The 286,236-nt window shown below is 51.8% G+C and overlaps 3 protein-coding genes across 9 annotated transcripts in view; 1 reads left to right on the forward strand and 2 right to left on the reverse strand.

The window, feature by feature from the left end:
* Positions 1-27,304: 27,304 nt before the first annotated feature.
* LPIN1 (lipin 1) lies at positions 27,305-154,782 on the reverse strand. 6 transcript variants are annotated; one of them, XM_032353280.1, is made up of 22 exons: positions 154,629-154,782; positions 120,960-121,016; positions 78,562-78,762; positions 77,573-77,668; positions 74,143-74,450; positions 72,037-72,162; positions 69,659-69,763; positions 66,320-66,449; positions 64,737-65,049; positions 63,752-63,845; positions 62,948-63,138; positions 60,899-60,992; positions 59,868-59,937; positions 57,269-57,361; positions 54,177-54,256; positions 48,887-49,013; positions 47,650-47,798; positions 47,081-47,167; positions 38,951-39,103; positions 32,968-33,082; positions 32,106-32,209; positions 27,305-29,013 (listed from the first exon to the last, which is right to left on the reverse strand). In XM_032353280.1, the coding sequence occupies exons 1-22, from the start codon at positions 154,704-154,706 to the stop codon at positions 28,854-28,856; spliced, it is 2,931 nt and encodes a 976-aa protein (XP_032209171.1). In that variant the 5' UTR covers positions 154,707-154,782; the 3' UTR covers positions 27,305-28,853. The 6 variants fall into 6 exon arrangements, with proteins under 6 accessions (XP_032209171.1, XP_032209173.1, XP_032209172.1 ...); XM_032353282.1 differs by lacking the exons at positions 120,960-121,016; positions 154,629-154,782 and adding exons at positions 109,748-109,880; positions 110,299-110,582; XM_032353281.1 differs by lacking the exon at positions 69,659-69,763.
* Positions 154,783-162,683: 7,901 nt separating this feature from the next.
* Positions 162,684-171,286, forward strand: NTSR2 (neurotensin receptor 2). 2 transcript variants are annotated; one of them, XM_032353802.1, is made up of 4 exons: positions 162,684-163,320; positions 167,843-168,092; positions 169,660-169,750; positions 170,758-171,286. In XM_032353802.1, the coding sequence occupies exons 1-4, from the start codon at positions 162,697-162,699 to the stop codon at positions 170,924-170,926; spliced, it is 1,134 nt and encodes a 377-aa protein (XP_032209693.1). In that variant the 5' UTR covers positions 162,684-162,696; the 3' UTR covers positions 170,927-171,286. The 2 variants fall into 2 exon arrangements, with proteins under 2 accessions (XP_032209693.1, XP_032209694.1); XM_032353803.1 differs by having other exon boundaries at positions 167,936-168,092.
* Positions 171,287-175,887: 4,601 nt separating this feature from the next.
* Positions 175,888-286,236, reverse strand: part of GREB1 (growth regulating estrogen receptor binding 1) — a 133,431-nt gene continuing 23,082 nt past the window's right edge. The window contains 35 exon segments of the mRNA XM_032353287.1: positions 175,888-177,577; positions 178,736-178,874; positions 179,347-179,547; positions 180,501-180,636; positions 181,544-181,762; positions 183,791-183,965; positions 184,331-184,535; positions 186,258-186,419; positions 189,508-189,650; positions 190,585-190,743; positions 193,048-193,060; positions 193,062-193,151; positions 195,849-196,474; positions 199,203-199,292; positions 200,602-200,801; positions 202,692-202,807; positions 203,830-204,126; positions 204,128-204,148; positions 204,150-204,171; positions 212,215-212,351; positions 213,867-214,062; positions 215,734-215,914; positions 216,623-216,820; positions 217,630-217,758; positions 218,378-218,506; positions 219,464-219,814; positions 223,433-223,618; positions 226,033-226,176; positions 226,612-226,725; positions 230,076-230,204; positions 231,220-231,363; positions 232,682-232,864; positions 240,426-240,602; positions 242,848-242,967; positions 247,533-247,713. Of these exon segments, the coding sequence (XP_032209178.1) occupies positions 177,414-177,577; positions 178,736-178,874; positions 179,347-179,547; positions 180,501-180,636; positions 181,544-181,762; positions 183,791-183,965; positions 184,331-184,535; positions 186,258-186,419; positions 189,508-189,650; positions 190,585-190,743; positions 193,048-193,060; positions 193,062-193,151; positions 195,849-196,474; positions 199,203-199,292; positions 200,602-200,801; positions 202,692-202,807; positions 203,830-204,126; positions 204,128-204,148; positions 204,150-204,171; positions 212,215-212,351; positions 213,867-214,062; positions 215,734-215,914; positions 216,623-216,820; positions 217,630-217,758; positions 218,378-218,506; positions 219,464-219,814; positions 223,433-223,618; positions 226,033-226,176; positions 226,612-226,725; positions 230,076-230,204; positions 231,220-231,363; positions 232,682-232,864; positions 240,426-240,602; positions 242,848-242,967; positions 247,533-247,713 (5,877 nt within the window). The 3' untranslated portion in view covers positions 175,888-177,413.

Here is a 286,236-nt window from a genome sequence, read left to right on the forward strand (position 1 = left end):
GTCTGAGACCCTAATTACGACACCTTAATCGGGGTACGTAGCCATGGGACTTGCCCACTTAAGTATGGGAGTGCCTAGAACTGCCCAGAGGAACCCCTCAACGCCAAATGTATTTCTTCCCACTTTCATTATGAAGCAGCAGCCCCTTTTCTAGACTCGAGCCACTTACCGTTACCAATATGACAACTCCTTTCCTTGCCTGAGGATTATGAGCATAAAGAGCCCAAATGACCAGCAGTGACTGTAGCTTTAAGTTTAGGGAGTTCTTACTGTGTTCCCTGGTGGTAACCCTTCCACGGTGGGAGCCAAGATCTCTAGACCCTCAGAGCCCAAAGTTGCAGAGCTGCTTAAATTCCTTAAGTGGGTCTCTAAGGGTGACAGTGAGCAGAACTACTCCTGCTTCCATCTCATGGCTCCCGGAACCACGTGCCCTATATATTCCACAGCTCAACTCGCTGCAGAGGCCACACTTCCCATGCCTCCTTGCCCAACGCCTCCCTGAGGGCAACGTCTGTGTTTATTGATCTCTGTAAGTACGACAACTCACATTGCCCAATGAGCAGAAGAGAAAGCGAGCTTTCTCATACCATATACAGCATGCGTGTGAATGGTCTGACTCACGTTCCTCCAACAAAGCATCAGGAGTATGGTCCTAACTCCTAATACAGGGACAATGGGTCAGAATATTAAATTGGGACCATCCCAGGACACCCGCAAAGAAATTCGTTACCCAATTTGGAGGCAGTTCTGTAAAGAGCTAGCAAAGTTAAAAATACGGTTAGCAGTGTATGTGTGGTCTAGAAGAGGGAGGGAAATGCCAAAGGCCAGGGTTTCCAAGGGCCCTGACCTTGGAGAAAATCTGACTTGGAAGATGAGCTCCCTTTCCCTGCCAGCCAAGGCTCCCTTATGTGGGAATCGAGGCCGAAAGGGGTCACAGCAATGTCAGGTCTCTGTCCCCGGGCCACATCTGTTCTGGCTCTGGGAGTGAGGGCAGGAAGGGTGGACAGACTAGTGACTATGGAAAGCTCCCTGGCCACAGCCAACCCTGAATAACTGCCTTGGCCAAAAGGGGCCTGGAAAGGAAGCAGACTCAGAACAATTGGGAAAGGTCTAAAAACCACAGAAGCCTGATGAATAAAGCCAAGAGGCTGCCCAGTGATGCAATTCAACGGAGACAAAAAAAGAAAGAAAGGAAAATAAAAAAGAACGCTCCAATCCTACCCAGGAGCATTCATCATTCAGCGTGACCTTCCAGGAATCTGCTGACAGACACAAAGTGTTCTGTGTGACTTTCTGCCTGAGACCTGGAATGACTGAGGCTTGCAGAGAAGAGGGTAAGACAGGAAAGGGGGCGGGGGCGCGGCGAGGCTGGCGGGGGAGGCCTCGGCTCCGGGGACGGCGTTGTCGGGCGCCATCTGCTGGTAGTGTGGGGAGCCACACCCTCCTCCCTAACAACGTGAAACCGTGTTTCCGAGAGAAGATAGCAGAACTGGAGATTAACAAAAAACATATTTCCACCTCTGATGAGCCAGAGGCTTGCACATATCTTTCATCTCCTTTGAATTCTATGTTCCTTTTAGATGAGAATCGCTCTGCTCGTTTTGCAGATGGCAAATTGAGGTTCAGGGGTTCAAGGACCTGTCTATGGTCCTTGAAAACTCGTTCTTCCTTCTGAACCCAGGAGGGCTGCACAGCTCCTGCAGTGTAAATGCTCGCTGAGTGGATCACCAAGCAAGGCCTGAGTAACTCCTTTTTTTCATGTGTCTGTTAGGAACCCAACAGACTAGGAAAAAAGATGAAAAGCTGAGGATGGCACCTGGGTCTATAGATGTTGCTCGAGAAGGTGCCCAGGACCTTTCCTGTCTCCCTCATCATCCTCCAAGGTCACAATCTACCTCAAAGCCTGCGATGGGCTGCACTGTCTTCTCACCTCCTCCTCACACTAGCTGTCCCAGAGAGGCCACAGAAGGAAGGATTGGGGAGATCAGGCTGTACAGGCAGGTGCCAGAATGCAGGGACTTGAACTGGCCCAAGGTGACAGGTGGCAGGCTAACTAGCAGGGTTCTGAAAACCCATTTGCTGTTGTGACAGCTTCGCTCCAACCACCCCCTTGTTGCCTGTCCAGACTAGGACCCTTCTCCCTCTCAAATGTCTAGTGATATTCAAGTACGTCAAGTCTCTTCATGCTACTAACTCCTACCCCCCTTTCATCCAACCCCTTCTAATCACCATTACACACACACACACTCACACACACACACATACAGACACTCACATACACACTTCCCCCAAGAAACAGAAACAGACCCACACATCCATACTCTCACACACAGGCAAAAACTACACCAGTCATGGACTCCAGCACAGTAAACCTCAGCATCCCCAAACACACTGGGATCTGTCACAGCTTTGAAGCTCTGCAGTCCTTTAGTCCCCTTATTCTCTCTGGCTGGGATGACTGTCTTCCTCAGGCAAACTCCTGCTCAACCTTCAAAACCCGTCTCCGATATTGTCGCCTGGTGAAGCCTTGCCCCAACCCCCTTCCCTATGTAGTCATTCCCTTCCCGGAATACTCAAAGATATTTTTTTCATATTTTACTACAACACATAAAACACTTTCTTCATCTGTGTCATGCCCTAGATAAAAGAAGTGTTTGTTGAATGAATAAATGAATGAATGAGCACACGCTTCTTATAAACCCTCTAAGAAAGACAAGAGGAGTCAAAGCTGACTTGAAAAGGAAACTGCATGCCATCAGCCACTACGATCCCAGACTTGGACACAAGCACCTCTCAACATTTTGTTCTGGTCCAGAGCCTCTCAACAGGTATGACTGCATTTATGGGGGGAAGGGAAGTGGGACGCACCTAGCTTTGGGAGGAACAGCACGTGGTTAACAAAGACAAAAATGCCCCTCGCAGGCAGCAGCAGGTCAGAAGGACAGAGACGCGGGAGCCCCAGCGTCCAGCACGGGTCCTGGACGAATCTGGTCCAACACCAGGCACTTCTTTCTTGCATTCAGGCTCTAATCTCTGTTGATATTTCCCTGGAAAAAGTGCCTTCCAGAGTGCCTAAGCTAGAGAAACAACATCTTACCTGTTTACTAAATGAGTAGTTTAGAAATGATAAAAATGATCAAAACCAAAGGTAAATCCACGGCTCTGAGATCTTCCTCCCTCTCCCAAGACCCAAAGTCCTACATTGCAATGATCCCTCCAGGAAAGAAGGACATCAACATTTAAGAGCATCTGCTGTGCCCTGGCCGCTTGACCTGCACAGAAGCGGCTTCAAGGTAGAGTCACCAGGATCTTCTGGAGGACAGAGGTTCAGAGAAGCAGAGAAACTTCTCCAAGGGTGCCCAGCTTGTCAGTGGGGCAACAGGTCTCGGTTCCGAAGGGTTGATTTCGACACCCCCACCCGCCCCCACTGCACCAGACAGCCTCCTGCTGCACACTGGGAGCTGGAGACAAAGTCACAGAGACTGCTGCTTCCTTTTGGTGCTTGTCCTCTAATCGACTCCTCTGCAAGACTTTGCCTCACTTGGGAGTGATAGCAGCTGCACTAAGAGTTTGGGGAAAGCCTCCTGCTACCTGGATGGAAACTGCGGACAGGAAGCTTGAACGCCTGATTTTCATTCGGCAAGCAGGTGTACGGCCTACCCATCGTGGACCAGCTGTGCGCTGCTGATGGACGCAAGGCTTGCAGACCCAGAGCCAGAGCCAGAGCCCCGGCTGTCCCACCCACAGCACACGGTGGGACAGCCGAGCTCACCATGCCTAGTCTGGGGAGGTGGTTCCTCAGGCTTTGGGGACATAACACTAATTCTAGGTTACCAATCAGAACGCCACCACTTTTTACTAAGGCTTGGCAAAAGCAGAGAAGTGATACCCTATTCTGCAGGATGTGAAAGGAAGTTCCAGGCTAGCAAACTCCTGCTCGGCCTTCCTGCATTGTCACGGAGCAAGACAGGAACACGGTCATGGAAGCCAAAACCTGCCTTAGTTTGGGAACACAGAGGCCAGGAAAAACGCTGAGGTCTGATTCCTCCAGAGAGAACAAAAGGGTGCATCAAAATGGCAGAGCCTTCCCTCTGGGAGAGCAAAATTCCCGGCAGGGGCAGAAATAATCACACCATTATTTCTCGTCTGTTCATTCTTCACAAAAATGCACTGTGCGATGACCAGGTCCCAGGCACTGTCCCAGGCCCCGGAGATGCTGTGGGGACAAAATGGACAAGATTGCGCCTCTGCTTGCAGCTTAGGTACTAGAGGAGGAAGACAGAGACAAAGCCAGGGAGTGACTTCACAGGTGACAGAAGATGACACGCGCCATAGAAAAGAGAAGCCCAGGCAGCGTTGTGTGAGGTCCCGGGACCCCCAGGGTGAACACTGTCCTTCCTGTCCCCTAAGGAGCTACTGAGAAAGGACAGAGGAAGGCAGGCTTCCCAGAGGGGGTGACCCGTGAGCCACAGAGCATGTGGCTCTGCCACTTCAACTCACACTCAAAGGCCCAGGGGCACCTGAGCCAACAGCTGTCCTTGGGGGTGTCAACAAGCCAAATGTCTTGGTCTGCTCAGCCTGCTGTCACAGAATACTGTAGACGGGGAGGTGTGAAATGACAGACAGTTATTTTCTCACAGTTCAGGAGGCTCAAGTTCAGTATTAAGGGCCTCCCTCCTCGGCCTGGGAGGGCCACCTCTCTCCACCATAGGACTCTGGACCCAAAAGGGCAGACTTTCCACTTCCTCTCACACTCTGGGAAAAAAAAGTTTTCCAAAGCACATCCTTCTGGTTGCCCAAGCTGCAGGCCTCCCCCTGTGTTGAAGAAGGCTCCGTCTTTCTACTGTGGGACCCGGGGCCTTGGTTGGCCATGGAGGTTGACTTGGATCTGGAGATCACCAAGGATGAAAATAGTGTGGCTTCCCGTTAGGAAAATCTTATTCCCGCTGTAACAACAACAAGGGCTATCTCATGACCCCTTCTATGCACCAGGTAGAGTGCAAAGAACATTCTCTTATCTTCCTTGAACTTCCAAGTAACTCTCACGAGCCCAGCTTTACGGATGAGGAGAGGTAAAATGACTTGCTTGAGATGACACATCTACTAAGTGGTAAGTGGCAGTGATTTGCACACTCGCGTGTGTCAGCAGCGTGGTGGGACCTCACGGCGCGGGGACCCGAAGTCAGACGGGGAAGCACAGTCTCCTGGCCTGATGCTCTCCTTCCCGGCTGAGATCACGAGGAATGCTGACAGCACGGCTCCCCTTCCTGGAAATCCCAGCCACCCAGGCCAGCCCTCTTCCCATCCGCGTTCTCGGGGTGCACACTTTACACGGATGAGGCACAGACTCTGTCCTCCAGCTGTATCATTCTGTCAGCAGCTTCTGAACTCCCCAGCCATTACCTTGTCCTTGTCCCCCTCTGCTGCTGCCCCAGCTGGTGACCTGTTGGTACCTCTCTGCCGGTGTCTGTCCCCACCGAGGACCATCTCTGCCTGCATCAACGTCAACCATCCAGCCGCGACTGCCTCCTGGGCCGTGGGCCTGACAAGGACCCCAGCATCTGAGAGCTCTCAACTCCCGTGTCCCCGAACTGTCTCCCACTTCCTCACTCCCAAGCCCGCTGCTCTAGCATTCTCAGTGCAGCACGTTTCTCGTGATGGTGAAGCTGCCAATCCTGCCTCCCCCCATTCCCACAGGCCACCTCCTCGGCCCTGTCCTTCTGCTCCACGCCACCCAGCTTTGCCTCCGTGGTCCTCAGTGTAGTGAGTCTGTGGCCCTCCTCATTGCTCTGTCCCAGATACGCCCCAACCCCTGGCACCTACAACCGATCATCTCCTTGAGGCCTACACCCAAGATCCTGAACGTGACTGCAGAAAATCCGTGCAACAACCCCCGTCGTTCGTTCCAAGTTCATGACCACAAAACTCCAGTCATGTTCCCGCTGCTGCCCAGCAGTCCTGCTTCCTCTTCCCCCTCCCTGAGACACTGCGTGACTCCTTCTCTGCTCCCTCCCAATTCCCAGCAGGGGAAGTCTCCAGAAAGAAACCCTGCCATGGGCCCACTCCTCTCCCTGTTCCGTGAAGAAGGGCCCGGCTCGTACCCAAGGGGGATCTTTCATTTGTCGACTAAAAACTGGCGCATCTCAAGGACTTTGCTTCTCTGCAAGTTCCTCTCTCCTCCCCATCACGCCATCCCCTTCGCCAGGGTCACTGCCTCCTGGGATCACGTGAGTCCGCGTGTGATCTGTGTTCAGCAAGGGCGAGGGGGAGCATCTGGACATGGGGCACACGGGTCTCAACTGTATCATTTTTGCAGCATTTCCATTAACGTTGAATCTTTCAAAATAAAAAATAGAAATCACCGATGAAAACATGTAAAGACCTTGGTTGAGGGTTTCAGATGGGATCCCCTTTGCTATTTGTGGGTTTTTTTTTTTAAGATTATTTATTTATTTATTTGACAGACAGAGATCACAAGCAGGCAGAGAGAGAGAGAGAGGAGGAAGCAGGCTCCCCGCCGAGCAGAGAGCCTGATGCGGGACTCGATCCCAGGACCCTGGGATCATGACCTGAGCCCAAGGCAGAGGTTTAACCCACTGAACCACCCAGGTGCCCCCCTTTGCTATTTGTGAGAGACTCCAGTAAAGATTTAAACTGCTTTACAAAAAAAAATTCTCCTTGACGGCTGCCCATCCATGTCCTCTTCTTGCCCCCTGAACGCCTTGAGAGGGTCTTCCGCACCCCTCGCTCCCACTGCGCCGCGTCTTTCCTCTGAAAATGCTTTGGCTGGGATTCTAGAGCCTCCCATGGACCAGGTCCAGTGGACCCACACACCCAGCCACCCATGAGGTCTCTTAAATTTAACATGTCCCAACCCGTGTTCCAGGGGCCCCAACCTTGGTCTTCCCTAACTGAGCTCACCTGCTACCCCCATCTCGCTGGCGGAACCCCAACCACAGAGCACACCCTTCATTCCGCCTTATCCTTTAAGACTCATGCAACTAAATAACCAAAAAGTCCCCCTGGATCTACCTCAAAAATATATCCTACATCCACTTATTCTCACTGCCTTCACCCGCCGGCCCCACTCGGGCCGGCCGGCCTCCCTGTCGCGGACTTCAGCGACACGCGTCCTACGGTCCCGCCGCCCGCCATCGCCTCCTTGTTACTCGTCCCTCCCCCACCATCTCCCGCTCCCGAAGGTGCCTGTGACAGCCCCTTCCTCCTCCTCACCACGGGAAGGCCCAGAGCGCTCTGCCGCCAGCCTTCTTGTCCCCCCTCCTGTCACACCGGCCGGCCTTCACTCCTCTGAACACACCGGCCCCTCTGGGCCCGGGTCTCTGCGCCTGCCCTTCCTTCCGTCTGGAAAGCCCCTTCCCCAGCTCAGGGCCCGGATGGATAGTTCTTGTCCTCAGTGCTCACCTGAAACACAGCCCCTCCCCGACCACCCAGCTGAAGCAGCCCCAGCCCCCACCGGCCCCTGTCGTAATCCCACCGCCACGGAGCTTCCTTCAGAGCCTCCTCTTGCTCCCGGGGCGACCGTCTCTCCTTGCAACTCTGCCGGCAACGTCAAGGGGCAGGGAATTTGCTCCCAGCATGGCTGCAGCCTGGATAGGGGAGGGAGCCGCAGCCCAGCAGAGACCTCGCCAGGACACATGAGTCAGGACCTACTGTGCTCACACAGCCCCGCCCTCGACAGATAGTCCTGCTCGACCCTGGAAAGGTTCCAGCCTCAAAGGCTCAGTCTGCTCAGAACAGGGTCTCAGGGGGACTGTGGTCCTGGGTACAGCTGCCGGGGCTCTGAGCGGCTCCAGAATCTATGCCCGGCCAGTCCCCGGCAAAGCATCCTCTTCCCAGCATGTAGGGGAGACCCACCCAACCAAAGACCTGGGCCTGGACCATTGTCCCTGCTTCCTGGCCCCCAGCAAACAGGACGAGAATGTGCTTCACTGCTTAGGTTCCCTTTTCCCCCAGAATCCTGCAGATGCTCCTTATGACCTACAGGCATGGCACCCCCTGGCATCGAGCGCCACCTGCCCATTCGGGCCTCACGTCCCACCACCAGCCCGTAGCTCGCCAGCCTCAGGACGCCCGGCAAGCCCTTTGCTCGCCCTTGTCCCCAACCTGGTTGCTCACTTTGCTTTTCCCCACGTCTCTAGAATTCAGCCCTTCTCCCGAGCTGGCCCTACACCTTTCAATCTATGTTTTCCTTGTGAGCCTCTTACATCAAGCGTCTTAGATCAATACACATCAGTTTACCCCACTAGATGGTTGTAAGATCCTAACGCTAAGGCTATGTGTGTTAATAGCGAATGGTTGGCTGTGTGTCAGCACATATAAAGGTCATGGCCCGGACGGGACAGCAGGGACAGATGCCACAGCAAGGAGCCACAGAATGGGGTGGAAGGTAGTTGGAGGGGGCGGAGTGAGGGGGCGGTGCGAGGTGCAAAGAGAATAGATTTGGAGTCAGGTAGACCAGAGGTCAAAACCCACCTCTGACAGGGCGCCTGGGGGGCTCAGTCCTTAAGCATCTGCCTTTGGGTTAGGGCATGATCCTGGGGTCCTGGGATCGAGCCCCACATGGGGCTGGCTCCCTGCTCAGCATGAGGCCTGCTTCTCCCTCTCTCACTCCCCCTGCTTGTGCTCCCTCTCTCCCTGTGTCTCCCTCTGTCAAATAAATCAATAAAATCTTTAAAAAAAAAAAAAAAGACACTTAATGAGGTGGGCTCAAGCCAGACTTCCTCCAGCTCTAAGCAAGACCCTGATCCTGTGTCCCAGGCTCACGGGGCAGTGAACGAGGTCACATACGTCAAATACTTGGCACCCGCCAGGCTTCGTTCACCCCTTCGCCTCCTCTGGCTGCCTCCCTAGGACTCTGCGGCAAGTGGACCGGCTCCCTCCTCTCCCTGAGACAACTCTTCTCCTTGCCCTTCTTCTAAAGACTCCTTGGGAAGCCACACACGGTTGTTCTAGAAGAGAAGACGCAGGTGGTGTCTCAGCCGCTACCTCCTGCTCCGGGCTCCGGTCTGAAGCTCTCGGGCTTCTGAGGGGCGCGGGCTGGAAAGATGCCCCCCCTTAGTCTGTTCGCCTCGTCTGCGTGTTGTTCGGAGGAGACAAGGCGTCTCACGGTTCCAGCTCTGCCCCTCACCCACCCTGAGGCTGAAGCCGCATGAGACTTCAAATCTCAGACACCAGGTGCAGCCCCAGCTCGGCCACACGGGCTGTGCAAGCCTAGCGTCGTAGGCACAACGTGACTTCCCAGGGTGGCATCCGTCCACTCACTAGCCGCGAACGGAGGGCTCGTGGCTCCGGTGTGAATGTGCTTTCTAACCCCCAGACCGCACCCTCGTCATCACCATCCTGCAGTCAGGAATGGCTGGATGTCAGGAATGGCAGGATTGGATGTTCTCCAAGCGTCTTGGGTCTGTGAAAATTAGGGTACTTGGCCAACATTCCAGTCCTCGTCCTGTTGTATTACACCTTCTGATGGTTTACTGATCCGCTGGGGTGTCTCTGCCACTTGACTGAGGGGTTCCTGTGGATGGAGACGGCATCTTACCTCCGTCTTCCACTGTGGGAGCACAGCCCTTGGCACAGAGGAGATGCTCGAAATAAGTTTGTCGTGGGTCCATGACTCACTGCACGAATGACTTCAGTTGAACTAAATCTCTCCCCCAAAATGTCTGGACCCATTTCTTCATGCAAGATGGAGACCATATTGCCTCATGAGGCTAATGCAGTGAAGGTTCTGTCCATCAGCTTCTATCACATGTTCTGGAATTCTCCTTGGTTGGCTGCCCACCTCCTGCCCAAGAACCAGCGGATCTCATGCTCCTAGAGGGGCCTCTAGCCAAAACCCTCATTATGTGGGCTTGTAGAAATATCAGCATCTCACTGAGGGTCTCATCATGTGACCTACCTAATGGTTCCCCTGCTCGGGAACATCCACGCTCTCAGAGAAAACTGATCACTTGGGTTCAGAGGCTGAGATAAGTAAAATCCTACAAATTGCTGATGGTGAAAACTCAGAGCCCACAAACCCTATAACGCCCACAGAAATAGGACTGAGAAGAGGCCGTGATGTTGTCCAACCACCCAAACACCGATGCGGTACCGTTCAAGCCCAGCTGCTTTCTAGCCCTGTGACTGAGGGTAAGTTAATTTACCTCCTTGGGCCTCAGTTTCTTCATCTACAAAATGGTGACAATGATACCTCTTTGAAGCATTCCTGTGAGAACGAGAATAATTAGGCAGATGAGCGTAGATAAGACACGTTGACAGAGTAAGTGGAGAAGCAGAATAATCAGAAACAGAATCCCAGCTTATCAGTGAGTATATTATTGGCTTCCCAGTGAGGACTCACCAAGTGAACCTAAATTTAGTATCTTGAGGAAGAAATAAAATAAATAAGCTTGGTATCTTGCCTCTAGCACTTACTGCTTGTGTGACTTGAGTCAGGCTATTTACCCCGTGGGCTCTGGATTTTTCATCTGGAGACTAGAAACCGCGCCCACCCTGCGGTCTTGCAGGGAGCGTCACACGGGGTCCCACACGGGACCCCATGGCATGGGCCGTGTGCAGAACGTCTCATTTCCTTCGATGCTCTGTCATCAGACGGGAGCTCGGGAGAGCAGGCGTCTGGAGGACTGTGCCCCTTGCTGCAGCTCCAGGGAGATAAGGAGCTGCCCAAGATGGGTTCTGGGATCCCGCTGAGCCTCCAAGCGGTGTTTTAAAACAACCCACAAAGCTCCAGTTGCCTTCCGCTGCCGCCCGCCACACCTCCTGCCCGCTCGGCCCCGGGATAACCGCGTGCTGGCCGCGTCCCAGGTCGGCTCCCGAAAGCAGACCCTGCCTTGAGCGCACAGCAAGCCTGTGAGCGGGAGCGGGGAACGGCCCCCGCGGACACAGATCGCCCCTTCTCGGGCTGCAGGCGCTCTTCCAGGGCGCGCTGGGCGCACAGCTGGGGCTGGACCCGCGCCAGCCCAGGCCACACTCGCCCGATTGTGTCAGGAGCCCGCGCGGAAACAGTATCTGCTCTGAGCGGCACAAAGCGGCTGTGAGCCTCTCTCTCCAGGTGCTGCCCACGGGGAGTCTCGCCGGGGGCCTTTCGGGGACAACCGCGCACTGTGCTTCACGCCCCCCCCCTCGCCGGGCTTCGGGACCTTCCCACGGCTCTCCTCTGGGCATCGGCTTCCAGACATTCGCAGATGGAATCCAAGTAACTGTGGTAATAGGCGATGTCTTGAAAGGAACGCGTATCAACACGTCTTTGAGCTCCAAGGCCAGTGCGTGCGCCCAGTGTCCCGGCATCGTCACCCTGGTCATCACCAGTAACAGGTGCAATCTCTCCCTTCCACAGAGCCGAGACTCACAGACCAGGAGAGCCAGAAGCCCCTCGCGTGGCTGGTGCCGGGTCCTGCTCCCCACGGTCCCACACACGATCCCCCTTGACCTGTGGAGCAACCTACGGGTACCATCCCCATTTGAAAGCTGAAAGAGCAGAGGCTTGACAAGGAGCCTAGGAAACTTGCCCAAGAACACGGTTAATGAGCCAGGGAGCCTGGCCCCTGAGTGATTGCTTTCGACCACTGCTTATGTGCCCTGGGCCACACGCCCAGGATTCCAGCCATCCCCACCCATGTCCCAGGAAATCACCATCACCCGTGTCCCTGTTGGGCTGTCTCTTCAAGCTCCCCTGTGATCGGTCTACAAGTTCCTCAAAGCCGAGGATCTGCTCGTTGTGTGGTCACTGGCTGTGCGTGAAGGTAGCCCACGCCCAGGGTGACAAGCCTTCCAAATGTTGACTGGACAGAAGCGTGAAGAGATCTCTTGGGAACGAATCTGCACGTCAGTTTGGAAAAAAACACAATGGAAGAAAATCTAATCTCTAATATACACTGGACTATGGATCCAATCCATAGTCGTGTCAGAAACTTCCCGTGTTACCGTGTTTTCATATATAAGACAGCCCAAGAAAGAAATATCACCCTTATTTTACAGATGGGGGAGCTGGGACTCCAAGAGGTAAACCACACACCCAATGCTGTTAACCTAGTATCCCCCCGGGTCACAGGAAAATGTTGAAAGTCTATAAAATGGGGGAAAAAAATGGATTGCTGGGTGTTCTTTCTAGAGCTTCTTGTCAGGGTATCTGCCCTCCTGAATAGCTTCACGTTATTCTACGGCTCTGTAATTTGTAGAAAACTGACAGTAATGCAAATAATTCTTGTCCACAGAAATGCAAATGGTTGTCGGTCCTTGGAGATACAGCTGATGACTGCCCTGCGGATACTGAACTGCTTTTGCATCTCCTTGAACACTCATTTCAGATTCCTGGCTGCCTATATGTCTGTGTTCTTCGAATTCCTCACCAAATCTGTTTCTACATTTTACTGGTTTCCTCATTAATTAATGAGCTAAATAAAATCCTTGGCATGTATTCATTATATATTTCCATGAGAGTCATAATTTTACCTTATTTCAATTTTAGCACCAATTAAGATCCAAATCCAAGGCTGTTGGCTCTTTCCAATTAATTATACATAAATACACACACACACACACACACACCACTGCTGATCACAAGCTTTCATCATTAACTTCTCTGTCAAAGGCAAACTCAGCTCCATTAAAACATAAAAGTAACGCAAATTTAAATCGGTCTTTTTAAAATTGTATTTTTCAATATCATCTAATGAGAACTGAGTCAGTGTGTCGGACTTGAATAACATGGCCAGCCATCCGTGACAGCCCTGGGTTCCAACTATAGCTTATCCTCTAGCTTTTTTGTTTCAAATAGTTTCTGAGCTTGCCGGCCCCCAGCTCCACCAGACCCAAAGGGCATGGGCCATGTGTTTTTTTTCCTAAACTACACTGTGGCCCAGAGCTATCCAGCACATACTCAGGGCTAAATAAGGCAGGTGGGATTGAGCTGCACTGATCTGAACTGGACCAGTCTTAGCTTCCTACATCTATCCACGAACATTCGCAGATGGAATCCAAGTAACTGTGGTAATAGGTGATGTCTTGAAAGGAATGCGTATCAACACGTCTTTGAGCTCCAAAGCCAGTGCATGCGCCACTGTCCCGGCCATCGTCACCCTGGGGTGTCATTTCACTGGTTTCCTCATTTATTAATGCCTCCACACCATGCTGGGTCCCGGAGAACATTGTTCCAGAGATACTATAGGGTTTTTTGTCCCTATAGGGTGAAGGGAAGATTTTTAAGGCAGGAAGAGCAGTTGCGACAATCAGCAGACTCCTAGCTAATTGTCCCAGGGCACACCCCCCTCACACATACACACCCGTCATACACACACACATACACACACATACACACATACACGCACACACACTAATGAGCTAGCTGGAACAAATTCTGGAGTCAGACAGCTCTCAACTCCAGTCCTAGCTACGCTCTTCAATCCTTCTCTGGGATTAAACATTATCATCTGTGATGGTTAATTTTATGCATCAATTTGGCTAGACGATGGTGCCCAGATGTTTGGTCAAAGACCAGTCCAGATGTGGCCGTGAAGGTATTTTTAGATGGGATTAGCATCAAAATCAGTAGACTCTGAGCAAAGGGGTTGCCCCTCTTCATCTTGTGAGGGTCTGTACCTACTCAACTGACGACCTTAACAGAAAGAGACTGAGGTCCCCTGAGGAAGAAAGTCTTCTGCGTGCAGACTGCCCTGGGACTATAGCTTCGACACATAGCATCGACTCTGCCCTGGGTCTCCAGCCTTCCAGACCTGGATTCCCCTCAAGTGTAGTCCCCAATTCCTTTATCTCTCCTCTAGCCCCGAGCCCCCAGATAAAAGGTATTAAAGGATGATCCAGGGGTGAATGGTGCAGAACTGGGCTTTCTGAGACACTGAGGGATAAGACATTGATTTTCATGGTCCCAGCAAGAGCCTATCTTACTTACCTGCGAGTGTCCCACAGACAAACAAAGGGCCAAGGGAAACGCTAAGGCATGGCCGTGCACCTTCTCTCTCTGCTCTGCAGCATCACCTCGCTTCCCAGATGTGTCCACTTCTTTGGCTGAACAAATAGATAGTTCATTCAGACCCCAGAGTGCATATTTGCTGGGAATGAGAAGCTGTCAATTCCATAATCCACCACAAGTGAGGCACAACTAAAAAAAATTAGAGATGACTTATTAATATTTGATACCTTTGGGGGACATTTTGCCAGCCCCAGAAAGGTCTGTTCATGAGTATTGCTGCTGGAAAGCACTGGAATGTTTCAAGGCACCCACAGCCCCATGCTCTTCCATGTGATCAGATGCAGACCAAAGCCAGTAGGGTGGCTGCTGTCACCAGACCCGGGATGCTTTCAGTCACCGGACCCGACTCAGCCGCACGAGCACGTCCATGTGTGCTGCTGTCCTCCCAGTGGGACGGCACCCCCTCGCGTTCTCCTGCTGCTCTGTGTACGTCACCAAAGGGTTTGAAATGAGAAAGATCAGGATATTCATTAAATTAATGCTGAGGTCACATTTCCCCTATTCTGAAATTCACCCCCCGTTCCATTCCACAGTGTAAATAAGTTGGGCCATATGGTCTCATACAGTCCTGGAAATATACAGTCAAATATATATTGAAATGTACACACACACACACACACCCCAGCACTTCAACTCATTTTTAAGCATTAACTTGCTTGGCTCTTATGCCTTCCTTGCTGGCGGACCTAAACCCCATAGTTTGTAGCAGGACTAACCTACTTCCCCTGAGATCCTGCAGACCGCTGGCCTTGAGGAACAAAGGACCAGAATTTCCAGAAAATAAGGTCCGACCACACTCGAAAACAGCCACCACTGACCGTGGAATCCTCAGTAAGAGAGACCTGGGAGCCTTGATTCCTGGAATGGAGGAGGAGACTGGACGGTCTTGCCAGGATGCGGGGTGTTGGGCCACACGGGTATCCTTCACTGAGACACACCTGGGAGCCTTGATCATTGGCAGAGGGGAGGAATCTGGAAGCATTGCAAGACAAATGATTAGCCGCTGAGCACCGGCTTCTCGGGCACACAGCCTTCTCACCACTTCCTGTGCCTTCCCTTTAAAAGCCTCCTGCTGGGCACCTGGGTGGCTCAGTGGATTAGGCCTCTGCCTTCGGCTCAGGTTATGATCTCAGGGTCCTGGCATCAAGTCCCACATCGGGCTCTCTGCTCGGCAGGGAGCCTGCTTCCCTCTCTCTCTGCCTGCCTCTCTGCCTACTTGTGATCTCTCTCTGTCAAATAAGTAAATAAAATCTTTAAAAAAAAATAAAAATTTTTTAAAAAGCCTCCTGCTTCACCCGGATGGGGACCTGGTCTTTGAGACATTAGTCTGCCCTCTTCTCAGGTTGCTGCCTTTCTGAGTAAAGCAACCTTTCCTTTCCCACCCATGCTTGTCTGGCGTGAACTGGTTTTCAAGCAGCAAGCCGCTGAACCCGAGTTCAGAACCACTCATCTGTCTGGTAAAACACACACACGCATCGCTTCTCGGCCTTTTGGCTAAGATCAAGTGAAACACACACACGTGCACACACACACACTCACACACACACACTCTTCAGTATCCCAAACAGAGACAAGGTAAATTATCTCCCGTTTTAAAATTTCAACCTGGGAATTAAAGGCCAAAGAAATTGAAGTCAGAAATAATTCTTTCAAAGTTTTCATTTTTATCGTACACCTGAAATCAATAGAACACCAGAATTAGCCAGATGGGAGTTAAAATTTTTCAAAGTTTAAAAAATGTTTAAAACACACATTTTTCATTCTGCTCAGCGTTTGAGACAGTTTCCTGATGGGATTGATTTCAGATGGGTTCGTTCTGAAACTTGCATTACCAATCCCTTTCCGTGGAAGGCATGTGACTCTTCGAGCACCTGCAGAGGGATGGAAATCCAATGGCTGTCTCTCATATGTCCCATTTTCCCAAAGAGCCATTAAGAGCCTCCAGATTATCTTAGTACCACCCCCACACCCACAAAAATTAGAAAACCCTAGCAAATTCCAAGCCCTGGAGAATTACGATGGCGACAACTGTCCCTCATAGAGGTCAGAGATCAGCCGAACAGTGTAACAGAGACTTTGAAAATTTCTGGGAGAAGGAAAATAAATGGAAACTATACAAAGAAGTTACATACCCTTGGTTCCAGCCTCATGAGATCACCAGACTATCTGACCAGTTGTTTGACATGTTTGTTTGTTTGTTTCTACAAACACAAACCCAGCAAACCGACTTGACCTTCGAGGAGTTTCATGGTGATAGTTGCCAAGCGACTGCTCTTTAGAAAGTGACATTGAAGACACCTCAGTCTTCCTGAAAACTTGAAAAATTTGATGTCTCCATATCTTATTAGAGGCTCTCTTCTGCCTCTTAAATTCTCTTCGTTTCTGTGTCCCCGGATGTTTCTAGCATCCTGATGCTGAACCAAGTATCAGGTCCACCTCCCCGCCCTCCTGCCAGCAGAGCGCGTCGCGTTTATTTTTAGCTTCTCGTTTCCTGATAATTCCATTTGGGTTTTTTTTTTTTTTCCTCTGCATTACCCAAGAAGATGGAATGTCCCTTGTGAAACAACTCCTTCCCCTGGCTCACAGAGGTCTTTATCTTTTTATAGATAAAACCCCCAGTCATGCTGCTGCGGTTGAACCCACAGTCTGGGGCTTTCAGATCTACAATGATCAGAGTCCATGATGGAAGGACTTCCGAGCCAAGCTCTCAACCCCACCGGTGGGTGCGGGTTCAGAGACTCAAATTCAGTGGGGCTGGGGGACGGGGACTCAGGCCGTCAGCGATTTTAACCATCACCCTCATGCTAACTGCAACATACAACCGTGGTTGAGAAGCCCTGCTAGGGAGACCTAGAAGGTTCTCTGCTGCTCAGCCCCTCCCCAGCGTTGGCCACCGCCATATTCTGACGGTAGCGCACAGCTGCTGCCTCCCCCTCAGGGCCAGTGAGACTCGAGGCCCACAGACGGCGTCTGCTGGACTCTGTCTTCCCACCAAGAACGCCCTCTTCGTCTAAAAGTCACAGGGTTTATTCTCACAGACAGCCGGCAAAGTGAGCCAAAATGTATGCATTACAGCCCCCTCCACTTCTCGGCTGTGGTGTGGACAAACATGGTGAGCTGACGGGCAAGTGGGAGGTAGACGCAGGGAGTGAAACCACGGAAGAAGCTAGAAGAGGAAAGAAGAAGAGCCCAGGGATGGAGAACACACATGGGTCCGAGGCCACCTGAGGCTCCCGGCCGGCTTCTCCTCAGGGCTGAGAGGCCAAGCACAGGCTTGGGCCGAGAAGTGGGAGGGAAGAGACCAGAAGCCTGAGGGCCCCACACAGGCCTTCAGAGCTGGGCCGCTGGGGACCCGGAGAGGGTCCAACCCTTGCTCCAGCCAGAAATGAGACCTGTCCTGGGTCGGGGCCAGGGCGGCCCTCATGAAGCAGGTTCACCCTTCCTCTTCCTGTGAAAAGGCAGCCAGGCCTCACAGCGGCGCAGGGCAAGGGCGGGAAGCCGCTGTGAGGGAGGAGCCATTCTGGAATTCTCTGGAATAGAGCTGCCCTGGCAGAACATGGGTCTGAATCTTCTCCTGTCCACCTTGTTGGGGACAATGAAGCAGAACCAAGCCCCTCCCAGGACACATTTCTGTCATGGTACCTGCCCCACGTCCGCACACAGCTACTTGAGATGTCTGTCGGCTGCTGGCCACGAGCTCCTCAGATCCTCTAACACCTGCCATTTTATTGGTCACATAGTGGGTCTTCAAGGTGTTTTATCCCTTCAGACGTGTTTTTCACTTTCAGGTACTAGTGCTCAGGAAGGTACAAGACCCTACTCGGGCGGCACAAGGCAGTGTGTGAGTACAGGGAGCAGTACTCCCGGAACCAGCCGGTGGATGGAAGGAAAGGGATTGTCCTTGGAGAGCCGGACTAGAGAAGACCACCCGTCCCTTAGAGAACTCTGCAGAGAGGAGAACGGGAGAAGCGAGCTCCCCTCTTAGCCGCTGGCTAGGTCACGTCTCCTTCTCGGCTCCCTGACTGTTGTGCTTTGGTTCTTTTTCCAATATGTTTGTTGGCATCCTTTTGTAATTTTCATTCCACGTTTTTTGAGACAGAAATCAGGTATTCACAGAGCTCGAAAAGCTCACGAGTGTTTACAAGAAGTCACAGAACAAAATCCGGCCCCGCCCACAGCCCTCCTGCTCTCCAGGCCTGGCCCTTTGGCTCTTCATTTCTGGCATTTGCTTATATATTTCTAAGCGGTAAGAACGTGCCATCATATTTTCATTCATCAAATTTAGATACTATGTGTGACTTACAGTAGAAGACTTTACCATCCATGTGCCCTCTTTTCCCATCCCCCACACTCCTCGTCTGACTACATGATATTTTTCATTTCTGTAATTTTGACTTCTCCTGGGTCTCATAGTTGCTTCACTTTTTTTGTTTTGTTTTGTTTTGTTTTTTTAATCGCTCATGTTTGCCAAGTATTGCTAACTCCTCCCTCTCCCTAAAACCTGGTCTGGAAGAAGAAAGCTTCCCAGAAGCATCTTACATGTCGTCAAATACGTATCTCCCACTTTTCCTTCCTTTTCAAAACAGAAAAAAATAGCCCATAAAAGGTTCAAGTGCCACTTCTCCAGAAGCACACTGACCCTCACTGTCAAGGGGGTCTGGGTGGCCACCCCCACCCTGCGGCTGCCCTGCCGCCGCTGCCCTGCCCCCACATCCGTCTCCTGTGTGAATCTCTTCCTTCATCTGCTCTCTCGTCCTGTGTATCAGTTCGGCCTGCGAGCTGCTGCCACACATAAACCTCGGAATCTCAGAGGGGATCACCATGGAAACATATTTCTCACCCTACAACATCCATTTTCGTTTTTGGCAGGTTGGCTGCCACACAGTGATTCAGGGACCCAGGTGCCTTTGATCCTGTGGCTCTGCCCTAGAGACCTTCCCTTCCAGTTGATGGATAGAGAGGGGAATGGGAAAAAGGAACACCTATTTTTTTTTTTTTAAACTGTTCCGGCTCAGAAGCAATCCTAGCCCCAGGGCTGCTCAGACCCTGACTCCCAAGATGTAGTGGCCTGGCCCCACCCAGATGTGGGGCTGAGAAGCTGGGAAACTTAGCCCCTGGGGTCCCTAAGAGTCTCAGTTTTCAGCAAAGGCTCCACACGAAAGCAGGACTCTGTGGAGGACAGTGGGCCACTTCTGCCACACTCCTAAGGCTCAGGGTCTCCAAACTCTCGGACCCAGCCCCATTTTCACAGGAAGCCCCAAACCAATTAACATTCCCACCAGGATGTTATACATCCAAAATCCAGCAAGCACACGAATGTCATTCCTTTGTATTGTTCTGCTGTTGTCATACATCAGTAGCAAACAAAGAACAGAATACAACTCCTCGAGTCCTGTGGCCGCCAAGCGCACTCCTCAGCCCACGCTGTGGTAGGACCAGTCGGAAGGTTTCGGGTGCCCCGGGGAAATCTTGCTGCTCAGCCAGGAGAGGGTCCGCTTGGCAAGAGCTTTGTTACCTATGTTCCATCTCCACCCACCTAAGCCTAGTGGGTCCTTGAAGGTATTTTTGAAAAGGTCAAGCTCTGCTTGGTGAGAGGAAAAGGGTCTGGTTTGCATTTGTTTCTGGTCAAAACAGGAAGTGTTTACCCCCATTTTATGAAACGTGTCAGCTTTTTTAAAAAGCAAATGCTCTGTGGTGCACACAGTGATTCAAGCCTAAGAAACACATGCAAGCCGCTTCAAGTCCCTGCACAGCCTGTTCCCTGTCCTTGTCCTGTTGCCGTCGGCTCAGCCAGAGCAGCGGTCAGAACCTCCCTTGCATGTAGGGTCCCTGGAGCTGGCTCACGCGATGGGCACACAGCATGATGACCACCCTGATCTTTGCCCATCTAACCTCCATGGCTCCAGTGGCCGCTGTAGGACCGCCTGGTGGGGGCAGTGGGACCCTGCCTATAACACTTGACATGACGCTGGTTGTGGGGACTGGCGTTCCAGCTCTGCCTTTTACTAGTCAGAGGATGTGTGACAAATTACAGTCTCTCTGAACTTCTATTTTCTCCATAAAATGGAGTGAGTGATGATTTAAAAAAAAAAAAATGATCTGAAATAGCAAGGATCATGAAACTGAGAGTCGTACCCTAACTTATGCTTTCCAAAGCCCAGACACTCCAGTATCGTGTGCCATGACTTGCTGCGTGGCAACCCCAGAGAGCCAGCAGGAACAAGGACAATCTCCCATTCCACAGATGGAAAAAGCGACACCCGGTAGGACCCCAGGAGAGACAGCCAACAGAATAGGGGACAGTCCAGATTGCTCCAGATCAACCTTGTGGGGATGTACAAAGCGCCAGACTCTGCCAGTTGCTTTGAAGAGAGATAGAAGAGTGTGTCCTAATATGGGGCGCAGGGTCGAAACGGGATGACACCGGGGCAAGTGGACGAACCCCATTCCCTGACCTGCCGCAGCCTGGCCTAACTCAGCAAGCCGGGATGAATCGAACAATACAACATTCGGCCACCATTGAGAGAGCTTTGTGTGGGTCAGCTTGAAAGAGAGTCTGGGGAGGGTGAGGCCAGGCCCAAGAGGTGCCTGAGACTTGCGGCGGAGACAGAAGGCTGGCCAGCAGCTGGAGAATGGGCAGCACTCCGTCTGCCGGAATGACAAGCCTCAAAGGTGCGTTTTGCAGGTGCAGCCCGTGGGCACGCCTGCTGAGAAGCTCTTACAGGACATGCTTCAAGGAGCATATGGACATGCATACCGACCCTTCATAAGGAACCCACCCCCCGAAAGCCATGTCTCAGTCTCGAGCTTGGTCAAATGCTCCCATGGACGTGGAGGAGGTGCTCAGTTTCGACGTCTGCCCTTATCCTCGCTCATGTTTTCAGACAGTGGACGTTGACAGCCCTCATCTATTCCTTGTGTCTGAATTTCCGTTTTTATACATTAGCCACGGACTTGACGCTGTTGTAAGAAGATATCTACGGCCAGGTGCTGCCGCTGCCACCGAGGGAGAAGCCATTGTCCTCGCTTCCTCCTCCCTGGGGTTGGCAAGGGTACCTTGGAAGACCCCCAGTCTGGAGCCTTCTCAGGTTGGTGTTGCAAAGGTGGGGTGGTGGGAGTTCCAGTAGGATGGATGCAAACCAAGGTCACACATGTCTCGAAGTATCAAGGTAAGATCCCTCACCCCAACTTTTCTCCAGGTGCTACATGGATTGGACAGACCTCCGGGCATTGGAGGTGACTCAGCTGTCCTGCCATAGCTCCTGCGAGAGGAGGTACATATTATGGGAGGAGAGGTGCCCCAGTCCCCAGAGAAAGCCACCTCCCAACCCAGGGTCCCCCAAACGCCATGCAAAGTCTCCCACCAGACCATCCCAACTCAGTCCCAAGGCAAACAAGACCATAATTCCCAGTTTCAAAACAGCTTTGTCTCCCTTGAAGCAGAGCTGCCCACTGGCCCCCAGAAGCAGATAGACGTGCGTTCAGACCACAGGACACTCCGCGTTATTAGAGCACGACCACACACATGGGGGTTTGCAAACAGTCACCCAGAATCTCTGCTCAGCGGCCCCTCTCTCCTCCCCACATAGGGGCAGCTCTGGTTGGGAGCCTCTGCCCCTGGGCCCAGAGTACAGGTCCGCCAGGCTCGAAAGCAGAGAGCAAGCTCTATCCCTTGCCGAGGTGCTCAGGCACAGCTGCTGTTCTAACACCAGGTAAAGACGGCTTGAGGATCCCCCCATCCTCCATGGGGCCAGAGAGGGGAGGCATTCTCCAGCTCTGAGGGTGGAAAGAGATATTTAAAACCCCTCTGGCTTCAGTCAACATCAGTAACTTCCATCGCTTTGGACAGCACAGCTGACCCCCGAGTGCCCGGGGACTCAGCTCACATTCCATCAGTCAGAACCTTGGACAGAAGGGTGACGAGCACCCCAAACCGCAACCCCCAAGGGTGCGGGTGCTTTAAGCACACAAGACGATGGCCGATAATGTCCACATGGAGGTCTCCTGGCGCTTCAGAGAGGGAAAGTTAGGATGATGGAGTTGGGTAGTGCCGTGCCCAGCTAAACTCAAGAGTCCCCCTTTCCAAGTCAGTGCCACGCATGTCCTATGAGGCGGTTGACTGAGGGCCTCCCAACCCGGGTGCACAAATCAGCGACCGCTCATTCGCAGCCAGCGTCGATGGAAATATGTGGTCAGAACTTTCCCGTTGCTGCATTCTGCGGAAGGCAGCGCTAATGACGATTTGAAGGGCGACCTATCATGCCCAGAGTTGGAAGAACCGAGTTGACAAATGCAATATAAAACACACATGCCTGTTGTAAACCCCAGTCCAACATCATCTCGCTAGCTCCCATTTCCCATCACGTCATGTCCATGTTCATTTGAGTTTTTTTAGTGTGAGAGTTTTAGCTACACTTAATTTGAAGCGCATTTTGGTTTTATTGCTGTATGAGGGCTATGGTTTTTCGTTGGTACATATTTACACAAGATTATATAAAAATAACTTAGTTCACTGCAACGTTTCGGAGACGACTATATTATTTGGAGGGAAAAAAAGGAATACTGAGTGGGGTTTGTCCACTTTGCTCCCCTTCTAGTCCTAAGAAACGCATCGGTTCACGTACCATAAACGGACTTCTGTGCAAAGTCAGATGAGAATGATTTCACTGTAGAAACCGAGATCTCTGGTATCATCACCTTTTGTACCCTGCATGAAAGTGAGAACACAAACTTTTGTCCAGAACCAAGTTTCTCTCAATAAATCAGAGGTTAACCACATCGCTCAATCAGCAAGCACTGTTTATTTTTTAGGATATCTCTGAATTATGAATCAAGACAACAAGGAACAAAAACAAAACTATCAAGCCACTCTGGAAGGAAAAAGACGAAGTTCCCGAGTGAGTGTGTTGCTTGAAAACCGTATAAACCATTTCTTCTTAGCTTGGCTCTGTCATCCATCTCGGAAAAGGATGTTTTTACAATCAGAGCAGAAATATGACTGGCGCTCGGACATTTACATTTCTTTGTTGCAAAATGAATGTAACTTGTGCAGATTCCAGCAGCAGAGAAAGCAGCAGAAGTAGCGGTTACTTTCCAAAGTGAAACTTAAAACCACAATCTCCGGGCACACAAAAGGCAGAATGAGTCACCGGAAGAGGCCACTTGCTTGCAAAACTCATTAAAGGCAATGCAGGGCTGAATGGACTTCCTGCGCCAGTGAAAAGCTAGCTGGCATCAGGACAGCCCCTCCAGGCTCCCACAATTTGGGGGAGGAAGGGGGCCATCAGAAATCTGGGTACAGCCCAGGTCTGCCGTTCACACGCATCCAGCTGCCCGTCTCAGTGAGCGGGCGGAGTCCCCTCCTGGCCGCCGCCAGCCCACGAAGATGCCGATGCCAGGAAGGGGGCTGAGGCTGGCAGCCGTGCATCCAAGGGTTGCCACAGCACCGCCTGAGTCAATCAAGCTCCCATAGTGAGTTTCCAGAGGACTGCCTCCTGGAAAGGAGCAGCTCATTTTCTAGCCAGGCCAGGTTAGTCCAGGGCAGAAGCAGCCCCAAGGACCCGGGTGTGGGCCTCCACTGTGTCATCTGGAAACTGAACGTGCACCAGAATCCTGGACCAGCCTAGGTGGTGGGACCCACGCTCCTGGTCTGGTTCAGTGGGGCTGGGGTCGCACCCAGGGACTTGCATTTCTAACGAGCTCCCAGTGCTGGACCTGCAGGCTCTGAGAACCACAGATCTAAGTGGTTCTTCGACCTGAACAACAATCACCCACAAACTGCTCCCTCCTCCGAGCTGGTGAGTGATGTCTGGCCTTAGGCTGTGCCAGTCAGAGGCACTCTGGCGCCCAAAACAGTCCCCGTCGGGCACTCCTCCCCCTCCCCACCAGCCCTCAACACACCTGGCCGGTCTCCAAGACAAGCACAACAGGGAAGCGCCTTTGTCAAGCCCAGATGATGTTTTAAAGGCTGTGCCTCCAAACCAAAACTGATTGTGCCCCCAGGTGGCCACTTGGGGCCTGCTAGATTCCAGGGCCCACCCCAGTGGGGTCACATTCAGGGTTCCTGAGGGCATCAAGCATTCCCCACAGACCCACCCGTGCAGGGATGCTCCACAGCTCTGGGATGCAGCACGAGTGGGGAAAAGTGGTCAGAAGCAGGAGGAAAGCATGATGGGCGTTTTAAGCACTTCTGTTTGTTGCAGAGACAGATGCCTTCCCACCACCCCCAGGCCCGTGGAAGCAGGGCAGTCCTGCTCCACCCACCCCCGCCCGTCCTCTGCCCCCTCTGAAGACAAAGTACAGACACACAAAGGGAGGGAGATGAGCGCTGATCGAACACAGCTCTCCCGAAGGGCTGGTTAGAACACTCCCGCTACAACCAGGAAATCCAGATTCCAAAGAAGTTCGGCTTTTCACTTGAACGAGGCCTGCCCAATTTCCTCCGCCACTGGGACTATGTTCCGGGGCTGCTCCGGGGCCGCACGGCCCTCCCTTTTCTAGGGATGGGCACTCTGAGGCCCGCTGTCCGTGTTCCCCAGGCTCCAACAAAGGGCTGCTGAGTCCGGCTGGCTGCGTCAGTTTCGAAGACCAAGACAGGAAGTATTTGAAATATTCAGGTGTTTACAGCTGAGACACTGGGGAAATCCAAGCTGCCGAACTGGTTTTCCTGCACGCGTGTGAGAGCCACTACAGCACTGGATGGAAACTGCATAGCCTCGTGCTGCCGCTGAGCTGAGGGTGGCCAAGAGCAGGAGCAGGTGAGGATCTCCAGGCCAGAGAGTCCGGCTCAGGCTGATTTTTACTTTACAGATAAGAGAGTATGCAATCTGAAATCAGAGGAAATCTGCCATGGTCAGGGCCATAAGGGGAGCTTATTTTGTTTTCAAGACACAGAAGCGTTAACTCTGAGACACCCAGACGGCCTGCTCCGCTCGGGCTTCGCAAGAAGCTCGACCTGAGACCCCAGATTGCCGTCTTTTACACCTTTAGGGTCCCATACTCTTAAACATTTATCCCAAAACACTTAGGTGGATGCAGGCCAAGCAACAGGACGTCTTGCAACGATGCATAAAATCAATAGGAATTATGACCATTTGCAAGTCATCTGGGCGACCTAGCCAAGGGCTTTGACTGATTGATTCATTCAAAAGGAAAAGCGAGTGAGGTGCCTGGGTGGCTCAGTCAGTTAAGCATTTGACTCCTGATGTCCACTCAGGTTCTGGTCTCCAGGTGATGAGATCAAGTCCCACCTCAGGCTCTGTGCTCGGAGCAGGGTCTGCTCGTCCCTCTCTCCCTCCCCCTCCCCCCGCCACATGAGTGTGTATGCATGGGCACACACATGCTCGCTCTCTCTCTCTCTCTCAAATAAATAAAATCTTTAAGAGCGAGGGGGCCAGCCAGGTGCCCCTGGATGAAGGCAGGCCTTTGCTGCGACGATCACCGGGTGCCACAGGTAAGTGCTGAATCCGACTGCACATCTGAAACTAAGACACCCCACTGTACGTTAACTGGAATTTACATGAAACTGTAAGAAGAGTGGGTCACGTGTGCCACAGAGAAGAGTCCAAAAACTGAGGCCGGGGAATGGGAGGTGAGGGAACCTGTACAGTTTATACTTAAATTTTCTGGGTATCATTATAGTGTTCTGACATCTTACAACCCTTTCTGCTGGAGAGAGACTGGCTAGCCCCCTCCCCGGGGCAGCCAGCGGCCCAGCCGCGGCACACCTGTAAAGCGCCAACCAACCATGCAGAGCCAGCCCTCCTCTAGCGGGTCCGTGCGTACAGAAGGCAGCATTTCTCCGCCTTAAACATCCCAGGGCTGGGTACCAGACCACCAGGGAGCACACCTCTAGCTTGGAGGCCACAGAAATAATTCAAGCTGGACCCCCTGTCTTGCCCTGCCTCTCCTTTGGAAACCCGGGAACGGCTCTGGCCTAGGCTCTCCCCTCCCTCTGGTGACTTCTGCCTTCCGACCACCCTAGAGCCTCCCCACGGGGCTCTGCATGGTGTGAAGTGCCTCCCGTGGCGTTACACTCAGGGATAAGGACCTTGGTTTCCTGAGCCTCTCCAGTGTCTCCTCCTGCAGCAGCACCTGAGCATCTCATTCAAGACCACGGACCAGAGCCCCCTGGGTGCCTCATGGGTCATGGGCCAAGCCCTGGGGGAACCTGCACGCACCACACTAGCTGAGCCCGCTCTGCTCTCCCCACCGGGAGGAGGGGCCCCGGACACAGCCTCCCCTGCCTTCCCTCCTCTCCCCCATGTTCCCCCTTTGCCTACGGAGGAGCGACAGCATCGCACCAAAGGCATCAGGAAAAGACTGGCTCTTTCATTCCCGATATTGAACAGGTCCATAGCCTTAAGGATTTTTTTTTTTTTTTGAGTAGACAATAAAAAATGCTTGATTTCACACCCTAGAAAGCAACTTAGTAGCTCACCAAAACACTTTGAAATTCACACGCCTGATTTGCAGAGAAATCGCTCATCCGTCTATTACAACAGCTTTGCCGCCGGCACGACACCGTGAGGCACCGCAGTGACTGGGGTCACCGTGCCGGCACATACAAACACAGATCAAGTATTGTAAATAAAATATATTTGAAGTGGTGATCTCAACCTAAAATGGAAAAGGGAGTTCCCCTTGGAAAGTCTAATCATCTGTCCACGTGCCAGGTATGTAGTTCTCCCTAATTACACGGGATGATCGTTGGATGATGTCCCGTGGAGGGGCTCGTCTCCACAGGGCAACTGGGAAATGTGGGGTCCAGACACAGCATGCCGGCGCACGACCGCCCACGGGGCTACTGGGTAACAGGTGTGTAAAGGCGGATAAGCCAGCTGAAAGAGGCAGGAGTGCGGCCACGTACAAATCTCATTTTCGGAAGCCACAAGGCAGGTGTGAATGTTACAGCCCCTCCAGGGGTCATGCTCTGGGTGTGACACACATCCGAGCGTGTCACCTCCTGGAAGGCAGGCTCTGTTTCTGAGTGCAGTGGCGTCGAGGCATAAGGTACAGCAAAATTAGGAGGGCAGGGTTGCAAGCTCTCCCACGTCCACACAGAGAGTGACTGCAGCTGGTCGTCCTGATGGAGGGTATGCTGGGTGGCAGGACATGGGACACACGACCCCTCCTCAAAGCCGGAGCCTCCCCCATGCAGGGGACAAAGTACGCCGGCCCCTGCAGGCACGTGACCTCATGCTCAGTTCACAACGCTTCAAGTTCACCCCGAAATACCCTCAGGACAGAATTAACATAGGCTCTAAAGGTCACTAATGAACCAGGCCAGAGTAGTTAAGGCAGAACTATCTTTAATTACTTTTAATGCCTCCAAAAGGGAATCTGCACATGCACGATCCAATTCTAGGCAAGTCTGTGGTCGACGACACAGGCGGACAGTTCTGTAAAGGCTCCCCTTGCTAACAGAGCCCACCAGCGACAATGAAGGCAACACCTCTGGATTTTCTTTCACAGAAAGAGTAAAATTTCATCATCTGTTGCAGGTTCTGACTTCATGACATGCAATTTAAATAGGAAAACATTTGCAATCACTGGGGTAAAACACTCTCTAAAAAATAATACTTCACAAAGTAAGCAAAATCTTTTACGAAAATAATTCTTTCACTTTTCAAACTGTTCTCTCCAGAGGCCAATTTTATAAACGAGGAAAGGAATCATCTTCGCCAGCGTGAAGAATGCCACTCGAAGTATTACCCACCTCGCCCTTAACTCAAGCGGGAAAAGCGAGGGAAAATAAAAAGTATTACCCATACACTCTGAAGGAATGGTCAGTGTTGTGAGATCTACAGAATAAGGCTCTTTGGATAGTCTAACGTCTCTATCCTTCTGATGTGTTCATGACAGCTACAATAACAGACTATGGCTAAAATTCTCCTAACAATAACCCAATCAGAGTAAAATAATAAATAAGAGTATCTACAAAGCACATAACGTCTTGAAATGATTTTCGTAAAACCACCTCCTTTCTTTGGAGAGCTCCCAGCAGAAATCGACACCATCACCACAGGGCAGGAGCTCTGCTCGAATCCGCGCTTCCAGCTGCACCCGGCTGGAGAAGGGAACAGGCGGAGCGTCGCGCTCCTTCCAAACACTGCCCTAGGAATGCTATCATCTGCATTTAAGGCATTGCAAAGTTAGAGAGAGCCAGACAAAGCACATTCTAAATAAAATGCCTGCCACAGATGCATTAAGGCATAAATAGTCCAGCCTTGGCCACAAAAATGGGGGGGGATGTATACCAACTGTCTAGGCTATCTTTCATCCAAGGAATTAAAGAACTTCTGGGCTACCCATGAGACCTGCCGGCAGAGACTGCTGGGAGACACCCCCAGGCCGAGCCTGTACAGTGAGGGGGGAGACCCCGCAGGGGCAGGTCTCGAGACCCGCAGCCTTCCCGCCACGCGGGCACAGGTGGCACACCCCGTGGGCAGGTGGAAACAGGCCCCCCTCGGCCATGTCCCGGGGGTGCCTCAGCGGAACGGTCATCGGCAGGGAACCCCCGGCAGCCACCTTGGCACAGGAACGAGGCAGGAACTGCGAGAGGGGGCGCAGGGCAGCGCAGCGACTGGCTTGCGGCCGCCACCGAGGGATGCCTTCCCGCCCTCAACGCACCCGCGGCCTCTAAAGTGCCCCACTCACACCCCACTTAGAAATGTCCACCCCGGGGCATGGGGCAGGGAGAGAAACGCCCCTCAGATTCTTTTGCTTTTAAGCAAATGACCGCACACCAGGCTACTGAGCTCCTGCTCCATGGCTCCCAAGGCCTATCCTTTAATCGGGGGCGCCGGTCTTCACATGACGTCAGGAGGCTGCCGGCAACATCTTACGCTGAGGAGGAATGAATATCCTGGTTTTCAAAAGGGGGTGGTGGCTCTCTCCAGAAGGTAAAGTTACTGAAAGTGTCTGAGCAGGGGAAGTCCGAAGAGTGGCTTCTTTTCAGCAATGGGAAAACGTGGTCAACCACTTCGCAGAGTCTCACGTACCTGCAGGGAGAAAGAACAACATCAGGGCCTCAGAGGGACGCCCCGTGCCCTGGCCACGCGGAACACCAGCCAGGGCCCCCCTGTGCTGTGCCTGGAAGCTAGGAGAGACCCACAACCCTGGGAACAGACCACCCTGCTTAACCCAGTGGCAACTGCTCTGGAATAATTCCTCACTAATGAAGAGGAAATCAGTGTGGGTGCCAAGTAGGACTCAGATAAGGCCCCCCGGGGCGAGGGGGGTGAAACCTGACTTGGCATGGAAGACCAAAGAAGGGGGACAAGTGAGAAATGGGGGGCAGGAGGAAATCAGCGTGACAGGGGACAGCTGCCTGCCTCGGAGCCCATGCCCGAGCCTACGGGAAGAACCTCAGATAAAAGTGCGTGTTTGGTGCAATACAGACAGCTCTGCTGTGCAAGGAAATGACCCTGGGCCTTGGGTTAAGGAGACACAGACTTGACCTTCAGCTATGCCATTTACCAGCTGAGTGACCTTGGGCAAATGGCTTCCTCCATTCTACGCCGCAGTCTCCTCAACTGCAAAGGAAAGGAAAGGAAAACTGCCCCAGCGTCCGCCAGAGAGAAATCAAATAAGGTGTGCGACCAGCAAAGCACATATTCGGTGCTCAGGGAATTTTTCTACGTCCGTTATTAACATTAGCCCTCGCTAATTGTTAGCCTTTGGGAAGAAGCCTTAGCTCGCCTGAGGGACAAGACACCGGGGATCCACTCCCACACTCAGGAGCTGTGTCACCCTGGGTAAGCATCTCGCCCTCTCTGGGCCTCGGGCCCTCCATCTTTATGGCATATGGAGTGGGACCAGAGGAGTGTTTCTCAACATTCTCTCCCTCCATTTTCTGTGTATTCCCAAGATGCTACGTCCTAGTCTCCTTGGCCTATACTACAAAAAGAAAGTTGCTGTATTGAACATGCATTTTCAGACCTCCGGGCGCCTCCGACCAGAAATTCTGACAAGCTCAGACCTCTCCACATGTCCCCAGAGTCTCTGCTGACCGTCACAGGGTCCCTCTCCAGTTCCAATTTGCTAAAAACCAAAAAGGACTTTCGAAACAAACTCCAGGAATTAGCATGTTCTGAGGCATCAAATACCTTATTAACTAAGGATGAGAGTGTGTATTTAATAAAGGAGCCCCAAAGGGCTTATAAGGAACATCGTGCTTGCACAGAATGGGGAAAATCTCCCCTAACAAGTAAGAATTACGTCTTTCCTGGGGATTAAAACAAATTTTTAAAATGCCTCCTGGCTTGAAGACCTACTTGCTTGAGTTCTGTGGCTGTGGGAGGCAGCCTCTCCCCATGGGGAGCAGCTCACGGTGTGTCGTCAGGGTGTGTGACAGGCCCCCGATCCAAACTGCCCAGTGCTCTGGGAGCCAGCCGCGCCCTAGCCGCGCCCCAGCCGTGCCCCAGCCGTGCCCCAGTCATGCCTCTCTCGCACACAAGCCACGGCAAAGAGCACGGACAACCCCCCCGCCTGCCGTGGGCCCCTACCCATCCGATTTCTCGGACACGGTATCCCCGGATCCAAAAAGACAGTCCCAAGTTAGGTGCCAGAGACAGCATGTGCTCTCCAGGGGATGGAGGGGCGCTCCCCCACCCCCAGGAAGGGCCTCCTGTCCTTGGCCCAGCACAAGATCGCAAGGCGCCAAGTTCCTCCCACACAGAGATCTACCCAGGCCAAGGTGCCTGAACCTCAGAGTCTCAGAGAAGGGGATAACCCCACAGGCCTGCGGAGTAAACCTTCTTGGGGCTGGAACCCCGTCCTGCCACCTCTCTTGTGACAGACCTGTCACCGGGCTGTGGCCATTTCTGGGGAGTGCCTCATCAGTTCATGGGTTTTCTGACCCTGAAGAGTGATCTCTTTGACCTTCTCCAAACCAGGGGGTGTGCAACACTGGGGAATGCGGGAGAGGGGGTCCCCGATGCTGCCGGGGCCACTCCGGACATGGCCGGGGGAAGGAATCTGTCCCTGCTCTTGTTCTGCCAGGCAGGAGGGAGCCCGGCACTGTCCCCTGTTCTGAAGGACGGGGGAGGCTCTTGGCTCCGTCCCCCTCTCTCTCCCGGTGTATCCTGAGAACTGCTTAGGAACAGGCATGACTGGGGGAAGGAGGCACGTGGGCAGGCCCCTGGCTCCCTCCAGCCTACAACTGGCCCCCATGTAGGCTAAAGTAAGCTTGAACGGGCGTAAGGATCACCCTGGATGTGAAAATGTGCTCTAGAAGAAACCTAAATCTCTCCTCTACCTAAAACCACCGAAGGTGCCTGGAGAAGACTATTCCCTGCGAAGCTGCTAGAACCAAACCCCTAGTTCAACTCCTGCCCCTAGTTCAACTTCTGCGGGTTCCTGCGGTCCTCCCCGGGGTCACTCAGGGCCACGGGCTCTTTTCTAGGTCTGCGTAGACGGTGCAGCCCCTGAAGCAGGCACAGCAGGAGGACAGCCATCTGCCCGGTGCCGCCCGCTGGGCAACACTCACCCACACAAGGCCTGAGGAAATGCTCTCTACTCTCACGAGGGAGCACCCCGGAGCCAGCACACCCAAGTCAAGGAGAGTCTGCGCCCACCAAGACGCGTCCTTTCAGACACGAGCCCACTCAGCCCACTGCCCCAGGGAGACTCCGGGGCTCCGACCGCAAGTATGAGAGGAATTCTGGCAATTTCTGGTGAGAGCAGTGTGGCAGGTCGGCGTGCGAAGACACAGAGTTTCTCGTCCGTAAATACAGCTTCACATGACACCTTGATTCGGTTCCATTTCCAATTCGCACGCTAGGCTTTCAACCCTCCCTTGGCCGATCGAAACCACTAGTTTTGAAATTCATGCGGTTCCACTCAGTGGCAGAAGCTAACCACTCGTTTAAATTGTTGACCCAGAGGGGCTTGATTTAATGTAGATTGTCCAAAAATTAAGTTTTGGACAAACTGCCAGGAGTTGAACTGTATTTTCTTTGTAGGAATCCAAGATGAAAATATAGGCAACAAAGGACAAAAAGGCAGAGTGTGAACTGTGAACATGGTTCCAAGATGGAGACTCTAACAACGTAAGGACACAGCGACCCCCCAGCACGCGCACGACACTCACGAGGAGATGTTGGTCTTTGCGTGTTCCTGTACGAGCTCTCCTTTGGGATTGACGGTAAATATTCTGTTCAAGGACACTCCTACTTGCTTATATGAATACACATCCTGTATGTGGAAAAGTAAAATTAGGGGGGAAAAAAAGAGCACATTATAAACACAAATGCGGGATTATTTCAAGTTTGATGCACTATTATAAAATTTTCATTAACCAGAACTCTACTTCCAAGTAGTGCAGAGAAAAAAGTGTCTCTGGACGTGAAATTATTCAATCAGTTTCCCCCTGGGGGCCTCCGCGCTCATCCTGCTAGAGCTGAGCTCATGAGTAAACAGGCTCCCAGAGCCCCCTGCGATCTGACAGCCCTGCAGGCTATGCTCTGACCCAGTTTCAAAAGGGGGATCTTCTTACTGGGAAGTTAGTACCAAACTATATTATCCAGAACGCTAAACTCTCCAGCAAGTCTGGGTGTACACCTAAAAATCTCCAAGCTCTTCTATCACTAAACACTACAACGCTCTGAAAACCTGCAATGCCCAGTTGCACCATGGTGTGAAGGCCTGGCTTTGTGCTTCTCTGCCAGTAGCAAGGGTCTAATCCTATTCTAGGTTCTTCTTGTTCGACTAAATTAGCAAGTGGTTTGGAATTTGAAGGTTCTAGCCCCACATTTCAAGCTTCAGACTGAAACCCACCAGCCAATCGTCAAAGAAAGCTAGAGACCGTGAGGTAACGGTGCATCTCCTCACGGCTAATTCCAGCGGGAGGCGAATCTGGCTCCCCATGGGGTCAAGACCCGCCCTGCAGATGGCTGCTGTCAGAAAGGGCGGTTATTTCCAGACCTCTTATATACCCCCAATTTACTACTTACAGCCGGTCGGTTTCCAAAAGCAGCATAAAAGGGTTCTGTATTTGGAAAAAACAGGTTTTTGATGTCTGTCAAACACTGGACTTTAAACTTCTCTGGCTTCTTCTCAATCACTTCTCTGTTCAAACAAACAAATAAATAATGGATCAGCTTGAGAGGAGAAGCTTCCTTAACACCAAACTATTTTTAAATTCACGGAGGGTGAATCCGTACTTTCAAGTCTTCCCACAAAGAAAAACGCTAAAGACAACTGATTTTACTAAAGACCTCCACTGGTCATCCAAGGAAGAAAGAATTCCAGACACAGGAGAAGAGAGAACATCTCCAAACTCATTTTATGAGGCTGACATAGCCTGAGAAGCTAAACTGAAAGAAGAAAAGCATGAGCGGAGTGTGGGCCGATGTCACTCATGAATGTCAGTGCAAACTTCCTAAATAAATAAGCATGTGCAAACTGACTGCCGCAAAGCACCAAAATTTGATTCCAGGAATGCAAGAGCGATTCAATACTTTAAACCAACGAATGCAGTCCAACACATTAACAGGTCGAAAGAGGAGAAAACATACCATATTAATAGACACAGACAGGTGGTTGATACGGTTCAACAACGAATCAAGGTGAAAAATCTGAAACCCGGAATAGCAGGGCATACTCCGAACCCACAGCAAACGGCCTGGTAACAGTTAAGCAACAGCTGGCCATGACCACCATTTCAACCCAACACCGTGTGGCAGGTCCTCGCTGGCTCGGTGATGGAAGGAAAACATAGGTAATGAGGATTGGAAATGAAGGAAGGGAAACTGTCGCCAAAAAGGTAGATTCAAAAAGAGAATTTACAGATGAATGATCATCATTAAAAAGGAATCAATAAGACTGCTGGTTATAAAATCAGTGTACAAAAAAAGACTAGTGTACAAGAATCAGTTGCACTTTCATGCACCAGAAGCAACAAGCAGGTAAAAATGTAATTCTGTAAATAGTCATTTAAAATTTATAATGTCTAGGAATAAACCTATAGTGGAAGATGTGTCAGACTTTTATGGATAAAATCATAAACTTTGTTGAATTAGATTAGGGATGTCCTAAATGAAAAAAGACACCATATAAGTGAATTGGAAGACCCAATATTACGAGGAGATACTGACTCTCCCTAAACCGAACAATAGATCCTTTGTAATTTCAGGCAACCTCTTGGCAAGATCTTGTCTGTATGTTTTCAAAAAACTCGATCATCACAATTACACAGAAGAAAGAGCAAAGGCCAGAAACCAAATCACACCTTTACGGACACTTGATTTATGAGCACAATGACAGCTCAAAGCAGGAGGAAATAGGGCATTGTTTCAGTAATGATGCTGGGACACTGGAACATCCCTAGAAGAGAAACCCAAAAAAGGGAGACGATGGGCCTCTCCTCGATACGCAACAATCAGTTCCTGGTGGGTCACACACCTGCACCTGAATGTGGAAGGCAACACCATCAGATAAAATATAGGAGCCTCTCTCTCTGCTCACTGCCAGGGAAGCCCTTTTTAGTACCCAAACAGCACCAACTACAGGGGAAATGACACGTTCGAGCACATGAAATGACCAATTTATGTTCACCACAAGCCATAAACTGGGAAAGGCTCTTCGCGAAACTGGTGAGAAAGGCTACAGGTATATAATCCATCACACACACATAAATCACAAAGAAAACTGGGGAAACACTCGAGCAGGCACTTCACAGAAGATGAAGCCCAAACAGCCCGTAAACACAAGAGGAGAGACCGTTCACACCCACTGGACCGGCCCAGATGTAGATGGCTGGCAACATGTTGTCAACAAAGCAGAGCACGGGGAGAGCCTGGACTCTGCTGTGGGGGCAGAAATGAGCTCAGCCACTTTGGAAAACAGTTCGGAATGAGCTAATAATGCTGAATCCAAACATCCTCCGTGGCCAGCAATTCCAATCCCAAGTGCGCACCTCGCAGCAACTCGTCCCCGTGTCCCCCAGTGCAGACCCAGGAAGCGCTGCTTCGATGGTGAGATCCTGGAAATGACCCAAGTCTCCACCAGCAGCGGGTTGTCCTACACCAGGACACCACACACCAGTCAGAGCAGTGGGTGGCAGCTCCACTCGGCGTTCGTGGGGACATGACGCTGAGCGAGAACAGCAGGCTCCAGAAGAACGCGACGCGTCCCCACACAGGCCACACGTGTGCGTGGTTGACCGTATCGGTTAGGCCCCCAAATAGATGCGCTAGAACTGTTCCAGAAAGCAGGGAATGATGAACACGAGATTCGGGGAGGGTAGCTACCATCGCTACTTGGTGGGGAGGGATGGGGGCGACCAGGACTCCAGACGGATCGGCTTTAACCGGGCGGGCTCCCGGTGTGAGGGCCTATTCAGCCAGAGCGGCCCCACCCTGGTTGAACTGCCATTTTGTTGTAAAATGTAAATTGACTCTGCCCCACCCCCACCTAGGGGTACTTACTTAAAAACAAGTCCCGGAAACCAGTCCCAGGTAACAAAGTCCAAGTACCAGGGTGGGTCCGGCCAGGTGGAGGTATCCAATCAGCGGGGGCGCATACTGTCTCCGAGCTACCGAGGAGTATGGGCCCCGCGCTTTGGGCACGTTTTGGGTGCCAATTCTGAACTAGGTGATAGGCTGGTTCAAATGTCTACTAGGGTAAATTGTAATTCAGTTGGTCACCCGTGTGTGACCTAGCAGGACTGTGCAGCTTTCTCTGTGTGTTACAATTTCATTGGCCACCTGTGTGTGGCCAGGCCCAACCACATGGCCTTTGCTCTATAAAAGTTAGTCTGGAAAGCAGGGAGGGGTCGTCCTCTCTATAAGGGGCGGCCGTGGCCGGTCTGTTTGACGGTTGGTCTGATTCTTGATACTTGGTGCAAAATAAAGCTTTGCTTGACTTTCTCTTTATAGGAGTCTCGCTCCTTTAATCATGGACCCATTATTGGGGTACCCATTTTGGGGAGACCCAACAACTGGTGTTCACTACCTGATTCGCATTTACCCCTTGCACGTAGCTTAGAAATCTTCTGTACCTACTCAAGGTATAATTTGGATGGTGGTGGTGGTGGTGGTGGTGGCGGTGGCGGTGGTGGCGGTGGACGGCCAACCTGAGCATCGTAAGACCCCAGGGCTGCTCCTGGCTCTGCACGGACTTCCGCAGACTGCAGAGCCTCCCCTAAACCAACACTGAAAGAGTCCTACATTCTGCATCTTGGGACCCCACTGCTGACGGGACGATTATGATTTCAAACTTCAGTCCACTCAGGGGAAACCATCCAAATGCAGCTTCCGGCTCTGTCTCCCTCTCCCCATTCTCTCTCACACACACTCAAGCACCTGCACTAGTGTGTGAGTGTGTGGCCAGCGGGGAGGAGGATGTCACAGGCATCTATACCGGGTGAGCAGGGCACAGTAAGAAGGCACCTGCGGCCCGGGCCACCGGCGCCCGCCTCGCGGGCAGGCGCGCCAGGAGGAAGCAGTGAGGACGGCCGACGGGCACTGAGGTGACCTGAATGTGCACACAGTCCCTGGTCCTAACTCACCCTTGAGGTAACTTTACTCCAGCAAACGACAGAGGGACATCTATGAGTCTCAGAGCGCCTCGGAAAACCCCAAAGGGGAAACGCAGTGACTTGTGAAACAGCTTCTTCCTTCCCAGAGCGAGAGGCCGGCCTCTGCTGCCGCCGAACCCCAGAACTTCACCTCTGCCCCGTAACCCAGTCTTGGGACGACATAGCAACGGCGAGTCCTCGTCATCAGGGAGACGCCCCCACCTCACCATGAGACTGAGCCCCACGTGGCAGGAATGGGTGCCGCACCCGTGGAGGCCCCTGTCGCCGCCACACAGGAGGGCAGGTAACGAAAACTCAAAGCCAATGTCCACTTTAAAAGGGGAAGCTCCTGAAGCAACAGACGAGATTCTGTTCCCCAGAATCTGGGAAACAGATTCCCTCAACTTCTTTTCTCAGACATGTTTCCCAGAATCATGGCACCTCAGGGCTGAGAGGGGAAGCCTGAGATCGTCTAATCCAGCCCCCGCGTTCACCAGCTGAGGACAGCGACTCAGGAACAGGAGGCACAGGCTCGTCACCCCACCAGCCTGTCGCCGAGCAGCATCAGAGCCGGGGGCTCCCCGCCCCCACCTGCCGACCGTGCTCTACACACCGGGTGTATGTGCCTCAGTCCAGCTGAGACCCAGGCGATCCTCAGAAGCACACCCAGTTAAAGCACCTTGCTAGGGAAGGTCACTCTGGCTCGTGGCAGACGGGCCTATCAATTCTAGAAGCTCTGCAGGACGGCTGACCCACAGACGGCTCGGGCTAGAATGCGGGGCTAGAAGGCCCCGGCTGTTAGCCAAGGACGGTCAGGAGTCCCTCCAGCTCCCGAGAGGGGGCGCACGCTGGGAGGTGTCCTTGTTTGGTTGAGTAAGTCCTCACAGTCCAAGGTCGGCCACTTTTGATCGATCATGGACAGTGGGACTTCGGTGAAAAAGATCACCTTAAATGTGTATTTAGTGCTAAATATCAAAGTACTAATGTCTGTGTTTTGCCTGACCTTGCAAATCGTCGGTCCTTAATACATGATAATGAGTAGCTTCCTACAAACTGTCGACATAGGTCGGGGACCCCATTTCATTAACATCTGGATTCTACTGAGGCGTACGTTGGCAGGACGGTTGTCGGGACTTAAAATACACAAGGGATCCAGAGGTTTGCCTGAATTTCCTCTGCAGAATGTGCAAGTTTCAGTGTTAGAACTTTTACTACAAGGAAAAAAAAACTACAAATCACACTAAGCAAAGCCGCGATGGGAAAGGTATCTGCAGAGCTCAAGAAAAAGACCCAAGAGGAACCAACATGGCGCTCTGGGCCCATCTGGATTTTTCTGTTGTCGGCACAGTGAGCAGCAGGTCCTCAAACTGAGGAGAATCCCACCAGAGCATCTCACCGTGTCCTGAAGACAAAACTACCTGCTACTTAGAACCAACCTTTGGCAGAACCAACTTCCTTTATGACCACAACAGATGATGTTTTGAGAGCAGCCTGGGAAGCTGCCCTGGGATCAAGGTACAGGGAAGCCCCGTGTTCTCCTCTCTCCCACCCCAGGAGGCCAGACTGAGTTTGGTGTGACTTCTCTGCCTGCGGTGGTGATAGCGGAGAGAGCAGGTAATCAGACATTGGCTGGTGACTGTCAGGACCAGTAAACCGAACCGTGGCCAGCGCCTGGGCAGATCAGTTAACTGGTTCAGTTCATGAGCCAGACAAAGGCTGCCTTTGGCTCAGGTCATGATCCCGGGGTCCTGGGATCGAGCCCCAGGTTGGGCTCCCTGCTCTGCGGGGAGTCTGCTTCTCCCTCTCCCTCTGCCCCTCCCCTCTACTCCCACTCTCTCTCTCTCTCAAATAAATAAATAAAACTTTAAAAACAACAACAACAAAATATGAGACCAGAACTCCCAGAAAAAACAACTCTTCTGGGAGACAAGGGCCGGGTAAGTGGTGGTGGCGGGTCGAGGGGCCACTTAAGTCAGCCCAGGTCCCCAATGACACGGAAGGCAAGTTGACTCTCAGAGTCGCTAGGACTCAGCCCGGCAGCCGCCCTCAGAGGGAGGACAGCAGGTGCACAGGCTTGAAGTAGAGAACACTGTTCCGGAAAAACGGGGACAGTTCAGCGTGACTGAGTTTTAAAAACCGCAAAGGAGGGCAGGGGGCCATCAGGAAGAGTCACGTGAGCCGAGCTAACGGATCTGGACCGGATCCCGAGCGCCGTGATGAGCTATGGAGGGTGAGGCCGGGTGACTGAGCCAGAGCTGCATCTCGGGGGAACTTTGTGCACCCGCTGTGGGGCAGGCGTACGGGCTGCAGCAGAGCAGCTGGGAGGCTCTTCTCACCAGCACTGCTGGGAAGAGGAGAGGGGCCTGGAACTGGCCCGCAGCCCCGGGGTGCGAGGAGGCCCCCGCCGAGCGCCGTACCTGTGCAAGGCCGAAAAGAGACTGCTTGGGCTCAGCAGCAGGGGCCCCTGAGGCAGCACCGTGCCCCTTTCGTTGACCCAGTGCAGGTAGCCCCTCGTCATGTCCGCCATCCCGATGGCCCGCGCAGAACAGTAGAGAAACTTATAGCCGTTTCTGGAAAAGAGACAAAGCATTCATGGGTCATGGCATCGCCCCAGGGAACAGCTCTGCGTGCGCACAAACCCTAACCCGATGTGTCACACAGAACGGCACTGCCGCAAGCTTCCTTCCCCACCTGGAGGCCACATTCGAGAAAACACTTTTTTGCACTGAGAACAGAGCCTAAACACATTTCACAGAGTGAAATGGAGCACTTTCAATTCCCTCACTTGGTTTAATCCTCACGGGAACTTCGTTCAGTAGGCATTTTCCCTTGTCTTTACTGCTAGGGAAACTGAGGCTATTCACCAACTGGCCGACTTACCCGTCCTGCTCCCTGCACAGGACCCCACCGCCACCTGCCAGCACCGAGCCCCCGCCCTTACACACGCGGTCAGATTCTCCCCCTCGGCTGCATAGTTCCTACAAGCTCGTAAATACACACTCCACCCTCTCTCATCCGTCCTGAAAACAACCACTGCACCAAAGCCCCCCTTCTCAGGTTTTCCCTCTTTCCAGACCAAATCCCCCACTCCCTTCACAGCAAACTCCTTCAAAGGGCTGTGTACCTGCACTGACTGTACGTCTCAGCCCATCCACCACCTCCAAGCAGACTTGTTCCCCTGCCTTGCTGGCCCTGCGGGTCCCTGCGATGCCACGGTTCTCATGTGGACAGACCTCCCGGCAGCACCTGGCATGGGGGACCAGTGTTCCTCTGGGACCCTCTGTCCTGGCTCCTGGGACCATCTCCTGGTCTGCTTCCCGCACAAGCCCCCTGGCTCTGTCTCCACCCAGGCTCCATGGGCACAAGTCCCGGGGTTCTGGGGCCCTCTCCTCCTCAGCTCCCCAGGGGATCGCACCCACTCCCCGAAGGCTCTCTACGCCCCATGCAGACTGAGGTGGTGTGTACAATATCCGTGATGCTGTGAAACAACACAGATAATGTGGTCTTCCTCCCCACATCCCAGCATGGAGCCTCTAAGCTCTTGGAATTTCCAGAGTAACCTGTCATTTACTGTTAGAAACAAGTCCCTCCCTCCAGCCCAAGTTTATGCTAATGAGGCAGTCCTTGGAAGGGGGGGCTGGTTGCCATAGGAACCAATGAGCAACCGGAGGGTTGGAAGTTTCAGCCCCACCACCAGCCCCACACACAAATCTGGGGAGAGGGAGAGGGCTGGAGACCAAACTCAATCACCGATGGCCAAGGATTTGATCAGTCATGCCTACATAATGAACCTCCACAAAACCCCTAAATAATGAGATTCACGGTTTGAAGAAGTAGGTGAATGCGTCCACGTGCTGGGAGACACCCCAATCCCACGGAGGGGAGACCCTTCCAGGCCTTGCCTCATGTATTGTACCTCTTCAACTGGCTGTTGCTTAGTACCCTCTAGAATAAACCGAAGAGTCTGCCTAAGTTCTTTGAGTCATTACAGCAAATTAATAAACCTAAGATAGGGGGTTGTGGGGACTCCTGATTCAAAGCCAAGTAGGGGAAAAGTGGGGGTAAGCCAGGGACCCCCTACTTGCGGCTGGTGTCTGGGTTGGGAGCTGTCTTGTGGGCCTGAGCCTCTAACCTGGAGGGTCCACCCCACTTCTGGGTAGTTGGGGTCAGACCTGAATTGAATTGTCAGACACCCAGTTGGTCTCTATAGGGAATTTCAGAATTGCTCCGTGGTGACAGCCCATGCATTGAGTGTCCACAGCATTGGGCATGAAAACCAGATCACAAGATGTTCTTCTATCAAACGCAACTTTACTACTTTATTAGGACTCCATTTCACTTCTCTAAACCACTGAAAGCTTAGTGTGCAACATGAGATGTGCTGTTAATATAAAATGCATACCACGTTTCAAAGTCTTCCTATAAAAACAGAAGATCTATCCCATTAAGAATTTCTATATTGATTACATGCTTAAATGCTAATAGTCTCCATATATTGGACTAAATAAATACACTCAACATTTTTAAACTCCGTCTTCCACTCCAGGCCTCTCTCTTAAGCTCCAGGCCAACACGTGCAGCTGCAAACCCCCCATTACTCACAGGGCAACAACAGTACCTCCCACGTGACGCACCCACAGCCCAAACAAGCACAGGTGCTCCTGCCGCGACCTCCCCACTCAGCACGCCGCACTCTCTCGCCAGCCCAGGTGTGAGGCCAAACCTCAGGACCGCCCGGGTTTCTACTTCTCCTCACAACCACCACCCTCCCAGCCCCCCTACATCAGCGGGCCCCCTCATCCCACCCCAACCAGGACCCCAAACCACCCCCCAAGTGCCCTGTCACCACCACAGCCCTCGTGCACACCTCTGGGGTGGGGCCTCCTGCCTCTATACCCACAGCGACCCGGAACCCCACACCAAGGCACTCAGGAAGGAAACTCAAAACCCACTCACATCATGCTCAAAACCCCTCTAGAATCTTATGTGCCTCAGATATAATCCAAATTCTTTGCCATGACCTATAAGGCCAGTGAGACCTGGTCCCTGCCCCTCTCTCCAACCCCGTCTCCTCTGTCACTCTGTCCCTCTGTCAGGTGCCCCATGCTCATTCCTGCGCTGGGCACCTGCGGGGGCTGTTCCTCCTGCCTGGAACACTGTTCCCCACACCTCAGGCCTGCTCCCTCCCTCCCCTCACATCCCCTCCCCGGAGGACCCTCCCCTTGCTCCTCCATTTAACCACCACCCTCTCGCGCCCGCACTCCGGACACTGAAGACACCGAACCCTTGCTCTGCTTTATTTTTCCTAGTGGCACTCATCACTAATATTAGAGGACAATCCCTTGTTTGACAGTATTTCTCACGAATCCATAAGCCCCCTGAGGGCGGGGACTTTGTTTCACCCCTTGCTGTAACCCCAGAGCCAAATACAGTGCTCAGCAAGTCACAGACGCTTAGCAAATATTTGCTGCATGAACGAACACAGACTACCCACTTCCAACCCGGCACACGGTTCCACCAAGGACCGTCTTTGCTGGTCAGGAACTCATCTCGACACTTGCTTAATGAATATACGCTCTCTAAAACCAGGAAACAGGAAGGTTTAAGACGAAGAGAATCCAGAAATACCAGCTTGTTTTGGAATACGGGGATGCATCTGAAAAATCAGCAACCTTTTTATTAAACATCTTTGTATTTTAGCTGTCTAATTAATGCAATTTAAAAAAAAAAAAACAACTATTTCTGTATATAGCTCTTCACATCAAAGTTCCTAAAAGCTGCCACCTGCAGCGGCTTGAGATGATAATTTATTCAAAACTTGATTTTCAAATACATTTCAACGGTCTGATCAGGCCACTGCCTTGTTCTCACTGTGCAAGTATCCTGCTTCAAAGGCCGTTACTAAACGGGGCTGGAAAATCAGCCTGAAGACGTCCCTCTGTGGGGGGGCGGGGGGAGATGCCAGTTTGGTGGCGGAGCCTTCGCCCCCATGACAGCCGTCTGTGATCCCACCAAATTGCTCCAGTGGCACCAGTCACCAGAGCTTACTCTTCAGGGAGAAGCTTCGGGGTAAGACCCCACACCCAGAAGGGCAATGCACCCCCATCAACGCACCCCCAGGGGGCGCTCCCGCTGGCCTCGGGATGCACACGGGGCCCGCCCAGCCCTGCTCTTCAGGAACAGAAGAACACACGGGGAAACCTACCCGCGCCGGCGAAGGCAGAATACAACACGCACAGGGATCCCACTTACTCGCCTCAGATCTCAGCAACTGCAACAGGGCTTGGGGGAATACCAGAGCCAAAAGGAAAGAACATTCCACGTCCAGGCTTCGCACCAACGGTTTCTCCATCTGTCCCAGCCTCTGTATCTCCCTTAAAACACTTGGCCCAGGCCAATATTAAAATAGCTTGGAAAGATTATCTTTGAAGCTATCTGCCAAGATAAGCTTCTAGGCTGAAGTTTCCCCACTACTGACATCTTGGACTGGATACATAATTGTTGGGGGGCAGGGAAGAAGCCCCAACAATGCCCACCGTGGGACATCTTAGCAGCACCCCCGGCCTCCCCCCAATAGGTGTCCGTGACACTCCCCAAGCAGGACAACCACAGAAAGGTCTCCGAACATTGCCATGGGTCCCTGGGAGCCAAAATCGCCCTCAGTTGGGAGCACATTCGTGGAGAAAAGGACCTCTGTAGCCGCATTTCAGGCCTAGGGGAAGGATAATTCCCTGCCTCCCGGAAGGATGGAAAGGCTCGGCGCCAGACTTAGACTTGTTGTGCTCAGCTTGACTCTGCGATCGAAGTCTGCTCAGTCCTGGGACTCTTGCGGAGGCCCAGCTTGGAAAAGCTCGTCCCGCTAGAGCGCACACCCCGGGGACCGCGAGCCCGTGACCCGTGGCTCCAAGTTTTTGGCCTGGCAGAGGCCTTGGGGGTCAGCTGGCCTAATCTTCCCATCTCGGAGGTGAGGAACCCCAAACCGGGAGTGGGGACAAGGACCGTGCATCCAGGGCAGGCCTTCTAAGGGCTGTCACTTTCAGAGCCCAGGCCCCCAGGGCCCCCTCCGACATCGTATCCCTGCCGGCAGCAGTTGTGAGCGCCGTCACCTAAGAAGACCTCGAGCGGAGGAGAGCACAAGCACTGTGAGCAGGAGAGCCGAGACCCTACCGAGCCTGCTAATGAGGGGTCCGCCCTCGGCATCCTCTTCAGGCCATGGACCCCTCCACCTAGAACAGGTCGCTGAGTCATCGCACCGGCACAGATCTTTATTACACCGATATAAAATATGCATCAGTTAAGGTGCCAAATCAGAGCAATTACTGTCCAGATTTAGCCCCCCAAAATCCCATGGGTTCAATGATCTAGATATTTTGGAAAATAGTCCTTCACTTTCCTTGTACTTATGGAACATACTGGAACCTGAAGGAGGGCTTTATATCTGCCACTGGTGTTGGCTCTAGCTGTTTTGGTTTTTCTTTCTTTGAGAGAGTGCAGGTGAGGAGGTGGGGGAGGCCGGGGTGGGGAGAGAGACTCCGGAGCAGGCGCCACGCTCGGCCTGGAGCCGGACGCGGACTCGATCTCACAGCCCTGAGACCATGACCTGAGCTGAAACCAGGACTCAGACACCTAACCAACTGAGCCACCCGGACGCCCCCTCTCTTTTAATCAATAACCACGCAAGCTGTTTTCTACCCTCTGAACAAGGTAACAATCAGCCCTACAGATAATTTCTCACAGCTGACTGCGTTCAAAAAAGTAAGTACATTTGGCAAAAAAAAAAAGTAAATAAATTTGCTCTAGTTCTCTGTTGTTTTCAGGCAAGAGGCTATCTGCAAGACTGGGTTTTCCATCAGATAAATACAGCAGGGCCTAACATGTAAGTACAGCCTAAATTCAGAAAAAAGCAGCATAAAAGACAGAGTGATCTGTCGGCCGGTCCTGGAGTTAACAGCATCCCGTCCCTAGTACTCGGGCATGCTAACCTCTCTCCACCTAGGCCTGCGGGCAATCAGTCCCAGGAGGACATAAGAATGACCTGGACTCATGAGAAGAGGGAGCCCCCAGCGGGACCAGTCCTGAGTCCCTGCCCCTGACCCACGGCAGCGGCCCGGGGCCCTGGAGGAGGAAGCATGTGGGGCGCTGCCCGGATGGGGGGGTTCAGTCGAACCAACAGTCAGCCACAGGAGCGCCCCACCTGCACTGGCACCCCACACCAGGCCAAGCCCCGGGTTTCCACAAAGAGCTCAATGAAGAGGGAAGAGTGGCCTGGGGTTGCCAGCTCTGGCCTGGGAGGACGTGGTGAGGACTGTGGCGTCTTCACGGGGCCTCACAAGCTGAAAAATGTTAAGGCAAAAATCACCCTACGCCCGTTAATCTGAACCAAGGATGCTCAGCTGCTCTCTGGTAGGCTTCCCTACTTTACTTCCCAAAAAATCTCTTTTGTGGGGGGTGGGGGGAAATCAACTGAGCCTTTTTTCTTTTCTTTTCTTTTCTTTTCTTAATGTACAGTAAGAGAAGGAGTAGATTTATGTTCCAAAGCCCAAAATGATTCAGGCTGTGAGCTTCTCGGTATCCTGACTCATGAGGGTTTCTTCCGACTAAAAATAGACGCAATGTTCAGTGTCGTGCCAGTCCAGAGCTCCCGGTGGATTAGTCCTCCTCCGCGAGGTCAGCCACGGTGAGGCTGTGGGAAGAGACCGGCACACGCGCCGTCCACGGGACCGCAGAGGGCAACCCGGCTCCACCGATCAGATCTTCGAAGGCCCTCGCCCTCAGTCCTACTTCTGGGAATCCGCCTTACAGAGGCCCCTCCCGACATGCGTGCACCTTCTTATTTATTTATGGGCTCATCGTACATAATGAACCTCCATGTAAGTGCTTCGCACATCAGTCTGGGAAACAGTGAAAAACACTGGAAACTCCCTCCTCTGTGCACCAACAGAGGACTAGTTAAAAACAGCACAGCTAATCCACATTATACAACGGGGGCCGCACTGGAAAATGAGGTAAATCTTACACGGAAGGACAGAAAGACGCATTACTGAAGAACGCAGGCGAGCATGTGTCGGGGGGCGTGGGGAGAGCGGAAATGGATTTTAAGGACACCGAGACAGAGCCAAACTGTGCACCGTGGCTCCACTCCGGGAAGTGGATTAGCTTGGCGGCAGGGTGGAGAGGAAGAAGATAATGACCTTCCTTCTCTCCCATTTCTCTCATTTTGCTTATTTCTCTTCATTTTTTAAAGAAGCATGTACTACTTTTGTAATTTTTTGAAGAAGAAATCTGAAAAAGTAAGGTCAAGCCAATGAGGGGGGCCCCCTAAGAGATCAGAGGCCCTCAGTCCCACCAGGATACGAGGCCCCATCCCAGCCATGCTGCCCCCACTGTGGCGTAAGGCCGCAGGTGGCCAGACGCGGTGGCTACTATCCCGACATCCAGAGCACCTGTCACTGGGCCGAGCACACAAAGGCGCTCAATAAATGCTGGGTGAGTGAATGAAGGAGGGGCAGGAAACTATGCTTCCTTCATCCGTGCTCGCAGAGTACGGGCAGCGCTCTCAGTGCCCACTCCCAACCCCCACTGTCACCTCCATGGGCCGGGGGTGAGCACATCAGCTCGGGAATCGTGGGCCCGGTTTTCCAGCCTGACACCCACTTAGTGTGTAATTCCTCACCTTCCTCAGCCAGGGAAAGGTGGGGTGTCCTGCATCAGCCTAAGGCACCTTCCAGCTCAAGAGGCTAGAGAAGAGAAAGCACTGGAGGGAGAGGTTTCACGGGTGAGGAGCCTTCAGTCCACAGAAAGATGGAGGAAGTGACGAGCCAGTGTGGGAAGGGAGGGCGCCGGATGGGCCCTACGCCAGAGCCAGACCAGAGTAAATGGAATGACCGTGGCACTGAGCAGGACCAGGCCTGAAGGCACCCTGCCTCCCATTAGGCCGCTGGGAATGCAGACCGACCACTTCTGAGGGAACGAATGATATTAATTCTTATAGTAATGTGGAAAAGCTAGTAAGTGAAGTAACATGTGCCCAACAGAGGCCAGCAGTTTAAGATCCAGGCTCCCCCTGGGACATGCCAGGTATGGCCCCAGAGCGGCCGCTCTCCTACGCTTTGGCCACACAGCGGAGGACCGCCCCCAGGCTCGTGGACAAGAGCAGCACCACAGCCAAAACCTGCCAGGAATCCGCAAACCTTTTCAGCCCGAACAACGTGGCTGGGCCACTATCAGCCATCTCACCTCACCTGAGGGGACAGTCCTCAGTATGGACTGAATCTCAAGACCTCCCCTAATGCCACCACCTTTCTTTGGCCAAGAACTTGGGAGCCTCCTATCACCTCCTTTCTTGTCTTCTGGCACCGAATTCATGCTTGGGAACTGGCAGGCTGAGCGCTCACTGTGTCCTCAGAGTCCCCCCACCCCCCACTGACGCTGCTTGACGGAGGTGTTCCCCTCTTTGCAAGTCACGTTCAAGGTTGAGCTTCTGCGAGCAAGGTGTCGTGCGTGCACCAGCAGCGCGCGGGAGATGGGGGCGGGCGCTCGGTACTTACTGGCTCACTTTATGGTACAGCTTAGCGATGCCCTGGTGGGTCCAGTCCTTGCCCAGGGTGGGCAGAATGTGGCCAAGAGTATCAGATCTAAATGAAGACAGAAATGAGAAAAATACAATAAAGAGGCAGGACAACAGAGAAGAAAGCCCATTCCAATTCACCGGACCAGAAACGCTTCATAAAATATGCCGGCAGGACTCACGACTTTCTCGCTGGAGAGAAAGCCCAAACCTGGAGTAACCAGAGGAGAACGCTCACGGAGGGGATATGTTAACCCCCAAAAGGGCACCTTCTCACTGACCATGCGTCAAGTCCACGACTTGCTAAATCAAAGAGAAAAGGCCATTTGCAAAGATGCTCTTGGGAATCACCCACATGAGCAACCTCGGGGGAGCGAGTGCCACACCCCAACTACAGCTGTTTAGGGCGAGGAGCGAAGTTTCCATGGCTGCACCAGAAACGGAACTGCACGAGCCCCATGGCACCACAGAGAACAGAGATGCCGGCTCCGGGCCTGGGCTCCACAGGAAGGTGAACTCACCCACGGCCCCCAAGGCGGCCAGACCTACCTGGTGATGGTCCCATCGATGTCCGAGATGATGACTTTGTCGTCCCAGTTCCACAGGTAGATGGTGCCCTCGCAGCGACACGTGCCTTGGTACTGGGTGGTCACGCTGAACACCACGTCATTGGGGCCATTCTTCAACTTCAAGCTTTTCTGAAAAACACGAGCCATGTGCCCACTTGAAGGAAGGCCCAGACTGAGGGCTATTTGGATTCCATCCCATGAGACACTAGATTAGGATTATTTCTTAAACTCACTACCCTAGGCCACTGTATAATTCTGCCTATAGGTAAGCATGGTTCTCGCCAGGATTTGGGCAGAACCCGGCTCTCCCCTTCAGCCCCCCCATAAGGCAAGCTCACCCGCTTCCTGCAGGGTTGACTGACAGGCTAGAAGGGCTGACCACAGGAATTCACTTTAGAATGGGACACACTTCCTACTCCATGAATAAATAAAAGGGCCGCAATGGGAGAGACAAAGCCAAGTGTGGAAATATGTTTCCCTGGATAACGCAGACCCAAGGAATTCGCAGCAGACACGGAAAGCAAAATTACCTTTCGGTGGTTTTGCATCTCACTGCTGGGACCCTCTCGTGCATGCCCGCTGGCTGCCAACTCAGGTCCCCCGGCATCGCTGGCCTGAGCACGTGCCACACAGCGGCACAGAGGCTGCTAGGCTGCAGGGGTGCACTGGTGGCATCAAGTGGGGGTCTGGGCCTGACCTTCTCCCATGAAACACCATCACAGCTGAGGCCCCACCCCCCCTTCTCAGGATTGAAACAAAAGAGGGAGGATATTTGCTCACTGACTGTCCAGGGAAAAGAAGGGTCTGACACCCCCACAGAAGAGGACACTGTGACCATGACGGTCCCCTGCCACCTGAAATTCTCTAAACCCCAATGCAGTGCTTGAGTTTCCCCCAATTTAGGAGATGCACCTGAGTTAACAAACATCTCTCCAAAAAATGGAAAGAGCCTGGGAGCTTCGGGTCTATCAGTCCTTCAACATCTAAGGATAAACCAGCCTCCTCGGCCGCCCTCCTCTGACACCTGAGAACAGGAGGCTCCAGGGCTCTGACAGGGAAGCCAAAAGGGAAGCGAGACCATGGGGCCGGCCTGGCCAGGGGCTGAACTTGGGCCAGGGAGCGGGAGGGGCAACCCAGACCACCAGGCCGCGGGGTCTGGGCGGGCCCCGCCTCAGCCAGCGCCCGCGACGCGGCAAGGGGAGAACCAGAACACGCACCAGCTGCTCGGAAGTGAGCCGGAGGGTCTTCCTGTAGCTGACGTTGGACAACAGAGGGAGGTGGCTTGCGCTTGATGGCTTGGCAGCTGCGTGCTCTTCATCACTGGAGGACGATTCGTGCTTTATTCTGGAACACAACAGTGATGTAATCACCAATTAGGAAATGCATCTGGTAGCCATTAAAAATGCATTAGGCCGGAATCAATGACGGAGGCAATCGGGTGTCTCCCGAGTACCGTCTCTCGGGTGGTCATTTACCATATGCCGTTACATTTATCAATGAAGGCTCACTAACCCCCCATTCATACGCCTCCTGCATTATTCATCTGGGGCTGCCGCTCCTCATTCACGTCCCTGTTTACCAGCCATCATCACTCTATTTTAAACCAAGATGCTGCTTCTTGCTGAGAAACAGGGTTAGGCCCCCTCCTTCCCAGGAGGATGCTCGCAAACATTCTGTTCGATTCCAGGTCCAAAGCTGCAGGCCAAGAAAGGAGAAGTCCGGATTTCTACACACCCCGACTGATGGGCTCCATGCTTATACCTCTCCAAACGCACATCCCCGGACAACTAGGAAACTGCGGTACCCCCTGACAGGTGGAGACAAGACAGGCATCAGTCCTCCTCTGGAAGCCCTGAGCGGGCTGTCCCACCAGCAAGGGCTGCACACCTCATCCGCCCATGCAAACCCACCGGGCCAAGGCTCCAGACTCCTCCGGACTTCTCTGTTTGGTGCAAGACTGGGGATCCCAGGTGGGAAGCCGGCTCATTCTCTTTAAACGGCTCTTACAGGCCTACCAGTCATTAGTTGTCCCTCAGCCAAACCCAGCTTGAGCATAACCCCCAGCCGGCAGCGGTAGCCCTGCTTCCTGCGAATGTTACCGTCCCAACGTCTCAACACCATACGCAGTACTAACTGTTTGCTAAGGCTGCGTGGGAAGGGCCGAGTGGCCCCGAGCAGGCAGGTCCCATCCTCGGGCGCACACCTCCCCACGAGGCTTCCGGCTCCAGCACCCCTCGACGCGAGACTGACCCTCCTGGGAGCTGCACCTAATCTTTGTATCTGGACGAGCTCCGACTCTCAATGCTCAAGTCCCCTTGTCCTCCGACCTCCCGTTCACTCCTACCTCCCTTCCCCCTCCCGTGTAGCCCGTTGCTTCCTCGCCCTGCGTGTTCATTCCGGAGCAGTCCCTGCAATCCAGGACCGTCCCAAACTAGGGAGACCTGAGGGAGGACACGAGGACACAGCACCCACGTCTCCATTATTTCTAAGAGGAGACGGGCCTCTTTCCACACCCAGAATGAGCGGCCCTTCCCCAGGCGCCTGCTGCGCTGCCCCACAAGGGGGAGCCCGTGCGCTGCGGGCTGGAGGCCTGGAGCTCGGTCACCGCATGCTCCTGGTGCTGTGCTGGCCGCGGTGGATACGGCAGACAGACCGGCCCCTGCTCTGCCCAGGCGCTTCGTCTAAACCATCACAACACAGCAGGACATGAGCTCTGATGGGAAAGCAGACTTGGCTGTCACCAGATACGGTGACTGTGCTGAATGAGCCACAGGGACAGGTCGCTGACATGACGGCTGGCATCCTGCTCAGTACGTGGCGGGGCCGGGCTGGGCTACGGGTGCATGGATCGAACCCGTGACACTGCATGGTTTCCAGATGCAGTGAAAACAGCACGGGGGCTGGGACCTGAGAAGCCCCGGCGGGCACCGCACAGGAACCAGCTTGGCACCCACCCCAGCTGCTGCTCCTTGCAGCCCTGCTTTCCTCATCTCAAAACGGAGAGGAGCAAACCGCGTCACACCCACCAGCACACTCAGGATACAGGACCAGACAGGAAGGACAGGACTGGGAGATGGAGCCCCACTCACGGACGGCCTCACGACCAGAGGATTCCTCTCGGGGCCTCTCGCTCGTCTGTACAATGACGTGCTCCAAAGCCACAGTCCTTTCCAGTTCTGCCCCCGAAACCCCGGCTCCTGTGAACAATGCCGGCTCCTCTGAGCCTGCAGCCCACAGATCCCAGTCGCGGAGACACAGCCCTGGAGGCCGACCTGGCCGGACCTGTGGGAAGCCAGAGACAGAACCAGGCCGCAGGCCCCTCGCTGAACCGGGAGACAGCACAGCTCCACCCAAACGGCCTGGAGTGAGAGGAGAGGCCAGTGGGAACCAGAGCTCTGATGACACCAGACTGACGTGTGCCCCCGCTCGGAGGGTTCGGAAGCTGTTCATGTCCATCGCTGCTTAAAAAAAAATGTTTAAGAACCCACCAACTCCGTGCAGGCACGCCAGGTTCGAGGGGAAACGGACGCGAACCACTGCAACGGGAGTCGTACCGCTGGCTGCTGGCAGAGCTGGCTCGGGGCGAGGCGGTGGCCTCTGGGGGCTCTGTCCTCCTCCTCCGCACGCAACAGCACCCCCCAGCCCCGGCCCCATGCTTGCAAGGGCTCCATGAGCTGGTGCCCACTTTCCGACACCGGCAAGAAGAAACCAACAGAACGAAAGGGCTCATCTCGCTCGAAAATCTGTGTTCAGAGAGTAGCTGCGAACAACACCTCACTTCGCACTTGTCACAGTGCACATTCTTCAAACAGTATTTTAATGACTTGTGTGGTGACAAGCGTTTTGCTCAATTAGGAGACTGCGGAGACCACTCTGCCAATCACGTCTGTCAATCAGGAGAGCACTCCAACGCCTTCTCTCCGCCGGCTGCACGGATCAGACCGGAGGCTCCGCGTCTGCGACACCAGCAAAAATTAAACGATTTCTGTTTCTCCAAAGAAACTCTGTGTTTAATACCTTTCAAATCTCAATTCCTTCTTGCAAAAGTCAATGCTTCATCTTCCAGGTTTAATCAAGAAGCGCAGTGACTAGCTCAGAACGGGGAACAGTCTTGGATGACTGCTAGCTAACAGGGAACAGCATCTGTGCCGATGTTCAGAGGAGTGGTAAGAAAATCGGCGCTGCTTCCATCGAACCTCGCCAGCCGATGCCACAGCTCAGGAGGGGCCGTCCCGGGGTCTTGCTGCTCGTTACCCGGCCCCCCAACCCCCAGCGACCTCCCTGGTCCTCCCCATGGCTGCTGGCAAAGGGAGAGGACCGACCAGTACCAGATGCCCTGGTGTGCCGCACTGTCACGTTCTGTGCCTTTTTTTTTTTTTAATTTATTTATTCTAGAAAGAGAGAGAGCGTGCGCACACAGGGGGGCAAAAGGAAAGGGAGAGAGAGAATCTCCAGCAGACTTCCTGCTGAGCTCGGAGCCCGATGCAGGGCTCAATCCCAGGACCCTGAGATCCTGACCTGAGCCGAAATCAAGAGTCCTCTGCTTAACCAACTGAGCCACCCAGGCACCCCATGGTCTGTGCTTTTTCAACCTTGGACCAGGTCCACCGAGAGCCACCTCCCGACTGCGCCCACCAGCCACCGCAGGCACACCTCCTGTGTGGCCCTGCTGGGTTTTGCATTCTGGTCTCTTTCTCGTGAAGCTGCCGTGAGAATTACATCAGCTGCTATACACGGGGTCGGCATCCTTCTTAGCCCCATGGGGTCGGCATCCTTCTTAGCCCATTTCCCAGATGGAGGAGGAGTCACCGTGGGGCTTGTGAATTCACCAAAGGTCACACGGAAGGTAAGCCTCTGCTCTATGTCCTGCCCGTGCTGCCTCGCTCGTTTGGACATCGTGGCTAAGACAAAGATGGTTCGTGGAACGAATTCCAGGAGAGCAGATGTTTCCAGTGCAGCTAAACCCCAGGGTTAAACACTCAGGATGGTCTGGCTGAGGCCTCCACCCGTGTCCCCTCTCACTGTGCTGCGTCTCTCCTGGGCTGCCTCCCCCGCTGCTCTGCACATGAGCGTCACACCTGCTCCTCCGTCGGATACAGAAACCAGTTCCCCAGAGCCAGGACTCTAAGCCAGGTGTGTCTGACTCCCTGTCCCTGTGTCTGTGGCCTGCTGCTGTCCACTCGCGGGCGTGGACGACGACCACACTGGCCGTCCACTGGCCTCCAGCCCGGCTGCTGTGCACGTGCCCTCACAGGACAACACAGCCTACACTCCTTCTAGAACACACCACTCTCTCCCTCCCGAGCACACACGAAGTCACACTCAACATTCCAGGTCGGGAAGGTATCCAGAAAACCACACTTGATGGCCCCTTTCCAGAGAACAAGCAGGGGATGGAGGGCAAAAAAACTGAAAAATCAACTCTGCTTCCCCCTCCAGGGTGGAAGGGCAGAGGGTCAGGTGGGAAGCGGCAGGGCGGGCCCGCCCCATGGGAAACAGCAAGGGTGTCCCCGGTGGTATTCTAGCCGAGAACTGGTGAGGCCTCTTAATCATCTTCAAAAGGTCCCGCACATTCTTCTATGCACAGAGCAATGAAGAAATCAGGTTTCTTCCTACTTCTACCTGTATGGGTTTCTAGTTCCACAAGGAACGATTGTGGATATAGAGCGATGGCCAGGAGGCTAAGGACGTGCCGCCTGAGCCTGCCTTCCCTACGGATCAATAATGTGCTGCGAAAACTTACCGATTCAGTCATAAACTCAACAATGCTTACGAAGTGCCCGCTGTGTGTGAGCCACTGGCTTAGCCTCTAGGATCCAAAAATGACTGAGATCTGCACTGTGCCTCCCCTTAGCTTGTTGGTATTTGCTGCTTGCTAAATAAGAAAGGTGATTCAGGCTTGCTGGAGTACAGGCATAGTCCAGGGTAAGGCACTAGGTAAAAGGAGCCACATCGGCTCACTCAGCATCGACGTACAGCGTCAGCATCGGAACCAGTGTGCAATGGCTGTGCCCTCGGAGCAGCTACCCTCAAATCCCACACAAACAGACTGATCCGAAGACAAGACGTGATCAGTTATGAATCGTATCAATACTGAGAAAAGCCCTGATAAGCCCCAGTAAGTACTGAAACCATAGAGAAAGGCAATTTCCTCCAGAAAGGAACTTATTCCCATGCTGCTGTTAGCACTCATTTTGTCATTGTCACCATCACTGTCATCATCACCACCGTGGCACTCTATGTCCAGGGCCATCACACACCAAGACCCTAGAAACGCTCTACTTTCATGACCTCCCAGAAGCCGGGCAGGTGTTGAAGGGGGCGACTGCATCCGTTCCATCACGGGAAACCATGTGAGGGAAAATGGCTCTAGGTCACTGGGTCAATACAGAGCCAGGGCTGCAAGCCAGGGCCGCCTGTCTCTGGAGAACCCTGTCAGCACCCGGTGGGCACATGCCCTGGGACGCAGAAAGGAGCCGCCACAGCCCGCGTGGACTGGCGCTGTACCTGGTGGCCATGCCGAGCGCCGACGCCTGCTCCCCAGTGGTGTGGCTCTTCCCAGCCAAGCCCTGCTCCGGCTTGCTCTCCTGGAGAAGAAGACAGGAGAGAGTCACAGGGTACCAAGGAGAGGGACCTGCATGACACAGCTGGGGTTTCAGGATGGGCTCTCCTAACGCCTGGGGCATGGCCCCAAATGCCGTCCCCAATGTTACATGCCCCAGGCACGGCAGGTCCCAGTTACTCCTTTGCTTGGAAGTGTTCAATTAAGCTGAGAAAATTTTTTTGACAGAAATGAGTCTGTTTTCCATAAGTGTTTGTGGCACCAAACCAAACTTCATAATCACTGGAGCTTATGCAAATGCTTTATCGAGGGCTGCCTGGATACCCGAATATTTTCAAAATATTTTCTTATAATTGCTGATAGAAATGCTCAAAAATATTTTCACACCATATTTTGCTTGGGAAAATGTAGATGCCTTCTCTCTTTTTCAACGCCACACACTCTTAATAGAAAATGCTCCTTCACTGTACTGGGAAGAGCTCTGGAAATCTACGAGATCTGGGCTCAGTTCTGCTTCTCCCACTTGGGAAGCTTGGGCATGCCCTGGAACCTTCCAGAGCCTTGTCTCCTCACCTGTAAAAGGCGGGTGATAACATCCATCTCCTAACGCTGTTGGGAGGACCACAGAGAAGCTGCACCTGCACCTACACACAGAGCCTGGACCACAGCAGGCCAGGGAGGAGAAGACACCCACTGGCCCCACAGACTTCATGGGACGTCATCAGACAGAATCAGCCAAGGACAAAGCGTGTACAGTTAAATCCCATTACTTGGGATCATTTGGTCAGGAGGTAGGTTAATGTTTTCAATGTTAATATAGAAAATGAGCAAAATAAATAATGTATCAGCATAACCATCTTAACCCAGGATGCGCACAAACTACCTACCTACTAACTACTAACTACCTACTATCTACTAACTACCACTATCAATAATTCTTTAATAGATGAGTTCAAATATATCTATTTATCTGAAATAAATGCATTTCAGTTTTTTTAAGAAATGTTTAATTTCATAACTGTTCCTTCATGCTGGTAATCCCCTTAATCCAGACTGGTGACAATGTGACTACTCTACAATACACAGGCCTTTGAAATAGGAAATAGCCCTCTGCCTAAGTTCTAGAACATTCTACTCTCTAGTAAGGGAACTAGAAGACCCTTCATGTTTTAAGTCACCTAAAGTAAATCATATGTTTGCTCTAACTTGTTGTATCTCTTGAAGATAATGGGATAATCAACAAAACTTATGAACGTTAAGAAAATGTCAAAGAACAATTTTATCTTGATAAAACTCTTCCAACAGACTTTTTCCTTTGGAACTCATGGAATAAATTCAGTGAGATCACTGGCATTTCTGTATTATATTAACCAACTTGATTGCTGTCCTTGGGGTTTCTTTACACTATGTTCCAAAAGTAATCAGCCTTCCCTCAAATAGTCACCAAAGCCCTCTTCTGTATCCAGTATGGGCACCAGGGATATCCAGGGATCAGAGCCAGACATGGTCTCCATCTTCCTGGAGTTTAGGATGTGGAAGAGAAAGAGATGTTAATCAGTCACACTAATGTGTGTACAATTACAAACACTGACAAAAACATATGAAGGCAAAGTTCACGGGCAGGACTATGAGAACAGAGAACAGCAGCTCAGACTAATCTGCTGAGAAAGAGCCTTTTGAGATGCTAGTTAATTAAGTGAAGGGGGTGGTGAAGGGGTCCTGGGAAGACCCCGCAGAGGAAAAGGCATATGCAAAAGTCCTGGGGTAGAGTGCATGTTTAGCCAGTGACGCTAAAACAGGGAGGGCAGGGGGAGATGGACAAAAAGGGCTAAAGAGCGAGGCAGGGGTTAGGACACACAAACACGGTGAAACATGCTAAGGATACTGGTCTTAATTATGAGCACCCTGGGAACCCAAAAGCTTTAAGGAAGGAATAACATAAATTGGACCCAGTATCCTAGTTGACCAATGTGACTACATCATAGTGGCTGAAGAAGAGGGGGCAAGAAGAGACAGTTGACCATGAAAAGCAATCCTGGGACAGACGGTACTAGCCGACATTTGGGGGAGTAGTACTGGACAGCGATGGGTACAACTGAGAAATATTTAAGATGGTAAAGTAATAGGATGTGGTGATGAACTGAATTCAGAAATGAAAAAAAAGGAAATGTCTAGCCTGTGGACGTCCTTCCACATAGTCCTTCTGACTATAGTCCAACAAAGGAAGAATTCACAAGAAAACCATGAGTTGACTCTTAGAAATGACCCAGTTTCAGGTATCTTGAAGGATTCGCATGGAGACGTCCCCAGTGTTGGCTACTTGAGAAATGCATGTGAAGTACAAAAGAATGTCCGGTTTGGAAATCAAACAGGGGTGTGAGTAGGGCTGCCTAGGGAAAGGCAGGCAGTCCAAGCAGAAGAAAAGACCCTAGGACAACCCTCAGTAACCCTGCTTGTGGGGGCAGAGCCAGGGTGAGGCCGGCCTCAGGAGCAAGAGTACCAGGAGGACACAGGGCCATGGAAGTCAAGCAAGAAAAGGGCTTCAAGAAGCGGATGGAGAGGCTGACAGGTCTGGAAAAGAGCACAGGCATCTACGGATGCCGACAGCAAAGTCCCACGTATTTAGAGACACCATCTAAGTGAAAGGACTGATGAGAATTAGTCTACCACTCCAAGAATTACGTCATTACAGTTATACTTACAAGCAGCAAAAAGGCACTTGACTTAAAAAAGAAAATTAAACTATCAGATTGAATCCCTTCTTTTGACAGATGAAGAAATTCCAGAGGAGTGGCGACTTGGCCTCGGGCTCCCAGCCAGGTAACAGGGTCAGGAGGTGAAGCCACGCGTCCCCTCCCCCGTACCTTCCCTGCATTCTGGGAGGGCTGCCCCTGCCTCGCGGCAGAGCGGCTTATGAACACTCAGTATGATGGTTTGCGTTTCCTTCTCCGACGTACAAGCATGAAAACACACTTCACTATACAAATGCCCAATTGGCTGAGCCAAGAAGAAACGCCCTTTTGTCTTCCATGCTTACCTCTTTGATTGTGGTATTTCTTCCCCTCCATGAAAACCACCATCTTCCTCCCTTTCTGGGCATCTTATCCCTCATGATAGATTCCACAGTGGCCTGTTTTAAATGGATGGTAACATAAATAATGGAACCAAAAAAAGATAACTTAGCACATCCAAACCAAAAGACACACACATGCAAATTAAAGTAAGATTAAAAAAAAAAAAAAATCAGAGAAAACACAACATACTATTTGTGGACTAAAAATTTTCGAGAAGCAAAACCTAATGGCGTCCAAAATCACATGAAGATAACTTAAGCATGAAGACTTAAGAAGATGTTAAAGGAATAAACAAACAACAAATAAAATACAACACGACAACAACAGAAAAAGAAAGCATTGACAATCATTAGTGATTAGTTAAGACCAAAGGTTTCCAAATTAAAGTGATTCACTGGTTAAGCTACTGTTACTCTCTCAGTATGATGATTATAAAATTAAAAAATGAAATGATTAATACAGAGTATAGGGTAAAACATTTTAAACAAAGAGTAAAATGCACAAGATCTCTTTAGTAAATGGAAAATGCCAAATTGAGACAAACTGAACCTTAGTAGATGCAATTTGGGTTAAAACCTCAAGTATTAAAAAGAAAACTCATACTCTCGCCCTAAAGAAATGAAAGTTTAATGAAGGAAGATTAAATATTAATTAATAATTTTCTAAGTACTGCCCAAGAAGAAAATCTCTATCTCGAGAATTCCAACACCAAGTACACAGTATCTCCTCTCCCCGCCTCGCTTCCCAGATCGAGGAGCGGACTCCCCGCCCACTCTCCCCCGTCTCCTTCTAGTAACAAAAGCAATTTATGTCTTTCGACCAAACAGGATTCAGGTTAAGTGAGAGATTAAAAAAAAAAAAAATTCACATATTTTCCCCCATCGGTGTGCTTCTTTTTAGCATTTAAAAGTCTCTACTTGATACAAAAGAAACTGAATTCACGGAAAAGCAAACCATGAGAACACTATTCGCAAAGAGGATAACGCAGACAGGTGTTTATTACCCTATTCCTCCTAAACTCATCCATAAATGTAACAAAACCCCAATTAGAAAAAAAAAACTAGCAGGATTATTTCCATACCTAGACAAAGCGATTCTAAAGTTCATTTATAAAACAAAAACTGCCAAGAAAATTCAGACAGACGAGTATTATCAAGTTGGTACAAGCCTTACTACATATTAAAATTGAAAAGCTATCATAATTAAAAGAATGCATTTTGGTACATGAGTAAACATATACATGGGACAGAAGACAACGTCCAGAAAGGAGACTAAATTCATAAAGAAATAATCATACACGCTGTAGCTCTAACTGCATATTGGGGGGGAAAACATTATCTAGCAAAAGGTACTGAGATAATGAGGAAGCTATGCCGGACCCGGTTACTTGCCTCCCTGGGCACATCATCCCCTTCCTTTCTCGCCAGCACATTGGAAACTGTTCAAGAATCGGGCGCCACAGGTTCTGGCCTCGCTTGGTCTACCCCATTCCCGTTCGTCCACTGTTCTGCCAGCAAGTGACTTGGAGGTGATCGTGTGACCAAGTTGCGGCCAATGAAACGTGAGAAGCCAGTCCCTACCCTTCCTATTGGGGTAAGGCTGTTGAGAGGAAGAAGTTGGGGACAGTGACCTTGAGAGCATAAAGGGAAAGGCAAGACAGTCATGGAGAAGCTGACCCTGAAACTACCAACCTCGAAGATTCTTACGACGTCAGATGAAAAAGGCTGTTATTCAAGCTACTCATAGTCATTCTGTTTCCTACAGAGCTTCCTGATTCATAACCAGCTGGGAACAAACTGATTGAGCTCCTGATAGCTCACGCACTCACAAAATAAAATCGAGACAGATCAAACATTTAAGAAAGTGCTGGGGAGGGGTGCCTGGATGATTCAGGGGATTAAGCATCCGACCCTTCATCTCCACTCAGGTCTTGATCTCAGGGCTGTGAGTTCAAGGCCCGCACTGGGCTCCACACTGGGCATGGAGCCTACATAAAAAAGGGAAAAAAGAAAGTACTAGGGGAAAAGCTGGCATATTTTCATAAGTTTCGGAAATGGGGAAGTAGGGCCATTCTAAGTAAATACGAGATCCAACAGCCTTAAAGGATGGACAAATTCTACACTTAAAACTAATTCTACATTAAAAACACCACAAACAGAGTCAAAGACCTACTGACAGCTTGTAAAAAGATTCAGAGTGAGTACCACAAAGCCTCAGCTAAGGAACCATGCACCCATCTTCTGTGAGCTAAACCCCTGCAAGCTAAAGGGTATTTCTATTGCGTTGACATCCTGACCACAGCAGGTGTCAGGAAAGGAACCCGGAGGAGGCAGGATGCGGTCCGGCGCTGCCCCAGTCGGGAAGTTTTGCCCTGATGAGCAGGAAGGGGAAAGATTCAGGGTGCAAGTGAGGCGGGTTCTAAACTCCTGACCTCGATGGTCATGAACATCAAAAGAAAACCATGTAATTAACTTTTGCTTCTAAAGTCGAAGTTAAATTCCAGCCGCCCAGATTCGTCTACCCATGATAGTGCCACCTCTTCCAACTCGTGGTCAAGCTCACCTTTGGCAAAGGTTTCTGGAAGGCCTGCATCGCCAGGAGCAAAGGCGCTGCTGTCGTCCAGTTATAATATCTGACGTGGGAAAATGAAACAGATGTCAAAGACCGTGGCTCGGACTGAAAAATCTTCCTAGTGTCACCAGAAACAGTCTAGGAAAGCTCTGGAACCCCAGCTGGGTCCTTAATGAGCCCAAGACTGTGGCCAACACCCCGGACTTCCCCATTTGCGCCTCACCCTGCCAACGCCTCAGCAGCCACTCTTGGGGGCCAAGCCGAGACCAGTGGAGGCGGTGGGAGCCCGTGGCCAGCTGGAGGTGAGCCCGAGCTCCCTGGCTATTGAGCCACCGTCGTGCCGAGGGCATTTCTTGCCATACTTCGTGGAAAAGGCAGCTAGGTACCCCAAGTTAGGACCTAAACACCTGACTTCCTCTCGGGAAGAAAAGTTTGCTACAAAAACACCTGCACAGTCCCTGACCTCAGACACCAAAGCTTTCACGGGTAGCTAAGCAGTCTGTGCTGCCAACGCCCGTGGATGATGTGGGCCTGAGGCTCAGAGGCCAAGGGCTGAGACTAGATGCTTTCTGGTACAAAACCTAGTCCGGGGGCACCAGGGTGGCATAGTCAGCTACACGCCCCACTCTTGGTTTTGGCTCAACATGATCTAGGGTCATGAGCTCGAGCCCCACCTCGGGCTCTGCACTCAGCCACGAGTCTGCTTGTCTCTCCCCCTCCCTCTGTCCCCCTCTGCTCATGCTTGCTCTCTCGCTCTCTCTCTCTCTCTCTCAAATAAACAAATAAATCTTTTAAAAATCCAGTACGGGTGAGTATTAAAACCCACAAGATTGACACTTACACCAACCTACCAGCTATAGAACAACACAGTGCTTTGCCTACAGTGAAGAGGTAATAATAAATTTTAACAAAGACTTCACCTTACGTATTTCTAAGGTCTATTGTCTGGATCTTTGCTTTTGAAGAACTGAAATGCAAACCGTACTGTGAGACGGCCAAAATGACTTCCAAGAGGAACCTACTTATTCCCGATCTTGACCACGAGATTGGGGTCATCGATCAGAGCCGGGTTGTCCACAAACTGTTGATACGACACGGCCTGTTCCAGAAATGCATCTGTGAAAGAGATCGTAGGAATAAGGAGAAAACAGAAGGAATATTTTGTTCGGAAAAACAGGCTTACGTTTCCCTTGCTAGTTCACAAGTGCCATCTCGGAGCCGACACATTCCAGCTGTGTAGACAATTCTTCAAATGCGTTTATAAAGGGGCCTGAGTTTGGGGGCAGCGTCTGTGCAGAAATGGGGGCGGCTGGGGGCAGTCCGAGGCTGTGGGGCAAGCGTATGCCCGGGCAGCCAGGCGGGGAGCAGGCATGTGGAAAATCCAGTTTCCCCACACATCTCCAGAAGCAGGTGACCGGTAAGGAGGCTCGGAAACCAGGCCACCCAGTTTCAGTCACTTTTACCGGTGTGAGCCTGTGCGGAGCAAGTACTTAATTCCCTCAAGCCTCAGTTTCCTCATCTGTAACATGCGGATCAAGAACCACGCCCGCTTCCTCGGTGGCTGTGAGGCTAGGAAGCACAATGTCCAGCCTAAAGCAAGGACTCGCTCGATGTCAGTGGGCGAGGTGCTGGTCACTGTCACATGGAGGAAGAGCGGAAGACCGCACGAGGCCTGACCTGCTGACCCAGCCCCACCACGTTCTGGGAGGAAGGAAGGCCTCAGCCCGGATTCTAGCTTCTGTGATGAGCTCTGGCCTCCACTCGACGTCCCCCACTCAGCTGGCCCTGGCTTGAGCCTTGATGTGGGCTCTGACCACCTCTCTGTCACTAATCTGTCCCCATTCCTTCCCCAGGGGGAGGGGGGTCCTATAGACCCTGAACAGAACCAAGACCCAGGAGATCCCAGACCTGTCCAGCAGGAAGAGACCCGTTGGTCAAGAGGCTGACCCAGACTGGCCACGACAGGTACCTCTGGAACCCGAATTCATGCCGCTAGGTACTCTCCTCAGGGGCTCCTGCTCACAGGCTTCTGGCCTCATCTGAGCAGACCCCTGGACGGACACTCAGTGCAAGTGTACAGGAGAGCGGGTGCCATGGGACACCAGCCCCTCGCACCTCTTCAAGGCCCCACAGTGGCTGGTGCTAGAGATACGCACACGTGACGTGGCTATTACAGGGGAGGGGGTCTTCGAAAGACTTCTTGTGAGGGACTAAACCAGCTGGGTCACATTGAACTATGTATTTCAGTTCAGCTCCAGGGGGATGGATTAGCTAGCTCAGATTCCAGAGCAAGGAGCCCCAGCCTCTGTGTGAGAGCGTCACAGAGCCCTGCGGGGACTCTGGGATAGAGACAGGAGTCTAGGATGGCAGCTCAGGGCAGGAAGGGAAGAGGGTGGTGAGGGGGTGAAGTGCACTGCCTCACCCCTTCCCCACTAGAAAAACAGACCATGGTGGGGGGAGGGGGGCTAACAAAAAAGAGAGAACAGTGTAAGTGGAGGCAGTGGTAGAGGGACAAGAGAGCGACACTCAGGGCCTCTAATGCCACTCGAAGGGTTCGTCAGGTGGTGACAGCTGATGCATCCGCTGGGGGTCTTAGGACCACCTCACCACCTAGCTGTCACGAGACACTGGGAAAGTGTACGCCAAGCCTATGAGCACCCCTGAGATCCAGCTGGCAAGCGCCCCTGAATGTGCTCAGATCCAGACGTCTCTCCCTCCCCAAGACCCCACAGCCTTTCTGCACACTTCCAGTGCCCTGTGACTCCGTGACCCCGACATTCCCCCTGGGCTGCGGGCTCCCAGAGGGCACCACTGCAGGGCGGGCACAAGGCAGGGAGACATACACAGGTGCTCAGCAAACACGCCCGGTGACAAGTGGCCCCGAAGCCGTGTGTGACCAACAGAAGCATAAGGCCCGTGAGCTACAGCGAATCATTTGTGCTCTGGGGAACCAGCCAAGTGAAAAGCCACTTTCAACAGAGAAGCCCGAGCTTCCAGACGTTCTGGCCGCTGGCCACAAGAGGGCGCTCGTGGCTCAAAGACCGGCGCCAGGGCCAGGCTCCGGGCAGTACCTTTGGTTATCTCCCGGTTGTCGCTGAGGCCCCCGCACAGGGAGATGGCGATGGACGGCAGGTCCCTCAGGCTGTCCGAGGTGCTCTCCACGCCGCTGTCGATGCCAGAGCTGCCCACGGACTGCGGGGACTGGTTGGCTGACCGGGCTCCGTTGTCGCTGGTGTGTTTGGCGAGCCCGGAAGGATCCCCGCTGGGAGGAGGAAGAGGAGAGGTGACATCGCGCTGGCCCGCGGAGTAGCAAAGGAGGTCATCTCAGGACCGGGACAAAGACAGACAAGTGAAACCAACTACTTGGGGAGAGACAATTATTTTAACCTATTGTCCTCCCTGTGTCCCCTCCCGAGCCTACGTGAAAGGACCGGCAGAGAAAGCACACTGTCCTCAGAGGCCACAGGAGCCAGCCTCCGAGGAGCCAGCCCTCCCTGCACATCACAAAACGGAACAGGGGTCTCAGAGGCCACGGGAGAATCTCTCCTTGGGACAGAGAGGGCTGTGCACCTGCCCCCTCTTAGCCACTGATTTGGGTGACGGGTCACCGCCTCGTGCCCCCTCACAACACGACCGCGGTGTCCCCACGGGAGTCAGCCTCGTGCCTTCATTCCTGTTCAGGAGGTGGGAAGCCAGCCACACAGAACTATCCACACGGGACTCCAGAGAAAGTCCGTTATTTACTGGTAGATTTTCACAGGAGAATCGGAGCCTCCCTTTTCTTACTCACTTTCCAATCACATGTAAGGGTGGGGGGAACCAGACTCACACAGACAAACACAGAAAATGATACGAAGAATAAAAAGAAATTTTACTTTTTGGGAAAATACAGGGCAGCCACTTCAGGGTCCATATCTGTGAGGTCATCCAAGTAGACGCCGTCAGCCCCCAGATGCCTGCTTCGTTTGTCTGGAAGAGCAAAGGGGTCAGGTCAGAGCCCTGGTCCTCCATGGACTTCTGAGCAGCTCCAGAAAGCACTGAAGCATAATGCACGTTTGCTCCAAAGTGTGCGTGACCGAGTCACGCAACGCTGCTGAGCGACGCCCCCAGCTGTGAAGGGCCTGATGTGTCCTGAGCACTCAGTCTACTGAAGCCATCGCCACCATCATCATTCAGTGAGGAAGGCTTTCATTAAACACGTCCTGGGATGCACAGTCCCAGGCCCGGGGGCCCACACAGTGCATCCACTGTCACTGCACACCACGACCGTGGACTTCCTGTTTCCTTCTGCCACAGAATGACGTCACTGGTTGATAGAAATCTAGAAAAGCGCACCACGTGGTTAACCATGTGGTCAACAGGACAGGCTTGACGTCATCCCTCCTGCCGGGCGACCAGGCGTGTATTCCACCAGCAGTTCGGAGCAAGACTATTCTGAGCACAGAGGAAACAGGCAAAGCAGGCCAAATGGTTCTTGACCCCACAGAGCACGCACGTTCTAGTACGGGAGCTCCCAGCAAACACAGATATAAACAAGTGACCCTCGCAAACAGTGACCCGTGTCATGCAGAAATTAAAACCAGGCAAGGTGCTGACAGAAACTGAGGGGCAGGGCGTGAGGAGACCAGGACTAGCTCTACAATCGGCTTCCTCTGGAGCCCCAAGACTTCACCCCTCTGGATGCCAGCACCCCGATCTAGAGAGTGAAGGGGCTTGTGACACCAACCCAAGGGCTCCTGATAACATCTTCGGCGGAAAGCTGTCCCGGTCCAGCTTCCCCCTTGACATCCTCAGGCCTTCAGAGGGAAGGACAGGGAACGTGCAGAGCCCCCATCTGCCGCGACCCGCCAGCCTTCCCACCTTTTCTCCTGGAAGGAGAGTCCATCTTGCTTGTTGTCGGGGCTGCGCTGGCAGACAGGGGTTTAGGTTCTTCAATCGCAGGCAGAGGCGGGGCTGCCGCCCCCAAGGCCTCAACGTCTTCTTCATTCGCAAACTGCATCTCCGTGGGAGGCTTGCCCGGCTCCGGAATGGGCAGCCCGGGAGGCCTGGCTATGGTTGGCGACTGGTCACTAAACGCATCCGAAGACTCACTCTGGATGGCCTGAAAGTGTATCTTATCACAGATTTTTCTACTGTTTAATGGGCTGCAGTCTTTCATCTTGTGCGGAGATGACTATGTCAAAGGGGCAGAGAGACAGACAGACAGAATGGTCAGGGCATGGGCAAAGAGAAAAAAGGAGTTAACCAAAGAAAAACAATGAACCCATTAACATCTGCACAACCGTCTGCCCATTTGGCAGAGACAGTCAAACCTCGGGCGTCACCTGGTGATTTCCCTTCCGCCAGAAGAATCTAAACAGCAGAACGCCAGTTCCAGAGCGAACAAACTTTCATATAAAACATTAACGGCCCTTGAGAAGGCCGTGGGATCGGGAAAGGCCAAGAAACAAGAGAGGCTCAAGTCCTCAGTGTCCATGCACGGGACGGGCAGGACAGTCGCGGGACGGGCAGTTTGCAGCACAGCAACAATAAGGGAATTACAATTACACACAACAGCACGATGAATGTCGCCAAGCTAATCTCTGATATCCTTCTGGGGGGGCAGGCTGAGCAGTAACTGCAAAAGTGGGGGCTTCCCAGTGGCTGAGTAAGCCCTGCTTCTCTCTGGACACATTCACGGCGTGAAAATGTGCCAATCTGTGCACCTACGATGTGGGCTTTTCTCTGTACACGGGCTCTATTTCAATAAAGTTTACCCCCAAAACTAAGTCAACAAGTGGGTGGTTCGCCTGAGTGAAAAATGAACATTTCTGATTCTACTTCTCCAAGGAGTGTCCTGTTACGGAAAAGATTTGTCCAGTCAAAAACAAGAATGCAATTTATGGGTTGGAGGGGAAAGGGAAAGTGCTGGTTCCTGTACCTGATCTCACAGCTTCTCACACAACAAGAAAACGCTACAGCACGTCTGTGGTTGGAAGCCTTTTGCCAGAAGAAGTGATGCATTAGCACTTCCAAGCCACTTCTCCAATGACAAATGCCAGGAGTTTGAAAAGATGGCTGGTTCAGTCGGCACTACAGCACGCAGGCAGAGAAATCCGCGTTTTCCATGAAAGCTAAATATAACCCAGAAAAATAAAGAACCCACAGCTCTACCTCAACAGACATTCCCTCCAAAAAGTTGCCCATCTGGATTCTCCATAGGAATGCTTTCCATGTTTACTCATTCACTCATTCATATTACAACCATTTACTGGGGATACAAGAAGTTGTAGCATCTTCTAGAAGCTTTACAATATTAAAAAAAAAAATTTTTATAGTAAAATATTCAAGACGCTTTTAATAGACTGGAATATGAAATAAAATTTCTTCAAAGAAAAGACCATGTGTTTCATGTTTTTGGAAACTATCTTCGATATTTGGCAGAAATGGGGGGTGGGTCTTACCTTTGCCGCTTGTGGTAATTCTCCCCAAAGCCAGAGCATTTCTAGGTTACTCTTCTGCATCGTCCTGTCGGTGGCCTTATTGACCAATTCTGAATCGCTTTTAGGTGTTGAAGGTCGAGAACCTGAAGGACTTAAGAAAAACACAAATCCATGATTAAACTAGGAAGGGAAACTTTGTGAGATGTTTTTGGTCCAGAATTCTATGGTTCAAACAGCCCAGAAAACGCACACAAGCTTCATGACATTCCCCTCTGTGGCCACCAGGGGTCCACAGAACACACAGCCAGGAGGAAGACGCTCCCCTTTTGGGGAACCTATCCCAACCTGCCCCCCAGTTCCAAGCAAAGATGAGAAGAGACATTTAGAAAGGAAAAACTGAAGAAAAGAGAGAAAAGTGTGTTCTCCTCTCAAAACCATCTGTCTCTCTCCACCTCACCCTGAGCTCCCCACTCCTGTGGTCTCAACTTCCAAACTGTCGGCTCTCGGCTGCAAAGGGGGTCCTGCCCATCTCAGATACGTACCCATTATACTCAATTTTTAAAGGTTTATGAATCTGCACTGGCTTCGAAAACAGGGAAACTGTATCACGTGCTAATTTTGCCACAAATTCCAAATGCCAAGAATAAACTCAAACTTCCTAACACGCCAGGAGCCTCTGTGTTGAGATTTCATTAAATATCTTCCACGAATAGTTCAAAATCCACCTGTTGGCTAAAGCTTGCTCTGTAACAACATATCATATGGCTTAATTCTCAGGCCAGTTTTTAAGTGGTTGTAACTTGTGTTCTTGTCTTTATAATGTTTCCTATTTCTCCTCTTGAGACCTGAACAAAGCTTTCCCTCTGTCCAGCCAGAGTGACCAGCCCAGAATCATCACCTTGTCTACAAACTTCTCACAGTATCCTAAACAACATCTGGATGAAAAAATATATCCATTTAACCTCTCCCTGCCTTCTCCTGCATCAATTTCCCCAGAGTAAGACAACGGTGTTACATGAAGCCGCCATGTTTTCCTTCTGCACCTTCTTCCACAGCCCTCACACTCTCCTGAGTCCCCTCCTGGCCTCACAAACCTGAGTTAGATGTCAACTCCCGCAGAATACAGCTTCCTGTCAGGACAAGGAACAGTCACAGATGAAACCTATCGAACCAACAGGGACCCTTAATGGCTAAACTGGTCCCAGATCTCTTCAGTCTGACCATGTGAACCAAAGAGACTCACCGCTCTCTCTCTCTCTCCCCTCCATTTCACACCAAGAGGCTCAGAGGCTGGTTCATCGCCCATGGTACCCACCGTCCACCAAACCACCCACGTGGTACGTGGCTATAGTGTGGCCCTCACGCTCTCTATTTCACCATATGTGGAAGAGGACCCTGAGACAGGGTGTCGTGGGAGCGTATACGATAGGACACGTCTCCCAACACATGGACACACACCCCCCCTCTTCCGCCCCATGGGAAGTGGTCCCGCAGGAGGAAGGCTGCGCGCCCACACATCTAGGTGGTAAGGTGTCCGTCACCTCCCAACCTCTCTTGCTCCTTCTAGTCCTGTAATTACACTTTTCTCCAAAGGGTCACTGCCTCCCTGGCACCAGCATGTCCGTATTTTATGTTCGGTATCAGCGCCAGGTCCGGAGGGGGCGTCGTGGCCTCCAGTGTACCTACAACCGTGACCAGCATCCAGTTTGTCTCCAGAGTCATCACAGAAAAAGTCCACTGTGACTGGCTTCCTGTCCTCCGCAGCGTGGCATCCGAACCTCCAACCCCTGGTCTAAAAAGCTCCTGCTGTTCTATTTTACCACATAAAACACGAGTGATGTTTTGTGGAACAAGGAATGGTTGTATCCCCCGCACTGAAGTCAGCAGAGCCCTTTAGACAGAGCTTGCTCTGGAGCCGGGGGGTCAGCGAACTTCGTCAAGTTTTGTGAGTCACGCAACCTTTGTCAGAGCGCACAATTCTGTCGCAGCTGCACAAAAGCGGCCCTTGACGATACGTGAGTAAGCCGCAGTCCCACAGAACCACGAGGACGGATGGGGGGCCACGGCTGGCCCACCGGCTGTCCTTAGCCAGCCCCTGCTCTAGAAGAAGGCAAATGCTGAACACGGGTGTCTTGTGGTGCCAACTCCAGAATTCCTGCTATTCCGACCCCTGGCCAACCCCACAAGCCCTAGGTCTCCACAGAGGTATTCAGGTTTGCAAACTCATCCACAGAGAAGCGAGCCCTGAGCTAGGAGCGCCACCTCCGGCGCCCGGCCGGCCACCACCATAAATGGCGGCAACACCAGCCTCCCTCAGAAGGATCCTGCACGCAAATACCCGCGCACGGTCTGTGGAATTCAGGCTGACAGAAGGTGAGTCGGGGAAAGGCTCCCAGTTCTGGGTGTGATTCACAAGGAAGATGGTGGGTCCGAGATTTCCCATTATCAAATCTTAGTCTTTTAAGGTCAAGCGTTGTTCAAAAAAATAAGCTTACAAGATCTGTGATTGGCTTTCGTAAATAATGCATTTATTAACAACGGAACAGTTTTGAGGATTTTGCCAGTCCCGCTTGGGCAAGTGAGTTCTAACTGTTCACAGCTTAGTTTACCTCCTTTCAAAATGGCCTTTCCTCTGTACATGAAACCCTCCAAACGAAGCATATCCTGAGACTTGATTCTTTAATCAAAAAGGAAAACATTTCTCGTGTAGAAGTCAGTCAGAGCTTCATTTGTTAACATTGAGAAACCATATAGGTCCACCACGCAGCTTGGAGTGTGGACACCATGGAAGGAATGGAGGCAAGAACCTCAGACCATGGCATCTGAGGAAAATACAAACCTATGATCCTAAACCTATGCTACTTTCCAAAATTCCATTCTAGAAATGCCTTGGAAATAGGATTCCATTATTCAGACAGTCTAATCAGCAACTTAAAGAGTTATAATAACTCCCCTTACACAAAAGATCTTATAAACTTGTATGTTGAACAACACTTAGACATAAAGCAAAAATCATATTATCGATTTTTATTTCATTGTTCTGATTTGCAAAGCGCTCCATAAAATTTGGAAGAACTATATGCTTAGCCATAATTTCCAGAGAATCCAATTTAGTCATGGAAAAAAATCTAATAATCTACAAATGCTTAATCAAAGGAAAAAAAAAACCCATCTCTATGTATTTTCTTCATAAGTAATTTGGTTAGTCAAGTGGATTTGTAAGAGTTAGATCAAAAGTTTCATTTACACAGTCTATGCATTGTCTGCGTAAGTAATTTGGTCAATGGTAAACAGGCTTGTACGGGTTAGATCACAATTTTGATTATCGAAGGCATCCAAGTGGGGAAGAAGCCCCTCTACCTTTCCGAAGCATGGAAGTGGGAAGACTGCGGAGGGCAAGAGCTAGAAAGGCCTCCCTCGGCTGCAACTGCCAGGCGGGGGGCAGTCCTTTGGCAATCTATCGGGCTACCGGACACCACGTGATACACATTAAGAAAAAGAAAAATCACAGGTCAATTCAATTATAAAGTTCATATAAATTATTTGACTCCTCTCCACAATAACATTTGCGAGAAAATGAACATACTTAGGCATCTGACAACAGCAGAAATGACTCTGTTGAAATCACTCAGAAATCAACATGAATTTTTTGAACACAAGAACAGGAAACTGCCAAAAGACTCATTTCACTTTCTATTTCATCCATATGGCCGTAAAAGATTGTTATTCTCTGGTCAGAATTTAGTGCTTAATCAAACTGCAGTCTCCAAAGAGTTGATCATTTCTGCTGCCAGTTGTCTCTTCAAAGAAAAGACGTACTTCCAAGTATGGAAATGTATCTATTTATCCTAATTTGTCGTTGCATATGACAGCAGTCAGACCGGCAGAATCTGACACGGCCGCTCTTCTGGATTCATAAGGCAAATCATGGAAGACGGGAGAACATACCCACGGTTGCTTTTTAAACATTTATTTGAAACTCAAAATTAAGGTAGAGTGTCTGAACAGATTTTCCAACCTAACAGTGGTTTCTAACCATCCCACCTAATTTTCTTCCTAAAATGCCGTCTTTTTCCCTCCTTAGGGTGCATCTCCACAGACCTCGGGAGATGATGAGGGAGGTTCCAGGAAGGTCTAATATCTGCACTGTCCATTATGACAGCCACCAGCTGCACGTGACTATCGAGCACATGAAGTGTGACACGTCCACACCAAGGTGGTCTTTCCATGTGAATTCACAATGATCTCAAAGACTTAGTATAAAAACGAGAATGTGAAAATCTCATTAAGAACTTCGTGGAAACGACTTGATGGTATTTTGGACATGCTGGGTCAAAGGAACTCAATCATCAAAGGTCACTTTCTCAGTTTCTTTTCACCCTCTAACGATGGCTGCTGGAAAACTGTAAACATCCTGGGTAGCTAGCGTTCTGTTTCTACAGCACGGGCTAGGTCTGCAGACAGACCTCTACGAGGACACCCTGCAGGCCTCTAGCCCCACTGGGGCAGACCGACACCCGCTGTCCTGGACCCAGGCTCGGGACTGATCTAGTTCTCTGGGACCCGGACTCCAGCACGTCCTGCTCACTGTGCTGTTCCACTGACGAGATCGCTCTGGTGGAACTGGAAAGAAGCAGGGCTGTTGGGAGGACTCTGGCTTTCGGCAGGGAGCCTTTGCAGCAGGGTTCCCACACTTCCACTACAAACCACAAGTACATCTACAACGGAAGGAATAAGAACGCTCCAAGCCTGGGGCGCCTGGGCGGGCTCAGTGGGTTAAGCATCTGCCTTTGGCTCTGGTCATGATCTCAAGGATCTGGGATCGAGCCCCACATCGGGCTCCAGCTCAGTGGGGAGTCTGCTTCCCCCTCTTGCTCTGCCCCTCCCCACTGCTCATTGTTCTTTCTCTCTCTCAAATAAATAAAATCTTAAAAAAAAAAAAAAAAAGAAGACGAAGAATCCAAGGATGTCCCTGTCACTAAGATCGGGGTTTCTCAACCTCTTTCCATTGTTCACGTACCCCCAGACAGCTGAGGCTTTTCCCTGTCATGGTCCTCCCTCCACTGTGACCCTTTAATACCACAGATGGACTCCGTATTTGCTTACGTGTGAGGCCCCATGGGAGCCACAAGCCATTATAATACCTAAGAACTCTCTGCTGCCCAAGAGCCAATTTTTGCCCCAATGGCAGTGATACAGCCCCTGCTGAGGACACCCGGTTTAGATCTGCCCCCTCCCTGGTTCTTCTGAGAAGGGCTCACATATTCTCAGAGGTCTCACTGACTACCAGTCCCTGGGTCTTTGGGATGGCAATCCGCAACCTGAGCAGGTCTGATTCTCCAAGTTTCTACCCCAACTCTAGGGCATCGTCAGAGTTTTTTTCAGGGAAATATTCCTGGTTTCAGCAGAAGGGGTTAAGCACGGGGAGAAGGCGTCATTCTAACAGCTCAGAACCATCTTGGTGGCTCCGGAATCGTACTGGAGGGCTAAGTGTCAAGAAAGGCTCAGCCACCTGTTTTCTCCTGCTGACAATCAGCACTAAGGAACTGGAGAGGCTTTTCTTTCAAGGTCACCTGCGGGGAGTGAAGAGCCAGATTTACAGCTTGATTATGACATCAGAAGTTTATGGTCTGCACGTGTCCTTTTTCAATCCGAATCTATACCTCCTACTCTAACCCGCATTTTTTCACTTTTTACTTATATTTCACTATTATTAGACACGTCCCCCAGCAACTCACCTGGCGCTGGGTGACCACTCTCTATCAGAATTAGGGTACGATGCTGACTGAGGGTAAGTCATGATCGGGGAAGGGCTTTCCTTAGAAACATCTTCTTGGAATACAGGTATATCATTAGGAAGAGTTCTGGAGGGGAAAAAAAAAAAGAAGAAAAAGACTAAAGTCAAAGAATTATTAGTGATTATGTGCGACAGATTCATAATGAAGGCAAGTTTCCCTTTTATCTTGATTAGCTAAGTTCTTTGTCAATGAACACGATCTCTTTCTGACCCACCCAGGCATACTGGAGGCAGTAAGTAAGGAGGGAAAACATGAGACACAGGCACGCGTCAATGTGTTTGTGCTTTGGTTGGATTATAAAGCTCATTAAAACGACTGCATTCGGGGCGCCTGGGTGGCTCAGTGGGTTAAGCCTCTGCCTCGGCTCAAGTCATGATCTCAGGGTCCTGGGATCAAGCCCCACATCGGGCTCTCTGCTCAGCAGGGGGCCTGTTTCTCTCTGACTCTCTGCCTATTTGTAATCTCTATCAAATAAATAAATAAAATCTTAAAAAAAAAAAAAAAGACTCTATTCAAGTCTCTGGGCTGACAGACGTGTGTAAAGGTGACCCTGCTGGTCATGTTACACCGCGGCCCCGAAACGGACCCAGGAGGCTGAAAAGTCTTGCTGTGCACAGGAGGCTGCCAAGTGAATGACCACACACAGACAATCCTTCACCTAGCAGAACAAATAAATGATATAAACCAAATGACTCTAATAATGACAAAACGACTGCAAAGCTACCTTGTTTCAGGTAGAATGCACTCATAACAAAAATACAATTCCCTCTTGCAGTCACACAGAGGCTGTCGGTCCGTACTTTTGATGTTCCCTGAAATATCCCTCAGTAAGTTCTGGAATTAAAAGCCATGCAGGGACTACAACTATAATAAGCCCAACCACTAGTTTCTGAGCCTGCAGCAGATTAGAGGCTATAGTGAGGAAAAGTGTCACTGCCAGTTTGCCTGTATTTTTAGCCAGAGGGGGAAAAAAAGTCCTAATCTGAATAATGAAGCAGAGGGACAGTCCTGATGTTCCTTATCCCTTTTTCATGTTAACAAAATACAAAATAACTATCAAAAATTATACTGAATTTTAGGGGCACCTGAGTGGCTCAGTCAGTGAAGTTTCCTACTCTTGATTTCGGCTCAAGTCGTGATCTCAGGGCCGTGAGATTGAGCCCTGCATCAGGCTCTGCGCTCAGCAGGAAGTCTGCCTGACAGTCTCTCTCTCCCTCAACAACACCCCCATTAAAAAAAAAAAAAAAAAAAAAACCTGAATTACATAAAGATCTGAAATATCAAATATACTTTACAAATGAGTTTTGTATTAAAATTGGCCATTTTCACTAAAATAGTAATACACAGAAACCGAATTTCACGACCCAGGTAAAAGCAAAGACGACCATGAAACCTCGAGCCTAAAGAAAGGAAAAGTCTGCTTGGAGAGACAACTGGTCACGTTCTGCACATCCTTATGACCTGAAAGCTGTCACAGATCAGTCCCGAGCCACACATCACCCCAAAGGCCGGGACTTCAGTCAGGGCCCAAATAAGAGCAAGCAGGCTCTGAAACAGGGTTTCATGCATGAAGCATTCGTTTGCTCGCTTCTCTGTCCCTCGGTTCCGTCCTAGATGCTGAGGCGGCCAGACGAGGACCGACCACCTTGTAGCTGTAAGCCAGCTCAGATGTTTCTGCCCCTTGAGGTTGGGGCCACAGAGTTCTAACACTCAGTCTAAGATGCAGTCACATAAGAATAAGGAACACTGGGTACCTGGGGGGCTCAATCGGTAAGCCTTTACCTTCAGCTCAGGTCACGTCCCAGGGTCCTGGGATCGACCCCCGGGGTCAGGCCCTGCTCAGCGGGGAGCCTGCTTCTCCCCCTCCCTCCCTTTCTGCCCCTCCCCCTGCTCACGCTTGCCCTCTCTCTCTCTCTAATAAATAAAATCTTTAAAAAAAGAAAAAAAAGAATAAGGAATACTGGGGCGAAAAACAAGTTGTGAGAATCATCTCAGAGAACAAACGCGCCTGACCCCACACAGGCCCCTGCTTTCACGCACGTTTACCTGCTACTGTCCAGGGGGTCAGCCTGGTCATCTGAGCTCATCTCTATGGGAAACATGTCCTCGTCCTCAGACGTGTTCGTGTTATCGTCTCTTTTCAGGGTGTCCAGCTGCGACTTTCTCCTCCGTTTCCTTCTCTTCTTCACTAAAGAGCTGCTCGAAGCGGACTCACTGGGCGGCAAGGCCTGGGCGGACGCGCTGGGGTCCAGGCTTCTGATCCTGTCTATGGAGTTCCTCTTCAGCTGACTCTCCATGCGCGAGGCCCCCTCCGACAGGATGGGGGAGGTGGCCAGGTACGTGGGGATCACCTCCTGAAGGGCAGAAAAGAGACTTCAAAGAGCCTTATTAATTTGGGTTTAAGGGGCAAGGGGTGCCAAAGGCTGGCCAGTGTTCCTTCAGGAGTGCGAGCGCCCTCAGGGAGGGCTATGTGGGGTGGCGGGACCAGCGGTCATGGCCACCGTGGGCTGGAGGCAGTGCCAGATCCGGATAGCCAACCACGAATCAGCAATGCACTCTATGGCATTTTGTATCGAGTCCCGCATTTTTGTAATTAGAGCAAAGCGAGGTAATGAGTGATTTCAGGGCACCCAAAGTGTTTGAAGTATCCATAGTAAAGACAGAAAAATGAGCTTTGAATCATCACATTACCTGGGAACTGGGCTCAACTTTGCATTTCAGTGCAGGGGAAGGGGGTGAGTGTATATGGTGGCGTGTGTGGGTATGTGTACGTGCCTGCACATGTTTGCATGTAAAAGAGAGAATGTGTATACACTTTTTAATATGCACTGAATTAAGATGATAGTAATTAAAAACAAAAATACAGCTGACACCCCCCATCCCAAGTGCCTGCCTACACCAGAGCCATCCAGGTATTCGGCCATTAGTCAATTCAGTACCGACTCTCCTCTTAAAAACTAAGGGAAAAAATACGTGGCCTGTCCATTGAAGTTGTTTAATAATGATTTACCATATAAGTTGTTTAATAAGGTATAATAATCATCTAAAAACTATAACAATCATTTTATTATTATTATTATTAATTTATGTTAATAATTATAGTTCATAATTATAGATAATTATTATTATTAATCATTTTTATTATTGGTTTACTTATTAGGAGACACTTGGTAACAAGAAGGAAAGAACATATACAAAGGAGAAGAGAGAAAGAGAACCCCCCTGCTGACCCCTTACAGCAGGTTCGAGAACACTCGAGGTGCTACAGGTGTGCAGAGAACATCTGAGACCAAGCCTTGGGTTGGGAGGTGAGAGGTCATCTCGCCCAGCTGCTCAATGGGCCAAACCCAGAAGAAAGGCCAACAGTGCCGACACGAGGTTAAAAGCAAAGAAAAGTCTCCACATGGGCAGGGAAGGAGCAAAGCTCCATAGGCAGAGGGGGCCCGGATCCTGGGGCACTCAGGTGATGAGGAACACAGGCTTCTCCGACTTGCAGCAGCCTTCCAGGGTAGCCAGGGCCATCCCTAAGGGGCAGAACATACCCAGCCCCGCCCCCCCGAAGCCCTGCCCCGCCCCCAGGCACCCTTCAGGCCAGCAGAGCAGGCTCCAGCCCCTGCAGCTTCCATGGAAGCCTCGCCCAAAACGCTTCTTCTACTCTCACAGCGTAAAATCTGTCCAAGCTAAGGGACAACAGAAATTTGGAAGGCAAGCATCCATCTGAGATGGCAAGAATTAATAATTATGAATGAGTGACTCTCAGAGCCGGCCCTGCGGACAGGGACATAATTACAGAAGTCGGGGGCACAGGCCAAGGATGCTGGTCCTCCCGTTACATCACACCTTTGAGGAGACCAAAAAGGAGGAGGAGCCTGGGACCCTTTTATTCTGAAACTGAAACCATGTGCATTCATTTTTGACCCTGGAGCTTTTTAGCTGTTCCTTTGGCATCACGCTATCTTCCCGTAAAAGAACTAATCTAAGTGGATTTTCTTAAGGAATCCCAACACAGCATCCCTTCCACATTTTCTCGAAGAAGGTAAGAGTGAAAAAGCGGTTTCTCTAAGAAGAAAACATCGGGATAAATCTTCATGACCTTGGATTTGGCAAAGGATTCTTAGGCAGAATGCCAAGGGCAGAAGCCACAAAAGGATTAAAAAAAAAAAAAAAAAAAACTGGACTTCATCAAAATGTAAAAGTTTTATGTTTCAAGGAATATCATCAAGCAAGCAAAGACATCCATAACAAACTAATCATAAAAAGACAAAAACCCATCACAAAAAGATCTGAATAGATTTTTCTCCAAAGAACAAATACAAACGGCCGGCCAGCCTGTGAAAAGATGCTCGGCTCACCAGTCATCAGGGAGACGCACGGCAGCGCCCCGATGAGACATCCCTGCTCGCCCCCAGGATAGCTAGACCCGCGGTCCCAGGGCAGGTGGCCGTGAGGATGTGGACAAGCCCGAAGCCAACGCCCTGCTTGTGGGAACGTCAAACGGAGCGGCCGTTCCTCGAACACGGAACACACCACTAGCATGTGACGGGGAGCTTCTGCTCCTGGGTGCGGACCCAAGAGAAACAAAGCCGTTTGTCCACGCGAAAACTTGCGCAGGAACGCTCACAGCGGCATCCTTCGTGACAGCCAAAAGGTGGACACGACCCAGATGTCCACGAGCCCACGAAAGGGCAAACCAGTGTGGTGCGCGGACACCACGGGCGATGATGCAGCCCCACAGAGGGATGAAGCCCGGAGCCCGGCGACGGGACGGGCGAGCCCCGAATGCGTCATGAGAAGGGAAGGGAGCCAGAAGCGATGACAACACACTTGGGACTGCGTTCGTGGGGAAGCTCGGAACAGGGAAACTGAGAAACAGAAAGTGAAGGAGAGGTTGCTGAGGGCACAGGAAGGTGACGGGGCGGGGGCTTGGGGATACAGGGAAGCGACAGCCATAGGGCACAGGGTTTCTTCTTGGGCTGATGAAAATGTCCTAAAATTGACCGTGCGACATCTCTTTGGAGACACCTGAAAACCACCAAACTGTACATTTGCAACAGAGAAAGCGTACAGTACACAAACTGTATCTTAGTAGAGCTGTTAAAATTGTTTTAAATTACAAAAAATGAAAGTGATGTGGTTACACACTACACAAAAATCAGAACGTTCAGCCCTCTGAGACCTGACATGCCAGAGTAACCTGGGTGTTTTGGACGACAGCTCGGCATGATCCGGTTCCCGTCTCCTCGGAGACGGCACGAGGAAGCAGGCCAGGACTGCGGGGTCTCGGACACGGCTCGCACCCACCCCGTGGGGCTCCCAGATCCCCGGTACAGGTCAGCAGCCACGCTTCCCTGCTGCGACGGTCTACACCGCCCCGCACCAGTGTCACTTCTCCACACAAACTTCCGCTGGGCCCTCTAGAGAAGCATCGCTCAAAACTCAAAACTAGGGAGTCCCAGTGGCCGCCAGCCGTCCTTACCTGATCATTATCAGTCTCTTGAACAAAAAATGCTTCTCCGTTATCTCCCAATTTCATGTGCAAATCCACGGACTCCCCGTTGATTTCTATGTCAACCTGAAGGAAAAACATACTTGACTCAAACAAGAAACCTCGAGGGGGGTGCCCTGCCTTTGTATACATCTCCTTTACCCAAAAACGCCCCAAACGATGGCACAGTTCCCCGTCTCAGTCAGGCAAGCCATCAGAAACGGCGTCTACCTGCCCCAGCGCCGACCCCGCACAGGGGTGCCCTGCGCAGGTCCGGCTCCTGGAACGTCTGTACCCAGGTCAGGACACGGGGGCCCCCGGCTTCTTTTCCCTGGAGAGGCTCACCCCGCATCCAGCAGCTATGTTGTGGAGCCACTCAGGCCACATGGACGCGCCATGTATAGGCGTCATGGCCACCAGCCTCAGGTGACAGCCCAGCCAGGAGACCCCAGGCCAGCGAGGGACAGCATCTTTGGACAGGTCTTCTGGCCGAGGCTCCAGAGGGCAACGGGCAGAGACAAACAAGCCCTGCCGCCCTTGGTCTGAATGTCTGACTCACACAAATCACAAGCTTAATAACTAGCTGATTTTTGCCCCTATGTCTTGGAATAATTTAACACAATTCGAGTTAGTACTTATCAATTCGGTGACCAGTCCTTCCCAGGGTGAAGCCACAGTTCAGGAGGCCTGAAGCTCTGTCCAAAGACAGAAACATGAGGGGCGTCTGAGGGGCTCAGTGAGCAAAGCATCTGACTTTGGCTCAGGGCATGATCTCGAGGTCCTGGGATCGAGCCCCACGTCAGGCTCCCTGCTCAGCGGGGAGCCTGCTTCCCCCTCTATCTCTGCCTGCTGCTCTGCCTACTGTGACCTCTCTCTCTGTGTCAGATAAATAAATAAAATCTTCAAAGGCAGAAACACGATGATTTTAGATTTTAGAGAGAGAGCCTGGCCCCCCAGGCCGCTGGGTCCTACGCTCTCACCACTTTCTCTCGGGAGCGCAGGACCCCCATCTTCCCAAAGCGCACGTGGAAGGGCGAGCACTGGAGGCTCCCGTTGGGCTGGCGGACGACGATGATATCGATGCATCCAGACAGGGTGGCAGGATTCAGCCCCTTGTAGAGTTCCTTCACGGTGACGAACACCTGGCCCGCCAGCTGCCCCACGTAATTCATGGTTTGAGTCTAGAAAGAGAGACAGACCCACCGTCGGTTAATTCCAGGAAGGCTGTCTGTCCGGAGCCAGTCCTGATGAACTTGCCGTCGTCACACTCGCTCAACGGCCACACCTCGTTCAGACCCTACTGTTCCACCGGGATGGGCTCCACGACGCCCACCCCCACCGCCCGTCTACCCCCACCCCGTCAGCCAGCCCACCAACCCCCACCCTGTCGACGCCAGGAAGCCTCATCCCGGAGGGCGCTGGGCTCTTCCCCTCCGCGGCCCCGGCCCCTGCTCAGCCGTGCCCTGCTCTGTCGTCGCGTGCAGGTTTTACAGCTAAATCTGAAGACTCGTGGGAAAAGAGACGCACTTTATACCTCTTGGGCTCTAGCCCCCACCATGACAAATAGAGTCGGCATTCAAAAACAGTAACTGGAAAAAAAAATGGGTAGTTCCACTTGAGAAGGAGAAAAACTGAGTCTTATCTGGAACAATTTCCATCCTGGTCTCGGTCTGCCTAATCAGATTCTGCCCCACGGCGGCTCCAGGGGAAACACGGGCTCTGCTTCCATGTGTCTGTCCGGCTAACCGTGTGTCTGTCCGGCTACGCAACCAAGGGCCGGTCAGCAAACATCCGGCATCTCTCTCCACCCAGCCTGGTACTGGCCACGCCGAGATCCCTAAGACGGCATCCCTGGCCCCTGAAGGGACTCACAGGCTCGTGAAGGAGACAGAAGTAAAACACGGGGAAGTGAAGTCCATGTCCGCGGGGCTGCGTCTGTTCTAAGCCGACAGGAGGGGCCACAGCCGAGGGAGGCGGACACCACATGGAAGGGGCTGCAGCGGGCGAGGAGGGGGCAGACACCCACGGGGACGGTGCCCAGGAGCCCGGCTGGGGGGCTGTGCCTGCCACAGACAAGCAGGGAAGGACGGAGTTCGCGCCACGCTGGGAGGCCCGGACGTTTCTAAGGAGCAACGTGAAGCCACTGCAGACTCGGGAACAAAATGATGATTTGACCCATGAGCTCAAAAATGCCTCGCGGCAAAAGCGTACAGACCGGCAAGAAGGGAAAGCAAGCCGGAAGACTAAGCGGTGGCTGTTGGCGATGGTGCCGATGAGAAGACGCCAGCCCGCAAGGAGGCAGGAAGAGGGAGGTGGAGACACAGCTGGAGAGACGCTTGGGGCCAGAGGACCCCGTGAGCTGGCGCCACGCTCTGGCCCTCTTTCCACAGCTCCGGCTCCCACGACCGCCTTCATGACCGTCCTTCCCTGCCCCACTGTCCACCCCGGTAGACCCCACTCTCTGGCTCCATGGTCTGGCCCTGTCACGTGCCGCAATGAGACTCGGACACCTCAGAGTGGCCCGCAGCCCAGAAGGGTCAACCCTGCAGCCCTCCTCTGCCACTCGCTCCTCCTTGCTCTGCCTCACTGGGCCTCCTGCCCTAGGAGGAGCCTGTCCTCAGGGGACGTGTCTTCAAGGGACCAGTGCTCAGGGGACCTGTCTTGGGAGGTGCCTGTCCTCAGAAGTGTCTGCCCTCACTCGGGGTGACTGCCTCAGGGTGCAGCTCGCCTGGGGCTGCCTCCTTGCCAGCCCAGTTTAGCTGACCCCACAGGTTGGCCCAGGCAAAGCTGCTCCCCTCTGCTCTCGGTGCGCTTAACACTTCGGTGGCCTCCTGAGGTCCACCGTCTGAGCATGAAAGGTCTGCACGCTGTGACTTCCAGTCGCTGGATCCCAAGACCTCACCCTCTCTCCCAACCATCACGCCCTGATTCTTCAAGGTCACCAGCTACCCGACATGGGGGCGCGAGGGACCCTGCTGACCCCACTCACCGCGGGTCCCTTACAACGATCCCAGCGGCCACCTCCTTGCTGTGCACACTGTCCCTGACCTGTCGGCACAGTTTGGTTCCGTCCACTTTCTCGCTTGGATGTGTCTCTAATTCGCCATGTGGTTTTCCTGTCACTTGGCGAAGCCAGGTTGTCCTTGAGGCCGACGATCAAGACTTGTCTTTGCCAGTTAAAAAACCAAAAACTACTTTTCATCAGCCTCACCTCAACCCCTGTGACATAAGCAGCAGTGAGTTAGCATCCCCACTTCACAAATAAGAAAACTGAGGCTCCCAGGTGGTTGGTCACGAGCCCTGCACACCATGCCCAAACATGAACCTCTGATTCAAGGCTAAATTAGAAGCGGCCGGAGCCCTAAAAGCAATGACAAAACCTACAAAGAACCCAAGAAAGCCCTCATGGCTCATTTTACAATCTTAAATGACACCCCGTGGATTGATGGACCCGTCTCCCTGGGACGAGCGACAAGCAGATCCTCCGTGAACACCAGCACAGATGCGCCCGGGCCAGTCGCCCTTGGACAGACTTGCGCCCGGTGCTCTTTCTCCCACCACCAACGCAAGTCACAGGGAGGCAAGATCAGAAAATCACGCAACTTCTGCATCTGTGAGCAAGCTAACTAATTCAGGCAAACCGGGACAGGAGACAGTTCCGAAAAGAAGAACAACGCAAAAAAGGATTCCTACGACCCTGATACTCCTTTTTTGTGTTTGGGGTTTTTGTGATTTTTTTTTTTTTTTTGGAAAGCTTTATGCCCAATGTGGGGCTTGAACTCACGACCCCAACATCAAGCATGGTGTGCCCTACTGTCTGAGTCAGCCAGGCGCCAGGAACCCTGACACTTCTAACAGAGAATCATTTTACAAGAAAAAAAAAATTGTCACATCAATGTTCAATGTAGATCTTAACCTCCGGTGCTTACCGAGAGGGGTCAGCCTCTAACCCTGCGGCAAAGCACGGCGGTAGGAACAATATTTTTGTAGATTCCTTCCTCGTGACCTTGTGCTCCTTGATTTTCACAACACTGTAGGTATGAGGCCTTTCACGCCAGTGAACTAAAGGGCAAGCAAAAGTGCAAAGAAGTCAATACCCAAGGGCACAGGCCTGGGCCCAAAGCCACCTCTGCTTTGGTTCCACAGCCCCCCTCCTGCTTCGCAACCCTCAGCTGTGGGCCACACTGGTCCCTGAGTGACAGGTGACCGCCTCCCGCAGCGAGGCTCGAACCCATGCCCACGCCCTTGCCGCTGCTCACGCAGCCCCGAGGACCCCCTGGCCAGCATACTGTAGTCACAGCCGAAAGCAAGCTCGTGACTGGATAGTGTGACCACGTGTCCGCGTCCCAGCCGCTCATCTGTAAGACGAGGACATTAGCGTGATGACCCACAAGATCCAATTCCAGCTCCGACCAGCCTGAGATGAAGCCTGAAGGGGCATCTTTAATAATTCAAGCTAAATGGGGCTCTGCACTCTTGTCCTCACAGCAAAGTGTCCCTCTCCTCATCAGTGATCAAATTCAAAGTTATTGCACAGAGTCTGAAGATTTCAAAGGGGCATGACCCTGGGTTGTTATTCTGAAAGCCTCGTTTGAAAGGAATAAGGCCAGAAATGGGAAGTGACAGGCAGCGCTCCCCACCTTGCAGAGATGGACTCTGACTTCCCAGTTCCTGGTCCTGCGATCTTCCCTCCGTGCGTGCCACGGGGCCGGCCTGCTGTGGTTCTCCCACCACGAATAACTGAAAGTTGCTTTGATTATCTTTAGCTACTCCCTCTGTTGAGCACGTAGAGGCAGGGCATCTGTTCCAAAATTCTTAACAAAGGATGACAGGGTCACAGCCCCACCTGGCACTACAGTCCCGGAAACTGTCCTCAGCACCAGCAGCGGCTGCTCTAACTGACCACCTGGACGGCACTCTCTCAAGCACAGGAAGAGGCGGCAAGGGTTGGCAGGGCTCGGAAGAAATTGGAACCCATATGCAGGGTTTTTAGCGGACTGTTGGTAGGAATGCAAAAATGGTGCGGCTCTATGTATGGAACAGTACAGAACACAGTTCCTCCGAAGATCAAAAATAGAATTACCATATGACCCAACCATTCCACTTCTAAATATATATCCAAGAAAAGCAAAAGCAGGGTCTCAAAAAGATATCTGCACACCCATGATCACAGAAGCGTTCTCACAACGGCCAAAAGGTAGAAACCACCCAAGTGCTCATCGATGGACGAACTGAGAAATAAAATGTGGTACAGACACACCACGGGCCAGGAGTCAGCCTTAAAGAGGAAGGAAATTCTGATATACATTATATATGCAACAGGGATAAACCCAGAGGATACCATGCTAAGACAAATAAGACAGTCACAAAAGGATTAATACCAGATGTAGGATTTTCCTATGTAAACCCCTAGAAACCAGGAGTGGATCTGAGATTACCAGGGACCTCGGGGAGGAAGGAAGGGGTTAATGGGTTAGAGCTTCACTGGGGAGAGGAAACAAAAGTTGGAGCCCTATGGTGGCAGGCCAGCAACAGCAGGAACTGCGCTCACACAAAGTGTACTGAAATGTGCACTTACAAATGAGTAAGACAGTAACCATTTATGTTACGTGTGTGTGATCACCGTTGGGGAGGGGGTTGGGGAGGACGCTGAACTAACCAGAACTGATTTCAGGAAGGCGACTACTGTTTGCTTGGGCCCAGGAGGCCTGAGACCGGCTTTCAGGGAAGGGGGCACCAGTTCAGCCCCGGCACCTGCTCGGCTGAGGGGTGCAGGCAAGTTGGGGGCAAGCATGGCTCATCTTCATCTCCGCTCTTCAGGATGTTTTCTAAAGAAGCGCTGGGCAAAAGCTGGACGAATATAAGACGAGACCGGCTGGACACCAGCTCCCAGTTCACTGGCTCAGTTCTGTCGGGAGGAAAAGGCTCAAGGAAGAAGCTAATCGGATTTACCTAAAGAAGCCGGACAAGCCAGCCTCAGATGCACACTCCCTGCACCTGCCCCTTAATCCCATGACTGCCGTGTCTCCCGCGCTCACAGACACAGGATGCGCAGGGAGGGCAGCACTGGGAAGCAGAAAGCATCTTAACTGCCTGCAGAGTCACCAAAGTAGGACCTGAAAAGAACAAAACAAAATGCTTCCACATCCAGGTGAACAGCTCTGAGGTCCCGCCTCTGCATTCACCCCGAACCAAATTACTTCCAGATCTGCTGATTTCAGTCTCCACATTGGGCAAGCAATGGCTGCTTCCCCGACAGGGCCTCATTTATCACATGAAACAGGATTCCTCTACTTATTCCAGCTTTTCAAGGGCAGATGAGCCAAACCTCACAAACACCTCCTTCTGGCCAAACGAGGGTTCTCTAAAAGGTACTGTGGATTATCAGAGCAGTTCTGAAATTAGGAAACATGTAAACACATGTATCCGTATATATATATATATATATGTATACACACATATATACACACATATATACACATATATATACACAAACACATATATAATTAATATATTTATTTTAATTATTAATATGTTAGTATATCACTATTATAATTATATACCATATAATTATATACCATTATATATTACATTAATACTAATATTAATATTAATATTAATTATCTATTGTATTGTATTATAATTATTAGATATTATACATATATATGAAATATTTATCAAATATTAAATATCATATAATTACTATGTATAATTTAATTGTATATTATATCATATGTACAACATATATAATGTATTGCTTGGGATGAATGTAATATATATATAATATATATAATGTATTTTATGATATATAATGTAATATATAGTGTGATACATAATTATAATTAATATATAACATAAATATAAGGTATTTATATTATAATTGATATATGATTATATGCAGGGTTTTTAGTGTGGTATCTTCTGGCTTTCCAGAACACTCTTTGAGGCTAATTTTCTGAGGCTGTTCCATCTCACGGAAATACCCTCTTTTCAGAGAATCTTCCCTGAGTTGGAAACTCTACAGTTCTTATATTAGAAACAGGCAGATAAAACACTGAGGAACATAAAAATCCAAAACCATAGGTCCACCTGGGATTCTGCTTACAACATTAAAAATAAACAGTGTGTTCAACCTGAACTACATCGACTATTAAATTTGAAGATTTGAATTACTCTAGACAAAGCTCCTTAGCTGTCAGTTCAGAAACTGCTTCTTCTACTCATTTGATCCACAAGTGGATAAAAGTGATTTTAATTCCTCTGCAGTTCTCAGGAAATCCCAGGAAAGGGGCCACACAAACCTCCATGTTCCATTTGCACAGACTTCGTGAGGCACCAAAAACCTTCCCATGAGCAAGCTCGCGTGCTAAGATCTAAGCAACCCGTGCTGCACTCAAATCCCCCGTTACTGCCCCCTCTCTGAGGAGGAACCGGGGTGCCAGGTCTGCATGACATTCAGAGTGGCGGGACCAGTAACAGGACGAGGGCAGGAGCCCAGGTGGAACCCCGAGACTCCCCCGTTCTCCACTGCATGGAGCCGTCCCCCATCTCGGTGCATGAGAAACTGGTAATGGGTGCCACCTCGTCAAAGAAAGTCAGCCTTTAGCACAACAGATGGCAATGACTTAGATCCGAATGTCAGAATGTTCAGCCCATGCGGACAGGGTGTCCAGTGCTACAGAGATGATCACAGACTGGAATTAGAGTCAGAATTGCAGACAGGACGTTCCAGAGCCAGTGGCCAAAGCACAGTCTAGGAGATCAAGCTTCCACGGGGAGTCGACTCATTAGAGGGAGTGAGCGCTCAAACGAGGGTGGTCTCATCGAGGAGTCGGAACCACCCTCCCCGCCAAAAGGTTGTGGAGGGAATTCAAGAACCCGGTGGTGTTCTAAGTTCATGACCCTGTGACCTGGCCAGAGCAACATGCAATCAAGCCTTCATCCCAAGCAAGAAACCAAGGGTCGTGGGAGGAAGGGGTTTGTTTGGGGATTTTTGTCCCATCACAACAACAGTCCAGAGGTGGAGACCACAAGGTGTACGAGCCACCCTTCGAGCAGCCTGGCAATTCCGGGAATGAGGGGGGCAAGTGCTGCGATGTAAAATCTAGAAGAAATGAAGAACAGCATTTGTTCTCTCCCAGCAACGTAAAGTTCATGAGGGTAACACCCCAGATGAAATTCCCTACAGCCACGGTTTAAGTAACAGGCTCATCAGGCTTTTCTTGCCAAAAATCCAGGCCATGAAACACAAAGGGTAAGAGTCTGGGACACAGAAACTGCACAAAACTTGGGGTCAGAAGGCCAGGATGAGAGCGTCCTCCTCCCAACTTGGTGAGCGCCGTGCACGGGAGCAAGGAATGACAAACACTGTGCCTCTGATGGGACCTCACCAGCTGTCGTCGTGAGCGCAACACAAAACAATGCCCGAGGAAAGGTCTCTGTCCTTGGAAAGCTGCGGGCAAGCACGACCAGCGTCCTCACCTCCCCTAAGTGACTAGACCGAGCAGACTCGGTCACTGGCTCTCGAGGCGGTATTTCCACAAGGATGCACACCCTCTTCAGTACCTCACCTGGGGTGGGGGGCCAGGGAGGTTAATCAAAACTCAAGGATGAAAAGGTCAAAACGGCCTCCTTTGTGTCGGGAGACTCTTCTGGCTCTTTCATCCTCAGAATGACTCATCACTTCCTGGAACCAGCCGGCCTCCCGAGCACATGCATTCTGCCCCGCTCCCCGCTCTCACGGCAGGTGCTTAGGGAACACCTGGGGCACCTGGTTTTATGGTACATCTGGGGAGCTCCCAGCCTCATGTCAGCCTGGGGTGAGCACACCCCCAACTTTGTGTTCCTGTTATCAGCAGCAGGGACACACCCGGCTACACAGCAAGCTGCCCTCCAGGGCCAGCAGACTTGGACCAATTTCACCCTGGGGTCCCAGCCTTCCAGCTGCTTCGGTTAGAGGAGCGCATCTGAGAGGCTTCTAAACATGCAGTCTTTTCCAGCAACACCAGGCAAAGATGATAGAGCAGCAAACCAGTGTGACACAAACCACTGCCTGTTCTCACCCACCACGGAAGGTGGGACAATGCCCTGGTGGGGACAATAACAGAGTTTGAACTACTTAATTGTTTACCATAACGATGCAAAGGATAGAATTTTCCCATCTTGCCAGAAGGAAACCGAGCTCTAGACCTGACATCACTTGCTCAGGGTCCCGGGGCAGGGAAGGGACAGAACGGCACCGGAATCCAGGTTTAGTCTGTATCCAGCATTGTGACGATCCTACAACCCTTCCGTATGACTGGACGGTCCAATCTATGTGCAGGGCGGCACATACAGGCTTCAAATTCCATATGCAGGAAAGTGTAATACCCAGGACGTGCAAATATCTTCGCTTCTCCAACAATGACGCCAACATCAGCCTCAAGAGGTACGTGTGAATAGCTTTCTTTCTTTTTCCTAAGCTAGTGTCTGGTTTGGAAATGGGTCTGCTTGCCCCGGAGATCCGCCTGTGCGTGCCAGTCGGTCCCAGAGTGACTGGCCAGCCTCGCCTCTGCCATCTCCAGATGGCACACAGGTAAAGCAGGAGGCCTGAAAGGGGCTCACTCCTTCGCAGTTAAAGAAGAGAAAGGGCACAGGCCCCTGGGGGGCTCAGGGGGTTGAGCATCTGCCTTCGGCTCAGGTCATGATCCCCCACACCTGGCTCCTTGTTAAGTGGGGAGCCTGATTCTCCCTCTCCCTCTCCCTGCTACGCCATCTGCTTGTACGCTCTGTCAAATATATAAAAATTCTTTAAAAAAAAAAAAAAAGGAGAAGAAGAAGAAGAGGAGAAAGGGCAGAGATTTTGCTAGTAAAGTCTGAATACTCGGGGATCAAATCACCCCGTCCTCTTTTTATCCCGATCTACAGTAAATACCCGGAAGTTGTCTCTGAGGACAGGTGACAGACCACCACCGCGCCCCCCCATCCTGCCTCTGAGGACAGGTGACAGACCACCGCGCCCCCCCCCTTCCTGCCCCTATCATTCCTCCCTTCATGCAGCAAAGACTGCACAGACTCTCACCCTGCACCTGGCTGTGGGTATGGCCTCAGGGAGGGTTTGTTCCTGGCCTTGAGAAACAGGAAGTCTCCTATCTTAATTGGCTCAGTTATCAACAACTGAATATTGAGGCCCATTTATAACTTTCCCAAAAAGGGCAGAATTTGCCTTGGAGAGTGAGTACCCTGTCACTAGGAATATTTAAACCATTGGGCTTTTAGTCAGGACAGTTCTTCCTCAAAAATACAACAAAGGCTGCCTCCCCCGAGTTCTCCCCACAGGTCCTTCAAGGCCCAGGAGGTCTCATCCTGCAGTCTCCGGTTGTCCTGAGGCCATCAGAGGACAGCTAAGTGATGGCCCCTGGTACCCTAACGGGCATGGAACACGCTGGGCTCAGAGAGACGACGGGGGCCTCCACTCACCACCCCAACACTGTTCTCCCCAGATCACACTCTGTGTCTCCACGTCTAGGATGCACACCTGACCAAGTCTAAGTGAGAGCACAAACAGCACACTGCTCCCAGGGCCGGCCAAGTCGCGTTCACCTGGGAGGTTATGAGGTAAGTGCTGGTATTCAGCCAAAGCATTGAAAAACAGAAACAACAAAAAGACAATTTCTAAGAAATCCCCTGAATGGCCTAATGACTAAGAAGACTTGCAAGAAAATTACACTGGTTTATAAGAAGTGTGTCTTCCTTTTGTGATTCATATTAACAGCAAATAAGTCCTTCTTCAGAGCCTTGCAAACTGACTTACCCATCGGTAGAAGTGATCAGTTACACATAAATGACAAAAAAAAAAAAGGAAGTATGACGCGGTTGCAGCAAGAGGCAGAGAGAAGAACACCCCCCCTGAGAATCAAGATACCTCGGTTTCCTCCCTGGCCTGCCACACCGGGGGGTGGGGGGGGGGAGCACACTTCCTTCCCTCTGGCTGGCTACCCCAACTAGCTCCCCAGTCCTCAACACGGTGCTAAGACAAGCTGCTTAAATGAAGGGTAGAGTCCTTGGGGAAAGCTTGAGATGCTTCTAGAAACCATGCAGGTCAGACTGATACTTCCTGCAGAAGTGATAGAGCAGAAAACCCAGCCGGCCCGAGCCCCCACCAAAGCCCTGGGTAAAGCAGGCGGAGAACACAGAACTCGCGCTCATCACGGCTCAGTTTCAGGACCGGGGGAAGGGCGAGCCAGCTCCCAGATGATGGTACAGGCGGAGGTGTGGAGAGTGTGTCCCTTGGGGAGGAGACTGTTACCTACCACTCAGGACAAAGAGCAAAGGCCTGGGAAGTTTTCTTCTCCTTCAAGCCCCCACCCCCACAATTAGGGGCAGGAACGCCCCATGCTGGAGCGAATCTGTATGATTCCTGACACAAGGCAGATGCTCGAGCATCAGTTAGCACAATCTTGAGTGGTTCCAGAAGCGTAGCACTGGAAGATGAGGGACTGGAGGTCTCATAACTTCTTGCCTAGTTATTACATCAGAAAAATCAGCTTTTCACCCAAAATCGACAGACTCTCTGAACTTCACAAATTGCCAAGAAACTCTGCTTTCTTGGAAGTTCTGCCAAAATTCAAAACCCTGGCCAAGGCGTTCATGACCCGGCAGTGTCTGCTACCTCCACCAGTCTCCACACGATGGAAGTCCGTTTAAGATGGCCTCACACTGACCCGGTAGGAAAAATGGGCAGAATACAGAGCGGGGTCGCAGAGAGAGAAGCCCATTCGGTCTGTGATACATGGGATACTCAACCCATTCATCAGTTAAGATACACAAAGGAGGCCTCTCAGACAGTCTAAACTCAGAGCACCTTGTAAAAAACTGCAGGGCTGGTGACAGCAGGAGAAACCAAGTCATTTATTACCCCCTAGTGGTGAGTAATAAACGGGATGAGCCCTGGGGTACATTCGTTTTTGGCAAATACTTCGCCAGCATTCCTACTGCTATGAGATCCGTGTCCAAAACTGTAATTGTGCATTGACTGTAATAGGGAAAACTAGAAACAATTTAAATGTCTATAGGACTGGTTAAATAAACCATGTTAACAGATCATCATAAACCTGACTAAAAAAAAAAAAAAAAAAAAAAAAAAACCCAGGGAGAGGTAGTCCCACAAACACTAAATCGACAAAGGTATCTATTGAGTGAAAGGGTATACAAATATTGATAAAATGAATCAATTTAAGCATTACTTTTACACACAGTCTGAGGTGCATAAATAAATAAATAAATAAATAAATAATTTGGGACTGACTCACATACCAAACAAGGTCCACAGGCTGAGCCCTGGGGACCAGGTCGTGGAAACAAGACCTTTGCTTTCACCATTTTCATATCCATAGCGTTGGTTCTGGCTTTTGTTTTTTCCATGCGTACGTATTATTTGAACAGTAACTTCGAATGACCTCAGAGAACTGGCTGAGGCATGGAAAACTCTGGCCCACTCAGTGGCCGGTGAAACTGCTGGGACAAGAAGGGGTGACAGGGGGATTCTGCGTTGGTCAGAAAGGTCAGAGGGTGACCACTCAGCTCCTCCGGCGTTGGGATTTCACAACGCTCGGATCTTATAATCCCATGTGGTGAGAGTTCTCGGGTCCCCGCCAAGGAGCACAGGACGGGAGTAGACGACACGAGATCGACACCACAGGGCGGCCAGTGCGCCGGGCCAAACCCCTCCAGGTTGAGACCCCAGTCCTCTGGCTCTTAACTATTCAACCCACTCACGAACCGAGCACAGGGCCTGCCTCGGCATCCTCTCTGCACAGCTGCACGGGCCCTCCCTCCACGTGTGCATCGTGGTCGCGAGGAATGTCCTCCTTCTGTGACTTCCGCTTCCGCGTGACCCCCGCCCACTCCACCCCCGCAGCTCACGGAGGGCCGGTATCCCCTGATGTTCGAGAGTGCTGCCTACAGCTCAGGGGATGAGAATGCACACTCTCCTGGAGGCAAGGGGCTGGCGTTCCGATCCCAGCTCTGCCACCCACTGGCCTGTGACCACGCGTCAATGACTAACCTAAGCCTCAGTTTCATATCTGTAAAAGGGGTGAACACCTTCCGCCTCACAGGACTGGAGGTATGTAAACTGTTTTTCAAAGTACGTGCACCCAATGCAAGCCACGTGCCAATCCCATGCTCACAAACGGCTCCCAGACTCCAAATGAAGGCTCTGGCCTTAACAAATTTAAATTGCACCTTCCCAGAAAGAGAACGGCGGGGAATATCATAGGTTAAAATTAACGCAGAAATATTAGAAGGGTATGTTCCTATTACCATAGGGTGATAATACCTTTGTTCAAAAGGGCAAACCCCCAGATTGGGCAGCATTCTGAGATTAGGCAGAACTCCCCAGCAGGAAATTCTTTGGCAGAAGTGGTTGCCAAGGAGAACGTCTCGTTGGGCCATGGTGCCCTGTTATCCCATGACCTTTGCTGCTTGTATGTTGTCTTTTGCAAATCAAAGGGTATGACTAGTGAGACCCGTGAACACAGAAAGATTTTGCCAGAAAGAGAAAGTACACGTATCCAAGGAGACAGAGGGACCTCTGGGAATAAGGCACATGGGGTAAATGTGCTCACGGTGTCCCAGAAGCCTCTAGAAAACAGGTGTATCTTGATCACAGGGTCCATAGCTCCTCGAGCAAGGTAGAGAACATCGCACTAGGAGCAAACAGATGGTTGACACAGAGCCCTGAATGTCCTAACAGCTGTAGCTTTTTTCTGGAAAGCCCTGGCATTCAGTACCAGCAAAAAATCTAAGTTGTTGAAGGACTCACACAGCTTGGTCGGAGGGTTAAAAGATGTGGCCATGCTCAACAGCCTGAAAAGCTCCCTGCTGTCTCCAGCCTGAGCCCTGTCCATTCGCAAGGCTGTGCGGCTCGCCCTCCCCACACACCCATGCACTCTTCCTCACACACCCACCAGCCCTCCCTCCACGGGGGAGCGCAATCTCACACACACACACACACACACACACACGCACACGCATACATGCACACACACGCACACACACACACGCGCACACGCATATCATGGGCTAAAACAAGTTCCACAAAGCATTATCTGGTTTCTCCTTTTCTATTTCACTTTTTTTTAAATGTCTGTAGGCCAACGAAACTGACCAGGAGGTCCCAGAGTGCATGCACTGTGACAAATACTGACCTATGCCTAGACTCAGAACTCTGTGCAGAGCTGACCTCTTCCTCCTCAAGACACTCACTCTGCAGCTGATACTCCAGCCTGCCCACAGCCCAGCCCGGCCCAGCCTCTGCCGGCTCACTTCTTACTTCTCAGTTTGCTGAATAAAAGGTGGGGAGAGGGGAGGGCTAGGATGGAGGAAGAGGAAGAGGTGCACAGGGAAGTGGGGAGGACACAGGAAGGAGAGGGCAGGCCAATGCAGGACATCAGGATAGCAAGGGCACCTTCAGCCAGCCGCCCCCCCCCCACATCCCCAAGCAGGAGCTGCCAGGAGCTAAAGCAGGTATTAGGCCCCTCACTCACAGCTTAGAAAGTTCCCATTTCCGAAATGACCAGCTAATAGGCCCCTGGAGTCTTCCATATACGAAGAATTAAGTTGGGCCCTGCCTAACTCTTTTCACAAATTCCATTCCAATTTTGAGTGGGCTTACCCCATAATAACCTGAGGTAGTATTCAATAAAATGTACAGTGTGACATCCCCCTTCACAGGGGGCCCGCCCCAGTGCTGACAGCACGCCACTGATCCGTCTCGACCTCCTGTCTTCCGCCTCAGGACCTCAACAGCTCCGAATGCCCCCAACCCAGTTACACTAGGAAGCTGTCGTGCAAACAGGTCCCGGCATTAGCCTCTGTGTCCCACAAGGATTGCAGTCTTCTTAGTGTTTCTCTAAAATGCTCCAAAAGCCACTCCAATTGCTGCAATACCACCCCCCACCCATCCCCAACGCTCCCCTCCAAGAAGCTGCTGGCAACCCTCACCCACACCCATCTGAATGCTCCCCACATCAGTTTGTCTTGTGTACCTTGAACCCAGTGAGAGGACCCAGGAGAGGCCAACTCCCAATAGGAGACATCTGGGGGGGGGTCCCCCAAAGTGATGATCTGCAGCCCAGGGGCCAGCGTTGGCCAGAACTGCCTCAGCCCTACAGTCCTCCTCGCTGGTACCCCGTGTTCCTCCCGAAAATAATAACCTCCGCAGTGAGTCACGGCCCCTGTATTCTGTCTCTTGTATATCTCAGTTCATTTTTACAGTAATCTCCTGAATAGGTATGGTTATCTCTACATCTCATGGATGAAGAAACCAAGGTTCAGAGAATTTAAGTCTTTGGCCCAAGTCATACATGTAACTGCAAAGCGCTAGCCCCAGCACCCCATAGGCCCATGGTGGCCTCTTCGAACTATCTTTCCATCTCCTGGCTTCCCCTTCCCTCTGGGTCCAGGGCTCTGAGTTCAGCTCACTGGGAAAGGGCTGGGCCCATAGACCTCCCTCTGGTAGGGCCAGTCTGGCCATCCTCACCCCATCTGGGATAAACTCTCCCCAGCCATTCCCGAGGTCTCCCAGGGACACAGAGATCCTTAAGGCCCTCCCATGAACCCTCAAGTTCTGTCCCACAGAACTAGACTCAGCAGGTAGGTTTGTGTCTTGCAGTGTGTTCTCTTCTAGAGTGAGGAGATTTTGATAAACGAGATCTGAGGGGGGAGCACACTTGCACAGGAGCCTCCAGCAAGCTCAGGAAGAGCTAAGTTCACGTTCAAGACTCTGGCCAAGCCCAGCTCCACAACACTACACAGCCCTACCTACAAACAGGAAGAAAAGCTCCAAAATGCACATCCAGAAATAAACATGCCAAATAATAATACAAATGTTGACAAATAGGAAGAATTATCAAAACACAGAACCATAAGTCAAACTCAGATCTCCCAACATGGGGGGAGGGAGGAGTGTGTGTTTATTTCTCAATTACTACCCATTCCTCAACCGCTTCCTTTAATTCATAAGACCTGAATTATAGAACAGATAAAAATCCACAATCATGCCATTCCTCAGATTTAAAGAAAAAACAAAACAAAAAAACAAAAAAAAACACCTTACAAACTCTTATCTTTTCCAAAATACTCCTACTATCCTGGGGATACTACTGAGTGCTAAAAAACTCTCTGAGTTAATCTGCCGGGTTCTTTAGTTCGAGTTTCCTGTTTGGTGGTCAAACGCTGGGTTGACATCTACTTTCTCCAGCGACTACGCTCCACGTAAATTAGCCACCCATTACCTACACCGCAGCGCTATGGCACTTGAGTTATTTCCAAACCACTACTTTTCATCCTACATTTTCCTGGCCCTCCCCAAAATAAAATTCTTCGCAAGGGCACGGGATGGCACTGACCAGGCCTAGCACCCACTCGGCCGCAGGAAAGATGCACGGAGGCCTGGCAGGGGAGAAAACAAGGGTAATCTGAGAACCGGATTCCAACCCTGGTCAACCTGCCGGAGTGTGACCTTGCTCACGTAGCTCAGCCTCCCTGGGCCTCAGTTTCCTCCACTGCAGGGCAAAAATCCTAAGCCTCGGGGAACATTTTCACAAAAGTTCCGGGCGCACCGCAGGAACTGCCCGCTCCACCGCCGGAACCCACCCGTGCCCGCTGGATGGAGCCCGTCCCGCCGTCCCAGGGACCCGCGGCAGCCCCCCGGGCTCCACCAGGCGGGTCAAGGTCAGCCCGGCGTGCGCCCCGAAAGGGAAGGCCCGAGGGATGCTGGCGACGCCGCCCAGAGCCGGAGCTGGGGCCTGCTTCTCCGCCTCCCTCGCCGCAGCACTTCCCCCGAGAGGGCCGCGGGGACCGAGCTCCGTCCTCCCGCGTCGGGTCAGCCCCGGCCCCCGGCTCCGCTACCGCCCCGGCCCCCCCGCGCGCCCCCAGCTCTTGGGGCTCCCCCCGCCCCGCCCGGCCTCGCCGAGGCTGCGGCCCCTGCCTGGTAGCGGCCGGGGTCCCGCCGCGGCTCGGCCTGGGGCTCGGCGAGCGGCGGGCGGCGCGGAAGCGTCCACTCACCGTGCGGCGCCGCGCGCGTGGCCGCCTTTGTATGCAAACACTCCGTCCGCCGCGCGCCCGCTGTCAGCGCCCACTGCCCCCGGCGGCGGGGGCGGGGCGGGGGCGGGGCGAGGGCGGGGCGGGGGCGGGGAGGGGGCGGGGCGAGCGGGGCCCCGCGAGGGCCTCCGCGAGGCGCGAGCCGGAGCGGCTTTCAGGACCCTCCTGGCCCGTAGCAGCGGAGCCTCCACCCTAGGAAGGCTCTATCCAGTCCGCTAGCCCTTTCTTCACCGCCCACCTCAGCTTTCCTGTTGGGCCTGTCACCTTAGGCCACATTTCTGATTATCATACCCAAAGCTGAAGTCATTTATTTAATTCTCCAGGCTGAGCTGACATGCTGCGGGAAGCCTCTGAATTCAGGGGACTGGCAACCTCGGCTGCAGGGCAGCGGGGCAAAGCGCTCCGAAACCCCCCAGGGCCTGGCGGGCTGCCACCGGGGCCCTACTCTTCAAGAGCGGTGGGACCCAGGCAAGTCCCTTAACGTTACTGACCCAGGGCCTTGGTGTCTCTAACCATGTGGTGGCAGGCAGCCTTGTTAGCCAAATTGCAATTTACACCTACCTTTTCAACATTGGTTCACCTTCCCCTTTATTCAAACGCCCAAGCACTCCTACTTCGTCCACTCATTAAGCAAATACTTGTCAGGCTCTGCTCTGAACACTAAGAATGAGAGACGGGACCTGCTCCTTTGGAGCTTCCATTCTCCAGCAAGGAGACAGGCAAGGGACAAATAATGAAGGAAACAATATGTGGCTACCTGGTGGAGATCGATGATCACAGGCAGTCACGTCTGAACGGAAATCCTAAATGACAAGAAACACTGGAGTCCTACAAAGATTTGGGGGCAGAGCTTTCTAGAGAGCAGAAACAGTAGGTGTAAAGGTCCTGAGGTGGTCCTCTGTGAGTGGCTGGAGACAGGCGGTAGCTGGAAGGGTAGCAGGGACCAGATTTGGGGGGATCTTGTAGGCCAACTAAGAAGTTTAGATATTCCGAGAAGGATTTCAAGCCTGAGAATTATATGATCCAATTTACTTTTTAAGATTTTATTTATTTGGCAGAGAGAGACACCACGAGAGAGGGAACACACACAGGGGGAGTGAGAGAGGAAGAAGCAGGCTTCCTGCTAAGCAGTGAGCCCAATGCAGGGCTCGATCCCAGGAGCCTGGGATCATGACCTGAGCTGAAGGCGATGCTTAATGGACTGAGCCACCGAGGCGTCCCTAACTTTAATTTTTTCAAAACCAGTTCTCTTTTATGTGGAAAATGGAGGGTCGTAGCGGGCCAGAGTGGAAGAGCACACAGCACTACAGAAAACCAGAGGAGATGATACGGCTCTGATGGGAGAGGTGAGGCGGTTGTGAGAAGTGGAAAGACCTCGAATATATTTTGGAGGTAAAACCCATGGATTGGTGGATGTATGGGTGGGTTGGATATGGCGAATCCAGGGTTAAATCCCCATATGGAGCTTGAACAACAGAGAGACAAGGGTGCTGGTGACTGAACCAGAAGGAAGAAGAAGCAGGCTTGGAAGAAAACTCAGGAGTGCAGTTTGGGCCACTGAGATGCTTTTCAGCCATCCCAGAGGAGATGTCGGGAAGCATCTTTAGAGAAGCAGGCTTGGCTCTTTATAGAAGACAGGGGTCATTTTCCCCGGGCGCTTTGCCCAGGTGATGTGTCTCCTTCCAGCTGGCCATCGTTGGGTGTGTTCAAGCTGGTCTTGGGGTGACTGCCATGGAGGCAGCCTGTGCCCAGGAAAGCAGGTGACCCCTTCCCATTGGCACTTGGGAGGAGGGGGGCTACAAAGCAGATCACCAATAACGAGTGACATTCCTCCACAGGGATGTGTCTCTGAGACCACAGAGCAAAGGTTACCACTGCAGCCAGCAGATTGCAGGGCCCCAGAAGGAAACATTCTTATGCTCCCCACTCTCCTACGCAGTATTTGGCCTCGGAGTCAAGAAGCAAGGCTACCCTAATGGAAAGGCTTTCTGGAAGGAAAGTCCAACTTCAGGCCACTTAAGTGAAGACTTTGCTTAAAATAGATCTTGAATTATTAAAATTTGTAGACTAGAGGTCTAAACACAGACGAAAATCCAGTCCGAAGCACTCATCTATGAATGATGAACGTGGGGCAGAGTAGGGTTGAGGTTCACCCCAGGTCACCCCAAGGGAGGTCTGATGGCTGCCGAGCTTAGCCTGTCACCTCAGGGGAGGAGCTTCTCCTGCTGTCCCCATTCCTGCCACCATATCTACACAGGGCCAGATGCTGAAGGGGGACATTTTTTCAGACAAGTCTCCAGGAGAGAACATGCTCTAGATTACGTTTCGCTTTCTGATCCTGCCCTGTCTGGAGTCCCCCTGGGAGGGCCCTTTCTGTGCAGTCAGCTACTAGGCTGGTGACAAGGCTATGACTCAGCCAGGAGAGCTGAGGTGATCCCCTTGGCCAATCCCTGCACCTGCCGTCTTCAGCCCAACTCGGAAGATGAGAAGGGACCAGGGACCGCAGAGATAAGTAAACTTGCTCCAGTCTCCAGCAGGAGAAGGAAGGAAGGGCTGAGTGGAGCCGGGCATAGCAGCACACACATCCTTGATTCTAAAGTCAGTTTCACAATCTGGAAAATGGGAGGCAGATCCACTGTGAGGATGGAAAAGTCCACCATGTAAAAGTCATGGCACAGTGGCTGACTTGAAAGATTTCTGAATTCTAAAACCCCCCTACATGAGGAAGCTGCGACTCCCAGAAGGATGTGTCCTGTACTTAGCCCCACTGTGATCCGGAGAGAGACCACTGGGCTCACTGAGCTCCAGGACACAGCAGGCCACCGAGCCCCCTCCCAGGAGAGCCCAGAGATCCCCCCTGAGCCCCCCTCCCCAAACAATGACAATTCTCCAACTGCCCCAACCATTCTGTGCATACAGTGAGGAGAGTTGTAAAAGCAGCCCTATTTGAGCTGGAAACCTCCCCCTTTTTACCCAGGGATTATAACTGCAATATCCTGGGAACTCTGAACTTTTCCAGATGTATTACCCACACAATGGAAAGGGCTTTGCATGGGGTGGTGGGGGGGAAGGAGGGGTGAATGCCCCTCTTCACGGGACCCCAGGACGCACTGTCAGTAGGGGTATGGATGGCTGGTCTCCTGACACCTCCGAGGAGAGGCATCCATGCTCTGCTCTGTAAATGTCCCAGGGAAAGGAAGGACACTAAAAAAAACCAGTGAATTTTCCCCCAGAGGGCTGCCCTTGATCCCTGGTAGGGATGATTGATGACTTGGGCTCTCGGGAAGGGAGGGCATCTCCTCGGGATCCAGAGCCAGTCCTTCGTCAGCATGGGCCCCTGATGAAGTAGGTGACTTCAGCTCGGGGATCCCCGAAAATCAGGTGGGAACCTGGTGCCATCTCACCCCCTCAAAGGGCGGGGGACAGAGCAGCTCGGAAAGCAGCCAGAGACAGAGTGGGTCCCCTGGGTGCAGGTGAGCGGGCTGACCAAAGCAAGTTTCAGGGGAGGGGAGGAAGGTGTGGGAGACACTGGGCCCCACAAGGAGAGGAGGAGGAGGAGGAGGAGGTTGGGCCTGGGAAACAAACGGGGCAACCAAAGCACAGAGGCCCACCCCCAAACTGGAAAGAGGATGTCCATTAGGACTGAGGCATCCAAGAGAGCAAAAGAAGTCCCAGGGAGATAAAGGAGAGGGGCTGATGGTGGGCTACAGCTGGGTCTTGGAGGACACGCCACCTAACTCCCCCTAACAGTTACGTGGAATAGACAGCCCCGAATATCCTCCCTGAGCACACGCCAAGCAGCCGAGGACAAGGACACACGAGAGCTGTGTCCACGATGCGGCCACGAGGCAAGGAAACCCCCAGGCTTGGGGCACAGGGAGCTGTGCCTGACCCAGGGGTCCTGCTCTGGAACAGTGACTGCTGGGCCCACACCAGCCTCCCTCTAGGACAGGAGCGCTGGGAGCTGCCCCCGGGAGCAGACCAGACTCGGCACATGACCGCAGTGAGTACACGGTCTGGGGTCGGAATCAGGACCAATCGCACCAACACACATACAGAACTATCCCCCCCACACACACAGTACCCACGCCAGGACTGCCATGACCTGAAGGCCCCTGCCCCGAGGAGGAGGGGTCTGACGACCTTGGTGCCCTGCGCAGGCCCTCATCTGGGCTAATCTAGGACAGGTGTGGAGGAACGGAGCTGTGGGCGTGGGAACCTCCCATGCGGAGCAGTCTGGTGTGTGCAGGGGTGAAGGAAGGTGCTGGCTGGCCTCCGATGGGGTGAGAGAGACCACAGCAAGTCCATGACTGCCCCGGCAGAGCTCCCAGCCTCTGTCCCCTGGGATTAGGAGATGCTGGGACACCCTTTCTCCTCCGGAGAAGGTTCTTAAGGACCCAGGCAAGGTAAGAAAGAGATTTTTGCTGGGACCCGAACTTGGGTTCTTCTTCCCAGTGCACTCTAGGCCTGCAGGACCCAGGCTTCCGTTGTTAAAACAAAAGCCACCGGCCCAAGGTGAAGGAATCCCTTGCCCCCAGAGTAAGAAAACCATGAGGAAAACTCTTGCAATTTCAGGAGTGGAATTCACATAATATCTTTTTTTTTTTTAAGATTTTTTTTTTTTTTTATTGCCAGAGAGAGAGCACAGGGGAGAGAGAAAACGGGAGTACGAGCAGGGGGAGCAGCAGGCTCACCGCTGAGCAAAGAACCTCATGTGGGACTTGATCCCAGGACCCTGGGATCATGACCCGAGCCAAAGACAGACTCTCAGCTGACTGAGCCACCAGGTGTCCCCAGGAGTGGAATTCAAAGCTGATAAATCTGGCATTTTCTGGTCAGACCCGAAGAGGTGATCTATCACACAGACTTCTCCATCTCATAAAGCAAGATGAGGTAATCCACCCAGTAAGAACCCCTGTCCGGGGCACCTGGGTGGCTTAGTCATAAACAGCTGCCTTCAGCTCAGGTCATGATCCCAGGGTCCTGGGATGGAGCCCTGCCTCCGGCTCCCTGCTCAACAGGAAGCCTGCTTCTCCCTCTCCCACTCTCCCTGCTTATGTTCCCTCTCTCGCTGTCTCTCTCTGTGTCAGATAAATAAAATAAAATAAAATAAAATAAAATAAAATAAAATAAAGAATTCCTATCCTTCTCCCTAGGGGAAGCTGACCTGGCCTGAAACAATCCTTTCTTCTCTTTTGCTAATTTCTTGCCCCACACTCCTTTCCATACAAACTTTGTATTCTATACCACACCTCTGAGCTCCTCTCTCGCCTTGCAGATGGGACGCTGCCTGATTCATCATGACTTAATAAAGCCAAGTAGATTTTCATATTTCATGTTTCATAAACAAAATTGCATTATGTTTCTTTACTTTTTTTTTTAAACTCTGCAAAACAGCCCACACACCTTGGAGGATGTGTCCTACAATGTGAGCCCCAGATCGGTGTGTCTCAGTTTACTTTATAGGCTTGACCCTTCCCAGCTTGTCCCCAAGCTTTCGGTAAACAGTTGTCTCTGCCAGTCCCAGACTGATCATCACCCCATCTGGAATGGCCTGAGCATTTGCCAATCAGAATGGACACCGGGCACAGTGGAGCGGGACCAGCTGGATTATGGAGGTCAGGAGGGGAAGGGGAAGACACGTGAGGTGACAGGAGTGAGGCCACTTAGGGAACTTGGGACAATGACTAGTAATTCGTGTTTCTAAATTTCTAATATTTTAACCATTGCTGAGGCCATATTAGTGGACTCTAGCTGGATCTACCCCAAAAGAAAACATACTCAGAGTTAACTGAGAAATGCATGGTGAGGTTCCTGACCCCCGCCCCCCATTTATATGTTGAAGCCCCAATTTCCAAGGTGACGGCATTTGGAGATGGGGAGGTGGTTAGGCTTAGTTGAGGTTGTGAAGATAGGGCTCTTCCAGCAACCTGGACGTCAGAGCTAAGCATAGGGATTCTACCTCTGACCTCAGTGGGGAAAGCTGACTCCAGTAAAATCTGGTTCCTGCAAAGACACCAGGAGACTACTACAGGGCTGTGGGATCTGGGCCAGCCTCAAGGTTCTTGCTCAGCTACTAGGCTTTTTGGCCGATGGAACTTTGCTACCAGTTAAGATAAAAATCAATGTTTCCTTCGTAATGCGATCCTTTGTCAGCTCTAAAAAAAAAACAAAAATTCAGGAAGCAGAGAAGGACTGGATCTGCCAACAAATTACAACACCTGTTAACGTGCAGAATTTAAATGCTGCGGGCTGCTTGCCTACAGCCATCCACGCTGGCACCTGCTTGCTGTCTTCAGCCTAAATACAACCTCTTTAATGGTTATTGACCTAGAACCTGGGCTGGTGGGGGGAAGTAACTCTACACTGTGAGGATTTCAACTCCTCTAGCTCATCATCTCTTGTTCTTACAATAAACAAAATCATTCCAGAACTGGACATTTCACCCACCCCTAATATTGTAAGTCGTGCTTTCCCACCAAGACGTGCCACATATTAGAATCACTTGGGAAACTGTCACAACTCTCAGTGCCCAGGGGCACCTGGGCAGCTCAGTCAGGTGAGCGTCCAGCTCTTGCTTTCGGCTCAGGTCCCGATCTCAGGATCCTGCGATGGAGCCATGAGTTGGGCTCTGCTCCACTGCTTGAGGATTCGAGGCTTCTCTCCCTCCTTTTCGCTCTGCCCCTCCCCCGCTCGTGTTCACTCCGTGCTCATTCTCGCTTGCTCTTTCTCTCTCTCTCAACAGCAACAACAACAACAAAACTCTCAATGCCCAGACTATAGTCCACATCCATCGATCAAGCACAGTTTCTCAGGGTAAGGCCCAGCACCAGTGTGTTGCAAAACTCCCCATCAGATTCCCGGGTCCAGGCACTTCCAAGAACCAGTGTTCCCAGAGTCCACTTCCCTTTAGCCTGTATCCTGGCCACTGTGGTCTCTCTCAAAGCCCATCTTCCCCTCTCCCAGCCCCCCATGCCAAGGGCCACCATATCACATATTTCTTCTAAGTGTCCATACAATGGAACCCATACAAGCCAGCTCAAGCAAAGAGTGTGTGTGTGTGTGTGTGTGTGTGTGTGTGTGTAGCATGATGTATTCAAAGGAGTCAGGGACATGGGCCTTGATCTATGGTGGTTTTCTCTGGTACTCAGTCCCTTCCCCCGGGGATAACTCCACCCCCTCTCAACCCCAGCCCATTTCCTCGGCTCCCCCCACTCCAGATTCTCGTCCTTCATTGGTCTGGCCACCCCACAGCCTGTCGAGCGCCGCTCCCCTCCACACACCATTCCCTGCAGATCCTCCGTCTCCAACATTCCAAGAGAACAGTCCCATCAACCCAGGTCACCCTCTCACCCAGTTACACACAGTCTTACGTCGCTGACATCCTAGGGATGGCCACCTTCAGGTCACGTGTCCCTCCCTGGTTCAGAGCTCCCTGTTCTGCTCACAACCCTTTTTCCTTCACCCAGTGCACCCCAGACACATTGTTAAATGCTGGAGAAGATAGGCGCTATGAGCCAGGTACCATGGCTTCCTCCTAGGCCTTCTTAAATCTGCCAGAAATCACAGACCTGAAGTGAGCAAGTGATTTTTCAGAAGAGGAGTGCGGTGCTGTGGAAAAGCGAAGAAGCAGGGTCCACACAGAGGCCTAGGAGCCACCCAGAGAAAGGGTTCTCAGCCGGGCTTTTGATTTTCTTGCTAGTTACGGGATCTAAGGGAAGGCACACTTGACCTCTCTGACCCTCGGTTTCCTTTTCTACTAGATTGGGGTACAAATGCCTGTCTTATGGGTTTGTTTAGAGGATACACGACCTAAAGCACTTGCTGCAATGTCTGGTACAATATACACAGTCCACTCTGTGAGCCTGATACCGATCATGATAACTCTTATCATTCGTATGTACTACGAACCCTTGGGAGCCCGCTAACAAACACAGTATTGGGTGCGAGCCTTCAGGAGGGAGAAGACTTTTGACAGATGAACCGTGTTGCAGGCCGGGGCATCGCCGGCGGAAGGAACAGCACACGGAAGCCACAGTAAAGGGGCATGAGGGTCGGTGAGCTCGCAGGTCATGTGTCGCAACTGTGGGAGCAACTCCCCAATTTGCGTGCGAGAATAGACTTGTGTTTTCTCCTCTTTTCTCCGGTGTCCAGTGTGTGCTGGGCCCACGGGGAGGTCTCAGAGGACATGCTGAGTCACAGATGAATGGATCGGCCGGATTCAATTAGCACAGGAAGGAATCACCCGCTTAGGAGAATGAAAGTCAATTTCCTGGATTAAAACACATGTCCCCTGGACCCGGGAGAGCTAAATTGAATTTCCATTTCACCCAAGGCAGAACGTGAATATCTCACGTAAGGAAAATGACAGGCGCCTGCAAGGAACACGGGAGATGGTAGAGCGGCGGGACCCCTCCTGCGGCCTCGGTGGGAGCGCGTCCTCAGCATCTTCCCTACCCCTCCTCCAGGCCTCAGCCTCCCCGAGTCTTTGGAGAGGCGCCGCCCAGCTGTGGCCCGTTTGCTCTTTTCTGGTGCAAGATCAATCCAAATCGAGAAAAACCACAATCCTCCCAGTCCTCCCTGGTGCACTAAGGGAGAGAGATGACCTTCCCCCTCTTTTCTTAGAGCATTTACGACACCACACTTATTAGAAATCCCTTCTCTGCCCTTTGGAGATGTAAGTAAATCTTCTTAAAGACTGAATAAGCCTCAACTAGAAGCACCTGTACAACTCATGTACAACTCCCGATGTTTGGGGACCTGGAAACCATCTCTTTGAAAGGTAAACCCCTCACGGCTCCCTCCCAGGATTCCTCAGAAGGTGGGCACCATCTAACTTCGGCAGGTGCCATGCTCACTCCAGGGTGTGGAACTAGATCCTATCCTAAGGGATGCTAGAAGTTTCATTTTCTCTTTGGCTAGAGGCCTTCAACTGCAACACAGACGGCCACTCCATTCACAGGTAAGCTAGGACGAAGTTTGCCGACAAATGGTGTTGTCCAGTCCCTCCTGCTTGAGGACAAGGAGTCGTTGAACTTGAAAACACTATGCAGTGTGGTGTGTCAGCCTGACTCTAGAAAGGGATGAAACTTCTTTCTGTCACGGAAGTCTCTTAGCCAGTACCCTGTATACACCTCACGTCCTGGTCTGATGCTTATTCGGTAAACATTTTCTTTCTCTTCTTTGGTGGAGAGGTTTTCTGGGGGAGAAGGAGATTTTTTTTTTTTCATGATGCATCCCCAACACTGGCCCAGCTGTCCTCAGGACATAGGCTTTTCCTGACCTTCTGTTCAGTGAGCCAAGCCAAAAGCTGACAGTATGGTGGTTGGGGGCGGGGCGGGGGGGAGTGCTCATGCTAATTCCAGAGAGAAGCACAGGAACCTGATTCTGGCTACAGGGCAAGTTGCTATTACTCCCTTCCATCCCTCATCCTGTGAATTCTCTCTCAAAGTCAGGTTATTTGGGACTCCAACGGACCCATGGATAGAAAGCCCCAATCTATGAACTTAATGTGGAAAAATTAAATCTTCATTTCACTGACTGCTAACTCAGATTTAGGAGTATATCCTTCTGTTATGAATGCTGGAAACAAAATACAATAGTAGTAACGGGACCTGTGACCAACACCAACACCAGCAAAAAAAAAAAAAAAGCACAAGTATTTCCTTGCCCCCCTCAAAGTTGTGGCAGATACTGCAAAATATTATACACGTTCATTACTACATCAAAATTACGGCTGCTATTAGATCTGCTGCACAGGGACAGGAGAAAGGAGGAAGTCAGGCTTCTAAGGGCCAGGAACAGGCAGGCAGCTAGCCTCCCTGGGGCCTTCGTCAAAGAACAGAAATTTCTACCCAAACCTCACATGGTCAGGCTGTCAAGAACAAGAACCAGAGGAAAACAAGAGCAGCACAGAGAGGAAAAATAACATGCAGAGGAACCCTCTCAGAGGTTCAGCGCCAGGGAAAGTTCTACAGATGAGAGTCAAGCAGACATTGCTCTGCTAAAGCCACCCCCACCAAAAAACACAAGTGTATCAGCAGGAACTTGACAGGTCTGGTGCAAGGAAGGTAAACAGAGCAATAGCTCACACCTCCACACGGTAGGCCTACCAGGAGGAAAAGCAGGTCCCCTTCTGGAGAGAAAAACAAGTTGTCTATGTTTCTACAGTTCTACCCAGATGTCCACTTTTTAAGGAAAAAAAATTGACGCAAATGAGAAGGCAAGAAGAAAAAGCACCACACTCCCAGGAGACAGACGGCAATCGCTGAGACCCAGACTCAGGTAGACACGGATGTCGGAACTACCTGATAGGGACTTTTTTTTAACTAATTAATAGGTTGAAGTCTTTAATGCATAAGGTACACATTATGCAGGATCAGATGTGTAATTTCACAGGAGAGATGGGAACTGTAAGACTCCAATGAAGATGCTAGAAATGAAAAGTACCCCAATGAAGATGAAGAACACCTCCCGTGAGCTTATCAGTTGACTCCACATAGTGAGGAAAGAATCAGTGAAGCTGAAGTAAGTTAATTAGGGATTATCTAAACCAAAATGCAAAGAGAAAAAAAGAATGAGACAGGGAGGAAAAAAAAGAACAGGACATCTAAGAGCTTATCAAACAGTCTAAAATTTATGTAATAGATTCCCAGAAAGAGAAAAGAGGGAGAAAGCAGGGCAGAAGAAATATTAAAAAAATAATAACAATAATGGCCTAGAATTTTCCAAATTGCTGACAGACAGCAAACTGCAGATCCAAGAGTCTCAAAACACCAAGCAAACGAGCAGGATGAATACCAGCACTAACACACACATATAAACATGCACGTGCACACAGGCTTGTCACACTTGAACTACTGAGAATTAAGGCAAAGAGAAAATCTCAAAGAGGGCCAGAGAAAAGACACATCACACAGAGGAACAAGAAAAGCGTGACAGCAGACTTCTCATCAGAAACCATGCAAGAGAGACAGAGTAACGTGTAGACTTTGCCGAGTCACATAATCTCTGTTGTAGCAAAATTCTGCCCTTATAGCACAAAAACAATTATGGACAACATGTAAACAAAAGGGCATGAGTTTGTCCAATAAAACATCATTTTTACAGCAGGGGGTGAACAAGATATGGCCCACGTGACACGGCGTATCAGCCCTGGTCTAACGCAAGCATCGTAGCGATGTTCTGTGCGCTAATGTGAAAGTGAAAGCACAGAGGACGGGAGGGAACACTTAGGGAGGTGCTGTTGCAAGGTCCTTGCCCTACACATGCAGTGCTATTATTTTAAGGGAAAGTCCAGTTGGAGATGTGAATTGCAAGCATTTCAGAAATTTAAAAAATTTTTAAGATACCAATAACAAGTCAATAAGGAGATAAAACAGAGTCACAAAAAATGTTCAGTGAACATAAGTGAAGGCAGAAGAGGAGGGAAAACAAAAAAAACAAAGGACAGACGGCACAAAGAGAAAACAGCTGATCAGATGGTGGATTTAAATGCAGCCATATCAAAATCACATCAGGGGAGCCTGGGTGGCTCAGTGGGTTAAAGCCTCTACCTTCAGCTCAGGTCATGATCTCAGGGTCCTGGGATCGAGCCCCGCATCAGGCTCTCTGCTCATCAGGGAGCCTACTTCCTCCTCTCTCCCTACCTGCCTCTCTACTTGTGATCTCTATCTATCAAATAAATAAATAAAGTCTTTTAAATACACCAGTGAAAAGATAAGATTGTCAGACTGAATATAACAGCACGACCTAGCTATATACTGTCTACAAGAAATCTACCGGGCAAGGAACCTGGATGGTGGATATAGGACTGTACGCATTGGTCAGTACTCAGAGAACAGTACCGTGCAAAGAACACCATTCTAGGTAAGTTTCAAAAGTCAAACATGATGCAGGAGTGAGTCTAACTAACTGTATTGTAAACGAATCACAGAATCACACTGAAGAGGATGGAGAAGAAAACAACTGACCTAACTCTGGCAGCAAGTGTTTTGACGGGGTAGCATGAGGCTAACGTCTACACAGACCAAACACAAACCCTGTCTTCCAGCTGATACATGAATTTCTCACAGGGGCATGGATTAATAATATTGAAACTGCTTTATTGGGATACCAGAAACGAAAATATAAGTAAATAAATTGCAGATAATAGGAATGAGGTTTCTTGCTGTTGGAGAAAGATTTTACCTGAAAGTGGTGGTGGTGGTGGTGGGGGATGTTAGAATGTATCTTGTGGTCTGAACTGGAGTCAGATATGAGCTCATGATTGAGACTGATGGATGGGTGAGAAGATAGATGTAGACAGATAGATGATAGATGATAGATCGATCAATATATATGTGTGTCTTATGCATAGGTTACTATACGTACATATATGTTTATTTCTTTTCACTGAGGGACTAGAAGCAGTGACACTCCAGCAGCAGTGAACACAGACACACACACACACCCAGGTCTTGGATTTTATTATTTTTTTAAGATTTTATTTATTTATTTGGCAGACAGAGATCACAAGTAGGCAAAGAGGCAGACAGAGAGAGAGGAGGAAGCAGGTTCCCTGCTGAGCAGAGAGCCCAATGTGGGGCTCGATCCCAGGACCCTGGGATCATGACCTGAGCCGAAGGCAGAGGCTTTAACCCACTGAGCCACCCAGGTACCCCTGGGTCTTGGATTTTAAATGTTATTTTCCAATAAAGGAAACCAGGGTTCACTGGAGAACTGATTCCAGGGCCTAAGCAAGGAAAGTACCAGATGAGCTCAGAGGTACTGAGTGGTAGCAGAAAGTAAAGAAGTGCAGAAGAGTTAGAAGGAGGAGGAGGAGGTGGGGGGAAGAGAAGAAGAAAAAGGAGAAAGAAGAAGGAGGAAGAGGGGGAGGAGAGGAGGAGGGGGAGGGGAAAAGGGAGGAGGAGGAGAGGAAGGAAGGAAGATGGAGAAGCGTGTTCAAAGAGTACAGGAGCTGAACTGAGATATCCCCCAAGGGCCAAAGTTGGAACTTGTCCAACAAAATAGCATTTTCAGATGATGACCCAAATAACTCAAAACAAGTCATAAATCTATATGGCTATAAATGGTAACCTAATAAAGAAGTGAATAATGAAGATGCAACTCTTCCTTGAAGAACGCCAATGAAGAAGTCGAGAAAGAATGAGGGAGGCGGAAGAATCACCGTCATAACCAGCAGGAATTATCATGGCAGGATCTACTGATGGAAGCTGAGGTTAGCGCACAAGGGCAAAAGCAGAAACAGACTATTTCCAAGGTTTCAAAACATTTAGTAATAACAAAGGGAAGTCAGAGTGGAAAGTCCTGGCAGACATGGCCTTAACTAGACCATTAAGGCTAACATCTTGGGGATGCACAGTGACACCTCCCACCCCCCATAGGAAGCACCGGGGAGGCACACCAGCTCAGTTGCCTCTTTCTCAATACCGTAACAACTGCAGTGTGATCATGAAAAAACATTAGACAAACCCAAATCAAAGGACAGCTCTTCAACAGTGTTGAGATCGTGAAAGAAAGGGGACTGAGAAACAGTCACAGACTGGAGGGGACGAAGGAGACCTCAACTCAATGCCATTGAGAATCCTGGAAAGGAAAAGGAATTGGTAGAAAAACTGGTGGAATCTGAATAAATTTTCCGGCGAAGTTTTGAAACACTGGATCACTCGTTCAACATCGTCACCCACTCTTAGTATCAAGTGATTACTAAAGACCCAAAGGCCCAAGGAGTCTGGGAGAAAGAGCACAGTGAGTTCTAGATAGAAAAAGGATACAGTCTTTATTTAAGAAGTTGGGAGAGGAGCCTGTGTGGCTCAGGGGGTTAAAGCCTCTGCCTTTCAGCTCAGGTCATGATCCCAGGGTCCTGGGATCAAGCCCCGCATGGGGCTCTCTGCTCAGTGTGGAGCCTGCTTCCTCCCCTCCCTCTCTGCCTGCCTCCCCGCCTACTTGTGATCTCTGTCAGATAAATAAATAAAATCTTTAAAAAAAAAAAAAAAAAAGGAAGTTGGGAGGGTGGTTTTGATCTGGACCTTGAAGGATTGTCAATGACAACCAACAGAAATGAGTACAGTAGAGATCTGGGGTCGGGTCTGGGGGTAGAGATGGTGGAGCAGCAAGCTTGTAAAAAATTTGGCAGTGGTGAAGTCCAAAATGTGTTCGGTATTTACTGTGCAGGTTGCCAAAGGGAAAATACCCTTATGGGCTTGTTGAGTGGTTAGTAGGAAAGGCAGGCTGAGACCAACACACCATGGCCTCAAATGGCAACCTAAGAAGTTAGTGCTTTATCCTAAGGTCCCAAAGAGCCAACAAAAACTTTTATAAGTAAGGGCTGACACATTATGAAATCTCCATTTTACGAAATTGAACTTGGCCATGATGGGCAGACCACATGGGGTGAGCAGCAGAAGACAATTAAGGTAGACAATTTGTATGATAGTCTACATATCCAGTTGGAGGGTTAAGCTGTAATTGGGAGCTGACCATCATAGAGAATTGATAAAGGGGCAACACATTTCCAAATTCACCCATTTCTAAGTCCATGTAAATGGAGAGCTCTGGCAATAATACCACCAGTCACCACGCAGGTTCAAGATGAGGTGTAGCAGCAGCATCTCTGCAGGGCTGACTCCATGCTATGAAATGTGCGTCCCTATAACTCCCCCTCAGTTAAGTCCCCTTTGGTTGTGGGAAAACTGATTGCTTATTTGTTTCCCCAACTACCCACTAAAGAAGGGCTGGAAAGCCAGGAAGAAAAAAGTGCTTTGGGAACCACCATCACAGGTTCCCTGCCAGAGGCCCTGGTGTGAGCCTCTGTCTATAGAGACTGGCTGCTTAGAGCGGTCTGACTCCCACCCCATCCCAATTCAGTAACAAAGCAAGGAAAAAAAAGATGGTCTTAAAATCCCAATGAAATTGAACTTCCTTTAAATGTTTGCTAATTACTATTGCATGAGTAATTACTCTCGGTTCTACAGATACCTCTGCTCTGCCGAACAGAAGAAGGAAAGAGGAGGGAACTGGTAGGGGGTAGGGCGGGCAGGAGGGCAGGGTCCAGAGCGGGGAGCCAAGGGCAAATTTCACCTGCTTCACAAGGGTGCTGTGGGCTCCTTGGATCCTGGTTTGGGAATGGAAATTCCCGTCCCTCCTGCCTCTTGTCCTTCTAACGGGAATCAGACTCTGGAGATTCCGGTTGGGCACGAACTTGGAGAATTCCCTGAAAACATGCTCAATGTCAGTTGCTTGCGCACGCATCTAAATGGCATTTATCTTGCATTTTCCATGTTAATGAGGCAAAATATTGGGAAAAAATCATTTGTATAAATTAGAATTTTGTAATATGACCATTTATGGCCAGGTTTGGCATTCTTAAAAGGACTCCACAAGAAGGCAATCAATGACACTTCATAGATGAAGAGGCTTGTATAAAAGCCCAGAGCAAACCAACTAACAGAAGATGGAATCAAAACTCCCAGAGCCTCGTCATAGGCTTTTGTGTCCCCAAATGTCAGCCATCAATTCCATTCTCCAGTGAGATCTGTGCCTGAGAAGCCAACATGGGGAGATTCTGACATATAACACGGGGGAAGCATTTAAAGCCTCATTGCGCTCCACGCTCCCTGCCTGACATTTACCTCAGCCGCCGAAGGAAAGCCTGGTCTCCCCCACTTGGAGGGCATATTGTCGGAAACCCCTTCACCTTCCATTAACTTCAGAGGGGAGTCCCTCTTCACGGGAGCTTTGGCCTGCTGGTCGACCTTCCTCATTCTCCGGGTTGTCTGGTTCTTAGTTGGCTTGGCCACCACCTACTGACTGTCATGAGACTAGGCATGGCTGCTTCCTTCCTGGTCTTGCCCCTCTCTCTTTCTCTCGGTCTTGCCCCTCAGCACCCCCCCTCCCATTTTCTCTCCTTTCTCGTCATCCTTCCCCTGCAGGGGCTCTAGGAAAAGCTCATTGTTGGGTGGCAGCATTATGACCACCCTCCTGGGCTTGTGATGTCAGCGCATGATGGTGCCCAGAGAGAGAAAAAAAAAAAAAATGAATGAGGACTTAGTAAGGCTGCTGCACTGGGCCAGTTTGAGCCCAGCACTGGATTCAGAGCTGAGTCTGGTCCACAGTGGGGCCAAGAGGAAGCTTAGAGTAGAGCATGACCAAATCCCTTCACAAAGTTGGATTTTGTCTTGTGGACTTCTGAATTCACAACAGGCTAACTGGAGGGGACTTTTAATTCAGAAAGCTGCCCTCCAACAAACTGAAGAAATGTTGAGGGTGGAAACTGACTTACCCATTTTTTTACCAAGCCATGGAAATTTGGTGTTAGGTACTGTGTCTATTATTAAGAGATTTCTATAATCGATGTTATTACCCAAAAAGCATCAATTCCAAGAAATTTAAGGCTACATATGAACTCTTAAGTCATATGAAGCCTAAGTCACAGGGGGAAATGAATAGTTACAAGATACAATCACTAAATTGTTGTCCAGTCAACTAAAAATAGATTTAAACTGGTGATAAGAATGAAAGTTTATTCTACGGTCAGAATGGAATCCTTTAAAATAAGACAGTTACTGGGGCGCCTGGGTGGCTCAGTGGGTTAAGCCTCTGCCTTCAGCTCAGGTCATGATCCCAGGGTCCTGGAATCGAGCCCCGCATCGGGCTCTCTGCTCGGCAGGGAGCCTGCTTCCTCCTCTCTCTCTGCCTGCTTCTGTGCCTACTTGGGATATCTCTCTCTCTGTCAAATAAATAAAATATTAAAAAAAAAAATAAGACAGTTACTTCTGTACAAACATCTAAAGTCTTTGTTCAGGGGGCACCTGGGTAGCTCAGTTGCTTGAGCACCCTACTCTTGATTTCGGCTCAGGTCATGACCGCAAGGTCATGAGAGCAAACCCCACGTTGTGGGGGAAGGGGTCGACACCCAGTGGGGAGTCTGCTTGAGATTCTCTCCCTCTCCCTCTCTTTCCCTCCCTCCCTTGCCCCTGCTCATGCTCGCTTGCAGGCCCATGCACACAATCCCTCTCTCAAATAATAAATAAATAAAATCTTCAAAAAAAAAATAAATAAAGTATGCTCAGATGTGACCCTGGGAGCCCAAGAATGGAGTGGGCTTGTCCTCTCACAAGCAGTTTTGGGACATGGTGAGAATGCTTACTACCAAATGCTATGCATCAGAGTAGAAGGTGAAATTTCAAAATACCCATTCACGAACCACGGGCCACCTCATTCTTTGGGCAAATCCAGAACTGGAGCCAGCCCTCGGTCTTCCAGACACACGAAACATCGATTCCCTTCCCACATCTTCGGATGGTGATTTTGAATCCCCATGGAAAAGGTACATTTGAAAAACAAGTTCTTATAAGGAAGAGAATTTTTTTTATCTTTCGTCTCTAGCTCATGCTGCCTTGGATAGATTCGTGGTCACTGCAGAGTCCTAAAAAGAATGTTCTAATGTCAAAAGGCTGGGTGGTAGGTTCCAGTAACTGCCTGGGATTTGTACATTATTTTGTTGACTTGTCATTACTCAACACAGCACCGTTCAGTAGAGCGTGCAAATGTAGCACATTCAGCTGTCCTGGGTGACAGTATGCAAACGGAAACAGCAGTACCTAGAAGATCTACAGATCCTTTCCACTAAATACTAGGCTTTTCTCCTTTTTATCATTTTATTTTATTTTACTAGTCTTTTCTCTAGTTTCTCCAGATCTTGTCAACCCTCCCTTATGAAAATTTGGAGGCTAAAAAATATTCACTTGCTTCTTAATTTGTGATTCTCCTCTTCAAAAGTGTACACCCATGTGCGATAGGCTATGGAGACCAGAAGGGATGTTACTGAAGCCAGCATGTTCAACGGTCCCCGAAACTCCAGCTCCTGTAACAACAACCTGTCAACCTCCAGACAATGAGATCATGTAGCTTTGCATTTTCCCAACCCTGTGATATCAGGCTGCATGGATATATGTCCTTTAGCCTAAAACAAAGGAAGTAATTTTTTCTAGTCTTCTCCACGGGTCAGACCACACCCGCAAAACCACATCAGTGTGACCATCAGACCTGAAGGCCATAAGGACGGCAGCAGGCCCATTTGCAAGAAGACGATCCAGCATGACAGGAAAGGCTGAACCACTCTCCATGTGTTTAATAATAACCGAAGCCGTGTGACCTGCAGAAAAGCCTGGTGTAGGGAGTGGGACTGGAGGAATGCAGACAGAACGGAGCCCTAATGTCAAGGGCTGACGTGGAAGAACACGATTACATTTGTCTGTAGATTCCGGAGATTTTGTGATCGTAATGAAAAAGACCTAGAGAGACAGGTCAGAACCATGCAGGCAACCCTTGCTGTCTGGAACCCAGGAGTTCCCAGCCGGACCCCCAGTCAGAAAGGGGCTGTTCAAGTTTTCCCAAACATAAGGCAACAAGTTGAACTAGAATTTCCACTGCTTCTCCCAGCCCTGACTCGACGAATTAGCGCTCTCCTTCTCCCTGTCTTCCAGAAAGAACAGCTTTGTCTTTTACAAAACCAATGGGAGAATTCTAGGCTAGCAAAGAAATACAAAAACCCTAATTCCAGAGGATACAGACACCCCTCTGTTTCTAGCAGCATTATCGGCCATAGCCCAATTACAGAAGCCACCAAGTGTCCACAGATAGACGAATGGATAAAGAAGATGTGGTATGTCTACAGAATGGAATATTACTCATCCGTAAAAAAGAAGGAAATCCTACCATTTGCATCAACATGGATCTAGAGAGTATAAGGGAAAAAAGTGAGTCCGAGAACGACAAATATCTTATGATTTCAGGCATACCTGGAATTTAAGAAACAAATGAGCAGATGAGCAAAAAAAAAAAAAAAAAACCAGAGAGGGACGCACGAAGAAAAAACTCTTAACTACAGAGAACAGACTGATGGTTTCCAGAGGGGCGGCGGGTGGAGGGATGGGAGAGTCGGTGGCGGGAACGAAGGCGGACACTTGTTGTGATGAGCACTAAGCAACGTGCAGATTTGCCGAGCACTATATTGTACACCTGAAACTAATATAACACTTGTCATTAACTACACTGGGATTAAAATTAAAAACTTAATAAGAAATAGAGTGAAAAATAAAAACACATACCTTAATGAAAAAAATAAAAGAATTCTGGCTCAGGCTTCCCTGTATCACACCAGAGCAACACAGAGAGGAGTGGCGGTCTGTGTGGAGACGGGCAAGCTGCGGTGGGAACGCCGCCCTCGGATTCTGCTGGATTGGGCTTAGCTGTTCGCCCTCACACACACACACACGCTCCCCTCAAAGATGACCGGGGTGTCTGGGAGCAGAGACGGCCACGGAGGCTTCTGCCCCAAGAGGAAAGGAAAGACAAGAGAACTATGTCTAAAGGGGTCCCGAGAGGGGCGCCTGGGTGGCTCAGTCAGTTAAATGTCTGACTCTAGATTTCCGCTCAGGTCATGATCTCCGTGTCATGAGATCAAGCCCCACATCAGGCTCCATGTGGGCGTGGAGCCTGTTCAAGAGTCTCTTTCTGCGGGACGTCCAGGTGGCTCAGATGGTTAAGCCTCTGCCTTCGGCTCAGGTCATGATCTCCAGGTCTGGGATCGAGCCCCATGTCAGGCTCTCTGCTCAGCGGGGAGTCTGCTTCTCCCTCGCCCTCTGCCTCTCCCCTTGCTTGTCCTCTCTCTCTCTCTCTGCATCTGTCTCAAATGAATAATAATTTAAAAGTCTGAAAAAATTATTAAAAAAAAATTATCTTTCTGCCTTTCTCCTCTCTCAAAAAATAAAATGCTCCTGAGAATAAGCTGGCCTCAGAAGAGTTCCAGATCTGCCCCTGAGCCAGATCCCAGATTCTGTCTGTAAGTATCCCAAGTCCCCAGAGGGAAATTCTTATCTTTTCCTCCCAGAACAGTGAGGATATTAAAAAAAAAAAAAAAAAAAAAAAACTCATAGTTCTTTGTGGAATCCGGTGTGTCCTGGGCAGGGTGTGGCTCTGGGAAAGTGACCTGGTTTCCCTTCTGTGCTCTGTCACTTACGAGACCCTGCATGTGTCACCTCAAGACCTCAATCTCCACATTGGAGAACAAGGAAGTGGGGACAGAAGTTCATGAGCTCTGATCTGTCTGTGATGCGACTTCATGGGGGTACACCAGCCCTGCCTGTCCATCCCCCCCAAACACACATAGGCTTCACTGTCCATCCAGCACCCATGGCACCGCTAGGCATCTCTAATCATTTCAAAGGATACTGAGATAGTTTCAAAAGAAGAAACTGATGCAAATTCACTTGAATTTTAAAACAGGTAACATCGTGCCCAATACTTTCTCCTCCCCCTGCTCCCTCCCCTGGGAAAGTGTGAGTGAAGGTCTGGGCTCATGAACTGAATCAGAGGACATTCTGAGCTTCTTGAATTTCAGATAGGAGGGAGGGATGGAGGCCAGGGGTGGGGGTGGGCAGACGAGCATCCATCCCTGAGCCAACACCATTCAGTTTTATCCCCCTGCTTTGTAACATTGAACCCACAGCAGCATGATCTGACTCAGGCAATGCTCCACCTGGCCCTGGGGTGCTCGGGAGACCAGGAGACAGAGTGATCAGCTAGAGAGCTTCAGAATGAGGGCACATCACCCTAACACACATACGCATGTACCCTCACACACACACATATGCACGCACGTGCACACATATGCTCCTCCAGCACCAGCATCAAACATCTGATTACATATCAAGTGTCACCACTGCTCTGGTTCCACTGTTTCTCATGGAGTCCAAGTTCAAGCCACACTGGACCATTTCCATTTCATTATGCTTGTCCTGTTCCCTTCTACCACAGGGCCTTTGGATGTGCTCCTCCCTCTCCTTGGAATCCTATCCCCTCTTTACCTGATTACCTTCCATTCATTCTTCAACCTTAGTTCAACAATCACCACCCTCCCCATCACTACTATATCAATTCTCCCTGCTAGACATTCTAACTATTCTATGTATCATTTATTTGAAGTGTTTGTTATAGTTCAAATTTTCCAGTTGTGTGTGCAATTATTGTAAAATCTCTCTTCAGGAGACAGAGTCTGCAGGAAGGAAAAGACCATTTCTGTTTAAGTATCTAGCACGGGGCCTGGCACATAGTAGTTGTGCAATACCTATTTTTATTAAAGATTTTATTTATTTATTTGACAGAGAGAGATCACAAGTAGGCAAAGAGGCAGGCAGAGGGAGAGGGGGAAGCAGGCTCCCCGCTGAGCAGAGAGCCCGATGGGGGGCCCGATCCCAGGACCCTGGGATCATGACCCGAGCCGAAAACAGAGGCCCTAACCCACTAAGCCACTCAGGCGCCCCCGCAATACCTATTTTTAAATGAATGCTTAAATGTCATATCATGGATCATAATGCCTGGCTGCAAATATATATTCATCATAGTAAAAATGACAAAAAAAAAAAACCCAGCTCTAACAAAAATAAATATCCTAATAAAAATAAAGTAAGTACACGGGTACTAATGTTAAAAATACCAGTGGCCTTATCAAGAATCAAGCAGGAGGGAAGTCACAAAGAATATACTCATGGAACAAGCCATTTCTGAGCGTTTACTGTGTGCAAGGTATGATGGTGGGGGGTAAACATCTTTTTTAAAAAGGGGGATGCCTTGTGGCTCCAGCGCCTGTTGGAGGTTCTACTGGGCTGGTGGCCCCTCCCTGGGCCACAGTCGCCTTTCCAGGTGGTGCAGGGGACAGCTTGCTCTGTGTTAGTTCTGCAGGCCACCTTTCCCTTCGTTCCTGCCTTCCAAATCTGATTACATAGCTTTTCCACCAGAGAAGCCCCTCCTGTTTTCTGCACTGTTGTAAGTTTCTGAGTTCTGTTCCTTGAAATTGAATGCGACATCTGGAAGTAAAGGGAAAATAAATGCATGTTTGTCTGGGTAGCAGTGGACCTCGTGAGGGCCCCTGATGTCACAGCTCCAACGCAGGACATAAGAGCAAGTGGGAGGAGGGAAGTCTCGCAGAGAGGGGGGCGAATAGTGCACCTGCACACAGCTGAGAGTCTGGGGAGCCAGACACAGCCAAAGGTACTAAATGCAAGGAATCAATGACAAGAGTTTGAAAGTGCTCAACAGAGAACCTTTTACTGGAGGCAGCATTCTATAGTGCTTACGAACAGTCTCTGGAGCAAACAGGTATGGGTTCAAATCCTAACCCCGGCCCTTATGGGCTGTATGACCTGCGCAAACAGCTCAACCTCACAGCCGCCACATCCCTCAGGGACAGTAATAGAACCGACTTACAGAACTGCCGGGAGGAGGAACATATATAACGCTTTTAGACAAGAACCCATCACATAAGGACCACGTAAAGATTTGTTAAATAGGAAAACCAACGACTATATGAAAATCATGGCCATCCAGTTAGAAAAGACAGATTCCAATTAAAGCAAGTTCCTGTTTCAAAATATGTTTAAAACAGTTTGAGATATGTTTAAAATGGTTTGAACTTTTTAAAATAAAAAACATTTATACAAATTTAAAATTTAGATTTATAATATAAATACATTTTAAGTACCTATTAAAATGTACTTTTTAGGGAATACATTAGATACATTTTTAAGTAAGTAAGGGCTTAAGCATAATGAATGTGAGGGTTTCCAAGTGGCAGACTAAGGGAAAAGCTTAAGGACAGTATGGGGAGGGGGTGCAGAGAATGGGAAGCGTCTGTTTCTCCCCACGACAAGGAAAAGCCCGCCAGGAAAAAACACACCTGCCCCAGGAAGAACACCTTGGAGGAAATGTTCCATATATAAGAAGGGCAGAGTCTGAACACAGAACCAACTAAAACAGGGTGAGATTATACACAAATGCAGAGTATAAGAAAGGAGAATGCATTTGTCCTACTGCTCTGCGAGAACCAGCTACATTCTCCTCCAGCAGAGCAGAATTCCAGGATAATGTGCGAAGGGGACGGGAAAACGGATCAGAGGAAGGACCAGGAGACCGTGGCTACGTACCACGGCTGGTATTTCCCAGCCGATTTTCTAGAAGCCAGGCACATGGAGCGCTTTGATGAAATGTTTCAAAAATAAATTTAAATCTAAACAGAATCACTTCCCACCCACCCACCCACCCTCCTGCCAGAACGAGCTCCTTCCAAGAAGGCTACATTTTAAATCCAGTCCTTTTGCAACTTAAAACCAGCGAGGAAAACAAACTTTTCAAGCCTAAAGCAACAAGTTTCAAGCAACTAGAGCAGGACAACCCAGAATTCTGAGAATCGCTGCTTTTACAAGAAATGTTGCAATCCAAGCACTGGCCGGCCAAGAGGGAGGCTTTTCCACGCAAGTGCTGGTCATTAGGAGCACAGCAGGAAAGATGTGCCAGGCTCCATGTAAAACAGCTCAGCACGTTCTCTCCCCTCCCAGAGCAACATGGGTTAAAGAGCTTGGGTGAATACTTCATTGCTTGAGTGTCCCTCCGGAATTCAGGGATGTCTGTCTTGAATGAATCTCTGTGTGTGAGTGTGTGTGTGTGTGTGTGTACGCACGCATGTGTGGGAATGGAGGCAGGGGCGGTCTGGGCATGAGTTTTTCTTTGGGTTTCTGTTTCCCAGAGCTACAGCATCCAAACAGAGAGCTAGACCTTGTGGGGAAAGCTTTGCTCGGACGTCCCTGAAATCCATGAAAAATCGGTCACTGGCTTCTCTGTCCTAATGAACCACATGTAAGCCCATGATGAAACATGTCACAAAGCATTGTCACTGTGCCATTTTGTACTCTGCTACTTCTTCTAATGACTGGTGAGCCCTCGAACGAAAAGCAAAACTCATCACCGACTCCTGGGTACCCAGCCCATCTGCACAGCAATGAGGACGGAGCCAGAGCTGCAGAGACAGGGCAGACGTAGAGAGCCTCCCCTTGGAGACGGCAGCCATACACAGTTCAGTATTTCCAGTTCAGACCTTGCCCCCGGCTCTAGGCCTTACATCCAACTACCTCCTGGACACCTCCAGACGGTCCACAAACACTTCATCCTCAAGGAGGCCGACATGAACTCCTGACTGGTCTCCCTGCCTCCAATCCCACCCCATGACAGATCTGAGGGGGCGTCACCTGCTTTAGGACTTTCCAGGCCACCTATCCCCATTACCATTACCACTAGAGTAAAGTCTAAGGTCCTCAGGAAGGTAGACGCAGCCCCCCCATCCGTGCCATCAGCGCCCCTGCTTCCTACTCTCCTCCACGGTCATCTCCTGCTACTCACCTGGTCCTGCCACAAGTCCCAGGGGCCTGGACTCAGAGTGTTATTCTAGAACACCTCCAGGCCTGGCTAACTTACAGCTCTTTCAAGACTCTGCACAAGACTCAGCTTTGTCTTGGAAGCCTTTTTATATGAATTGCTTCTAAATTCTCCACCCAACCGAGCTGAGTTCCAAACCCCGCTTCTCTTCTGCACGATGCCTTGTGCTGGACGGCAAGCACCTTACGCTCACAATTGCATGAACCCCCACGTGCGCACGAGGCGCTGAAGCTCAGAGAAGCAAGCAAACGTGCTCGGTGACACACGTACTCTTAAGTGGCAGGGCTCAGGGGCCCGGGCCAGGACGTGTCCTCCTAATCCAGTTCTCCTGCCTTAGACAGTCAAGACTTCCTGTCACTCCACCCTCGAGACAGAAACTTCCTACTTGGCATCTCCTGTCCATTGCTTCTGATCGTGTTTCTAGATGAGCCGTGCGAGGGGCAGAGCAGGGTGTGCGGGAGAAGCCCCGCTTATCCCCCCTCCTGGCCTCCCTTTCTTGTACACTGTAGCCACTGCACCATGCATGGCCAGAGGCTGGGGCTGGAAACCTGGTGGCCATGGGCTCCCACCCCCGGGCTACGGAATGGGGACTCGACCCTGGGAAGCAGCCTCACTGCCTCGTGACCACCAGCCTGCAAGCCCACGGCCAGGAGGAGAGGCTCACTCACCGGGACTTCCCACCTCCACTCTCCTCCTTGGTGGGGGGCTCCCCTCGCTCCGGCCTTAACTGCCACTAACCGCCTGCTGGTCCGGATTCCTGGCCTCTGATTGGGCCCCGTCCCTGCCAATCCCCTCGGAAACAGACCTGCTCCTCACTGAGTCCCTGGGACAAGGCCTCCCTCAGCTGCCTTCCTCACTCATTCAACTGAAGCCTGTGGAATCATCTCCCGGGAGAACCTCTCTCTCTGGCCAGCACCATGCCCGGCCTCTCGAGTCCCCGGCAAATCCTCTGTTCCGCATTCTGTTCCTGGCTCTCCAGGCTCGCCAGACTGGGAGCTCTTTGAGACCAGAGACTATATGCCACCTTCACTCTGATCTCCAAGGCTTAGGACAGCCCACAGAGGGACAAATGAGTGTTCAGGCTTTCTCTCTTCCTCTCCGGATCATTCCAAAGCCTTTCCTTGAGCCTCACCACCCCCTAACTTATCTCCACAAGTCCATTCTCCGCAGGAAAAGAGCTCAGGTTTAAGACCCACGGAGGTATACAGCTGGTCGTATGATGTTGCTGAAGCCTAAGGTACAGTTCCGGGGCAAGGCGAGGACACTACGAGACAGAAACTGGAGATAAAGCGTGGCCCCGCTGCCCAAGTGCTGCAGCAGAATCTCCCCCACCCCACCCCTAGCCACGGAGGCTCCGAGGGCCATATCCAGGAAGAGTCCAGAAGCCAGAATGGGCAAGGGGCGGAGGACGGCGCTGGCCTTCAATCTGTGGGACATGGAGTCTCAGGAGTTCCCAAAGGAAGGGTCCGTGGTCTGCAAAGCACTAAATACGGTCATAGGAAACATCAGCAGGGCCTGGCCCAAGGCTTGCGGACCACACGGGGCAGGGGGACTGACACAGGACAAAGGAACCAAAGTGCGCAGGAGGAGGAAGCAGAATCTGCAGAAGGGATTTGAGAGCCGTGGGGGCTTTTGTTAGGTACATTCGACCATAGCCACTGTAAGGGCGGTCCACCAGCGGCAACCAGCAAATACTTGGGTACCAATATGAACCTTTTCCTGTGGGCACTAGGGAGCCATGGAAAGCTTTTCAAATCTGGGAGGCAGCAAAATCATTTCTGTGCCTGGGGGAGTAAGGATCCAGGGAGAAGAGGTTAGAAATTAGCCAGAATGTTCTTAGCTCATCCTGGGTTCCTCAAGCCTTAAGGAGGAGCCTCGAGCCAATTCAGCCAGCATGGGGGAGGGGCGGGGTCCTGGTTAGGAGATGGCTTGTATCCACAGCAGAACCCAGGCTTCGTCAGAGCTCTTGCTCCCCCCTGGAAATGTAAAGGTCAAGCGGTACATTCACGGCAACATCACTCACATTAATGTTCGAAGGCCACACGTTTCTAATCCAGCCAGGGTCCCTCATCATTGGAATCTGAAAAAGAAAAACAGGAGAAATTAATGAATGGAAATGTTGTGGAAACAGACAGTCGTCAGGACAGCACACAACCTTGTGAAGATAGGACACCCCACTAGGCCATACCCTCGAACACGGAGAATTGTGTGGTGCATATTTATAGCTCAAAGAAAAGAAATTAAATAAGAAGAGGATGTGCTGAGTTTTCTCTGAGTGTGTTTATGGAGGGTGTGAGGCCTGGGTTACACGGGACACAATACGAAGTCATAAATCGGCCCTGCCTCCAGCCCTGCCACCGCCATCCCTGCCCCATCTCCACTTCTCTCCTTCCCAAGGCACACGCGGGGCAACGTGCCGAAACCATGGGACTTGGAGTCAGAAGTCATGCCTTCTAGTGCTGCCTCAACAGCTTCTTAGTGGTGGCTGCACAAGGCTTGTTTTCTTAGCTGCAAAATGGGTGTAACAGCCACCCCAGAGATGGCAGGCGCGGTGTGAGCATTGACAGAGTCCATTCGGGGAAGGGCAGAGCCCAGCACGCAGATGAGCCAGTCAGACTGCTGGTGTGGCCCCCACCCCGAGCCGGGGGGAACTGCGCCATTGCTTTTCCTACAGGTGCCCTAGGTAGAGCCCCCGGAATGCCAGTCACACGCTGGTGTAGCCAGGGACATGCTGAGTTTTTGTAGGTCTCAAATTCTCCCTAAGTTATACTCAAAAACATGTATGTTCCAGGTTCAGCCACAGCAGCCCAGAAGGGACAAACTTTGAAGCCCCCTGTGCCTGTTTCCCTTGTCCCGTCACCCCCTTGACCTGTTGCCCTACCTGCTGCACATCGGACATGTGTGGCTTTTCCAGCCCATGCTGGTGATTAGTTAACTTGTTACTTTGTATCACCATTTACTGAGTTTCTCTCTCAGGGATCAGGTGCTCAGGTGGGTAGTGGGAAGGCATAGTTGGGGAAATGCAAATTCTGCCCTTGAGTCACTCACAGCCGAGCGGGGTTGGGCAGGAAGACAGGTAGACAAGTCTGTCATTCCCCGGACGACCTCTGAGACATGCCCGAGGCCACCTGGGAGCACAGGAGGGAGCCGGCCGTTTTCCGGCAGGGAGTACAAGGCATTCTGTGCCGTCCACAGAAGGGGATGTCTAAGCTGCTTCTGAAGGATGAAGCTCTCAGGGAGAAGAGGAGGGAGAGGGGCCTTTCCAAGCAGAAAAGAGAGTGTGTCCAAAGAAACAAAGGCATCACATGTGTATCTGGAGCACAGCACAGAGGGCCCCATGACCGTGACCGGAGAACAGTGGGAGGGGCCACTGTGGGAGGCATTGTCAGGAGATGTGGGTAAAGTGGGGCCCTTTTCTTCTTCAGAAAAATGCCCTCCTCAAACAAGATCTTTTAGGAGGCCTCATGTAAATAAACACAAGAGGAACCACATCAGGGAAGAGGCCCCAGGTCTGGTGTTGGCTGCAGAACCCGAGCTTCCAGAGAACAGAGTCTGAGAACAGTCTCTGGGCACGGCGGGGGGTACAGAGGAGTAGGATGAAGGCACCGTGTTTTGTAAGGTCATTCCGACGTCTGGTATTGGGGGCCGAGGACTGAATGTAAAGGCTATTCCAGGAAAGGGTGGTCAGGAGGTGAGCCAAGGCGGGAACAGGGGGGCTGAAGAGGAAGGGGCGGCGGAGGGCAGCTCCTCGTGGTGGAATCACCGGGGCGTGGTGAGGGACGGGGACGGGCTGGGTGGCAGAAGAGAGACATGTTGAGGGCGACTGCAGTCTGTGGCCCGGGCCACAGGGTAGATGATGGTATCATTAACCAAATGAGGAAAACCGGAAGGATAAATTCCAGGAGGACCGTTCTAGTATGCTGGACCCACGTCAGGATAAGCTGGATAGGGTTTCCTCCAACAGGCCCTGGAAAGGCCGCAGATGTGAGCCAAGGGATCCCACCCAAGTCTGAACTGTTGTTGGGAAAGTGGCATAAGACCAGGTTGTTCGTCTATGAACTGCTTGGTGTAGCCATTAATCCAGTCCTGGTTCAACTGAATGATGCATTTAAAGCACTTCTTAGAATCTAGTTACTAACCCCATTTCAGCTCCTGTGGAATATTAGCATGCTATAAAAAAAAAATCATGTGGCTTGGATACAGATGTTCTAGACCATCCAACTCAAATTCCTCCCGGGGCACGAGCACGCACTGGGTACAATGGCTGTACTCATTTCACATTCACGAGGCAGGCTAGGAAGGCCAGCAGCGATTTAAATCCACAATGCTTACATTTGATCCCAATTAAAAATAAAGTTTCAAATCAAATGCCAAATGTATGTTCCTGCCAGGGGAACTCTGAACCCTCCAAATGTTTGGTTTGATTTCAGAGATTAGACAGAAAAACAAGAACACCAGAATGGTGAACTTGTGTATTGCAACAAGAATTTCTCTCGAAGTCAAGAAGAAAATAATCCCATTCCACCCCACAACGATTTGTCCATTGTCATTCAAAATTCTTAACACAGAATTTGAAGCCCAGCCTCCAGAGCCCACGCACCAAGCAGGGAGCAGTCATAGATGCTGGAAATAAACTTGGGTTTGAACCCCTATTCTTCCCCTAAGAGCTGCGTGGTCATCAGCATGGAATTCTACCTTTGTAAACCTCAGTATTCTCATCTATAAAGAGAGGAAAACAATAAAATGGTTACCCCAGAGCTGAAAAAAGAATCAAGAGATAATGCCATGTAATAAGGTTATCAGGGTAGAACCCTTGTGAAGGGGGTCAGTGCCTTCAAAGAAGAGACAGCAGAGAGATGTCTCTCCAATGTGTGAGCACACATCAGGAAGGTGGTGGTCTACAAGCCAAGAAATGGGCTCCCAACAAAACCCAATCCCACTGGCACCCCGATCTTGGACAACCAGCCTTCCAGAGCTCCAAGAAATAAATGTCTGTCGTGCAAGGCACACAGCCAGTTCTTGTTATAGTAGTCTGAGCCTATGGACAAAGATCCTGTTGTGTTTCGAACCATCCCGTGTCCATAGTTATGTACAACAAAAGAAGTCATCTGCGTGACTCAAAGATTAAATAGGTTAAAAAAAAAAAAAAAGATTAAATAGGTAGACAAATAGATGAAGAAAAATGGGAAAACACTTGGGGAATGAACACAGTTAAGTGTGGACAGATGAACAGACAGAAAATAGGAAGACACTTTCCTGCTGTCTTTCACTTTATGCTGGGGTGTGTTGCTTGCTCTCGTGACCACACTGATGGGTACAGAGTATTGAGCACTCAAAAGAGAACCATAAAGATTGGTCATGGCGTGGTTGGGGCCTCTGCTACTTAGAAGTGGAATCATACGGGAAGTTTCCTCTTCTAAAGAGCCAACGTGGGGGTGCCCGGATGGCTCAGTTGGTTGAATGTCCAACTCCTGATTTTGACTCAGGTCGTGATCTCAGGTCAGGAGACCGAGCCCCACGTCAGGCTCTGCACTCGGCACGGAGTCCGCTTCACATCCTCTCTCCCTCTCCTTCCAGCCCACTCTCTCTTTCTCTCTTAAATAAATAATTAAAATCCTTAAAAATAAAAGAAAACAAGAAAGTACCGACATGGGGCTACCTCCCCCACGGCTGCCAGGAGAGTCTACTGAGAAGTGTCCTTGAAGGTGACCTGCACGTATTCAGAGAAGCCACATCTTTGTGAAGAGCGAGATCCAGGTCCTGGCTCATGGCTCCACCCATGGCCCACCACTCGCCCGAGTTCACACACATGGGACCCGGGCCCAAGTTCAACATCAGCTCTATGTGGCTCCAGAAGTCTTGCTGTACTTGCACTGATGGACAAACATTTGGACAGTAGGCTCCCACAAGCTCAGAGCGGAAAGGGAGGGAGGCTTCAGATAGAAATGCTTCTCGGTTACCAGGGGGAGAGTCCACAGCGATGGCTCCAGCTGCTCCCAGTTTACAGACGGAGCACGCTGAAGTTCATTTGCAAACTTACTTTGGAGTAAAGAATAACATTTTCATCCTGAAATGGTTCTATCAAAGTGAGTTCACTTTTCCTGGGAAGGGAAGGCAGAGGAATCCACAGCTCACCTTACAGCTAGAGTCATAAGGGGACCAAGTTCCGTGAAGAAAGCCTACTTTTATGGGAAAATTCATTCAAACTCCAACTGAAGTTTCCAGGAACACAGGGGCCCATCCAGGATACAACAGAAGGATGATTTCTCTGGGATCAGGCAATTACGACTTTAGTTCTGTTTCTCACTTGCGGAGAGAAGATCAGGTAGGCTTGGGCGAGATACTTCCCTTCTCTGGGTCTCAATTTTTCCAGCAGGCAGAAGATGGAGTTGCACTAAATGACTCCTTTTGTATCTCCAAAATCCTGTCAGTCTAAATGTGCATGTCCTCCTACATCATAATTCCAGTGACAAAATCTCCTTTTCTTGCTCAATACAACTTGAAGTAAAAGATGGTAAGGGTCAGTTTGTTCTGGTTGGGGGAGGATGAAGTGGAAGACACTACAGGTGGGGCCGAAATTAGACTAAGCCAAGCCCCAACCTGGGTCCCTCTGAACCCCGCTGAGTTCCCCAGATCCCCCAGAAATGCTAAGAGTGTCTATAGCCAAGGGAATTGGATCTAAGCCCTGGATATTGGAGTAGATCACTTCATGTCTTCAAAATTCCTTTTCTTCAATGACAAAGTGAGGGAAAGAATACTTCCTCTACCTCCAGAGTAGCAAGGGCATGTCAAGTGCTTCCAAAGTCCCGGTCTCTGACCCACTCTCTGAGCTCATGGGATTATACTGTGCCTTCTTGGATCATCCAGGATAATCTCCCTATTTTAAGGTCAGTGTTGAGTAACCTTGATTCCATCTGCAACCTTAGTTCTTTTTCTCCATGTAAATAATAGATTCACGGTTCAAAGGCTTAGGACATGGATATCTTCAAGGGACCACTATTATTCTGCCAGACACAGCCTCCTAATGGGGTCGCCCACATCCCTGTTTGTAATCCAGCCATTCGATCTCCATGCTGCCACCATGGTCATCTTGTTGGCAATCTGATTGTGTCCCTTAAAGTAATTTAAGTAAATACATAAAATGTATACAATGCTTCAAACCCTTCCTTAACTCAGTGAACAAATTTCCCACCCACCTGTCCAGTCTCATCTCCCACTTGCTCCTTGTGATCTCTCTGACCCAGTCACACTGGCCTTTTAATGCCTCCTATTCAACCCACTCCCTCCAGCCACAGGGCCTTTGCACATACCATTTCCTCTGCCTGAGACACATTTCAGCTGGTTAGCTACTACTCCTTGCTAGACCATACAACAGCCAAGTGTCACCTCAGAGAGGATGTCCCTGGCCGCCTCATCTTGGTCACACCATAACTGCACCCCCTCACAGCGCCCTATCACTCCTCTGTAACATTTACCACAGTTAGCAAAGTTATGTTTCTTTGCTTAACTGTTCAGCTGACAACAGCTTCCTCCATAAGGGACAGTGCCTGTTGTCCTTATTGTTGTATCCCCAGCAGTGTCTGGCACATAGTAACTATTCAATAAACACTTGCTGAATGGAAGAATAAAAGTATGATTTTCTCCATAGACACGTGAAGACACTGGAACTCAGAAGTTCAAGGGACTTAGTCAGGGTCACAGAGCCGGCAAACAGGGATATGTGAGCTGGGATGTGACCCAGCTTTGACTGACTTCAAAGCCATGACTCACTCTATCCACATTTCAGGCTACTGGTGTGGCCGGGGGCTATGCACAGCCTGATTTTTGTACTTTTTCCTAAAGGAAAGAGGAAGGTGGTGTTGGTCCCAGCGGCTCTCCAGTGGCTTCATGTCTTCGACCACTAAGGGGAAGCTTTCCCCTGTTCCTGGCATGTCCTCCTGGCCACGTGTGTGAGAGCTGAGCCCCCCCAGGCCTCACCACTGACCAGCAGTGGCTGCCCCGTCCCAGCCCTAGTGTCCTCCGGACATCTGACCCAGAAGTACACCTAGCTCTGAAGGGTGCTCAGCCCCCGGGGCCCCAGCGGGGGAACCGCCTGGATTACAGGCCTGCAGTGGCAAGGACCCAGGACTACGGGATCCCAACTGCATGACCAAGACCAGTTTGGCCCCTTCCATTGGCCTCAGTATCCCTGTGTGTACCATGAGGGGCTGGAGTGGACAGAGTATGTCCCCTTCCTGCTCTGACGTTCTGTGTTCTCCTGGGCATCCAGGGTATGGTCTGTGACGCCAGACTTTGAGCACACCCCGTAAAGTGTCCTCCAAAACGCACCTGATTTAGCTTAACGGATAGAAATCCCTCCCCGGAAAGACGTGGCCCCGGCACAGGCTCCTCCCCAGACCTCACCTTCCATCACACCCACAGGGAAGACGAGCCAAGGAGGCCACACAGTGCCCGGCTCTGCCAAGGGCACAGCCCTCCCCACGGCCATGGCCACGGCCTCGGGCCCAGACGCCACCCCCGGAGGGTGCTCAGTGAGGACGGCTCCTGGGCTGGGTAGGCTGTGTGCCTGCACACTCGTGTGTGCCTCAGACTGTGATGGCCTCAGAGTCCGCGGCCCCTCCCAGCGCAGGCCGAGGCCGGCAGCCCCGCCCCTCCATCTGGGCCAGCCTAAGTGCCTGGCGTGCTCGGCGAGACGCAGGACGGGTGACACTGGGCAACTCCAGAGGCTGGGTCACTCGAAGCCTTCCCGCGTCCCCCTCGACCTCCCGCAGTGCTGGGGGTGCGGCTGCCACGAAGGAGGTTAGTCTGCCCTGAGATGCCGTGGCCGAGAGGCTCTGCTCCGCTCTCGGTCCTCGGTCCCACTGAGCCGGGCCTTCCAGCCACGTGATGGAAGCCTCCATCACGCTTCCCGACCAGGCCACACACCAGTCCGGCTCCACTGGCTCGACTCAGGGGCCCAGAGGAGCCAGAGGCCCCCCCCCCGCAACCGAGCCACGAACTCATGCGATCTAAGAAAGCCGCTGTCTCAGGCAGTTAGGCTGGGAGGCCGTGTGGTTGGGAGGAATAAATGGCCAGAACAGGGCATGTGCCTTGGGCGGGGGTTGGGGTGGGGGGGTCTGCCTTGCACTCCTCTGCGTGTTTATGTATAAAACTGCATCGCGTGGCTGTGGCCGGTGAGGGATTGGGCCTGTCTTTGCAAGTGCGTCTGTGTGTCTGCTTGTGTCTACACAGTGTGTGTTTCTGTGTGTTTGATGTGTGGGTGTGCGTGTGCGTGGGTGTGGGGATGTTTATGAGCGGACTGCTCTGTGTGAAATCTGGTCCCATGGTCTAAGGGCGTCCTTGCCTGTTTATGAAAAGACCCCACACAGACCACACGTGTACGCACGCGTGTATGCATCTACGCAAGGACGGGATTGACTGGAAAACAAGAAAGGAGCCTCTCTTTAGAGGATTCTGATGGGAAATTCAACTTAAATTAAATTAATGCGGGCGATCATGGAGCTCCACTGTTTGCCAGGCACCATGCCAGGAGCTCGGCATCCAGAAGGCAGGAGAAGCTGGTTCCACGCCCTGGGCGGGGCCAGGAGCACGAGGAAAATGCCGGGGAGGGTCAGGCCAAGGTTAGACCCCAGGGATCTCAGAACAATCACGAGAGGCTCCCTGAGCCCCCAAAGCCCTGGCTTCTGAGCCTGGAAGATCGGTCCCCCTGAGTCCACGAGTGGGCAGTGCAGAGCCACGCCATCCCGCAGCAGGGCCACAGTGCCAGCAGCCTCTCAGGGGACAGTAGCGAGTGTTGTACACAACCAGCTCCATGGTGGGGGACAGACTTGGAAACAGTAGAGAAAAGAGATAAAGACCATCTTCCTTCAGAGCTTCTCAGCACCCTTATGACATCCCGGGACGATCGCCAGTCTCCACGAGGGACTAGAGAATGTAGCGCTGCCTCCTCAGGACATAATCTTGAAACCCCCTTTCCACTGAACAAATGCGGTTTTTATAAGTCAGGTAACTTATTTTGGAGAAACGCTGCTGTGGAAATAACAGGTGATGCGTCCAACGCTGGGGCTCAGTCACCCTCCCTTCCCGACTGCCCCCCAGGGGAGGCTATGGCAGCAGCTTCCAGAAACCCAAGTCTGAATGAGGAGACTCGAGGGCAGAACAAGGGGAGGGCGTATCCTGAGGCCGGAGCATCGAGGGCCTTGCTGACCCCGGGGGGGCTGCCCCTCCCCAGGCTAGCCACGGAGAGAACCCAGGGCCACCTCCACACCACAGAACACTCACTCTTAGGATTAAAAAGAAGTATCAGCAGTATGTGTTTATTTTCTTAAGAATATAAGTCCTCTGGAAGCACCTGGGGGGCGGGTGCCGTCGGCTCAGCATCTGACGCTTGGTTTTGCCTCAGGTCGTGATCTCAGGGTGACGAGATCGAGCCCCACAGTGGCTCAACAGAGTCGGCTTGACGTTGTCTCCCTCTTCCTCTCCCCCCGCCCCTCCCCCCACTCATGTGTGCACGCGCACATGCGCGCTCGCTCTCTCTCTCTCTCTCCCTCCTTGAAATAAATAAATCTTAAAAATAAAATAAAATTTAAAAACTCTTAACTAGTGACTCGGTTGAAATCCAGCTCTCCATGACCGCCTTCTTTGGGTCCCAGAGCTTGATGACATTTATGAGAAAGCCTTTCCCACGCAAACCAACCAACCCAGAGCCCATAACGCAACCACCTCAACCGCTCACCCCCTCGGTGGCCAGCCACCTGCCCCGATCACGGCAGGGCCAGCTTCCAGACCACCGGAAACAGCCCGAAGGCCCAGAGCCTGCAAAAATCACTCACACTGACCAGTCCTGCGTCCACTCACCCGGCCTGCCCATCCCTTCCCTTGGCAACCACAGAAAGGCTCCTGCCCACATTTTTCTCCTTCCTCTCTCTGCTTCTTCACCCCCCTGGGGCTTCCACAGGTGGCCCTGTGTGCAGAGTGTCACCCTTCCTGCTCGAGGGCTCTGGGACTATCCTCAAATTCTCCCTTCATGCTTGTCATCTCTGTGTCTGTGCGTCTTACGATACCGGAGCCAAACAGCTCTTGGGTGCCCTGAAAACACTGGTCATCCTGATGCCGCAAGACCAGAGAATGAAACGCAGCAGAAACAGCCCTGAGAACCTCAAGGCCTTGACACCCCGGGGTCGGGGGGGTAGAGGTGAGGGAGGGGGATGTTACCCAAAATGGTTAAGGAACAGCTTTAGCAAAGCCGCTGACGAAAGCAGACAGCCACATCAGCCCCGGGTGCCCTGAGGAGTGATACGGGGACCACAATACAGACTCTCGAAGCTGACAGGCTTGAGCTCAAATCCTAGACCCTCACAAACATGTGTGGCCCGGATCTAGTCTTTTTTTTTTTTTTTAATCTAGTCATTTACCTTTTATGTCCTTCAGGTTTTTCAGCTGTAAAATGAAGATCAGAATGTACTGTAATTATGAGAGTGAAATATGGATGAAGTTAAACCACTGAGCACAGAAACCTTTATATGCTATGCATTCAATAAATGCCGTATTTTATTATTATTATCATTATTTTTATTACTACTACGACATCCAAGCACATGGTGTAACTAAAGGTATGATGCAATTACTCGCTTTTTTTTTTTTTTAAGATTTTGTTTATTTTTTTGTCAGAAAGAGAGCGCGAGAGCACATGCGGGGGAGAGGCGGGCAGAGGGAGAAGCAGGTTCCCCACCAAGCAGGGAGCTTGATGCGGGACTCGATCGCAGGACCCTGGGATCACGACCTGAGCCAAAGGCAGATGCTTAATGCACTGAGGCCCCCAGGCGCCCTGCAGCTACTTACTCATTCTTGCTAAGAGTCCACCATGTGCCACCTGGGCCAGGTGCTCTGGACAACTTTGAATGTAGAGAAACCAGTGAGCACTGGATTAGTCAATGAATTAAGCTCCCGCTCCACGCCGTGCCCTGTGCTTAGTCCTTAGATGACCAAGACCTCATCACCTGAGTCATTCACAGTCTGGCAGGAAAAACAGGTGCAGCAACGCAGCTGAATAATCCGGCCTGATGGGTGCCATCGTGGAGGCAGAAACCAAGTGAGGGGGAAGCCCCAAGGGAGGAAAATCTCCCAGGGAAGGAGACGGCGGTTCGGGGGAGTCCTCGCAGGAGGGCTGGGTGCTGACGACCAAGTAGGAGCTCGCAAGGCCAACGAGGGAGGGGGCGGCAAGCGGAAACAAAGCCGCAGGCAGCACGGACGGACACACAGGTCCTGGCATTGCTGTAAGCCAGTGAGGAGACGGGAGCACAGTGAGCGCCGAGAGCCGAGCTAGGAACAGAGACGACTCTGGGATTCAGGAAGAGGCGCTGAGGACGGCCACGGAGGGAGACAGCGTGTCCCTGAGCTTGAAGTGACCACGTGAGACCAGCCAAGCCCACAGAGGATCAGCCCGGATGCCCAGGAAGGTGCAGCAGCTCTGGGATCGGGGTGTCTGCCCCAAGGACCGACACCCCAGCCCGTGCCCACCTCGCGCTGAGAGCCACACTGGGCGCCCACCTGCATGTCTCTAGAAGCCTCACCAGCTCCCCGAGAGAGTTTCATCAGCATCAACCAGAAATGAAGAAGCTGAGGCTCCAACCAGCTTTCTCTGACCTATCCAAGGTCACATGCGGTGGCAGTGCCAAGACGTGAATGGGCCCGCGTCTGTGCAGCCCCAAAGCCTCTGCTCTTCCTCCCTACCAAGTGCCTCCGGAGGGGCAGGGGGCTGCTGCTGTGGCCCATGAACGGGCGGCAGTGGGCCACACCGGAGAGAGCACACAATGGGCAGAGGTCAGGAGGAGAGCCTGGGAAGGCCACACGAGCAGGGGGAGACCCCCCCACCCCGGCACTGTGCTGCCTGACTGGTCAAGCCTAAAGGGGCTCCCCAATGGAGAGTTATATTTCCACCCTTGGGCAGACGCTGGGGGCCACACTTGGGGGGAGAGTGAATTGAAGTGACTGTGACCTCAAGACACCAAGCCCCCAGCACTCAAGTCACCCAGATACATGGTGACCCTTAGAAGCTACACTTAGAGGGACTTCAACCTGTGCCAAGGTGACAGCGGCCACACCTTCAGTCTCCCCAGCGTGGAACAAGGAAACACACCTGTCGTGTGCCCAGAGCTCCCCTGTTCAATCCCCATCATTCTTCTCCCGTCTCTGTGGGTATCACGGTCCTGGTTTGTACTGGAGACACTGAGTTTCCGAAAGGCTGAGGAATTTTTCCAAAGCCACACAGCTGACGTGCTCTTTCCACCCCAAACCCTCACTCGGCTCCCAACGCCCACTCACCCCCGCATCCCGGTCGTGAGGCCCGGCCACCTCCCGCAGGTGTGACCACTCACGTCCTCCTCAGCGTCTCGCAGCACCTGGCTCACACCTCCGCGCTGACACTCGTCCCACGGCCTGGCCGACCTGGCCCCCGCCCCACTAGGGGATCCCCCAAGAGCGGCCACCAGCCTTATTCTTCCTGTTCTTCAGAGCCTGGCGCACTGGGGCCACTCGGTGACCAGCGGCTGAATGACAGGTGCGTGAATGACGGAACCGGTGAGCAGCGAGCGGCTAGACTGACGACACTTTGGGCTTACAGACCTACAGAAACCTACAGTTTCTCAACGTGTCTGACAGGGACTACTGGAGGGCGTGAAGGTCTGGATTGCTTCCTCCCTGTGCTGCCGTCTTTCTCCTGAACACCCTCCAGGGACCTCAGAACCCCTTACGTCAGAAGGTGACTGAGGCTGCAGTGTGGTCCAGCCTTGACAGGACTTCCCCAAAGGCTCGGCAGCCACGCAGGCCACTAAGTCAAACCTTAATTCACACCAAGCTGAACTTGGTAGAATAACATACCTCTCAGGGCACCTGGGTGCCTCAGTGGGTTAAAGCCTCTGCCTTCAGCTCAGGTCATGATCCCAGGGTCCTGGGATCGAGCCCCACATCGGGCTCTCTGCTCGGCGGGGAGCCTGCGTCCCCCTCTCTCTCTGCCTGCCTCTCTGACTACTTGTGATCTCTGTCTGTCAAATAAATAAATAGAAATCTTTAAAAAAAAAAAAAATAAACAACACACCTCTCTCTTTTCAATGACATGTAACGACTTAGTCTCAGGAAAAAAGTTTTCCTTAAAAAGGTGTTTATGGGGACGCGTTTTTAAAAAAAAAAAATAAGATACAGACAACACCATATTTCGCATGGACATGAGGATTCAGAGGAGCCTGGGCACCACCTAGTCCACGAATGTGACTCGGAGGAGGCTCAGAGCGTGAGGCGAGGGTGCGGACATGGGCCGTGGACCTGAGCAGTGGCCTCGGGCACGTAGCTGACCCTCCAAATGTAGAGGGTTTATCTACAGGGTTTATCTACAGGATTTATCTACAGGATTTATAGTCTTCGTGACAAAGCTCTGCTTGCAAAATGTGCAAAGCCTTGACCGTGCCCCGAATACCAGCTTCAAGAGAGAAGGATCCTCATAAACAAGGTTTATTTCGTCTACGAAGAGCCAGCAGCCACCTCACTGGAGAGCGCAGAGCGTCCCCGAACAGGAGGGGAAAGGAATTCTGCCCCTTCCCGACTTCGGAGGTGCGCGTCAGGCACGTGCGAGCGGAGCTTCGAGCACAGATATCGGCCCCGACGTGGGGGGGGGGGGGTCGCTGCAGAAACAACAACCTAGAACATGAGGAAATGGCTGTCTCTGGAGACATCCGACCCACACAACGGCGCCCTCTCAGTTCCCGGAAGAGGACAGTGTCTGGGAACCAGTCCCAGAGCCCTGGATTCTGGGAGGGACTTTTAAATAAAGAACTGAGGAAGCCCCTGACCTTGAGTACATCCAGTCCCTTCTACGAAAGTGTCTGGTCTCCTGAGGGCTGCCATGAAGCTGGACCCTGGCCAAGTCGGAGATCAGGCCGCAAACAAGAGGCTGTGACCTCAGTGGAGTCAGGACCGGCAGGACACCGTGTGCCCCCACGCCCCGAGGCTTGCCCCAACGCCCCGGACAGAGTTCAGCTGACCGGGCCACCTCCAGCCACGTCCACACAGAGTCAGGGCCATGGGGAGGGGCACGAGAGGGACAGGTTGTCTGTTGTTTGGAAGAAAATGACACCATGGTCAGTGCTGAACACAGTGACACCCTCTGACCACCACCGGCCTGCCTTCGGCCAGCCAGGACAGCAAGCAAAGCCAGGAGCCACGGGGTTGGCAAATCGCCCAGAGCGGAGGAAAGCATGACAAGCCAGGCCTGCCCTCTTGTCCCACTGCATCGTGGCATGACGGGGTGCTTGCTCCTGGCCTGCGGAGGGGGGCCTCGGCGCCTCGGTCTGCCGGCGCCCACAGCAGCAAGGCTGACCTAATGAGGTGGCAGTCGGGTTTTCAGCAACCATGGCAGCCAACCAAACCCTGCTCTGCTCACCCCACCCCTGAACAGTGGCCTTTCCTTGTCCCCAGGCCTCAGCAGGCAAGGAAGGAAACAGCAGGTCGCCAAGGTTCAGCAAACACAGCTCACCAGGACTGGGAAGGCAGATGCATTCCTGAGTCGTGATACACAGACCCCGGCAGGCCGCGGGCTTTCTGGCCAAAGCTGGAGGAAGCAGGAGCCAGAGCCTCTAGTAGGCCAGAGTGGTCAGGGGGTGCTCCCGCCTGCCCCCTGCGACAGCCACAGACCTCCGGGGGCTGCAGCTGCTCCAGCCTGGCTTGGAGCAGGGCTCAGGGCTGTGGGCTGCGGCAAACACATGAGTGAGACAAGCTTTCTGGAAGAGGCAGGAGGCCGGCCTCCGGTTTTAGCACTGCCCAAGTGAATGACAGCACTGCTTAAAAACAAAGAAGGGATAAGCCAGAGCACCACAAAAATGGACATCATCCTTCTTGTGGCCTAGGGGCCTCTGCAGATGTTTCCAAGAGACACTCCATTCTTAGGAGCAAACCCCTTCTCCGGGTCGGGGGCTGGAGATGCTGACCTGAAGAACCTTGGGAAAGGGAGCACGGCGTGGCGGGAGCACAGCCAGGGGAGCACAGCTGAGCTCCGTTGTGAAAGTGAATCCGGATTCTGGAGGCCGCCCAGGGAAGGCACCCCCGTCGCCAGAGAGGGGGCCTCCGGGTGTCCAAGCTCAGACCAGCAGCTCCCAGAGGCCTGTGACCTGATGACGGGCCAAGAAGAAGCACGCTCGGGCCGCTCGGGACTGATGGTGGTGTGGATGAAGCTAGAAGTCGGGCTCGGTCCTCCTTCTCCCTCCTCTGGCCTGGAAGCCTCTGGTCTGCCGGAGTCTGCATATCACGACTGGAGCCTGTCTCCCCAGCACGAGGCGTGGAGCGAAGCACTCTGTCCGTTGGTCGCTGCCAGTCCCTCAACACAGCACCCATTCTCCCGCCGCTACCGGACCGATGCAATGGACCACAAAGCCCTCTTGCTTCATTCCCCTGGTTGCATAGGCCAGACCTTCTCCTGACCGGATCCCCTGGCCTGCCTGTTTGCCTTTCCAGCAGTCTCCTCTAGAGGGTCATCTGCTCGATTTCATTTCTTCAATTCCACTTTTCTCACTCCCTCTTGAACCCACTGAGTCGGGGCTCTACCCCCGCCCCTGCCACTCCTCCGGCGCGGTCCCCAGCAACGTCACCAACAGCATCCGTGTTGCTCGATCCAGTAGGAAATCCTCAGCCTACAATCTTGCTTCGGTCCATCAACAACACTGACTCCATTTCTCACTCCCTATTTCTGTACTTTTTTCACATGGTTTCCAGGACACGAAATGTGTGTGATTTCTCTCCGAATTCCAGAGTCATGTACCCCAATGCCTACTTGACATCTCCATTTATGATATCTGGCGGGTGTCTCAAATTCAGTTAAGTCCAAACCTCAGCTGACCCCCCACTCTTCTACCTGCAGGGTACCCCGCACCCCCCCCCCCCCATCGTGGTTGATGGTAACTCTATCCTTCCAGACGCTCAGGCCAAAAACCTTGGAGTAAACTTGCTCCTTCTCTCACACCAACGTCTAAATCCTCAGGAAATCCTGATGGCTCTCTCTTCAGGACGCGTCCAGCATCTGGCCACTGTTCACCCCCTGCCCTGGTTCTCACGTTAGGCTGACCCAGGCTGACTGGCTCACCAGCTCCCATCGCCGTAAACCCTCTCCTCTCTCTCCGGGTTCACTGCAATTTACTTCTCGGTTTACTCCCAGCGGGACTCCCTGCTTCTCCGCTTACAACTTACTCTCCACACCGCAGCCAAAGAGGTCAAAAAACACCACTGTTCGGCGCACCACCCTGCAAGGGCTCAAAGGATAAGCCAGTCCTCGCCGTGGCTGGCAGAGCCCTCTGCTCCCTCGTCCCCTGCCTCGCCTGGCGCCCCTTCCAGCCACACGGCTCTCCTCGCTAGTCCCCACATGCTCTCTCTTAGGGTCCCTCACTGGCTGGTTATCGCTCTACCCTGAACACTTTTCCTTCCAAACCAAACGCCCAGCTCCTCGATACCTTCCAATCTTGGCTCAGCTAGTACCTTCCCACCAAGGCCATTCCTGACCACAGCCTGCCCTCCTGCGTCGCCATCCCCGGGCCTCGTACCCGGATTCATCGCTCTTTTAACCTCGAACACATTATGTAACTTACATATTTGTTATACTTCTTGTTGATGGATGTCCAGAATGTGAACCCCAGGAGGCCGGGGCTTTATTTATTTATTTTTTTTTTAATTTGCTTTGTTTGGGTCAGATTGGTTCACTGATTATCCCACGTTTCCAGGCAGCACTTGCCATACAATCGGCTCTCGATAAGTCCGGAGCGACCAGCTGAATGAATTACAGCGTCATGACTGCCTTGCACCTTGGTTTTAGGAGCCGTATTGTATGGGCAGGAACACGAAACGAGGAAGCCCCGTGGTGACACCAAGGGCAGCGGAAATCCGGAGAGGCTGAGAAAATGACCTAGCGCGTTTCAACTCTGATCATCTGGGTTTTTTGGTGAAGGCAGCAGGACGGATGCCGGTCTTCATTACAGTAATCCCCGTAACTTTTGTATATATAAAAGGGGCCTATTTTTTTAAAAAATTAATCAATATTCAAAAAGTGAACTGTTCTTGTCATGCACTCAGCCTCTGTCAGGTGTTGGGCTGGGAAGCAGATGGGGAGCACAGAGAGCCGTGGTTCTGTCTTCCGAGAGCCTGATATGTACGGTGTGAGCACAGCGGAACCCCTAGAACAATCCACAGCAAGCATGGAATGCGGGAAGAAGCCAGTCCAGGCTTCTTGTCAGACGAGTGATGCACACGCTGGCTGGTGTGGAAGCTCAGAGGACTCGGGAATGGCTGTGGTCAGAGGGGCTGAAGGACCGTCACAACTCAACCCCAAGGGGAGAAGGACCTCGGGGGAGTGGGAGCTGTGATGGGGTACTCTCTCTGAATCCTCACGTGAACCCCTCATTTAGGATCATGTGAGGATAACAGAGCATCTGACTTCATAACGACACTTGACCATAATTTCTTCACCCGTTCATTAGGTGAATCTACAATCTACAATCTATCAAGTCTTTTCTGCTTCAGGGTCGATAATTCTCTGTGCCAAAATGGCAAATTCATTCAATGCTAGGCATTGGGCACACAGAAATTTTAAAACTATATGGCCCTTGGCCTCAAAGAATTCACAATCTAATATGGGAGTCGGACATGATTTCCTCTAACAACCTTGAGAAGGAAATACAGCAAAGAGGAGGAAACAGACTCAGAGAGGGGCCAGGGATCAAACACAACCCCTGCCTCGGGGAGCTGGAGCTCCCATTCCGGGGATAGAACCCTCGCGAACAAGAGGCACAGATCTCATGACCTCTAACACTCTCAATCGTCTCTGAGTCAGCCCGAGGCGCTTGTAAAGAATGTAGATTCTGGGGCACAGGGTGGCTCCGTTAGCTAAGTGTCCGACTTTTGGTGTCAGCCCAGGTCATGATCTCAGGGTCATGGGATCGAGCCCCATGTTGGGATCAAGCCCCAGAGTCTGCTTGAGATTCTCTCTCTCCCTCTGGCCCTATGCCTGCTCTCTCTCTCTCTCTCTCTCTCTCTCTCTCCTTCTCTCAGATAAATAAAACCTTTAAAAAGAAAGAATGCAGATTCTGATTTGATGGTCTCGAGTGGGGTCTGAAAGTTTGCATCTGTGAATAGCTCCCAGGGGATGTTGATGTGGAATCTGGTCTAAGGACCTCACTTCGAAAAGCACAGGACTACAGAGTCAAAACAGCTCAGCCCGCTGACCAAATCATTCAGCAGAGAGCCTGGCTCACATCTGGATTATTCTAGAATCTCTAGATCAGTGCTTCCCCAACCTGACTGCACATCAGATGAGCAACGTGTTAAGCATGACCAAGGCTAAATTCCAGAAATGTTATTTCATAGGATAGGATCTGGAATTCTGTAGTCTTGCTTGCTTGTTTGTTTGTTTGTTTGTTTTTAAACAAATTGCTCAGGGATTCTGGTGCACAGCCCTTTTGGAGGATGCCTACCCGGTCTCCCTGAGAAGCCCCAGGACAGGCTCCCTGCGTTCTCCAGTTCTCTGACTCTCTAGCTCCACCTACTGTACCCATTTTGACTTTATCCACAGCTGGACGCTAGTCCAGAGAAAGCCTCTGGGGTTTGGGTCCAAGTGTATAAGAAAGGCTGGCCCCTGACCCAAAATAAGACTTCTCAAAATAGGATAAAATAATAAAATAAAGTAGAATAAAATTAAGTAAATCAAATTAAATATAAATAAGATTTCTCTCCCACATTAGCTAGACTCGATGCCTTACATTTTTCAGGCTGCAGTATAATCCCAAGATCTCCAGGGGAGACCCAGAATCGTACTTGTCTATATATCATGGAGCTTCATAAAGGGTACAGATTATAGACCAAATCAGTAGTCATAGAATTTAAATGAAAACTTTGCGTTAAGCATTGTCCTTTCCCCTATTTTTATCAAAGAAAAACATCTGGAAGAGAGCAATTTTAACCAGCTGTCCCTGGCTTTTCTCTGGGACACCAAGTATGCAGCACCTGGGGGGGCCTCCCTGTGGCTTCCCTTTTCCCACATTCCCACCCCCTCCTCCCCACCAAGGTCTACAGCGCCCAGGTGCTGCGTACTTGGCTGTGCTCCAAGAGCTGTCCACTGAGCACTTTGTAAACATTACTACTCAGGATCTAAGCCTGTTTGCTGATCAGAATCGAATGGGGAGCTCACTAACATTACTTGGTCCCAGGCCCCACCCAACCTTAATGAGTCAGAATCCCTAGAGAAGGGACTGAGGAACTCTTCAGAACTCCCTGGGGATCAGGACATTTGGGAAGCCCTGCACTGCCCTCCCAGAGGGCCACTCAGGTACAAGGGACTTACTGAATCACGTCACACGGCCAGTAGGCGCCAGAGCAAAAGCAAAGAGAAGGAACTAGGACCCAACTTTCCAGTGGCATTTTCATAGGAAGTAAAAATATTCTAAATCCCAGTGGGCGGGGGGGGAGTAGTAGCTGGTGACGTTTTGCTTTGAATATGCCAGTGTTTCTTTGGCATACACAGTGAGGCAATGTTCCCATTTAGGGCATGTTCACCGTGTGGATTTGACCTTGTGTGCTCCAAGTGAGTCACTCTCGAGTGTTGGGAAGCCAGGGACATAGACAACCTGAAAGACAGTGGCAGCCACCACCAGAATTCCCAGGGAACAACGCTGGTGAAGAAAATATTTTCCATAGGATATTTAGGGTGGCACACACACACACACACACACACATTTGATTAAATCTGTCATGACACCCTAAAGGATAGGTTGGATAACATGGGTTGATTAATATCTTAATTACGTACAGCTCCTTACAGTAACATTCCTAAGGATGTTGAAATCAGCTTGGATGGAGACCTCGGATGTCGTGCCCCTGGGTCTAGTCTTGCCCTTTCCTTCTTAAACACTGTATCGATGTTGGGTTGAGAGACAAAGCTTGTCTTCGGCTTATAGTCAAGATAGTACGGTGAATTTGTACTCCGAATGACCAACTGCTCCAATCCAAACCCAAGTACATAAAAAGATTAAAGCAAAATCACACAGGGAGGCTCAAAAACACGGAAAGTGCTTCCAAAAATCATACCCAGATGAAAATGGAAAACTGCAGGTCCACGAGGGGCTGGTCCTGACACAGAAGGTGTGGCCAGCCCCCGCAAAGGGTCACAGGAGATGGGACACAGGCTCCACACTGAAGCCTGTCCTGGGCCTCGGTCCCCGCTGCTGGCAAAAGAGATTTGTTCAACATCTGTAGCCCCCCTGCTTTGGGCCAAGGTTAAAAGGGCAGTGGGAGTATGATGACGTAACTTTTCAAACAGGAATCAAAGTGAGCGGCTGTCTAGCTCGGCCTCTGTCTAAAATGTCTCCAGTAGCACCGTAAGAAAGGAGCTCTGCAGGGCTGCTATGAGGCGTGACTCTGGACTGTGCCCTCGGGGCTGGGGAGAAAACCAGTTAAGGGTGTGTCCAGGGCGCCAGACTGAGGATGTGTCTCTCAAATCCCCCAGCCCTGATGATGGAGAAAAAGCAACGGGAGTGCGGCGGGTGTGAGAGGAAAGAAAACAACACAATTTAAAATGTAGTCATTCAAATTGAGCCCCACACCAAATTCATTTCATTGAACAGTCTCACACTGGCTTTCAATAAGCAGAAAACTTAAAGATACCAGTTGAGGAATAGCTTGCATTGAAAAGAGAAATTATGAAACAGGAAGATATGAAAATTAAACTAAAGCCAGTAGCTAGGACCAGTTAGAAGTCTTGGAAATGAAAAATATAGTCATTGAAATTAAAATTAAAAGGGGTGCCCGTGTGGGTGTGGTTGGTTAAGCATCAGACTCTGGGTTTCCACTCAGGTCATGACCTCAGGTCCTGAGATGGAGCTCCGAGTTGGGGTCCACGTTCAGCCGGGAGTCAGCTCATGATTCTCTCTCTCCTTCTCTTCCTCCCCACAACTTACACTCTCTCTCTCATAAATAAATCAAATTAATCTTTTTTATTAAAAAAGGGGGGGAGTGCCTGGGTGGCTCAGTTGGCTGAGCGGCTGCCTTCAGCTCAGGTCATGATCTCAGCGTCCTGGGATCGAGCCCCACATCGGGCTTCTCGCTCAGCAGGGAGCCTGCTTCTCCCTCTGCCTCTGCTGCCACCCTGCCTGCCTGTGCTCACTCTCCCTGACAAATAAATTTTTAAAAATCTTTAAAAAAAAAAAAAAAAGAACCAGTAAAAGAGGACAATAAGGAATTAGAATATAGTAAGGAAGAACTCAACCAGCACCACACATCAAAGAGAAAAAGAAAGAAACAAAAGAGCAGGAAAGGGATGGAGGACACAGTGAGAAGCTACAGTCTGGGTCTAAGACGTGCTCCGGAAAACAGTCTGGGTCTAAGACGTGCTCCGGAAAACAGTCTGGGTCTAAGACGTGCTCCGGAAAACAGTCTGGGTCTAAGACGTGCTCCGGAAAACAGTCTGGGTCTAAGACGTGCTCCGGAAAACAGTCTGGGTCTAAGACGTGCTCCGGAAAACAGTCTGGGTCTAAGACGTGCTCCGGAAAACAGTCTGGGTCTAAGACGTGCTCCGGAAAACAGTCTGGGTCTAAGACGTGCTCCGGAAAACAGTCTGGGTCTAAGACGTGCTCCGGAAAACAGTCTGGTCTAAGACGTGCTCCGGAAAACAGAATAAGGAAATCACAGAGGAGAGGCTTTTGAAGAGATGTCCAACTTTCATTCAAAACTGATGAAAATATGAGGAAATGGTGATGCAACATGGGGGCTTAAGTGGGTAGGAGAAGAATCAAGGAAACAAGATGGGATTGGGAGGGAGACAAACCATAAGTGACTCTTAATCTCACAAAACAAACTGAGGGTTGCTGGGGGGAGGGGGGTTAGGAGAAGGGGGGTGGGGTTATGGACATCGGGGAGGGTATGTGCTTTGGTGAGTGCTGTGAAGTGTGTAAACCTGGTGATTCACAGACCTGTACCCCTGGGGATAAAAATATATGTTTATAAAAAAATTAAAAATTAAAAAAAAAAAAACTGATGAAAAACCTGAGTGATGAGAGACACTAGACTCTGAGCACTGAGAAGGACAGATAAAAATAATTCTACACCCACTATAGTCACACGGCAGAACATAAAAGGCAAAGAAGAAACTTCTAAAAAGTCTCACGGAAGACTAGTATTTTTTAAAATACAGATGCAAAACAACTGTCAGTCCAGTCAGCCCAGAAGCCGCCAGTACAACGAAGTAAGCAGACGCGCAGACTGACGGCCACCGATGACCACAGACCCCGGAGGGAGGTGGAATTCCTCGGGTCTCCAAAGGCAGAAGAGGACATTGGGCCTTGAAGGACAAGGAAAAACTCACTGGACAGAGCTGGGGGAGCCCAACATGATGGGAATTATGTCTTAGCCCCCAGTGCAATTACCAGCAGAACTTCTTTTTTTTTTTTTTTTTAGATTTTATTTATTTGACGGACAGAGATCACAAGCAGGCAGAGAGGCAAGCGAGAGAGAGGAGGAAGCAGGCTCCCCGCCGAGCAGGGAGCCCGACCTGGGGCTCGATCTGAGGACCCTGAGATCATGACCTGAACCGAAGGCAGAGGCTTAACCCACTGAGCCACCCAGGTGCCCCTCCAGCAGAACTTCTGAGAAAAACAGAGATGCCTGGGCCCAACCTGGTAGTTTTTTGGATTCTGGACAGTTTGGGAAGTCTCTGACTCTAATGTCTGAGCCCGGGGGCAACAAGACTCCTGTGGAGCCAGCTCTGCGTGTGAGGCTACATCCGATGACCCACCAGCAAGGCCTCCTCCAAACCAACATTCGAGGCTTTTCCTTCATCAAAAAGTTTCCAAGGGCGGGGCCCATGGAGAGCGCTGTCTTACTGCTGCTCCCCACCCCATCCACCAACACGTTTAAGAGACACCGGGCACCAGGAGTCGTTGGAAAGTGACCAGCCTTCGAGGGAGATGGTCCCTCTCTCACTCTCCAGCTGGACATCAGGGCTAAGCAGAGACACGCAGAGCTGGGAAAACTGGTTCCCGGGACGGTCGGAGTTCATTCCTACAGATGCTCTCCCCAGAAACCTGGGGAGGCAGCCTTCCTGGTGGAGAGACAGGGGTCTTATTAGCAGGGGGCCCGTGCTGGAATTTCGGTTTCGCTGCTGGTTATCATGCCTCTAAGCTCCCCTGTGTGTAAACTGAGGCTAAGACTACTGACGCAGTTCTTAGGAGGGTTGATAAGACAAAAGGGACAATGCGTCAGGGGAGCCGAGCATCTGAAAGCACTCAGGTAACAACAACGTTGCTCCTGGACACTGACACTGCGAACGCACTTTCTTTTATCTATAAACCAGGAATAAGTCATATGTTTGCAAAATGCCGTTACACCGGAGAGCTGCTCAGGGTTCACCATGTAAGACTAACTGTTCTCTCTCTTTCCATCTGGTCACCTCTAACCCATTGGGCATTTCTAACTGGATAAAACCCAGAAACCTGATGCCGTCTTGCTTCACCATTAACGGTGAAGTGTCTATCAAACAGCTATTAATAAACTCAATTTCTGCTTAGGTCAAATCAGGGGAAGACACCCACTCGCCAAGTCCCTGTTGCCTTTATTTTGAGTGACTTTGAAATTCAAATCACCATGTCCTTAGATAAAGAGGATTCACTCGGGAATTTCAGCAGAACTCTCCCACTGCTGGCAGAAAATGTTTGATATAGTAACCCCTTTCTCATTTGCCCCCCACACACACACACTTGCACGGGGCAGGGGAGGCCTGATCTTTGCCCAAGAGCCGGGCCTGAAACCCCAGTGTGACAGCGCCCTCTGGGGGTGGGGGCGGGCTCTTTCCGGGCCACCAGCTGAGAGTAATTCAAGGCTCCCTCCAAAGGGCTGCTCTTTGGGGGGTAACCCAGGAACAAGCAGGGCCTGAAGGATGCAGAAGGCATGGGAATAGGGTCCTCCCAGCCACGGCCATACAGCGAGGCTCAACCCACCAATCTGAGGCGGGACACCACTACTCTGTGTCGCTCCAGAGAGAATTCTGGCCTGTGCTGGGTGCCTACTGGCTCAGTCAGTTAAGCAACCGACTCTTGATCATTGTGAGTTTGAGCCTTGCACTGGGGTTAAAACAAAAAAGGGCACTGGGGTTAAAACAAAAAAATTGCAGCTTGTGATTCCAGAGGGTGAAGTGGGCCCTCCAGGGCATGGAGCCCTGGGGGGGCAGGGCATGAAGAGAGATGGAGGTTGGGGCTGAGCAGGAGACAGTTGGCTGGGGAGAAGCCAGGGAGCCTAAGATGGGCACCCCACCCCCCTCCTGAGCTCACCATCTCTGCAGCCTCACCAGGTGCCACATGCTTGTTCCAAGTACAGGGACGTTCTCACTGCCCGCCGGCGTTCCCGGTGGGGGAGTGCAGGTGCTGGAAAGCATGGTCAAGCTGCTTCCCTGGGGCCACAGGTGGCCCCAGAGCCCCTCGGCGGAGTGAATGAGAAGGACCCCTCTGGATGAACAGATTTCACAAAGGTGTCCTTCCTGCCGACGGTGCCAGCCAGCCTCAGTTCCAGAGCCCCACGGGTTTGGGGAGCGAAGTGTAGGTTGGCTTTCTGTCCCCACGAGCTCCTCAGCCGGTGTTCTGGACAGCCCACAGGCCTCCGGTTACCCTGCAGCAGCCCTGCCTCACCCTGGTTTTCCAAAACTGCCTGATGAATACAGCTCCACCTCCCAACCAAACGACAGTCGGAGAGGCTGCCTTCGAGCGGGCACCCCATGCCTGCGATTGCCCACGCAGCAGCTCGTGTGTCCTGCGGACAGCCCCAGGAGCATGGGGGCTGGTTGGCCCCAACATGAGAGCAGCCCTGCCCAGAGCCTCACGGTGAGCCTGGAACCCAGACCCCCCGCCCGTTCAAATTCTCCGTGCTCTTCTCCTGTTGAATACGATTCTACCCTGTCTTCATTCCAGGAACGACGAATTCTTCAGAAGTTCAAAGGCAACCGCCTCCTGGCTGAGGCTGCTACAGGAGAGTCACTTCCTTCTGCATCCTCCCGAGCCCCAGCTACAGACCCCCAAGAAGCAACATCAGCAGTCACATCCCCGTAACGTCAAGTTCTCGTGTCAGTCTTGTCTAAATGATATTTTTTTAATAGGTAATTGTGTTCCAAACTTCTGCTTATGAACGGCTTATATTTCTTATCAAATCCAAAAAGGATCTCAAGCAGCTTAGAAAGAAAAACACACCAGGTAATAGAAGTGTTTGAAAACAGATCAAAAGCGGTGCAACGGAGCAGGATTTGGAAGGGAGGGAGGGAACAGAGAATTAGTCCTGAAATCTGGACTCGGCCTTAGCCTGCAGATGAGCCCTGAAGGAAACTCTGACCTACCCGCCCCCACCCTCTCCCCGCCCGGCCAAGGGGGAGAGATGAGAAACGGGCTCTCCGCTCCAGGAGCTGGATCCCTGCACCCCTGCAGACGCACCTCCCGGCCGCACACCCCGTGACACACGTATCCGTGGGGCCCCGCGTGCGGGGACAGTAACAGGAGGACAGCATCGGAGCCCACGGGGCCTCGGGCATAGGCGTCGTCTCCTTCGCCCACAAGGGAGGGGTACGCTCTTCCCAGAGGGCATGCGCTCTGCTCAGGGCCTGGGCGGTGACCGTCCACCCCAATCCTGTGGCCTTTAAATCAGACCAGCTCACCCATAAAACACACCACACACCACTTGTCCTCCGGCCAATATCCAGCAGCCTCAGGCATTCGGGAGTAAGCCATCCGGGCCAGACACCCTGGCACCAGGCTGCCGCCTTCCCAGAGTCGATCTGTCCTAGCGTTCCGCTCTTCAGCTCCCATCGGGGACTTACTCCAGAGCCATCTCTAGGCTGCTCCTGGGGCCTACGTGAAGTGGGGTTCCTCCTTCTCCAAGTGCATCCCACCCACAATGGGCGGCGTGTCCCCAAAGGGCAGCCTGAAGGCTGTGGACAATCTCAGAGCTAAAATGGGACGAGGTGGGGGTCTGGGCACATCGGTGAAGACCAGACCAGGCCAAAACTCACCATCAGATGAGAACGCAGATGCGCTCACCTTGTCATTTCATTGTTTCACCTTCCTTCCACGAATGCCAACCACCTGCTGTGTGCCAGGGGCGGGCAGACCGGTCTTAACTCCGGCGAAAGTCAGTGCATGCAAGTTCCCAAAGGACGTTGATGGTTGGGAATGGAGGCCTCACTCCCAGCTGGGATTTCAAGGCAAAGCTGCATTTGGACAAGACCTTGACGGGTCAGCAGGCCACCAGTGGTGGCGATCCCTCCCCCAGGTTCTCTAGTAGCTGAGCATAAACTGTGAAAGAAGAAACGAGCTTGGATAAGCAGAGGTACAAGGAGAAAGCTTAAGGAACAAAAGGAGAAAAGAGAAGAGAAACAGAGGGAAACATCTGGAAAAAGCAGCAAGACCAAGTGTGTCCCCATTACAAGGGCAAAGAGAAGTTCAAAGAGAATTTATGTACTTTTCCTGCATGAAAGGTCAGCAAACTAGGATGTGGAGTCTTAGAAAACATGCCAAGGGCCCTCAGGGGGACTCAGTCTCCCCACCTGTGAAATGAGAGGCTGCATCAGGTCTGGGGTTCTTAACCTCTACCTCAGAGACTGAAGTTACATTTCTAGCCGAGGCCTTCCCTGCTTCCACTCGAAACACTCCTCACCCCTCCCCTGCCACCACGGGGATTACCACAACAGCCTCTGAATTGGTCCCACCAGCCAAGGGTCAGCAGCCTGGTCCCCATCATGGGTGCAGTACGCAACCCCCAGTTCCTCGCGACGGCCCTCCTGTCTCATTGGGTCAAGGCCAACGCACTGACCACGCGGCGGCAGGGAGCGCTAGTGGGGGGCTCTGACGTCATCTCCTTCTCTTCCCCTGTTCTCTCTGCTCCCACCACACTGCCTTTCCTGCAGTTTCAAAGCCTGGAAGCTTTGGCCCCAGGGCCTAGACACCTCCCATGTGCTCGACTCACTTCCTCGCCTGCTTCTCGGCTGTGCTCAAGTGTCACCTTCCCTGGGAGGTTGCCCTGACCTCTCCCTTAAAGCCATGTCTTCACCCATCTTGTCCCGCTCCCCCTGCTCAAGTCCCCCAAGCAGCCCCTTCTCCATCGGGCACACAGTCTACTTACTCATTTGCTCATTGTCTTCTCCGCTGCCTGCAATGTCAGCTCTAGGAGCGCCGGATACTTTTTGACTCAACCGCTGCTCCCCCTCCAGTGCCCAGAGGACACCTGCCACATAGCCGAAACTAGCCAGTATTCATCACCAGCAGGAACAAAGAAACGAAAAGACAAGAATCTTTTGTTCTTTTTGTTCCAGGGAGCGTAGTGGTAAATGTCAGCGGCAACGGACAGAAAGTTGTCAACTTCTTAATCTTAAGAAGGAAGGAAGGAGGGGCACCTGGGTGGCTCAGTTGGTTGACAGTCCGACTCTGGATCTCAGCTCAGGTCATGATCTTAGGGCCATGAGATCGAGCCCTGCATCGGGCTCCGCACTGGGCGTGGAGCCTGCTGGAGAGTTGCTCTCTCCCTCTCCCTCTGCACCACCCCCTGCTCTCTCTCTCTCTCAACAAAAACAAAAACGAAGGAAGAAAGGAAAGTGCATATACTTATAATCTTTTTCATAAAAGAAAAGTATTTTAACGTCCCTCAAATGGGAAATGCATTCTCTCACGATTAAGAATAATCTTTTCCAGGGCAAGGTCACATCGCATACGTGCCACCCAACACCGCTCCGCTCTTCCCCCTCTCCCCTCCCCACCAGGATCCCTGAAGACTTTGGCGCCAGCCCCGGCCCACCCCAGCTCTGCCCCCGCACCCCAGCTCAGTGTCTCGGTGCCTCCTCCCTGAACAAAAAGACAAGACGGCCATGTGCCCCGACTGGCCCTCGCTCCCACAGACGTGCCTGCTGACATCAGAGCATTCTTGGTTCTGGAAAAAGGCAGGAGCTCCAGCTCAGGAAGCCAGCTCAGACCCAGGGCCACCCCTCCGGTCACCGAGGGCCTGCATGACAGCAGCCTGCGGCTCACAAACTCTACCATCCCCACGGGGTCGTCAGTGCATTTATGTTTTCTGCACAGATCCTTCCAACACCTTTGTCATGCAGCTGCTGAGAGAAAACGACTATGGTGCACACCCCACCCCCTCTACCCACACAATAAGCTTGGCAAAGCAGGGTTGTCAGCCAAGGGTAAAAACGAAGAACCTTCTGTTCCCAGAGGTCCTTGCTCATGGCCGCTTAGGGAAGCCTGTGGTCCCTCCTCCCTCTCTGGCCAGGGCTGGAGCAGGTGGGGGCTCCGGGATGACCAGGGAGGCTGGGAGCAGCTTCGTCAAGGTCAGAAGCAGCTGCTGGAGCAGGTGCCGGGCGCCCTTGGAGGGGCCGCCCTGCCGGGATCTTGCCCCCGTCCGCGGAGCCGGCCGTGTGCACCTGTGGCTCTCCAAATCACCCGTCAGCCCAGACCGCTTGTTCTCACCTTCTTTCTTCCCAGCCCCCTTTCTCACCCTGTGGCTCAGCTCCAGGCCCCCCTGCCACCGCAAGCCAGCCTCCTGGGATACCTCACTGGGGTGGGGGGGGGGTCCACGCTCTGCACGCACCAGCCGTCCGTGTTCCCACCTCCCCGTGCGGAGCGCGCCCGCTCAGCCCCTTCTCCCGGGCTTTGGCCACATCGTTTCACGTTTTAGAATATCAGAACACAAAAATCAATGTGATTTCCATCACAGGATACACATTAGTTCGTGCAGTTTTCAGCTTGCTGCCTCTCCTTTAAATTCGACCCCATCTGCTTTCCTTCTATGGCGCGCACAGGGCCGAGAGCGCGCACCGCAGACACCCCAGAGTTAAACTGCATCTGGAGGGGCTCCACGGTTTGCAAAGTTCTGTGACTCACGTAACTCATTCGAGCCTCACAGGACGAGGCAGGGAAACTGAGTCTCTCAGCGAAGTGACCTTCTTCAAGGTCACATACCCAGTCATTTGGAATGGCAGGGCTGCACCCCGGCTTCCACACTCTGAGTCTACGGCTCTTGAACATCTCAGCACATTGCTTCTCAATCGTGCCAACACATGGGCCAAAAAAAAATACGTTTCTCGTTGGCAAAGAGTGGAGCCCTCGTTATATCCATACTTACAATTTAAATGCATTCAGTTATATATACTGTTGGTAAAACAGACAAGGAGGGAAATAAAAATAGTAATAATTTCAAGTGTGCGGGTCCTCATGCTGTTTTCACTGCGGGAGGTAACTCCCCAGAAAGTTCTCGAACGGAAAGTACAGAGCTGCCGTTTTCCCAACTCTCTCACTTTGTCGGCGGGTCTCATGGAGTAAACAGCTCACCCCGCCTTGTGAGTATAACGCTCAAGGACAGAGATCACATTGTGCCAGAAAGCCCCAGTGCCAGGTCTTGCAGAAGGAACAGAAATCTGCTCCAAGGCCCCAGAAATCAGGTCCATGTCGCCTCTGAGGCAACACCAGTTCCGTGCATACCGAACGCTTCACGGATTTTAACTCACTTAGTCTCGGGAAATCCATTTTGCAGATGAAGAAACGAGGCTGTGGAAGGTCCGTCACCGGCCAGGAGGCTCGAGAGCTTGGCTGTGAACCCCAACAGGGAGTCAGTTTAACCTCCTCCCCCAACCATCATTGCTGACGTGCCCAGGAACGGTGGCTGACGTGGACCCGCATCCTAACAGACTAGGGCCACGCACAGTTTCTCCCTGTTGTACTGACCTGAGATACTAATCTTTCCATGAAACACGTCACCACCATACAAAGCCCTCACCCAGCTCCAGCCCTGACCGGAGGGGTAGGGGAGGCGACTGGGATCCCTGAGTGACAGTGAGCAAGGACTTTCGGGAACAAGCTGGGGGTTAGGGGACTGCTCCAAAGCCAGGCACAGATGTGTCCTGAAAGGTACATGACAGGTAGGGTGATCATTCCACTCCAGACGCTTCTGAGAGCAAAAGGGGGTATGAGACATAATTATATCAGGATGACAGAGGCAGACCCGACTGACCCAGACCAACGTGGCTCTGCGCTCTGTGTTGTGGGGACACCAAGACGAAGACACCCTCGCAGCCCTCGGGAGCTCCCAGCTCAGCGGGAAAGAGGATACAGGTGAGTAAGGACTGAACAGAGCAGGCAGAGAGCACAAGGTGCTAGCAGCACTCAGATTTTAAAAGCGGTATCTGGGACTTTTCCCCCTGCAAATCCGATTTCATAAAAGGAAAACAAATCAGTGTCCATCAGAAACACGGGGTGAATAAAATGCAGGTGCTACCTCATGCACCTCAACGGCTCCATGAAATTTTGCAAAGATGGTGGCATCGGAACGGGGTCTCCAAGGACGAGCGGGACAGCAGTGCGCCGAGAAAGCGTCTCTGGGCGAGATGCGGAATGTACGCCGACAGCACTTTGCTGCAAGAAGTTACATCATAGAAAATACGATGATGAGGAATTCAGATTGGACCCAGTGATGGCTGGCTTTGTTTGGGCACCACCGAGGTTCATTTTAACTTCTGAATCTTCACTAGTGAGAGTCCCATGGGCCACAGGCGGGGCTGTACGACAGGGAGGTCGGTGGTTTCGCTGCTTGCAATGGCAGAGCAGCGCCTCCAGAGGGCACTCCGCACCCCCTACCGCTCCACCTGACCCAGGGAGGGAGGGAGGGGGGCCGGACGCTGGGCGGAGGAGCACGGCCGCCAGAGCTCTGCTTCCCGGGAGGGAGGGCTAAGAGGATTGCTTCCTATGGTTTTTCTCTCTGCCTCTGTCCCCCACCAACACACACTGGACTGGGAGGGATCGGGCCCACCGAGGCTCTTGACTGGGCTAACAGGGATTTCAGGTCAGCTGGGGCGTTGGGGAAAGGTGGACCCTCTCCCTGAGTCCATCTTTCTATGCCCTCAGCACTGTCGGAGGCTGGGGCCCCAGAAGTCCCAGAAAAAAAAAAGGCGCCCTGGGGGGTACTGTCTGGCCTCTGACTGGACCTCCAGTCAGCGTTGTCGACAGAGTCCAGGCAGCAAACAGGCTGTGGGCAGTTGACACCCAGATCCCAGCCCCAAGTCTATAGGGCCTGGAGGTGGCGGGATGGGTCTGGGTTCCTGACGGTCACCTCCCTGAACACCCAGCTCAGCCGACTGGCTCGGCACCTCGGGAGAAAGGGGCTCGATGAGCAGCCCTTGAGAACAGAGAACAGAGCCAAGAGAAGGAAGGGGAGGCCAGCTCTGGAGAAGCCTTGAATGCCGAGCTAAAACAGCTGGCTGAAGACCACAGTCCAAATTCTACTCCACAGGAGGAGACCCAGGGGTCCAGTGTACTTTTGTGTACTTCCTCCTACGTTGCTTACTAAGACGAGTGATCCCAGCGTCAATGATCTGATGTCTCTTCAACGTGATATCTGCAGCCCAACCTGCAACTACAGGCCACCTGAGTTCAGGTTTCATGTCATTACTTGTAATAGTTCCACCTACCACGTACCGACGAGTACTGTATTCTTAGGGCTCGTACGCCCCATCATACAGAGGAGAAAATTACGGCTCCAGGAAATCAAAACTTGAAAGTGACAAAACTGGGGCTTGAGCCCAGACCCTATGGCTCCTGTACACACACACACACACACACACACACAGTTTCACATCGGGTCCCACATATTTGGCCACTGCTGCTTGCATTCACAGCCTGGGTGCCTGACCAAGATGAGAAGCCCCACGCATTCCCCCCGCTCAGAAGAATTAAACTCCCCCCAATGGCCGGAGGAACAAAACCTGCAGACTTAGCTTGAGGAGCATGCCCTGTCCTCTCAAAAGGCAGCCTTCTTTCACGCTGAGCCCTCAGTCTAGAAGGCTCCAATGCCCCTGGCCCTCCCACCCCACCCCCTGTGCTCTGTTTATTGAAACCCTACTCTCCTCCAAGGCTTGGCTCTGATGCCAGCTTCTGAGACGCCTTTTCTGGCCCTGCCAGTTGGAGTTGCTCCTGATCTGTGCTCTTGTGAACTTGGCAGCCGGCAGAGAGCAGGCCCACCCACTCACATTCTGCCTTGACCTCCTGCTGGTCGAGACCAGGTCGCCCCCATCCCCCTGGGCCCCGCAGAGCTCGGCATATGCTCGGCGCCTGGCGATGAAGCCCACAGCCCTGGGAATGCTTACGGCCAATGCCACAGGTCGATGGCGCCAAGTTAACAGGTGTACCTGAGGACTCAGGGCTCTATCAGCTGCCCCTCCCCGGCCCCAGGAATGAAAGCACCCCACTATGGCTGGGGCACTTTTACCCTTCCCAGAAGCAGCCAGCCCAGCCTGGGCTCCCGGCCCTGGCCGCCGCAGCCCCCGCCTCTCCCGTCCCGCTCGGCCGGCTCTGCAGACTGCAGCCTCTGCCCCGCCACCCGCACGGCCGCCAGTCCACCTGAGTGTCTGCCTCAGCTTCCTGCTCTGCGTTCCAGTTCTGCTTTGCGGCAGCGTGACTTTGGACTTGGCCTTCCCTGCCGTCCAGAGGCTAGTCCGGGACTCCAGGTCCCCAGCAGCAGAAGGAGGCCAGGCCTCTCACCGGCACCGCCGGCTGGGTTCCTGGCATCCCCGGGCTGCAACGGCCCTCGGCACAGCAGGTCCAGTTCTTCCAGACGCTACAGAAGCCTGGGCTTGGGGCCCCTGCAGACCCTGCCTCTGGGGGCGGAGACCCTGCAGGAGCCAGGGCAGCAGCTCCAGGGTCCACCGGGGCTGTCACCGTCTCCTGCCAGAGAGGCCTCCCCAGGTCCCCACGTCGCAGGCAGAAAGTCACACAGCAGGCGCTAGGCAGCTCAGGGCTTTGACATCAAGCGCTCAGGGCAGGGTTGGGGCTAAGGGGGTACGGAATAAAAAAGGACAAGAAGTGGATTTGAAATTCTTTCTGTGGCTTAAGTAGAATGAGCCTTAGGGAACTGAAGTGTGACCTCTGTTTTACAAAGTCCCCAGGCTCCGTGAGCAGGGAATGACTGACATTTCACTATCTTATCTGCACCTTGCTAAATATTCTAGATCTCCTATAATGAACATGCTTTTATAATCAGAAGATATAACTAATAATCAAAACATATAAGCAACGAACGGATACTGTCAGAGCGTCCTCAGATCACAATGTCTGTCGAGTGCCCGGGACGCAAGAAGAGGGCTGTGCTGGCCCCAGGGGACCGGCTTCCTGTCCCCACCTCCCAGCGGCCCCCGGGCTCCTGTGGGCAAGTCCCAGCCTCACAGCCGGTTTCCTCGACTGTCAGATGGGAATGACAGAGTCTGCATGGGCTGTACAAGAGATCTCACAGTAACAAGCCGGGGGGGGGGGGGCGGTGGCGGAGACCAGGGGTCCCCATCATGGATGTGGGAGAGCATTATGGGGGAGCAGCGAAGCTCTCGCAGAAGACGGGGCTGCTCTGGGTGAGAGAGACGTTCCAGGAGTGGCAACAAGACACGGCTGTCTTAATCTCCAACTACCCCCACACCCAGTCTATTTAATCCGAGTGTGGGAGCTTTTGGTCTACACAGCACTCCTTGAGAGTGGCCCCGGTCCTGTCCTCAGCCTGTCCATGGGGAGAGGGTCAGCAACCAGCCTCGGGTAACTCTTCTGTCGGCATCTGTCCACAACTGGATGGAAAATACTCTCTCAAGGGGCCATTGGCAAATGGTGGCTGAGTCAGGAGCAGAAGCCGTGCCCCGTTTCCTGGTCGAGCACCCCCACGGCACTTCAGCCGGAGCACCCACAGTAAGTTCCCAGCAGGACTTGTTGCCCCTGGAGGGGAAGGAACCACCCTGAGGATGTACGTGCCCAGAGTGACAGGGACAGGTGCTTCAGGGAACCAGCAGCCTCATGGATGCCACACCCCTAACTCTATTTCCCTCGGAGGCAGAAAGCCCCAGCTCGCTCTGCTTCCAAGGCATGTGGAAACGTCCAGCACAACCCCAGCCTGTGCCGCTAAGGATAAGAAGCAGAGCGTCATGGCCAGATACCACTGGTTGGGGGTGGGGAGGTTCACACATTATCCTCATGGCAACCAAATCCCCAGTCCTCTGGAAGAAACAGCAAGTCATGAATTCTAAGTGAAGACACAGCCCAGTGCCTCCTTCCACTTGGGGTTATCTGAGCACCACCTGCTCCTGCGTAGAGGCTTAAACTTCTGAACCGAAGCCCTGGCATCTAGTGTGAGCTCCAAGAGGGCAGGACGGCACCATCTCTGGCTTTGGAGGCCGGTGGAGGCCTACAGCACACACATAACACAGCTCCACGTCACCAAATGACTGCACAAGGGCAGGTCACATCAACACTCGGGGCCTCTCCTTGCCCACATGCACTCCGAAGACAGCATGAGTGTCCAGCTCTCTGCCTGGCAGGCAGGAGGGCCTCAAAACACCCTGCACCCCTGCCTTGATGATCGAAGCAATCACTGTTCATTTTCCATCCAAGGCAGAGAAAAAAAAATCCTTTAAATTCTTGAGTAAATTCTAAAACCTCCTCTATAAATGTGGTCTCTACGTCACAGGAGCCCCTGGGGAACAGCTGGCCGCACCTCTTATTTGGAGAAATGTGATTGCCTCAATCCTAAGTGAGTGCCTCTGGGCACAGCCGGTCCCCACAGCCCCACCAGCACTCCCAGCGGGGGTTGCAGTGCCAGCATGCCAAGCCCTGGCGCTTACCCACGACCACGGTGAATCCGGGGAGCTCTTGCCCCGCGGGGGCTCCCAGGTAGACTCGCCACGGTCCTGCTCCTCCATGGCCTGGCCTGCGGGATGCCGGCTGTCTCCTCACCCAGCTCCAGAGATCAGTGACCCAACGCAGCAGCTGATTTCAGCCTCTCTCAGGAGGCTGGCGGGGTGAGGGGGGGGGTGGGGCGGGGGGGGGGCGGGGGGGGGGGGGGGCCGGGGACGGGGCCCAGAGCAGGCGGCTTCCCTTTACAGCCAGGAGCAGGGCCAAGTCACAAGGTTCAGGAAAAGAGCAGAGTGTTGAATTGCAAATCCTCTCCCACCTGGGGACTGGCTAGCAAACCACCAGACACCTCCTGTTTCCTGGAGGATGCAGAGATTCCCAGCACACGCCAGTTTGTGGGAACTTGGTGGAACCGGGGTGGGAGCCATGACCCCTGCCGGAGGCCACCTGTGCGCCCTATCCATTCTCTCCTCCCTGGTTCCAGTTAGATGGACTAACTTCCCCAGGGCACGCAGCTCTGAAGGGCAGAGGTGGGTGGCGGGGGAGGGGGAGCTGAGAGCCGCAGGCGTGGGAGGGACCAGCTCCCCGGCCGGCCGCAGTGTGGGAAGCAGCCGGTTCACATCCCCTCCACCCTGGTTCCCACCACCGCCTCAGGGATCCTTTCTCTAGGTTCCTCCAATCCCGCTTCTGTGAGTTGCCTGGACACACCTGGGGGAGTCAGGAAGCCTGGGTACCTGGAACCCCCCCCCCAGAGGCCACCGCTGTCCCCTCTCTCCCACGCAGCAGCAGCAGGCACAGCAACGGCTCACCTGTTTCGAATACCCCCCAAGCTGGAGTACTCCAACCGGGTTCTGCTACACGTCCACACCCACCCTATAAGGTTACAGACGTCACAGGGGAACTTGAAGAATGGCCTTGGGTCACAAAGCAGGAAGTGGCAAAGCAGGGCCAGGCTGACTTCAAATACAGTCCTGGAAACCTCCCAGGAGCCCTGGATTCACGGGGATGGGCTGGGCTCACGTGAGCCCCGGGCTCAGAGGGACCTGCGGCAGGGTGCGAGGGCGGGCTGTCATGGGGGCCGTTCCTGAGCAAGACGGGGGTGGAGGGTGCGCCGCAGAGACAGGTGCAGGGGCTCTGACCTAGTTTGACCAGGACCCTGAGATCCCACCCAGAGGCAGAGGGTGGCCCCCGAGAGCACAGCGGGGTAAAAGAAGGGGCTTTAGAATAACGACAACTCAGGTTCCTTGACTCGGCTCTTACCAGAGAGGGCCTCCCCCTCCAGGCTCTGCTCGTGTCCTCATGTCCCTGCAACGGGTGACGGGTGACCCTGACACTGAGGCCAACCACCTCCTGATGTCTCCCAGCCCTCAGGCCGATGTCTCCGAGCCCCGCTTCTGCAACCCCTCCGAGGCCAGGCCTTCTCTGCTTTCATGCTTCCCGGCTCCTTCTTATTCCCTCGGGAGAGGACCTGACCCGACAGAGCCCACCGGGGCTGGTGGGGAGAGAGAGGTTCAGAACACAGGACAGGTGTGTCCTATCTAATGCAAGGGGTGAAAGCGCCCCTCCCTTTATGGGTTCTGGGGGCAGTGGCTTCCCTGGGGGCTGCCTCTGGGGAGCTGCAGGACAGGATTCAATCCCAGGCTTCCTGCATCCGGGGCCCCGTGGTCCTGGCCCCCCTGCTGCCCCTGGCCCTGCTCACCCGGAGAAGCACAGAGAGTGCTGCCAAGGGAGCAAAGTGCACAACCTCAGGGCCAGGATCCCCCCGCCCCACACCGACCCCCTCCCATAATCTGAACGCCCCGAGTGTCTGTCGTTAGCTATAGGGGAGAAAATAGCACTTTGAGCCACTTCTCCTGAGCTGGGTCACCACCACTCTTACTATTTTTAATTCATGCTGTCGAGATATTTTAAGAACCTCATGACCAACAAAGGATAAGACTGTGAGTAATTATACCTGGTCATGTTTAGCATTTAGCCAGAAATCTGCGAAGGGACAGGACTGCACAGACAGGAGCTACTCTGAACACGGCAGGTCTGTGTCACAGCGTCGGTTAGAAGGACGCAGCCCTGCGGACACTCCGGGAGGAAGGAGCCAGGGCGGGGTCCTGGGAGCTCCGAGCTCACGCCCTGGCTGCTGGCAGTGCTGCTCCGAGGCCGGAATTCCGGCTGACATGTGTCTTGTTGCAAAGTCAGGCTGTTGAGAGCCAGCACTGGTCTGGCCAGTTCACCTAGAAGCGGGGACGTGAGCGCTGACAGGGCGCCCAGAAGCCACGGGTGACGCATAGACCTCACAGCCTGAGTCACACAGACCTGGGCTCTGGCTCTCACCCTCCCCTGAGCAGCAGTTGTGTCTCAAGGCAATTCCCTCAGCCCCTAAGGGCCTTTGTTTCCTTATCTGGGAAACAGGGACAAAAATAGAGCCTCTCCTCTTTGGGTTGTTGTAGGGGCACTTGAGGCCCTGTGCAGAGAGTGTTTGACACAATGCCTACCTGGGGTGGGTTGGACTCTCAAAAAGAAGCAGCAACTATCAATCCTCACAATAACTTTGATGTAGGCATTAATAGCCCCATTTTACAGATGAAGAAACTGAGCCTGTGTCTCTTGAGGACTCCTGTCAGCTCCTGACTCTCCATCAGTGCCGCAAGGGGCCATGGCCAGGACCAGCTGAATTTCCCCTGAGACACCTCCCCGGCCGTGTGCCCCCAGCTGTGAAGAATCCCCCAGCTGCCAGGCCAGAGTCGGCGAGGGTACTCGCTGACCCCCCAAGAACACTGGATCTTCCCATTCCCATTCTCCCTTAGCTCACGCCCTGCCCTCTTCCTGGAAACCCTTCCCATTCTCTCCTCCTTTTCAAATCTGTCTACTCTCTGGGCCCACGTCAGCCCTCCTTCCTCCAGGGAGCCCAGATCTGGGCACCCCATCATGAGTCTTCCATCCTTTGGCATTTAAGGGAAAGGATGAGGTCAAAACGGACATTCCTGAGCCCCTTCCATGGGCCTAGTGTTTGCTCACACATGCCTTCTCTAATCTTCAAGGTTTGCTCTTTCCCAGAAGAGGAGACAAGCTCAGAGAGGGTCCCCTGGCCAGGAGGAAGTGGAGAAAGTCCCCTCCTCCAACACGCAGAGCGTGACAGGGAGGGGGCTTACCTGTGAGTCTGCCTCACGTCACCCCAGCCACGGTGGGGACCCCTCCGGACAGAACTTTCTCCTCTTGGCTGCTCTTCGACTACACATTGGCAAGGACAAAGCCTGGGAAAAAAGTCACATCAGGTGGGTTTTTTTTTTTTTCCATTAATAAAATTAATTTTTCTAGAGTAGTTTAGGTTGATCTGCAAATTTGATCTGAAAGTACAGAGAGTTCTCATATACTGTGTTCCCACATAGACACACCTTCTCCACGATCATTGTCCCAGCACCTGATCAGCACAATTCTTAGAGCTGGTGAACCTACACGGACATCACTGTCACCCCAAGTCCACTGCTGACATGAGGGTTCATCACTGGTGTGGTGTGGTCTGTGGTTTCTACCTCTTCAGGAGCACACAGAGTGTTTCACGGCCCTAAAAATCCTCTGGACCCCACCTGTTCATCCCTCCTGCCCTCCGTGTCTTTCCCTGGTCTGAGAGCTCCTCTCTTTCTAGCGCTGACCGCTATTCCGTCGTCTGGAAGGACCACAGCCTGTTCGTCCGTTCCTCTATGGAAGAATGTCTGAGTCGCTCCCAAGTTTGGGCAGTTCTGACTACAGCTGCTACCATCCTCGGTATGCACGTAAGGTTTGTGTGTAGGCACAAGTTTCCAACTCCTTTGGGTAAAGACCAAGGAGCATAATCTCTGGAATATATGGTAAGAGTATGTTCAGCTCTGTAAGAAACCGCCAAACTGTCTTCCAAAGTGGCTGCACCATTCGGCATCCCCCAGTGGTGCACGAACGTTCCTGCTGCTCCCAGCCTCGTCAGCCTGGGGCACTGTCAGGGTTCCAGACTTCGCCGTCCTATCAGAGATGTAGTGGTACCTCGTGGTGGTTGTAATTTGCATCTCCCTGATTCCTTAGGATGTGAGCATCTTCTCCTATGTTTGCTTGTGTGTCTTCTTTGCTGAGGTGTCTACAAAGGTCTTTGGCCCATTTTTTAACTGAGTTGTTGGTTTTCTTATATTTGAGCTTGAAGGGTTCTGTGCATATTTTGGATAAGAGTCCTTTATCATATACATACGCTAGATCCATCAAGGTCCCAGGAGAAAACAGACAGGACGCTTGAGCTGAGTCCTTATGGAAGCCCATCCAGGAGACTGTTGACAAGATATGGGCAGACCTGAGGAAGACCGCCAGGGGGCAGTGAGAAGACCAGCACCAGCCAGAGGAGGGGCCAAGGCCAGCCTGGGCTGGGGAAAGGAGAAGGGGGCGGGGCCTGAGCCCAGGTGTAGATTGCAGGGGATCACCCCCAAAAGAGTCCACATCCTAATCCCCAGAACCTATGTCTATGTAACATCCTAGAGGTCACATTACATGGCAAAGAGAAATTAAGGTTGCTGGTTGGCTGGGCTTAAAATGGGGATGATTATCTCCAAACAATCACCTGAGTAGTCGCCCCAGACCGTCCTGTAGCTTTGCCACTGCAGAGCTTGGAACACACCTGTCACCACTGCCTGTCACCGAAATCTCTATCCTTGTTGTGTATATGAGGTGGGTCCAATATAATCACAGGGTCTTTAAAAGAAGAAGGGGGAGGCAGGAGAGAGGCAGAAACAGCAGCATAGGAGCGATCTGGCATGACCTTGCTGACTTGGAGAAGGAGGAGACCACAAGTCAATGGCGCCGGCAGCTTGCAGCAACCAGAAGGCAAGGACACAGGTTCTCTGGTAGGGCTTCCAGAAGGAACACACCCTACCCTGCCAACACCTTCATGGTAGCCCCACCAGACCTGTATTTCTGATCTACTGAACTGCGAGACACTTACTTTGCATCGTCTGAAGCCACCTGACAGCAGACACGGAAGGCGAGCGCACAAAGTAGCTGGAGGCAAACCCTGCAGGGGTTTGGGTGGAGGGTGCCAAGGGTGGGGGCCAGTCCGTGGTAATCCGGGGGGGGGGAGGGTGAATAGAACAATACTTTCATCTCTCTCCTTCCCCTTTCTCATTGTCACCATGTGCTGAACCCAAGAGGAAGCCAGAGAACTCAGGGCAGAGCTGAGAAGAATGAAAAACAGATATGGGAATGCATAATGAAAGAGATGTGTGTGTATATGTGTGTGTGTGTGTGTGTACGTGCCTGCCTAGCTCTCTCGCTTACCCACACACTCTGTGGTTGCTGTGAAGGTAAACTCTGTTTCTCTGAGTCAGAAAATCACACCGTGACTCAATCCTGGAGTGAGGGAAACAGGCATTAACTCTTCTTTTTTAAGGTTCAAGTAGCAAATAATCTCTCCAGGTCATCAGTTGGCTCTAGGACCCATAGGGACTGGAAGCTATGTTAGCACAGCGAAGTACTACAAACTGAGAGGCTCCAATAACAGAAATTCAGTTGCTCACAGTTCTGGAGGCTGGAAGTGATGAAGGTGCCAACTGATTCGGCTCCTGCTGAGAACTCTCTCCCTGGCGAGCATCTCACCGTGTCCTCAGATGGCGGAGAGAGAGGGAGTTCTCTGGTACCACCGCTTGCAAGGACACTAATCCTATGGGAGCAGGGCCCCACCCTTCTGACCTCATTTAACCCTAAATACTTCCTTACTCCTAATACAGTCACACAGGGGTGTAGGCTTCAGCATATGAATTGGGGGTAGGGGGTCATAAAGTAGTACATAGCAGAAGCCCTTTTGATTGTATCTTGCTTATAACAGGCAAGAAATTCAGGAATCTGGGCACATAAAGCAAGCAAAGGGTCTTGGCCTCAGACACCCTAGGTTCTGGCCAGGAAGCCTTGTTAATACTTTACATGATTGACCTGACAGCCCAAAACATCATCTCTCCATCTCTGGTGTCCCTGGGCTCAGAGTGCTGACCTTCTGCATACATGGTGGGTCTCTCTAGCACTGACTGGTTCTGAGTTACTGGCTGCATATTTCGAGATGAAATCATTTAGCCTGGCCTGGGGCCCAACGAGAGAGCCAAGATTTTGATTCTAACATTGACACGGAAGATATCAGGGATCAGAGTCTTCCAAGACAGACCGAAACCAGTCTTAACACAAATGATGTTTTGTTTCTATTCCGAGGCTAAGTTAGGTTCATATGAGGATGGAAGAAGCAAGCTCTAGGCCCAGAGCATCCACACACGGATATACTCTCTGAGGAGAGTTTCAGGTTAGAAGGACTGCAAATGAGATATACAAACAGAGGGCACGTCGGTCACTCTGCTGTGGTCCCCTGGGTGAAGAGAGAAATTGTGAGCACTCTGACATGGCCACAGGGGGAACCCACGGGGGAGTCAATGGGGCTGATTCCTCCTCACTTCCACATTAACTGCATTTTGCAGGCTGCCTCTGACCTGACTGGAGGGTCTCATCCATCAAAGACACCAAGGAAACTCTCCTCTTTCTACATGACAGAGGACGCTTACCTAGAGCGGTCCTAAAATGGCGGCAATACCTCGTTCACCTCCTGGATAGCCCCATCAGTGCCACAAGTGAAAAACCAAGAACCGCTCCCTTTGTCTTTGAGCTTCTCTAACATGTAGCAGTTAAGGTTGGACTCCCATAGAGACAGCCCGGGGACCCCAGTCCTGAAGACTCCTGTCTGCTCAGTGCTCTAACACACAGGAGTAAGAGGCTGATGGCTCGCCGGAGACATACATAGTGAACGGCAGTGCTGAGACTCCTAGACACCTGTCCTGATCCTAGACACCTGTCCTGATCCCAAACCCACTGTCCTCTCCACTGTTCCATCCTAGACCTTGGGAGACGGAGTACTTGGAGAAGTTCTCCGAAGGGAAGCAGGAACTCGTCTTTTTCCAAATCCTACAGGACTTACTGAGTTACACGAAACCCAGTAAAGAGTTAAAAATTTATTAATACACATCTCTTGCTTCAAAGAAAATTTGTCTAAAACTCATGAATGGAATCCTTGTTGTGGACTGAATCATGCCCCCCCAAAATCCACTTGTTGCCTCCTTAGCCCACAATGTGACTGTAAGATTATCTATCTGGATGGAAGATCAAACCGTCAGCACCCAGTGCTCCCGGGGTTGAACTGAACCGAGAGAAATGTAAACGAGGTATTGCCGCCATTTGCCAAAGACAAAAAAAAATCAGGAGACCTGGGTTTGGCTCTAGGAAGTACCAGGGGTCCTAAGTACAAGATAATTAAGGGCCTTTTAACTCTAAAGTTCTGGCATTTGAAAGGGTTAAGGAGAGAGACCAATGAAAGGTTTTAAAGCATGTTAACACACTTTACTTCCTCACCCTACTCCATGGGAACAACATCCTAAAACCCCAGGAAAGCCTGATACCCTAAGGACACATCTATCGGTGACCAGGGAATCCCCGGAGCATGTTCGTGGGGTGCTCAAACAGCCCTTCAGCAAGAAGAGTACCAGCTGCACAGCGGCCAAGTTCGGGCAAGGCCTTGGGCAGCTGTCTCTGGGACTCCACACACACGGCAGCACAGCAGGACCCGGTCAGGTGCAGGGGACCCGAGGGATGCCTCTTTAGGCTGAAGGTTTGGAGCTTTCTCACAGATTGGCTCATTTAATCTTCAGGGCGATTCTGCAGTGTAGGAGATTCTGCAGTGTAGATGATATTTTCTTCAATGCAGAAATGGATTGAGAAGTTAGAAAACTTGCCCAACTTCACACAGCTGGTAAGTCAGGCCCAACCCCTCTGTTTCCCTCCCACCCAGCACCCAGTGCTCCCGGGGTTGAACTGAACCGAGAGAAATGTAAACGCAGCAACCGGGCTTACATTCTCTGTCCTGTCCCGCCAGGGAGTTTGCTCTGGGGCACCCTCCCGGGGGGCGGGTCCTCCCATTCTGGAGGTTCCAGGAGAGGAGGAGGCGCTCGCTCTCCTCCCTGGGCAGCTCGCCCAGTCTGCGCCCAGTGAGAGGGAGGGAGCGCCGGCCGCGGGAGCGGGATGGAGAGCAGCAGCCCGCGGCCCCCGAGGCCCAGCTCCGGTCCCGCGCTGAGCCTGGACGCCCGGCTGGGCGTGGACACGCGCCTCTGGGCCAAGGTGCTGTTCACCGCGCTCTACTCGCTCATCTTCGCCCTGGGCACGGCGGGCAATGCGCTGTCCGTGCACGTGGTGCTGAAGGGGCGCGCCGGGCCCCCGGGGCGCCTGCGCTACCACGTGCTCAGCCTGGCGCTCTCCGGGCTGCTGCTGCTGCTGGTCAGCGTGCCCATGGAGCTCTACAACTTCGTGTGGTTCCACTACCCCTGGGTGTTCGGCGACCTGGGCTGCCGCGCTTACTACTTCGTGCGCGAGCTGTGCGCCTACACCACCGTGCTGAGCGTAGCCGGCCTGAGCGCCGAGCGCTGCCTGGCTGTGTGCCAGCCCCTGCGCGCCCGCCGCCTGCTGTCCCCGCGTCGGACCCGCCGCCTGCTGTCGCTCATCTGGGCCGTCTCGCTCGGCCTCGCCCTGCCCATGGCAATCATCATGGGGCAGAAGTACGAGGTGGAGACGGCTGGCGGGGAGCCCGAGCACGCCTCGCGCGTGTGCACCGTGCTGGTGAGCCGCGCCACGCTCCAGGTTTTCATTCAGGTAAGGGGGAGGGGGGGAGGCTAACGGGCCTGTGTTTTCACTTCCAATATTCGCCACCACCCCCCACCCCGGAAATTTGGGTCTCACTGCCCCATTTTAGGAAGGACCGGGACGGGGCTTGGCAAAGATGAGGCACTACGAGAAGTTCAAATTTGAATTCAAAAAACTAACTCTGAAAGTCTGCGTTCTTCCCAGTGTTACAGGAGTAGTGACCAAACATCACTGGGCAAAATAATTGTGGGGGGGGGGGACTGTAAAAATATAGATTTCATGACCCATTCCAGCTTTCCACTTTTTTTTATCATCAAAACTAACCACTTTATTCAGCCTCACTGCAGAATATCCAGCTTAAAGAGATTTTTGTGGAGATACAAAAGACAGGCCTGAATATTCAATATTAATGAAGGATTTCAGAAGAAATCCATGTATTAATTGCAGCCTTAACAAGAATTTGGAAAATTTTAAGTTAAACCTGATAGAAAACTTTCCAGTTGGCTTCAGAAGTTGCTGACTATGCTCACTACGGGGAATTACTCAGAAGCCGCAAGGTAGAATCCCTAAGTTTTAAAAATCCATTTCATATATCAGACATGTTCGTGGATTGTCAAATTCTTTACCCAAATCTGGACATGATAAAAAATCTGGACATGATGATAAAAAAGACAAGAACAAAAGCAAACACACAGCAGGCAGAACAGTAATGACACTAAGGAAACTCGTCATGTGGGGACTCCAGACAGCAGTCAGAAGGAGGGGACCCACTGAAATAGTGGGAGCTCACATCGGGCTCTCTGCTCCGTGGGGAGCCTGCTTCCTCCTCTCTCTCTCTGCTTGCCTCTCTGCCTACTTGTGATATCTGTCAAATAAGTAAATAAAATATTTTTAAAAATTTTTAAAAAGTGAAATAGTGGGAGCTGCTCCTCCTAGCACATCAGGTCAACTAGTCATGACCTGAGACCTCATGGGTCCCGTCCACACGTAGTTCCCCCATGCCAGCCCAAGCACATCATCGCCACAGAACCACATATCCAGAGCACCCATCGACCTCTACGCAGATTCTGAGCTGCAGCAGAATGATCTAGCTGAACAGTCGGAGCCCCACAGCTCCTGCCTAAGGTCTGACTGTGCAGCTCCCTTCTGCACCCTGGTGTGGCCGTGGCAATGAACCAGCAACCACATGCTCAAAAGGCTTGGGAGCCAAGGCGCACCAGTCTTCACAGACTATGGTGGTAGCTTCCAGGCTGCACCTATTTTGGAGTCGGGCTTAGGGCAGGGAGAGAGCCTAGCAAGGTCTGTGCTGTGAATATGCAGCTTGCATAGTTTACTTTATGTGGTGCAAACTGACTAACGCAATAGAAATTGAAATGCACCAGGGGCAAGTTTTTGACATGTGTAACGAATTCCTTCACAGTAACAGTAACAAACATTGAAGAATATTTATATTCTTATATAATATTAATATTTATATTTATAAAATATTTTTATTTGAAGAATTTTTACATTCTTATTTAATATTAATATTTATAAAATATTTTATTTGAAGAATATTTATATTCTTATATAATATTAATATTTATATTTAAAAAATTTTTATTTGAAGACTATTTATATTCTTATATAATATTAATATTTATATTTATAAAATATTTTTACTTGAAGAATCTTTACATTCTTATTTAATATTAATATTTATAAAATATTTTATTTGAAGAATATTTATATTCTTATATAATATTAATATTTATATTTAAAAATTTTTTATTTGAAGAATATTTCTATTCTTATATAATATTAATATTTATAAAATATTTTTATTTAAAGAATATTTCTATTCTTATATATTAATATTTATATTTATAAAATATTCTTTATAAATATTTATATTTATAAATAATTTTTTAAAATGTTTAACCTGAGACATACAGTCTATGTTAACACAACAAGGTAACCAAACTCAAATTAGGATTATTTCGGTGCACCTTCTTTTTCAGTGCCTTATCGCTCACGGTCCTTATCTGTGTACTTTTTGACCGCCAAAAAAAAAAAAAAAATTGCTCATAGTTATTGAAAGTACAAAAAACTGTATAGTACTTCAAAGCTCCCAAAGATTAATTACTAACTGATGAATATATTTTTTACCTTCGATTTCTGTCTTGACTGGTATTAAAGTTACAATTTGATAATAAGCATGTTGCTGCTGCTAAAACCCCTGCTTGGTTTTGCAACAAACTAAAATGACTGTCACTCAGTGTTTTATTTATCTCTTTGTGCTGCTGATTTGCGAGCACACATAAGAAAAGAGCATGAGTGATAACTCCTTAAAAAGCTACAGCACCCAATCCAGATATTTTCTACCAATTTTAAAGTGTTATTAAACGCTTTAAAATGTTATTAAAATGTTTCAGTGTCTGCCTTCAGCTCGGTCATGATCCCGGAGTCCTGAGATTGAGCCCCGCATTGGGCTCCCTACTCAGCGGAGAACCTGCTTCTCCCTCCCTCTCCCCCTGTTCCTTCTCTCACTCGCACACTCTCTCAAATAAATATTTTTTTTAACAGAAAAAAAGTAAAAAGAACATAATGTTCAGTTTAGGGGCACCTAGCTGGCTCAGACGATTAAGGGTTGACTGTCCATTTCAGCTCAGGTCGTGATCCTGGGGTTCTGGGATCAAGCTTCCTGTGGGACCCTATACTCAGCTCAAAAATCTGCTTGAGGATTCTTTCTTTCCAACTCCCCTTCCGTCCCCACCAAAATAAATAAATAGATCTTTAAAAAATAATAATATTTTAAAGTGTTCAGTTTAAAACAAATTGTTCACACAGAACCAATAAGGAAAAACCCTACAACTCATACACTTTGGATTTTTTTTTAAGATTTTGTTCATTTATTTATTTGAGAGAGAGGGAGAGAGCACAAGCATGGAGAAGAACAGAGGGGAAAGAAACTCAGGCAGACTCTGCTCTCTGTGTGGAACCTGACATGGGACCCAATCCCACGACCCCAAGATCATGACCTGAGCTGAAACTGAGAATCAGACCTTCCACCAACTGAACCATCCATGTGCCCCATAAACCTTGAATTTTAAAAATTAAACATAAAAAAAAACCAAGGTATTATATAATAAGCTTGTTTTCCATTAAGTCAAAAAATATCAACTAGTAACTATGTTACAAGGCTTGTAACATAAAACATCTGTTCCCCTTACAGCCCCTTCACACTCCGGTTTATATTCTCTTGTTGAGGGGCAGCTTCTGTCCCCCTTAGCTCTAGCTGCTCTTTGCCTACATATTTCTAAAGAACACGCCTGCTTGACTTCGCAGTTTTCTCATTTTATGCAGTGTCTTCTCACTGGAGAGAACGAGCATCCTGCTGTCTCTCACACGGCCACCCTCCCCTCCTCGTCCCGCATCCACACACATCTCACCGCTCCTCCAGGGCAATTACGGCAGGGTATAATAAGCTTCGTCTTACGCTCATTACTTGCATACTGGAGCTATGCTAAACGTTCTTCACAGATGAAACGTCACATATTCCCATTATAGTTCCTTCCCCACATTACGTTTGCTTCCCTGCCACCACCAATGGTCTTTTTTCAATTGGCTTAGTTTCCTGTGATCTATTTCTCGTGCATGTTTTACTCCTCTACTAGAAGTATAAATACTATCTCAGTACGTCCAGACCCATTCGGGCAACTGTCAGTCGCATCCTCCGGCCGCCCCTGGAACCCCCGCTCCTGCTCCAATCTAGCTGGATGTGCAGCCGCATCTCCCCTCACTCTGCCCTTCTGCCACGGACCCTATTTTTGGATCCTGGGTATCTCTTTATTGGTTTACAACCTTATTTTGATGGAACACATGCTCTCGTAACCTCCTGTGACCTGAGAAAAGGTCCACAGAAGAAAAAAAAAAAAAAGTGCAATTCTGCATGTCTGAAAATGTTCCAGATTATGGCCAGGCAGAGAATTCCTCACAAGTTGTAAAGCATCACTCCACTGTTTTCCAGCTCCCACTGCTGCCTTAAAGAAGTCCAGTGCCATTCTGGTTTCCCACCTTTGTATGCGCTCTGTCTTATCCTTCTGGAAGTTTTCAAGGTCTTCTTTACTCACAGCATGCTCAAAGTCCCAAGAACATGCCTTGATGTGGACTTATTTTCATCTCTGGACCCTCAGGCAGCCTTTCAATCTGGAAGCTTATGTCCTTCACTCTTAGAAAAATTTTCTTCAATGTGGTTTATTTTAAAAAATTATTTCCTCCCCTTTGTTTTCTCTATTTGCTTTCTGGAACCCACTGTTACTTAGACCATGAGTGTCCTCAACTAATCCCAAATGTTCTTGTTGTCTCTCCTATTTTTATTGTACTTTCCCATCTTTCTGAGAAGCTTCTCAACCTTATCTTGTAGCCCTGCTGTCGTCACCCCCACCCCACTCCTGCTGCTGCAGATTCCTGGGCCCTGGGCACAGCCCGATGGCCAGAGCATCACAGAGCCTTGGGGCCACCACCATAAGCCATGGAATTACCTTTACAGGTGAATGTGCTGGTATCCTTCGTGCTCCCCTTGGCATTAACTGCCTTCCTGAACGGGGTCACTGTGAGCCACCTGGTGGCCCTCTGCTCCCAGGTGCCGTCCACTTCTACCCCAGCCAGCCCCACCCCCAGCCACATGGAGCTAACGAGTGAGGCGAGGAGGACGCCCCCCGCGGGGGGCCGGGCCAGCCTGGTGCGACACAAGGACTCCAGCCGTGTCCGCCGTCTCCAGCACAGCGTCCAGGTTCTCAGTTAAGTACTCAGTAACACTGTCCTCAGCGGAGGAGCAGGGGCCCCAGGGATGTCTCCCCTAACCCCTGTCCAAGTGACCTTGAGCAAGTTGCTACCTCTCTCCAGGCCTCACTTTTTCTCTACGCCTTAGGGAAACTATGATTGCCAACAGGCTTCCAGAAGGTTTGGTGGTATGACTAAAGGCTAGAATGCAAATTCTGTACATGAAACCCCCATCTGCTCCAGGGAGTAACGCATAAAGACAAGCAGATTCCCAGTTGGTTTTCAGGGAGTCCAGCCTATGGGTGAATATAAGAAGCAGCTATATTCAGGGACAGTCTGGGAGTGGAAAACGCAGGCCAGCTGGGTCCCCGGCCTACTTCCCCACCAACTCCTTGCTTTCCTTGATACAACATTGATTGTTGATTGGTTTTTCTAAGTCTCTAGGTCAACTTGGCCTCTAGGGCAGACATTAAGAGGCACAGGAAACAAGTCTTTCCCAACATCTGCAGTAATGCAGGTGCTCACTAAGGTCTAGGAAGACTGAATGAGATTAGGGTCTGCTCTCTTCAACGTCCCCAGTGTTGTCCGCAGGACAGCAGTGCAAAAGCTAAGTGTCATGTGATGTGACAAGAATAGAGGCAGCCCATGATGTGCCTGGACTTTCTTCCATAGACAACGGGTAGCACAGAGACTCAATGTCCAAGAATGCACGGAGGTTTGCTTTGGAGATAGGTTTTACTCTGCAGTCTCTGGAGTGTAGGCTATGCTTCTCCAGCTTCCGTGTGTGTGAGAACAGTGTGGAGTGTTATAAAACACAGGCTGCCGGGCCCCAATCCAGAGATTCTGAATCCGTAGCTCTGGGTGGGCCCGAGACTCTGCATTTCTACCAAGCTCCCAGTTGATGTCTATGTCCTGGTCCAGAAGACACACAGGACAACCAAATGGATTTACCAGTCATGGCAGGTGTAGAGGAGGGGATGGAAGGGCTAGGAGGGACAAAGGGGTGAACTGGGAGAACGCGCTCACAGTCTGGTGGAGGGCAGACGTGAGCCCTTGGGTGGGACAGTAGAGGTGAGGAGGGAGCAATGGAGAGATGCAAGGAAAGAGCTTTTTAGTAGTTTGGATCTGGGGGTAATGGAATGATCGACAGACAGTCTGGCTTATGGGCTGAGCATTAGACGGATGGTGGAGTACCAGTCCATCCACAAAAGGAACAGAAGAGGCTTATGACATTTAAGTTCAGTTGTCTCTGCAGTTAGACAATCAGGTGGGAACATCTAGTCCTGGTTTGAGAGTATATTCTGGTGGTCAGGAGGAGGTTATAGAGGTTATAGAAGTTTCCAGAAGCATGTCAGTATCCAGGTGGGGTTAAAGTGGGTATTCACCCAGACATCAGGGTGCCATCAGGTTTGGCTGCAGATCCAGATAAGGATGTGTCCGATAGCCACAAAGTTCCGTCCCAACCCCTGGATTCCGGGAACAAGTTCCAGTGAAATGCTGTGGTCAGCTCGGCATCTTCCTGGAGATGGCGTAACTGGGAACGTTTGCTCTCTGTCGCTCTGTCCTTCCCCACCTGTTCTGCAGGAGCCATTGTGGGTGTGTATGTCGTCTGCTGGATGCCGTACCACGTCCGCAGGCTCATGTACTGCTACGTTTCCGATGACGGGTGGACTGGGTAGGTGCAGCAGAGGGACCCAAGCGTGTAGGGAAGGGCCACTGGGGGGGCCTGGGACTTTCTATGCTCTCCACAGGGATTCCCAGTTGCTGGATCTTTTGGAACTCTGGCCTCCACTCTAGCTGGTCCTGCCCAGTCTGTGCCCTCAAACCCTCTGAGCTGGGGGTGCGGAACAGGGCATTTTCTAGCAACTTCACTGAACTGATATGGTCATGTGAGGGAGAGGTCTTAATGGTGATCAAGGCTTTGGGCATCCTGACCACAGGATGGAGCGGCCCACAGGTCGGGGGAACAGGGGGAAGACCTTGCTATTGCAAAGGGAGGGCAGGAGGCCTCAGAGCCTCCCTGAGTCCATGAGCTAAAGGGCCCCTTAGACAGAGACAGACCATAGACGTCTTTTGGGTCCCAACTGGAAAAGAGGAGAGAATCTACTGTCTTCCTTTGGGATATCTTCCTTTGGGATATCACTATGCCCCTGATCCTAAGTGGAAAGCAAACATCCAGGAAAAGAGAGATCCATGTAGCCTCCAAGGAAATGGCTGTGCCAACAGAAGCTGCATCCTCAAGAGCTTCTACCTCCCCTTATACACAGATGCACATGCAAAGCCCTTCCCACAGCTGAGAATCCTGGTAGCGAAGCGTGTGGCTTCTCAGAAAGGTGTTCACTTCTTAGGGAAGCCACATCTCCTGGACCTCACCCAACAGCAGGAGGCCCTCAGCATCTCCGTGGGCTCAGCATGGCCCCTGAGAGTCGGCACGTGCCCTTTTCACTGTGCAGGGGGCCAGGAACTACATGGGGAACAGGGACTCGGAGGCCAGGTGGAGCGCACCTGCCAAAGGCAGCTGTTGACGGACCATTTATCGAATTCTGCCACACCTCCTGGTAGCAGAAAACGAGCCTTCCTCACCTGCCCTTCGGAGGGGAGATGGCTTCTCCGGAAGAAAGGGGTGGGCGCGGTGAGGAGATGCAGGTCTTCTAACACGCCCTCCCCGGGTTTCTCTTCCAGGGCACTCTACAATTTCTATCACTATTTCTACCTGGTGACAAACACACTTTTCTACGTTAGTTCAGCGGTGACCCCTGTCCTGTACAACGTCGTGTCTTCCTCCTTCAGAAAACTCTTCCTGAAAGCCCTCGGCTCCCTGTGTCGAGAGAACCACCGCATGGAACCGTGACCCCTCGGAGCCCCAGGGACCCTCTGAACGGACCCAGCTCTGGGCTCCGGGGATCCCCCAGACACGCCCACCCGGATGAAACAGAAGACTGAACGGAGCAAACAGTGACTGACAGCTCGGTCACCTAGCACTCTGACGAGTGATGTTCTCACAAGTAACTCAGGCTCTGTAGTCAGATGCACTCACCTGGACCCCTGGCCCCACCACTTACCAGCTGTGTGTCTGCAGGCGAGTCGCTTCCACGCTGAGCCTTGGTCTTCCCATCTGTGTGATGGAGATGAACAGTACCCAGCTCTTAGAGTTGTTCGAAGATTAAAGTGCTTAGCACGGTGCCTAGTGCATAATAAATAATAAACGTTGGCTGGCATATGTTTGTCATTGTTGTGTTATTATTGCTGTTTGTTGCTCTCCTGGAATTCAGCCACATTCTCCTATAGCTACGTGCTCATCGGTTTAGGCTCAGATGTCCTAAGAATTTCCACCAATGACAGAATGGTGTTCCAGAAGCTTACCATATTGTCACATAACATGAGCTGTAGTAACTAACCTTCTCCAGTCTGCCCAGTAGGACTCCATGAGCTGTGGGAGGCCCTGGGGCCACCCACTCCCCTCCCCTGGCCTCTGGCTGGAGAGATTGCCTGATGCCAGGCATGCAGGGCCAGGAGCAGGGGGCGGGGGTGGGCAGAGGACAGTTGTGTGTCCGACCCAGAAGTGGCAGGGTGTCAAACTACTATTTATTATGGAGATCCTAGATATTCGCTCATGACCACTGCCATCTTCTACATGGGGAAAACAAAAGCAAAGAGAAGTTAAGGAAGGTCCTTCTCCCACTGCTTAGCAACTCAGGGACCAAAGCTCGGGCTCGGGAGCGAGCAGCAAGGCCCACCGGTGCCTCCTGCATCTTCCCAAGAGTCTCATGGCCAAAGAGCAACAGAAAAGAAAGGCTCACCATGAAGGAACTGAGTGAATCATGATCAACCACTCAGTCCACCCAAATCCCACTTATCAGGCCACCATTAAATAATAAGAATAAATCTCATTCAGCAACAAAAACATTGGGGTTGTACTATTCAAAAAGAACACGATACAAAATTACATGAGGATGATATGTAGAAATCATCCAGATACAGAGAAAAGGTCTAGAATAAAGCCCTTAGTGAAAATGATGGGTTTGTTAAGGAGGCATGAGTGACCCTAGGACTGGGGTGGTTTCTGTTTCCTTCACGTCAGGATCTGGGCCTAGTGACCCTTGGCAGGCAGCAGACAGATGTCTGGGGAAGGATGGGGAAACCTGGCTTGTTTTCTTCTCATCTGTTGGTATAGTATTGTTTGTATGACATCTAAATAATAAATTTCAAATAGAAATTAAGTTCCCCCTATCATCCCACGGGCAGCACCAGCAGTGGCCGCAGAGCCCGGACTGTGGGGCGGATCCTCCCTCTGTCACTTATCAGCCGTGTGACTTAAGTTCCTTCACCTGTTTGGGCCTCGTGTCACATCTGTGAAACAGACATTGTAACAATTGTCCCCTGGGCTTTAAGAATTAAATGGCATCATAAATATGGAAAAAGCACCAAAGAGAGCTCAGTTAGTAGCGGCTGTCATTAATATAAAGGAGTATCTTGGTTACCAAATGCAAATTATCTTCCTAATTCTCTAAACCTCTTAAGGTCTATTTGTGTGGTTGCCTGGACTACTGGCCTCTTTAGCTAAGATCAAAAGACCCCCAAATTGTTCCTTTCATCAGCCTTAGTCCTACAGCCGTGACTTCATCCAGGGCCAGAATTTTAGGAAGCTTCCACCAAACCTTGAAAGATGAAGGGTGCGTTGTCCACTGTATGAGTTTCCTGGGGCTGCCATAAGAAAGCACCACAGAGTATGTGGCTTAAAACAACAGAAATCTATTTTCTCATAATTTTTAAAGCTACAAGTTCAAAATCAAGGTGTCAGCAGGGCCATGCTCCCCAAAGGCTAAAGAAAGCATCCTACTTTTTCTCTTCCAGCTTCTGGTGGTTCTCAGCAATCCTTGGCTTGTAGGTTCATCATTCCGATCTCTGTCTTGATGGTCACATGGCAAGCCTTCCTCTGCTACTCCCTTTCTCTCAAGACACCAGCCATACTGGATTAGGAGCCCACTATTCCAGTATGACTTCATCTCAACTAATTACATGAGCAACAACCTTATTTCCAAATAAGATCACATTCTTAAGTATCCGGGGTTAGGACCTGGATATATTTTCGGGGATGTGATTCAACCCAAAACAGCAACCAAACCCACCCTTCTTAATAGGGTGGGTTGCCACCCTTGGGAAAGATCCTTTTATAGAGCAGGAACCAGAGTTAGAGTAGCCAGGGATCCCAAGAGAGAGAAATTAGTGCTCGTCAGAGTTAAAGAAAGAAAGGCAAAGGGAAACTGGGACAGTATATTCAGTGAATGACAAATGTAGTCATGGATTCTTGTTTCTTCTCTAGACATGAAGGGCTTGGAAACTCTGCACTGGCTTTCCAACTGTTTTGTTAATTAAAATGCTAATTCCTTCTGAGCTGGGAAGTCTGCCTAAGCAAGTAGACTGAAAAAGAAATGAAAGCCGTCGACATTGGACGTGCCCTTGTTTCATAGCCTTCACTGAAAGAGCTGTCTGCAGACTCTGAAGCCAGATCTGGGAAGTATAATGCAAATCTTGTTATTAAAAGGGTTTCTGAACATTAATGCTGGGATTGCCCAGACTCAGGATGATATATAATGTAATGTATTTGCTATATGCTGGCGTCCAGCATTATCTCCCACAGGTGACCCAATACATCTCTCCCAGTGAAAGAATTTTGGATCCGGACTTTAATCGTATAGAGAGCCTTTGGAGCCAATAGTGCCTTTCTAATATGTGACATTTGGTGGAAGTAAATTACTCAAGATGGAAAGCAGCAGAGATGTTAGTGGAACTATGCTTACGACTGTAACATGAATCTAGATTTGTTCTGTCTCTTGATAGATGTGTGATCTTAGACAAGTCATGCAAACTCGCTGAGCCACAGCTTTTCATCTGTAAGATGGTCCCAATGGTATCTACTTCAGAGTATAGTTGAGTTGATTAAATAATAGGCAATCAGTCACCCAGTTAAATGCCTGGCACCTATTAGGTGCTCAAAAATGTTTGCTACTAACTGTTGCTCATTTCATAGCTAACACGTTCTCCAGGGGGCCAAGTGACCTGGCAAAGGAATCAAGGCATGAAACCAAGTCTCTGAGTTTCACGTTCCGTGCTCTCTCTGCTGCCACATCTGCTGGGAGAACCCTGACATCCATGTGAACATTGTTCATACAGCCCAGTTTCTCTTCCTTTACTGCAAGAATTCTCAAATTGCTGTAAGTACTCAGGGAAAAAGAGTCACCATCTGTGTATTTATTACTCTTCTCTGGTTTGAGGGTGATTGCTATTTCTGGTCTTGCAAAAGTACAGATTTCTATACCTTCCAATGCTCTGGAATAGTTTTAATTTCATTATGGCAAATACACCTAAATTTACCATTAGTGTAATTTAGCACATCCACAGTGTAATGCAAACATTGCCTCTGTCTAGTTACAGAACGTTTCCTGGAATTTCTATTCCACAAGAACTCTCTCCTCTTTGGAGGTTAATGACTTTAAAATCAAACGTGTTACTGTGTCAGTTGACTCTCATTTCTATTGGTCTTCTACCTGTATTTCTGGAGAGATGTACTAGTCTCCAATCATGGTCATGCAACTATCCCATCATTACCCTATTATTTTCCTGTTCTGGCTTTCTAGATTTCACGGTAGTGCTGGCATATCTACAGAGTTTTGTGACCATTATCATCCCTCTGGATTTAACTTTGAAAAGTATCTCTTTGTCCATTAATTTTCTAAAATTTTGAAGCCCAGTCTGTTAGCTCTCTTAACCAGGTCTGAGAGCCTCAATCTGCTGTTAGGTGAATTTAATCCATTTATTTTTATTGTAAGGAGGGATCCATTTCAATGTGTTTCTGCCATCTTCTTCCTTTACCACGCTGCTTCTCTCTCCCCTTCCCCAGCTTTTTCTTCCCTTACACCACATACACTGGGTTTTTTTGTTTGTTTGTTTTTGGTGCTGCTTTCCCTTTACTGTTTAGATGTTGGACATCCCGAGATTACTGTTGTTTTAACATATATTTATATGTTCCTTTTCTGCTAACATGTTAATCACTCCTGCCCCATTAAATCCAGAATTTTAGTTCAATTTCACTCCTTGTCAGTTCCTCCATCACAAGCCACATCACAAGCCACTCCTACCCCCAGCTCTCATGTTGGAAGCACCTAAGACAGAAAAGAGTCCATCAGTGGACACAAGCACTACTGTTTGCTGGAACCCTGTGCCCTCCTCCTCGAGGCTCCACAGTCTGCTCCACACTCTGCTCTAGCAATGGCCACCTGCTTAGCCCAGGCTGGTGGCATCTCTAAGTGTTGCAGAAGAGCTGGAAGGAACTGGATAGCCCAGTTGCTCCACACTATCATCGCCCTGACAATTGCTCCAGGCCCCCTTTCCAGCTTCCTTAGCCACGATGAAGCACACAGCACAGTGACCCAACTGCCTGCATGCATTTCTCTGCATGGTCTGAGCCATGCTTTGCTTCATTCCTGTTCTGTACACCTAAATTTGTCTGCTTTCTTCTTTCAGGGATTCCTCCACATGTTAATATATGTTTGTTTTTATGGATTTATCATTTCCTTTCCAAAACTGTCTTTTCTGAGATTTTAAGCAGGGAGCCTCTGGAGATCACTGACCATACTATTCCCTCTCAAAATAATGCAATTAATACTCATCAAAGAAACCATAAGTGCACTCTATGTTTTATTTATAAGGCTGGAACAAAGAGGAACGTTTGGGACTTTTTTCAAGTTTAAATTAACTAATAAAATGGGAAGAATAGCACAGAAGCTGCTATTTACAAAAAACAAATATAACTAAAGAAGGTAAGTTTTTATTACAAGACAGGAATAATGGCATATACAAAGTGATCATTTTATAAACATTGAACAAATCTTTTATACTCATGGGCTCTTTTTTCTTGGCGGGGAAAAAGGATTAACTCTTTGGCATCATCTTTTAAAATAACTTCTTCTTGGACTGTTATCCGTCAGAGTGCTTGTAAGAGTCTGACATGGATGTGTTGGAATGCATTCTGATGGCTCTTTTCTGAGTATCTTTAAATTCTTCCTTGAGTTAGAGACACTCCGAAAGCACCGTGGTGCCAGGGCAAGACAGACTCTGGTCCGGGATGCAGAAGTCTACTTGCCCATCCCTCTGCTCCCCTCCTGAACTGTGATCTCGGAGAGGTGTAGACTCTCTGTAGCTGAACCTTCTCGTCTTCCAAGTGGAGGATAATTGTCCCCATGTGGGCTGCTGGAAGGACTAAGCAGGACCTGAACTAGAAAAGCACATGGTCCAACGCCTGGCCTGTGGGTGGTGCTCTCACAGGCTAGCTTGATACACATCCCATCAGACAGATGGACCGGGAGCATCATGGAACATTCCTGCTGTCTTCTCTGCTCTGTCCCCTTCCACTCTGATCGGGGCCAAGCACTCATAAGGGAAAACAAGCTATTTAAGGAACCAAAAACTCAGCTTCAATAAATTAGTCAAAAGTTTAGTTCTTACCAACTCTTTTCTATGTCACTTTGGTTGTGTTTGTTGTTTCAAAGCAAGCGATTTGGTCCTCTTTCCTTTGTAAGGCAAAGTCTGTCTCTTCAGGTCAACCTCAGCAACCCTAATTTTCTTTCTAAAATGCTTTTTTGTTGTAAAGAAAGCGTCTTTTCACTTTTGCCCTTTCTAAGAGGTAGGGTACTGACCTTCTACTATATTATTTTAATAGAATCTTATGTGCTCTGACGTCAAACCACTTGCTTTACTTTATCAGCGTCGATGCCTTTGGGCTAGCTTCTAGAAGAGCAAACTTGTAGGCAATGACATAATTTTTGGGAAATGATGTTAGTTTCTTCCTGTGTCCTGCCATTGTACTTAAAATGTCCTTCTGGAATATTGCTTTGTAGTAGGTGATAAGGAAAACCACATAGCCCAAATCCTGCCCTTCGCCCAGGATACTGGCACCTCTATGAGAAAATCCAAGAGCGATCCTTTAGCACTAAGAGAAAAGTCAAGTCTGTCCGTGGAAGCACATGGGTGACATGACAGCAGGCGACAATTCGTTCTTCATGAAACAGGTTTCAACAGAGCCCAGGGCCACATGGCCTGGCCCGGAACCCGCGAGGCAGGGGTGTGCCCTCCTGCCTGCCGCCAACTCCTCCTAGTTGCTCTCGCTAAGACTCCGTGTGCCTCCGGGCCTGGAGTCCCCCACGTACAGCACAAGGGGGCGGCACACCAATCTTGGGGCCGCTCCTGGTCCAGCCCCCAGGGATCTCGGATTTCCTTTAGCCTCGAGCGCATGAGGTTCTGAAGGCTCCGGCCTTGCAGAAAACCCGCCTCTGTCACCCTCAAATGTGCCGCCCTGTCAGGAAGAAGAGCGGCCGGTCTTCCTGGGCGTTGGCCGTCTGGAACTCATCCCGCAGCCGGAACTGCCATTCGTCTTCCAGCTCGAGGCGGACCACCGTCTGCCGCAGCGAGTTCCGGTCCTGACAGATGACGCACAGGGTGGCACCTGCATGCACGGGCGAGGGCAGAGGCATTGAGGAAAACAGGTGAGTTTCTCCAAAGGCGAGCGACTGCCTGCATTTACTTGCAGTAAGGCAACGGGATGCTACTTGGGAGGGAAGGACCAGACGTCCAGGGGGCCTCCTGCGACTTTCGGAATGCTGCATTACCTTAGCAGCATGCACAGTGCAACAGTTCGTCGGTAGATCTGGCAGGTGAGACAACAGGGAGGCCAGAAGAAAGGTCCAGAAAGAAGTGGGGGAACAAAGGGAGGAGAACCGGAAGCAGACACCCGGTGGGTCTAGTTGCAAACCAAGTGTTCCCAGCTCCAGCTCTGTGTGAACTGCCCCGTGCTAGGCCACCTCCCGGCGGGGCCCTACCTTCTCATCCCGCGCAAGCTGCCTGCACCCGGGCCCGGCGCAGCGGCCCCTCCCCGCCCAGCCTGGGGAATTCTCCGTCCTCTCCACTCCTCGCCTCGTCAGCCCATCACCCGGGGTTGCTGTTGCTCTGCCTCCCTCCTACCCACGTGTCCTGTCCTCCTGTCACACAAAATGTTTCCCAAAGGCAGACGGTGTTAGAAACCTCTTACTATTGCCAAGCCTTATAGAGTGCTGGTGCTCAGGAAACACCTGCTCCAGAAGGTCAAAGTGAAGACACCCAATGTTACATGAAGATCGGTGAGGGATCCCAGCTGACTGGAAGCCCGTTTTTTTATGCCCTACAGGCTGAATGTCTGTCACTCTCAGCCACTCTAGCACAACAACAGCTACAGAAGGAGGAAGGTCAGAGTGAAGGGCAAAGAGCAGGCAGTCCCCCCGAGACGAGGAGGAAGAGCTCAGGCACCAGGAGGAGGGAACGGAGGGACCCAGGTGCTGATGTTAAGAACTTGGGCTGAAAAGGAACACGAAGTCGAAATTATCCCTTTGCCTAAGAGAAAGGGGATGTGTCTTGACTCTCCAGACAGGTACTAGGGAATGAGAGCCGCCCTGGGATTGCATCAGCTTCCTTGGACTTCCCTGGATAACTGGGGCAGTCCTGTTTCCTCTCTGAACCTCAGTGTACCCCCTGGCAAATAAGGACAAGGGCCAGAAGTCACCTCCTCGGATGCACTGGGTAACGAAAGGCATTCAAATCGAGATCCAGAGTAAAATGTATGAGCAGGTACCTTTCAGAAAATGAAACTTTTTCAAGAAGCTGGCTCCCACGAAAGAATCACAGAGGTATAGCAGGAGCCCACTAAACGCGAAGTCAGAGCAGCTGATGTTCCGAGAGTGGGGCCTGGAGCTCACATAGCACACAGAAATCTGAAAAAGAAGAAATCCAAGAGAAACCATCATTTTCCCCGAAATCCTCAACCACATGATGCTAGGCTAGGGCTTTCCATCTAGCAAATACTAACAACTTGATCAAGCTCAAGGCTGGGGCCGGGTGGGGCAGGGTGTTGCGGGGCGGGGGTGGGGGGGGGTGCGGATAAGGACGATATTTAGTGTCATTTCCAAATCTAAATCCTAAAAATCAATTCCAGGAAGTCTCTCCCGATTCATCTACTCATTAATTCATCTGAGAGTCAGAAGCGATTTGGCCTCCGAGTCGGCTTCCATCCCTAATTTACGGCATCGGGCCAGAGCGTTCAAGCTCTCTCAGCTGCACAGAGAGGCAAACACCTGAGGCAAAGGGGCAGAGTAGCCGCTAAAAGTGCTAGTCCGGGACGGCAGCGCATCTGTTTTAGGAATTCTGCTGGCTCGAGGGCTTAGCGGGGCCCCCTCTGAAAGTCACCTGAGATCCCAGGTTAAGGTAGCAGTCGACCGAGAGCACGGGGTGGCTGTGGTTCTTCAGGGAGAGCGGGAAGAAGCGGTGACTGTGGTGCTGTAGAAACTTCTCCAGCAGGAGCTGCGCGGGGGCCGCGAGGAACGTGTGTTTGCTGTCCGGGGCGCAGATGTACTGGGCGGGCACGATGGCCACGGGGTTGTCGGACACCTGCGTGGGGAGGCGAGCTGTCAGCCACTCGCAGCCATTACCCCCAGCCAGGCTTCTGCGGGGAGTGGCCCCGGCCCAAAAGACTCTGTCACGTGGTAGGGCTGGCAGTGAAGAACCCAACCTTCAACCATAAAATTCTCTGTTCAGAAAAACCGGGGTTTTTCCCAAGTGAGATGTGTGAAATTAATGAATGAGATCGGGAAGAGGTGTGACATTGAGCATTCCATCAGAAAACTGGCCGTCTGGTCTAGAAAAATCAAGAGAACCCGTGGGCCTTAGGGACTCTCCCCCACAAATCCAAGAATGTGAATCTCCGGGAAGGGTCAGCCTCTCCTGCCCGCAGATCCTGTCCACCTCGCACCCACCCCCACGGCCCTTCCCGCTGACCCCTAACCTTCCTCTCCCACCGCCTCTTACTCCAGAGCCAACGCGATTCCCAAGCCGTAGCCAGAGATACTGTCGACCTAAATAAAGCTTATAGGTTCCTCCAGAGGACACCCAACAGCAGCTTCTCATTACTCGGAGGGAGAGTCTGGAATGTTCCCATGGCTGTTAAGGTTCCGCTGCTCCCTCCAGCCCATCTCTGGCTCTTTCCCTGCCTGGTACACGTCTTCCATACTCACCTCCTCCCTCCCACCTGCTCGGCTCCTCTACCCAGATCCTTCCCCAAACCTGGATATGAAGACGTTTCTCACCCCCCCAGGTCTCCGCTTTAATGTCACTTTCTCAGGGACACTCACGCAGACTCCCACTCCCGCCCTTCGCACGGTTAGGTCTCTGTGACACGCATCACTCTAGTGGTGCTTGTCGCAAGGACACTTTGCTACCGAAGGCCCATCTGCCCGGGGTTGCAAGGCTGTACACTCCCGGGCCGCCCCGCAGACCCGGCTCCGCCCGGCTCCCAGTCTGCAGCCCACACAGCCCCCGGCAGCGGACTTGGCGGGCACACTCACCTTGGACGTGATGTGGAAGGACCTGTGCCCGCCCACCGCGATCTGCTTCTTCATCACGCTAAAGCGGTTGAATCGGCAGAGCAGGAGGCCTGCGCTGTGCACGCGCAGGTTGAAGTCCACATCATCGCACATGAACCTGCACGGAAGCAGAGGACAGAACACAGAACTGGAGGCGGCCCCGCCCCACCCCCGGCACGCCCCCCACCAGCCACGTAGAGGGGGCACCCCTGCTTTGGAGGCAGGGTAGGCTCCTTCCCACCTTACAGAGGCACGTGAATAAGGCAAAACAAACAAGGAGGGCAGGCCCAGCTGTAGGGTGTCTACACCAGGCAGGCAGAGTGCACCCAAGGTGAACACAACAGGAACACCCCCACCGGCGAACCCATCTACAGGTGCTGCATGAGGGACACCACAAACACCTTTTTATCTACTGATTAGAGTGAAAACTGCCCAGAATAAAAACAGGAGCCGCTTTCTACAGCGGGAAAAACAAGGTTCAGAGATGGAAGCCTGCGCCTCAAATGCAAAGACATTAAGTGGCAGAACCCAGATTCCCAGCCGGGCAGCCTGGTTTCCAGATCGAGGCTCCTAGGAGGGCCATCTTGGCCGTGTGCCCACTGCCCGGCCTCCACAGAGGCCCGGTAACCACTGGCCAGTGGGTTATTCTTGAGTTGTGAGCACTTCTGTGGCTAGACCAGGAGAGAGTATCACATGGAAGTTACTTTTTAGCTTTAAAGCAATGTGTTGCAAGAAGACCAAAAGCCAGAGAAACAATGCGGCGCATACATCAATCACTAAGTAATGCGGCGCATACATCAATCACTAAGTAATGCAGCGCATACATCAATCACTAAGTAAAGCATCACACGGACGGGGGAAGCCAGCGGCATAATCTCATGCGAATCTCCCCTCCACGAAATCATATGATGTAAATTCTTTTTTAAAACCTGAGGACTGAAAGCAGGGTCGGAGCAATGCTACGGGCAGAGGAGGGCCCTGGGCCCGTGGGCGGTGCTGACTGCCCCTCCGCCGGCAGGACTCACCGATTCTGGTTGTACTGCACGTTCTGGGTCAGGTCCACGTTCAGGACGATGAAGTCGTGCACGTGGCAGCGGGAGAAGGGCTCGCGCACCTCGCCGCGCCCAGTCTTGCTGGACCACTTCCGCATGCCAATCAGGGCGTAGTGGGTGATGTTGGGGGACGCCTCGATGTGCTGCATCACATGCTTCAAAGACACGTTTCGTTCTGACCAGGAAAATTCCCTGCTCGAAAGAGGAAGATTGACATCCCTGGGCGGAGGCGCAAACAGCAGCAAGGCGCTCCGCACCGGGGGCCGCCTTCCAACGGGAGCTCACGTGCCGGCGGGTAGGGTGGCCGTGGGTGGAAACCGCCACGACCCTCCCCGAGTGCCAGGCACCACGCTGGGCATGTCACTGTACGGTCACTCATCCTCACGGCAATCTCATGCCACGGACACGTCACCCCCGTTTTACCAAGGAGGGAAAAAAGGCTCCGAGTAACTTGCCCGATGTGACTCAACAGGGCTTGGATTCAAACAGTGCTGTGTGTCTCCAAAGCCCTTCTTCCCGTCCGGTGCTAAAACACTTGGCATTTCTGGTCTGCAGAGCTGAAGTTAAAGTGGCAGGGAAAGCACGAAGCTTTCGGCCGTGAATCCCAGTGAGGGGATGGGAAGGAGGAAGATGGCGTATAAGCCTCAGCCCCCAGCCCGGCTGCCGGCACCTGCTGTCCGTGAAGACGACAGGGACACCTGATGACCAAGGAGGGGGCTGAAAGCAGGGACTCCGGAGCGAGCAGCTGAGCGCAGGCCCGCAGCTCAACTCTGCTGGACCCCAGCTTGCTCCCCACTCCACGGGGCTTCAGTAAACCCCCAGGACCCTGGCCAGACCCAACAACCCAGGGCGTTAACTGCTGCTTCAGAATGGACTTCAGGAAGGTAGAGTAAGAGCCGGCTCTCTCCCAGTCTCAGCTCCTGGCCACGCTCTAGCCTTTGGAAGAGCGTCTGGGCGAATACGGCAAGCAAAGCGGAATCACTGCTCCCATAAGCCACGGGCAGCTCTATCGCTCAGAAAATGTTTTTCTGGAAAAACAGTGATCAACGATCATTATTTCTCCAGGATATCACTCCCATAAAAGAAGTAAATGAACATCATGTCTCTTCAAAAAAACAAAGAAAGGGCACCTGCGTGGCTCAGTTGGTTAAGGGTCTGTCTGCCTTCAGTTCAGGTCCCGATCTCAGGGTCCTGGGATCGAGCCTCACATCTGGCTCCCTGCTCAGCGGGAAGCCTGCTTCTCCCTCTCCCTGCCCACCCCCAGCTCATGCATGCATGTGCTCTCTCTCTCTCAAATAAATAAAATCTTTTTAAAATTTTTAAATTAAAAACAAGCCAAAAATAACCAGTCAACCCTAAACCGAAACACTCCTGAGGCAAATCACAAAAGGAACTATTTTCCCAGTGACGCTGGGCGTCTGTATCCAGCGAGCCTCTACCACCTGGTGCTGCTCTAACAGCCACCTGCAGGCCACTCAGAGTCTAAGTGACCCTCACGACGGACCTCCAGCACAGGTCTTAGTGCCCCTTCAAAAGAAGAAGAAACGAGGACCCAAAAAGATTTCCGTTGTTACCCTAATGTGGCACAGCAAATGAAAATACACCTGGGCGTTAGGAGTTAGGCTGGGGGCGGGGGGCCGGCGCTGGAAGACCACAGGAGGGAAATTCTGGGGCACTCGTGAGGCTCCATTTCTTCACACAGGAGTTGGTTAAGCAGAAGTTCAGTGTGTGAAGACTTCTGGATATGTTTCATGCTGCCTTTTTTTGTGGATGCTTCATTTTTTTCCCAAGATTTATTTGTTAATTTGAGAGAGAGAGTGTGTGTACAAGCCTGAACGGGAGGAAGGAGCGAGGGAGAGGGAGAGAAGCCTCCCGGCTGAAAAGGAAGCCCGTCGCAGGGCTCGATCTCACGACCCTGAGATCATGACCTGAGCTGAAATCAAAGAGCTGGAGGCTTAACCGACAGAGCCCCCCAGATGCCCCCATAGACATTCTGTACTAAACTATACATATTGTGATTTTCTGTATGGATTAGACATCAGTACAATTTTAACAAATTTAAAACTCAAAATAAAGCTGGGCTTGGAACAGGGGGCTGTCCTGTGCAGGGCCCTGTCCACCACACGCCAAGCCTTCTAAGATGAGGTGTCCCCTGTGGTCCTCAGACGGTGGCTGAGAATCCCAGGCTGAAAGGGGACAGGGTCGGGGCAGGTGGCTCACCTGCTTCTCTCCCCACCGCAGTCGATGTCCACCACGTTCCACATCACGCAGGAGTCGTCGGAGATCACGATGAAAGGCCAGATGTCCTGCGGCTTGATCCCCAGCTCCTCCTGCCGGTTCCGCTCGAGCTCCAGGTTGTGGTAGGACAGCTCCTTGATCAGGAAATGGGCGGCACCTGAAAGGGCCCAAACCACTCCCACTCTCGGGTCTCTGCTCCGTGGACACCCGCCTGGGGGCAAAGCCCCTGTCAGAATTAGAGCAGCTCATCGAGGCCCACCCCGAGACCAGCCAGCTCCCGATGGTCGGGTCCTCACCTCCATCACCAACCCGCACACACACGGGTCAGCTTATCCTTGCTAATCACGGAGAATGTGAACTAAATCAATAACCAAACATCAAAGAAGAATATTCCAGCAGATGAACACAGCTTTAAAAATCAAAAAGCTTGATGAAGAATGTTAAGCGCGTTCATCTCTAGAATATTCTTCCAAGTCCCCAGTCTCAGAAATTTTAGCGAGTAGGGCAAGGTAAACAACCTACCGACTCCGGCGCTGTTGAAGATACTCGGGAGTACCAGCATGATGTGGTTGGGCCAGTATTTCTTGTAAATGGCCATTTCATACTCCTTGACAACCAGCACGTGCAAATGGCTGGCACCATCCATGGCGTGGAACAGGTTGAAGAGTCCGTGTTCGTGACGGCCAGTGGTTGGCGTGAATGTCGGACTTTTTATATATTCGTGACTCTGGAAAACGTAAGAATCACGAGGGGAAGTGTTTGTAAAGATGGTCACAGTCACTCCCCTCCCTCTGAAAGGTCACCCTGCAGCACCTTCCATCAGAAGATGGAGCCCACCCCACACTCACGCAATCCAGCTTAGCCCTGGGACCTTGTTTTTACCCACAAAACAGTGAAAATGATGGTTATGCCAGTTCCGAGGCTGGCCTCCAGAGGACGGACACATGCTCCCTCTCTCAGAACCCTCTCAGGGATGAGCCAGGGCTGGTGGCTGGAGGAGGACACACCACAGGGAGCAGAGCGGGGACAGGCCTCACACGGCGACCTCCCTTAATGCGCCAGCCCCCAGCCCACCCGGTGGCTAAGCGCAGACATGAGTGAGTGCATCCAAGCCAGCGTCCCCACACACCAGGACCAAGCCCCAGCTGCTGGCCCAGAAAATCAGAAGCGAAGTCAGTGCTTGTTTGGAAATGGTCTTCTTACACAACCCCAACTAGCATCTCCCAATGACCCAAACGCATGACTCTGCCCAATTAGCATCAGCTCTGTGCCGAGTCCATGCTATTCTGGATGTCTGCAAGTCCTTCAATGCCTTATCCATACAGCCTAGCTCCTGATCCACTCGGGGTGTGAATCTTTTACATAAATAGCTATGTTATCTTCCACTTTGGCTGAGCTAGGTCTTGTACTTCTTCTGAGGTTCTCAGAGGACCTGCTGTACGGCTGTGCTGTAGCTGGCGCCCAGAAGTTCTGGTGGGCGCTGGCTGGAGAAGTGAGCGGGGTAACAGAGAAATCCTCCTCCGGGGCAACAGCCTACCCCAGCCCACGGGGTACGAGACACCCCATAATAAAGGTCCCACTGGTTCTTCACTAATGTTTTTGATGCTCGGTGAAAGCCTGTGGGGCCTGAAAGGCTGTTCAACCCTATCATCCCGGCCCCGTCACCCGGAGAAGGAAAAGCAGCGTTCCACAGCAGGCTGACGCCGGCTGGGGCTGGCGGGGGGCAGCGAGCTGACCCTGCGGGGTCAGGCTCATCCGACAGAGCAGGTGTCCCTGGAAGCAGCGCCCCTAAGGAGGCCAGTCACAGAGACAGTGAATCAGGAAGAACAGCCTCTTGAAAAGAGAGAAAATGCATGTTTTATGGGTGACGTGATGCCCCATCTGGGATTCGCTTCCAAATACCAGAGGAAGGCAGAGGAGAAGAACAGACAGATCGAGGCTGTCTGTGAGACACCAGTCACTGTGTCCAGGTAACAGGCCCCGGGGGCAGGGGGCCAGTCACTGCATGATTCTACTGCCTCGGACAGTTTTAACTGTTCTGTTTAATAGCAGTAGAGGCAAGATGGGGAGAAGACAAACATCTAGGGAGCACCTGTCATCGTCCAGGCTCCGCGCAGGTGTCTTCCCTCAGTCGCCCCAAATCACGCTCACGGGAAGCTCCTGCAGGACTTACTACGGCCCAGGTTCGCGGGTGAGGGAACAGGGGCTCGGCAATATTCAGAGCCAGGTTCCAATGACACAACTCGAGAGCGGCAGAGCGAGGTTCAAAGTGCAGTCGGAGTGACCCAAAGCCCCAGCGCCCCCAGCCTCCTCCAAGTTCAGCCACCGTGCCCATCCCCCCCTGCCCTGACTCATGAAGCGGCCATGGTCTCCAGGTCGCCAGCGCAATGGTCACTGGCAGCCACGAGGATGCCCGTCCCCCCGCTCCGCCCCGCCCGGGAGCCAGTACCTTGTCGGTGACGAGCGGCAGCCTCATGCTCTCCAGCTGGCCCCCAGGCTGGCTGAAGACGAAGTGGTGCTCCTTGGACTTGGGGATGATGAAGTGCAGCCGGACCTCCGCCCCCAGCGCGGAGTAGGAGAAGGCGAAGGCGTGCAGCGTGGACTCATAGAGCTGAGGTGTGGCGGGAAAGGACAGGGCCTGTCAGCAGAGCCCGCCGCCACCGCTCGGAAGAACCCAGGCCCGTCGCGGGCATGACAACGCAAAGCTCGGTGCCACCTGCCCCGCAGCTCGAGAAACCCGCCCACAGACCGGCTCCGGTACGAAGTGTGGACCCCCAGGTCTTGCTCCTGGTCCGACACACGCGAGCGCATCCCCACTCGGCCGGATGCCTCCCCATCTTTAATTCGGATCATGCTTCACCCAGGGACACCCTTCTAGGCACCGACGCCTTCTGGACCCTGGATTTGACCCCGAGGTGCGCTAGGTTACCCCCAAAGGCTTTCACACCACACCTCACTTTTTAACTCTAATGAATGCATTTTTCCATCATAGGCATGACGCGTAACAACATAGTAATAAACCGTGTCACTAAGTGCTTATGCTTACACACTTCTATCACACTCACTGTGTCTGCGCCCCCTTCCATCCCTTTGGTGCCGTCAGGGGCAATCCTATGAGGTGGTACCGTCCCCGTCCCCGTGTGGACATGGGGACTGACACTCAGAGGTCCTGGGCTTGCTCCCGTCCCCAGGCCTAGCCTCACGCTCCCTCACCCCTTGTCTGCCTGCACCGCCCCCTGCTGTGACTCCTGCCCAGGCCACAGTGCTACATGGCTCTACCCAAGCCTCATTCCCTGACCCCTCTCCGCCTCCAGGGGACAGCCCCTCCCCAGACTGGCAGCTGGCATGTGCCCCACACTCCTGAGAATCCCCAGGGCCCAGAGACGGCGGGCCAGGCAGGACACAGCGGCCGTACACGCCTACCGTGGCTCCACTAGAACCGCAGAGCCCTCTGGGAGCAGAGAGGAGACAGAAATAGATTTTGACGTGGGGGATGCAGCTGAGGAAGGTTTATGAAAAAGATCAGGGAGGTTCGAGAGAGAGGGAAAGAGCGGGGGGAACTGAGGCTGGAGAGGCCAGGAGGGAGCAGTCCCTCAGCAATTCTCACGTGGCCTGGTTCTAAGTCCGCTGTGACTGCAGCCTCCAGACCCGAGCACCCTTGGACACAGGGGCACAGTCCAGCTGGAGCCCAGGGTCTCCGGACTTCAGTTCTGTTAATTCTCTGCAGACACTAACTGATGTGACCATGACTAAAACCCGTGAGTCTCCTCCGGTTCTTTAAATTTCAAAATTAAGGGAACATTTCCACTTGTATTTTCTCTGCTTTGAAAGAAAAATTTCACCTCCAAGGAGGAAATGTTAGGACAGCTTATCTGGAGCAAATAGAATTACTATTTTTAGTTCTTTAAAAAACTGCTCATCTGCATTCTCCAATTTTGTCTCCAGTAAAATTGAATAGTTTAAAAAAAAAATCAGTCTTGATGCAACTTCAGGGATAGCTGAAGGCTGGGCAGACTTGGGAGAATTAAAGCCACTGTCTGCTGTTTCCCTCTGCAAAAGGGACAGAGCTGGCAAGCCCATGCTCAGGCTGCTGCAGAACCTTCTGGAAGCAGTCAAGGGCATGAGCTATCCTGCACACCCCTGTGGGCCTCGCAGGTGTCCTGGCTCCCACCACCTCCAGCCGTCCCAGCTACCCCTTCCTCCCCTTTCCCTCACCGAGGTCTGAAACGAAACACTACATCTAAAATCCTGCCTGCCCCTTCTTCAGGACCAGGCTCACAGGCCCTCCGTGAACTCACCCACGGATGCTAACAGACCATGCAAAATGCAGCTCTGCCCGCATCAGGCCGCCCCTTGTAGATCTCCCTGGAGAGGTCCCCTTTCCACCCTCCGCGCAGCACCTGATGCCTTTCCTTAAAATGTTTTATTTAATTTTAACTTAGTTAACATATAGAATGTAGTATTCGTCTTGGGGGTAGAATTTAGTCATTTACCCATTGCGCACAACACCCAGTGCTCACTACGTCACGTGACCTCCTTAATGCCCGTCCCCCAGCTACCCCAGCCCCCCCCCCACCCTCCGTTTGTTCCCTAGAGTTAAGAGTCTCTTATGGTTTGCCTCCCTCTCCGTTTTTATCTTATTTTTCTTTCCCTTCTCCTGCTGTGCTCCTCTGTTGTTTTCTTAAATTCCACAGATGAGTGAGATCATATGGTATTTGTCCTGACGGAACCTGATGCCTTCTGTGGCGGGCTCTCTGCCCACCCCCTTCCCAGGGTCCTCTCCTGGGACCACCCTCCCCTTGCACTTTAACGTCCAGTGATGCCTGACTAAAATCACTTCTAATTCCCCCAAGACCTCATGTCTCCCCTCCCCTGCAGACGCGGTTCCCTTTCCTCCTGTCTGCCTAGGCCCCTTGGCAAATCCTTACCGATTCGTCAAAACCCTCTCCTCTGTCCCCCACCCAAGACGGTACCTTCATTTACAAAATGGAGATAATGTTGTTGCCTTGCAAGATTTTAGGGAGAATGAAGTAAGAAACCAGACAGGAGCGTTTCCTCTCCAGCGCGTGTTGAGTGGATAACAGGGGTCGCTTAAACACGGACACATCCAGGTGACCAGCCAGGGCCCCGCCTCGGCAGGCTTACCCATTTACCCCAGTGTCTAAAGTAAGCGTCACTCTCTATTACGTAAAAAGGTTAGAGGAAGTACCGACACATCAGAAGTGCCCAGCACGTTGCCTGGCACGCAGTAGGTGCTCGGTAAGTGCAAACGGCTCTCCTTCTCTGCATAATTTCTCTGCTTCCCTTACTGCCTTTCCCGCCAGCTTTTCACTGTTCTCTGTTCACTGTTCTCTCCATGGGCATCTCTCCCATCCCTAGACTGTGTGTTTTGACTATGGGGACAGAGTTTATTCATCTCTGTGGCTGGTCCATCAGCACTCAGTCTGCTGCCCTGAACTCACTTTGGAAGTTGCCAGAACGTAAAGAAAATGCGGACATGCACAGTCACTAGCAAATGTGTAACCCCGGGAGAGGTGCTTCTGTGGCGTCAGCAGTCACTGCGCAGATCACTGCAGGGAACTGGAGATACACGTGGACCAAGAGGCAGAGGCTTCCAGAACCCTCCACATCCCGCTCTGGAATGACAACTGAAACTCGACGGTGTGCGCCCAAGGGAGCCAGGCGGGAGCGCAGCCCACCTGGCAGCGGGGGTGGAAGCCCAGGTACTGGTGGCACTGCTCGCAGTGATGGTACGTGTTGTACGCCGCGTACTTGGACAGCCTCATCCGCGCCGTCTGCCGCCGCGCGTGCAGCTCCTCGGGCTTCCGGGACACGCCCCCGTCTGCAGGAAACACCGGTCACGGTCACCGAGCGGCCGCGGGCACAGCCGTTGCGCCCTCCGCTGCCCGCTCAGAATGCAGCGGACCGAGACTCCGTGCTGGGATCTGGGGGGACCGCGTCTGTCTGGGCCCGGGATGACTCGGCGGGAGGAGTCAACAGACCGTGGTCGCCGCGGGTCTTACTAATGGACCTACGGCTGTAAACACAGATTCAAGGATTCGCTCCCCGGCAACGCAAACGGACTGCCAGCTTCATATGCAGATGCCATACTGCTGATGAACGGCTTCTGGTTTGCCGAACGACTTGGCGAGATGGAGATTTTACCCCCAAACCTGAGCTAGAGACTGGTCTATGGGAAGGACTGGTCGGTGAAAATGCTTCAGAGAGACAGAAGAGAGAATTCCTGGTGTGACACGGAGGCGGGTGAGTCTCCTCCTTCCCTTTCCACTCATCCAACTCTCCCGGTCTGTGCTAAAAACCACACTGGCCCACTAATATCCAATGTCTGCTGATGCTGACCCTAAAACCCTACGGGGTCCTAATACCGTGACAGTCGGTGGTCCCTGAAGGAGGAGGGGGAACAAGACACAGAGGCTAGAGAGGGAGGTATGTGCATTTCATTAGGACAACCCCCATTCATACATTAGCATCTGTGTCTTGTGTCCCCTGTGAACCAGAACCTCGAGGATGTCCTGACCATGACACACCCCCAGGAGCGCACCCATCGCTGTCCGCACGTGCGGAGCCGTCAGCCCACCTTCACGGTTAGAGCCCTTCCTTGTCCACTGAGGCAGTGACCTCGCTTCTCTCCCAGACGCTGCTGGTTAATTCCCACCCCCAGACAACTGAGCTCATCGCCAACACAGTTCAGCTCATTCAGAGGCTCTCCCTACGTACTCCAGAAGAACGTGGCGCGGGAGCTTTGTAAGGCTGACCTTCGCTTTTTATGCTCCGGAGGTGGGAACAAATCAGACTGGCGTCTTCATACTTCGGGTCATGAATAATGTAGTCAAAAGGCAACTTCTTGAACAGCTCCAGGTCTGGCCAGGGGTCACTGAGCTGGAGGTAATGCCAATCTGATTCCTCTCGGAGATCTGTAAGATTGGTAGAAACACAGACGAGTGACTAACTAGGAAGTGAGAATGACTGATTTTTGAATGTGTGTAAGGATGATGCTTGCGGTAGAGCTGTCCTTGAGTCTCTGGGTTCCTGGGGGACGCTATTGTATCCCAGAGGCTCCTGGAACGCATCACATTTTCAGGATTGCTGTAAGGAAGTAAGAAGTGCCTTTGGGTCTACCTTTTATCCGTGGTCTGTGCCATGTTTCCTGCATTTCTGGCTCCCATGCTGACTTCAGCCTCTCCCAATATACCTACTGCTCCTTTTGCACTTCCCCCCAGCACCATTCCCCACCCCCATATGTAGCACACTGGTTCCCACCGCCAGTGGAACCTAACATAGTTCCTGTTCTTGTCTTCTGTCTAAATGCTACAGAACTAATATGGCCAACTCCTACCACTGTAGCTCTAGAAAGCCTCAGCATTCAAGGCCACTGTGTTTCTCCTTTCTGATGCCAACACCATTCATGGCCCAAATTCTATCTTACATTTTACATCATAACTGGGGTAATCTGTGATGCTCACTCAATGCTTCTTGGCTAAAAAAGAAAAAAAATCTAGATGGTCCAACACAAATTATGTAATATATTGATTTTTATATCCATGCTATGTACACAGGGGCAGAGTGCATGTCCACAAGAGAAGAAACAAAGAAGACGAGAGGCATGTTTCCTGCATGTGGAACAGACGCTCACTGCTTTATACGTAACTTAATCTTCACAAACCCCTTAAACAGCAATTATCCATGCTTCCCCAAAGAGAAAAACCAAGGCAATAAGAGAGTTTCTGAAGAAATGGGCTTTGAAGTTTAACAAATTGGGTTCAAATCCTGTCCTTATCATGGGGACAGCCAAGAAAGTGAGGACACAGACACTCAACAGGTCTGCTGATTTTCATCTGAAACTCAGTTCCAAACTGTGAGGGGGGATGTGTGAAAGCTCAGCGCTTGGATGAAAAGCTTCCCTCCTCTTTCCTTCAAAGGAAAGACTAAGGGATGGATGAGCTTCCTTGGTTCCAAATTTTCTCCAAGTCAAAACTCAAACACAGTCAGGAGCATCTAAAGAAGTGTGTTTGGGAATGGTGGGATTTTATTCTCTTTTAAGGCTGAATGATATTCCATTACTTGTATATACCACACTTTTCTTTATCCACCCATCTGCTGATAGACATTTACCCATCGACAGACAACATACGGTGGCTCTTGTGTTTTGCCTGTGGTGAATAACACTGCAGGGAACATGGCTACTAGGAACATGTCCATTAGCTTCGTTGTAGTGGTGATTTCACAATGCATATGTGTATCGAATCATCATTTGTACACTTCAAATGTATACAATAAAAATAAATAAAAAGAAGTGTGACTCAGGGCGCCTGGGTGGCTCAGTTGGTTAAGCGACTGCCTTCGGCTCAGGTCATGATCCCAGGGTCCCGGGACTGAGTCCCGCATCGGGCTCCCTGCTCCGTGGGGAGTCTGCGTCTCCCTCCTTCTCTCCTCTCATGCTCTCTCTCATTCTCTCTCTCGCAAATAAATAAATAAAATCGTAAAAAGAAAAAAAAAAAGGAGAAGAAGTGCTCTTTTGACATCAGGGCAACATACTGGTCCCCTTTCTTTGCAGACAGGACGCCTCACGCAAATTTTAATTCCCAAGGCATCAGATCCATTTACCAGACCAAGTGGATGAGCCATTGGGAGGAACGAGTGAGGAGGTGAGGTAGGGAGCAGAAGACGGCCCCGTCTTACCTTCCTCTGGGCAAATTCTGTTCCCTGAGTAAGGAGAAATTATACACTTCCATTCTGTCCTAAGATACAGACCTTTGCGTTCAGCTGCCTGAGTAGACCCTCCCCGAAGGACAGCCCTGCCTTCTAGGGTCAGCCGCCTAATCCGGTTCAGCTCCGGCTCTGCCGTCTCCCAGCTGGGCGCCTGAGCGAGTTACTTACCAGCAAATAAGTAGTTATTCTCATTGGGATGTGCCGGAAGTTAAATGTAGCAAGTTTATGGAAAGGATTCCAGCACAGGGCTGGACACGAGGAAGATACGCAGCAAACAGCGGTTATTTTTTAGTGTGGTGATTTTATCTCCACAAAGGCGTCCCAGGCGCCACTCTGATATTGAGCAAAATGACGGCAAACAAGGGAGAGAGAAAAGCAGCCCTCAAGGCCCCTGGGATGAGTGGGATCGTGGATCTGAGAATTCCATCTAGAGGGTAAAGGACACACGGTCACCCGAGAAATGGACTGAAGAGGATTCCAAGCCCAAGGGTCACCCACGCAAAACTCACGGATGTTGATCTCTTTCTTCATCATAAACATCCACTTCCGTCAGCCGAATGAGCATTCTGGACAAAATGCTGAGGAACTGCAGGTAGGCACCTGTCTTCCCAATCTGTGAAGACATTAAAACTGGAGCTGGTGCTCAGTACGCCCCGTCCACGGGCAGGCACTGGCTGGAGCACCGGACACGCTTTGTGTCACCTGTCCCCGTCAAAGACCCTACCTCGTTAAAGCGGGAGCCGGGGGTGTGCAAAGCCATCTGAGGGGACATGGGTCCTAAAGAAGGACAGCAGGCCACAGAGAGACTCCCGTAGCAGCAGACCTGCCCGCTTATAAATCATGGCAGCACGCTTCTGCTTCTAACTGGCCACACTTTCTAAGCTGTTTGAAATAGGACTTGAATCGGATATTGAAGAAAGGTTGCTTTGAAAGATAAACTGCCAATACAAAGCGTAATAATGTCTCAAAAAGATCTTCGGTTGGGGAGCCAGTGAAGCGTCCAACTCTTGATTTCGGTTCAGGTCATGATCTCAGGGTCGTGAGATCGAGCCGTGAGATTGGGCTCCGCGCTGGGTGTGGAGTCTACTTGAGATTTGCTCTCTCCCTCTCCTGCTGCCCCTACCCCATGCACTTGTACACGCTCTCAAAAAAAAAAAAAAAAAACAAAAACTTGCATAATTAGATTGCTATTTGTGTTAATTGATAGGTCTCTAATAAAAGAATAAACTCTGTTGTGTTAAGACTTTAAAGTCTGGCATCTCATTTTTCTTCTCCTAAGGCCAGGAAAAGGAAATGAGTTTTCCCCTCCTGGTCTTCCTTCTTCTATCACAGAGCCCCTCACTCCATCTGCCCCACAGCAGGCTAGGACACTAGGAGACATCGTTCACTTTGGTCGCAGGTGGTTAAACAGGCGCCTGTGGGCTAACCTCCTACCCTGTTGCTCTGGGAATGCCCTTTCAATGTTCTCAGCTCAGTGCCTGGCTTACAGTCCATAGTCAACAAATGTAGATGAACAGAAATAACTAACTTTAGGAAAAAATATGAAATACCACCAGGCGAACCTCCAGAGAAAAGTATTTGCCATACAAGTAACAGACAAAGGATTAACATCTGTAACCTGTAAAGAGTTCCTGCAAAGCAACAGGAAAAGGTCAAATGCCTACAGGAAAAATAAACAAGAGAAACACATTGGAAAAATCACTGTGAAAGTCATAGCAGTGATCCATAAATATATAAAAATATATTCAACCTTAACAAGACTATAATATACTATTTTTCACCTATCAAATGGGTGAAATTTTTTAAGATACCATCCAATAACATGACAGCAGGAAGAAACCAGGATCCCCTTTTTTCAAATTTACAGATAGTTAATATACGCTCACCCATTAAAAAATTCAAGAAATACAGAGTGACGATGAATTAGAAAGTTTACAAATTCCACTCCCTCCTCAGTGGCAATTCTGCCGGGGGTTTTTGGTATTTTCACACACAGAGATGTATACATACACACCGATGCTTACTTTCCTAATTGATATTACACCGTGTATATATTACCCTATAACTTGATTTTTTTCAATTTTGATTTCAACTTTTTCCATTTAAATCTTAGAGAAATTTTCGTGTCAGCATCAAGAGATCGATCTCCAACTTTCAATGGCCGAACTTCAAGATACAGTTGTACCTGAAGTTCTTCAACCAACCTTGACCAACGGAACTTTGGCTGTTCCCAGTTTGTTTTCCTATTGTAAATAATTTTAAAATGAGCAATCTTTTTTCCTTTTTTTTTTTTTTTAAGATTTTATTTATCTATTTGACAGGCAGAGATCACAAGTAGGCAGAGAGGCGGGCAGAGGGAGAAGCAGGCTCCCCGCTGAGCAGAGAGCCCGATGCGGGGCTCGATCCCAGGACCCTGAGATCATGACCTGAGCTGAAGGCAGAGGCTTAATTGAGCCACCCAGGCGCCCCTAAAATGAGCATTCTTATACACATTTTTGCGGGTTTGTATCTCTTGGACCAGACTATAAAGAACAGGCTGAGTCTGGAGGCACCACATCCCGGTGCGGGACAGGACGGTGCCGACAGGGGTGAAGAGAGCAGTAACTGACCCCATGTGCCCCCCACAGTCAGACGGTCCTCCAGATGCCCCGGGGTTACTCTCGTTTAATGCTCCCGTCTCCAACTCAGGTGCCGCGCTTATCCTCATTCTCAGAGAGGACCCTGGGGCTCGGAGAAGGCGGGCTGCTGCCCAGGGCGCCAGGTATTGTCTGAGCCAGAATCCGAGCCCACTCCGGAGCCCAGCTCCCACCTCTGCGCTGTCCTGACAAAGCACCTTCCAGGACCGGACACGGTCATCTTCACACACTCCCAGCACGTGGCAGAGGCTGCCATTCTACACGGCGACAGTCTTTGGTCGTGAGGAAAACACAGTGAGGTGAGAGGCTGGGACCGGGACGGGCCTCCTGCCTCCCAGTAACGTACCAAAACCTTCCGGTGCAGAACCCTGGGCAGGGGTGCGGGCGGGGTGGGGGGTTTCCAACTGGCACAGACTGGCCGTGGGAAGGAGAAGCACCCCCCCGAGAAGCTCTCCGCCCCCACATCATGCAGGCAGGAACATGAGGCCCGAGCCTGGACGTCAGCCAGCCGTGGGCGGCAGCAGGTCCCGACCTCCCACCCCCCCGCCCACTGCAGGGTCTGTCATGGGAACGGCAGGATGTGACCAAGGGGATGTTGTCAGCCCCAAACCTGCCCCGCGGGCATGAACACGAGGACCCCCACGCAGCCCAGGGCCCCGCGGGGCAGCACCCACCTGAGGGGGCCCGCTGAGCAGCAGCCTGCGCGGGTGGAAGCCGTCCACGCGGCCCTCGGCGCGGTTGCCGTAGTCCATGTGGCTGGGCCGCGGCACCGTCCACTGCCGGTAGTAGAGGGACTGCTCCGTGGACGTCATCGTCTTGCTGAGCAGGGGGCGGAAGGAGCTGGCCCACATGACCGAGTGGGAGGGCAGGAGCGAGGCAGCCTTGGGCAGGCCGCTGCTGTCGGTGGCCGTGACCATGTCATACACCAGCTTGGGCAGGAAGACGACGGGGGGCTGCCGGCAGGCCTTGGTCATGGAGCACTGGGAGGCCTGCGGGAGGAGCGTGCCGGCCGCGGGGGCCACAGACGAGGGCGAGGAGCCCGAGGACAGCTGGGAGGACGACGAGGTGACCGACACCTGGACGCTCTTCTGGCCGGCTCTCGGGCCAGGGTCCGGCTGGGAGGCCAGCCCAGGGCTGTGCCTGCTGATGACCGACGGCGGCCCCCGACTCGCTTGGGGCCTCTGTCTCTCCCCGGGGGCCCTGGCCTCCTCCGAGGGGCCGCAGGGCTGTGGCGATGTGGCCCGCTCCCCCTGCGAGGGTGCCCCGGGCAGAGCCGAGGACTCGCCACACAGCGCGGAGCCTGGGAAGGGACGTGCCTGTCAGTCACGCCCCAGGAAGGACCGTCGCCGAAGCACCCACCACTCCTGTTCCTGCGACACAAGCTACCCGTTCCTCACAACCACCGGGAACTTTCACGAACAAAATCCCCCTCTGGGTCAACAGAAACTCTCTTGTCTTCTGACAGAGCCATGGCTCGCCGAAGAGAGAGCCGGCGTCACCCCGCACCCACCCCAGCACCCGGCGCACGGCCTCAAAAGCCGCCCCGTTGCAACCCCTGACCCAATCGGCTCCACAAGCCCCTGCCTCGCGGGCTCGAGCCCCCCCACGCCCCGTGCAGTGCTCCCGGGAGCACCCCTCCCTGCCGCCCCCTCCTGCGGCTCGTCTTGCCTCCGCACCAGCACAGCCACAGCTTCGAGCTCAAACTGCCAGTGAGACGCGCAGGACTCAGCAGCTTCAACCAAATGCCAGAATTCCCCAACTTCCGAAGGATCGGGAGAGGAGGGGCAGCAGGCACAGCAGCCCCCCACAAAGGGCCCTCCTGCTGCCCCTCCCCCAGTGCACCCCGCTGAGACCTGGCTGAGCGGGGGCCCACACCGGGCAGCACTCGGCTGTCTTCATACCACCCCAGCCTCACACCCCAGGCCTCGCGTACCGGCTCGCACCAGCCCTGCAGACCGCAGGCCCCGCAGAAAGCAGGGCAGAGAGGATGCTGCACCGCAGCCTTCACTCTGTCCTTCCCCGGGGGACAGACCCAGGGAGGCGGACAGCCCTGCACCACCCTCCACAGAAAGGCCTTCCCGCCCCCCTGCCCCTGGCTCAGCCCGTACCCCACACACCACGCTGCTCAGGCAACCTCCCCTGTGGATCCGAGCTCCCCAGCAGGGGTCCCGCCACTTCCCAAAGGCCTGCGCGGCCAGCCTGCCCTTCTAGATGCTTCCAGAACCACGGGAGGAGGAAATACGGCACTGGCCGGCCCCCTCCGCTGAAGGCTCCGGCTGACACCTCGCCCTCGGGCAAGGCACCTGAAACAGTGACAGCAGAAGAGCAGATACGGGGAGGCTGTGAGGGGCCCGGACCTGTGTCCTGGCCCAGGGCAAGGGGACAGATGGGCCTGAAGGACATCAAAGAGGCACAAGATCCCAAAAGCAGACCAAGGGAACCCCGGTGCCTTCATCCGCTTCTCTAGGTCATGAGCGCCGGCCTGGCGGGACCCTGAGGACCGATGCCCACACAGATGTTTCTTTCCGTCAACCCCAGACCTCCACTGGTCTGGCCCCAGTTGAATCCAGGGGAACTGCCAGTCTATAAAGATGAGACCCAGGGACACCCAGGTCCCCACCCCAACTCATGTGGCTCTGGCCAAATCTCAATTCCCTGGGCCTCCGTCCCCTCATCTCTGAAATCTACAGTAGCCAACGCCATGAGAAATGCCTCGGCAGAGACCCCTAAGGATCTCAGGCCCTTCTGAAGAGTCCCGGCTAAGAAAGTCACCTCAGTGACCAGGGTACCTCCCCTGCCAGGTAAGTATGAAAGTCACCTCACTAACAGAAGAACTCCAGATGGAGACAGCCTGGCTCGTAGCCTGGGCATTCTACTCCTGGAGACACTGCACAGAGCAGTGTGTCCCCACAACCTTCTAAAAAGCAATCCCATCAGGACTGGGGAAGAACAGAGCCCCATTCCCGGCTATCGGAATAGCAGAGTCACCCACCCAGCCATCCGCCAGCTCCACCCGGGGCCCTGGGTGCCCTACACTGTTTGGGGCAGAGGACACCAGAGGCTTTCTGACTGACCCGAAACACCCCTGGTGTGCCTCTGACCCCACAGCTGCGCCCTGACCCCAGCCAGGCGCCCGTCCGCCGGTCAGCACAGAGCTGCAGCCCACGTGACCGCATCCTGGGCCCCGACCCCACACGCGCCACCACCGCCGAAGCCCCCTCCCTCCTGACTATCTTCTCCTCCGAGACACACAGGCCAGCTGCTCGCTGAAACCTGCAGGGGCCAAACCCGACCCCTAAATCTGCCCCCAACTGAGGCAAAACTACCTCTTCACCCACACGCCTGTCCCACTTCACGCGCGTAGAGGTGTGCGCATAGACCACAAGGAGGCCTCTGCGGCACATCACACACTGGCGAGGGACCACGGGCTCCCCGAAAGCGGGCTGTACCTCACCCGTCTTTCCACCCGGACTCAGATACAGAGTGGGTTCTCGGTAACGGTCACAACAGGAAGACAGGCGATACCGTCTCATGTGGCCAGTCCTGACTGCTCCCGGACGCCGAGCCTCCCTTAGGCAGAGACTGGGCATTTTCCCCACAGTTCCCTGCGGTCTGGGTCCAGGGCTCAGGGGACACCTGCTGCCTTCTGTTGCTTTTCCGCCAGGGAAATCTGGGTGCACTTCTCTCTGCCTTCAGACTCGACAAGAACACCTCACCCCAGCCCCCTCCTCCCTCGGGCAACTCATTCCCTAAACCAACAACTGCCTGGGAAGCAGCAAGGGGACACCGCCCAGCACAGGCCACTGAGGGGGACAGAGTCCACGATCTTCTCCCAGGAACTCGGAGTTCCTGCCCAAACTCCTCATGTCCCAGACCCGAATCCAGAAACACAATCACTCCCGAAGAAACTCTGGTTTTCAAAGATCCCCTTCTCTTCCCAGTTCTAGGGGAAAATAAAGATCTCTTCTCATTCTCTAATATCCAAAAGAAACATGCAGAAGTGCACTGTGTCCCACCTGGAGACTTACTGGACGCTTTAGAGGACAGAGACGAAGACGCGGAATCGTGGGAGCGGGACCTCTCCCTCTTCACGGGGCTCCTCTTCTCCGACGTGGAGCCTGTTTCAAGACACACGTGCTGAACGTGACTCGTGATCATCATCTCATGTGTTCGCCCAGCAGTTGAGTTTGCAGAGTGTGTTCACACCTAGCATCCACCCGTGCATCCAACCATCCATTCATGAATCCATCCATCCATCCATGGGTCCAACCATCTGTTCATGCATCCGTCCATCCATCTGCCGACCCAGCTACCATCTTGCAGGCACCCGCCTCTGACAGAGCCCCGAGGAGACAGAAGTGGGGAACGTAGGCCACTCAGGCGCTCCCGGCTGACGCAGACTCCTTCTCAGGACCCACAGGTACGGATGTAAGGAGCACAGAGACACCCCGGAGCCAGGCTCCCGCCCGGACCGGGAAAACAGGAGCAGGTGACTTCTTGGAAGGAGTGACCCGACCTGAGCCCTGAAGGGCTGGCAGGGGTTTCCAGGTAAAGCACAGAGGAGAGTGAGCTCAAAGTCACAGGAGAGCCTCTGTGTGGCCCAGAGTAACAAGAGCAGGGAACAGCCAGGGAACCCCGATGAGCTGAGTGAGACCCACAGCACAGGGGACAGTGTGAGAAGCATGAACAGAGAGACTAGAGAGGCAGGCTGTAAAATGCCAGGAATGCGCATTCATCCCATGGACAACAGGGAGACTGAGGCATCTTAATGTCAGGGTCACAATCATGTTTGTGCAAGGTCGTTACAGCCCCAGCAGAGTCTGTCCAGGGGGTCTTCTAGCCTGTCTTACAGATGAGCAATCTGAAGCCAATAAAGGAAGCAGGAGGTGTTCCAAGTCACACAGTCAGCGGGAAGACCCCGCATCACACCCCACAAATGCTTCCCATGTTTGTATAAACAGCTGTGTCTTTTCTCTTGCTGTGCTATTGACAAGTCTGAATCCAAGCCCTGCTCCGATGCACGGGCCCTATTAAAATAGAGTGTTGGATTTTCATGTCTTTGAATGAAACCGGCCTTTTATCATCAATCCCCATAATTGACCCATCCCGCTGACTCACACAGAGGAAAGCTCATCTGGGGCAGGAATGCCACCGCCAAGTCACAGAGTCCTGAGAAATCGCGATTTCCTTCCTAGTCTCTAAGAATTCTGGAGCTCGGGAGAACACAGTTGGGATTTCCATTTTCTTGTACCTCCAGAAAGAGGGGCAGGAAGCAAAATCTGAATGCAACAAGGGACCTGCCATCTCCTGCAAAGACCTCTCCAGACCGCGCTCATCAAAGCTCCTGCCCATGAGACGTGCCCCAGGGCCGCACAAGGGCAGGCTCCCCCCAAGATGTGAAGGCGAGGCAGACCCGCCACCCCTCACCCTCCGTCACGGGCTCCTCATCCTCGTTGTCCGTGCTGCTCAGCTTTTCTGCGTCGCTCTCTAAGGGCTCGTGCCGGGCCCCCTTCTCCAAGGGAAGCTCATTGTTCACAAAGTACGCAGCCAGGCCCAGCTCCTGCTCTAGCGCCGTCCTCACCAGGCATGAGGAGTTGATCAGACGCAGGTCGCAGTACCTCAGAGACCTGGAGGAAACAGAGAGTATCTTTTGAGTGTCTTGTACAGTGAGGCCCCTCTCCCAGTGCTGGTGGGAACGGGGATCAGGACCAGCCCCTGCCGCTCGTTAGGGCCTCGGACTTGTGCAAACGGAAACACAGATCACCAGATGGTGAGCCTTTGGCAACCAGGTCAGTTGAAAAGTAACTGTCTTGGGGGCACCTGCCATGGATTCAGCCCCATCCTGTCATCGAAAGAGCATCTGCAGGCCAGAAGAAAAGCAGGACTGAACCCCAGCTCTGCTACTTTCTAGGGCCAGAATGTTTCTCAAGCAGGGGAGCTTCCCACAGGCTCAGATTCTCATCTCAAAGATGAGAATTAATTAACAGCCATCTAAGTGCACTGTTTGAGGACTGTATGCAGTCGGTGGACATTTAATGAGTCAATCAGTATTTAAAATGTGCCAGGACGGTGCTAGATGCTAGGGACAGATTGACAATCAAGTCACCGCCATATGAGAAAGGAGTCTGTCTGGGAAGACAGACCCCAACAAGCAATGAGAGAGGCAGAGGAGTGGGCACAGAAGTCAGGCCAACGTGGGCTCGGGCTGTGGGGTAGAAACCCCAACACGCCTGGAGAGAGGAAATGTGGTTCCAGTCACGCTCTACAACCTCAGGCAAATGGCCTTTCGTTTGTTCATCTACAGAACGGGACAGTGATGCTATCCTTGCAAAGACTAAATTCTCTATGGAAAGTCGACACTGGGCCTGATACAGAGAAGGTGCTCAGTAAGTGCTTGCTCAAATTTAAGATGGCTTAAGGCATTGTCTTAATTCTTAGGGAGTTGAGGGATGGGAGAAATAATCCGTGTGAAATGCAACAACCAAGGTTAAATGTTTTAGAGCCCCCTTTACTGGCCTGCAAGGATGCGGCGTGCAGTAACCCTCGTGTATGTGTGGGGCGGCCCAGGGGAAGGAACCCCAGCTTTGGAGGTGGGCAGCCTAGAGTCCGTGGTTTTCCACCCACACTTAATCTCTAAGTCCCATTCCCTCACTGCTCAAAGGGGACAGTGAAATATGACCTCCCCCCAGGGCTAGAGTAGTGAGGGTAAAATGAACTACAGCACAATGAGAAGAATCTGATACAGTGCCAGCACGAGACAGGAGCTCAGGAAGTGTCCCCTCGTACTGTTTTGTTCTACAGGGAAGAGTGTGTGGCTGCCTCCCCTCGCCACGGTATTAAGTAAACCTTTAGGAGCCAAACTGTTGCCATTCATTCAAGCAACTGCCTTACTGGAGACTCAGTGACCTTCTGTCCTGAGTGTCTACTTGTCTGTGTGACGGCCCAGAGACCCCGGGAGACACTGAATGGGTTCACAGCTGACCCGTGTGGCTGTGGTCTCCAACGGAAGACAGCCTTTGAGACAGTCAGCTCTGTGTGTGGAAACCAGCCCCTCCTGAGGGGCATCCGCCACCTCCCCATTTCCCAGAACGCCTCTTCCACCGGGAGGGCCCCACTATCCCAGCAGTGAGACGCTGGGAGAAATGAAGCTTTGACCCCCAAAATGATCAGATTCTTTCCTAAACAGAAGAGCCTTCCCCAATGCACACGGTGATCCTCGTGGGGAGAAACCGAGAGAGGCATCGACCCTACCCCAACTGGAAGGCCTCCACCCATGGGCCCAGCAACAGCCACCCCTCCCCCCGCCCAGGGAGCCCAAAAAGGGCCTGTCTGCGAATGAGGGAATGGTGCCCAGACCTCAGATACGTTCCACCACCACAGGCAGAAAACTGTCAGATAAACACACAACTCCGTGGTGACCGTGAACGTGAAGACTCCACCTGCCGTCGGGCACCGGCAGGCCGGCCTGACGGCCCCCCAGAGCCGCAGGCACGGGCAGCCACAGCCCCTCAGCTCACCTCGGTAAGGACTCCCCGTGCGGGTCCGTCCCGCTGAAGATGAGGATGCACGGCAGGCCCTCCAGCTCCAGGTAAGTCTGAGGCCGCCACTCCGCGGCCTCGATCTTCTGCCACATCTGCGGGAAGGGAAAGCAGTGAGGCGGGCGAGCCTCCTCCCGTCCGGACTGGCCCAGCTCTGACCGCTCTACGGCGTCCTCCTGACCGGAAGCGTTTCGTGAAAAGGACGGTTCTTCGCAGGACAAGAAAGCGTGTCGTCGGCTTCCCGGCCGTACTCCCCGCCGCACGGCATGGCCCGTGTCGGCCGTGACGGGCCATCTGCGGCCGCGTCCCTGGGACCAAGTGTGCGTTCGCAGTTGTGTCTACCGCTTGCACAGAGCTTCCTTAACCGGGCCTCTCCCTCGCAGCTGCTGCTCAACTCTTCCCTCGGGAATCTGTGTAACTCTCCCGCATTTTCCCTCCCTCTCTGCGGGCTCAGTGAGGAGCTCGGGGCCGGGCACTGCGCTAGTCTGGGGGCGCTGAGCTGTGGGGGTGGTCCCTGCCCTCCACCGCCTGGGGAAAGAGCCAGAGGACAGGCAGCACCACGCCAGCCCCTGCCTCCATGCAGAGGAGAACCAAGGGGCAGGGAGGGGCAGCTTCCCGAGAGAGGAAAAGGCAGCAGCTGAGTTTACAGGCTAAACCGTTCGCTAAACCAAGGAGGAAGAGAAAAGCGCTCGTAGGAAGAAAAGGCACCCGGCAGCCCGGAAGTCTGAAAGAGCAAGACGGGGGCACCTGGCTGGTTCAGTCCGTTAAGGCTCTGCCTTCGGCTCAGGTCATGATCTCAGGGTCCTGGGATCAAGTCCTGTGTCAGGTTCCCCACTCAGCGGGGGGTCTGCTTCTCCTCTGTCCCTCCCCCAACTCTGGCTCACTGACTCTTTCTCCCCTTTTTCTCAAATAAGTAAAATCTTTAAAAAAAAAAAAAAAAAAAAGCAAGACAAAGCATTGGGGGGCAACATTTATAAGTAATTCGGTCCAGTAGGCAGGGACAGGACAAGAGAGGCAGCCAGAGGGGTGGCCCACCATGGAGGGGGCATGACAGACAGGCTCGCTGAGGTGTCTGCTGCCATTCGTCACCCCTCCCGCCCCTCCCCCAGGCGCCCACCTTGAGCTGCTTTCACGAAGTGCTTCCGACGGTGATGCCAGAGCTGGGGCTGCCCAGGATGATCTCGAAGTGCTCCTCTAGGGCCAGGCGCGCCCGCACATGGGCCAGTCGCTCGTAGGCCACGGCCGCCAGCGGCAAGCAGGGCACCCGCAGCAGGACCATGAGCCCGTGGCCGCAGGGGCACTGTTTGGGGGCGTTGATGAGGTTCTGGGTGATCTCCAGCGTCTCCACTGACGTGTAGTCCTTCATCTGCGAGAGGCCGCTCACGGCCATCATCGCGGCCGCGTAGTGCTGCACAGAGAACAAAGGTCCTGATCACCGGCGCTGTGCAGGCGGGGGAACCTGCAACAAACGGAGAGACGGGGCCGTGACCGGGCTGCCGGCCACCTCGGGGACGCCCGGAGCGCTCCGGGAGGAGTAGTGGGGCTGGTGCCCAGCCAGCAGGGAACCCAGCACAGCCACCAATGCAGGCATGGCGGCTCCCAGGTTGCACGCAGCTTGTGTTTCCTTCCAAAGCTGGTCGATTCCAACCTGAAAGGGAAGGCTTCCTTAGAGGTCGAATCGAAAATTGCTCGGGCATTTCCAGCTAGGAAACAAGGGCACGGGTCCGCTATTTCTCGGCACTTTCCAGCCCTGGTGCACAGGAGCGGCTCAATAAATACTGTGCAATGAGCAAAGAGGCATGAAGGAAACTAATGATTGTTCCGTCTCTCATCAGCTTAATTTGCAATCTGCCCTCATTCCCCCTGAAAATAGAACCACCAGGCTCAGCACGTAAGCGCGGCTGTCACCTTCCCCAGACTGAGGGCGGCCATCCTGAAGGCACAACTCCGGCCTTCATTTCAAGGCCAATGAGTAACCAAAAAGGTACCTAAATGTGATTTGACATGAATTACAAATCAGAACACATTCAGTCAAACCAATCCCAGTTTGGGCTTCAGAAACTGTTACCATCTGTGTTTACACACAAAAGTGGCAACCCCACCATGACCACATGCCCTGTTAACGGTCTCGTGACCCGCACATCAGAAACAGACCCAGAGCCCCAGCAGAAAACCCCACCCCTGTAGGCCACCGTGTTTCTCAGTAGGAACAAGTCGACATCTGCTTTACCAATCAATGATGTTCTTGTGGGTTTATTTCACTGGAAAGCATCTCCTGACACAGTGGCTTTTTGGAGCAAATATAGAGAAGTATCTGGATCTACAAAGATCGGACCCTTAGCATGGCCATGCCACCCTGAGAGCTCTACCAGGGCAATCAGTCACCTTCCGCAGAGTTTCGGAGGTCTTCCCTCATCTACTATTCTCCTTGTCTTCATTCTTAGTCCTTAGCATTTCAACTACGCCGGGAGTTCTATACATTGGAGAGCTAGCTTGGCAAACTGAACACTACCACGTGCCTGCTCTCTCGGGAAGGCACGACTGATCTGCAGACTCTGGAACAGAGGGGAGTCAGCCCTCCAAGGACTGCCTTGCCCTACTCCTGGTACACTGGCCAAACAGTGCTTAAGAAGCAAAGCAGAGAGCAGGGTGGAAAACGCACCTGCTGTGGTCTCCCCTGTCCTACAGCACTGTCCCAGCTGTGGTGGCCCCATGTCACCCTGAGCAAGGTAGGATGAAGGGGGATGACGAAGGGCAGGAGTCATTTGGGAGGAAGCATTCTTTTTCCCCAACTCTGATGTGGTGGGAAGCACCTGCATTCAACTCTGTTCAAAGGACAAGCAGAGTCAGAACAGGAACCATATTTATCCATCTGAAATGACCAAAAAACTGGACAAATATATGAAACAGAGTGTTTTCAAGACATTGGGCACCAGGAAGTGAAAGACAGTGATCCTCAGAAATGGGAACCAAATTGGGTGAGCTCCCAGCTTCTTCTTGGAAGAAGTTTCTGGAATGGCAAAGCATCATTGTTCTCCCTGACTTGAAGAACAGCATTGGAGTCCAGGGAAATCAAGGTATCAAGAGTTCACAGGGGAAGAACCAGAAAGGAGTAAGCCGCACAAATAGAGAACTCAGGAGAACTACAGAGGGTCCCCCAAGTCATCAGCTGAGGAGTGATCAGTGTATTAGATGAGGAAATTACTCAAGGCCAAGAAAGAAACCATCCAAGAGAATTAAAGGGAACAATGCCTCAAGTTCACACAGGGTTTAGAATAATTCCTGTTCCCACTAACAGCGTGGAAGACCTCAGAATTCATGGAACATTATAGACTACTTAGAGGGTTTTGCCTTAGTAGGGACAGCCCTGACTAAACTGGTCCTGTCTAACAAAGCTCAAAGCTTAAAGTCAGACCTAAAAGGATTAAACCATCTCCAAGTAACTTAACTACATCCCTGAACATAGCTGAAGAACATTTATAGGAATACAAATATATCCAGCCCCAACAAGGTGAGATTTACAATGTCTGGAATCCTCTCAAAAATTACCAGATATTTAAAGATGATAATACAACCCACAATAAGGAGGCAGAAAAATCAATCAATAGAAACTGACTCAGAAATGACACACATGATAGAATTAGTAGATAAGAACATTAAATCAATTATTGTAATTAAATTCTATCCATTTAAAAAACAAAAGATTGAGAATGTTAGAGATGTAAAAGAAAAAAAAAAAGACTCCAATTCTAGAGATCAAAACTAAAAACCCTCATAAAGAAGATGAAGCTGGACCCTGAATTCTCATGGGAGCTGCCATCTTGGTATTTGGACTTGCCCTGCCCAGCCAGTGATAATGCATTCAGGGATGGGTACCTGACCCAGGATAGGTCATCAGTCTTTTCTCGGAATTTTTCAAACTGTTTAAAAAAATCAGCCACCCTCGAAGCTGAAGACTGTGTAATTCAGCAGCAATGAGAGGTGATGTTTTCATGGAAGAAGCCACTGTGCACTGAGATACAATACAGACAACACAAAGAGAGATACCAAAAACAAGACAACACAGTCTCTACAGTGTTTAATACCTAATGTAAGTTCCTTCTGAAACCAGCTGCATCTCTGACATTCAGTGGTTCATTTATTCAACCTCTCCTTTTATTTCATGACTCAATACATGGCTCTCCTTTTCTTAAGGTAGTTCAAGTTGAGTTTCTGTCACTTGCAAAGAAGAGTTCTGATTAATAAACAAACACAAGTAACTGTTTAACATCCATCCATCAACGTCTATGTACATTCATGCATGTGCTACCTAAAATTTTTTTCTTCTTTTCTTAGAGGACACCTTCTCTCTTAGGAGAAAAGTTCCTTCTTGTTATACAAGACTCCTTTGCCTTTATTAAAAAAAAAAAATACACACACACACACAAACACACACACACACACACATATACATAAAGAAACAATTGAGATGTGACTGGCAGCAGGAAAAAAGATTAACAAATGTAAAAACACAGTAATAGAAACTATCTAAGATGAAACAAGGGGAAACAATAAACAATGACTACAGCACCAGACAGTTACGGAACAAATTCAAGCAGCTTAATGTATGTTATTGGATTACTCTAAAAGACAGAAGGAGAATGTAAAAAAATATATTTGAAGAAATAATAACTGATTTTTTTCTCAAACATAATGAAAATTCAATTAACTTAAGTATAAGAAACATGAAGAAAATTATTAACAAAGCATATCTTAAATTACTTAAAACCAGTAACAAATTTTTAAAAATTTTAAAGTGGCTTGGTCACTGGATGGAAGGACCTGGGAGGGGAGGGCACATTATAGAGAGAAACAAAGGTGATGGCAACAGATTTTGTTTGAAACAATGCAAGTCGGAAGATAGTAGGGCAACATCTTCAATGCATTGAAAAAGAAAACTACCTAAATTTTATACCTAGGGAAATATCTTTTAAAAATTAGTAAAAATAAAGACACACAAAAGCATAAAGACTGCATCACCAGCAGACCTTCCTTACAAATGTTGATTAAAAAGTCCTTGAGAAAGGATAACAGAACCAGATAAATCCACACAAAGAAATGAAAAGCACTGCAAATAGTAACTACGTGCATAAATACAAAAAATGTTTTTAAAAAGTTATTATTTAAATATCTCTAAAAGATAATTGGCTATCTAAGGCAAAAGTAATTTATTGTGAAGTTTATAACATATATTAGTAAAATGTCTGAACACAGATGTACAAAGCATAGCAGGTGAGATATAGATACACTGCTGTAAGGATCTTATCAATGAAGTGGTATAATATTACCTGAAAGGAGAAAGTAGCTTAAAAATATACACTGTAAAGTCTAATGCAAAACCTAAAAGGACATCAGAATTACAGCTAATAAGCAAGTGGAGGAGGGAATGAAACCATAAATGCTCAGTTCATCCAAAGCGAGACAGAAAAAGGGAGTCCATAACACAGATAAAACAAAGAGCAAAGTGGTAAGATGGTAGCTTTAAGTACAACTGCATCAATAATTAAATGTAAATGGTCTAAACAACTCAACTAAAAATGGTCTAAACACCTCAACTAAAAGTCACAGACTGCCAGATGCAATAAACAAGTAAGACCCAACGATAAGCTATCTACATGAAAACCTTAAATATAAAGACACAAGTTGGTTAAAAGTGAAAACATGGAAAACTATAAACTATGCTGACATTAACCAAAGGAAAGCTGGAGCAGCTATATAATATCAGCAAAAGTAGATTTTGGAACAAAGAATTATATCCTTTGGGTCCTTTCATAATGATAAAAGAGTCAATTCATCAGGAGACACTTTACCAAAAATGACATACAGGTGACAAACACATGAAAAGATGTGCAACATTATCAGTAAACTGGAGAAACGAATGAAGTTTTGAAAAATACTGTGTAATTTCATTCATATAAAACACTAGAAAATGCATAGTCTACAGTGAGAAAGGGAAAGGAAGGAATAATTAGCAATGGGGAGAAGGAATCTCGTGTTTGTTAGCTTAATTGTCGTGAAGGGTTTGCCAGGGTTTACATATGTCAAAACTCACCAAATCAAACATTTCAAATATCTGCAGTTTACTGTAGGCCAGTCAGTCCTCATGAAAGCTATTGTTTAAAAAAAAAAAAAAAAAAGAAAAAAAGAACTACCATGTGGGAGGCAGGAACTAGCCCAGCTCCAAACAGTAGGTACGTGTAGGACATGCCTGCCCCTAAGCCTTTGTGGTTGGCCTCATAGGAAGGAAGCACCACAGAAAACATACTGGAATGAAAACAGGAGTCGTTAAATGTCTAAATCTCTTAAGGACCAATGAGTCTGTGTCTTGCCAAGCGGACTTCCCAGCCACAGGCTGGGGTCTGTGTGCAGCACAGGGCCATATCAACAGGCTGGCCGTGCACATGGTGGCAAGAGGCAAGTAACCAATGTGTTCTTACCTTCAGTGCCTTCTGTCCAAGTTGCCTGTTTCAAAGAGATACCCAGACAGTGGATTCCTAGAAACGGCAGCAGGGCATGGTGGAAAGAACACCAAACCTGGCTATAATCCAGGGTGCCCCAAACAGGATGTGAGACCCTGAGAAAATCACTTCCCCTGTCTGGGTCTCAATTCCCACAATTATAAGATGGGGTGGGGTGGTTGGGTTAAATGATTCCTAGGCAGTCCTATGATTCTCCATAACTCAACATTCCAGAGTTTTCTATTCTCTTCTGATGTAGTGAAATTTAATCTCTGTGAAACACTTCCGGTTCAGCAGAGGGGGAGAGAGGAGAGAGAGGAAGAGGATGGTGGTGAGGATGACAGTGACGGTCGTGGTCACAGTAACGGTGCTGATGGTAATGGCAGCAATGACCACAGTGGTGAGGTGCATCATGATGGTAATGATGGTCCAGTGATGGTGACACTGGTGCTGACGGTGGGGACAGTGATGGTGATGTTCTCAGTAATAATGGTGGTGACAGCAGTGACAGTGATGATGGAACAGTGATGGTGATAGGGGTGCGGATGATGGTGACAATGATGGTGATGATGTCATTAATAATGGTGGTGACAGCAGTGACGGTGATGATGGGACAGTGACGGTGACACTGGTGCTGATGGTGGTGGCAGTGATGCTGATGATCTTGGAAATGGTGGTAACAGCAGTGACATGATGATGGGATGGTGACGGTGACAGTGGTGATGGTGACAGTGATGGTGATGTTCTTGGTAATAATGGTGGTGACAGCAGTGACAGTGATGATGGGACAGTGACAGTGACACTAGTACTGATGGTGGTGACAGTGAGGATGATGTTCTCAGTAATAACAATGGTGACAGCAGTGACGGTGATGATGATGACAGTGGTTGTCACAGTGGTAGTGATCGTGATCATGGGATGTGACAGTAACAGCGGTGTTGATGGTAATATTGACAATGGTGGTGATGGTGGTGACCATGATGGTAACAGTGGTGACGGTGGGGACAAAGCCATGACAGTGTTGGCTGCAGCTACCAAGAGCATGTAATGTGCCCCAGTCATGCTCTAATGCTCTGTATGTATTAATTCATTTAGTCCTCAGAACATCCCCATCTGGTAGGCATTCTTCTCCCCACAGAGGACGGAGAGGCATCCCTAAAGTCTCAGGGCTAGTAAGTGGCAGACCCAGGCCTCGAACCCTGGAAGTGTGACTCTGGAGCTGCAGCTCTCAGCACACAGCTGTTCCTGAGTCGGCCCATGTTCCTGCTTCATCCAACTCTCATAAGAAGCCACTAGAGGGGGCGCCTGGGTGGCTCAGTGGATTAAGCCGCTGCCTTCGGCTCAGGTCATGATCTCAGTGTCCTGGGATCGAGCCCCGCATCGGGCTCTTTGCTCAGTGGGAGTCTGCTTCTCTCTCTCTCTCTGCCTGACTCTCCGCCTACTTGTGATTTCTCTCTCTGTCAAATAAATAAATAAAATCTTTAAAAAAAAAAAAAACAAAAGAAGCCACTAGAAAAGTAGAGTTGTTCGCAGATGACCTTACGGAAGTTCAGAGAGGTTCTGTGATTTGCCAACGGTTAAAACTCATGTTTAAGCCAGAACATATGGTCCGCGGTCAGTCTGGCCTTCTAGCCATGAGCCCTCGCCCCATATGGCTTAGGTTCTACTATTTTGGAGTCAAGTGATAAGGATCAGGTCTAGCCTCACTACAAACCCATGTGACCTAGGGCAGGTGACCCAACTTAAGTCCGTTCCCTCCTCTGCCACACAGGGGTAACAGGACCTATTCCACTGTGAGGATATTTTCGGCAATAAACACAGAGCACTGGACCCGAAGTGACAGTTCACTGAGCACCCGACGGAAGGAGCCGTGTGAGGAGAGAGAGGCAGGACTCCTTCCTTCAACAGGTGTTCGAGCCCTCAGCTGCCCACGTGTGGGGGGGAGAGCAGATGACATCCCTCAGCATCCCACACCCAAAGGGACTTAGTTTCTCCAAGGACATTCTGGGGAACACGGATTCCATGACACACACCGGAGATGCCGCACATTCTAGCCTCCACGGGACTGAGAGCACGCGTGGCAAGGGAAGGCTCGGAGAACTCTTGTGGAAAGGAAAACCTTGAATGTCAGGTTTCTTGACCAAAGCACCCCTTTAGGCCTAAGAGCTATCTGCATCCTGCCCAAGCAGTACAGCTTGGAGCACAGTGTGAGGAGCCCGCGTGTAACGTAATCCCTTTGTTGGCACAAGAGTGGGGCTCCATGAGGGAAGGTGGCAGACCCGGCTCGACACGGACAGTCCGGGGCAGAGCCGCTCATTCTGCTTTGCAGTAGCCAGTCTGTAAACCCTGGCCTGGCTTTATGGCCATCGCTTAACCTCCCAGGCCTCGGTTTCCTCATCTGAGAAATGGCAGCATTGACATCTGCCTCTGTGGTCCGCCGCGGCCCGGGTCGGAGCGCAAGCTGTAGAGTCGGGCTGACTGTGGCTTCACAGCCGGTTCTATCAGTGGCCAGATGTGCGGCCCAGGGAAGTCACTGGGGTCTCTCAGAGCCTCAGTTTACTTGCAAAATGGAGATAATAGCAGCAACTGGCTAGGAGAGACGGTGAGGCCCTTAGAACAGCAAACAGCATAAAATACACTCTCGACAGGTGATACACACGGGACACGAAAAACGAAGCCAACTAGGACTGTCACTCTCATGGCCTTCAAATCCTTCGTGTCTTACCTCTTCCCACTTTCTTCAGTTCCCTGCATCGCAAACACAGCCCTCCACATTCCAACATGCTGCTGCCCATTCTCATCTCTAAAATATTCTAGAACAACAGCACGACAGGTATCAGTAGCCCCACAGGCAGGGCAAGAAATAAACCAGGTCCCTTTAGCAGAGGGACGGCGTCACCCAGGAAAGGAGGGCGGTGGCCCCTTCTGGAATTCTTGGGCTGCACACTCTTCAGCACACGCGCGACTCCTGAGTGTTTTTGGTAACTCCCAGCCGAGACGTGTACCTTTTTCCTAATGCCGTGACCATGGCCTCGAAGGAGCTGTCATATCTGAGCAAAGGGAGGCTGTGTCCCGAGAGTGTGGACTCAATGAACTCTGACAGCCCGAAGTACTTCTTATTCTCAGGATACAAGTCGACCCCCTGAAACAGAGAAGAGCATCAGTCACACGAACACGGCATTGGGGGGGGACTGAGAGAGTCACACGCTGGCCACCCAGATGGCTGGCACAGGCATCTTGATCTACATTGTGCTGACGGGGGCTGCCTTGATGGTTCAGCCAGTGAAACGTCCGACTCTGGACCTTGGCTCAGTCACGGTCTCAGGGTTATGAGATCAAGTCCCGCATCGGGCTCCACGGTCATCTTGGAGCCCTTAAGACTCTCTCTCCCTCTCCCTCGGCCCCTCCCCAGCTCGTGGCATGTACACGCACATGCATGCTCTCTCTAATAAATAAAAAATCTTTTTTAAAAAATAAAAATGAATTGCGCTGAGTCTGCAGTCCCACAGACGACTTCCCTCTGCAGACTCAGAGCACAGAGCACTCTCTGATTAAAAGATGCCGCATCCATGTCAGTCAAGACTTTTCCCTTCGTCTGACCTGGTGTCTTTGCCAGGAACAACATTGGCCTTGTTTTTTAAACTCACAACGTTCTTGGGTGAAATGGCTTCTTTCCGACAATCTTAAGCTAGTTCTAGGAACAGGCCAATCAGTTATCCTGTGTTTGGCCTGCTACTAAAACCTGCAGAAAGAAATGCATTTATCTAATCAATTTCACCCCCATGGACATAACATTCCTCCCAGACTAACACCGGAGCTGCTCAAATGTCAGAGTTGGAGAGGTTAATAAAATTGCAAAGCCATGAACTTGCCCTCACGCACCAAGGTTCTGTGAGGGCCACAGCCAGCAGGACGGGATCCCAGCCAGGCTCACCGCTCTCCGACTGCACGGCCCTTTAGGAAAGTAGCTCAAACCTCCTTTGCCTCATTTTCTCCTTCTATAAATGAGCAACCATCCTAGCCCCTGCATCTGATAGGAGGTCATACGATAAGCCGCGCAGAACAGTGCTTCCCTAGCTCACCAAAGTGCCACAGAAACACTCGGTATCCCTACCACTGACTCCAACGCTAACGGACTGACACCAAGCATCAGTATCTTTATAAGTTCCTCAGATGACTCCAGGATGCCCCAAAGAAGTCTAGAATTTGAGGTTTGCTTGTTACTTGAACCATTAACTAGAATCCAACCACCCAGAATTCTCCAATTATTCTCAGAATTCTCAGACGATCAGTTGGAGCCTTCTGTTTTGGTGAGAAAAGGCAGAGAATAAAGCACAACCTCACCAGGTTTTACGGATGTGGGTTCCATTCGGAAGGAGATTTTAAGGCCTGCTGCTTAAGGATGTGGGCATAGGAAAAGCAGGAACCTTTCCAAGGCTTCTAGACTAAACATTACATGTCCTCAGATGGGGAAGCCAACTAATGTCCTTTGGCAAGGAAGGGTTTAAATCTAATTCTGGGTCAAATCAAAGATCCAAGAAACTGGGGACCCATGTGACCCCCAACTACACCAGTTAATCAAGACTTTTACCGAGCAGAATTTCTCCCGACTCAAGGGCCATCGGGACACCAGGCAAGGGAGCCCAGAGGCACTCACGTTGCTATAGGAGGCAGGCCAGTGGATCTCGTTGTAAGGGCTGATGAGGGTATGTTGTGTCTGCAGCGCGTAGGGGAAGGACGTCACGTGGAGCGTCACGATGTTGGGGGCCTCCTTCACCTCCCTGCAATTGAGCAGTCTGTCCACCAATCCCACGGCCGGGTCACTTTGGGCATAGAGATTATGAACAGTGCCACTGGGGGAGGAAAGGGGGGAGAAGACGCAGTCAGTGGGAAGATGAATCCTGCTTGGTAATTTTACAAGGATCAAGCGGTTGAATACACTTCTAACTAGCCCCGCCCACATTACATTTCTCTAACTAGCCCCGCCCACATTACATTTCTCTAACTAGCCCCGCCCACATTACATTTCTAACAAGCCCCGCCCCAAAGTGTGCAAGTGATCAAAGCTTCTGGCTCTGCCCATGATGAGAAAAATTTAAGGAAAAAAAAAAAAAAAAATGCACTGCAAGCACCTGCCAGGAACTCCCCAGATACTCACTGCTTATTAAAAACTTAGCCAGGGGACCAGTATTTATGGAGGATTGCTTGGGGGACACACAATCCACTCAGTCCTCCAGAGCGGGAATTCTCACCCACAAGTGCTCCTTCTGCCCCATCTGACTGTGTACTTGTCTCAAATTCTTTCCCCTAAATTCCTACCGGCCTGAAAGGATCCTCAGAGGATATAAAACGGTACATTCTATATTAAATTTAAAGGTTTGGGACCAGGAAGGGGAGGCATTTTGGGCAAGGGGCCCAGGAGAAAAGCGCAGCTCAGCTCTTCCCTGTGGGCCATGGCCTCGGCCTTCTCTCCTGGGAACCCAGCAGAATAGAAAACTCTCGGGCTTTTGGGTGGCAGGAGGCTACTCTGAGAACCCACCCCCTGCCCAGTGAATACGCACAAGCTAGCCTTTCTTAGAATTCAGGGCATTCAAATCCCTCCCAGCCTAAGCAGGGACCTTAAGTCATATGCCCTGCCTACAGGTGATCTCTGAGGTCCTGGCCAGCCCTACATGCCTGCATCCATGCAAAATCAAAGCCTTTCTCGGCGATCTGACCTGGTATCTCCCTTCCCTCCTCACCCAGTCAGCGGCAGGGTCTAAATGCACAGTCCCCAGGCCAGTCTACGGAGGTGACGGCCCTGGTAAATCAGAAATCCTGCCAGACTCAGAGCCTGACAGCATCTAAAATGTATCTAGGGCACCTGGGCGGCTCAGTGGGTTAAAGCCTCTGCCTTTGGCTCAGGTCATGATCCCAGGGTCCTGGGATCAAGCCCCACATCGAGCTCTCTGCTCAGCAGGGAGCCTGCTTCCTCCTTTCTCTCTGCCTACCTCTCTGCCTACTTGTGATTTCTGTCAAATAAATAAATAAAATCTTTAAAAAATAATAAAATAAAATGCATCTGGATTTACGTTCACTTGAACTGAGTCCATCAAATGGCCCCTACAGAAGGGTGGCACCAACTATGGCCCTCAGTGCTGAAGCCAATGGGCCCGCCATTAGGAAAGGACTATTCCGGTCAGGGTCCCCTCCCCACACCAGGGGGCATCTTCTCACTGAGTGGGGTACAGGAAAGGAGGCCCTAGGTCAAGGCCAGCTTGGCACTAATCCCCCCTGCCCCCACCCAAGCCCTGAGACCCTGAGCCTGTTTCCATGATGGTACCTGTCAGAGGCTCTACTGGATGTCTCCTGAGATAATCTCCCGTTCTACGGTTCTGGAATACATCCATGACATCTGCTTACAGATGCTGAAACCCCAGCATCATTCATCTCATCAAGGCTCATACCCAAAGTCCCGAGTATCACCCACGTAGTAATTCAAGGAAGGAACCCGCCAAGCCTGGGTAGGCCAAACCCCTGCTCACCTCACGAGATCCCAGTGGGCGTGGTCGTGGATGAGGACAAAGAGCGTATGTGGGTTCTGAAAGGAGTTTTGCAGAAAGGACTTAAATTTCGTCTGTGCTTCCGCATCTAGCTTCAAAACGTACTGTTCGACCCTCTGCTTGGTCATGTGCTCCTTTTCCAAGCCAAGCTCCAGCAAAACCCCTGTAATGTGTAAAAATACATCACAAGTAATCCATGGCAAGGACAACCCTTGCCCCGAGTTTCTCACTCACTCAACAGACCCCTGGTGAGTGCCTGCTGTCTGGCCGGCGTTCTGGCCGGCCCCGAGCCTACGGGGATGTGTGAAATATGGGGGTCGGGGCAGCTGACCCCTGGGCTAAGAGACGGCCCACTTCCTAGCGAGGTGTGTGCACAGCGGCCAGCCAAGGAGGACAGCCAAGCTGGCTTCATGAAGCTGGTGATCCCAGGCTCGGTGTGACCGAAGGGAAGGGTCAGGTCCCACCTCCCTGCCATCCCTGCAAACCATCCCCCAACCTGAAGGCCAGGGAGCTGGAGGTTACAGAACTCTAGAATAAATCCTCTGAGTTAAGACATTGACTCTTTGTGTATTTCATATCTCACCCCCTTGAAAGTACATGGAAAGTTGAAGCACGTCACAACACGCTGGTTGTGGACCTGAGTGGGACGGAGTGGGAACTCAAGTCATGGTTCAAGCTTTAATAGATTATAAAATTTGGGGCAATTTGCTATCTCGGAGCATCTGTTTCATGACCTATAAAATGGGAGTATTAGTCCTCGCCCCACCTACTTTAGAGGGAAAGACTGATGTTTAGATGCCAAATCTGAATTTAAGGGAACCAAAGCTTCTCCCATGCAGATGCCACAACTTGCCCCCCAGATGCCCCGTACCTGAATGCCAGACATGGAACAGGGTCTGCTGATAGGTGACTTCTGAAGGGGGAATACAAATCAGAAAGTCCACCTTCTCGAAGGATCCTAAGTCCAAATTTTGGGTGCTGGAATCCGCAATGGAACACACGTGGGAGAGGAGCTTCTGGGCCACGGCCAGCTGGAAGGGCCGGATATGGTGGGGCTCCAAATTGTAACCTGGAACCAGAGCCCCCCAAAAGGTGAGATGCACCCAAGAGCAGAGAGCCCAAACCCTTGACATCTGCTAGGAAATTGTGCAGTAGGGCCCTGTCTAGTGTGCAGAGGGACCAAAGGCGAGTCACACCAACATTTATCGAGTACCTACTCTGAGCTGTGTACACTTCACGCTGTTTGGAATTTCATAATAAAAGGATGAACAGTGCTCAGGGAGCACAGAGGCAGTGACCTACTCTACCCGAAGAGGACAAAGACAGCATCGCAGGGAAGCTGACCCTGAGACAGGACTTCGGAAGAGACTGTGAGTTGTCTAGAAGGGAGGGTGACCATCACAGCTCTTTGGGAACTCAGGATACATGAAATGTTACAGCGATGCACTGATAAGCTGGAAATTTACACCAAGAAATGTATCATCTCAGGAAAAGTATACAAGCACCCATTTCAGGCTTGGATGAGACTACTAGTGTTTTGTTTTTTTTAAGATTTTATTTATTTATTTGGCAGACAGAGATCACAAGTAGGCAGAGAGGCAGCCAGAGAGAGGAGGAAGCAGGCTCCCCGCTGAGCAGAGAGCCCGATGTGGGGCTCGATCCCAGGACCCTGGGATCATGACCCAAGACGAAGGCAGAGGCTTTAACCCACTGAGCCACCCAGGCGCCCCGAGACCACTAGTGTTTTAAGGACTAAAATAAAAATTATATATTAGTAAACTTTGGTGCTAAGAAGATGCCTCTTAGCCACCCCGCCCACACCCCGGGGTGCTGTCTCACCAGCCCAGACCCTGGCTGCTGGCTCCCAGCATCACTCACTTGTGCACGCTGGAGCTCCGCCAACATCCGAGGATGCGGATTTGGGGACAGAGGGCGCGGTGAGTGAGGACGGAATATGGCCTTGATTTTCCTGATGGAATTTGTCCAGCAGAGTGTCAATGTCACCCTCTGCCCAAAACAGAACAGAAAAATGGGTTTTCCATCCCAGTGAAGCCCAGCAAACCTCCATGCCTCACCTGCGTACGAGGCACTGTCCTGGGCCTAGGGTAATGGAACTAGGGAAGACACAGCCCATTCAGTCGAGGAGCCCGCAGCCCAGTACGGAAGGCAAACACATCAGAGAGAACCACACTGTGAGGTGGCAGGTGATGGGACAGAAGGAAGAGCCAGACGCTAAAGGCCAAGAGAAAGGGGTCCGAGCCCATCCTAGAGAAGGAAAGGCCAGCAGGAGTTCCTGGGAGGACATGGGTTGAGGAAACAGGCAAAGAAGGGAGCAGGGCAGAGAACTCCCAGCCTAGAACACACGGACTCAAGTGATTCGGAGGCAGAGGCAGGGAACCACCGGGCACAGGGGAAGAGGCACAGGACCTAGGAGAACCCACAGCCAGCGGGGGAAGACAGCCAACCAGAGACCCCCCAGGAAAGGGTCGTAAAGGCTAACACAGAGAACGAAGGGGTCACCCTGCCCACCCGAACCCAGATCGGCCTCAGCAGGCTCTGGGGAACGGGCTCCGAGAGGCCTGTCCCTCCCACTTGGGAATTCACAGCTGTCTCCCTACAGACCTACCTGGACAGAGGGTGCTGAAAAAGGCCCCCAAGGAGTCCACTTTCCCCGTCACCAGCTCATAACTGACTTCTTTCTGGTACTCCGCTGGGGTGAGAAGGCTCTCAGAAAGAATTCGAGCCTGGTATTTTCCTGGAAAAACAACAACACCTTTCACTGGGCTCCCCCACTTAGAATTTGCATGCGATCGCTTCTCAGCCTTTTGGCTAAGATCAAGTGTAGAATTTGCATGCGAGCCCCTCAGTGGCAGAGTCTGTGCTCATCACTCTGTCTCTCTCTCCCTAACCCCCGACAATGGCCTCGTCCCATCCTCTGCCCCGGCCTCCTGCTTCCCTACAGAGTGCTGCCACGTGGTCTTGGGGTGGGGGCGGGGGGGCGCAGCTGTCCCCACTGGCAACCTCGCCTGCCTCCTCTGTCTCTCACCAGCCCCTCTCTAACGTCCCCTCTGCAGAGAGGTTCTCCTGACCCTCCTAACAGCCTGCATCCCGAGCGGGATCCCCATCCCAGGGCCCTCCCACCAGAGCTGTCCGGCTCGGCGTTTGGCGTCTGCTCCAGGAAAGTGGGGACCTTGTTGTCTTCGTGCCTGCGTCCCCAGCCCTTAGAACGGTGCCTGCGCATAGTTGGGCTTCAACAAGTAACTATATAATTGACTCATTAATCTACCCCATACTACGTGAGTATTGTGTAACTGAAGAGTTAATTGACTCATTAATCTACACAATACAAGATCGCTGTTGTGGCTTTTTTGTTGTTCCTGTTCTGCACAAGCGAGCTGAAGGTACGGACCGCCAGAGTCAGGAGGCGACCGGTCACATCACCGGGTGCACGGAGCCAGGTTTTCGACCCCGTCCATCCGGCCTCCAGAGCTGGCCAGGCTCTCTAGGGGGAGATGGGAACGCTCGCCTTCCCCGCAGAGGAGGAATGACTCTGAACCCGGCACGCCAGCCCGGGCACGCGCCTCTCACCCCAGGAGGGCCCTAACCCCGGTCACGAACCAACGGCTGCCACAAACCCGGCCGCGAGAGGCAAGGCGTGCTGATCGGCAAGGGGAGAGGACGCAGCTGGTTTTCCCGCAGCCACCAGGCTCACCGGTGACGGCGACGCAGGAGTCGATGGCGGGGCTGCGGCAGGCGCGGACGATCACCACGTAGTTGGTCTTGGCAAGCTTGCCCTCGATGAGCAGCCGGAACATCTCCGAGAGGCCCTCGGCCAGCGAGTAGGTGCACTCGATGACGTGTACGCTGTCGTTGCATGAGCTGGCGGCCAGGCCGGCCAGCCAGGGCAGCTGCGCCGAGGTCACCGGGGCCACGGCGCTGGGCGCGGGCGGGCAGGGCTGCGGCGGCGCCTGCTGGTACTGCCGGATCTCCGTCAGGTGCGACTCGCGCCACGAGCGCAGGAAGATCTGCTCCAGGTCCTCCATCAGGGGCACCTGGTCGGCTGCTGGCAACGACAGGATGGCGGGAGGGGCTTCAGCGTCCGCCCACAAGCACGGAGTGCGGCCCCGGGGCAACACGTGCCGGCGAGCCTGAGAGACAGCCGTGGGCATCGTTCGGGGTCCGCCGTCTTACGGATGCTGGGCTGCGAGCACCGGGCGGGCACGCGAGCAGCCACCACTCCCCAGCCTCACCGAGCCACAATGCTTTCCACCCATTTCGCAGTCTGGTTTTCAGCGACAGGTTTTATATATTTTTTTAAGATTTTATTTATTTATTTGACAGACAGAGATCACAAGTAGGCAGAGAAGCAGGCAGAGAGAGAAAGGGGAGGAAGCAGGCTCCCTGCGGAGCAGAGAGCCTGATGTGGGGCTCGATCCCAGGACCCTGGGATCATGACCTGAGCCGAAAGCAGAGGCTTTAACCCACTGAGCCACCGCTGTAAGGACTGAAGCCTCCAACTTCAGGGCTTGTCTCCTTTCCCCTACGGTCATGTGGAGCCAGGGGTCACACTGTCTGCAGTCTACACAGCCAGTGCTCTCGCTGGGCACATCGGGTCCCTTCAAGCAAGGCACTGCCACTTACTCAGCAGGGGCTCCACTGTTGATCTTCCTAGTGCTTCCAAATAACCACTGCGATAAATAACCTCCCCAACACATGTCTTTATGGATAGAACCTACTTTCTAAATTCTCAGAACTGGGCTTCTGGAGCTAACTAATACATGTGATCGGGCTGTTTTCAGGGGTCCAAGTGCACCAACCTGCCACGACACTAAGGGCGGACAAGGACCCTGCCTTTACTGCACCCTTAGTGCCACGGATACCATCGCTTGTGTTAATTTCACTAGTAAATATTACTCGATTTGTTCATTTGTGCCTCTCTGATGCCTAGTGACACTGAATACTTCTAGCCTTTCTTTCCTACAGACATTTTCTGGTGTATTTGTCCAAATTTTAGAGTTGGGTGAGCTGGAGGGTAGAGCAGCCTGCCGGAGCTCAGAAGTCACACTCTCTCCCGGCTCCACTCAGCCCCAGCTCCGGCCAAGCGCTAGCTGTCCGAGGACACCGGCTCCTGACCGGAAAGATGGGGATCACACCACCCCCTCCACTGGCTGGGCCACGATTTTATGAGGTTAGCTGTTAGCCCTCCCATCTCTAAAACCTTCCCCGGAGCCCACACCCTCTTCTGGAATCACTGTCACGAAGCAAAGGTCTTGGGAGAGTGATCTACCCTCACCCGTCTATTTCTTCAGCTCCTGTCCCCAGGCCATACAGCAGGCGGCTTCCGTCCTCACATTCCTCGGACTCACCACTGACACTGCCAATCGCTTCCATACACCCAGACCCAATGGCTAACCGCGAGCCCTCACTCTGCTCTCAGCCTGACTCAGGGGACAAGTCCCTCTTGAAATGCTTTCATTGGACTCTGCGTCTGTTGACTGTTCCTTCAACACGTGTTGGGTGAGCACCAACGTTACCCTTCAGGTGCTCCCCGACACGCAGCCATGAATGAAGTCGACATTCCTGATCTCACAGCCCTGACACCCTCCCCAGGGGACATGCACCTGAAGTAAACAAATACACAGGCGTGTAATTCCCGGGAGTGCTGGTGTTCCAAACGCAAGATAAAGAGGAGCCAGAACCCCAGGGGCCAGGGGAGGGGTGCTGTCTTAGATACAGTGATGAGAAGGCCTCTCTAGATGACATGGGAACCAAAACCCAGAGGCCACAAAGCAGTAGCCGTGCAAACGTCCTGGGAAGGAGCGTTTCTCGGGGAAGGAACAGCAGGCACGGGGGGACTGGGGTGCCCCAGGGCACAGCAGGGCTGGAGCAAAGCAAGCAGCTGCAGGAGGCAGGCCGGTCACGTGGCCCCTGGAACGGAGGTGGGTTGAGCGTGTGCTAGGAAGCCGTGGCAGGCTCCAGCAGGGAACCGATACGAGCAGACTCACAACTGTAACAGACGCGCAGAGCGGGGCAAGAGCAGTGCCCTGGCGAGGAAGGCATGGTGGGGAGGCTGGGCAAGGGTGGGTCGGGGACAAACCAGGGCTTACCAGGGCATGGGATGTGGGTCGTGAGAAAGAGCAAGACACACGCCCGTTTTCCCAGATTTCTCCCCATTTCAGGCAACATTCTCCAAGTTCTGCCCAAGCGTGTGCCTCCCTGGCTGCTCCATCCACTCGTCCTCCAGATCTCTGACTGCTGGGGTGCCCGGGGGGTCATGCACCAGGGCCTTTCTCCCCGGGACTCTTGTCCAATCTCCCAGCTTCGGTACAGCTCATCACTGGGCCCCAATGTTCCCCAATCTGGCACCAGCAGCTGTACCTTCTCCCTGGGGCTCAAGCCCTGTCCGGCCACATCCTGGAATCAGCCCCTTGGAGGCCTCATGGGCCTCTCAAACTCGAAACAGCCAAGACAGCAGGACTTGCACCCACCCTCTGGCTCCAGCATCCACCTGGGGGCTCAGGGCAGACGCCGGGCTGCCCGCCCCCTCCCCTCCCTCAGACAGACGCCTACCGCCCTTACCCCTTCAGAATAAACCCAGCCTCTCCCTCCCGTGACCCTCCGTGGTCAGAGCCACCTCCCACTTCAACTGGGACAACACGGCCCCTGCACCAGCCAGGCCCACACAGCAGCCACCGCCGGCTCCTGGAAGCAGAGATCAGATCATATCCACGCATTGCCTCAAACCATTCCAGAGCCGCCGCAGACCGAGCTGTGTGTTCCTCCTCCCAGTTCGTCTGCGGGTACCACAACCCTCACCGTGATGTCTTTGGAGGCAAAGCCTTTAAAGAGGGATTAATGTTAAGTGAGGTCACGGGTGAGGCCCTGGTCCAGCCGCTCTGGTGCCGGCATGAACAGACACAGCGGAGTCCTCTGTCCCTCTCCCCAAACGCGTGCGCTCAGGAAAGGCCCCGTGAGCACAGACAGGGGCTGTCTGCGAGCCAGGAGGGGAGGCCTCCCCAGAACCCGGCTGGCATCCTGGATGTTGGGCTTCCAGCCTCCAGAGCCCTGAGACAGAAACGTCTGTGGTCTAAGCCCCCGGGGCTGGCTCTGCTGTGGAGTGGGAAGTGGCCGCAGCTGACCCCTCCGAGGTGCTGCTCAGCCGTGTCTGAAGTGCAAAGTCCTGGCTGCACCCGGAGGCCCCGCCCCTCCGCGGGCACCCCCTCCCCCACTGGGCTGTAACCACCAGGCCTGGCCCGCAGCCCTCCCGGCGTCTCCCTTGCCTCCCCCACCTCCTCACAGGGCAGCTTCTCCCCACTCGAGCATCATCTCAGAGGCCTTCCTCCGTGAGGCTGAACCACCGTGCCCCGACCCGCCCTGCCCCAGGGCCCCCTCTCCCCGATCAGGCCTCCTCTCCCGGGTCTCTGTCCTGGTCCCTCTGTGTTTCTGGAATGGCAGCCGCAGGGTTTTTGGATTATCTCCAGTGGTTCTGACCCACTTCAAGCCACGCCCAGGCCTTCCAGCGCTGACCTGACTGCAGCGTCCCCACGTTTCCTGGGCTGCCATCCCACCGGCCCCGGGGCTTCACAGGGGCTCCGAGGGCCAGGCTAGGATCAAGGCTCCCGCACGTCCCCCCTCGCGGGGTGTTCTACCGGCGACTCCCAGGCCGCGGCGGGACACTCACCCAGCTGCACGAGGTAGTAGACGGTGAGCAGCAGCTGCATCTCCTCGGAGATGGGCTGGATGGCGGAGGCCCCGCACTGCTCGTAGGCCCGCGAGACGGACTGCGAGTTCTGGTAGCACGTGTACAGGAGGGGGCTCACGACGACGTCGTTCAGGTTCCCACAGAGGTAAGGGAAGTTCCCGTGGCCTGCGGAACAGGAAGCCGCACCCGCTTGGCGGCCGCCCGCAGGCGCAGTGTGTGCCCCCCCACCCCACCCCCCCTTGCGGGGTCTCCCAATCCGGGGGTGGGGCGCCAGCGTGCAGGCCGGAGCCACTGGGGTAACTCTCGTGCCCCTTTCCGGGGAGACCTCGGACGTCTGGCCCTTGCTCACTGCCCTGGCAGCTCTGATCCCGGACCGGTGCTGTGGCAGGTGGTCAGTGCCTCGTCTCCCCCGCGAGTGAGCTACAGCCCGGGAATGCACCCCGAGTGGAAGCGTCGCCTCAGCTGCCCCGCAGCTCCGACCACAGGACGCCCGGTGGAAGCACCACCTTCTGGCTCTCTGCCGACTGCCCACCCGCCAGCCTGCACTGTCCCCAACCGCCCCCCCTCAACATGGGATGCTGATTCACGTTCTCCCAGGGCTCTCCAGCAAGCTGGAGAACAAGCTGGGTTAGGAAAATAAACCACGGTACAAACTGGAGGCTCCAGGTCCTAACGGAACTTGACCAACACTTTAGCACACGTTCTAGATTCACTCCAGTGGCAACCCCCAGAGGCAGAAGAGCCTGGCTATGCTGGACTCTCCTCCGCACCGTGCATCAGCTGGGGCACCCTGGGCAGGAAGTCCGACATTCCTAAGCCTCAGTCTTCACATCTGTACAATGCCGGGGGGCGGGGGGGGGACACATGCAGTCCCCATGGGGCTGCTGAGATGATCGGCTGTGCTAAATGCCTGTGTGGCGTCCTGTACTCAGATGGTCCTCACTTATGCACCAAACATGCACTTACTGAACGCCTGCTGTATGCTATGTGCAGGCATCACGCTTGGCTCCAGGGAGAACCTGATGAGTGAGACGGTTCACACCCTCAAGGAACTGCTTCTCAAACCTGTGATGCGGGAGGATCCCCTGAAAGGCAGCCTAAGACAGACTGCTGGGCCCTACTGCACAGCGTCCGGCTGAGGAATAGGGCCTGTGATGCTGGGATGTTCCTGGGAGTTCACGCCTCTAAGAGATCCTGGAGGGGGCTGGTCCTCTGGCTAGGGAGCACAGCTGGGGTACCACTGTTTACCAACATTGATTCAAACTGCGTGGAGGTGTATAAGAAGGTAAGGCAGCCTCGCGGAGAAGGCACAGAAGTGGTCGGGACCTGCACTCTGGGGGCGGGAGGAGACAGCCAGGGAAGCAAGTACCTTAGGAAGAGCCCACGGCTGGAACAGAGCAGCCTCACTGGGAAGTGCCATGAACTTGAGGAACAAGGACGGCCTCCATCTGAGGTCGCTAGCCATAGACAGGTCTGCGGGACCCTCACCCCAACTTTCCTGGGGCTTCCGGCTCGGGGGAGGAGCAGGTGCAGGTCCAACCCATATCCGCGTGCTCTGCCTTCCCATCACTGCACTTTCGGGGCCTGCCGCGGTCCCGCGATAGCCATGGCAGGACACAGGTAACGCGGCCGCGTGCTGACCTCGGCCTTGTCGGCTAATAGGCCCAATGGGATATCGGCTCTGTCCCATGCCTTGTTCAAAACCCAGACCTGCACCCTTCTTCCTAAATATCCCGTTCACTTTCGGTTTTTTAGGAAAAAGGAGAGCCCCTCTTAGTTCTTAACTGCCAGGAAGGCCTCTCTCCCGCCCTCCTACGCCCTCGCTGCTCTATTCCTACGAATACGATACCGAATGCAGCATTAACTTCATGAAGGATCTGAAGGCATGTGTGTATCTGTGCACGCATGTGCACACGTGTGTGTGCACGTGTTGTCACAGGTCAGCGTGCGGGACCAGCGAAAACCATCCTCAGACAAGTCCCGCCCGAGCTTCCCATTTCAAGACCTCCTGCGTCAACTGAAGAGGGACCTCGTCAGTTGACCGAACACCTCCCCCACGTGGCATACATCAGCCTACGGTCACAAAACAGATCGAATCTTGTTGTCTTTTATGCTTTCACGTGGCGCCCGTCGCCATCCTTGCCTAAAGTCAGATTCCAGAGCCAAAATATACCAGGGGCCCAGGGTGACACGAGGACCACCTGTCCCATCAGGGGTCCTCAAAGCAGGGGGCCGATGGCTCGGGCTGTCCGAGCGCTGGGGCTTTGCACTGGGCCTGTTCCCAGGGCAGCTGCTCAGTGAGGCTGAACGAATGCACACGTGCATAAATGAACACAAGGACACGTTTCACCCGGGCTCCTTGTGGAAAATCGTGACCCGCTCCAGACCCGCCGGTGACCCGCTGGAGAACTCGGCATCTGATCAGGGGCTACAGCAGTGACGGTCGGCTTCGTTCCTTCACCGGCCTGGACGGGGCCTCTGAGGTCTCTCGGGGGACACCCGTGCGTCAGCCCATGGCCTGCTCCGTGCGGACTCCCCCAGCCCCCCGCCCCCACCCCCCGTCCCACTGTTGTACTTGCCTTTAAATATCACCGGCTTGGCCTTGCATATTTGCAGCAAGTTGTCAGGAACGGACACCGGTTCCCCAGAGGCCACAGCAGGAAATGTGACCGAAGCTGGTCCCACCAAGCCAACCTGGGGCACGCAGGACATGCCTGCGCTCTCTGGAAACACGCCGAGGGTGTTAGGAAGACACACGGAACGGAGCCTCCCTCTCCAGCAGACCTGATGTCAGGCCGGCCTGCACACCTGCTACAGCTGACGCGAACCCCCACCTACAGGAATACCCCCATCCTGGAGTCACAGATCCCTGAGGTCAAAGTACCTTTAAGGTCACTTCACCCAACCTTCCCCCCCAAACAACACAGCCACGTGACAGGCAAGCTCCTTTTAAATTTCTTTAGGGTCCAGGAGCTAAGTCACTGCTGTGCAAGGACCTTGGGCTCTGCTGTGCAGCTCCTCCAAAGGAGACCCCTCAGTGATACCGAAGTCTGCCCCCGGGCCATCCTCCCCAGTGCACACACACTCACACAGTGCACACGTGCGTGCGCACACCCGGGGCGCCGAGTCCTACCATAGGCGAGGCTGCTGTCACTTACCGTACTTGGCTCTGTTCCCGACACCCTGGGAGTAGCCAGCGTCTGCAGCGGAGGGGGATTCCGGAGACCACCCTTTGTGGCGCTTTTTGGGGGGCCCGGCGTTTGACAGGATACCTGGACAACATGCAGAGTATAGATGAGGCTGCCACAAAGGACGAGCTTTAAAACATCCCTGATTTGGAGAACACGTGTCAGTTTTAAACCTCAGAGCTTCACGACGGTTCCCCACTGTCTACTGAAGCATGTGATGGGCATGAAGAAACATCCCGTCCCTTTCAGTGAACATCTCATTCCAGACCAGCCCAGGACGGAGAGGCTTATCTCTGAGCCTCGGCACCCCAGTCTTTAACACGGGATCATGAACCGCGCGCGGTGGTTTGAGAAAGACTAAGGAGCATGCGCATAAAGCAGAGTCTGGCCCGCTGACTGGCAGCCCCCAAGATCCCATCTCCTTCCAGCTCCCCTTCTGACGCCACCGCCACAGCCTCACCGCTGGGGGGCAGCACTGCTCCACCTGCTCCCACCGGAGCCTTGGCCACCCGGGGCCGACCCGAGGGCAGACCAGAGAAGTCCAGGGGAAGGGCAGCCGGTACCCGCCGCTGTGCTGGTTTTTCTAGACAACAGCAGCATGTGCGTGACTCGGGGTATGTTCTGGGTTATTCAAAACATCAGGAACCGGTTACCCTGCTTTTTTGAGCAATCCAACACAAAATTTCCCCCACATTGAGAGCTATGCATTCAACCATGCACATTAAAGTCACCCGGGACACCCTTAAAACTCTGAGTGCCTGGACGCGAGCTCATCCCAAGTAAACCAAACCCAGCCCCGGGCGGAGCCCGGGCATCGTGAGGCCCCGAGCTCCCGGTGACTAAGTCACAAGCAGGACTGAGAACCATAGTTTAGAGCAACATTTCTGTACATTTGGTCTGAGAAGGAGCTGGGCAGACGCAGCAGAGGCTTATTACAACAGCCCGCTCCTGGGCCTGCCTTGACCTCTAGAACCGGATCTCTGGAAACAAGAGTGAGAAGAATGCCATTATTCCCAGGCACGCTGGCTACGCCTAAGGGCACTGCAGTTCTAGAGCCACTTAAATGTCATAAAGTTATTCTCAGGTCCTCCCTAGACTGACCAAAAATGAATAAAGTGAATAAAAAGGTAAAATACAAGGTACTTTGTTCACACAGAGCATTCAAGCAGATGGGCTCCTTCAAACCCCACCCCCACCCCCCAGCAGCGTGGGAGGCAGACACGATAACGGCTGCTCCATGTAGACCACAGCTTCTACTGCCGGGACATCTGTCCTCGGGTGCCAACAGAGGCGCTCCCACAGATATAAAGACACCCGCGCCCCTAAAAACCACATTAAACTACCAAAGAGGGGTTCGGCCTCAACACTGAAGACGGAAGGTCTACAAATATTTTCCCCTTTGGGACGCAAACTCTAGCCAACCCTAGTGTGACGTCCCAAAGTGATGTTACCAGGAGCTGTCCCTGTGCTCCCAGTGTGGACCATTTCCCGCAGTGGCTCCTGATACTGGGGGAAGGGGTCACTACTTGGCACTCTGGGTGAGCAAGTCTTCATTACGCAGTCCACTCACTGCCGGACACAGAGCACCCCGACCCCCAGTGGGGGACCACCAAGGAAGGATCCTGGGCACCTGCTAACAGCCCCCAGCAGGGGGCAGTACCTCCCCACTGAGAACCACGGAGCGACAGCCCTCAAGCCCAAATCCAACACTTCTCACAGTTTCAGAAACAGTTTCTTAAAACTGATTTCCTCTCTCCCCTGAGGGGGCATTTCGGCTGGGCTGTTAAAGCAACTCCATTCTGTCAGCATCCACGAAAGCTGGGCACCGGGGGCCCCAAGATGGGGAGGACACCAGCAATGCCCTTGGGAATGTCACTGCTTACAGGACACAGGTGGCCACAGAAGGGAGACAGCGCCCTGGGGCGTGCCAGGGAGGGAGGGAGCCGTCCTGTCCTGTAGGAGGGGTCACCTGAGCTATGCCCTGAAAGGTGCGTTAGCGGTGGGGTGGGGAGATGCTTCCAGATCCTGATGTGTGGCCGGGTGTGGGGACAGGCGTGGGGGCACTGAACCATCCCACACTGGAGTGCAGAAGCCACAGGGAATAATGGGATTGTACGGGTTGGCTCGGGGCAGGTTCCAGAAGGGCTCGAGCATTACTGGGGACCTGGGGGCTTTCTCCTTCCCACATGGCCCATTCTCCAGGGTAAAGGCTGGTTGTGCACCGCAGGCAGGACAGGCGTCACAGGTCAGGCCTGCTGTCACCGTCCCAGAAGCCCGGTCCTTGGCCACCCTAAATTCAGCCCCTCGCTGAGAAGAACCAGTCAGAGGAAGAAAAGTGGGGGCCTGCCTGAGACTCCTCCTGCCAGAGGAGGGACAAGAGCTTGACCTCAGATTCCACGCTGGTTAGGACGGGGGAGTCTCAGGTCCAATTCAGAAAACACAATGGTCCTTCAACTAAGAGGGAGACTGCCGCCAGGGAAGTCCTCCGCTGGCCGAGTAACGGAAGCGGGGAAGCCTGGGCGAGGCTGGGCTGCCTCTCTGGGCCTCACGTGCCTCCTCTACCAGAGTGTGGGGCTGGACAGTTGTTATGGGCTCTTCCAGTGAACAGTCTTGGATCCCAAAATCCACTTAGCTATGTGCATGGAGGAAGAGAGAAGAAAGCCTGGCTCCCTAAACAGCTCCCACAAGCACAGAGCGGCAAACACAGAGCCCAGGGTCAGACTCCATGTCCCGGACTCTGGCAGAAGATCTGCTTAACCCGTTTGTTCACTTCCTCACCCTCTTCCATGCTTCCTCCCTTACCATCTCTCATGCTTCCCAAACTGTAAGCTGTAGCTCAGCTGTCACCTCCTCTAGGAAGCCCTCCTTGAGAAGACCAGCTCAGGGATGATGATGATGTGGGTGGCCGAATGGTGTCCACCTGTGAGCTGCCAGATGTGCCCTGAATTTCCACACAGCCCCTCAGCTGACCCTCTCGGCTGCCCTGAGAGCAGAATTCTCATCTTCAGATGAGGCACTTTGGTCAGAAGCCTTGTCCAAGATGCCCCAACTAATACGAGCCGCAGTTGAGTTTCGAATTCACAGTTATCTGAATTGGGAGCCCACGTTCCTCCCCTGCCACCATGCTGCCCAGAACTCTACAGCCCTCCTGATGTGTGAGCCCACAGGAGATGGGCCACCCGCTGCTTCCTGGCAGACGCCCATCACTCAAGTCGGTGGCCAGAGCTGCAGGTTCCCCCCAGCACCGGGGCCTGGGCACGGCCCCCCAGACTCTGGAGGCACCTGCTGGCCGGTCCCAACTCCCCGTCCATGCCACACCAACTCCAGGAGGTGCGGGGGCCCCAGCATGGTCGCCCCATGACTCCCCCAACAGCCCAGCCCAGAGGAAAGCGAGACACCACCAACCCCCGCCCCGGCAGGACCAGCAACACTACCGAGCGCCGAGGGCCGCGGCATGGCTGACAGGTCATTCTTCACCAGCTGCTGGTGCTTCGGGGAGTCCTTGCCATTGAGAACAGCTGGACCCACGGCGGCCGCTAGCGAGGGGTGCTCGGAGGCTGGTCCTGGCAGCGGGGAGAGAGAAGGGGGAGCACACACTCAGTTCACAGGATGCCCTGTGAGCCCAGGTGGCAGGAAATTACTCTTCTTCCATTTTTGTAAAGTTATAAACGAGCTTCTGGCCGACAAGTGACTCTGCCCACTGAGAACACAATCACAGATGCACACATACTCCTGTCCCAGGGAGCACGGTCTGCGTGAAAGAACCAGGCAGACCTGGGAGCCAGTGGGGCCCTGAATCCCAGGGGGGCACGCAAGGCTCTTCCGCCACCCTCCCCTTCCCCGCCCGGCTCAGGCTTGTAGCAGACACGCTTGGGAATCCCATCGGGCTTGCGGTCGCCCACTCCGGGCTGCTCGCGGGGCCTGGGGATAATCCCGGAGGACACCGGGGGTACTGGTCTCGTGAGCCCCACCACAACACCTACGTGCCTGCATCAGCCAGAATGGTCTGGAAGGCCCTCCAGAGTCGAGGGCAGCCCAGACCATTTCCAGTGGGTGCGGCGGCATGAGGAGGGGTCCAGAGCATGGTTCTGAAGCCAGCTCAGCCTCGACTTCCCGGGTGGTGCCCCGGGGAAACTCAAGCCCACATGCAGAGTGCTGTTAGGACTCAAGGAGGTGCCCGCGGGACTGCGGGCCCCGAGCTGGTCTCACCTGCCCCTCCCAGGAACCCCAGCCCAGCACGGATGTGGTGCCATTCTAGAGCGAGCTCTAAGCAGCAAACTGGGGGTGCAGAGGGACCCCCATGCCCCACACCACCGAAAAGGAGATCACGTTTTGCTGCCAACAGGAAGGAAGACAGGACATCTTTCTAAATTAAAAACACAGCACGCTGTGCCGGAAACTACTACAAATTCACGATGAAACACAAAAGCGCTGCAGACAGCACGGGCAAAGCCTTCTAGTTACCTTGAAAAATGTGTGGCTGCCTCATGGAGCTGCCATGCCGGGGACATGCAGGGGACATGCCGGGGACATGCCAGCCCGCGGATGCAGCATGGCTGGCATTTCGCCACCACTCACCTGCCTGCTGGGCTCCCATCGGGACGCTCGGTGTCGCTCCAGGAACGGGTTCGCTGGAGAAGGCCGCCAGGGGCCCAGAGCTCTCCCCGGGCAGGAAGAGGGAACTGGAGCAAGTATTGGCTGAGGTCTGCCGGCTTCTGAACTCTAAGGGAGCAAGAAGCACGCATCAAAACCAATTCTGCACCGGTTCTGGAATGCTCTCCTAGACAAGAGAGCTAGACACCTAGATAACCAAAATGGTGCCAACGCCTTCCTGGCTTTGCTTCAGGGTAGCTGGAGGGAGGTGGGCTTGCCAGGGGAATCCATCTGGGGGACAGCTCTGACGACCGGGAGTGGGAGGCATCATGAGCATTTGAGAAAAACAGAGGACACAGATGAGTCACCCAATCACTGCCCTTCGAGTCCAAGGAAAGAAGAGACAGAGGGAGAGGAAGCGCCAACATCCGTCCCCACCCTCCATCCTAAAAGTCACCCTCTGTCAGAAAGATGGACCCCCAGCTGCACGGCCAGCCAGGGAGGTGCGTGGTCATAGCAAGTGATCACAGACTCTTATGGGTCCCACAGTGGAAGAACCACTGGCCCCCAGGACCTAGAAAATGACTGACACAAGAAATACCTATGGAGTGACGTGAGAAGAGGAGGGGGAGGGGAGGAATGCCCAGAGCCAGCCCCTCCTGAAGCCCGCCTTCTCTTCACAGCAGCTGGCTGGGGGAGGCCAGACGACCAGAAGGGAGCCGCCGCAGACAATGAGGGACAAAAGATTCTTGCTGAGACCCCTCCTGGGACATGTCCCTCCAGACCTGGGTGAGTGGGGGCATCTCAGGGACCACCTGTGGTTGAAAACCCATCCCCCCACTTCCCTCCGTAGATGACTTAGCCACGGGTGATACGGGGAGATAGGAAGGGGGTGGAAGCCCAGGAATGTCCTCAAGGACAGGACTCTGAGGCTGGACTTTCTATTCTGCTCACAGAGTTGGGGGCAGAAAAAGTGGGGCATTATTCAAGCCCTTATTCCCCTAATTCAGGGTCCCTCAGCCTTAGCACCACTGGTATTTTGAACTGGATAATTCTTTGCAGGAGGGTGGGGTGGCTGTTTTACGGAGTCTCTGGTCTACACCGGCTGGATGATAGCACTCTCCAGTCACGGGGATCATAAAGGTCTCCAAGCACTGCCAAATGTCCCCCGGTGGACAAAATCAACCCCAAACACCAGCTACAAGCACAGGCACGGCACAGTGTGGCCCTCTGTCAGCTTTTCTATGTCCCGCACAATTCGGCAGGTACTGGACACACCCCTAAGTCACGGCAGCGTGGCGACGGCACGGGGCTGGCCCCCCGCCTGCAGTCCTGCCTCCCGGAGACTGTGGAGCCTGCTCTCCTCTAAGCCCTGCTGCCTGGCCCCAGGGCCACTCGGAGGACCCCCACTCGCCCACCCAACCCCGCCCGAAGTCCAAGGGCTCACCTGAGCCTTTCCAGCAAATGAGAGGTCCTTTGGTGAGAGCCCCCTGTGCGTTGCGGACCAGGTAATACTTCAAGTGTTTCTGCTTCTTGGGCTGAGTGGTCAGCTTAAGATTTATGTGGTTAGAGAATTCCGTGAAGTAACAGAAGCCTTTCTTCCCACAGCCAACACAGTTCCCAGAGAAACCTGCGGAAGGAAGCGACCACGAAAGTCTCTAGCTTACCTTCAACACCCTCTTCAAATAATACAGACTTTATGGAAACTCTATGCACATTCTGTACCACCAACCAGAAGATTCCACAGGGCAAAGGCCCCTGGCACCTTATGCTGGGCCAGGGGTCAGGATGACCTTGACTCAAACAGAAGAGGGACCAAAAAGACTCAGTCATGAACATACCGCACCCCCCCCCCCACATCCCGGCAAACTCTGAAGACTGAACTGGCCCCAGGGGCAAGTGTTCACGCCTGTGACACAGAGCAAACTTTACACGAACTATGTGTTCGACTGTCTATACCGACCAAGTGCTTGTAACAGACTGTACGTCCCCATCTCCAGTCACAGAATCGCAAAGTCCTCAGACCACCGACACTAGGATGCACGGAGGGACCTCCCGAGAGCCCCAGCTTCCATCCCGCTCCCAGGAGTTGTTGAAAAGAAAGGAAAGCATCATGGTGCTTGGCCAGAAGAGCAGTGAGGAAATGCTGGGGGCTCGGCAGCCAGGGGAGCGGAGACCGTCTGTGAGAGTGTGGCTATCACCGTGTCCGCGTCCCGCTGGTGAGGCCCAAATGGGCCTTCCTGGGAAGGGTCAGAGGTTCCCACCAGCTGTGAGGCTCCAGAAAGGCTGCCCCATGACAAAACGACCCCCTATGAGCAGGTACAATCCAGAGAGTACGCGTGGGAAGACCTCTACAAACCATCAAGTCCAACCAAACCACACTCACAACCGCTGGTTCGCAGAGGAGGAAGGGGCCGCTCTGCCTTTTCTGCCCGACAGCCGCTCACCTCTACCCACAGCATCTCAAGAAAGCCTTCCTTCAGACCTCGCCTCGCCCACTGGTGCGTCGGCTTCCCACGGCACGAGGTCCTTTGGGAACAAAGCCCCTGAAGCTGAGATTGACTAATTTTGTCACAGTCTGTGGCTTCAGGCTTACAAAGGCCACTGTGACTTAGCCCAGGAGAGCCACACGGCCGCGTATGTAAGCCCGGCTTGTTTAAACACGGCCTTCCTGAGACTCTGCCAAAATAACATGTTCCTGATGGTTCAACGCATGTCCACGGAGAAACGAGACACTTATGTTATAGAAACTTACTGGGGACAGAAAGGGAACAAACGTGCCCAGAGAACCAGGGACGTTCTGGCCATCTGCTGTCCCCCAGACAGATCACTCAGTTCTATTGACATAACAACTGGTTGATCGGGACAGCAGAACCTTCTTTGGGGAAGGCTGAGAACAAGAAAGGTTACGTACGAGTCCCAGCCGGATGCAGACAGTGTGTGGCCCCATTCTGGCCTGAGAACAGAGTGTCGACCACAAACATGACATTCAAGGCCACCCCGAATCCTACCCAACCCCCAACTCCAGCTTCCACTCCTGTTCCCCACTCTGCTATGCCGAATCCCCAACGGGACCCCCCACCCACTCCCACCAGGCTCAGGCTCCTTCCTATGGAAGCCCCACCTGCCTGTGTCCCGCTGTCACTCAATGCCCATCTCAAATGTCCACTTCTTCAGACCTGTCCTTGATCCAAAGGGTTGAAGCTTACTGTTCTCAACCCTCGACTGCCCTTTATTCTGCTGAGAGGATCATGGTAACCTCTTCTTCCGTTTTTATTGAAATTTGCATCTTTTTTTCCCATTAACTCTCCCCATGCTCCAAAGGACGGGCATCGTGGCGTGAGTGCACGTAGGTGTGGGCTGTGTGTGTCCGTGTAAGTTCATGTGCACAGACTAGGGCCGGGCACGTGGCAGACAGTCAGTAAACACCAGGTGGGAAGCCCAGGAGAAGCAAGGGAACTATCCCCATGAACGCTTTGGGATTTCTGCATATACTTTGAGATAATAATCTGATTTTTATTTATGGCTTTGTCTCCAACCTGGCTCACCCGCCATCAAAGAATAAGGCCCCAAAAAACCTTCCAAGCTCTCAGGAAGGGACTCTGGCCCCAAGTGTTGAAAACATGGGTGGACAAGAACCACTGCCAGGCCGTGCGATGCTAAGAGCCAAGGCCAAGGCCAACCGTGCCAAGGCCAACACTGCCATCCAGAAGCAGCTACATGGATGTCAGGTCCTGGTCCCATGAGCAACATGGGCTGCGGGACCACGGCTCCCTTTCAGAAGCAAGACTGGGAAGCAAAGACCATCAGGAATGTCTCCCTGTGGTTCAGAAGGGGAAACCCCAGGTCTTCTGGGTCCAGCACATATTGAGGGAGCCGGCAGGCAAGCTGCTCTCCTGCTTCGGCCAGGAGAAGAGGCTGCCCTTCAGAGAGGTGATCTGGGACCACAGAAGGGGGCGACCAAGGACACCACAGGACAGCTTCCCAGCCAGTCCCAGGAGACCAGGGAAATGGATGAAATCACCCCAACTGAACACATGAGGTAATTCTAACGTTTCAGGAAATTGTCTGTAAGGCAATAAAAATGTTCACAAGGATGCATAAAATGAGCCATTCTCTTTGGAAATCTGCCTCAGGACTGGGGCGTTGATAATAATCTCTTGCGAAGACAGAAAGCCCGGGATGCAGCCCGAGTGCTCCAACTCCGCGGCACAAACGCCCAGAGTTGAGAGACACGGTTCCTCCAATGACACCGAGTCTCCCAAGAGCACACACGGCAGCACGACCGCTGGTCCAACGGGCCCCTGTCTAGCCGTGTCCGTCTGCCCAGATGGCCCTGCTGCATGTGCGCACAGAGCCAGGCTCTGCCGCCGGTGGGCAGCCCCCTGGCAAGGCAGGGCTCAAAGGGCCGTGCAGCCGAGGTCAGACCTGGAGAGGGGCTCCGCGCTCTATTTAAGGACAGAGCCATCACAGGCAGGCACGTGCCACACTGGGGAGCCAGGGGGCCGCGCCCCTGTTCCCTGAAAATGAACGGCGACTCGGGACAAAACCAGCATCGTCTCTGGCTTCCTTCAGCAAACGAAGGGAAAACACCCGGCGTCGAACACTGTGTCCGGCTGTGAGCACAAGCCGTGAAGACCGATCCAAAGCCCCACGTGGATGGTGGATGGGGCCGAGTAAAACAGATGTTCACTGCGGCGCGGTGGGCGGTTTCCTCCTCTTCCACTTCGTGCTTCGCTTCTGTGGTTCCTGCCACGACCCTGCTTGTGGAGGTAAACACCGCCTCACCACCATGAGGGAAAAACACGTCCGTGGACCCCAGCCTTGATATTTTGGCCAAATTCCAACTGAAGTACAGAAGGGACCTCCCTGAAAGGGGAACCCCCTACACTGTTGGTGGGAATGCAAGCTGGTGCAGCCACTCTGGAAAACAGCATGGAGGTGCCTCAAAATGTTGAAAATAGAACTGCCCTATGACCCAGCAATTGCACTACTGGGTATTTACCCTAAAGATACAAACGTAGTGATCCAAAGGGGCACATGCACCCGAATGTTTATAGCAGCAATGTCCACAATAGCCAAACTATGGAAAGAACCTAGATGTCCATCAACAGATGAATGGATCAAGAAGATGTGGTATATATACACAATGGAATACTATGCAGCCATCAAAAGAAATGAAATCTTGCCATTTGCAACAACATGGATGGAACTAGAGTGTATCATGCTTAGCGAAATAAGTCAAGCAGAGAAAGACAACTATCATATGATCTCCCTGATATGAGGAAGTGGAGATGCAACATGGGGGCTTAAGTGGGTAGGAGAAGAATAAATGAAACGAGATGGGATTGGGAGGGAGACAAACCATAAGTGACTCTTAATCTCACAAAACAAACTGAGGGTGCTGGGGGGAGGGGGGTTGGGAGAAGGGGGTGGGATTATGGACATTGGGGAGGGTATGTGCTTTGGTGAGTGCTGTGAAGTGTGTAAACCTGGCGATTCACAGACCTGTACCCCTGGGGATAAAAAGATATGTTTATAAAAAATAAAAAATTAAAAAAAAAAAAAAGAAAGGATCTCCCTTCTACTTGTGTCTCTGAACATGGGCCTCCAGGCGCACCTCCCTTTGCTTCCTCCTGGGTGTGCCTCAGAAGAGGGACCCAGACCAGAGCGCCCACCAGGCAGTGGGCGAGAGGCACGCGGTCCCACAGGCCCACACCCGGGAGGCGGGAAAAGCCTTAAGATCTGAGTCAGGGTTCAGACGAGACAGAAACGAGATGGGGGTGATGGGCGTGGAAAGATGAAACAAACAGTGAAGGTACGTGAGCAGGCTGGGAACATACCCAACAAGACCCGGGGATTATCCAGAATCCTACAGGAAGGCTCAGAACTAGGTCCCCTTCCTCTAGTTCTCCCTTAGGAAGAGGCAGAGAGAAATCTGTTGTTCGTGTGACCTCTGAGAGACTGTTCTAAAACGCAAGTTAAAAACACAGCCGTCCCCTCGTTTGAACATTTCCAAACACAGAAACTGTTGCGGGGACACGGGACGGAGGGGACCGTACACGGAGAGAGAAGGAGTGACAAGTCAACCAATGCTGTGGGAGAATCTTGTTTGGATCTTGACTGTAAAACCAACCAACAAAAACTGTATGACAAAATTTGAACACAGCGGATATTCGATGTTATAAAATGACTACTACACGTTTTAGATACAATAACCGTGCTGGGTTTTTAACAAAAAGCCCTTTCTTTTTAGAGATACACAGTGAAATGCACACAGAGGAAATGACACTTCTGGGATTTGCCTCCAAATAATCGGGTAGGGACAGAGGAAGAGTTAGGAGTGAAATGCAACGGACCGTGTCTTAGTAACTGCTGCAGACACAAGACAGATACATAACACTATCACAGGCTTCCCCCTACTTCCACAGTTTGAAAATGTCTTCCTGGGGCACCTGGGTGGCTCTGTGGGTTAAGCATCCAACTCTTGGTTCCAGCTCAGGTCATGCCCTCAGGGTTATGGAAGCCCTGTGTCAGGCTCCCTGCTCAGCCTGGAGTCTGTTTGTCCCTCTCTCTCTGCTCCTACCTGCTCTCCTCTCTCTCTCCCTTAAATAAATAAAATCTTTGGGGGGGCGGGGAGTGACTTCTGGGGCACCAGAGCCTTTCCCAGGCAGGGCCCAAGCAGCTCCCACTCCCAGTCTCCCCCCTGTCCCTCCAGCACACCATCTTCCTCCTTGCACGTGGCCCCCCTCCTGCCCGAGAGCACCCCATCTTCTGGAATATGAGACTAGGGCCGGAGCACCCGGATTCAAATTCAAGACCTGCCACTTACTAGCTGGGTGACCCTGAGCAAGTCACCTAACCTCTCTGTGCCTTCGTTCCTTCATATATAAGCGCCAGGTGATAACATACCCACCTCACAGGCTTATCCCATCCCTCCGAGCAGTTTCGGGCGCAGGGTCAGGGCTCCGTCACGGGGCTGCTCTGAGTGCTTTGCTGCTGTCGCTGTTCTCCAGCTGACAAAACGCAGCTGGTTTTTCAGGGCCCAGCTCAAAACCACACCCTCAGGGACCCCCCGCCCATCACCGGGGCTCAGTGCGCCCTTCCGCAGCTCCCCCATACAGCGTGCTGCACAGAGATGTAGTAAAAGATTGATATCTGCAGCTCTCTGAGCTGAGTCCCTGCTTGCCTGAGTTTTCGCCCCAAGAGGCAAGCTCCCAGGGAAGGACCCGTGAATTTGACTTTGGGGCCCCGGCACTGAACTCAAAGTCCACATCCCATCCGGGTACACATTCCATAAATGCTTAATGCTCTGCCTGCTGAATGAACACAGGACTCAATTACACCTAAGGGGGAAAAATGAACGTCGTAGCCCCATGTTCTCTTTTACCTGAGCTGTCAGCCCATTTCGCTGAATTATCGTCAACACCTGGAAACACGCACCGATTTTTTCATCTTCTCAGACAAAATCCCTTGGTTGATTCAAAGTTGCTAAAACAAGATTCCCTTCATTATAAACTGGGGGGTGGGGGGGTTATAAATTAGGAGTTAAAGCCATTGCTTCCCCCAAGATCCTGCAGAGCTTCCATTTTATAGATCACTAAAAAGCACGGAGCCCGGGCCGCCGGAGGGCTGGGGGGCCCCCTCGTCCTGCGCAACCATAGGGGTAATTGCAGGAAACCCAAACAGTGTTAAGTGTGCAAGCTGAGAGCATAAAGTTATTTTAAAAGAAGAAAGCATCAGTTATTACCAACCGCCCCTCGTTACCGACCTCCGATGGCTTTTTGGCGAGCAGTTAACAAAGACCCCACTTCCTCTGCCCTCGCCACCTGAGGAGCTGGAGCTGTCGGGGGAGGGGGCGCTGGTGGTGAATGCACTGAGAGATTCCTGTCTCCACCTTTCAAGACCCAGAACCTCCTTGATTTACTGCCCTCGTCATTCCTTTACAGTCACAACGTGGGGGAATTCAGCCGCAGCCCCGGCCACCACCGGATCGAACGGGGACCAAGTCACCAGCGCCGTCCTACGTCCTATGTCCGGAGTGATCTCGAGGAGCACGCTAAATCTGAGACGGAAGGACTCCATGAGCTCCTTGGGAATTTTCCAGGATTGTTCTTGTCTTCACGAGCTCGGTACGATAAGCCCACGCGGGCCTGAGCCGCTCTCTCCCTGGTCACCGTCCCAGAGCTGCCCCTGCAGCGTCACCTGCCTTGCTTCCCAGCATTAACCCCCGGCCCTGTCTCCTCGAGGCAGGAACCATGTCTTTGTTTTCTGCGGCTCCATCCTGCCCCCCTGGTCTCTCCTCCCCTCGGGCCCTTCCCTTGGTGTCTCAGACATAAAACGTGCTATAAATACCCACGCACAAGCACGGACCTACTCAGCTTCAGGGGCGGGGTCAAGCAGGAAACGTACACGTTCTACAGAGAAAACGGCTTCTGGGGCTATGTCTGGCCCCCATCATTAAAGCCCTTCTGCCTGTCTGCTCCTCCTCCTGAGGAGACACCAGGCCCGGCGAAGGGGCCAGATTGCCGAACGGCCAAGAGCACGTGTGGGAATCACTCCGCACTTGATGGACAAGGTACGAATGTTCTGCAAGCAGGAACACACATTCGGCCCCGTTCTCCCTCTGCCTCTTGTCTGATGGCTCCGGAAACCGTCTCGGACAGGTCTCTACCCTACTCTTTATATTGTTTTTAAGATTGACTTATTTGACACAGAGTGAGAGAGAGCAGAGAGGCAGGGAGAGTAGAAGAGGGAGAAGCAGACTCCCTGAGCCCCACGCGGGACTCGATCCCGGGACCCTGAGATCATGACCTGAGCCGAAGGCAGTCGCTCAACCAGCTGAGCCCCTCAGGTGCCCCTTTATCCTATTCTTGACACGGGAAGGCACTTAGAAAAGGTCTGATGAACATACATCTAAAAAAGTTCATTCTCAAGGTCAGGTTCTCTATAGGAAGTTCATCACATTTAAAAATAAATCTCATTTTAAAAAATTAAAAATAAGTAAACAAATAAGTAAATCTCATTAACCTTCCAGTTCCACACGGGAAGAGCCTACTGAAAAGCAGAAAGGGTCCCACAGGGCCTGCTGAAGAAGAGGCCCCCACAGGAGGCCCACACCCCCACCCCCGACCAAAGGCCTCCCGTGTCCCCACCCCCACAGGCAGGTGGAACCACAGAAAAGGACTTACCAAGAAGAGCGTTGTGTCCGTTATCATCAGGCAAGAACCTTTTGTCAACGGCACACACCAGGAGATGGTCCGGCAGGCTGGGGGACTTGGCCCCCACGAGGAGAAAGCCTGCGGGGACGTCGATGGGCTCACTGGAAAGGGAGACGAGACGCAGGTCCTTCCCCGCCTGGCAGAACCCTAGAAGGAATGGACAGGACTCACATGCGCGCCAAGGGGCTTCCCCAGAACCAGGCTCCCCATGGGCCAAGGGAGGACGTTCCAGGTCTTGTCAGGAGCAAACCTCACCTCTGCATGTGGCTGACTTTAATATTACTTCCAAGAGATAAAATTAGAACCACAGTTACTCGGGACACCTGACGCATGTTAATTCCTTTGAAGACGCGGTGTCCCCGTCATTCACGTACAAATGAAACTCAGCAGGAAAAACGGTGGACGAGCAAGGGTCAACTAAAATGTACACATGATGAATCCCCAAGAAATTGTGAGTAATGTGGTATTTCCCACACCCTGCACTTTTCACGTGTATGAGAAACAGGGAAATGTCACAACGAGGGAGCCAGAGCCGCCTGGTGCTGGCTGACCCTGGGGAGGGGACCGGGACACAAGGCGAGTGATCGTCAGCAAGCCTGGCACTCTAGACCCTTTTGAACATTTTGTATTTAGAGCTTTTAAATGTATTTCCCATTTGAAAAATAAGTGCCCTAAAATGTCTAGAAATAAAAGGGGAGAAACAGCTGAGATTTATTTGGATGGGCCCATCTCCTGCGTCTGCTCCATCCTTAGCTACCAACTGAAACAATGAGAGTTAATGGGATCCTGATGGTCCCAAGGCTTTCCTGCCAGACTCTACAACGCGAACAGAGCCCTCCGGCGCGCACCTGCTTCACAGGTGCTGGGTCTACAGCACGTGGGTCCAGAGTCTCCCATATGCCCCCGGGGAGGGTCATGAAGGGGCCCTGGGCCGGGGGTTGGCAGGCATGGAGACAGTGCTCACTGTGTGCCAGGCACTGGACCAGGAACAGCTCTGCAAAGCTCTCATGGGGAAGCGATTCTGCCCCCAGTTTGCAGAGATGGAAATCAAGGCTCAGAGAGGTTCCGGGATGTGCTCAGAGCTGCTGAGAGCTGGGCCAGGTGGGGGGAGGTTCCCCTTCAGCATCCTGAGCAAGTTCAGCGAAGTCCCCGAGGCTGAGGTGAAGCACCCCGCAGGCCTTCTCCCTACATGGCCTGGGCCCATCCTTCTGAAGAGCTGGAGGAAAAGAGGCGAAGGACAATCCGTGGTTTCCACGTTGGCTTGGAAATTCTTTGAAAATCTCTGTAATGACCACTGCAGAGTTCACGGTTTCCTTCTTTAACTAGGTGACCTTTTAACATCTGGACACTGGAAGTCCTACGTCCTGAAGAGCCACGGCGCTGGTTTCTCTCTCCCTAGAAGAGCAGCCTCCATGAGAGCTGTCTCTCCTGCCACCATCCTGTGCAAGGCCAAGTCCAGGCCCACACACATGGCACCTGGGACCTCCACGCCCCGTGTGACCTCAGCACTACGCCCTGCCCGGCCAGACCTCAGACTCCTACCTACACACACCGCCAGCAGCTCCCCAGAGGGGCTATACTCTCCCCCTTCTGAGCCTTTGCACATGCTGTTCCTCTGTCTGAAACAGTTTCCCCCAAACTTCTCACAGACTCCTGCTAATCCTCCAAAACCCAGATGATGGGCCACCTCCTCCAGGAAGCCTTCCCTAAACTCTCTGCCTGTGGGAGGAACGTTTCCTGAGCTCCCAGGCACCCGTGCTTGCCCACCCCGCCCTGTCAGCATTTTCCACCTCGTGTGCAAAGTGTCTGCTTGCCTCCATAGCTCCATGAAGCTGGGAGCTCCTGTACCTGTTATCTCCGTATTTCCAGAGTGGGGAGGGCCCAGTCAGGAGTGGACTAACTAGTGACACCCCTCGACTGGCGTGGTGACCGGCAGATGAACGCACAGCACTCCGAGAGGCTGTCCCGCTAGTGAGTGGCAGAGCCCCAAGTTTCTCTGAGGGTAGAGCGCAAGCTCTTATCACCAGACCAGGGAGCCCCCGCCCCCGGCATTCCTGTGCCTCGGTTCCTCCTCGGACTGATTCTACATGGCTCCTGAGAGAACACACGTCTCCCTTCCTCAATGTTAAAGCAGGATCGCGGAGGAAGATTATTCTCACAATCTCACTGTGATTATTCTCACAGGCAGACCCGAACTGGGAAAATATCCGAGTTTCCAAACAACCACTGAACGGACGGATCCAAATCCACTCGTAAACTCGAGCTGTCCACAGAGTGCCAAGGGGCAGTGAGCCGACAGCCCCCCGGGGGCGGGAGAGGGATGTAGCCAGGGACCAGGGGCACAGGGGACCCGGGGCGCACAGCCGCAGACTCTGCCAGCTGCCAGCCTCACCATCCATGGTACAGCAGCCTTCGGGCGGAGGGTGCATCTGGTAGGGATTTGGGGGACAGGTGGGCTCCAGCCCCCCTTCTCCCTCTTCTTCCTCGTCCTCATTGTCCACTTGGCTACCACCTGCAAGTGGCAAAGGGGAGGCAGGACACAGTCAGAGGCAAGGGGTCAGCAAGTCTCAGCCATTTAATAATTAACCAGTCCCTACAGGCCTGCTGGGAGCCGGGCATCACCCCCCACCCCCTTACCCCCCCCCCCCCCCCCCGGCCCGGCTCTGCTCCGAGGGGAAAGCTGAGGTTACAGGACTTTCCCAAGGTCACAGACTCGGGCTCCCAGCCTGGCCTCGTGACTTCAAATTCAGGTTCATGTCTCTTTCCATTCGGCAGAGCTGCACGCGTCTGCTCACGCACCAGGGTTCCACACACACATAACTTTGAGAATCCCTCCAGAATCCTTCTGGGGGAGGCATCGTGTGAGCGGTCTCTCTCCGGCATGCAAACTGTCCGTGTTCGTTTAGCCCCAGGGGAGGAATGGACGCATAGGGAGGACCAGAAATACAAACACACCCAAGTCTGGCACAGACACACAAAGCACCATTCCAGAACTCGGCCAGGCGGGTTATGACTTGGGGAAACTTTTTTTTTTAAGTGCCGTCGCATATTGGCAAACACGGAACTGGCCGGAAGAGCCAGGGATTGGTCTTGAAGTTCCCCCGCTCCCTGCTCATGAGCTCTGTCGCGGTGGTGAAACAGCTTCTGGTCATTCCCCGCAGCCTCTCGGCTCACAGAGAATGGGGCCCCTGCCCTCATGCACCTCTGTGACCCCAGAGGCAGTGCCCAGGACACGCACGCCCAGCTGATGGGGGCACAGCCCCTCAAGCCCCATTTGCCCAGCACTGCTCAAGAAGGGGGTTCAGCTGAATGAATTTCCCAGGCTACGGAAGTACCGTCCTAACTCCTTTTAACAGACATTTTTGGTCAAAAACCTCTCTCAGCTTGTCCGGGTTTAACTGTCATTTAATAACTAGCATGCAAACTTCTTCGTGGAATAGAGTCACTACGAGCATCCTGGGAGGGGCTGGGCTGGGAGACCGTTTTTCTTCTGTTTTGTTTCTCTGCCTCCAGTTTTAGCGCTCTTTCTGTGTTCCCGTTTCTCCTGCCTCCTCTTCTCGGCTCTGCCCCTCCGTCTATCCAGTGGGTTCGGTGGTTCTAGGCGAGTGATGAAATCATGTGCAGGGGAAAGAGAAGGGCTGGGAATCAGGGAACTCTCAATTCTCGAGCCTGCCGCTGCCTGTGTGGCCAGGAGAAAGTTACTTAACCTCTCTGTGCATCAGAACCTGCATCTTTGAAATGAGGTGGTTATACAGGGCCTCTGAGCTGCTCCCGTCGGCCATCAGCGTCACACAGCATCTTCCTGATGTGATTTAATTACTACGGTGGCCGCCACTTTAAAGGTGCCCGTGGGACAAGAGGCAGAAGAAACTGAACATCTGAAGCCAACTCAGGCCCGTGACCTTGGGTAGGTCAGAGCAGGAAGTGAAAAATCCCTGGTGTCCCCGTCTTTCTGAGCCTGGAGAACACGGAGGTGGCAGGAAGACCATAAAAAGATTACCCAGGAAGCACACGCAGGGGGTGGGGATAGCTCCGAGCCTCCCTCAGATGCCTCCTTCCTGCCATTAAATGCAGGCCCGGTGGGCCATTAGCCTAAGGGGTGGAGTCCCGCCCAGACCCCAGGCGCCAGCAATGCTGCACAGGTCCCCATGGGGGCTGGGACTGTCCTGCCCCCACCTGCAGAGTGGGCGGCACAGATCTGTTTGTGTTCTGTGCGACCGGCCACTCTCCTCTCCCAGCCAGGACTCCAGAGGCCCCGAGGGCAGGGCAGAGACCCCAAAAATCTGCAAGAGAAGGCTGGAGAACTCAGAGCCCCGCAGGAGGGCCTGTCTGCATGTTACTCTGCTAAAGCCCAAGGAAAGAACCCAGACTCCCCAAAAGAATGAAAAATGAGGGCCTTCAGCCTCAGAAAGTCAAGGAAAGAGCTCAGAATCCGGTGGATGAGAAAGCAGCCCTCAAAGGTCAAAGGTCCACCCCAGACTTCCCAGCGCCAGTGATGGGATCAGTCAGGCAGCGAGAGAGGCGACTTATCACAGCCGGGAGCGGAGCCCACCGGCCTGCTGGCCAAGGTCTCCGGTGCGAGGAGGGCATTATCACCGCGTCACACCAGACCAGGTAGATCGGGAGTTGAGGACCTTAACACGAGAACACACAGGTGCCCACAGATGCAGCCGCACTTCCCTCTGCCGAGCTGGATTTTTCTTTCTTTCCACGAGAAGAAACCATATGACATTTTGAGGGGCTGGGGTTACAAGAAGTAACTGCATCTCGTTTAATTAACTAATACTTATCTTAAAACACTGGGGTGGTATTTGTTTTGTTTGGTCTTTCTCAAAAAAAAAAAAAAAAAGTAAATCGCACATAAAAGCCTTTTCCCCTGGGAGGAGCTGTGGTAAATCCTCTAATCTCTAACCCGGAGAACAAAGCCCCGAGGCCCCAGCTGAAAGGCACTCAGGAGCACAGAAGATGTCACAGACCCCGGGTGTTTAGGATGCTGGCACCCTGGCCATAAACACCGCCTCTCATGTGATTGAGGAAGGACAACAGAAAGAGACCCTGGCTGGCAGACAGACAGACAAAACAAAGTGTGGCCAGGACAAGCCGTCCGCACCAAGTTTTATGACAGAGAATCCAGGGGCAGAGGTGTGCGTTCTGTTCATGGTGTCATCCAGCCAACTGAGAAAGAGAGACTCCCCCGTCCCACCAGACCCCTTCTTTGTCTCTCCTGCACCTTGGGAGGATTTCTCTGTTTGCAGAAGAACAGGAAAAGCTGGAGGTTCCGCTCTCGTTTTCGTATAGGGTGGGGAGTGTGGGGATGCTGCACCGACAGCAGGCAGGGCGCCTACAGCACTCAACACGGGAGGCAGGAGAAGGGACGCCTCCAGCTGTCCCCGGAAAGTGCCAGCTGCCCAATGCCCTATCGGCAGGGGAGGGCATCCTAAGAAGTCAGTGTTCGAGACGCAGCCTCCCAGGGAGTCTGCAGAGAACTTAGGCGGAGGAAAAGTTGGGGGGGAACCTTCCAGGGCTTGCTCCTCTCTCCCACCCCCGAGGTGAGCAACCGCCCCCGTCCCCTGCCGACTTAACCACCGGTCTGCCCCCTTTCCATCCCAGAGCCACCAAAGCTAAGAGTACAAGTCCCTGACTCGGGCACTCCTTCGACACTGCAGCCTGCCAGCAAAGCCCTCTCCCAGGGTCCCAAATCGTGGGATTTAATCATCTTAGCAGGGGGAGGTGGAAAGCACTTTGTAGACTTCAAGATGCCATTCACGTGGACTAAGTCATCATGGTCACCGTCAGTAATTCATGATTAGCAACAAAGACTTTCAGTACCGAAAGTAGCTACGGATGACTGTTTAATGCATACGTTCTACAAACGTCTGTCGGCTAGCCAGAAGCACAGCCCGTATCCTCCACTCATTCGTCATCTCCCCCAGTGCTGCACTGATGCTTCCCCTGCTGGAAAACGTGCCTGCTTTCGATACCAGAGAATTCTTGGTGTTCCTAATCCGTGCTTTGGGGCACAGCCCAGTTTCTCCCAGACCCTCCTCTAGCTCTTTTAGGTCCTTACTGTGGCTGTTTGCAAAATTAACGTAAGGACTTTTCAAAGACGGACACAAGGAACGCCTTCCTGCGAGAATAATGCGAGAATAAGGAACTATCAGGTCCCACACAAGCAACTCTGTGCCTCATTTTCTCTTACGTGCGACCCTCCCAGCCAGCCAGCCCCACACCCTGCCAACACACACACACACACACACACACACACACAGACTGACCCATACACATGGCAAACCCCCAGTATAGGACCAGGCATACTGCACGCCTTCTTAATTGATTAATTTTTCTTTTCAACAATGGTCCTTTTTCGCCTTCAATATCTACGTGAAGTCTGCAGGGGACTTCTAGCGGAAGGCATACACTGCCCAAAAGAACTTAGGTAACGGTCACCGTCTCATCCCGTGGACTGCTGTGGGTTACTTCTGGCATAAAAAACACGTGGTTATGAAAGAGACACACTAAAGACTGAAAACAACCATTTTATCCTCTGGATAATTAAGCAAATCCTAAAGTTGTCCCCACGCCTGAATATAACTGATTCATTTATTCCTGGCACACACTCAATTCATAAGTGTTTAGTCTTGGTGTTTCAAAGTTTCTAGAGGGCTCTCGTATCTGCAATCACAAGGAGAAACTACCTAGAGACTATTTTGCAAAGATAGGACCATGAATTCCTGGACAGAGACGGAAAAAAATCACCAAGGGCCAAAGGGTGTTAAAATTTCTGACTTATCCAGGGAGAACATCAAACCTTCTATCAAAAGCATCAGAAGCAACCCAGGCACGACAGTCCCAACACAGCCCTCTTCCTTCCCCGTGAGCCAATGAATAACCACATTCCTTGCATCCTTTTGGCTGAAACTCGGTCTTAGCCCAGGAAAAATGTAAGTGCATCTTTCCTCTTCTAATAATTCTTTTCTGCTAGACCCAATGTTTTCCACACAGAGGGGAGAAGGAATTTCCAGTTCTGTTCTAACAGGCGCTGCACGGACGCAGGACCCACCCCGGCGCATCTCCTACCTTCCAGGGCAGAGAGCTGCTGCTCGGCTTCCAGATAGAGCTGGGAGAAGACGGGCCGGGGCACCAGGCTGCTGGACCGCAGGGACGCCTCGATGGAGTTGTGTAAGACCTCTTCGAACCGCGTCGTCTTCAGCTGTCCGGCGTAAGAGTTTCCCATCTTCAGAAAGGGCGGCAGAGGCTGCTGTTTAAAATGACATTTCAGCGTCAGTTGGAAAGGCTGACCCTGCGCCCGGAGCCCAAAGGCAGAAGTGAGCCGGTCGCCAGGAGGGAAGGGCTCTGGATCCAAGGAGAGGGCGGCTGTCAGCGACAGCCCCTGCCCGGCAATTACAGGAAGTTATATAAGTAACAGCTATCTCTAATTTAGCACTCCGATAGCAGAGTCTGACACCTCTTCGCATTTTTCCCTAGAAACCGGTCATCCCTGGTTTCACAGACCACTCCCCCCGCCGCCCTCCCCCCGCCCCGTCCTCCCCTCCACCCACCCCGTTTTTTCCTGAGATGGGATCCTGCCCTCAAGAGAGCTCAGATGATGGTTTATTTTCCGTGACTCACAGAAGAACAGCCCCGTGCCACTTGACGCGTGCGACAGCGGCCGGCAATGCCACGATCCACCCGTGACAGCTAGGCTACAGACTGCAGGCTGACCAGACCCCCCACGCCTTCTCAGAAGGTGGGCTCACAGATTTCCCATCCCTGCCTTTTCTGCTAAAAGACCAATTGTTAACATTCTTCCCCTAAAGTGTTTTTGTAGGTTATTACCATTTCCATTGTCCAAGTAATGCGGAGTTACATCTGGAAAATGTGGAAATCTAGAAATTACAGAAGACGGTGGACAAACAAAAGGAAAAAGCACTGATATGCCCAACCCCCAAGATAACCACTGAGATGTTTTTGGTAGCAGTTTAAGATACCCTTCACATCCCATACCATTTAGCCAGGTAAAGTACACAACTCAGTGGGTTTTAGTGTACTCAATGTCGTGCAACCCTCACACAATCAATTCTAGAACATCTCCATCACCCCAGAAAGAAACCTCGTATCCTTACGCTGTCACTGCATCTCCCAACCCACCCCAGCCACTGGCAACCGCTAATTTACTTTCTGCCTTTGTAGATTTGCGTCCTCTGGAAAGTTCCTATTAATGGAGTCCTATGGTCTATGGTCTTTTGGTGACTGGCTTCTTCCAGATAAGCACAACGTTTTCCAGGTCCTTCTGTGTCCTCGAGCACCAGCACCTCATCCCCACTGGGCTAGGATGATGCATTCTTTCCAGACATAATTTTCTTCACAACTTGGGGATAGGAGAGAAATGATCGTAACACAGTTACGATCATTCTGTAAATGAAATTTTTGATTCTGCACTTTGCACTGCACACGAACATTTCACCCAGTCCTCTTACAAACGCTTTCACAATGACGGTCACGGCCGCATCATAGTCCGCTGAGCGAAAGGTACGACACCGGCTCAGATACGTCCCTCGGATCGTCCGTGGTGAACCTCCCTGCTTAGCGCTCCCCAAGCAGCAGCACAGAAATTTATATTCCTTCCTACTGTTTTCTGTTTATTTTCTATTTCCTTAAAGTTAGCTTTGTGTTTCTGTCTCATACTGGCTTAATCTATCGTCCTTTTTCCAAACTTCTTAAAATGATTCCTTCCTTGTCGTTCTTATTTCCCACCTCCTTTAATAATAAAGCTATTTCAGGCTATTTATTTTCCTCTGGATGCCTCTTCCGCCGGGGCACACCGGCTTGGAATAAAGTGCTCTCCTTGCCATTTCTTTTGAGATGGAAATCCTCCTTTTTGATTCTCTCCTTAATTGGCTAATTATTCAGGAATGGATTTTTAATTTCTAAATAGTCAAGATTGAGGGACAGGAGATCAGCCTTCCTTTTTTTTTTTTTTTTTAAGTATGCTCCACACCCAGCGTGGACCCCAAAGTGGGGCTCGAACTCACGACCCTGAGATCAAGATCTGAGCTGAGATCGAGGGTGAGACACTTAACCGACGGAGCCCGTCCAGATGCCCCAGTCTTACTTATTTCTAATTCTTATTGGGTTATAATCATGACTGTGGCCTTTAGAAACTCGACTTTTAAAATGTTATAGGTTTCTTTTTGACAGATACCAGATGGATTTTCACAAGTCGCCTACCGATGTTAAGAAAAGAGACATATCAACTCTCTTCTAGGGAGGAAAGGCAAAAGAGCCCTCTATATTCTGATGTATTTCTCAACTCATCTACCACTGTTGACAGCCAAAGTAGCATCTGATGCAAAGAATTCCCGCAGACGCCAGCGCCAGCGTGACCACAGGCAGCAGTAGCTCCCGCTTCCTTGCGGCGATCACGCGGTCACAGTGGCCATGAGCCCAGCATCACAAGCCAGCCGCCTCCTCACACGGCGCTCTGACTTCAGACTCGGGGAGCAAAGGCTCCCTTGCCTGGGTGGCAGAGCCATTTCAAGACGGGGCTGCTGGTGCCTTGAGGGAGCTCTGGTTTCCCTCCGGAACATAAAATGGGCAGAGTAGTCACGTTGTTTTTCTGCCTCTATTGTCAGGAAGGTCCAGCCTTTCCTCTTCCAACTACAAGTAAATGAGAACCATTACACACTTCCTGCTTGTAGCAATAATCCCTGGCCGTGGGGCTCCTCGGCCAGCCCCTGCTTCCAGCCTGGGGAAATGAGCCTCCGGAATTAGCCTGACACAGAGAAGGTGCTGGAGAAAGAGGTCAGCTGCCGGGAGCCCCCAAACAACCCAGGTCAGAAGAGCCCCTAGGGTCCTCGTGTCTGCCTTTTTCCTTGATCTGACACAAGAAAGCCTTGACCCCTTGATGCACAAATGAGGGGTCACTGGCCACATCTGGGGATGCTTGCGTTACTCTCGGTTCAGAGTGGTCTGTTTAAAGTTGCCACAAGTTAGTAACAGCACAAATGTCTGTTTCTGTCCATCTCTGTCTGAAGAGCTTAGGGCCCACAGAAAGGAGCTTGAGGTCCACCCCGTTTTACATGATGTCGCTACAGAATCATGCTCGACAACTGAGAGAAAATGACCGAGGCATCCGTAGCCTACCTTCCCAAGGTCCGGTTCCGCTCCCCTGACGGCTGACGGGCACCCTGAGCCCAGAGGGCTCCACCAGTTAGAGCAGACGGTGCCTAAGGCGGACGGAGCAGTAAGAGGAAGAAAGAACTCGAACGTTCATCGTCCGGCTACTGCGCGCCAGGCTGTGCGCGGGCTCCCCTGCCCGCCACGTTCGGGGGTCACGTGAGCGCTATTGTGAAGGCCGTTCTGAAGATGACACATTCAAGTCTCGGAGAGGATAAGTAACCTGAAGAAACTCTTGTTCACAGAAAAGAAAGAGAAGGTGGGGGGTGGGGAGGGGAGAAGGGTCAGGGCAGGAAAGAGGGAACCGGGGGAGGGAGAGGAGAAACACTAAAGGATCCAAGACACAGAAGAGTCTGCACACTCAAAGGACGGAAAATGGCACAACCCGAAGCAAACATCGAGGCTTTAATATCTATAAGCAAATGCAGAGAAAAGCTGCCCCACGCCCTACTCAATGATGCCTCGGAAATCCTAACAAGGAAACACGGAGCTCTGGCCACAGGCAGAACCACCTGCCAGGGGAGAGGCTGGGCGAGGGGAGGGCAGCGCTGGGGCTTGGGTGCCTGAGAATCCCGCCCTCGCCCCAGTCAGATGGGGAACAGGAGAGCCTCGCTCAGGGCCCAACCTGGAGGCTTCAGTGTCCTCCCTGAGGCCTCGTGGAAGGAAGGCAACTCCTGGGAAGGCCCAAGGCTGCTGTCCCCCGCTGCCCGGCTCGGTCTGTGCCCTCCATGCTAGGTCCCTGCTAGCCTCCCGCTACAGCTATTCAGGCCCACGAGCTGCGGGAGTTTCCTCCACACCCTGACGCAGTATCCCGCACAGCCTGCCTTCCAAGGCTGGGCCGCTGCCCCTCATGCCGGCGCCCCACGCTCTTCAACCCCAGAACCTGAACCGCAACCCTCCCACGAGAGCCTGGCTGCGGGAGAAAGAGCCTGTGTGACCCTGAGCCAAGTGTCTGACTCACTGGGCCTCCGTGTTTTCATCCGTCAAACGGGCACTCCTGCAGGGCGGACTGGTCACGATGGGGAGTAAAAGCGGCAGAGTTTGAGGAAAGAGCCCAGCATAGCACCCGGCGGTCAGGGCACGTACATCATTTATTTCTGGCCAAGTCTGAATATTCACCTGAGAAGAATTTCAGATCATAAAGGATAAGTGACACAAAGTGCTCCAATGTAGGGGCGCTGGGGGAACCAGGGAGAACCTGGGTCAAGGCGCAGGAACTCAAAGTGGGCCAGAAAGGAAGAGACGGGTATTTGGGAAAGATTTTGGAAGAACGTTTTTAAGAAAGGGATGGGAAGAGTACAAAGGAATGAGAGCTCATGAGGACAGACAGACAGACATGCCCTAGAAAAAGGAGAAGATTGTCTTTGGCGGTAGTAAGTGGCTTATAGGTTGGCCTTGTGCTAGAGTAAAATCACAACTGAGGGTGAAAATCAGACACTGTTTGAGTAGGTAACAGCCCCGGAAGCTTCGCAGCGAGGGGTTCCAGGGATAAAGGCGGTGTTCTGGGCAGGTCAGGCAGACAGAGGGGTTTGGGATCAAAACTGAGGGCCCAGCGGAAGCAGTTTCAATGGGACCTCTGTATATCTGAGTGCCTTTAAGATGGAAGCACAAGGGTCCCTGGGTGGCTCAGTTGTTAAGCGGCTGCTTCAGCTCGTCATGATCCCAGGGTCCTGGGATCGAGCCCCACATTGGGTTCCTTGCTCAGTGGGGAGCCTGCTTCTCTCTCTGAGTCTGCCTGCCACTCTGCCTGCTTGTACACTCTCTCCCTCTCTCTCTCTCTCACTCTGACAAATAAATAAATAAAATCTTAAAATTAAAAGAAAACTCTGTACCTAGGAATGCCCCAGGAGGGCTGGGCAGCCCCACAGGAGATCATCAGATAGGGGCCTACTTCACCAGATCAACCTCAAATATAGCTCTAGGTCAGTACCACCCCTCCGCTGGCTCATCTGGCCCCAGAAGCACATGCGAACTTGACCAGACAAAGCAGACTGATCCCAGGTGAGTATGGAGTCACCCAGGCCGGCGATCTCAGTCGGCTCTCGACGGCTGGGACATCCAGCCCGAGCCATTCTCCTCCTGCAGCACGTGTGGGTCAAGCTGTGTCCTTCAGAGCATTCCCTTAGGGCAGCAGGCTCTCGGCTGGGTGAAGTTCGGTAAGTGTGGGGCAGGCGCTTCCAGGAGGGTCAAGGATGGTCACAAGCAGAGACAAAGGAGAGAGAGGAGGCTCCGGGGAGAGGGGACAGATGGAACACATGCATTAGCTCTATTCCCTCCCAAAGGGCCCTAGGAGGACACGGAGGACTACGTCAGCACACACACACACACACACACACACACACACACGAGCGAGGAGACAAAATAACAGGAGACACAATGTGCCCACAATCTGGAAGATGCAATGCAGGAGAAGAGGTGACAGATTTTGAAAGAGTAGGAACTAAGGCATCGTCTAGGAAGCAAACTAACTCAAACCACAGCTGAAGCCAGAAAAGGCTGGAGAATTAGACAACGTGGTGAAAAGTGGGGTTGAAGATAAAGACACAAAGGAGAAGAAAGGTAAGAAAATTAGAGCGATCCATGTTCCAATCACAGTTCCAGGAAAAGAGAACAAGGAAAAAGGAGGGAATTATATTCCCAAAGAAAAAACCCAAAAAAATTTCCAGGACCAAAGGACTTAAGTTTCTGAACTTAAAAAAACCCAAGGGCCCAGCATAATAAATAAGAACACCAAGGATCAAGAGAGAATCCCAAAGAAAGACCCAGAAAGGAAAAAAAAAAAAAAAAAGGCACATTCTCAAGTTGAAAATAATCAGAAGGACTTTGGATTTCTCAACAGTGATTCCAGGAAACAATGAAATGATGCTCTCGGAAATTCTGAGGGAAAGTGATGTGCTACCTAGAATTCTATACCCAACTAAAATAATAATCCCAAGTATATAGAATAAAACCATTATCAGAAATTTAAGATCTAAAAACAAAACAAAATCAAAACTGTCTCCCAACTCTTCTTTCTGCAGAAGCTCCTGGAGAACAGAAAATATTGACAAATCTGAAAACACGAGACGCAGGACAGGGGATCCAGCACAAGGAGAGAAAGGGGTTCTAAACAAGATAAGGACAACAGCTCAGAAAAGGATGTCTCCAAGAAGACAACGTAACAGATCGTATCATCTGATGTGTTGAACTATGCTGAAAGGAGTTTTATTATCAATTCTATCAGAATATCGGGATGAATTATTGGTATGTCCCTAAAAATTCAAGTAAACAAAAAATAGAGACAATTAGTAGCTGCAGAAAAATAAGATGTAAGGAACTAGAAATTAAAGTTAATTATAGTTAATTTGTGCTAGAACTACCTCGGAAGGATGGGGAAATGGAGTGGAGTGTGCACGTGTATGTCTGGGTGTGTGCGCGCAAGCGCGTGTTTTGGGGACCAGGGAAGGAGACGGGAGAAAGCTAAATTCTCCTATGCCACAGTACAAGTGAAAAGATGATCTAGAAATTAACAATGCAGCATAGGTTATTTGTATATTAAGTGGCAAATTCCAGGAAAGAATTAAAAAACTAAAAAGTTAAAAGTTGCCTTCTGGGTAGCTGGACTGGCAGTAGAAATAGGTATTTTTCATTTGAAAGCTTCTAATTATGACTATTTTAGACTGTGTTCATCATTACGCTTATTAAAAACTGAAGGTTATGTTTAAAAAATAAATAAAATGCAGGCATAAAAATGAAAGACAGACATGCAGAAGCACAGCAGAACGGCCCCTACGGCAGACCGAGATTTAATCCCAGCAATGATCCGATGTGGCCATTATTGCCTTCCTTTCTGTATCGCTATTTTACAGACGACAAAACTGAAGCTCAGAAAGGTTGGGAGTCGTGTCTAACGACACACAGCAGCTGCCCGCTCTGGAACAGAAAGGCCACCTGCAAAGAGCGACTTCCGTGCAAGGCCACAGGGAGCAGTTTCACCACCTGAGACGCCCCGCTTAAGGGTTCCAAACCTGGATTACTGTTCTCTTCCCGCGCCTTTTCCAGTAGTGACAAGACATTGCCCAATTTCACCGAAAGCTAAGGCATTCCTCTAAACTTCTCAAGGACAAAGCCAGGAAGTCGGCCTCCGGGGGACAAAGCGTGCACACCCATCGGCATCTCTGGGAGCCCATCACCCCCCGCCCTTACTCACAGAAGGTTCCACCTAGACTCACAGAACCACGTGACCGAGCTTGGTAGGTCGCTGTTATAGTTCCTACAGATCTCGGCATCAGACCCACAAGGAGCCCAGGAAAAGAAAACATCAACACTTCTGTTCACAGCTATTTCATCGAATAACTCCCATTAGCTTTGGGCATCTGTTTTAGAACGTAAATAATATATACGATATACGGCGGTCCACGTGCACAATTTGTAAACCAACCAACAAACGCATACATGGAGAGAGACCCCAGTCTGAGCGGAAGAGAGAGAAAACCAGTACATGTCTCGTCGCCACCCCGCAGGGAGCACCCTCTGGGACAAAAGGACTGTCCTCATTTTGCCGAGGACCACACAGACCCTGGGATTTAAAGCATGTGCTGTCTTCACATCTTTATTATTTCCTCTAGCAAGGCGAGCCCCAAGAACACATTAAAATCCAAATGCAGAGATCCGTGTCACCACTCTGGGCTGTCCCTTTCCTCCCATTTGTCATTTTAGATTCTCCCCATCGCGGCTCTAAAATCCACAGAGCACGGCTCTCATTTCACTTTAGTAAACTGAGGCAGGAGGAGATTAAGTGACTTGTCCAAAGTCCTACATTTTGCACAATTTTAGAAGCCCAATAACGGCCCGAAGGAGCAGAGTCTTGGCTTTTAAGGATGCCGGTGACTTCAGAAAAGGGAGTGGTTTTTTTCAGTTGCTGGGTTTTGCTCGTCATGTTCACGTGTCCAGCCAGGCTAAAACTTTTGCTTAGGAAAAAAGAAAAAAGTCAGCTTGGGCTCTTCCTGAAAGATCCTTTACCAAAGGGGAGGGGGTGCCAGGATAAGAAAATAAAATCTCTGTCAATGGAAAGCCCCATTTAAAAAGACACATTTCCAGCCAGACAACAGACCGAGAGCATTCTAAGAATGTTGCCTGAAGACAGGTCTGCAGGAGGCAGGAGGGGGGCAGCCCGACCACCCCTCCGAGAGGCAGCCCACAAAGCAAACAACCAGCCGCCGGCGGGCCGGGGGCCTGGATAGTGTCTGCCTCTCTGTCAGCCCGACTGGCCATTCCCTGGAGATTAAAGCACGAAACCCAGACTCCAGCCCATTCAAAGAAAAATATTCTAGCTCAGCCTCTCCTTGAAAAGCCACTTTGTCTTTTCTTTCTTTCTTTCTGAATAGAAGATTAAAAGTTTTGCCCAAGAGGCAGAAGAATCCGTTTATCCTAAAAGGCTCACAGACGTTTGCTGGGGAATCTGAAGACTTGTGTCCAGCTGACCTCTGGGCCCACAATTACTCTCCAGTTCCTTTCTGAGCACTTTTCACTTTGCTTTTATCAGTTAAGGAATGGGGCACCTCGGCCTAAACCCAGAGCCCAAATCTGACAACAGTTCGGAGTTCACGGAAGGGGCTAGGAGGCCTTTCCCAAGATAACACCCAGCTCTGGGTACCCTTGGGACCTGCACATGCGTCATTCTGCTCATAAAAATAAAGCCACCACCTCCCCTGCCGCACGCTCGTCCAAGCCAGCTCTTTTCCCAAACGCGCAGGACACACAGGCTCAGCCCCTCTGCAGGCAGACGGAGGCCCACGACGAGCTGAGAATAAGCTCTTCAGTCCTTCGTCACGGTGTTCAGTTCGATCGAAACCAGCGGGGCCCTCAGAGAAGGCCTCACAACTCCCTTGCAGTTATAATCAGCGTCTTGGTCAAGTTCGACTTTACCAACTTCAAACAACTTTTCAAAGTTGGACCTTGCAAAGCATCCATGATCTGCCTGCTAGGTGGTAAAGAGGCTGTCCTTTAGAATAAGACCACCGGGGGCTTAATTCATCACCAGGCTTTTTCAAGCTGTGTGGCCTTGGACAAGTTACCTAACCTCTCTGAAGCACCCTCCCCTCATTTATCACATGAGGCTAAGATCCTTTTGGAGTTGTAGGAAGGGCCAAATAAACTAACATGCGGAGGGCGGCTGGCACACAGAGATTCATAAACTCTAGTTTCCTCTCTAAACGTGGAATTAACTGCTCGGAATTCCAGTTTCTAGATGCTAACCAGAGACGCTGACTTAATTTCTACTCCGGCAGAAATCATAAAACTTTTGGCACCAACTGAAACGTGCTAACCCAAGCAGAGACATGATTTCTACGTTTCTTGTCCCCCTTCCTCTCAAAACCTGGAGCTCCCTGACAGCAGGAACCCTTCTAGTCACCTCTTCATTTCCCCAGGACGCCACAGGCCTCCAGAAAATACCTCCTAAAAGGGAGGACGGGGAGGACCGGGGGAGGTTACAGCGAGGACCATATGAAAACGGAGCTTGGTCCTGTCTGGAAGCATTCAGGGGCCGGACTAAAACCCCAGCTGGACCAAGGAAATGTGCCTGAGATTTTAACCGGGGGCCCCCCGGGGGATGCCATTGCTGCCACAGTTCCAGAAAGCCTACCGGCTCCTGCCTTCCTGCCCCGGGTTATCACCTGAACTGACCTCACTGTACTCGATTCCAAGAGCCGTCAGAAGGAAGCCCTCTCTTCTGAACATCAAAGTACAAGACGTGCACTTCTGTTCTTTCCCCATGAACACACTGCTGCTCCATGGGCCCTGTCTGTGCCTCTTCTTCCACTTAAGCCAAATGCGTGCTCAGGGAGAGCACGAAAAACCACTCAGCCGGGGTTTTCCCCACCTAGAACATAGCGTGCGTGCGCGTCTCCCACCTCCTCGGGGGTTTGAACTGCTGGAGACAGCAACCTAGTCCAGAGCAGTTTCTTACAGAGAGCAGATCTGGCAGAGAGAGGGCCATTGTCTCTGCTAATCATCCCAGGCCCTTGGGGGGTCTCTGACCTCCACCCAAGCCACGCCAGGCCCGAAGAGAAGAGTCAGCTGAAGGCCTGAGGCAGCTGGATCAGTCTTAGCCACAAATCTATGACTTCTAGCCCATTCTAGGGCTCCTCTGGGAAAAAGTGAACTCTCCCCTTCCAGGATCATGGTTTAAGATGAATGTTTTAAAATGAAACGCTTAATAGTTTAACTGAGACATACGGCAGAAATAACTTCCTTCCCAGTTGGAGCTAAGGGAGGAGTGAACCAGGCAGTGTCCCTGACCTGAAGACACACTTGTGTAGGAAGAGCTGGTCAACGCCTTGGCACAAAGTACAGGGTGGTGGTTGCCTTATTGAGGACGGAGGCAAGGAGGTGGCTCAAGCGATATGGAAAAGTGTGGAAGTTTCCATCTCAGGTCAATCTCAGAGGGCCTTCTTGGAGAAAAGCTGAATCAGGAAGGATGAGCATTGGTTTGCTGCAAAGAAGAAAGGGCATCCTGGAAAGAAAGGGAGCAATGCACCCAGGGGGACGTCGTTGACTGGGGAAGGCAGGTCCTTCCAGACCCTGGCACAGATCTGGACAGAGGTGGGGAGCAGGGACAGGAGGTTGGCGAAGGGCCAGCTGGGGCCGCGTCCTGCCAACGTGTTCAGAATCGGCCCCGGAGAACCAGGAAAGGACTCTGCACAGACCTGCGTACTTCAGAGGTCACGGAGGCTTCCTAGGGAAGGTCTACAGGACAACACCGTAAAACACCGCGGCCCCAGACCGGCCCCCCATAGACGATGAAGGAAGGGGGAGGCGGGCCGACTTCCGTGAGGAAAACAGGAACCTGGTGAGCCCAGTGCCAGGATCCTCCAGCCTCACTCTGGCCGGCCTCCCGTTCCCTCCCGAACCCCTGCTGACCCCCTCCCGTGAGCAGAGGCTCCTTGGCCTGGCACCCACTTCTCTGTGTCGCATCCTTGACTGGACAGTGACTGTGACAGAGACGAATGAAGCCCCGCTCTGGAGTTCAAGTCCTCGAGCGCGGCAGCCCTTGCACAGCGGCCTGCCCGGCTCCTCTCTCCGCTCCGCCACCTGCTTCCAATTCCGAAGCACACCCACAGCCCACCTGTAGGCCTTGGACACGCTGGCCTTGGCCTCCGAGTCCTTGCAGGTGTATCCTGCAGCCCTTCCGAGGCCTCACGGGAAGGGATGAGACATGCCCCAGCCGGCCACAGCGACACAGCCCCCACCCCAGGGTCACACCAGGACGCCCCTAAACTCCAGCTCCAATCTGAGCTGCCACAAATCCCTTTCCTCCAAGATCCTTAAAGCAAAACCTAAGACTCCTTCAGCCACCACACAACCCTGGGGACATTACTGGTGAGTCTGAAGTTAAAAAAAAACAAAAAACAAAAAATCCCAAAACAACAGAAACGAAGCACGGCCCTCTCCAGCCGACGTTCTCAGCCCCATTCTGTCATTTCCACAGGTGCGCTGGGGCCGTCCCTTGTGAAGGATGGGGTGTCGAATGGTCCGCCCTGAATATATGATATGGCCATAAATGCATTCAGACAGAGAATGGTCTCCTATAAAGTCTTTGACAGTCCTCCGGACAGGAAACGGCATTCTAATGTAGATTTCTCCGATTTTCCCTGGAGGACCTCATAAACTCCACAGGTGCTGTTTAAGGAAGAAAAGCGGGGCGAGGGGCTGACTTCTGTCTAATCCTCCGGCTCTCTAACGGAGGCTGTCCTGCCCGCGGCGGCCCGACAACCAAGACCCCGCGCAGACATCTGTTCACATCTGCTCACGCTGCTGGAGCACTTCCTCCGGCCCGAAGCTCTCTCCCCTGGAAATCCAAAGCAGTGGGTGTGTCCCCTCCCGCTGCGGTGAGAGCCGGAATGGGGAGGAACACCTTCCCAACAGAGCCGAGGACGATTTTCAGGGAAGGTGAGACTCCTGGAAAACTCTTCTCCAGAAACAACCCGGCAGGATCCACAAAGGTCGTAGAGCTCTCTGGCATATCATTCATAATTATACTCACTGCGGCCTTCCTGTCCCCCTCGTACAGAACGAATCCTTCCCAACCTCTCCAGATACCACCACAAACAATAAAAATAAGGAGACTCGTCCACACTCCCCTGCACTTTCCTGAAAGCTAATGTTTTCCCATCATTCTCCCTTGCACAGACCAATGCTGTCATTATAATAAGCTAAAAGCCAACACAAACCTTTCCAATCCCAAAAGGGGGTGCTCTACTCCCCAAGTCACATGCACCGTACCTTACAAAAAGCTGGTCATTTCGGGCAGCCCATCCACAAACCAGCCAAAAGCAGGCTCAGCTCTGCAAAGCAAAGCGGGACACCTGCAGAGGCTGCTGCCTCCCGGGGGCTGTGCCTTTGATCACTGGGGAGCCCCTGGTGCCCCACGGGGCTGAATGCTCGGTCAGCTTGACATGCGGACTCCCCAGCCCCCGCCCAGAGGAGAAGAGGCGTCAAGCCAGCAAGGGAAAGGTTTCAAAGCCAGTATCTGCTCCCGGGGCTACAACAACTAGGGGGGAAAAAAAAATTCAGCAGCGGACCTTCCAAGGGGAGCTCCATCTGCCCCGGGCACCCACTGGGTCAGACAGCAAACACCACGGTTCTCTGTCTTCTTCGCACTGAAGTGTTTGGCTGGGTCACAGTGCTCTCCGCGCAGGTACATACCAATCTGTCAGTCTGACCGCCCGCGGTCAAACCGAGTTTTTTTAAACATGAAAGTTTTGTACTTGGAGTGGAACCACGTACTCTTGCACAGAGAACAAAGGGTCAGGAGAAGAGCATGGGCTTTGCTGCGGGAAGCCGGCTCTCCGGTGTGCTGCAGGTGCCGCCCTGACCCCGGGAAGCACGTGCCCCCCAATGTAATCTCCATGGACACCAGGAGCGCAGCCCAGCAGGGAAACCTCCCCCGAGAGCCACAGATGCACATTCTCGAACTTCTTTTATTTAAAGCATTTCCACTATGGAAATCAAGGAAAACACCAGCTTTTGGCCAGAGCTTTCTGCACAGTCTTGCTGTAACTGACTCTGAAGTCCAGGAACCCCAATCAAATCCTAATTAAAAAAGAAAAGGAGGGGCACCTAGGTGGCTCGGATGGCTAAAAGCATCTCATCTGCCTTTGGCTTAGATCATGATCCCAGGGTCCTGGGATGGAGCCCCGGGTCAGGCACGTGGTGGGGGCGGGGGGAGTGCAAGGGGGCACAGCACGGCATGGAGGGGACAGAGGGGCCTGCTTCTCCCTCTGCCTCTGCTGTTTCCCCCACTTGAGCTCTCTCGCTCTGTCAAATAAACTCTTTAATAAAGAAAAAGGAAAGAAGGAATGGGAGCTCGCTTTATTTGTGCTAAATACCTTTAATGTTTATTTCTAGCTTCTCATCAGGATCTGTTATTGGCCCCGCAAAGGTGACCTGCATATGACCAGGGGTTTTCACGTCCTCTACCTTCTGTGACAAAGGCCAAAATGCCTGATTATTCTTGTTAACCCTCCAGTCAGCAAAGAGAGTTCTCAGCTGCTTCTAGGCCAGGTTCCCAAAAGTACCAGAGGCTCCAGGGTGGAAGGAAGAACCCCCATCACAGAGCTACTGCTTCCCCAGCTGAGCAGTGTCTCCCTAGAAAGGGCTGGAGGAGACCCCACGCATCCCCCACCTTCCCAGCAAGGGCAGGGGCGGCGCCCCCTGGTGGTTAAGCCTGAGCGAGGCTCTGGGAGGCCCAGCAAACCCCTGGCACCATGGCTTTGTCCACCTGGGGAGGCCCTCAGGTCCGAGGAGGACCCATGGCTGGTGACCACGCACAGGGTGCTGGCAGGGTCTGGAATGGCGGGAAATTGGACACTTCTGGAATGTCCAACAGGAAACAGGTGCTTATGCACTCCCAATATCCAGGTGCACAAAAGCTATGCGCATTAAGTTTTTAAATGATCCGGATGTACTTAGGATATAACATGCAGTAACAAAAAGATTTTAAATTGTTATAGAAATATATAGAGAGAGAAATGTATATGCACACATTTTATGAATATATATTATGCTATATGCTATATAAATTTATATTTATATACTAGTAACATTGTATTATATTAATATATTAAACATATAACATATGTGATACTATATATTACATATAACAAAGTATACCATACAATATATAATATATGTATATTATATTTATGCTTATATATTGAAAAATGTCTATAGCGATTGCCTCTAAAAGAAAGAATTCAAGATTTTTGTAATGCTTCTTTAGGCTTTCCTATGATGTGCTAACTCTAAACTGTATTACGTTGTCATCATCATGAGGAGAAAAGTAGCAAAGAAAAATGTGTCTTCGTTAAGTCTGAATTCCAATGCCTTTGAATTGACTCTGCTTTTCCATTGCTGTCAAAATAGGTTTTTGATGTGAAAAGGCCCTGAGGTATGTAAGGAAGAGAGAGCTCAAAACACCGGCTCTGGAAGGATGTCCTGGTATGAGTCTCCCTTCGAAGGGAACTGGGCAAATCCCATATATCTCAATGCCAGCGTAGCTCCCTACCATAAAGCCCTTTCTCTGTCCCCTCTCAATTGCTCTTCTCCCCCAGCCAAATGCCCTGCACAGAAGCTACAACGAGCAGAGATGAATTCTCTGCCACCAACACTGACATTTGAGACTGATGTGTTGGCCAAATTTTTCTTTCTGACCACAAGGGCTCGACACAACAATCTTCAAAAAGTAGAGGAGTCTCCACCTGTCCGACAAAGTGCCCTGGATCATGATGACACCGTTAGCAAATAAATAGGTCTTGGCTCTCACAAAAGGTTTCCCTGAGTTTCTCGTGTCACTTTAGGTCTGCTTTACGACGGCCGCCACTGCCGACACTAAGCTGTCAGCTTTTGGCAGCAGCGGCCATACCAACACCTCACGGTTTGTAAAGCAGATCTGCTGAACACTGATGGCTCAGTTTCGGCAGGCTCCCTGTCCTGTCATGCCTCCCCGTCCTTTGTGCATCCTGTGTGTTCCGTCTGCCTGGAAAGCCCTTGCCCCTCGTTTGTGATACGAACTCCTACTCATTCTTCAAAACCCAGTTCTGGCATCTCTTCTATTGTGTGGTGGCCCTGACCTCCCTGAACAGACCTGGGCCCTACACTTCTTCATTTAGGTTGAACAAACTTCTAGAAGCCAGACTCGAGAGACAGGACTGTGGCTGATGCCAGTGAAAGATACTGCGGTGCACACCCAGGGGGAAGCTGAACGGTCTTACCAAAAATCAGAGAGTCAGTGCTCTGGCATGTGTAAAGTGGAGAAGCAACACGAAAATAGGAAGCTTTTTTGAAATGCTGTGTCCAGAGCGCTTGGTCCCTCCACTCCCACCCGATGGCCACACGCAGAATGCCAGCATGGAGGCCTTCACCCCCCAGCAAAACACCCCAGGTTCCTCTTGACATAAATGGAATCGACCGGGGAGACCTAGACCCGCTGATACAGACAGCGTTGCATTTAGAAGCCTTGGGAACACTAGCTGCTTCTGTCCTGGGCACTCGGAAAGCAACAGCCGCGAGGCCATAAGCTCCCCCTGAGGACACAAAGCTCCCAGTTGACCTTCTCTCTCGTTCTTACACAACCTGAAATCTGAGGATCACAGCATCTGAAGGACTAAGGTATGAAAAGAACATCTAGGAGAAGAAAAGACATTAAAACAATCAGAGAAAAACCACAGAGACAAAGAGAATTAAGACAAAACAAAAAGGGCTTTATTATCCTCTGAGAGACCAGAGGGCCATGCTTTGTCAGCAGCCCGTTCAACAAGAGACTCGAAAATTACAGAGAAGGAGCCCTTCAAGGTGACTCAGACCATCCCCTGGTTTTAGGGCTGAGGGACGGTCTGGGGCCATGCAGGTCATTGTTAACAAAAATATCATATACAGAGGGACTTCAACAAAAAGCATTATCTTTCTCACAGTTCTGGAGGCTGGAAGTCCAAGATCAAGGTGCCCACTGATTCGGGGACCATGAGGAGCGGCTCCCCAGTTCCATCTTCTCACTGTGTCCTCACACGGAGGAAGGGGCAAGGGAGCTCTCTGGGGTCTCTTGTAAGGGCACTGATCCCCTGCCAGGACCTAATCACCTCCCAAAGCCCCAGCCCCGGAACACCTTCACACTGGGGCTTAGCCCTCAACATGTGGATTTGGGGAGGATGCGACCAATCAGCCCACAGCAGGGACCCATGGCTAAGGAGTGGGCGGGCTGGGGATGTGAAAGCCGTACATTTCCATGGGAAAGTTTCAGACATTCTGCTACACTGTTCCGTATACAGTCAGTTCTGCTGTAACACTTGTTTCTACACCGCAAATTCATACCAACAGACTGATAAATCTGTGAATTTTCTATGTGCCTAGGAGTGATTCCAACACCCAACGGCTACCTCTATCACCACGTGCGCGCTATGAGGCACGCCCATCCACATCTGGTGCTAGAACTTTCCATACCTTCCACACCTCCCTCCTTCCCCTACTTCACAATAACTCACGAGCTGCAACCCCTCCACCACCCACTTCCACAGGCAAAGTTTCATTGCTCTTACCTCACACTTCACAGTCAAGTCCTACACTTAGAGCAATAGTTATGTACTCCCTAGCCATTCTGCATGTGTAAAACTGTGCTTTCCTTTCTAATAGGACTGTATCTTTTTCCCCCAGTGTGTCACTGATGAAGTTTTTGACTGCGTACTGTAACCCCGATTTTCCCGTGACGCGTGTGGTTCTTACCGCACAATTCTACGTGATGCCATGATTTTGAGGAATGCATGTCTCATTAGAGCAAAATCGGCTATGAAGTATTACTGTTATTTCTGCACACAAACTGCCTTCTAGAATTTCTCTGATCCTTGGACAAAGGCACACTGCATTCTATTAGAGAGCACTGTATTATATCATATTAAAGAGCACGGAGTGCTGGTTCTGGTTTGGAATACGTGGTCCCTGCCAGTGAATCACATGCCAGCCCTAGCTAGTGGGTTATTTCTGGTGACCCCAAAACTTTCATCTTTTGCTTGGCCTTCTCCCCGCACGGACTGAGCCGGAATCTGTTCCTGGGATAAGGCCATTTGTTGGGTTTTATTAGCATGCAAGAAACCCGCATACCATCCGTTTTGTTTTGTTTATTTTTTTCCTTCCACCAAATAGAAAACAAAATCCACGGATAAATAATGAAATCTCCATTCCTTGCTTTTGTTTACAAGAAAGTAGCCACGCCTCAGGGAAGCCGTTCCCACATGGCTGCTCACCCACTTGGTAACTATGTGGCCCTGGGCAGATGCCCTGACCCTCTGAGTTCTGGTTTCCTCCGTCATGAGCCCAAGATAACAAAGGGGTTTTGTGAGGATCAAATAAGACGATGGAATAAAGTATTTAGCACAGGGGCTGGCACCTTAGTGTTTTCCCATTTATTTATTTATTTATTATTTATTTAGAACTAGTCAGCTGATGTCCCTGCTAGTCACAAACTAGTCCCTCCTCTGTGTCACGTTAGCTGCCTACGCTGAAATCCCCTTCCCTCCCTGACCTCACCTCCAATTTGGAGCTTAAAAATTGCAAAAAGGAATAACAGAGAGGAACAAAGCCTCTGAACTTCTGGGACCGGCTCTTCAGGCTCATGGTGGCCGAGTTCTCTCCTTTTGCCTCTCCCTCCCATTAATTAGCTTGGAGCTGTCAGTCACTCGTTTACCAGACATCCGCGAGGCGCCTCGTATCCCCTACACTTCAGAGACACTCCGCTTACTCAGCAAAATGAGGATAATAATACCTATCATCATAAGGTTATGGGAAGCCTTACATGACCCCAGGACTGGAAAGCACCTTTTCACTGCCAGGCATGTAGTAGGTGCTCAACAAAGAGTTGAGCTTTTATCAGGCATCTGGTGATGAGAATCATGACAGACAGCAGGACTGTCAGGGAGCTTCGACTCTGAGAAAGATGAAGACCCCCTTTCGTTGCACTAGCACGGGGGACCAGCAGCTGCCGGGCCGGCCGGGAAGGTCTGCAGCCCTCTCTCCTCCTACAGACCCAAACTTGCTGGAGCACGTGCCTCACTGGCTGAGGAGCAAGGACTCTGACTGTGCGCGCATCGGACTGAAAAGGCGGCAAGCTTGCTTAAGCGTGATTCATCACTGTCTGCTGCAGTAATTAGAAGTATTTTGGTTGGTTCTAGGTCAGAATGACCCAGTTACTGTACTGTTTCTTCACTGCAAAAGTCTGCGGTGAACCTTGTAACAACAACAACCACAGGCTTAGGAAAAGATAACTGCTCTGTGGCTCTGGTTCAGAGCAAGGACATTGCCCACCCGCTCCTCAGAAGCAAGGTCTAATCACAGAAGCCACTCATGCTCGGCCTTGGATTTTACCAGACGAATAGGGAGCTCCTAGAACCTGCTTCCCCAGAACCCAGTATGAAATAAAAACCAAGAGAGTGTTTATGGAAGAAGCGCTCCTATCGGCGCACTACAGGTGAACTTTGCAAAAGTAAGGAGAAAGAGAAGTCATGACCCAAAATGTGGGGGATTTGCTAAGCTCTCCAGGAATAAATGGACATTTTCTACTTGCTTCTTGCTAATGTTGACTCATTGGCAAGAAGAGTTTCTGTATATGCAACATAACATACTTAAGGATCCCAAAGGAGCATGAATAATAGAAGACGGAGGAAACACACATACAGATGGAAAGCTACCTCACTCCCACCCCTAGCACCTAAAACAACTGTAATTTGTTTAAATGCACAGAAAAGAGACTGGAAGGAAATATACAATTTTAACAGTGGATGTTTGGGGAAAGAGGATTATGGACAAATCTTCCTAATTTTCTGTATTTTTTTTTCAAGATTTTTTTTTTATTTTTGAGAGACAGAGAGAGATCATGAGCAATGGGGGTGGGGGTAGAGGGAGAAGCAGACCCCACTGAGCGGGGACTCGACCCCAGGACCCTGGGATCATGACCTGAGCCAAAGGCAGACGCTTAACTGATTGAGCCACCCAGGGGCCCACTGTCTGCATTTTTTACATTTTTTACAAGTAGTCATGTGCAGTTTGTATAAACAAGTTCGGGGGGCCCGCAGGGGGGTGGATACGAATCATAACATTCCATTAAGTGTGAGTCCGCTTTGGGGCGGCACAATATGGGAAGGCGAAGGGGCGCGGGCGCTGGAGCCACACGGACCTACCATGGCCGCCCGCGCCGGGCAGGTCTGGAGCCGCTCGGAAAGGGGTGCCCTGGCTGGGTGTCTTCTCAGCAGCACCCTTCATCTCCAGCCCCTCATCTACTTCAGCATCTCAGGTAACAAACCCCCAGAGTAAACGGGGCACCCTACTGGGGGCCGAATGGGAAGCAAACGTCCCCAGAGCTGTCCTTCAGGCCAGCCGTCCTCCTGAGTCCCTGCCCGAAGCTGCCCCTCACCGCAACACCAGCCCACCCACCTACGGGACGCCTTCTCCTCTGGAACTGGACATGGGGGTCGACAGAGGTCCGGGCTGGGGTGGGTGAACTTGGACACAACTTCTCTGCCCCAAGAGAGACCTGGGATGCCGCCTCCACGAACACCAAACTCCCCATCTTTCTATAAACATCACCGTGGGTCTCCTGCTCCAGGCACAGCGGTCACGGCTGCCACACAACCCCAGGGGGCACCATTCACATTGTAGGCTGCATAAACAGCGCCCCCCAGAGCAAAGAGGCTGTACCAATTTAGGTTCCTACGAGAGTCTGGAGAACAAGAACCATGGAACATGGTTCTTCCCTGTCTTTATCCACCCTGGATACTGTCAGACATTCAAATTCTGGCTCGTCTAGTAGAAATGGTATCTCACTGTGGTTTTAATATGCATTTTCCTCTTGACTAGTGAAGTTAAGCATCTCTCCATGTTTGTAAGCTTCTCTTGCCCCATTCTAAATTCTTAACTAGCCCTTCGATTTCTCTTACCAAACCAAGAAAGCTTCTGTGAGTATTAATATCTCATTTTTAGTTTATACTTTTAGCCTCTGACCAGCAATATATTCTAGATTCTCCAGTTACTGTTTTGCATGGGTTTTTCCCTAATGGGGGTGAGGGGAACTCCTCCATCTTCACAGGTGTTACTACAGATTTGGCCATTTCATTATTTTAAATGCTTTATTTTTATAATTTCTTCCCATTGTTTTCCAAAGAGAAAGATCTTCTGAGTCCTGGTGAATGGGAATTTTCAAAGTCATTATGGAAACCAAACATACAAACCAGAGAAAATAAAAATAATTAGTCTTCTGGTTATTTTTTGAAGGTAATAACTATACTGCATTACAGTTCTCTACTTTTAGTGACCAAAGTTATGGCATGACTTTAATGACCAAAGTCACACCTTTCTGGTAATATGCCATGAACTCTAGGAGGGCATTTGAGCCATGTTGAAAATTGCCCAAGCCAGTTGAAAAAAATTGTCAAGGGTGAATTCTTCATCCAATCCGATTACTGAATGACTTCCAAACTAAAAAAGTTATCTGGTCCTTCTTTTAGAAAAGTTATCTATCACTGACGAAGAAAAAAGTAAAATTTGACAAATGTATATCATTTCATAAGAGTACTGGTATTAAGGATTTCTCCCAGAAAAGACAGAATGTGTACCACTTAATGCTCAAAGAATACAGCTTGGCAAAGGGCTTTATAAAACATAACCATAGATTTTACAGCTAAAAGAGAACTCAAAACTATCACCTGGTCCAACCCTCCATCTTACAATAAACTATTCTATCATTCTAAAGACAAAGAATAGGACATTCATTCCAAGTAAATAATTCTGCTACTTTCAACGAGGGTGTTCACACGTTATAAACGTTCACTGTTTGTGAACAGATTTGAAAGAGAGGGCTGACACTGACTCGCTTTGCCATACACGTGAATCTGGAGTGGATATAAAGTGATAGGAAGGTCCGCGTCCCTGGCAAGCCCTCCGTCTTCTCTTCTACCACAACACTGACCCCAGGATTTTTCTGAACTTTTCTTCAGACACAGCAGCAAACACATGAATTCAGGGCCCCTTCCCAGTGTGGACAGAAGGACCAGGAGTGTCCAACCTAATCTCAGGTGTCCTGTTTCCCTGAGCAAGTTTCATTACTAAAGGAACGTGATCTTACAACCTCCGAAAGACTGATTCTGCAATCTCACCCGTTTCCTCCGTTCAGCAGCAGTGTGACTGTCAATGCAGCAGAGAAGCCACAGGAACAGTGAAAGGAAAGGGAAGTTAAGGAATTCAGTGAATCCACATCAGCAGAGCAACAGAGGTACAGACCTTGTGCAACTACTGGTAGACCTAGAACCGGGTGAAGAGCAATGATAAGAAGAAACAGCCTCCCAGGCCACCCTGCCTCCTTCTTTACAACACTCACCACACCAACAATTCACGCTTCAATGTCTGTCTTCCCACAAGACCATGAACTCTAGGAGGGCAAAGACCACATCTGTTTTGTTGATTACAGACTCCTTAGTGTCCAGCCCACGCTGGCCGTCTCCATTTACTTCCTGATTGAATGAATGAGCGCAGTCCCGCTATTTAGAGAGAGAAGACTGTCCAGGAGACACACGGTCCCATCTAATCCGCCAGGCGCCCAAGTTCACTCTCCGATCAAGTTTCACCACAGGATATGTTTAACCCCATTAGCTGGGTCCCTCTTAGATTAATGGTAGCTTCACTATACTAGTATAATACTGACTTTTTTCCAACACTGTCGTGGAAAACGGTCATTCGGAAGTGATTTTCGGAATCTGCTAACATTAGGTCCACTGTGTTATACATCATTTACATGTAAGCCCACAACAGGAATTATTTTGAGAATTTAATGCCAGGGGCAGAAAGTTCTTTCCCCTGAAGAACTGGTACGTTTCACCCGTTCAGGTAATACGCCTACCAGCACTTACCACTTCACCATTTTGTGCTGACCACCAGATACACAGTGATCAGTGCACATAAAAAAACAGGCACTTACTAATTTCAGGTAAAACAGAAAGCTATGTGGGAAAAACGAAAACTAATACTACATGTACTAATGTACTAATACCACGTGCATGGCTCAACTGTCAAAATGGTTACATTGCCATAATGACTATACGTGGAGTCGAGTTATCGAAAACTATGAATGAGCCCATTGGGAGGATGGAGACCCAAATGGGTGTATCTGTATGTGGAGAAGGGGGCAAGTGTGAGAGAAAAATCCTTATCTTCCCTATCAAGAAGCTAATAAATATTAATTAATAAAATCAAGAAGTCGTAAAATATGTTCTCTAGAAATGTCAAGATAATTACCAAAAGCAGTTGAAAGGATCAAAAGCTGTTGCCTCCCCAAAACAAAAGGGATGAAATAGTGGGTAACTGCAGACTAAGACTGCATTTCATATTGGACATACAACACCTTTATTTCGCCTTCGCTGAAATTCTTATCTTACTAATGAGAAAAGTAAGGCTCACAGTCATTAAGTAACCAAGATCACGCAGCTAGTGCTTACCGCAGATTGACTGGAATCTAAAGTTCCTGATCTTGCCACTATGTTACTAACCCTCTCTACTCTCCTATACTAAAGGAACGAATGACACAAAGGAAGAAAGTTTAGAGCCACATGGTCTCGTAAAATACCATAGAATGAATGTAAACGGAAAAAAGTGAGAAAGATGAAGAAGAGAGAAGAGTAATGTTTAAGACTATTCATAAAACTAGGGCTATCTTAATCCACATAAACTCAAGTCCCTAATGGACTTTTTTTTTTTTTAATATTTATTCGACAGAGAGAGAGATCACAAGTAGGCAGAGAGGCAGGCAGAGAGAGAGAGGGGGAAGCAGGCTCCCCACCAAGCAGAGAGCCCGATGTAGGGCTCGATCCCAGGACCCTGGGATCATGACCTGAGCCGAAGGCAGAGGCTTTAACCCACTGAGCCACCCAGGCGCCCCTTCTTTTTTTTTTTTTTTAATAAGAATAAGCCTCCCATAAAACACTACCAAGTGCCTGCTGCCTCTACACAATGCTGGGACAAGCCTTCAAAAGCATCGCACCCCACACAGGAACTGTCACTGGGTCCCAGGGCAAGCTAAACTCGGAAGAGCGTTTAAGCCCGTGTACGTCAAGTTCACAACCAAGAATCGCCCAGGAGGACCTCAGAGAGCAGTGAAGAGGGAAGATATGCCACAGATGGAGTCAGTGGTGGGGACATCCAGACTAGGGGTTCAGAACCGAGTCTTTGAATGGTGACCGGGTTTGGGGCCCGTCACATGACACACCGAGCTGACGATGAACAGAGCTGTCTGCCACAAACTACAGAAGTCCAGTGCCCATTCAGCCAGTGACAAGATGAGTGATGTGTTCTGGAAAGCACAGTATGAAAAGCAATGATAAGATGAGAGCAGACCAAGGCCAAATCTGTCCCAGACAACGAGGTCACGCTGACCTTCTAGGGAGAAGAGGATGTTCCGAGAGGACATGGTACCACAAGGCAAATGCAAAAATACCGCAGTGCTCTTTGCAATCATGCAGAAGCAGCTATCTTAAGGATGCACTATCCACCCGATGGGGAGGGCACACGACCTGCCCCAGAGGACGCTCTGGCCAGGCACTTCACACGTCCCTTCTCCCTGCCCCACACAGTCCTATGAGCTCAGCAGGAGAAGAAACACAAGGGCCAGAAAGGGGGTGTCTCACCTAAGGACATACTACTAGTGAGAGGCAGAGATAGGACTTGAATGCAAATCTATCACATGTGCAAGCCACTGACCCCCCACCCCCGCTTTTCCTCTTATCCAGTTCCAACTTCTGGATCCTGGACACCAGCCTGAAGAGACGAGTAAGACCCCCCACACACACTCTGTTCTGCTCAACCCAGACCTCTGGCTACTGAGCCAGACCAGAGTGTCAGGTCACAATCACCTCCCACAGAGAGGTCTGACTGTCCCTCACACAGACCCTGGCTTTGTCCTCGGGAACCTTCCCTTCTGCCTGTCCGGCCACCCAAGCCTCCAGTGGATGCGACCCCGGCTGTCAGGCTGTGTACCCTGCCTCTAGGCCTGGTCTGGTCTGGCCTGGATTCGCCTTCCCCTCACGGACCTTGCAAAAGCTGTCTCCTTGTGTGGGGCCTCACTGAGCCTCACCAGTAATGCCCAAATTGTCTTCTGTAACTAATACTTCTCAAGAGGAAGGGGGAAAAAAGGGGTGAATTTCATATTTGAATTTCCTAAATGCCCACTGGTACATTTAAAAGCAAAGTTATTGGTCTGTGTGAGAGTGTTTCCTCAAAGGCAATAAATTATTATCCCTTTTCTGGAAATAAAGAGTCCTTCAGCGGAGCCTGAAGAAGCCCCAAGAAAAAACTTGCCCAAGTCTGTACTTAGAGAGCCTCCATTCTGAGCCACGCACATTGAACCAATGGGTCAAAACGACAGTGACAATTCACAGAGACCCCAAAACCGTGAGGTACATGGGCTGTGAAGACAGCCGGCCAGGGGCAGAGGTGCGGGGGCAGCCTCCTGTGATCGGTCATGCTGCCTGTGCAGGAAGGAGACCGACCAGACATTCCTGAAACAGCAGAGCTATGCCCAGGGCCTCCTGTGCTTCTGGTTTGACTTTGAATCAAAACTTTGGGACTTCTGCCTAAGACACCTGACATCTGCCCAAAGATGACCAAGGGCAAACTCTGCAGGTTTCTGAGTTGAGGACAGGATGCCTAGTTACTGTGTCCAAACAAAGACACACATTATGAAGCCTACATCTGGGTGGAGGTTCTAATCATCACATTTTTTTAAGATTTTATTTATTTGTTTGACAGAGATCACAAGTAGGCAGAGAAGCAGGCAGGGAGAGAGGGGGAAGCAAGCAGGCTCCCGGCTGAGCAGAGAGCCCGACATGGGGCTCGATCCCAGGACCCTGAGATCATGACCCGAGCTGAAGGCAGAGGCTTAACCCACTGAGCCACCCAGGCGCCCCTGATCATCACATTTCCATGGAGTCCCTTGCAGCAGTGTGTCTGCAAAGTAAAGCGGCAGAGAAATCTTTACTCACAGCACAAAGCGGCAAACAAGAAACAGCATGCACGACTTGCACTGGGTTTGTGGGTAGCTTCTTGGTGTGGTAACGTCGGTTCTGAGTAAGAGCGAGCTCCTGGATGACAACTGAAGTAGAGGTATCTGGAGCCGCCGCCGTTTCTTAGCCCTCAGCATCTACAGGAGAAACATGCTAGGTTCAGAGCCAAGAGGCAAGCAGAAGGGAGTTTACTGCAGGGCAGCTTTGCAAGTCAAGGTCAGCTGGCAAAGATGGATATCTGCATAGGGATCCATTGTTTTATCTTCCAAAACTGGAGGGACTGGTGTATTGCAAACTTTTCTTCACCTTGGAACGTGAGTCCATTCCAAGAAGGGCCCAGTATGAACTCATGCTAGATTGGCGAGTGCAGCACCTCGGCGACCTGCCCGGGGCTCCTGTGACGGCAGAGCGGCAACAGAGATGATTGCCACCCTCAGCAGGTTCTAGAGCCAAACCTCCCGCGGCTGAGACCCAGGTGTCCGCCTGCTGACTGTGTGACCTTGAAAACATTACTTACTCTCTATGTACCTCAGTTTCCCCACCTGTAAAATGAAGACGATGCCACCCTCCCCTCCCACTCCAAGGATGGCCTCAGCCTGCTCCCTGGAATCTGGGAATGTCACCTTCCATGGCAAAAGGGACTTTTGAGGGAAGTGATTAAAGTTACAGACTTGGAGATGGGGAGCTGATCCCAGATATTGACTATTCCGCCTAGTTACAAGTCCTTAGAGGAGGGCAACCTCTGTCTTGTAGTCAGAAAGGAGACAAAGAAAAGAAGGGAGAGAGGAGGAGGAGGAAGACGCGGAGGAGGACAAGGGAGGGGGAGAGGGAGAGAGCTGGGGGGGGCTAGAGGGGGAATGAGAGATTCCAAGTGTCAGAAGGACTTGACCAGTTGTGGCTAGTTTTGAAGATGGAGGAAGGGAAGATGGAGAAAAGCAGGACGACGATCAAACTGGGACTAGCCCGGGCGCCTGGGTGGCTCAGTGGTTAAGCCGCTGCCTTCGGCTCAGGTCATGATCTCAGGGTCCTGGGATCGAGTCCCGCATCAGGCTCTCTGCTTAGCAGGGAGCCTGCTTCCCTCTCTCTCTCTCTCTGCCTGCCTCTCTGTCTACTGTGATCTCTCTCTGTCAAATAAATAAATAAAATCTTTAAAAAAAAAAAAAAAAAAACTGGGACTAGCCCTCAGCAGACAGCCTCCACCTTAAATTACACCAACAACTTAAGTGAGCAAAGAAACACAGATTCCTCCTGGAGAAGCCAGAAAGGAACAGGGTCCAGCTGACACCTTGATTCTGGTCCGCAGAAACCAAGACCTCCAGAATCGTAAGATACATCTGAGGTGGGCTCTTTTTTTTTTCCCCCCCCTTTTAAAGCCACTGAATTCATGACATTTTGTTACAAGAGCAACAGGAAACTCATATCCTACCATGAAAAGCTGCTGTAGAGACGGGAAGAGTTTAATCCGCAAGACACTTAAAGCAGGACTTGCATGAAAGGACTCATCTTTTTAAAGAGGGAACAAGATACACATAGTTCATGTTTTCACGGAGCTTCAGTCTTGTAGGGGAGGACAAAAAACAACTAAACAAGTGATTACATAAAATGTAGAAGGGCCAGGAGCGCCTGGATGGCTCAGTAGTTAAGCATCCAACTTGGTTTTGGCTCAGGTCATGATCTCAGGGTCCTGAGATCCAGCTCCACAAGGGGCTCTGTACCCAACAAGGAATCTGCTTGGGATTCCCTCTCTCCCCCTCTCTCTGCCCCTCCCCAGTGCTCATGCTTTCATTCTCTCTCTCTCTCTCTCTCTCTCAAATAAATAAATCTTTAAAAAAAAAAATGTGAAAGGGCCAAAAGAGAGAAAACACAGGACCATCAGCCACAGCTGGTCGGACTTCCCAACATCACAGTGACCTAATAAAGACCTTCAGACACGGTCAGTGCCCATGTCCAAATGCCTTCTGTTAACAAGACCACAGATGGTAAGATCGAAATAGCCTTTACTATGACACGATAGGTGACTATATCCAACTACGTTATCTCAAACTGTATTCAACTACTGGTCTGATTAAAAGGGAAAACAAATCATTAATGTCTTTCTGTCAAAACTTTCTGAACGAGATCTTCCAATAAGGTAAGACTTGGGAGGGGGTCCTTCATGTTAAAAAAAAAAAAATCACCTTTTTTTATCTTATGCTTATATTTTTCCTGCATTTCATTCTATTCACCTATTTAGACCCAGATAAGTTGCCTCCATGATACTCAAATTGCCAGCAAAATGTCATCAGAGTCTAATAATGTAAGTTGTTTGCACAGATTTTAGCCTTGGCTAAGTAAACCACCTGCCCAAGGCCAGGAAGGCCTAACAGATCTGCATTAATTAAGGCCCCCACGCTCCCTAACCACAGCAGTGCCTCCCGGAAGCAGAGACAAAACCTCGTCCCATCTGATGCACCTGGAGTTCGAAAACTCAGTGTCTGAGACACAGATGAGAAGCCCCAAGAGGAGAAATGATGACTTCTCCTACTGAAAAGAAAATACAGTCACACTACCTGGACGATCCAAATCTACCGAAAATGAGCATGACTTTCTCCTGGACTAAAAATGCTTCATGTGTTAGTTTTCAGCTTTCAACTATTGTGAGGCGCTAAGTTCCCCCCCAGAAAGGGTTCATACGTTCCTTGTGACCTTGGCGCGAGACCCCTATCTGGAAAGAAGCCCCCTGTTTCCTCAGCAGGTTGTCCACCCCAAGCTGCGGGAGATGAGAGCTGGGTAGTGCCAGTCACTGAATATGCAGAGACCGTTTTGTTAGAGTGGCTGTTTCTTTTTTCCCCTCTGCCCTTTAAGAAATAGTACTGAATCAACAAGCCCTCTTAGGAAAACTCCCTGGGTCTTTAGAAGTTACCAGCACCCTCTAATTACTCCTAAACGTTTCCCCACCGGTTGCAAAATGTAGCGGACACAAGGATTACATGAACACATTAAAACAAGAGAGACCTGAAGGAAAGTCCCCTGGAACAATGCCTGTGGGACAGGAAGCCAACTTCGAATGGGTGAAGAAACACCAAGTTCCTTACTTTGTTTTCAGTAACCGAGGGAGCACAGTGGCTGTCACTGTCACCTCTTCTACAGTTGAAGGAACAGACTGACCCTACAGGACCGCACAGGCTTCACCGGCCCTGCCCTGGCACAGCCATTCCACTATCCGTTCACGGAAACAATTCACAAAACAGCAATGTCGAGGAACATGAATGTCAAACAGCACATTTTCTTAAAGCCCGAAAGTTTCCAATAAAATGTTATGACAGATAGTTCCTATGCATTTTCAGGGAGTCATGACTTTTGGGGGAATTTCCAAAACAAGAAATGGGAAAATATTTGCCAACGTAACAGGGAAGTCGTTGGAAAAGTTATTCACCTATCGAACAAAGCTGGTCATAAATTATATCAGAAAACAATTGTTAATGCATAGATTTTTGTTAATAGGATAATCTCTTGGAGAAAGAACAGACTTTTCAAATAGGCTAATATGCTGTCATTCCTTACAATTTCAAGGTAAAGGACTCCTTGCTGCTCCAAAGTACATGTCGCTTTGTGATACCCATGAGCATAGCCTGGGCCCCCAGGAAGGCAGAGTGACCCCTATCAGGGGTGGTGGAAAGGCCATGAACACATTTATTTATTTAGGGGGTTGAGGGGAGACGGAAGGGGCAGAGGGAGAAGGAGAGAGAGAATCCCAAGCGGGCTCCACGCCCAGCACAGAGCCAACTCGACCTCACAACCCCAAGATCATGACCTGAGCCGAAATCAAGAGTCGGAGGCTTAACCGACTGAGCCACCCAAGCACCCCAACCACGAACCTGTTTATTAAGCAAGGACGGTGACTTCCACTTGTTATCTCCATCCTTCTCACCACCTGAGAAAAGTGGACCGGGGGGATTATTTTACAGGAGAGGAACCAAGATTCTGAAGTCTACCAGGCCCCCCCAAGAGTTCAGTGGACACTAGAACCAGGAGTGCCTGAGCCCCAAGTCGAGCCCCACGAACAAGGCAGAGTGTCCTGAGGAAGCACCAGAGAGCGAGCTGGAAGGTGAGCGTCTGTTCACCAGACCGACAAGGACAGCAGGAAGGTGTGGCCACAGGAGCCAGGAAGGCTAGGAAGAGAACACACCAGGCACAGAAGGCTGTCCCCAGAGCCACCTGCTGTCCACTCTGAGGGCATGGGGCGGGCTGGGACAAGTGAAGAGCTGGACTGACTTCCTTACTATCCATACAGGCAAATTCCCCCAATCATGCTGACATCACTCCTAAGAAATTTGCTCCCAGGAAAATGGGCATTGGACCATATCCTTCTGGTTTGGTTAAGACAGATGTGACTCTATTCAGAACTGAGAAGTCAACACAAAATCTAAGCCAAAGCCAAGTGTCTCCTACCAGTGAATGGGTCACCCAGTTACCATGTTTTCAACGACCTTTGGGCTGCCCCGATATGAAAAGGGGAGGAAATCATTTGGTGAGGTCCTTAAGTCAGCTGGGGAGGCAGGTTGAGGTCCCATGGACCTGAAGCGATATACGTAATTACAGTGCCCAAGTCTGTCCCAAGAACTAACTTCTCAGCAGGGTGACGTGAGCCACAGATCAGACGTAAGGTGTGTACCGCCTTGGCAGAAATAGAAGCCGCCCCCGCCCTGTGCTTCTGCCCGTGTCCCCCCACCTCCCACGTCACTGCCTGTCCAAGTACCTTTCAAGTCAAGAACATAACTGTTATGGGTTAAATATGTGCCCCCCAAAACTCATTGGTTAAAATCCTAACTCCTAGCAGCTCCGAATGCTCCCCTTATTTGGAAATACAGTCATTGCTGACATAGGTAGTTGAGATCATACTGGAGTAGATTGGGCTCTGAATCTAATATGACTGGTGTGCTTATGGGGGCGGGGACTTAAACACAGACACATCCACGGGAGAACACCATGTAAACAGGGGAGCAACGCTGTTGTGAGCCAACAACCCGCTGGAAGCCGGGAGAAGGGCCTGGAACAGATCCTTCTCTAGCGTGTCAGAGACAGCACGTCCTGCTGCCACTTTGACCTTGGACGCTGAGGCTCCAGAAGTGGGAAGGAATGCATTTCTGTGGTGTAAGCCACTCAGTGTATGGAACCCGGTGATGGTAGCCCAAGGAAACCAATGCAACACATCTTAGTCCACTACTCAACCATCTTAGTTCATTCAGGCTCCTTTAACAAAACACCATAGACAGTGTGGCTTGTAACAACAAATTTATGTCTCTGAGTTCTGAAGGCTGCAAGTCCGAGATCAGGTGCCAGTGTGGCTGGCCTCTGATGAGGACCACCTTCCAGTTTTGCAGACGGCCACCTTCTGTCTGGCACAAGGGACATGGGACCTCCCCAGGGTCTCCTTTATAAGGGCACACATCCCATTTATAGGGCTCTATCCTCATGCCCTTAGTACCTCCCGAGGAACCCACCTCCCAGTCACCATCACACCGAGGGGTGGGTTTCAAAATACGAATTTCATGGGGCGACATACCAACATTCAGTCTGCAGCAAGGACTTAAGCCTTATCTTCCCCAAGAGGACCTTTCCAGGCTCCCTCCAGAAAGAGGAGTTTCCCTGCCCTGCCCTCTGTTACAGGGTTCCCCCTTTCAAACAAGAGATGGTGCACTCCCTGCAGAGTGGGGAGAAGGCCCTTGGATGCAATGACTCAAAATGAGAACCTGCACCAAATCCCTCTGTTGGGATGCCGAACCCAAGAGATGCAGAGGGGAGGAGACCAGGAAAAAGCGGGGACACGGTTTGCTGCCAGGTCAGAGTGGTGACAGAGCAGAGGACCAAGTCCCACAAGCTCCCACACCAAGGACCCAGGACAGCCTTAACCCAGACACCCTCGGTCTCAGCCTGGGCACAGCCAGCCGGTGACCACCGCTGACCCCGTCACGCGCACCCCCTCCTGCCCCTCCCAGCAAGCTCCTTCATTTGCAGTGACTTCAGGGAATCTCTATTTCTTGACCAAATGAGGCAAAATTAGAATACGCAGTGTGCTAGGGCACTCAGAGGTACCTCCATGGAGCCCCTGCGGCTGACTTGCCAGGCAACCGGCAAAGCCCGGCGAACAGAGAGAAGATGCTATTCCTCAGCCCACTTCCACGTCTGGTGCCTGACTGGGAGCTCGGCACTGGACCGCGCTCAGCAAACACTGTTCAAAATTCCGCTGGAGGCAGTCACTATCCAACAAGCTGCCCTCTGATGGCTCTAGAATGAGGAGGTGGCCTCCAGGGGCTGCGGTAGCCTATGTTTCTCTATCATGGGGACTGGCGGGCACACCTGTCGGGGGCAACTGTCCAGGGAGGGAAAGGTACTCGGTCACGGTACTGCGCAGAGACCACATACCCATGAGCTGCCAAGGAAACAAGATGAGCACTTTGGGGGGGTGGGGGGGACACGAGCCCAGACAGGGGATTCTTGCACGCTGAAACAGGAGGAACAGAGCAGGCGCTATGAAATTCATCGAGCAGGGACAGCAACAAGAGTTAGAGAGGTCTGGAAGGCTGAACTGCAGCACCCTGACGCCCCCACCCCACCCCCGTGCGTTCCCTCCCTTCCAATCAGTGAACACACCTATGCGAGGCCGCCTTCCTAATCCTTCTGGCTCCCACACGCCATACCTAGCCACCTATTCCTAACGGCTAACCTCAATCCCGCTTCCAATCAAGCTCTTCTCTCATTTCAAATCCTGAGCCCAACGGATACATGATCCATTCATTTATTCAAAAAAATTTGCGTGGGGCTGTCTCTGTACCAAGCACTGCAAGAGACATGTTATCTTGGCTTAAAGAACCTCAGCTCTAGTGGAAGACACACTAAATCCAGCGCAATAGTGAGTAACACTCTAGGGGAAAGGCCCCCAGCTCAGCGGGGAAAGGGCGGTCAAGCAGGTGGCCTCAACAAGCCCGCGCCTGGCTTAGGGAGGCGAGCCAGACAGGGCAAGGCAGGAGCAGCACCTTTAGGCGGAGAGAGACCCCAGCCTCACCTCCGGAAGAGGAAGAGACAGGTGCCACGGGAAGGCGAAGTACGGTAGGCCAGGGGAGCAGGGAGGAAGGGGGCGAGCCTGGCCATCGAGGTGGGCACTGCAGGACGCAAACCCATGCCTTCCTCCATAGCCTGGCTCATCCGGGTAACCCTGGGCCACGGCACACACCAAAGAACCTTCCAGACACATCGGCAGAGAAGGAAATTGGAAAAATAAGCAGAGCCAGATGACTAAGGAGCTTGGCTTGAGTTAGCAGGCCACGTCCGGAAAATCCCTGTGCTCTGTTCCTAGAGTTCCAGGTGGAAGGGCTTCCCAGGGCAGGGCTCCCAGCCTCCGAGCCCTCACCACACTACCCGGGTGACGGCAGCCACGGCTCTTCCCTCCAACAGGCAGAACTATCCAGAAAAAGCCCATTAGCACTGGCTACTCTGTCCCTTTTTTCCTCCTTGTGCGAGGCAGCTTCCTAGGTAACATCAGGGTGAAACTCTCCCTTGGATGGACCCCCCAAGATCTAGCCTGGGGCTGCGGGGAGCAGGGAGTATTAACTAGGCCGTTGGGCTAGTGAGTAACCACAGTCCTCAGCAGATCTGGGGTGAGGCTGTCGTCTCCGTCCGACTCGTCCACCTACTGGAGCTTGAACGAGAGGAAAGAGAGATGAGCCCCAGGGGAAGGCACAGCAGGGCTCGAAGCCCTCGTGGCACGACCCGAGTTGTGTTTTGGAAGGCACAGGAGGCTGCCGTGGTAGGAGTGTGCCCGACCATGGGGACCTGTCAGGACCCCGTTCCAGCCGCCCTGGGAGGAGCAGTCACGAAGAGTGAATGGCGAGAACACACGCCCTCCCCTCCCCAACAACCCCCCAGCGGCTGCCAAGGGAAGCTATGGCTCCCGGCCATCACCTGACTGTGGACACAAGAAAGGACGCCCAAGTTCAGGCGGCTAGAATCCAAGCCTCCAGGAGAAGCTGGGGAGACCGAAGATGGGCGTGCATTCTGGAGGAGATGCACCCGGGGAGCCCCCCAGCGGGCATGGGACTCCACCCCGCCAGGCTGAAGATCCAGTGGGAGCCCTGTTCCTGTCACTCATGTGAGACCCATTATGTCTGGCAAGACGGGCCGTCTCCACTTTTCCACTTTGAATGCCCAGGTGGCACATTTGCCAGGACAGTTTGGAAACACAGGAACGCTGAGCCCTACAGAGATTTCTTTGGGATGGTGTTCCGAAGCCTGCCCGACCGGCTGTCCTGCGCGGCCCAATCAGCCTCCCTGAGCACCTCGGCCCGGGGCCCTTGATCACAAAGGCCGGAGGAGGGGAACGAACGTCCGTTGGCCCCAGGAGTCTGGAGTGTTTCACAGAACGCTCGCAGGCTGAATCAAGACTAACGTCAGCGATTTGGCCTCTGTTCTCAGAGAAATGCGCTGTCACCTCCCGTTCCCAGGGGAGGGGCCGATGACTGATCGCTCTGCCCAGAGACCATCTGTTGTTCTGTCCTCCTAGGCAGCATTCCTCTCGGGGAGACGCAGGAGGGGCTGGCGAAGTGACCACCTTGAAACTGCCAGGTCAGCGCCCCCTGCCCTCCCTCCCTGTCCAGGCGCCTCCGGAGGGCTTCCCGCAGGAGGAGGAGCCAGATGGGGCCTGCAGAAACCTCCCAGAGGCCAAGACACAGGGGAAACGGGGTGGAGAGCAGCTGCCTCGTTCATATCTGCACCATTTACGATAAAGAAACAGCCTGATATCTTCCTGGAGAGTCCCAGGCATCGGGATATCATTGTCTGCATCCAATCATCTTTTTTTTTGTACCTACCACACTTCCTCTTAGCACGTCCAGACGCTGAGCTCTCTGGGAGCACCGTCTGCCTCTGACTCCAGCTCTGGTACCTCAGCACTGGCCATAATGTCCAGCACACGGCCTGTTACTCAGAGAACGCTGAAAACAAGACTGAGCACTGGACGGCCGGGCGGAGGGGGTGTGGACGGGTGGACGGGTGGGTAAGGGATGAAAGGCTGGGTAGGTGTAGGGCACATGGATGGATGGGTGGATGTTCTTGCTTTCTGAGATCAAGACTGAGGACTCTCAAGGAACCAGACTGATCGGGAAACGGGACGATCGTGTTAGGTTTCTGACAAGTCAGAATAGAATTCCAACCTAAGCCTACAGAAGTTCGGAAAAGAGAGAAAATTCTATGGGCTAAGAAGATTAGGGAAGACCTCCTAAAGGATGTAGGCCTTGAAGGGTAACTAAGAGGTTCCCTAAGAGCCCAGGACTGTGCTAGAGATTCAGGAAGTCTAATGATGGCAGAGATCTTCAATGTCGTTCCTGGATAAATTAATTACAACAGCCAAGATGTGTAAGACTTCCTTCCCTGAGAAACCCATCTTTCGGTTCTCAGATTAGAATCCCACGGTGGGGCCTCACTCTCCCCGCACTGGGACTAAGGTAAAGACACCCACGTCTCTCTGTCAGGAGATGAGCTATGGGCCCCCCGCAGACGCCCCGCCCCCAGAACAGATGAAGCAATGTCCTTCCTTGGGAACAAAGAGAGTAGATTTGATTAATCTGCAGAGGTTCCTGGAACCATGCCCTGCCTACTTATGGTCCCATATATGAATAACAAACAGGAAAACAACCAGATCCAAAAAGGCCTCCGGTTTTAAAACGTTCTCTTCAGCTCTGGAACCGAGAATCTGGCTTTCTCGAACTCTCCTGTCCCAGGCAGACGGCGCGAGGAAGAATCCATAATCATCTTCCCACATAACCCCTCGCTCGGCTCCTTCACCGAAGGATCCTTCCCTGGAGCTGCTCCAGCCACAGAGGGAGGGTCACTTTGACCTGATCATCTTTGTCTATAAATCTTACATCGTACTCACTTAAGTCAAACATAAAACTAGCGAGGCTGCGTAAAATGTCTCCTGAGTTGCTGGGAAGAGTCATTTCTTTCATGTTTTCTTGAGAGGATACTTCAGATCCAGTGCTGGGTCATCGAGCACCTGTGTGGTTTTTTGTTGTTGTTGTTTTTTAAGATTTTATTTATTTATTTGACAGAGATCACAAGTAGGCAGAGAGGCGGCGGGGGGGGGGGGGGGGGTGGGAGCAGGCTCCCCACTGAGCAGAGATTTCCCAATGCAGGGCTCCATCCCAGGATCATGACCTGAGCCAAAGGCAGAGGCTAAACCCACTTATGAGGTTTGTTTTTTGTTTGTTTGTTTGTTTCTGATCGCCTCTTGAGGTAAGAGGTCTGACCAATCAGCTTGCTCCGTCCCAGCGGGGGCAAGCTCACTGTGCCTTCCACCAAAACTGGAGGGGCTCCTCAACCCACCACCTTCCAAGCTCAAGATTCATTTTCTTCTCAAGCCTTAGCAAAACATGCACCTCTCCCCTTGCCCAAATGTTTTCAAGAAAATCCTGCAGGGGTCACATCTACCTAGTGCGTGACCAAACACTCAGGACATAGCACATAGTAAGTACTCGATAAATACTTGTTGAGTGAATTAACTTTTATTTATAGGAAAAGAGTTGCCTCTTTGATTTTCTACTTCAGCTCCATAAAAATTATAATTCCTTTCTTCAAGTTCTACTAAATTAAATGATGATGATTCTAAGAAATGAGTCCTTCTCCAGAAGTCAGTGGTTGACGGGGCACCCCGAAAAAAGGGAGTGTGGCCTCGAGGCCTCTTAATGCAGCCAGAACACTATTTGTCAAGGTGGCACAAAGCAGGGCGCGGTCAGCCACTTCAGGAAGAAAAACATGTGGGAAGAACAAATACAGAAAATACAAAAATTCAATTCTGATTCATAGAAATTTAGTCCTGATGCCCTTCCCAAAACTTTTAAAAGATCAAAGAATTGTTTGATCTTTTAAACAGAGAGTGACCTGCGGCTGCCCCTTCATCATAATCTGGTTCCCCAAGGCCATTCACAGGGAAAAGCTTCGTCCTCAAAGAGACTGTGGGAGAGGATGAGCCCCACACGCCGGGCCTGGGCCTCTCCAAGCCCGGCCTGCGGGAGCCGATGAAAAGCGATCCATCCACTGACAGAGGTGGGCAACAGGAGTGCCCAAAACAGCAATGCCTTCACTTGACTGAGCACTGTGAATATGCCAACCGTCCACACATTTATAAAAATACAACAACACTTCTCGGTCAGCTTTGAAGGATGCTCGGGATTAATGACCCATTATTCTGAAACCTGATGGACAAAGAGCCAAGCCTTTCCCCTGCCTTTCCCATGGAATTTCAGAGTATCTTAAAGTATTTTATTTTAGAGTAGCCAAAGACTTATGAGGGAACGTCCTCCGTAAGATTCCAGCAAATACATGAAGAAGAAATTATGAATCAAGGTATCAGGCCCTCATGAAATCAGGATGTTGGCAGGGACCATTAGCTGTGGCTGCATCCAAAGCTGAAAGACTGTGGGGAATTTTTACATGGAAAGATCAGGCTCACGATCCCTGAACCCACTGGCTGATCCCAACACCACAGAGGGGACAACCAGATACAAGCCTCCCGCCGTGACACAATATAAGGTACAAAGAATCACTCGGATGTGTCTGGCCAAATACTGAACCTGAATCTGACCTTCAGCCTCTACATCAAGCTACAATTTACTGACTATACAGGGGAAAGGTACATATTCAACAACGGCCCACTGACGCCATTAGGAGAATCCAGAAAGTAGGGACTTGCAAGAGACCAGTGACCTGGTGTTCTCAACAAATAAATGGCAAGGGGGGTGGGGGGAGGAACTACTATAAATCAAAAGGCCCCTACGAGAGTTATCAATAAAAATGTAACATACAGACCTTGTTTGGATCCTGATTCCAACAAACAAACCAACCGCGAAAACATATTAACGATACGTCGGGGAAACGGAATGCTCACTGGATAAGTCGGATTATAAGGAATTACTGTTATTTTTTTATTTAGATGCACTGGCTTCTTTAAAGAGAATATCTTTAGAGAAACCCACAGAAGTACTTTGGTTTTTTTTTTAAATTGAAGTATAGTTAACACACGATGTGACCTTAGTTTCAGGTGTAAAAGTTGACTCAACAGTTGCTACGGCACACAATACTCACAAGTGCGGCCGCCGTCTGTCCCTATACAACACTACTATAATGCCACTGACTCCACTCCGTAGGCTGCGCCACCACAGAAGTATTTCTGAATGTATCTGGGATTTGCTTTAAAATCACCCAGCAGTGAGGCACCTGGCTGGCTCAGTGTGGGCTGCAGGCGACTCTTGATCTTGGGGTTGTGCGTTCGAGCCCCATGCTGGGCGTAGAGAGTACTTAAAGAAAATAAAATCTAGGGGCACCAGGGTGGCTCCATCGGTTAAGCATCCAACTCTTGATTTCTGCTCAGACCATGATCTCAGGGTCCTGAGTTCATGTCCCATGTTGGGCTCCACACTCAGCAGGGAGTCTGCTTGGGATTCTATCTGCCCCTCCCCCTCCGTCCCTCCCCAACTCATGTACACTCATGATCTCTCAAAACAAATAAATAAATTTCACTCCTTTTTTTTTTAAAGACTCTGTTTATATGATCGAGAGCACAAGGAGGCAGAGCCACAGACAGGGGCAGGCAGAGGGAGAGGAGAAGCAGGCCCCCTGTTGAGCAGAGACCACGACGTCGGGCCCAATCCCAGGACACAAAGATCATGACCCAAGCTGAAGGCAGACGCCTACCCGGCTGAGCCACCCAGGTGCCCCAATAAATAAACCTCTTTAAGAAAAGGTTATTAAAAAAGAAAAATATATATATTTCCAAAAAAATAAATAAAATAAAATAATCCAGCAGAGGAAAAAAACCTGTATGTGGAGAGATGGGGTAGATAAAACAGGATTTCCATGCATTGCTAATTTCTCGGGATGGGCAATGCCTATCTGGAGGCTCATTATTATCTTCTTTCTTTCGTGTATGTTTAAAGTTTTCCACAACAAAAGACTGGAAAAAGGGAAAAAGCAGATTTGGCCCTAGAACTTCGGGACTCAGTGGGGAGTGGGGTGGGAGATGATAATTTCCGGCAAGCCAGTGGTGAGGAAAGGAGTCTGGACTCTGCTTTCAGGTTGTGTGTGCTCCAGAAGACCCCAGAGAGGGCACTCTGGGCAGGCAGCGGTCCTCGGGACTCTGCTCGGACAATGGCAGCATATGGTGTGGATCTAGAAAAAACAGCATCTTCAGCAAGGTTGAAGCCAAACCCCTACGGTTTATATTGGCTTCAAAAGAATGTTTTGTTTTATTTTGTTTCATTCTAAATATAGGTTAAGACTACACTGTCCTAGAAAATGACTGTTTGTTCCTGGAAGGATTGTGTGTGTTCTTGTTCCTAAAAGCAGGAGAGGCGATCCAGAGGCGTCAGGAAGGATGGGAAACAAACCTTCCCCGGCCTACACAAAGGACAGAGGGGAGGCCACACTCGGAAAGCCCGTGCTGCTACAGAGCCCGTGGGGGTGCGGCTACTCCCTGGAAAATGAACTCTGGGAAGTATTCCAGT

Source organism: Mustela erminea, chromosome 7, assembly GCF_009829155.1.
Source record: "Mustela erminea isolate mMusErm1 chromosome 7, mMusErm1.Pri, whole genome shotgun sequence".
Classification (NCBI taxonomy): Eukaryota; Metazoa; Chordata; class Mammalia; order Carnivora; family Mustelidae; genus Mustela; species Mustela erminea.

Coding starts and splice junctions, on each gene's coding strand:
- LPIN1 (XM_032353280.1), bottom strand. CDS start 154,706: ATGGAGGAGCAGGACCGTGGCGAGTCTACCTGGGAGCCCCCGCGGGGC. Junction 78,763..120,959: donor TGTGGCCTTCGAACATTAAT/GTGAGTGATGTT, acceptor CTCTCTTTCTAG/ACTCAAACCATGAATTACGT. Junction 49,014..54,176: donor GCGCTCGGCATGGCCACCAG/GTACAGCGCCAG, acceptor GTTGTGTTCCAG/AATAAAGCACGAATCGTCCT.
- NTSR2 (XM_032353802.1), top strand. CDS start 162,697: ATGGAGAGCAGCAGCCCGCGGCCCCCGAGGCCCAGCTCCGGTCCCGCG. Junction 163,321..167,842: donor CGCTCCAGGTTTTCATTCAG/GTAAGGGGGAGG, acceptor TTACCTTTACAG/GTGAATGTGCTGGTATCCTT. Junction 168,093..169,659: donor GCACAGCGTCCAGGTTCTCA/GTTAAGTACTCA, acceptor CCTGTTCTGCAG/GAGCCATTGTGGGTGTGTAT.